Source organism: Marmota monax, unplaced genomic scaffold, assembly GCF_021218885.2.
Source record: "Marmota monax isolate L192 unplaced genomic scaffold, Marmota_monax_Labrador192_F-V1.1 WCK01_AAM20220418_F8-fsc00009, whole genome shotgun sequence".
Classification (NCBI taxonomy): Eukaryota; Metazoa; Chordata; class Mammalia; order Rodentia; family Sciuridae; genus Marmota; species Marmota monax.
This window is the reverse complement of record NW_026694710.1, coordinates 4,834,862-5,123,219: the sequence shown is the minus strand read 5'-3', so window position 1 is coordinate 5,123,219 and position 288,358 is coordinate 4,834,862. Positions and strand designations below refer to the sequence as shown.

Below are 288,358 nucleotides of genomic sequence, written 5' to 3'. Positions count from 1 at the left end.
TTTTGATTAACTTTGGCTTGAAATCTATTTTATTTGATATGAGTATGGACACGCCTGCTTGTTTCCGAAGTCCATATGAGTGATATGATTTTTCCCAACCTTTCACCTTCAGCCTATGTATGTCTTTTCCTATCAAATGCGTCTCCTGTAGGCAGCATATTGTTGGGTCTTGTTTTGTGATCCATTCTACTAGCCTGTGTCTCTTAATTGGTGAGTTTAAGCCATTAACATTTAGGGTTATTATTGAGATATGGGTTGTTCTTCCAGCCATATTTGTTTATTTCTGTTACTAAACATGGTTTGTTTTCCTCTTTGATTATTATTTCCCCCCCCCTTTACTGTCCTACCTCCCACTGTTGGTTTTCATTGTTATTTTCCATTTCCTCTTCCTGTAATGCTTTGGCGAGGATGTTTTGAAGAGATGGTTTTCTAGCTGCGAATTCTTTAAACTTTTGTTTATCGTGGAAGGTTTTAATTTCATCCTCCATCCTGAAGCTTAATTTCGCTGGATACACAATTCTTGGTTGGAACCCATTTTCTTTCAGTGTTTGAAATATGTTATTCCAGGATCTTCTAGCTTTCAGAGTCTGTGTTGAAAGATCAGCTGTTATCCTGATTGGCTTACCCCTAAATGTAATCTGCTTCCTTTCTCTTGTAGCTTTTAAAATTCTCTCCTTATTCTGTATGTTGGGCATCTTCATTATAATGTGTCTAGGTGTGGATCTCTTATGATTTTGCACATTCGGCGTCCCGTAGGCTTCTAGGATTTGGGATTCTGTCTCATTCTTCAAGTCTGGGAAGTTTTCTTGTATTATTTCATTGAATAGACTGCTCATTCCTTTGGTTTGGAGCTCTGTACCTTCCTGTATCCCAATGACTCTTAAGTTTGGTCTCTTAATGTTATCCCATATTTCTTGGATGTTCTGCTCATGGTTTCTTAACAGTCTTGCTGAGCTGTCTATGTTCTTTTCCAGTTGAAATACTTTGTCTTCATTGTCTGATGTTCTATCTTCTAAGTGTTCTACTCTGCTGGTAGTATTCTCCATTGAGTTTTTAAGTTGGTTTATTGTTTCCTGCATTTCTAGGATTTCTGAATGCTTGTTTTTTATAACCTCTATCTCCCTGTATAGTTGATCCTTTGCTTCCTGGATTTGTTTGCGTAATTCGTTGTCGAAGTGATCTTTCATTGTCTGATTTTGCTGTTTAATGTCTTCCTTGATACTCCAGATCATCTGAAGCATGTATATCCTGAATTCTTTATCTGACATTCCATCTGCTGCAGCTGTTACCTCTTCTAAAGTTGCGTTGACCAGCATTGCTTGTGGTCCTTTCTTTCCTTGTCTTTTCATACTGCTTGCGTATCTTTCCTGCAGGTGCGGGCGGCGGCTCTGCTCTCTCCTTATTCCAATTGGGGTGTCGTGGCTACCACGCCAGCAGGTCACTGGGCCTGTTCTGGGAGCTGGTGGCGGCTCTGTTCTGCCCCTACTCCAATTGGGGTGACGAGTGTACCACGCCGGCAGGCCACCGGGCCTGATCCGCCGATCGGTTGCAGGTTTGCCTACCCTGCAGGCGCGGGCGACAGCTCTACTCTGCCCCTACTCCAAATGGGGTGTCGTGACTACCCCGCCTGCAGGACGCTGGGCCTGTTCCTGGCAAGGGAGGCGACTCTGCTCTGTCACTACTCCAATTAGGGTGGTGTTTGTACCACGCCGGCAGGCTCCTGGGCCTGATCCGCCGGTCTGTTGTAGGTCTGCCTACCTTGAAGGCGCGGGCGATCTGCCCTGCCCCTCCTACCACGCCTGCGGACCCCTGGGCCTGATCTGCAGGTTGATCACTGGTCTGCTCACCCTGCGGGCATGGGTGGCGGTTCCGCTCCGCCCCTACTCCAATTGGGGTCACGTGACCACCACACCGGCAGGGCCTGATCCGGGCGTGGGAGAAAGATCTGCTCTGCCCCTACTCCAGTTGGGGTGACGTGTGTACCACACTGGCAGGCCACTGGGCCTGACCCGCCAGGCTGTCACAGGTCTGTTTACCTTGAAAGCGTGAAGGGCGGCTCTGCCCTGCCCCTCCTACCACGCCCATGTACTACTGGGTCGTGGGTCTGCCCACCTGGCGGGTGTGGGTGGCGGCTCCACTCCGCCCTCTCTCCAATTGGGGTCACGCGGTCACCACTCTGGCGAGCCGCTGGGCCTGCTCCGGGGGCTGGCGGCGGCCCGGCTCCTCCCCTCTGGCTCGAGGACAAATTGAGGAGACTCGGGTGACTGAGCCTCACCCCCCTTACCAGGAGACCAACTGCTTATGTCACCGCTGGTATTGATGAAGATCTCTCCTCCACCGCTTTCTGCTGACATCAGATCTCTGCCATGTTGGTATCCTATGCGAATGGCAGCATTTCGTTCCCCTTGCCGGGCAACCCAAGCAACGGGTGAGTCCTGACCGGCCCTCAGCAGGACCAGGACCGAGACGCAGTTTCCGCGGGCTCCTAGCCCCGGTCCAGGGAAGTTCCGGGAGCCGGCACTCGGCCACTCCGTGCTCGGTGTAAGCTCCTATAAGTGTAAGCTCCAAGAAGCAGCCCCCGCAGGCTCAGTTCCGGGAGCCGGAATTCGGCTGCTTAGTGCTTGGTGTTTGCTCTGATAGTAGCAGGGTCCAAGAAGCAGCCTCTGCAGGCTCCGCAGCCCTGAGCCAGGGCAGTTCCAGGATGGTTCCGGGAGCCGGAACTTGGCCGCCCCGCGCTCGGTGTTCGCTCCGATAAGATCAGATTCTAAGAAGCACCCAGGCGCTGAACCCTAGCAATCTGTCTGCAAGCCGCAGGCGAATTGCAGCCTGAAATTACCTGTTCTATGGCTGAATGAGCTGCGGTCAGTCGAAAACAGGGATGGTGACGTCAGTTTACCAACATGGTGGCTGCTGGCCTCCTCTGTGGTCTGACCGGTGTGGAGAACCGAGATGGACCGCTTCCTTCCCCCGTCTCGAACCCAGAATTCAGCCCTGAGTGCGGTGCTTGCGCGGCTGGCAGAAACTGCAGCACTGTAACCCTGCGTCTCTATCCCAGCGCGCGCTGCAGACTCTAGCCGCGGGGCGATTTGCTGAATAAGCAGTGTTACCCTCCGTGCGACAAACCTCTCACGTTTGAGTCCCCGTAGCCGATCCTCGTGCGATGGAAATCCTTCCTCCAGGTTCCGGAGCACCCCACTATTGCTGGAAATTCCTAACAAGATATCCTTTAGCCGTCCTGACTTGTCATACTCCCACACAGTGAAGCAGCACACGGGGGCAATGCACTCCCCTCGCCGCCATCTTCCTTCCTGACCTTGCTTTATTTCTTGATAGTACTTTTTCAGATTTTTCTTTCCATCCAGCTGATACCTCCAAGGGTTACTTATTCCCTCCCCACTCAGGCCATGGCTGAGAATACCTGTGCTGGTGGTATATGTGACAACAGATGCTGTATTACAGAGAGTGAAGTTTATATATATATCACTGATGGTCAACAAGATGGGACCCAAAGACCTTCATATTTTCTGCTCACTCCCTTAAGTCTACCCACTTTTCCCTACAATAGATCTTCTAATAGGTCGTGATCTTTCCTATTTTGGTCATTTAATACCTTGAATGGTATGTTTAACCTTTTGTCACTTACCTCAACTTTGTATATTTTCTCAACTCGTCTTGTCTAGTCACATAACATAGATGGCCAGGTGCAATCCCCAAAGCTCTGCACCATTGTCAAAATTTCACCAACTCTTGTGAAGGTCATGCATGAATGACAAAGCAGCTGCTTTCTTTTTTCAGCTTATACCCTCACTATAAATTGACACATTTGTGAACAATGCTCAAGCTTTCCTTTCTTCTCAGCTGATCTCTCCCTCGAGATCCTATGTGAATATAGGAATAGACTAAAGGAGAGGCAAAATCCTGACTAGTGCTGGTTTAGGATTTTTTTTTCTCATTTTCAGCAGCTCTTTTTCTTTCTTACAATGGACTGTATCACCCGCTTACACAGACGTCTATTACATGAAGACTTCTGCGTTGAACATTCCAAGGAGCTGAACTGATTGCGTCACATTCTGGGTCTTTTTACTGGTCACAATTCCAAGCTAGCATCCAATATGGGACAGAGCAGTATTATATGGATTCCAAGGAATGCCCTACATGCAGACCCTGTAGTAGTCCACCGGGTATCATTGTGCTTCTTTCCTAGTGGAGTTGTCTTCATCACATGGAGAGGCAACATGAAATGCTATAAACTGGGAAGTGTCCTCAAATAGTAAAACTCTTTTCTAGTGTTTTTTTTTTTCTTTTCTGGATCTAACTTCTCAGATCCAGTCTTATATGTGCTACCCTGGCTCCTGCTGACATGATGGCTGAAGACTACAGTTGTTTGGATCTTCCATTATCAGGTACAACATGGTTTTGGACAAATTACATTGAAATATCACCCTAGTTATTGGCTCTATAGCCAAGAAGCCATTTGGGTCAGAACTTTAGAGGAGGTAATATGGTTTTGAGTAAGGAGGGGCACACTTTATCTTCAAAGAAAGGAGAGTACTATCCCAAATAGAAAGGCATGGGCCATTTTTGCAGATTCAGTATGTTTAAACTATCTGGGAATTTATGATTTTATTTTCTTTGGTGAGGGTGAAATTAGTTAATATATTTCTACCCTGTATAATCTACATTTTCCCATTTCAGATTCAGACCTGCCTAATTAAGTTCTGGGATTGACCCTTGGCTTCATTTTCTAATTAAGTTCTGGGATTGACCCTTGGCTTTATTTTGCATGTCGTCAAGGATGATTTCAGGATTTAACTCCTAGCATTTATTCATAGAACTTTCAGCTTGTCCTCACCTTTTCTTCAAAGCATCAAACCAGTAAAACCATAGTGATCTAGTACTTTATGACAGCGTTACTCCTTCTCCAATTTTACTCAAATACTGGATACCTGGCCCCACAAGGCACTCCCTTACCACAATATACTGTCTCAGTTCATCACTGATAAAAGCTTTAATAATTGAAACATCAACTTGTATCAGGGGCTCTGTGTGCTCCCTTTCCAACAATTAGGAGGCCATTATTAACAGCTGGGTAGCATGTTTATCTAGCTTTTAAATCCTGTTTTAGCATCTGATTTCTTGAACAAATTTCAGTACCAATTATGGTTGCTGTGTTCCTGAGAAATCAGACATTCAGATATTGTTAGCATGAAGGAAGAATACTAGCTAGAGTTTTTGATAAAGACAAAACAAAACAAAAATACATGTTGAGAGAAGGAAAATTAGCTGAATTAGACAGTAGGGAGAAAACACGTTTTCATGGAATCTTAAGAAAAGTTTTAAATGACTATAGGGAGCTCTAAAAATTGAATGACACATCAGAGGAATCCCAGGTTACAAAAAATGATCCAGGTCTTCAAATCTCCATATTCATCAATCTTATGATGGTGCTCAATATGCCCAATAGCAGGCCTAATAATTTTGTTATTCCTAAATAGGAGTCTCTGTATTAAATATCACATTATAGACCATAGTCATTTCTTTTTAGCTATTATTAATTAAGGCCTGTTTATATCCATAATAAAGAATGCACAGTCTCACTGAATTAAAATAAAAACATTTTATTTCTTGATCCTGACATAGTTCAAAGTCAATAAAGAGTGAGGATATGGTTTTTCTATTTGTAGACATCAAGGGACATATGTTCCTTCATTACAATGGCTCTGGCTTCCTTTAGTTTAGTACTATTCAACTGAACTTTATACAATGATGCAATTTTTCTATAAGTACAATGACTGATATGGTGACCAATAATCACAGATGGCTATTAAGCCCTTCAAATATGACTAGCTTCATGGAGAAACTGAACTCAATTTTGAAACTTTAATTTTAATTATTTCAATTAAATTGCTTAACTTGATTAATTTAATGTGTACATTACTATTTATATTTCACTGTTTATCTAAATGTTACCTATATTCATACTATATATGTATGTTTGTCTATATGTGTGTCTATGTGCATGTAAATATGTGTATGTTTGTGTATATAATAATTTTAATGCATCACTGAAAGAAGAGGACGACCATGTATGAGATTAGTTTGTTGGTGAGGAAAGTGAGGGACATTGATTCTACTCACATCCCATTGACAAAGGGTTATATGGCTACATATAAGTGCAATGAAAATGTAGCTAGCTATATGCTCAGGAATAATACAAATCAGATGTTAGAGAGCAATGGGAGCCTCAGCTACACTAAATCATTTCTTTTAAAAAAACACATTTTTATGAAAGTATAATTCCTAAGTAAAGAACTATATAAAAATACTATGTGCAATTTGAAGAATCTGAACCTATGCAGACACTTGTGATACCATCACCACAGTCAAGGTGATAGAGAAGTCTAGCACCTCCAAAAGTTTCTTATGACTTCCTATGCCTTATTTATGTTTTTGTTTTGGGCATAAATACTTAATATGAAATATACCTTCTTAGCAAATTTTGAAGGGTGTAATAATATAGTTCATTTCAGGGACTATGTTTTACAATAGATCTTTAGAATTTATACAATTAGAATAATAAAAATTATAACCCTTGAGTGACAACTACCTGTTTCCCCATCCTTGTGTTTCTATGTATTTGACTGTTATAGATACCTCAGATAAGTGTGATATGCAACATTTGTCTTTCTGCCAGTGGCTTATTCTTATACTCTGTCTTCAGAATCATTGAGACCTAAAATCCAATCCTCCTATCCTCTTCTCAATTATCCTTCTTTCATCACCATGATAATTGTGTTCTCCTTTCTGTAATGTGTATATGTGCTATCTTATGTGGCAAAGGGAAATTTGCAGATGTGACTAAACACCTTGAGATGGAGAGATTGCTCTGGATCATCTAGGTTTTAAAGTAGAAGTTTGAGGCAGAAGATAATGTCAGAATGATGGTTAGACCGTACCTTTACTGCAGATTTTCAAAAGAGAGAAATGTAAACAAGGACTAAAAAATGTGGGCAGCCCCTAGAAACTGAAAATTGTAAGAAAATGATTTCTTCCCTGAAGCTTCTCAGAAGGGAACGCAGTTCTTCTGATATTTTGAGTTTAGCCCAATGAAGTCCAAATTAAGCTTCTGACATCTAGAATTTGAATATAATGTATTTGTGCTGTTTTAATCTATTGCATTTGAAAAAAAAATCTATTGCATTTGTAGTACATTGCTATAGCAAGAATAGAAAACAAACAAAATCATTTGCTTCTCTTAACTTGAATTCCATGGGACATCGTTATAAGTAGTCATATTTCCTCTAACTTCATCATACTCATTTGGAATCCATATACCTGCTCCTTTGATTTGATGTGAGGTATCCCCCCAAAGCTCCTGTTAATTAAGAGGTGATCAGATTGTGAGTGCTGTAACCTAATCAGTCATTCTGTGTTTGAATGGACTGGGAGCTACCTCTAGGCAGGTGGGGCATGACTGGACGAGGTAGGTCACAGAAGCTTGTTCTGGAAGGTTGCATCTTCCCTATGGTTCCTTCCCCCTGATCTCTGTTTCTGCTTGTGACCCTGCAACAAGCTAAGCAGCTTTCCTCCATTGATTGGACTCTGACTCTTTGCCCATAATTTTTTTTTGTTGTTGTTGTTGTTTTGTTTTTCTGAGACAAAGTCTCCCTAAGTTGCTGAGGCTTGCTTTGCACTTCCAATCCTCCTTTCTTAACCTCCCAAGCTGCTTGGAATACAGACATGTGCCAGTGGGCCCTGAACAATGGAGTTGGGCGTCTGTGGACTGAGACCTCAGGCATGGTGAACCCGAAATAAATTTTCCTTTTTCTAAATTGTTCTTGTTGGCTATTTTGGTCATAGAGACAAAACTAAAATACCAGCTTATTCTAACTCTCCATTTATCTGGCCTTTGCTATGCTGAATAACATGGTCACCAATGTATTCTACTTAATAGGCTTGTCTCACTTTGTTCTTTAATTATTATTTTCTTTTTTTTTTGTCTAGCTATTTTGTTGTATTTGCTTGGACTCTACAGATTGCACCATGCTAAATGACCACATAGCACCTCTATTTTCTCTTCCAACATCTAGGAACTTCTTCTTCTCCCCAGATTCAATGCATTCCTCTGCTCTGTACATTCTTGAGAAAGAGGGAAAAAAGATCTTACCTATATGCTTTAACAATCACATTTATACTCCTATCACTTATAGATCTTTTCATCTCTCACTATGGGTAAACTCTCTGTTCTCCTATTAAAAAACAAATTCTGCAACAGAGCACCAAACCCAGCCACTCCTGCTAATCAAAGACAATGACCCAACTTTCTTATCATTTTTTCTCTGTATTTGATTATTTTCATCAGGCAAAAATATTGCTGAATTGTTTCAACTTTAAATAATGTCTTGACCTCATATAGTTCCTACTCACTTTCTAAAATAAATTCATCTCTATATATCCATATGTATATTTATATTTCCAACCTTCCAATATTTTCCCTCCTATTTAGTCTTTACCTACATTAATCAGACTTTTGTCCACATAATGGTAGCAAACAAAAAAAGAAAAGCTAAGCTTTTTTCGATACACAACCTGCGTGTTGACAAATATTTTGGTTGATTTTCAGTTCTCCTATTAAGTAATTGGCACTATTTGTATAGTTGATCATTGTCCTAAAACACCATTTTTTTGTTTGTTTTGTATTTTGTTATTTTTCTTTTCTATTTTACCTCCAAGGGATCACTATATCATTATTCTTTTTCTACCTCAATGTCAGTTTGGCAATTTTTCTCAGTCCATATTTTCAATTTACTTTCATCTCTTTTAACCGAATTTTTGTATACCTAAGAGATTAGTTTTGATAAATTTTCTTCCCAATACAATCTAAATTTTAAAAATTTTCAGAGGTTTCAGAGGTTGCAGTGGTTTTAGTCCATGGACAGCTGGCTCTATTCCATAATAATGTTAAAGTGAACCAAACAAGGGAAAGACTTTTATACAAAAAAAAATTACAAAATGTTGCTGAAAGAAATCAAAATTCCACCAATAAATAGAAAGGCACATCATGTTCAATGATTGGGTGGCTAAATATGTGAAGATTTTGTCTGAATAGTATATAGATAGGTTAATAGAAATATAGAGAAATAAACTTATTATAAAAAACTGACCAACCTAGATGGCCTTCAATAGATGAATGGATAAAAAAAAATGTGGCATATATACACAATGGAATATTACTCAGAAATAAAGAAAATAGAATCATGGCATTTGCAGGTAAATGGATGGAGTTAGAGAAGAGAAGTTAGCCAATCCCAAATAACCAAATGACGAATGTTTTCTTTGATATAAAGAGGATGATTCATAGTGGGATAGGGAGAGGAAGCATGGGAGGAATAAACGAATTCTAGATAGAGAATAGAGGGGTTGGAGGGGAAAGGAGGGAGTATGGGGGTAGAAATGATGGTGGAACATGATGATCTTGTGCTCTACCTGTGTAATAAGAATTGTAATGCATTCCACTGTCATATATAAATAAATAAATAACGGATTCACGTGATTCTGAAGGTGGATGGGTACATCCATTTCATTTCAGCATTATTGACAATTTTCAAGAGGTAAAGACAAATGTATATTGATGCATGAATGGATTAACATAATATGGTATATGCACATAATGAATTATTCAGCTTCAAAAATGAAAGAAATTCTGACACATGCTGTAACATAAATGAACTTGGAAGACATTATGCCAAGTGAAAAAAGGTAGCTCACAAATGATAACTACTACATGATACTGTGATTTGAGTTCTTTAGAATAGTCCAATTGTTTAGAAAGTAGAATAGTGGTTATCCAGGTATGGGGAGAATAGAGAAATAAGAAGTTATTCAATGGGCACAATGTTTCAGTTCAGAATGATGAAAAATTATAGAGCTGGACAGTGCCCATGATTGCACATAACTATGAAAATATTTAATGCTACTGAACTCTACACTTAAGATACTTTAAATGGTTAATGTTAGAGTTTGTAAACAATTCAAGATGGCGCCTGGCATTTTGCGAGAGGCAGTGGTTTGTGAAGTAACGCCAGGGAGCCATTCAGTGTGGAGATTCCTTATTGGTTGACTGCTGTATCTAGTTTATGTTAATTAAGATAAGCTGTGTGGAATGTATATATACCCCTCCTGTCCTACAATAAACGGCTCCCAGTCCTGCTGTATCAATGTACACAAGTTGCTCATCACCCCCCAGGTTAGTTTGCTGCAGCCGGACTGCGGCAGGTTAATTGTATCCTATATATATTTCCTCACAACAAATCTTGAGCAATATGTAACTCTCTGATTTTATCCATTATAGTCCATGCTTTTTCTCCTACATCACAGATATCTTTCCATATCAAAACATTTGTACTTTCTGTTCCCTCTGCCTAGAACATCTCTCTGATAGTTCATTATTTAGCTACTTTTTTTTGTTTAGTATCACCTGACAAAAAAATACATTAGTTTGTTAATTTGTCTACCTCTTTGTCCACTAGGATGTAAACTTATCAAAAGCAGTAATTCATCTGTTTTATTCACTAATTATTTTTTAGTTCTTAGAAGAGAACCTGACACAAAGTAGGTATTCAATAATATGAGTACATGGATAACTGAAAAATTAAGGTATGAAAATTTTTACCAAATGCAATTTTAAAGTCTGAGTACATATGCCATTGTGAACATTTCTGTGGTTTTCTCCCTGAAAATTGACTAGACCTCTTCTTCTTTTTTATATTTTTTCATAAAATTAGTAATGGTAAGATATTTTCCCCCTCTCAATCATCCATGTTTCCTTATTTTTCGGCACTGTTGTATTAAATACTTTTTACCACTTAAATAGACATGTCTGATGCAGACATGTTAATATAATTAAGCAGGCTTGTGCTATTGTTTCTCCAGGAAAAAAATAGTTATTGATAATTTGGATGACCACAAATATAGCACAGATAGAACACAGATAATGCATAATGGCTTTTACACATTTTTTTTCTGGGGCAGAAGGAGAATCTTTGCCAAGAAATAAATATTTGGAATTTGTTTAGATCATTATATTTGAGTGACTACTACCTACAAATGCATAGAATAATATGCCTGCCAAATACAATCAGGAATTGAAAGGAGTTTTTTACTGGCATTAATCCACAATAAAATTTAGTAGCATGACAGATCAGTGGATAAGTGCTCCATCAAGCCTTAATACAGTGTCCAAGCAACATACAAACACGTCTGTCCCAGGTAAAGCAATTGAAGCTGTAGGAATATTTCTAAAATGTGTTGGCTTTGCTTTCTACCTTGTCTATCAATCAGAAACCACTGTACTTGGATATATGTGATATAGGCAGCACCATTTCGTGTCTTAACAATTTTTATTACTGAAAATAAAATGATTGCTTTGTGAATGTCTTAGTTTAAATACATATGTTGTGGGAGTTGGATAAAATCAAATAAATGCTGAAATAGAAGGTGAAAGTCCCAGAAAGTTGCCAACAGAATCGGCCCCTAGTAAGTATTGAGAAAAATACAGGGACAATTAATTAACTTGGATAGTTATACTGTCTCATCAGTATATATATATATATATATATATATATATATATATATATATATATATATATATATTATAGTCAGACACAATACCTTTATTTTATTTATTTGTGTGGCGCTGAGTATAGAACCTAGCACCTGGTATGTGTTAGCAAGCCCTCTACTGCTGAGCCACAACCCCAGCCCCTCATCAGTTTTTAATGTGATCTTTAATGACTATTTTTTGTAAAGAAGAAATGGTGGTGGGAGCAAACTGTGAGATCAAAAATAGAGCATTGTACCATGAAAGGGTTAGACAATTTGATTTGACACACTGCGTAATCAAATCGGCAAAAGAAAAGTTCAAGATGTGGTATCAGATTGAGATTCTTATTTATATCTATTTCTCTTTCCTACTTATGTCTGATTCAGATCTAATAAGTCAACCTCATTTTTTAAAATGGTTATATACCCAGAACCATTCATTCACACAAAGCATTTACTGAAAACCTCATACAGACTAGACTCTGTTCTGGGAACTATATATCCACAGACAAATAAAATATGATTCCTGTCTTTGATCCCTCTGACATAATGTAGAAGAAACTGACATAAAAACAAGACTATCACCAGAGCCTCAAGTACCAGTGGATTCATGATGTAGTGTATTATATTCTTCGCATCATGAATGATTCCACTAGTATGAACCATCAGAAGAACCTGATTTTTGTATTGCAGAACACTGCATTTATTTCAAATGCATTTTAAAAGTTAAACTTTGTGAAATAGCAATCCTCATTTTTATATTATTTTATGTCAAATTATTGAGTAGCTGTTGTTTGCAAAGGAACTGCAATTGAATCTTTCCTTTCTTTTTTTATTAATTTTTATTTATATATGATAGCAGAAGGCATTACAATTCTTATTACACATATAGAGCACAATTTTTCATATCTCTGGTTGTATACAAAGTATATTCACACCAATTTGTGTCTTTATACATGTACTTTGTCTAATAATGTCCATCACATTCCACCAACATTTCTAACCCCCTGTCGCCTCCCTTTCCCTCCCACCACTCTGCCCTATCTCGAGTTCATCTATTCCTCCCATGCTCCCCCCATGATGAATCAGACTCCTTATATCAGAGAAAACATTCGGCATTTTGTTTTTTGGGATTATCTAACTTCACTTAGCATTCTCTTCTCTAACTCCATTTACCTGCAAATGCCATGATTTTATTCTCTTTTATTGCCAAGTGATATTTCATTGTGTGTATATGACACATTTTTTTTATCCATTCATCTACTGAAGGGCATCTAGGTTTGTTCCACAGTTTAGCTGTTGTGAATTGTGCTGCTATAATCATTGATGTGGCTGTGTCCCTGTAGTATGCTGTTTTTAAGTCTCCTTTGAGTTTAGACCAAGGAGAGGGATAGCTGGGGTCAAATGGTGGTTTCATTCCCACTTTTCCAAGAAATCTCCATACTGCTTCCCATATTGGCTACACAAATTTGCAGCCCCACCAGCAGTGTATGAGTATACTTTTTCCCTACATCCTCACCTTAATTGTTGTTTGTACTCATAATAGCTGCCATTCTGACTGGAGTGGAATGAAATCTTAGAGTAGTTTTTATTTGCATTTCTCTAATTGCTAGAGATAATGAACATTTTTTCATATATTTGTTGATTGATTGTACATCATCTTCTGAGAAGAGTCTCTTCAGGTCCTTGGCCTATTTATTGATTGGTTTATTTGTTTGTTTGTTTGTTTGGTGTTTAGCTTTTTGAGTTCTTTATATACCCTAGAGATTAGTGCTCTATCTGATGTGTGAGGGGTAAAGATTTGTTCCCAAGATGTAGGCTCTCTATTCACCTCACAGATGGTTTATTTTGCTGAGAAGAAACTTTTTGGTTTAAGTCCATCCCATTTATTGATTCTTGGTTTTAACTCTTGCGCCAAAGGAGTCTTATTAAGGGAGTTGGGGTCTAATCCCACATGATGGAGATTAGGGCCTAGTTTTTCTTCTATTAGACAGAGGGTCTCTCCAGACCTTAAACTATACTACAGAGCAATAGTAATAAAACAGCATGTTATTGGCACCAAAACAGACTGGTAGACCAATGGTACAGAATAGAGGACACAGAGACTAACCCACAAAATTACAATTATCTTATATTAGACAAAGGTGCCGAAAACATGCATTGGAGAAAAGATAGCCTCTTCAACAAATGGTGCTGGAAAAAGTGGAAATCTATGTGCAACAAGATCAAATTATACCCCTATCTCTCACCATGCACAAAACTCAATTCAAAATGGATCAAGGACCTAGGATTCTTCCCCTTCTTTAAACATAAAAGTAACTATGGGTATTCAGACCTTGGAAATAGGCAGGGAAGTTTTCCACTGGTGAGCAAACTCCCTGGGTACAACTGATGCCCTGATTCCTAAGACTGGAATGCCCAGCAATTCCCCACTGAGGCTATTAAGATAACTATGTGGATGCACTTACCTGGTTTACATAGTGACATCCTTTGAAGGAGAGAGGTTCTGTGTTTTCATTAACTTGGACCTCATCTCAGTTAGCTAGCACTCAGGATTAAAAGGAATACTGGCTAAAGTGTAGTCATTTGTGATAGGTATGTAACTTTTTTGGTTACTAAAGTTGATGGCAGTGAGGGGTAGGCACCCTTTTGTCTGCCATCCTTCTGTTTGTCTGCACCTTCCCTGTGTGTCTGTGTCTGTTCTTTGTGTGCCTCCTCCACAAGTCTCCCGCACAGGTCTTCCTTTACAAGTAACTACTGTAAATGGAGTAAAAAGAATTTCCCTTCACACAATTTGACAAACATAAAGTAGAAAAACATTTGAAAGTATATTATTTTTTCTTTTTAAATTTTTTTAATATTTATTTTTCTGTTGTATTTGGACACAATACCTTTATTTTATATATGTATATATGTATGTATGTATGTATGTATGTATGTATTTATTTTTATGTGTTGCTGAGGGTCAAACTCAGGGCCTTGCATGTGCTCAGTGAGTGTTATACCACTAGGCCATGACCCCAACATTATTTGTTCTTTTTAAAGTAAATATTTATTGTATGCAGTGATATATTCTATCATGGATTTAAAATTTTGTAATCCTGCTAAATATATGTTGTAAAACTTGATTAAATTGATTAGTCTTCCATTTCTTCATTTGAAACCAATAATTTTATAATTCCATAGTTTCTTCAAACTTCTCAGATGAGATAATGTATTTGAAACTCTTTGGTAAAAGTCAAATATTACCTTTGAATTTGGGAGCATTCTATTTGTGCCTCTGCTGGTTTACCTTTAGTACAATGCTTATTCCCTAAGGATTTATAAAATAAAGAAGTTGATTCATGATTACTAAGGTAATTTTTAAAAATGGTCACTCTATAAGTTTAAGGTAAAATCACTACAAAATACAAATTACTATAATAACAAAGGACTGTCTTATCTGTAATGTAACTATTTTAAAAGTAAGCATTTTGCAGTGTGCTATTCTCTTGCTAATTTTAATGAATGGTTCTGTTGGTGGTTGTTAAGGGACTGTTTTTGAAACTTTCTTTGTGTAGTGACTCAGAAACTCCAGTCTTTATTAATTCTAATCACCGCTTCTCCAGTTTCAAGAAATTTATTAGTGAGTTCTTCAAGCAACCACTGTCAGCTTTTCTTTCCTACATAATGTTAATTTGTGAGTTTCAAAAATATATAAAATATGTGAAGAAGAGAACAGAATGAATTTCAGTTTTTTTTTTTCCTTGAAAGTCTCATCTCCAGAAGGCTGTGCTTCCAGGAATGGTCCCACACTGTCAGCTCATTTGTGTTGCCAGTGCCGCCACCTCGTTCCCAGAAGAGCATCTGTGGATTTAGGGAGAGGAGGCAGCACTTCTGGGAATGGTGCCCAGAATACGCAAGCTTCCGTGTCATTGGAGAAAGTCAGAAAGGGTACAATAAAATCTTCATTTGTTGAGTCTTTTATGTGCAGTCATCACTTCTGGGACTGACAACTGAGATGTCCGTATATTCTAATTTGTAGATTGTTTTAAAAAGAGCCTTTTTGAAATACTAGTGTGGACTTTTCTGTACTTCCTTCTCCAATTACATACCTGACTCCTACTCTCTTCTCACTTTCAAAGCATTCTCCAGAGGATGACACAGGCATTAATGATAACCAAAAGCAATGCCATAATAAATAATATGTAAAATCAGGTGAAAGTATTATATTCCTTTACCTCAAAAAACAGCACCTAAAATTGTTAGAAGAATTTTACATGTAATGTATACATTTTGTAAAATATTAAGCCTTGCAGATATGTCACGATTATTTAAATATTTTGGGTGTTTATTTTAATGCATTTTGGAATAATACAACAAACATGACTAGCATAAGATCCAGTGTTTTGTTGCTTTAGGAAGCGGCTCAAGTAAATAATAAATAGTTCACGGTAATTTCCTTAACAGAATCAGATGAATTATAGATGTGGTGCTCAGAAAACCCAGGGAGGGCGGGGGAGGGGGTGTAGAACCTTCAAAACAAAGTTACATTATTATAATTTTTAAGTACGGATAGCAAGATGATATAAAGTCAAGGCATTGTTTTCCATATTCTGAACTGACATGTATGGTATCTCATTTCAGGAAGCTAACCTTAAACTTGCCAAATATGTATGAATAAACTAAGAATGTACTCTGGCTTTTCATACATACACCCATAGAGAGCTTATTTGTTCAGGTTTCCATAAGACAAGAACATGTGTTACATTATGTACAACTGCAAGAATGGGATCTTAATTAGAATAAGTCATACTCTATGTATGTATAATATTTCAAAAGGCATTCACTGTCTTGTATATCTAAAAAAGAACAAATAAAAATAAAAGAATGAATTCCAAAGCAAAAAAAAGGTGCATGTGTTAGCTTTTCTGTCACTGTGACCATAAGATCTGAGAAGAATAACTTACAAGAGAAAGCAGACATTTTATGCTTATAGTTTCAGAAGTTCAGTGCATGGTCTACCTGACTCTGTTGCTCTGGGCCCTAGATGAGGCTAAGCATCATGGCAGAAGGCATGGTGAAGAAAGGCTGCTCAACTCAAAAAAATTGGGAAGGTGGAGGGCAGAGAGAGACAGAGACAGTGAAACAGAGAGAGAGGGATTGTGGGGGGGGGAGAAAGCGGGAGGAGCACAAACAGAAGAACACACACATGCTAGGGACAAGAATGTAATCCTATGGGGAAAACCACCTATGACCTACTTCCTCTAGCCATGCCCTACCTAGTAGTCCATCTGTGTATAATGTGTCAAAATGAATTTTATTGTCATATGTAATTAATTAGAACAAATAAAAAACAATAAAAAAGAAATATGTGCAAGCATTTAAGCAAATTGTTAGTAATCTAACTGAATAGAAACATTAAAGTTTTAGGATACTCATTTATTATATTTTACTTATTTGCAAAGTTAATACTTCTGTAGTAATTGTAAATAAATACACCAAATCTGCTGCTAAAAGTTTTAAATAATAAGCTAGGAAAATATTAGCCAAGGAATGGGCAAGAGGCTTCTTTCAGATAAAATAGTGCATTGTACAATCATAGATAGACAAAAACTAAAGCATTAAATATTATCAAGACTATAATAAAATTTACTCTGTTCATGGAAAATTAGTCAATATTCTGATGTTGTGATCTTAGTATTTGATGTGTGCTCTATGTGCACTAAAAATTGGGGACTGTGTAAGCCTTTTCTTCTGCCTATCTTTGCCACCTAGTATAACAAGAGATATAAAATATTATTAATAAGTTCATGACATAGTCTGCAAGTGATTTATTGGTGTAAGCACAAAGGGTAATGAAGTCACAGTTGATGCACTATAAGGACTTGTTCCACATAGTCAAACTGTACCACAGGAAGCAATGTCCCATATCCTACACCCACTATCCTCCACCCACAACCCAGAAATGCAGGAAGACTTAAGAGTTACACGTATAACTATAAAAGCATATCAATCATAGTAAAGAGAGGCCACTGAATTCTTGAAATGTTTTCTAATATTGATCTATCAATGGGAAATTGTAACAAATATCGTTTCATACTGAGATCTGTTTTCTTAAATGTTGAAAGCTTTCCATTTCCTTTTTACAATAAAAGCTTTAGTTCCATGGTTCAAACATTTAAGACATGAAGCTTTATGCATCATTAGGGTCTAACTTTGCATGTTATAATATTTCGCAGAGCTGTTGGAATAATTAAACAGCCTTAATTTATCCATACCAAGGTCACTTGTATCAGTTTTCCAGAGGCACACACTCAACTCATTAATGGCAACATCGGAGCATCATCCATCAAGCCTTGACCATGGTATTTTAGATTATTTTATGCCTTAGAATGACTTAGTTTGTAGCTCATTTGAAGAATTTACTGAAAAGTATTTTGAACATTGTTAAAGAGGAACAAAGTGAATGGTCTTCAAGCTTGACTTCCCGAAGTAGACATCACATTTATATTTCTGAGAAGCACTTTTGTCCCCAGTTACTGCAAACATTATCAGATTGATTGTCACATTCAGAATTACAGAATGAATCACATTCAGACAACAACTCAGGTGAGTTCTTAAAACAAAATTATTATTGAAAGTCATCTGTCTTATTTTAATAATGATTATTAACAGTAAATCTTATCACAAAAAGCAACTAAATATTTTTCCCAATTTTAATATACAGTCATCGTCTCATATCTGCAGAAGATTGCTTCCAGGACCTCTGAGGATACCTTTTAGTTTGCAGATGCACAAGCTCTTTAATAAAATGTGTACTAACTGCATATTTCCTATTAGTTACAATACTAACTCAATGTAAATGCTATGCAAATAGTCATTATACTATATTGCTTTAGGAATGAATAATATATTGTTTAGTAAATAAATATCTGTTTCTGTTCAGTCCAGACATAATTTGGTTTTCTGCTTGTTGTTGTTCTCAAGTAATTCATTGATTAAAACAAATCCTGAGAGGGTAGAATTCATAGATACAGAGGGTCAATTACATGTGTATGCTTTAGTTGATGTTCACATAATTGGCTGATAAAAAAGTGTGAGATTATACTATCAAATGAATCCTCATACTAATGATTAATTAAATTTTGAGGATGTGAAACTTAATAATTTATAATAATAATAAATATTTTTATTCTTTATGCCTTTTTTAATGAAATACCAGGAATTAAAACCAGTGACTTGTACATGTGACGCAAGCATTTTAGCCCTCAGCTGCCTTCATGACCCTCATTATTTTTGAAGAATTAATTCTTAACCCTGCCATTGATACTTTGGTTAAATTAATGGCAATCATTTTGCACGTCACTCTCACATCATTATAGAATTGAAAAATCTTAAGTTGAATTATGGTATGTTGGTGACCATTTTGTAGGAAATATTAAGTATATAAAGCAACCGAAAAACTCAATTTACATATGTTTACTTGAATGTTTGTCACTGACTTTTAATTTTTTTTTTTAACATTTAGTACTGTTTTGGTATAATGGTATCAATTATTACAATGGTGATAAAAGCATATTTATTAATGAGATTAGGAAAAGGAAGAGAAGCCATAAAAATTGTGAGTATTTAACAGTATAGCTAATAAACAAATATGGTGAAAAATATAGAGGAGTTATGCAAATGATTTAGAGACCTACTACTGTTTTAGTCAGCTTTTTGTAGTTGTGACCAAAAATACCTGAAAGGAACAATGTAGAAAGGCTTACAGTCTCAGAAGTTTCAGTCCATAGACAGTCAATTCCAGGCAGAACATCATGGCAGAGGGTATGATGGAGGAAAGTAGCTCAGGACAAGGTTACAAGGAAGAAGAAAGAGAACTTTGCTCATGAGAGACAAAATATAAACCCCAAAGGCAGACCTGCACTGTCCTACTTTGTGCAATCACACCCTACCTACCTACATTCACCATCCAGTGAATCCATATCAGTTGCTAAATCTACTGATTAGGTTATACTTCTCATCAACTAGTCATTTCACTTCTGAAAATTCTTGCATTTTGTGTAATACATGAGCTTTAGGGGGATATCTCATATCTAAACCGTAACAACTACCTTAAAATAGAAAATCTTAATGATTTGAGGGAGATAGTTTAGTATCTGGAAAGAAAAGAACATACAACAACAACAAAAAAAACTTGAGATTTAAAAAATGACAAAATTTCTTTAGAAATTTAGAGATATTCAGAGACAGAAGATTTATTCTTGATTTCTACTCCAACTAAAATTATGACTTATGTCTCCAGGATGAAAATTCACTGTACAGAGACCCTTTAGATTACAATGGGGTTATGTGCTGATTAACCCAAGATGAGTTAAAAATATCCTAAGTGTAAAATACATTTAATATGGGGCTGGGGTTGTGACTCAGTGGTAGAGCTCTTGCCTGGTACGTGTAAGGCACTGGGTTCCATTCTCAGCACAACATAATAAATAAATAAATAAATAAAACAAAAGTATTGTGTCCATCTACAACTAAAAATATTTTTAAAAATGCATTTAATACATTTAACCTACTGAATATCTTGGATTAGCAGCACCACACACTGTGGAGTGTTGGTTGGTTACCCTCTTGACTGTGTGGCTGACTGAGAGCTGTGGTTCAGCTCATGACTGCTGTCCAGCATTGCAAGTGTCATTACTGTGTATCACTTGACCAGGAAGACATCAAAATTCCAAATTCAAAGTATGGTTTCTACTAAATGCATAACACTTTCATATCATTATAAAGTTGAAAAATCTTGTTGACCCAGGCTAAGTCATGGATAGTTTGTAGTACCTTTCAAGTAGGAAAAGCATCTGGTACTCAGTTTATAGAGGTTCACTCAAGTGTTTTGCCCTGGACAGACAGAATGTTTGTAGGAACTATCAAGTAGATAAAGCATCTGGGTAACTCAATTTATATAGGTTTACTTGAATGTTTGTCACTGGACTTTAATTTTTTTTAACATTTAATACTATTTTGGTTTAATGGTATCAATTATTACAATGCTGATAAAAGCATATTTATTAATGGAAAAAGATTCCTTTTTAAAATCATGTGAATCATTGCTCATATCTGTTAATTAGAAATTTTTATATTAAATATTGACATTTCTGTTAGTGCTATGTATGTGTTGCTATTGATCAAAATAATGTAATATTTTATTTCAAAATAAATCTTATTTATTGTCCTTGTGCCATTTGAAGGAGATAGTTGTCCATTCTCCAAAAAGAAAAAAAAAACCCTTATATTAAAAAAGCCTGACAAAATTTCTTCAGAAATTTAGAAATATTTCCAGTTCTCAGAAACAATTATTCAGAAGATTTGAGAGGAAGACAAGTGATTGTTGTCACATTTGGTTTCTGGACAGATTCCATTAGTCAGCCTACACAACCCCACCTACACATTACACTTGGCTTCAAATGTCAGGACAGGCTGTGACAATAAAACTGACACTTGGGAGCATAGCCACTTCCTGGCACTGCAAGCCACGGTTTGAGACTTTTAACAAAAATACAATGGTTGAATAAATCAGCCACTTTTCCTGGGAAGAGAGTCTTATCCAGAGAAGCACTTTGATGTGAGAGATGCATAGGAAGGAAAGCATAATCAATGTCTGAGTAAAAACATATCTGTAGAATCAGCTGTCCAGTCTCTAATTGTGATGGTGTCTAGAATTTTCAGGTAATCCATTATGTGAAGATAGAAATCTTGATCATTCAAGATTATTTCACCTCTCTTCCCCCAAACAAACTCTTAGGTAAGTGGTTGTTTGGAGAAGAGATGATTGGTTCTACAAACTAGAGTGCACTGATATGTAAGAAGATAACCTTATAAGTGCAAAATCTGATGGATGTTCTGGGTTTCTAGTTTATGACATGAAGAGAACCAAGCAACATGTGCCCCAAGGTCTGATCACATATTTGTTTCTTTTTCTTGATACTATGATTCCCAAATAATTGTTTCTCTGTTAAGAGCCACAGCCAAGTAATATGATGCATGGCATTTTTGGTTGAAAGGTGTTGCCAGCAAGCCATTGAGATGATATGATTATGTTAAGATCTGCATTCATATGGATATTGGACTCCTGCTGTCCACCTCTGCCTGCTATGGGACTCCTGGAGAGTTCCCATTGGTTGGGGAAGTGCGGTAGGAGGGAATTCCGGAGGAGGGACTTCCTGTTGGGGTCCGGGAGAATGCTGCATGGGTCAGTTGGCAATCTTGCCAGGAGCATACGGGGCATTGGCAGCAGTTTCAAAAATAAAGTTTGTTCCTGCTTGAGTGGCTCGTGATTTTGTGCCCAGCCAGACTGCGGCATTTCTCCACATTCTTTTCTTAACTACTAGTGATTTAATGGTATAGTCCATATTTTTTTGATGTTGTTGAGTTTTGCTTGTACTATTTATAACTCACAGTGTATAAATGGTCACAATTTTGAAAAATTCAAGCCAAAAAGGGCCTCATGAATCATTTTGTTCATATTTAATTGATGGAATTACAACTCAAAAAGTTTAGGTGATTTAAAAAAAAAACACAATCATTAATATTATTGATAGATTTAAAATGCAAGTTTTTCAATTTCCAAACTAGTCTTTATTCCTGTCCAAGTGCTTTGAATACTCCTGATTTTTTTTATTTATATCATAAAATGGTCATATATTTTGTTATGTAATTGGTAACTGTGAGTGGCGGTATGTTAAAGTCGTTTTATTGAGAACATTGAATATTAACAAAAGAAGCACTTAGGATGCTTAGTGCTTGATTGAAAAGGTACAGATTTGAATATGAGTTTTAAAAGCTAATTATCAATCTTCAGGCTTTTATAATATACCAGACACAGTGATAAGTACTTGACATATAAAAACCTAAACAGTGTTTGATGGAAATGACACAAAGGTTCAAGGAATGGGGCAATTTACTAATTGTCATTATGTGCGAAATATTATATATCCGCCAGACCACACTTTATAAGGGCCATGCTATCACTAATAAAAGCTACTACAGATTGAATCAAATAGTTTGTTTAGTCACTTTATAGAAAAGATTATTTAATTTCCATAAAACATCCTTGTTTTTTCCCCAGAAAAAAATCGCATATAAGAAAAAATAAGGCTCAAAAATTTTAATCGCAGTTTGCTGTCCAACCTCAGTCTCTCAGTAGTCTTCCACATATAATGTCTATTCTATTTTTTTTTTTGTGTGTGTGTGTGTGTGTGCTGGGGATTGAACCCAGGGTCTTGTGCACCTGAGGCAAGCACTCTACCAACTGAGCTATATCCCCAGCCCCCTATAATGTCTATTCTAAATATGCATATATTTCCATTCTATCAGGTTCATTTTCTCATTATTTTCAAATTGTCTCAGCACATTATCCACTTTGCTTGGAATATTATTGCAGATAAGCTTCCTGCGTTTCCCTCATCTTTTTCTTCCTATAAATGAAAACTACCATGGATTTGGGATTATCTTTCACATCTGTATCCTCTGAAATTGTGTGAAGTACTCTGAACAGAAATGGGCTCATTCAGAATTCTGATTCTGAATAACTGACGTCAGTTACAGAGGCAGAATTCCAGTTGGGAACAGCTCTCTTTTTTCAGGTTTATCCAGAAAAACAAATCCAATACTATTTATGTTATCAAAGTTATGAAGGAGTTCAACTACATGGTTGAATTGAGTGATGAGCAGGCTAGAAACCCAGGCAAGAGATGGAGCGTCTTCAGGCTGAAATCTTTGGGTTGATCTAGCAGGCAGGAACTCAAAACTGGATTTTTATGTTACAGTTTTTAGTCAGAATTTATTCTTCTCTAGGAAACCTAAGTTTTTGCTCTTAAGACCTTTGACTGATTGAATGAGGATCTATCCACATTATCAAAGGTATTTTCTTTCATTTGAATTCCACTGATTATAGATGTTCATCACACTTACAAAGCACCTTCTCATTAACATCTGGACTAGTGTTTAATTAACACTGAACCCTGTAGTCCAGCCAAGTGGACATTAAATTTATCACAAAACTCCAGAGATTTCATCCAAAATTAATATTTTGCTGAAAGACAGAATAAAAAGGAAGCTTTGATAATACATTTCAGTACATTTTGTAAATTCTTATTAAGTCTTGATAGAGATAGTTGAAGATAGATGTGTCATAAAAATTCGTACCCATATTAATTTACTCATAGCATGTTGTGTGTGAAATGGAAGAAACATGGTAAACCCTGGCCACTGCTCTCTGTCAATAATCAGGTTCAAATTGTAATAAAAAGCCAACAAAAATATTACTCTCTGAGCTTAAGTATTTGCTTAAGGTTTGTGAATTTTAGTGTTGAGATACTGGATACTTTTCTATTTCAAGAATAACTGGAAAAGACACATAATGACTAGAATTGATGTTTGATATTAGAAAGAGGGAAATGCTTCATAATCTTTTGATAAATCTAACCATTTGCAGTTTTTATCTGGAATTTTCCTGTGAAATATTTATGCTTTCAAAATATTCTTGATCTTTGGAAATGTAGTTGCTATTTTTAAATTATTTCTAAGAGCTTAAAGTCTGGTATACTCCCTAATCTGTTTTCAATCTCAAATACAATGTTTATGGCATGAAGCATAGCACTTAAGGAATAATTTCTTATGAACAAATCCTGGATTTGTCACATAGAAGACATTCATGATGATGCATTATCTGTTTTCACCAAATAGAATGAGATTTAGCAAAAATTAATTCAGTTTTTTTTTTATGGGAGGAGAACTGAGGTCAAAATATGCCCTCCTACTGACCTCCTTCCTCTGCATATGTACTTTAAAAGCATGCCAGAGTGATATCCCACAAACCAATTACTCAAGTCCATGAGCCTGTTGCAGACAACACTTCTGTTATCAAAACACACAGTAGATATGCTAATAGTTAAAATCAGCGCTAGCTTAAATTGCAGACATTTATGAATATCTATGAAATGAACATTTCTAGAAAAGTACTGTATTTTATTAATATGGACTAGAGTTAAGGATTAACATTGGAATACAAAAGAAGTTTATAAAATAAACGGCACAAGGTCAAAATACAGTTTTAAAAGTGAGTGTAAAAAAAAAAACTGAGTGTAGAAATACATACTTAGTTCTTAGCTCAGTTACTCTGACCAGAAAATAATTTTATTTAGAGAACAACTAATATCTCAATGCAAATCAATATCTCTCTCTAGGATAACTAATACCGTAAAGCAACTGTAATAGTAGTGGGCAACAACAATATCTCTTCATTGTCATGCATAAATGATGACGCAAAAGTCAATAGCTATTTGACATTCTCTGTAGCATCTTCATACTGGCAGAGTTGAACTTACAGTACGTCTGGTTTTAGTAAGATTGTAGGAGCAAAGCTCTTTTTTTTTAATGTAATGCTTTATTTTGCTTGTTTTCTATAGAATGAAAATAACATGGATTCCAGCAAGACAGTTGATGAACACATTTAAAAAAATATATCAAGTGACTCTTATAGGGGTTAGATCAATTTCTACAACAGAGATTATTATCAGATTTTAGCCATTTTAGCCATCGGCATAGACTTCAGCCTCATTTCACATCAATGTCACTGCTCCAATGGTTAGAAAGAAGACAAATAAGTTTTACAGAAGATCCAACCTGAAGAATTCTCTACTTCTTCCTTTCTGCAGTGATTTTTGAATTTTGCATAACTTAAAAAAAGAGAAACCTCATTGGCGGGTTAGTTATTCCTTAGACTTTCATTTTCTTACTACCATTGAAAGCTTTCTGTGATGTTAAAAAAATGTAAAGAATGGATTAGCAAGGAGAATGGTTCTTTCTTCCAGTTTATAATAAATTCCTTTGCCTGAAAGGCAGGATAATACAGACTTAATACAGATGTTCCCTTGAATATACCTTATGTACATTTTAAAACTTGCAGTTGAAATGAATCACTCACACACCACTAACCCATTTTTTGTTGCAATTTTAAATTACCAATTTGAATTACACATGTTGAACTTGCTAGTATTGGCCAGTTACCTCAGGGAATTATTGTTGAAACACAATTTAAAACATTGACTTTGAACAGTCATAGTCTCTTAGGATAGCAAATTTTGTGTACATCAAAATCTTACTGCTTTGTATTTCAGGGTAAAATACTCAAAATTCTAAGATCAAGCTTTCTTATAACCATGCTGATATTTGACTCAAGAAATGCTATTTATGGTTTATGATCAATATGGAGAAAACAGATTGTTTCTCTTTTCATTTTTATTGTGTACTTGTTAATCTATTTCTAAAGGTATTATGCTAATTATAACACTACTCTTCACATTCAGAATCCAAATTGCACATTTTCAAGTTTTTCTTTTTTTTTTTTTTCAAATTGTAATCTGTTAATTACTTGTTTAATGGAGTGTGTAATTACCTACTTTAAGTTAGGAAACTGTTTCCATTTCAAAGAGAGAAACCTATTTTAGAAATGAAAGAATATAAATGTAATCCTTTCTGATACAGAATATAACTCTTTAGTTCCCTTAATGGTTCTAAGTGAGAAAATGAGATTGAAAAACAACTCATTATATTTGTCTTTATGTCTTTGAGCATACAACATCAAACTTGGGTAAAATTTATGACAAAGATAGCAAGTTGCCATTTAACTACACATTTTCGGGGTAATTTTACTCTCTATTCATGCCATTTAAACAACTAATCTCCAGAGCAAGAAGAAAAACAGGATATTAATAAGATACATTTTTAAAGTGTTTTCTTTTTCAAATACCTGGCTAGAGCAAAAAACAAAATCATAAAAGATATTAGATGAGGAAACAAGATGTAAGAAAAGTGGAATAGTTTAGGAAATCCAATAAATAGTAAATAAGATTAATCAAGTTGTAGGTTCATACATATTATTTATGGCTTATAAGGATGATTTAATTTTATCTAGGCAACAAAAAATATGAGGTATAACCAGGATGCATTTTGTTTTATCACATATGGGGAAACTTGGACATCCAAATATGAAATGAAATGGGTCATTGCCACTCAAACAGGGGTGGTACTCACTCCAGACTATTATATCCACCATAAGTGCTAAGTATTTTAATGAAATAATGAGACATATAATTTTAGAACATGAAGGAAAGTATACTCAGAAGATATTTTGATGATGACTACTCATTCCTTGTGTGATCTACAGTGATAGAAGTTGAAAATCAATCAGAAGCGTTCTTAATACCAAAATCTCCGTATTAGACAGGAAGAGAAGCATCACAGCAGGGCTTTTCTGTTTGTTGAAAACTTTTATAATCTGGGCATGATTCCCTGGGAACCAATGTCAATGTCTTCAAAAACTAATGGCTAGGTGGAGTGGTGGTAGCAAAAATAAATAAATGGCAAATTTTTGAATACTGACGTTTCTGAGACCATAAAAAAGGGAGAAAGACAAAAAATAAATAAAAATAAAAGATCAGAATCAACCAAGTGAGATCTCTAGATTAAAAAATTAGCAGTTTAAAAGAATTTAAGGGAATATTCCAGAAAAATGCTTGAATCTTAGTAGGATTTTTTCTTTCTTTCTCTCTTTTTTTTTTCCTGTCTCAAAATAATTTTTTTTAAATTTTTTTATTGTTGGTTGTTCAAAACATTACATAGTTCTTTTTTTTAATTTATTTATTTATTTTTATTGGTTGTTCAAAACATTACAAAGCTCTTGATATATCATATTTCATACATTAGATTCAAGTTGGTTATGAACTCCCAATTTTACCCCAAATACAGATTGCAGAATCACATCGGTTACACATCCACATTTTTACATAATGCCCTATTAGTAACTGTTGTATTCTGCTACCTTTCCTATCCTCTACTATCCCCCTTCCCCTCCCCTCCCATCTTCTCTCTCTACCCCATCTACTGTAATTCATTTCTCTCCTTGTTTATTTTCCCATTCCCCTCACAACCTCTTATATGTAATTTTGTATAACAATGAGGGTCTCCCTCCATTACCATGCAATTTCCCTTTTCTCTCCCTTTCCCTCCCACCTCATGTCTCTGTTTAATGTTAATCTTTTCTTCCTGCTCTTCCTCCCTGCTCTGTTCTTAGTTGCTCTCATTATATCAAAGAAGACATTTGGTATTTGTTTTTTAGGGATTGGCTAGCTTCACTAAGCATAATCTGCTCTAGTAGCATCCATTTCCCTGCAAATTCCATGATTTTGTCATTTTTTAGTGCTGCGTAATGCTCCATGGTGTATAAATGCCACATTTTTTTTTATCCATTCATCTATTGAAGGGCATCTGGGTTGGTTCCACAGTCTAGCAATTATGAATTGTGCTGCTATGAACATCGATGTGGCAGTATCCCTGTAGTATGCTCTTTTAAGGTCTTCAGGGAATAGTCCGAGAAGGGCAGTAGCTGGGTCAAATGGTGGTTCCATTCCCAGCTTTCCCAGAAATCTCCATACTGCTTTCAAAATTGGCCGCACCAGTTTGCAGTCCCACCAGCAATGTACAAGAGTACCCTTTTCCCCACATCCTCGCCAGCACTTGTGGTTGTTAGAAAATCTATTCTTGGAAAACAATTTGAACTCAGAGATGGAGTTAATCACATGTACATGCAAAACTGCCATATTAGAGATGATGTATGTAAAATATGTAGAACTCAATGGGTACTCATCAAACAATTACTGAGAATAATTTTTGTTAAATTATATTCTTCAGAACTCTGAAATTTTATCTTATTGATTTATAAGATAAAATAAATAGGGTTAAAAAATAGGAAAAGTAACTTCTTATAGTAAGCATATGTGGAATAAAATTACTGTTTTTCTTTGAAAACAACTGAGAAACCATATTTTCTCTGAAACATCACCTAGATCAATCAAGATAGGAAAATATATTTAAAAACACAAATTAGTGAAATATTCATCTGTAAGCTTCAGTTTTTCACTGTTTTATTGGTCCCTTTTGTAAAGAGAAGATAAATTGGCTTTTTAGAAAGGCAGAATCCGGTTGTGGCTTAGTGGTAGAACACTTGCCTAGTACATGTGAGGCACTGGATTTGATCCTCAGCACCACATAAAAATAAATAAATAAAAATAAAGGTATTATATCTATCTACAACTAAAACAACAAAAAAGAATCCAAGTAAGAGTAGTTGTTGTTGTTACAATTATTCTGTCTATAAATTCTTAATTTGCACTAAAATGTTCTCAGCATACAAGAAAAGCTGGCTGTGGTGCTTTGAAAAACTTTTTATTGAAAAGAGAGTGTTTCTTCTTTATGGAAAAAAACAGAATGTTTTATAGTTCTCTTTTGTCCTTGCTAGCTTTGGCACTGTGTTGGGTTGTATCATATATCCATTAAAATGGTGTGTTTTGGAACAGTCTCTTGAGAAGTGAATTCTGCTGCAAAGTAGTTGGAATCTTTTTATTTTGAACACTTACTTCAAAGGAGTTGTCAATTATGTTTCTCTCTAGTATTGCAGTTACCATTCCACAGAAGAGAAGGGCATTAATATCCTAATGGAGGCAGTTGATTGATTAATATATTGATTTGATCTAGAAGATTATGTTCTGTGAAATCCAAAGCTGATTGCATCCAGACAAATTTTTTTCAAATGTCATTACATAGTTCTTGATATATCATATTTCACACTTTGATTCAAGTGGGTTATGAACTCCCATTTTTACCCCATATACAGATTGCAGAATCACATCAGTTACACATCCATTGATTTACATATTGCCATACTAGTGTCTGTTCTTTCTTCTTCTTCTTCTTCTTTTTAATCAACTTCCTTTTCCCTTCTTTCTAACCTTGTGGTAGCCTTGAGAGTTAACAGACTTCACACATAGTGAAATCCAGCATTCTGGCAGCCACCAGATGGGGGCAGAAGAAAAAGCTCCTTCAAATCTTCATTCCCAGAGGATCAACATTAATTAACTGGTCTGGTAGTTCCCTAGGAGTCTATCAGGAAAGGATGTCTTTGTTTGAACTGAGCTGAAGCTCACCTAAAACAAAAGGCTTTTTTCTAGGAGTTATGTGTGAAACATCATAATTGTTTATCTTCAAATCTGCCCAAGGAATTGGAGCTATCAAGGACTTAAATCAAAAAGTTTAAAAGTAAAATCTTGGGAATCATATGTGTTATAAGATGACCATACAGATTCTGACAATCTCTCATTTATTACTTTGAATCTAGCAGGATGTGGGCATGTATAAGGCTTTGCAACTTCTCAGAAAAACAGAAGAAAAATAAAATACACACATTAAAAAAAAACCCTTGAGAAGTCCCTCTACTGTTGTCTCTGTCCAATCTTGAGCCTCTAGGCATGCTAAAAGTGAAAGCTAACACTGACAGAATTATTAAGGAAATATCTGTCCAATAATTCATCAAAAAATGTGCCAACTAAGTGATGACTATATTAATTTAAACTACAAGGAATTTAAAGAATGAATTCAGAAGAGTCAAGAAAAGAAAGAATAAGAACAAAATGATCATATTCAAAATGCAACAAGACAAATCCCTGAGAAAACAGAGAAATTGATTTCCAGATCTGTCAAGATATATTCTTCAACACATTCAGCTGTCAACAAAAAAAGTAACAATAAGATATTTGACTCATACATAAGAGAAAAGCTATAAATACAAATGATCATTGAAGAACACATACATTTGAATTACTAGATTACAAATATTGTAAATAGGTTATTTTTGTTTGAAGAGGGGAGGGATTGGGGATTAAATGCTAGACTTTGTATATGCCAGGCAAGAACTCTATTACGGAGCTACATCCCCAGCTGTAAATATGCTTTTAAAGATATGTTCTGTTTGATCCTAAATACCAAATAAATAAATAAATAAATAAAAATATATTCTAAGTACCAAAGATAATCCTATACAAAAAAGTAATATATGAAAATATGATCCTGTTGTATAGAGAGCTATAGTAATGAGATGGACATTATAAAAAGGAATAAAATATAAATTCTGGAATTATAAAATATAATAACTACATCTAAACATTCAATATGGAGATAGCAACACTTTTGAGTAGATAGAAGATTCTACAAATTTGAAAGTAAATTCAATTGAGATGATCCACTCTAAGAAAAAGAGAAGAAAGGGGAGTAAAAAGAAATTATAAAATCCTAAGAGACATATGAGAAATCATCAAATATACCAATATCTTCATAATGTGACACCAGGAGGGGAGAAAAAAGAGGAATGGAAAGAAAGAATATTCCAAAAATAATGGTTGTAAACTTTCAAAATTTGATTTTAAAAAATTGACAGATCTTAAATAATTTATTGAATATTGAGAATTTATATTCATTGAGACCTGCAACTAAACACTTGATAATCCAGCTGTTGAAAGATAGAGACTGTGGCAGATAAAAACCACAAGTGACTCGTCACATGTTGGGATCCACAATATGATTAACAGCTGATGTTTCCTCAGAAACCACGAAGTTCAGGAAACTGTCAGAAACCAGATTTAAGATGAAAGAAAAATCTGCCAACCAAGAATTCTATATTGAGGAAAAAAAGGAGAAACTAAGGCCTTGTTGTTGTTGTTGTGTATTTGGTTTTTGGTACCAGGGATTGAACCCAGGGGCCCTAACCACTGAACCACATCCCCAGCTCTTTCTATTTATTTATTTATTTATTTATTTTTAAAATTTGAGACAGGGTGTCACTAAGTTGCTGAGGCTGACTTTGAACTTAAAATTCTCCTGCCTAAGCCTCAGGAGCCACTGGGATTTCAGGCATGTGCCACCACACCTGGGAAAACTAAAGCATTATAAGATAGACAAACACTGAATAGTCACTTAGTTAAACTGCCATACTAGAAATACTAAAGGAAATACTTCAGGCTAAGAGGAAAGGACAGTAGACAGTAACTTGAAACTATATATAGAAAAAAAATACATTAATGATAACTGCACAGGTGATTATTAAAGATAGTATTAATATATTTTTCTTTGTAATATATCCCTTCCTGAATAAAGCACTAATTATAAAATTGTTTTTATAGCATGCAATGCATAAAGCTATAATTTGTAAGCAAATAACAAAGCCTTGATACATTCAAAAGGATTGAAGTTATACAAAGTATTTTCTCAAACTTCATTATAAATAAATTAGAAGTCAATAAAAAGAAATATTTGGATAAATAAAAGATATGTAGATTGAACAATATACTCTTAGTAATGGGTCAAAGAATAAATTATAAGGGATATTTTGAAATATTTTCAGATTTATGAAAATGAAGACATAATATATTAAAACTTATGGGATACAGTAATACAGTTCTCAGAGGGAAATTAATAGCTGCTTTTTTTTTTTTTTTACATTTTAAAAAGAAAACCTCAAGAGACTGGAGTCGTGGCTCAGTGGTAGAGTACTTGCCTGGCATGTGTGAGGCCCTGGGTTCCATCCTCGGCATCACGTATAAATAAATAAATAATCCATTAACAACTAAAAAGTATTAAAAAAAAAAAGTAAAAAGAAGGCCTAAAAAAAACCCAAAAAACAAAAAACAAAAAACAAAACTCAATGTTCCACCTTGAGAAACCAGAAGATTAAATAGCCATAAAGTACCCAATAAGAAGGATTAATATTGGAATACCATAGTTAAAAGACTAGAGTGGAAGTGAATGAAATAGTGAATAGAAAACCAAACAATAATCCCCTCTTATCTACAGGAGAGATGTTCCAAGATTCTCAATGGTTGTCTGGAAGGACATTAGTCCTGAACCTTATATATACCTTATATATATTAGGCACAAGAAGATATTAACAGTAACTAATAAGAAAAATAGAACAATTATGGGAATATTTTCTAATAAAGGTTGTGTGGATGTGCCCCCCCATCTTAAAATATCTTATTATACTAAATTTAGATTTCTGCTTGTGGTGATCCGAGATGGTAAAATACCTATCAGATAAGTTGAAGTAAGATGCATGAAAGGCATTTTGAAAGCATTAGTTTACTACTGGCTTTCTGTTGACCCCTAGCTAAAGTCTTCATATAGACTCAATAATTTTTGGTGCAACAGATTACTATCAATAAGAACCATTTTATGTTCATGTCTTCCACCCACAAACTTCTTGTCTTTTCCATCTCATGTAAGCCTTTACCACACACTGTGACAGTACATTTTACAGTTAGAGGTTTGACAGCAAAAGTAACACAATTTTTCCCTGCATAATTTTAGTAATAGAAGATACAATCTTAGATCTTAGCAACATCACTATATAATTTTGTTTCTTTCCTTATTCAATGGAGAACTTTCACCTTTTTGTTCAGAGGAAGGATTTTCTTGCTCTTTTTTGTATATCCACAGTTCCAGTATCACTATTTTTGTATTTGGGGGGCATGTGATAACTGTCAATTTTGGTTGTCAACATGTCTGGGTTGAAGGATGCCTGCTTAGGGTGTTTCCAGAGCAGATTCGTATGTGGCTGAGAAAGCTGAGTGTTGTACATTTGGCATCCAGTGGGTTGAGGACTCACATACAATGAAAAACAGAAAGAAGGAAAAGCTACTTAGACTTCTTCTACCCTTATTGAGCAGGAGTGTTTTTCGCTACTGTCACAGAAGGACATCAGATGCTGATCCTTTGACTGCTGACCTGCACTGGTGGCAATCTAGGTGTTCTTCCACCTTTTGTTCATGGATTGGGAATGTGTCATTGGGAGCCAATTGTGTTTATTTCTCCCAAATGGAGAAAGAGAAATGATAGTTCTTCAACAAATGGTACTGGGAAAATTGTATGTTGATTTGCAACAAAGCAAATTTAGGGCCCTACCTCATATAAAAATCAACTCAAAGTAGATTCAAACTTAAATATAAGAGCCTACATACATAACTTTTTACTAAAAAAGAAGAGTAAAGCTTCATGACTCTGGATGTGACATGAGTTCTTAGTTATGACACTAAAAGCATGAGCAAAAAAATGAAAATAAGTTAAAATTCATAAAAACTTTACAGGCCATAGATGCAGCTCAGTGGCAGAATGTGAGCTTAACCTACATGAGGCCTTGGATTCTATCACCAGCACCACATAAACAAATGAAGGAACACATTTGTTATTCAAAGAACTCTAGCCAGAAAGTAAAAATACAGTTTCTATAAAGGGAGAAAATATTTGGAAATTCTATACTCATGGAAGATCTAGAATATAGAGTATACAAGTAGTTGCTAAAACTCAGCAACAACAACAAAAAAACAATTTTAAAAATAATTGGCAAAAGATCTGAATAGATGTTTTTTCCAAGAAATATACACAAATGACCAACAAATGTATGAAAAGATGCTTCACATCCTCAATGCTTAGTAAATGCAAATCCAAACCACACTGAGATATCGCTTCAAACCAGCTGGAATGGCTATAATCAGGATGGATAGTAACAAGTGTTGATGAGGACAAATGGGAACACACAGAGAAAAGAAATGGTGTATCCATTTAAAAAAAAAACACTTTGGTAGTTCCTCAAAATGTTCTTTTTAAAAAAATGTTTTAAACATAGAATTACCATATTACCCAGCAATTTTACTTTTTGATGTATACCCAAGAAAATTGAAATCACATGTTCATGCAAAAAGTAGTACCCAAATGCCCACAACAGCACTATTTATAATAACAAAAAAGAGAATGGAAACCCAAACATCCATCAACTGAAGATCTGATAAATAATTGAATATTATTTAGCTATAAAAAATGAAGAATTCTGAGATTCTATAACGTGGATGAATCTTGAAAACACTATTTTAGTGAAAGAAGTCTAAACCAAAAGCCACACATATTTTTATTTCAAATATGTGAAATGTCCAGAATAGAAAAATTAATAGAAATAAATGTAATTTAGTATTTTTCAGGGGTTTCAGGATTTAGGAAATGCAAAGTGACTGATAAGGGGTGTGGGGTTTCCCTTGTAGTGATCAAAGTACCATTAACAGGAGAGCATTATGGTTTTAAAACTTATGAATAAAATAAAAACACTATACTTTGCACTCTAAATGTGTCATTTTTGTGGTATTTGAATTATATATCAATTAAGAAATAAAATAAAACAACAAAAAATATTATTGGCTATCTGTCTATTAGGAAGGAGTGTCTTACTTTCTACCTCACTTCAGTGAAATTAGACAATAAGCACATTCAAATGTATGCTGATTATCAAAGTGAATTTGTGAAAAATATTTCTTTTTTAAAATTTGATCTCAGATGCATATATTTGTATAACACATGTACATATATACACGTATATATAATGTGTATATGTATTTCCTTTCACTATACTGATTTGCTTTGCTGATTTTTTTGGTCAGAATTTATTATTGGAGTATTTCTTTTACTTGTTGAAGGTATAAGTTTGAAAAATAAAATATAAAGATTTTGACATGCAAAGTTTATATTACAGGTCAGCTTATTTTATTTTAGTACTAAATTAAAGCATATAAAATTATAATTATTTTGATTAATAATTAATAGTCACAAAATCTGTTATAGAAAGTAAAACCTTTTTTGTTTTAATGAATTTCTTTTATTGCAACTAATCATCTCTCTGGTTTAAACCTTCCAGTTTGGATAAATATACTTATAATGAATGTTGTATTCATTGAGAATCTCAATAACTTTCCACATTGTGGTTGATGTATGACAGATTATGAAGCAAAGACACATGGAGTATTAAATAAATTGTGTTTTACTCTGATAATTTGTTTCAATATAATTCTATTATCTACTCAATTTATATATCCATGTATTATGTACTTTCATAATTTGATCTCATCTTTTCAATTTCCTTTCTTTTTCAGCTATATTTATTTTTTTCACCCACGTTTCTGTATTGCACAATGAAAACGGTGATAAAAAGTGCCCTTATTTCCTGAAACTTCTTCATAAATGTACATATTTTAAAAACTGTCATTTTTAAATATCAATAATTATATTATTCTAAAGTAATGTTTAAATGTGTTATGGAAAGAATATTAATGTCTTTAATCATTCAAATTTACATCTGACAAATAATGTCAACATCAAAGTATCATTTAATGTTGCTCAATATTCTACCTGCTAGTTAATGAAGATGTTTTTATGTCACAGTGATAAACAAAAATATGTCATTATATTTCAACTTTTAAAGTGAGTTTATTGTATTTTACATATTTATAATTGAGCCTTTAAAGATGTATTTAACTTTATTAAGATGTGCCTTGTTAGATCACATGGGTCATTTACATATTAATAGCTAGACAACTGATAGGACTTCCTGTTGGCAAATCCAATTTAATCATTACAGTAAATGAAAAGACTGAAAGGACTATTTGTGAGTTAGATACTTTAATTATATTTATGAATGACCAAACATCAATGCATTTCTCAGAGTCCTGCCATCTTAATTGTTAAAATGAATAATTTTATTTTTGGAGGGTGTAACCAGGTATTGAACTCCAGCGGACTCAACCACAGAGCTACAGCCCTAGCCCTATTTTGTATTTTATTTAGAGACAGGTCTCACTGAGCCTCACTTTTGCTGAGGCTGGCTTTGAACTCGAGATCCTCCTGCCTCAGCCTCTGGAGTCACTGGGATCACAGGTATGAGCCATCACTTCCAGCAAAATGAACAAATATTTATATGTAAATTATTTTTTTAAGCACATCATGTGTTGTATAAAAATGATTTTCACATGATTCTGAATAATTAAGAGGAAGTATGGTTTTATTTCAAGTTTGTGAATTAGTCTTGGAATAAAAGTGCAAGTGGTAGTCAGACAGCTTATTCTTTACCTTTCAGCATCTTCTTTATGGTTTTTTTGGAAAGATGATCAATTTCCTTTTTTCTTCAGTTATTTAAATATGAAGGTTGAGAATGGAATAGAGATATTTTATTTCTAACATCTGTAATAAAATTCTTTCTAAAAAAATTCTTTCATCTATAAAAATATAAAAGTCTTGGACCAAAGTCCATAATTCAGCCACCAATCAATTGAAAGCACACTTTAAGAGTTAAAAAATACCAAATATTAAATTATAACAAAGTTTTTTAAATCTTAAACTTTTAATTTGCCCTCTCAGAAGGCCTCACTATATCTTGTACTAAGATATCTTGAGAAAAAAAATGTAAACTAATGAATGAAACTAAAGTAATATTTAGATTCACTCATAAAACAAATTACTCATAATTTTCTTTTCCAGTATGCTAGTGTGGACAATCCCATAGTCCCTGCACAGTATTAAATATGTTTTAAAAAACAAAAGAAACTTTAATAAACATTATTCAGTCTATAGCAAGGATTTCTAGGTTTCTGTAGAATGTGTATATTTTGGTGCTCTACACCCTTCATTTTTTACTACTTTTAGAAAATTGTCCATCAAATTCTTAATATCCTGAAATTTTAAGCTCAATGCTGTTCTTCACTTTTTATTAGTTCTTATATTATAGTGAATTAGAGACTTGTTATACTATTTCAATTTTGGATGCACTTTCCCTGTTTTGTAATATCATAAATAAGAACATCCACCTTATAGGTTATTTTTTTAATAAGTTGAGCTATGATATTATGAGGAAAACATTTGTCTGTTATGTAATATGCTTTGCCTTTTCCAGTGTTTTTGTTTCTTATTTATTTATTTTTTGGTGCTGGGGATTGAACCCAGGGCCTTGTGCAGGAGAGGTAAGCACTCTACCAACTGAGCTATATTCATAGCCCTTTCTTTCTTATTTTAAAATTCATATTCGTTATGGTTTGGTTGTGAGGTGTCCCCAAAAACTCATGGGTGAGAAATTGCAAAAAAGTTCAGAGAAGAAATATTTGGGTTAGGACACTCTAAACCTTATCAGTAAATTAATCACCTGATGGTATTAACTGAATGGTAACTGAAGGCATGTGGGGTGTGGCTGAAGTTGGGCCTTTGAGGTTCTGGTTTGGGGGTTATATATTCTGTATCTGGCAAGTGGAAACCTCCATTTCTGCTTTCCGATCATCATAGGAGCTCCTTCCCTTTGCCATACTCTTCTGCCATGATGTTCTGCATCACCTTGAGCGCTGAGGAATGGAGCTGTCCTTCTATGGACTAAGACTTCTGAAACCATGATCTCACAAATAAACTTTTCTTCCCTAAAATTGTTCTGGTCAAATCTTTTAGTCACAGACACAAAAAAGCTGACTAAAACAATATTACTATACTAGTAGATATCAGATGCTCTTAATTATAAAAAAAATTGTTTGAAAATAGAATAAAATCTATATTATACAAAAAGGCAGATTAAATTTATTACTGCATTACTCAATAGGTTTTTTGTTTCCAAAAAGTTATTTTTTATTTTTCAGAAGATTTTTTATGCATGGAATTGATTTTATAATTTGCTGTAATATTTTTCAAAATTAAGCAGTGAAATTATTTCCAATTTGTACCTGGATTTGTTTTCTAGTAAAAGTTTTGTTGGGGATGAGGATGTGGCTCTGTGGTAGAGCACTTGCCTAGCACATGTGAGGCACTGGGTTTGATCCTAAGGATCACATATAAATAAACAAATAAATAAATAGTATAAAAAAGTTTGTTGCTATTACTATAGTTTAATTACTTTAATAAGTATAGTGGTACTCAGGGAATCTGGTTTTTAAAATTTCGTTTGTTCTTTTTAGATATACATATCAGTAGAGTCTATTTTGACATATTTATACAAACATATACTAAAAGCTACTGAACACCAAATGAAGGAACAGCACTGGTCTTGTCAAATAATAAAGAAATCTGTACAAGTACAGAGAGACTTTACTGAGGACTGTTGAAATAAGGGGACACAAGATGATGGAATAGGAGCAGGTATACTTTTGCAATAAGGGGAATTCTACTGAAATAATAATAATTTTGTAAATATCAGATGTACTAGTGTCTCAAATATTAGGCAAAAAGAGTTTGTCTTTTACAGGGAAGAATAAACAAGTCCTGAAAGAACTGGCTGTGGAAAGCAGCATGAACCAGTGGGGTGATCAAAGAGTAGATCAGAGAAGTTTTACCCTGAGGACAGCCTGCCATCAGGAGAGCTGTCAAAGAGGTGGTTTGCTGGCTGAGCTTGAGGGTCCATCAAAGTCCAGGGGCCTAGAAGAAGATCAAATTAACCAAAATTTGGTTTGAAAGCATTTTGTTCCAAATAATCAGTGGGGACAAACAGTGAAGTTAACTATGAGGCAAGAGAGAGAGAGAGAGAGAGAGAGAGAGAGAGAGAGAGAGAGAGAGAGAATATGAATTTGGAAAATTTCTGTCTGGCCTTGTAATAAATAAACAAGGAATGCATCTGTAAGTCTTACCTAAATGATATGAGGAAGGTTGTTGGTTGGCAGTAAAAATGTGGCAGTAACCAGGCCTGGTGGCACATGTCATTAATTCCAGGGACTCCTGAGGTTGAGGCAGGAGGATCCCAAGTTCAAAGCCAGCCTAAGCAACTGAAAGAGACTCTGTCTCTAAATGAACTATTAAAAAGGGCTGCGGATATGGCTCAGTGGTTAAGCACCCCTGGGTTCAATTCCTTGCCTCTCAAAAAAAAAAAACAAGTGATGATATTTCTAAAACAATACTGTTCCTGGGGACAACTGGCTTGGGTAAAATTCAACTTTATCAGTTGTCCTCTATGTACTATGACATTAGCATAAACCAGAGACATTGTGTCTTTACATTATGACAGAATTTATTGAATAATAATGTTGGCAAGCTACATCAATCCCGACAGATTTGGTTTGCTGAATACTCATGATTCACTTGGTATCACTACTATTACCGTCATATTCTCTTTTGTTCCATTCCAATATCTATAGTACTCAACAGAAACGTCCCACTTTTTAAAGTGATATATAGGTTATTAAACAGCTAAGAAAGGGCTAATAGTGGCCACAGATTTTAAAAGTCAGAACTGAAAGCAACAGACTACAGAACAACAATTTATATTATGTTGAAACACCAATAACTCTCCCCACAGACCCCAACTAGTTGTAAGTTTGTTTTAGATACCCAAGACTTCCTCGGAGACTTAAAGACAAAAATTGCAATCCTGTGCAATTTTCCAGTTTTAATGACCACGGAAAAACTAATATCTTGGACTGAACTTTCTCAGGTCTTGCCTTAGTCTCACATGTCCTAAATGTATTCAGGTCTTATATTGTTTTCTACCAGCAAAATATTTTACTGAGGTCTTTTAAATTATATTTTTTTTCTTTTATGTGAACTTGCTTGTTCAGTATCTATAAATCAAGTTTATCTTATTCCCTAAGCAAAAGCCATATAGTGAAAGCCATAACAAAGATATGGTTGAACATTTATATCCCTAGGAAATCTTATAGAAATACGTTTATGTGTATGTGTTTAGCTTTTGTAGAAAAGACTTCAAAGCTTTCAAAGATAAGAGTAACATTTGATGAATGTCAAGAATATCAAGAATATATGTTTTTCCTTAGTAAGTATGTTAACTGACTCTTTGTTACTGTAACAAATACCAGAGATAATCAACTTTTAAAGAGAGATAGTTTGTTTTGGCTTCTAGTTTCAGAGTTTCAACTCTACGACCAATTGGTGCTGTTGCTCTTGGGCTTATGTGGAGTACGTAGCCATGAAAAGCTGCTCACCTCATGTCCAGGAAGCACAAGAAAGAGGGAGAGATGGAGATTCTAAAATACCTTCAAGGGCACACCTTCCATGACCTGATGACTTTCCTTTTGGCCCCATCTCTTAAAGATTTCACCACCTCCTAATAGTGCCAACCTGGGACCAAGCCTATAACACAAGCACCTTTGAGGCACTTTCCAGATCCAAACTATGGCATGTACTTTTTTTCTCATAGCACTGTTTATTTACTCTCGATGCAATACATTGTAATAAACGTTGATCGGTTGAAATTGCTTTCAAATTTTTAATGCTTATATTTTAGCATGAGTAGACATAACTTTCCAAGTGTCATAACATTAAGACATGTTTTGAAGAAAGAGGTGGAGAGCTCAGGTGGTTTTTAACTCTAGATGTTACATCAAATCAGTATAGTAGTTTTTTTCTGGTCATAGATCAAATTTCCAATTCCCAGCTTATTATTTTTTAAGGGAATTAGGCAAAATAACCTATTAAAGCCTTTATCTGAGAAACAGGGTAAATAAAAGATGTACTTAGGCTCAATAAATGAGTACTATTTCATTTCATATTACCATAACATTTTTTCTCCACATTTTTATTGGTGCATTACAGTTGTACATATTGATGGGATTTGTTGTTATGTATTTGTACATGCACACAATATAACAATATAATTTGCCCAATATCAGTCCCTGGGATTTTTGGCTGGGGAATCCTCCTCCCTCCAAACCTCCCAACACTTTGTCCCTTTCCTCTACTGATCTCCCTTTGATTTCTAGGACACTCCTGCCCCCACCATCGTTTTCCTTTTTCTCTAGCTTCCACACATGAGAGAAAACATATGACCCTTACCTTCTGAATTTGACTTATATCATTTAACATGATGGTTTCTATTTCCATCCATTTTCCTGCAAATGCCATAATTTCCTTACGGCTGAATAAAACTCCATTATGCATATATACCACATTTTCTTTATCCATTCGTGCATTGAAGGACACCTAGGCTGGTTCCATGGTCTGGGTATTGTGAAATGTGCTGCTATTAACATGGGTATGCATGTATCACTGTAGTAAGATGACTTTAATTCTTCAGGGTAAATACTGAGAAGTGGTATAAGTAGGTCATATGGTGGTTCACCCAGTGAAATGTCTTAGCTTATGGGAAGATCACTTTATTAACTGAAATTAAGTAATTAACCAGAAATAATCAATCCTGATATTGTACATCAGTCAAAAATTTGAAAGTGCTACACTTTGACTTTGTCTACAAAAGTCATATGGATAAGCTTGAAGGACTCTGTGCCAAGTTCCTTTGGAACTTAAACTATTGGCCATATCTTATCAGTAGAAAAGTATTATTATCACCCTTCTTTGATTAATACAAACATTTTGCCATTGATGTTATTTGGACTTCTATATTCTGAGTCATTAAAAAGATGAGCCAGGTCATTCATTGTACTCTATGGCATAAACACAAACAAGATCAGTACTTATGAATGGAGTGAATTGTGTCATTCCAAAATTCATATGTTTAATCACAACCCCAATTGTGACTGTATTTGAAGACAGGACTGTATAAAAGGTATTTAGTGTTAAATTAGTTTATAAAGGTGGATTCTTGATCTGATATCTACTATTTGAAGATAGACTCCAGGAGAAACAATCCTGACAAAACCTTTTGAGTATAGAAAAATAAATTGTGTTGTTTAAAGTTCCCAGATAATAATTTTTTTTTATTTTGGCCTGAGCACACTAACATAGCAGCTAAGAAAAAAAAGATTGCAGTTGCATATCATAGATTGAAATTATTAATACAAAAGTTATTAACAATTAAATGCTTACGAAAGTTACCTTTCACAATTAATTATAATTAGATGGTTAGAAATAAACCAATATTTACATGTATCATAAGTATAGCATTTGCAATGGTTTTAATATATGGACCATTTACATAATTTTTTAAAGAAGTAAATATTGTGGATTTAAGATGTTTATAAGGATAAATGATTTTTTTTTTTATAAACTGAAACATCTGTGCCTGAGACATCACCAGTCTACAATCAGAGAGTAATCAAAACTAGTTTCAGTGCTTTGAAGAAAGGGTATTTCAATTCATGGAAATTAAGAATGTCTGCTGTGGTAAGGGAACTGCTGTTTGGGTTCAATATTTTGCATTTCTGTAGATCAAGAACCAGTCTCTTGAGTATAAAACTGCACCAATTTATAGCTTGAATTTTAATTAGTAAGTAAAATGTAGATTAGACAACATTCTTACATGATATATACGCTGGCTTACATAGTTAATATAGGAAGGTTTTTTTTTTGTAGTCCATGTATACATGGACAGTAATGGGTATATTAGTATTTGGGTCACAAAGATATTAAGATAATAATTTGTACTAGAACTTCAGAAGCCCCAAATATGCTAATACATTATTTAAAAATTAAATGAAGAAATAGCAAAAACTGAGTTTTTTAAAGCTTAAATGTTTATTATGTACCCAAGTGTGTGTGTGTGTGTGTTTGTGTATATATATATATATATATATATATATATATATATATATATATATATATTTAGAAAAAGCCATATGTATGTTACTATTAATAAAAGTGTTGATAAAAATTGGAGCATTTGTAGAAACATGAAGTAAGTTTATTAAAATAAGAAAGAAGTGAAATTACCCCTATTCCTTAGGAAAAGAAAGGTTCTTACAAAGTACACCAAAATATGGGTTTCGAAGATGGCGGCGAGGGGAGTGCAATGCCCCCGTGTGCTGCTTCACTGTGCGGGAGTATGACAAGTCAGGACGGCTAAAGGATATCTTGTTAGGAATTTCCAGCAATAGTGGGGTGCTCCGGAACCTGGAGGAAGGATTTCCATCGCACGAGGATCGGCTACGGGGACTCAAACACGAGAGGTTTGTCGCACGGAGGGTAACACTGCTTATTCAGCAATCCGCCCCGCGGCTAGAGTCTGCAGCGCGCGCTGGGATAGAGACGCAGGGTTACAGCGCTGCAGTTTCTGCCAGCCGCGCAAGCACCGTACTCAGGGCTGAATTCTGGGTTCGAGACGGGGGAAGGAAGCGGTCCATCTCGGTTCTCCACACCGGTCAGACCACAGAGGAGGCCAGCAGCCACCATGTTGGTAAACTGACGTCACCTTCCCTGTTTTCGACTGACCGCAGCTCATTCAGCCATAGAACAGGTAATTTCAGGCTGCAATTTGCCTGCGGCTTGCAGACAGATTGCTAGGGTTCAGTGCCTGGGTGCTTCTTAGAATTTGATCTTATCGGAGCGAACACTGAGCGCGGGGCGGCCGAGTTCCGGCTCCCGGAACCGTCCCGGAACTGCCCTGGCCCAGGGCTGCGGAGCCTGCGGAGGCTGCTTCTTGGACCCTGCTACTATCAGAGCATACACCAAGCACTAAGCGGCCGAATTCTGGCTCCCGGAACTGAGCCCGCGGGGACTGCTTCTTGGAGCTTACACTTATAGGAGCTTACACCGAGCATGGAGCGGCCGAGTTCCAGCTCCCGGAACTTCCCTGGCCCGGGGCTAGGAGCCCGCGGAAACTGCGTCTCGGTCCGGGTCCTGCTGAGGGCCGGTCAGGACTCACCCGTTGCTTTGGTTGCCCGGCAAGGGGAACGAAATGCTGCCATTCGCATAGGATACCAACATGGCAGAGATCTGATGTCAGCAGAAAGCGGCGGAGGAGAGAACTTCATCAATACCAGTGGTGACATAAGCAGTTGGTCTCCTGGTAGGGGGGGAGAGGCACAGTCACCCAAGTCTCCTCAATTTGTCCTCGAGACAGAGGGGAGGAGCCGGGCCGCCGCCAGCGCCCGGAGCAGGCCCAGCGACTCGCCAGCGTGGTGACCGCCGTGACCCCAATTGGAGAGGGGGCGGAGCAGAGCCGCCACCCACACCCGCAAGGTGGGCAGCCCCGCGACCCAGTGGTACATGGGCGTGGTAGGAGAGGCAGGGCAGAGCCGCCCTTCGCGCTTGCAAGGTAAACAGACCTGTGACAGTCTGGCGGGTCAGGCCCAGTGGCCTCCCAGTGTGGTACACACGTCACCCCAACTGGAGTAGGGGCAGAGCAGATCCTTCTCCCACGCCCGGATCAGGCCCTGCCGGTGTGGTGGTCACGTGACCCCAATTGGAGTGGGGGCTGAGCGGAACCGCCACCCGTGCCCGCAGGGTGAGCAGACCAGTGATCAACCTGCAGATCAGGCCCAGGGGTCCGCAGGCGAGGTAGGAGGGGCAGGGCAGATCCGCCGCCCGCGCCTCCAAGGTAGGCAGACCTACAACAGACCTGCGGATCAGGCCCAGGAGCCTGCTGGCGTGGTACAAACACCACCCTAATTGGAGTAGTGACAGAGCAGAGTCGCCTCCCCTGCCAGGAACAGGCCCAGCGTCCTGCAGGCGGGGTAGTCACGACACCCCAATTGGAGTAGGGGCAGAGCAGAGCCTCCACCCGTGCCCAAAAGGTGGGCAGATCTGCGACCGACCAGCGGGACAGACCCAGTGGCCTGCCGGTACTACAGACACGTCACCCCATTTGGAGTAGGGGCAGAGTAGAGCCGCCGCCCGCGACTGCAGGGTAGGCAAACCTGCAACCGACCGGCGGATCAGGCCCGGTGGTCTGCTGGCGTGGTACACTCGTCACCCCAATTGGAGTAGGGGCAGAACAGAGCCGCCACCAGCTCCCAGAACAGGCCCAGTGACCTGCCGGTGTGGTAGCCACGACACCCCAATTGGAATAAGGAGAGAGCAGAGCCACCGCCCGCACCTGCAGGAAAGATACGCAAGCAGTATGAAAAGACAAGGAAAGAAAGGACCACAAGCAATGCAGGTCAACACAACTTTAGAAGAGGTAACAGCTGCAGCAGATGGAATGTCAGATAAAGAATTCAGGATATACATGCTTCAGATGATCTGGAGTATCAAGGAAGACATTAAACAGAAAAATCAGACAATGAAAGATCACTTCGACAATGAATTACGCAAACAAATCCAGGAAGCAAAGGATCAACTATACAGGGAGATAGAGGTTATAAAAAACAAGCAATCAGAAATCCTAGAAATGCAGGAAGCAATAAACCAACTTAAAAACTCAATGGAGAATACTACCAGCAGAGTAGAACACTTAGAATATAGAACATCAGACAATGAAGACAAAGTATTTCAACTGGAAAAGAACATAGACAGCTCAGCAAGACTGTTAAGAAACCATGAGCAGAACATCCAAGAAATATGGGATAACATTAAGAGACCAAACTTAAGAGTCATTGGGATACAGGAAGGGACAGAGCTCCAAACCAAAGGAATGAGCAGTCTATTCAATGAAATAATACAAGAAAACTTCCCAGACTTGAAGAATGAGACAGAATCCCAAATCCTAGAAGCCTACAGGACGGAGAATGTGCAAAATCATAAGAGATCCACACCTAGACACATTATAATGAAGATGCCCAACATACAGAATAAGGAGAGAATTTTAAAAGCTACAAGAGAAAGGAAGCAGATTACATTTAGGGGTAAGCCAATCAGGATAACAGCTGATCTTTCAACACAGACTCTGAAAGCTAGAAGATCCTGGAATAACATATTTCAAACACTGAAAGAAAATGGGTTCCAACCAAGAATTGTGTATCCAGCGAAATTAAGCTTCAGGATGGAGGATGAAATTAAAACCTTCCACGATAAACAAAAGTTAAAAGAATTCGCAGCTAGAAAACCATCTCTTCAAAACATCCTCGCCAAAGCATTACAGGAAGAGGAAATGGAAAATAACAATGAAAACCAACAGTGGGAGGTAGGACAGTAAAGGCGGGGGGAAATAATCAAAGAGGAAAACTAACCATGTTTAGTAACAGAAATAAACAAATATGGCTGGAAGAACAACCCATATCTCAATAATAACCCTAAATGTTAATGGCTTAAACTCACCAATTAAGAGACACAGGCTAGTAGAATGGATCACAAAACAAGACCCAACAATATGCTGCCTACAGGAGACGCATTTGATAGGAAAAGACATACATAGGCTGAAGGTGAAAGGTTGGGAAAAATGATATCACTCATATGGACTTCGGAAACAAGCAGGCGTGTCCATACTCATATCAAATAAAATAGATTTCAAGCCAAAGTTAATCAAAAGGGATAAAGAGGGACACTACATACTGCTTAAGGGAACCATACACCAACAAGACATAACAATCGTAAATATTTATGCCCCAAACAATGGTACAGCTATGTTCGTCAAACAAACTCTTCTCAAGTTCAAGAGTCTAATAGACCACCACACCATAATCATGGGAGACTTCAACACACCTCTCTCGCCACTGGACAGATCTTCCAAACAAAAGTTGAATAAGGAAACTATAGAACTCAATAACACTATTAATAACCTAGACCTAATTGACATATATAGAGTATACCACCCAACATCAAGCAGTTACACTTTTTTCTCAGCAGCACATGGATCCTTCTCAAAAATAGATCATATATTATGTCACAGGGCAACTCTTAGACAATATAAAGGAGTAGAGATAATACCATGCATCTTATCTGATCATAATGGAATGAAACTGAAAATCAACGATAAAAGAAGGAAGGAAAAAGCATACATCAATTGGAGAATGAACAATAGGTTACTGAATGATCAATGGGTTATAGAAGACATCAAGGAAGAAATTAAAAAATTCTTAGAGATAAATGAAAACACAGACACAACATATCGGAATCTATGGGACACGTTGAAAGCAGTTCTAAGAGGAAAATTCATTGCTTGGAGTTCATTCCTTAAAAAAAGAAAAAACCAACAAATAAATGATCTCATACTTCATCTCAAAATCCTTGAAAAAGAAGAGCAAAACAACAGCAAAAGAAGTAGAAGGCAGGAAATAATTAAAATCAGAGCTGAAATTAATATAATCGAAACAAAAGAAACAATTGAAAAAATTGACAAAACTAAAAGTTGGTTCTTTGAAAAAATAAACAAAATCGACAGACCCTTAGCGATGCTAGCGAAGAGAAGAAGAGAGAGAACTCAAATTACTAGCATACGGGATGAAAAAGGCAATATCACAAGAGACACTTCAGAAATACAGAAGATAATCAAAAACTATTTTGAATCCTTATACTCCAATAAATTAGAAGATAGTGAAGGCATAGATAAATTTCTTAAGTCATATGATCTGCCCAGATTGAGTCAGGAGGATATAGAAAACCTAAACAGACCAATATCAATTGAGGAAATAGAAGAAACCATCAAAAGACTACCAACTAAGAAAAGCCCAGGTCCGGATGGGTATACAGCAGAATTTTACAAAACCTTTAAAGAAGAACTAATACCAATACTTTTCAAGCTACTTCAGGAAATAGAAAAGGAGGGAGAACTTCCAAATTCATTCTATGAGGCCAACATCACCTTGATACCTAAACCAGACAAAGACACTTCAAAGAAAGAAAACTACAGACCAATATCTCTAATGAACCTAGATGCAAAAATCCTCAATAAAATTCTGGCGAATCAGATACAAAAACATATCAAAAAAATTGTGCACCATGATCAAGTAGGATTCATCCCTGGGATGCAAGGCTGGTTCAATATACGGAAATCAATAAATGTTATTCACCACATCAATAGACTTAAAAATAAGAACCATATGATCATCTCGATAGATGTGGAAAAAGCATTCGACAAAGTACAGCATCCCTTTATGTTCAAAACTCTAGAAAAACTAGGGATAACAGGAACATACCTCAATATTGTAAAAGCAATCTATGCTAAGCCTCAGGCTAGCATCATTCTGAATGGAGAAAAACTGAAGGCATTCCCTCTAAAATCTGGAACAAGACAGGGATGCCCTCTCTCTCCACTTCTCTTCAACATAGTTCTCGAAACACTGGCCAGAGCAATTAGACAGACGAAAGAAATTAAAGGCATAAAAATAGGAAAAGAAAAACTTAAATTATCACTATTTTCAGATGATATGATTCTATACCTAGCAGACCCAAAAGGCTCTACAAAGAAACTATTAGAGCTAATAAATGAATTCAGCAAAGTGGCAGGATTTAAAATCAACACGCATAAATCAAAGGCATTCCTGTATATCAGCGACAAATCCTCTGAAATGGAAATGAGGACAACCACTCCATTCACAATATCTTCAAAAAAAATAAAATACTTGGGAATCAACCTAACAAAAATGGTGAAAGACTTATACAATGAAAACTACAGAACCCTAAAGAGAGAAATAGAAGAAGATCTTAGAAGATGGAAAAATATACCCTGTTCATGGATAGGCAGAACTAACATCATCAAAATGGCGATATTACCAAAAGTTCTCTATAGGTTTCATGCAATGCCAATCAAAATCCCAACGGCATTTCTTGTAGAAATAGAGAAAGCAATCATGAAATTCATATGGAAAAATAAAAGACCCAGAATAGCAAAAACAATGCTAAGCAAGAAGTGTGAATCAGGCGGTATAGCGATACCAGACTTCAAACTATACTACAGAGCAATAGTAACAAAAACAGCATGGTACTGGTACCAAAACAGGCGGGTGGACCAATGGTACAGAATAGAGGACACAGAAACCAATCCACAAAACTACAACTATCTTATATTTGATAAAGGGGCTAAAAGCATGCAATGGAGGAAGGATAGCATCTTCATCAAATGGTGCTGGGAAAACTGGAAATCTATATGCAACAAAATGAAACTGAATCCCTTTCTCTCGCCATGCACAAAAGTGAATTCAAAATGGATCAAGGAGCTTGATATCAAATCAGAGACGCGCCATCTGATAGAAGAAAAAGTTGGCTACGATCTACATACTGTGGGGTCGGGCTCCAAATTCCTCAATAGGACACCCATAGCACAAAAGTTAATAACTAGAATCAACAAATGGGACTTACTCAAACTAAAAAGTTTTTTCTCAGCAAAAGAAACAATAAGAGAGGTAAATAGGGAGCCTACACCCTGGGAACAAATCTTTACTCCTCACACTTCAGATAAAGCCCTAATATCCAGAGTATACAAAGAACTCAAAAAATTAGACAATAAAAGAACAAACAACCCAATCAACAAATGGGCCAAGGACCTGAACAGACACTTCTCAGAGGAGGACATACAGTCAATCAACAACTACATGAAAAAATGCTCACCATCTCTAGCTGTCAGAGAAATGCAAATCAAAACCACCCTAAGATACCATCTCACTCCAGTAAGATTGGCAGCCATTATGAAGTCAAACAACAACAAGTGCTGGCGAGGATGTGGGGAAAACGGTACACTTGTACATTGCTGGTGGGACTGCAGATTGGTGCAGCCAATTTGGAAAGCAGTATGGAGATTTCTTGGAAAGCTGGGAATGGAGCCACCATTTGACCCAGCTATTCCCCTTCTTGGTCTATTCCCTAAAGACCTAAAAAGAGCATGCTACAGGGACACTGCTACATCGATGTTCATAGCAGCACAGTTCACAATAGCAAGACTGTGGAACCAACCTAGATGCCCTTCAATAGACGAATGGATAAAAAAAATGTGGCATTTATACACAATGGAGTATTACTCTGCATTAAAAAATGACAAAATCATAGAATTTACAGGGAAATGGATGGCATTAGAGCAGATTATGCTAAGTGAAGCTAGCCAATCCCTAAAAAACAAATGCCAAATGTCTTCTTTGATATAAGGAGAGTAACTAAGAACAGAGTAGGGACGAAGAGCAGGAGAAGAAGATTAACATTTAACAGGGATGAGAGGTGGGAGGGAAAGGGAGAGAGAAGGGAAATTGCATGGTAATGGAAGGAGACCCTCAGGGTTATACAGTGGAGGAGGTAGAGAGAGAGGAGGGGAGGGGAGCGGAGAGGTGGGGAGGGGAGGGTGGAGGATGGGAAAGGCAGCGGAGCACAACAGACACTAGTATGGCAATTTGTAAATCAATGGATGTGTAACTGATGTGATTCTGCAATCTGTGTATGGGGTGAAGGTGGGAGTTCATAACCCACTTGAATCAAAGTGTGGAATATGATATGTCAAGAAATTTGTAATGTTTTGAACAACCCACAATAAAAAAATAAAAAAAAAAACAAAAAAAAAAAAACAAAGTACACCAAAATATATGCAACTGGATTAGAAAATTGCTGATTAATTTGGTGGCCATGCCTTTGAGCATTGGGACACTTAAAGAAATATTCTAAAAACTAAGATAGAAAAAAGAATAAGTCTTTATTTTAACTATATTTTAGCCTTGAAATTGTACAATAAATGAGAATTATTTTTGCATTAGGAAAAATAGCAATATGGATCATTAAGTATATCTAGTTCAGTCCATGCAAAAACAAGGAGCAAAACTGATTTTTCTTACCTGGTGAATTTTTCTTTATAGTCTCTAATTTGGGGGCAGTTTTATTGAAATCTGATATGAATATTACTATATATGTGTATATATATACATATATATAGCTCATGCATTTATTTATATTTTGCAGATTATCTGATTGAAATGTTCTGTATCTTTCAAAAATCTTTCTCTATGTAAATTAAAATGAGTTAATAGTGACCTAAAAATTATGTTCTTCAAGTATCATCCAAAAATGTGCAAAAAAGATGTGGCTGTATCATAGGATGATCAGAAGATAAAATTTTAGAAGTAGTTGACACAGAAACTGATTTTAAAGAGGTACTTAAAATGAATATATCAGGTAAGTTTGATTTTTTAATGGTTCCACACATATAAAGTTGGTGTTAATTAACATGGATAAATATAAAATTCTTGCAAATAGCATGAGAATCATCATCTGAATGCTTTTGACCTGACAAACTAGATTCAGATGAAAAGGTCATCTCCATATATGAATAAAGCAGACTTCAACTGTTTTTCAACTTTCAACTTTCCCCTTTTCTCCTTCTCTCCAGGCATGCACATAATTTTTGAATGCAGACTTCAGAGAACCCCAAATGGCCATTGACCTTATTGGCTCTGGGTTGGGGAATGACAGTGAAAAAGGATTCAAAATTTCAAAAAATATCCATAAAATATTCTATAAAGAATCTCAGAGCACTGATAGCATTTGTTAAATACATAAATTAACTGAAAGGGTGCCTTCATGATTTAGCAAGTTTAGGGTGGGCAGCAATTATAAGACAATGACATCCAGAACTTTCACTTACTTTAAAATTAGGTATCTATAAGTTATCCATTAAGTCTTTATAGAATTGTTTTATAAAGAGAAATAAATATATGTGAATATATTATATAGAGATAGAGATTATCAATAAAACTATTCCAGAACATTAGCAGCTCTGGAATATTTTAAATCAGGGTTAGGAGAATTTTATTAGAGTCTAACTTTTGTCCCCCAAATTTATATATTGAAGTTCTAAATTCTAGTACCTCAAAATGCTAGCATATTTGGAGATAGGGACTTTAGATAGTTAAGTAAGATTAAATGAGGTCATGAGTGGGCATGGTATGATACACATGACTATTTTATGAGATGAACCTGTAACAAGGTAATTTTTTTAAAATGAGACCATTATAATGTGACCTAATCCAGTTTGAATGGTGTAATTTTACAAAAAAAAGTTCATACAAAAGGTGATATCAGAGATGCATACACAGAGAGGAAATACCATGTAATGACACAGTGAGAAAGCAGCCACCTGGAAGCCAAATAGAGACCTTTCACCAGAAGTCAAATCTGCTAGCTTAGTATTCTTAATCATTTTATTTGTCAAATTTGTTTCATAAAGTAAAGTCTTTGGGACAGAAAATAATGGACTGGGAACTCATGTCTTCTCCCCATCACTTCCTAAGAGAAATTCTCTACTAAAGGATTTTCATATCTAGCAGCCCTATCCCCCCACAACCTTTCCTTTGCAAGTATGTTTACCAGGTACCTTATATTGCCACCATCCCCCTGAGGGCATGTCTTGAAGGATTATGGGCATCAGGTACCAACACCACAGGGTATCTCTGGCAAGGACTGAGTTAGACCACCCTATTTCATTTAATGTTGAATTAAATTTAATGGAACTGATCTTCTCACCCATCCACATCTGCACACCAAGTGCATTTTGGTGAAGAGGATGCAATCTGTAGGCATTTAATCAGCACTGAATTGAAACAATATGCTCTAGTAAAGGAATATTCTTGCCTTAATTTTCCCTCCTGATAGTCATTGCCATTTCTCAACACTTAACATTAAAATAGAGTCTTGAGTCCAAAACATTTGCAGAAGGTAATGTTTCCATGGGGACACTTTGAAAAAAACCTTAATAACCATTCATTGTTAAATATCCCAATACTTTTACTAGAACAAAGTCTGTTTCCATTGAGATTTTATTCAAGTTGCAACCAGTTGTATTCTCTAATGACTTCCTCATTCAGTTACCAAATACAGCCACTGTTCAGGAATATAGCAGAGAAAACAAATAACTACCTGAGCCTGTAGGATAGAACTAAGTATATAGTAGGTTAGAACTAAGTATATAAAAATAAGCAAATAGATGAAAAATTATACCAACATATCATAGATGTGCTCCCAACTAGGTCATAAAGACCTTGAGCTTAAAAGTAATTATATCCCACACCACATAATTTTTAAGCCACAAAGTACATAAGTAGATTTCATCAACTCTATGTGATTTGTTGATTTCTATTTTGACTCAGTCATCTTGGTCCAACTTTATGCAACGTTCATTGGCCACAATGTTACTAAAGTTGTCATTTAATCTGTGAAATCTATTCCATATGACCCATTTGGCTATTGAGCTGAAAGATTCTGGACTTGGCCATTTTATCACAGTCCCATTCCTTGAAGGTTACGTTTTTGCACAATATGGGAAACTTCAATCACAATCTATCTAAATCATAACCAAGCTTATCTTTCAAGCTGAAAGATGTGCTAAATAGGGTAAGTTTTTTTCTGTGTTATCTTATGTTTTGTGCTTTTCCCACTTATTTCCGTTGCTGAAATTTTATGATATTTGGGGCAACACTACTTGTTTACTTCTAATCTTCACTTCAGATATTTAAATATTATATCACTCCCTTCAGAATTTGTCAATTTGGGAATATTTTTATAACCTCTCAAAACTGACAAACATAAGAATGTCACAATGTACAATTATCAAATCACTTATTCTTATAAGTTTAGCACCAAAATCTGGGAAATGAGATTTATCAAATTTTGTGATGTGCATGCACGAATATGGCATAATGAATCTCATTATAATGTATAATAATAATGCACTGGTTAAAAATTTAAAAATCCATTTATGGAGGATCAATTTCATTAATTAACATTCGATTTGGACAGAAAAACAAAAGTATTCTCTAGTATTTTTAATATCTTGAAAATAGAAAACATTTGTCAGAAGAATTAGGAGCATTAAAATGTGCATACGCACATAGTGAACAGATTCAGGAGCTATGGGAAAACCTGTGTCCACTATTTGCTAAAGACCATGGGATGCTTATTGCTGCTCTAGTAAATGAACTAGCTTTACCATTCTTTTTCCTTGCAAATTTTATGTAAATCCTTCTCATTAGTGGGATTTAATTCCTATCCTACATGCTGATAATTTTGAAAAATGTAGTACTCATGTTTTCATACTCTGGAGTAAAAAGCAGAATTTAGGACTGAGGTTGGTTATTTAAAAATAAAAACAATATCCAGCATATCAAGGTAGTTATATGTTAAGATAAATTCTTTACAATTTCTGTCTTAGATAGAAAAAATTCTCTTTCTTATGTGATAATTTGTAATAAAAGTGGCTAGATATATTACAAAAATCTTTGGTGACTTAATAAGTCAAATTTTATCTTAGAGAAAATATGAGCTTAGTAAAGGAGATCATATTAATTGATGAAAGGACAATGTTAAATTTAAGTTACTAGAAAGGATAAAAACAGATTAATTAGTTCAAGAAATAGTGCTGATACTGTGGTTGAGACATGGGAGGTTAACATTCGAAATCACAACAATCTCCCTGCTTGCAAAGACCTTCCTTCCTCTTCAGAGGTGACAAGAAGCAAGTCAACAAATAAGTAAGATAATCTTACTTATGAGTAAATATTCAGAGTTAGATAGGATTCTGTGTGGAAAGAGATGTGATTAAGATAAAGTGGTTAAAAAAAAGGCTCACTGGGCAGTTTGATATTTGAGCAAGACACTGGTCATACAATGAGAAAAGGGAAAGATGGTTTCAGGCAGAGAGAATAATAAGCCACAGGCTCTGAGAAGTGAGGAAATGTTCATGTATTCAAGATACAGAATGAAAGTAACTGAATGTAATTGTGATTGGAAAATGCTAAGGTAGAGAACAAAATGATATCATAATGGAGAGGAACCCAAGAATCACATCACGTAAGGTCTTGGCATTTGCAGTGAGTTAGGAGAAAGATCCCTGTGATTAGTGAGGTTGGTGTGTGAAGAGATGTGACAGAAAGTAAAGAAAAAGGCAGGTAAGAGTAACCTCACATAAGCACTTACAGTTGCCTTTTGAATTGTTATTTTTACTTTTAATGTCTATTTTTATTGATGGCTGTTACTTATGCAGAATAGTGAGTGTAATTGTGGCATATTCATATATGCATCAAGATGTAAGTGGATCAGTTTCATTTCCCCATAGCTCCCTCACACTTCCCTCTTCCCTCCACCTGATGACTTTCTTCTGCCCTTATGATCTCCCTTCTATTTCCATGACATCCATTTTCCATGGTATTTTTCCCCACCTCTGGCTTCTACATATGAGAGAAAACATATGATACTTTTCTAAGTCTGAGTTTGCTCAAAATTATGATCTTGAGTTCCACCCATTTTTTTCTGCAGATGTCATAATTTTATTATTTATGACCAAATAAAACACCATTGTGTCCATATACCACGTTTATATACCTAGAACATTTCCATATCTTGGCTATGATTAATAGTGTAATGATAAACATGGATATTCATGTATATCTAGATTATGCTGACTTTAACTATTTTAGATAAATGCCAAGGAGTGGTATGGCTGTGTTACTGGCAAGAGTTGGGATCGGGTTCCTGTTCCACAGAGTGGAACAATGATCACCAGGTTTCAAGTGAACAGAAAGGTAAACGAGTGAACAGAAATTTTATTTAAAAAAAATAGTGAGAGAAAAAGTTTCAGAACTCCCAGTGCAGTGCCTGGGAGAGATAAGAGTGCTGTTTTAAGTCTGAACAGCATTCTTACTTTTAAAGAGAAGTTGTAAAGCTCCTCTTGATTGGTTCTTGATATTTCAATTGGCCTGCAGGGGTGCAGGCTGGATTACTCAGTCACTCTGGGAGATGAAAAGTCTCCTACTAGAATCACCCATTAAGCTCCACTTATAACATATTAAAAGCTTTTGCAGCTTGCATTTCTCAACTTCTCAAACTTCTGCCTGCAAAACACTTCCAAAGGTTTCTGAACTACTTGGTTAAGTTAGTCACAGTAACATCCCCACATCCTAGTACCAACTTCAAATGTAATCAGGTTTTGTGTCACTATGACCAAAGTACCTACAAGAACAACTGAGTGTGTGTGGGGGGGATTCATTTTGGTGCTCATGTTTTCCAAGTTCTCAGTCCATAAGTGGCTGACTACATTACTCTGGGCCCACCCCATAGCAGCACATTATAGGGGAAGAGCCCAGCAGAGGAAAGCTGTTCAGCTATTGGCAGGGTCAGGAAGCAGAGAGGGGGGAAGGAGTCACAAAAAAAAATATATACCCTTTCAGATCATGACCTTAGTGAGCCAACTCCACCATCCATGCCCTACTTGCCTACATTTACCATACAATCAGTCCAGTCAGATTAGGATGGACTGATCAGATTATAGCTCTCATCACCTAACCATTTTACCTCTTGCATAAATTGAAGCTTTGGAGGGACAACTTGCATATAGACATTTAAAATATGGTAGTTCTATTTTTAGATTTTGGAGAAATTCCTGTGTTGATTTCCACAGCAGCTGTACCAATTTACATTTAAACCACCAGTGTATAAGAGTTCCTTTCCCCCCATGTACTCACCAGCATTTATTTTTTGTTTTGCATTTTTGATGATCACCATTCTAATTGCAGTGAGATGGAATCTCAGGGTACTTTTGATTTGAATTTCCCTGATGGCAAAAAATGTTGAGTAGTTTTTCATATAATTGTTGGCCATTGGTACTTTAATAAAATAACAGTAGAACAGTTTCAAAATTCAGGAAAGATACAGACATTCAGATAATGGAGATATTTAAAACCTCAAATAGAAGTGACCTGAAATGACCCTCTCCATGACACATTATAGCTAATTGGATACTTTTCAAATAAATATGAGATACCATTGAGTAATTTAAATATGGGTACAGAGACAGGTATTACCTACTTGGAGATCATAGTAAGAGTTGGAAAAGATAATTTCTGAAATGAAAGGAAAATAAAAATTTGGTATATTTCATGGATTGAAAAGTTAGGGAAAAATATAAAATCATTACTAGATGATGATAATGAAAAAGAAAAGTGGGATCACTATAATTTCTCTGTCTTGACTCTGCCATATCCATAATAAAAAAAAATATAGCGCCTTCCCCAAGTCAAAATTTCATAAAGGTGTATCTGATTCATTACATCCAGGTCACATGACAAAGTCTCTTAATTCTATCACATAAGTAAGTTGGAAGGAAGTTGGGAACCTAAGCTTTGATGTCTCTTTTTTTTTTTTTAGGTGAAAGCAGTATTTACAAGGAGGCAAATTCCCTAACTAAAGGATTGCTAACTAATTCCTTCATGCCAAAAACATGGCACATGACAAATATTTATACTATACCATTGTGGTAGATTTAAAAAATGGTCTTGATTTTTTTTCTTTTTTTTAAACATATGCTCAGTCTTCTTCAACATAAACATTGCAGCTCTTCCGATAAGAAGCTGGAGTTTCTTTCTCCTGACCTTGAATCTGGACAGGCCTCTGACCTGCTGGAAAAATGCAAGGAAGAAGTGGCATGTGTTAGTTCCTTGACTGGGCATCAAGAGGCTTTTTCTACTTCTTATACCTTTCTGAGAACCCTGATGTCCCAATGGGAACATACATGTTTTGAATTTTGAAAGAATAATGAAGTCCATTTGAACTAGTGTTGTCACAGCCAAGGTCCAGACACCAAAGAGCCAAGCAGGAGCCTTCAGGCAGCCTGCAATTGATGGTGGATGTACGTATAAGGTTCTTGGAACTTCCAAATTGTCTATACCAGAACAATAGGCAATTGTCTATTATCTATATAGACATCCAAATTGTCTATGAAAGCGAACATGTAAACCATGAAGTCACATATGCTTGCTATTGTAAGCTGTTCAAATTTAAGTTGGTTTGTATACAGCAGAAACTATCTGATCGATTTTCAAAACAAGTCATTTTCACAAGATGTTCCTGTGTATAACAGATTTTGCAACTTGAAACTCTTTGGTAGGTAGATGTGAATAGGTGAATTTTTTGACTGCACTGCAGGTAATTTGTTTGGATCTTCAAATGCACCTGTGGCACCCTGCACAGAGGTGCTTATGGCTCCTTGTGCACTTGATTGTCTTAAGAGATAGTACAAAAGGGAGTTCCTGCCTATGACCTCAAATTACTCTAATGCCAATATTGCTTTTATCGTGGCCTGCAAATGTAAGTTGATGTATTTATTTCCTCATTCTCATTTAACTATGCATACTGTGTATTGCAGAGACCTGTTCTTATCTGAATAGCCCCTCAATGGTTGTTTATTATAATATTTGCCACATAGTAACCTCCCTCTGACAGCAGGGTAACACAGCTTAATGAAATACTTGTAAAAAGCAATGAACTGCACAGAAGAAGTATGCATTTGAATTCTAAATTATGCTTCTTACTAACAACATTGAAACTTGTTTTTCTCACATGTAGTTGGACTTCAGTGAGCCTTCAACATCATTTGGTCACAAATGATTCTCACACACAATATCTTGGTATGATACTTTGTTGAAGCTGGCCTTACCAGTTTGGGAATTAAAAGATAAAATAATGGTAATTACTAAAATCTTTTTCAATATTTTCTCCTGAGTTTATAATGATCATTATATTTTAGAACCTTTTTTCCCTGGCATTATTTAGACATTATTATTTAATTGCATTACATTATTAATGGCATATGTTGCACTCAATGTACCTAAGTTCTCTTCACTTAATTCTTATATCTGAGATCATGCTGAGCTGATGAATCACACATTGTTAAAGCTAAAAGGGAATTTCAAATTAATATATATATATATATATATTAATATTATATATATATATATATTATATATATATAATTCTTAATATAATGTTCTGAAAGCTGTAACTAGTCAAAAAACACTAATGAATTAATCATTAGCCAATAGACATTAGTTGTTATTTTTATTACTAGTATTAAATCTCTCACTTTAAAGATGAGAAAACTGTAGGTTCTACATAAATATTGTCAGTGACATATGACTTCATAAAATGCAGTCTTTTGTAATCTGGAAATATTGTGAAGAAACTCCTTTATTCACATAGAAAGGATACTCTACACGATCAGAGAAACTTCTATACATACTATACATACTATAGAAATGATCCCTGAAAGTATAGTCTTTCACATAGAAAGGATAAGGATGAGAAATAAGGTTGTGTCCCTTCTACTGATAGTTTATTGAGATGGACACCTATAAAAATAAAAAAAGAAAATATGCCTCTTTCCTTTTCAGGTGGGTCAGCCCTTAGTGACTCTTTGCTAATCAGATCAGTGTTCTGATTAGGAGGAATGTGTGCGTACTAGTATATACACTAGAAAGAGCAGGAAGGTACAGAATTTGACTATCCTGTACAATTAAGGAATGATGATTTTGAAGAGCTCAGTGGAAAATCAGCCCAAAATAAAGGAGGCAAAAGAATAGGAAGAAAAGCATAGATAAAAAGAAAGATGAAAAAGAGAAGAGGAAGGGAGGAATACAGACAGAAAGGGAAATGCAAATTAGAATGTGTATTCTGGAGGTGAGACTGGCACCTCTCCTCTGTCTCCTCTAAACAGGCTGTGCAGAGCTCCTCTTCTGACTGTCTCCTGTTTCCTTTACTAAGCTCCTTCTCATCTCCATTTGGACACTTTAAAGACACCTTAAGCAGAACACATCTGAGACCTAATTCTTGACCCTACCATTCTGGTCTCTGCTAAAAAGTTGTTCTCAAGAAATTATCTGTGGATCAGGTTGTTAATAGCTTCTTGGCCTCCATAGTTCTTTTTAAACATCACCATGGTGTTTGATTTCCTCTAAAAATGGTATAAATCTAACTACCATATTTATTTACTTGCAGACTTATTCTGGTTTTAGTCCTCTCACTAAAATGTAAGCTATATATAAATGGGGACTTGTAGATTTGGTTTATACTAGTATTGTATGATCTACAAGCATAGTGCTTCAAAAATCAATATTTGGTAAATGTTGAGTAAGTTTTTTAATAAATAATCTACTCCCCAAATTTAGTTCTCCTGCATCATTTTTTGTCTCATAGAATGACATCACCAAGTATCTAATTTTGCAGGTGCTGTGCATATAATAATCCTTAAAGAAATCTCTCAGTCCTCAATTTGCATAATAAAATATTCACACTTAGTATTAAATTTTGCCTATTACTTTTTATGTATTCTTAAAATCAGTTTAATTCTCCTCATTTCCACAAGCATTACATTAGCATAGATACTGTCAACTCTACCTTGACTCTGTCTTCTACAATGTCTTTAATGGTGAGAACATATCCTCTCTTGACTGGTTCTGACAAAATTTCCATACTTCAGAGTTGTTTTATGGAAATGCAAACATGATAATATAATTTCTATTCTACCTCATTACCACCCCTCAATAAGGAAAATGAGAAGTGAAACTTAATTTTTAAATAAATAAACACTTTTATTATCCATTATTGATCTGCTCTGTAAGAAATCTTCTACTTCAAATAGCAACAACTTTTTGCCATTTTTCCATGTATTTCTCTTCTCTCTCTCTGATTCTTGAATATTAGATCTCAGATGCACAAAATTGAATTATTTATGAGCTCTGCTTTTTAATATGTCATCAGTTTGGGTTCATGAATGACTCTTTGTTTTATATTTTAAATCTTTTATATAATAAAGTCTTTCTAATGCATTACCCAATTCAAGAACTAGAACACAAACACATTTTATATGTATGTGCTCTTTTTTAATCTTGTTGTTCATTTGCCTCCTTCAAACTAAGGTGACTACTACCAGAAAACTCAACATGTGTGCTCAAGTGTATGTTTGCCATGCTAACCAATTCTGGCCAGAGACCTGGCTTTTTACAGTGAATTAATTTAATCATGACCAAAAGGTCATTTTTAAGGTACTGTAAAAAGATAACATAATTTTCTGGTTTCATGGAAATCATTTTTCCACCAAGTAGTACATTGGTAAGGTACATTTATATTTTTACATATATCCTAGATTATTCATTTTGACTGACCTTCATTCTACATTTTATCGATATATCATTGAATGCTATACTACACCTTATTATTTCTTTTCACTCTGAGTCAACTTCAGTTCTTCCACCACACTCTCCTTTATCCCATCATACACCTCGTTAAGTCTTAACATGGCCTCTTCTCTTGGATATCAGCCAAATCTTCATTTATCAGGGAAGCATGCTTTGCTTTACCTCACCATCTTAAAAATGTTGCACTTTCCAATTTAAGGACTTGTGGATGGGTTTAATTTCTTGATTTTTCCATTAGTTTTTTTCCTTCATCATATAATCTCCATGGGGGAAAGACCACAGCTTTATTTTTCTTTTTCTCCTGAAAATTTATTCACAGCATCTAACACAATGATTGGAACTTAATGGATGCCAAGTCATATTTGTTAACTGAATGGATGCACTGAATATTTCTTACTCATGTTACCATAAGTTCAGGTACATTCTCCTAAAATAACACAAAATATTATTTTACACTTTATTTGGGTACAAAATCAAATGAGCCAAATTAAAGAGTGTGACAATATGAAAACAACTGACATCTGGGCTATGGCCAATGCTAATTATAATAACATGAATAAGGATCACATAGAGCCCAATAGGGACAGATGAAAAGCAATCTTACTTGTTAGGTTTGCAAATGTTTACACAACTGATCGGGATTAAATGTTGAGAACTGTAAAAGTCTAGTAGAAATTAGCTACCCAATATTTTTATTTCTGAAAAATTCAAAGACTGAACTAAATTATTTCTAAAAAGTATTTTGAAGATTACATTTTGTTTTATAAACACTAATAAATCCATTTATAATAATATTAATTTTTCATCTTTATCAGTAGTTTCTTATGGGTAACACAGTTTTATCAATGAACTGTAAATTATTACTGAGTTGAATAAACACATATGACCTGTTGTCCTGACTCTGTTATACCAGACAGGACATACTAACTTAAGATAATCTTGTTCTAGCATTTCCTAAAGTTTATTATTATTATTATTATTTTTATTATTATTATTATTATCATCATTGCAATGTCAGACGAACATTAAATATTTGTCTAAAGAATATAACAGGGCTGGGGGTTGGGGATGACTTCAGAGGTAGAGCATAAGGGCCTGGGTTAGATTCCCAGGAAGATATAGATAATAGAACTATCTATCTATTTATCTATCTATATATCTATATCTATATATAGACAGAATGAGTGAGAGATACAGTATGTGTTTGTGTGTGTATATATATAATTTTATTATTGATTTTTTTATCATTATAGTATCTATGCCATTGAAGTATGGATCAGCCTATGATATCTTGCCTATTTTTATTGGTATGTTAGCTAAAAATTCATTTTTTTTGTATTAGGGATTGAACCCAGGAGCATTTAATCACTAAGCCATATTCCCATCCTTTTTATTATTTATTTTTTTTAAATTTAGAGACAAGATCTTGCTAAGCTTGCTAAGTTGCTAAGTGCTTCACTAATTTGCTGAGGCTGGCTTTGAACTTGTGATCTTCCTGCCTCAGCCTCCTGAGTCAGTGGGATTATAGGCATGTATCACAGCTCCTGGTTTAACTATTTGGCTTGAAATCCACAGAATAATGTGGTACCAGTTGCTTTTAGCAAAGTAATTGATTTTGATCAACTGTTTTGCAAGCCAGTTCTGAAATGCAGTCTTACTATTGTTTTTTTCTGATTATTTACCACACACCTATGATATTTACCCTCACAAATTTGGGCACAGATGAGATTCTGTCTTTGTCTCCTTTAAGAAAAAAAGAATTTCTAATAAAAATCAAGAAAACACAAAATTTTTTAAAAGAGTCTGAAAATATATGATTAATATTAAACTAAATTACATAATTTCTAAAATATTTGCTTAAGTCTGAAAACATATGATTAATATTAAACTAAATTACATTATAATTTTTGTGACTTTGTCTGCTTTTATAATGTCCTAAGTTCTTGAAAGCATCATCAGGTGTATTGTCATAAAGTTGAAGGCATATGCCTCCCTGTACCTCTGTTCAATTCTGTTGAGTTTACTTGCAGTCACCTACTCTTACCACTAGATGGTGGTAAACACAGAAAGGCAGTCAATGCACCCTTGGGTAGGAAACCACAGGATGAGCAGGCCCAGAAGTGAAGTTTAGGGGCTTATTGGACACAACATAATAAATAAATTATTAAAATACAAAGAATAACTTCTTGAACTCAAAATGATGAAATATTTTCTCATTCTCCTTCAAGTATCTCAATAGAACTGTATACTTTATATTCTTTCAAACTTAACTGTGAATTAAACTTTCAAAAAATTAAAATGTTACCTAATTTTCTCTTTGCTTTCTACAATTGCATCATGGCATTTGGGGAAAAAAATCTTTTTTTAAATAAAATATGCTGTTTTAATTGCTAATAAATTTCAGAAATCAAATCATTATTTTTTCTTGTATCCCTCACAGTAATTATTACCAACGGATAAACACACCCAATTCTTCACAATGCTTGTTGAAAAATATGATGCTTACTTCTGTTCAAAACAGATTGGGTCATCTCACTGTAGAGTCCTTTGAGTATTATTTCCAGGAAATTAATAGATAAGTGTCTCTAAGAAAATTACAGAGGCCAAATCTTGGAAGAGGTGACCTCATTATGTCCCCAGTTTATTCTTCTGAGGCATGTGTGCTATCATTTGTTGGGATCTTTTCTTAGAACCTATCAAGTGCTTTTCTGTCGTGCTGCTGTTCAACCTCAAAGCTTCAGTGTTGGCTGTCCTCTTTCTCAGCTTTGTCACTTTGCAATAGTGGGTTTTGTCTTTCTTTGATGGGTGTCCTTAGCTAAGTATAATAAGAATGAAGTCTCCCACACAGCTCTTCTTCATGTCTACTGCATAGCTCTGCCATAAGTTCTTAAAGGAAGTAGGAGGTGAGTGGGTGAGTTTTAATGAATGTCATCTGTAGCCCCATACGTTCCAGAATAATATGCAGAAAAAGGAACACTCTTTTGAGTTTTGCAACAGTCAAGGAAGCAGCAACTTGCACAATGACACATCCACTTTAAACCCAGAAAGCATGAGAAAAGGTGTTTTGCTTATCCAGTTTCTTTCTTTGGTCAATCTTTCTTCTCATTCCATAAAACAGAGTTAAAAGAATGGCATATACATTTCCTTCACGAGGCTTGAAATTCATCATGTTAGGAGTTTTAAAATTTGCAACCTTTTCACGCAGAGTAGGAGTTAGTAAATTTAAGACCCACAGGTCTAATTTGTTCTGCTGTCTGTTTGTAAAGAAAGCTTTTAAGGAAAAGAACTATACCCATTTATTTATGTATTGTGTATCACTACTTTCTGTACTGTAATAGCAGAAATGAAAAACAGTGACTGAGATCATATGGCTGCAAAACTTAAAATATTTGTTCTATAGCCCTGTAGGGAAAAAGTTTGTCTATGCAGATTTCATGTTTGAAAAACACTCAATAAGTAAATTAATGAATAATATCACCTCTACTAATGCCTGACCTTAAAATGAAATGCTGCTCATTAAAACTGCATCAAGGCTTAAAGTGAGACTAAATGTGAATTGCTTTACTTGATTTAATTAGCTAACTAAAATAACCAGAGTTCCTTTTTTAGTAGATTGTTTTGAAAACACAAACTTTTGAGTTTTTTAATTACCTTATCAAATTTATGATTCATTTTTGTATCATATGGACTAAATGTTCTATCATATGGCAATGTGTTACTTAGGTTACAAATTCCATGAACAAATACTAGCAATTTCTTGACAAAAATTGTCCCATAATCAAGACAGATAAACAATTTTTTGAATATACTTTATTTTAGAGCAGTTTGTTTATATTCACAGAAAAACTGAGCAAAAGTTTTCAGTAAATTCACTGTCTCCCTTCTTATGCAGGCACCTCATTATCAATATCCCTAATAACAGTAATACATTCATTATAATTGATGAACCTGCACTAATGTATTATTTTCACCCAAAATCTATGGCTTACTTTGGCTTATCTTTTTGATTTATGGTTTACTCTTGGTGTTTTACTTTCTGTGAATTTCAACAAATGTGTAAATACATACTCAAAATTAAAATACCAAAGAAAAGTTTCACTGCCCTAAAAATCCTCTGTGCTTCATGTATTTATTTCTTCCTCCTCCCAGCCATTGATAACCACTGATATTTTTTACTGTCTTCACAGTTTTGTCTTTTCCAGAATGTCAACAAATTAGAATCATACAGACTGTAGGCTTTTCAGAATGGCTTCTTATATTAGTCGGTTTGTATTGCTATAACAAAATACCTGAGGATGGATACATTATAAAGGTTTTTTGTTTTGTTTTGTTTTTGTTTGTTTGTTTGTTTTAGCTCACAGTTTTAGAGACTCAAGAGCAAGGCACCAGTGCACTGGTGAGGTCTTTCCAACTCTCTTCAAATCATGGTAGAGCAGTGAAAAGGTGATCAGCTGTGTGCAGAAGGGGCAAAGCATGTGGATGATTTTGCTTTATAACAAGATACTCTCATTAAAACTAATGCAATCTGGAGCCAGCATTAACACCTTCTGAGTCAGTGCACCCGTGGCCTAAATACCTCCCACTGTTTACAATGTTACATCACCTCAACACTGCCACAGTGGCACATGAGTTTTTGGGATACACACTCAGACCATATCCAAATCATGTGACTCTTTACATTTTCTGGATGTTTCACAATTTATCTCTTCATTCACCTGATGAAGGACATTGCCATTGCTTCCAAGTTTTGGCAATTACAGATAAACTGATTTAAATGTCCTCTTGCAAGGTTGTTGTGTAAATGTAAGTGTTCAGTTCATTTGTATGGATACCTAGAATGGTGATTGCTAGATTATATGGTCCCATGATTTGAATGCATTTCTCCAAAATCATGTTTTGGACACTTAATCACTAAAGCACCATGTTGGAAGGTGGGCTCAAATGCCATGTGGTTAAGTCTGAGGCCCTCAGCCTCATGAGCCAATCAGTGCTAATTATTAAAGTAATTGAGGCTTGTGTGCTCAGTCTTCACTCCCTCACACATTCTCTCTTGCCCTTCTGCTTCCCATCATGGGGTGACCCAGCAAGAATGCCTTTACCAGATGCTCCACTTGGATCTTGCCATTTCCATCTTTTTGAATTCTGAGAAATGCATTTCTTTTCTTTACTCACTACCCAGTTTCAGGTACTGTGTTATAGCTGCACAAAATGGACTAAGACATATGGGGGGGTGGGTTTATTTTCTAAGAAATTGCCAAACATCCTTCCAATATGTCCATACTTCTTTGCATTTCCACTAGTGATGAATGGGAGTTACTGTTGTTTCACATTTTCTCCAGCCCTTGGTGTTGTTCATGTTTTAGATTCTCACTATTTTACTAGGTTTGGTTATGTTTTTAAATATATGATTTTGTAATTCTTTTCAATTAAAAAATAGGCTCTGAATATTTGGTAACATGATAATTCAATTAAAAAATAGGCTCTGAATATTTGGTAACATGATAATATGTATAATATTTCTCAAAATAAATTGATTATTGAACCATTTTTCCATATGATAGCTTATGAAATGAATGTTCCTGGGAAACCAATGATAGCTATGTTTTGTCTCTAGTGCTGAGCCTAGCCTAATTCTTGATACCTAGGATCTATGTGTGGATATTTGCTGAATAATTGAATACTTGAGGTTGGAGCTCATGAAGCTTGAATGAATTCAGATATAATGGGATAATATATGATACTTAGTGGAAAAGAAGGTACCAGTTGCATGCAAGGAAGAACTGAGGTTTAAAGTGAAGCTATTATGTGAATATTCTGTTTTAGCACAGTAGGTTAATTAAATAGTTAATTCTGCTACTAAAATAGAAACAGACATATGAGACCAATTAATTGCTTTTTTATGAGGTCATATATTTGGCCAATATCTCACTGTAATTCAGTATTTTTTGGCAGCCAATAGTTGCTGATAGTAGTTTGCTTTGTCAGAACTGTTAGCAAACTGTGGTATTAAAAGAGATTTATTTGGTGAGAGCTGGGTGAATCTGTAAGAAATAAGCAGACCATCCAAACTGTTGTCTAACACAGGAATTTGGAGAGACTTTTCTTTATCCTCTTGGCTCAAAGTACAATTTGTCATATTTTGAGTATGGTCATAGCAAACTTTTCCAAATGTATCTCATATAATTATCCATTTTAGCCAACATTTTATTTAGAAAAGAATGTTTATATAACTTTGTATTTGGCTTCCTATATTCATTTAATATAAGAATGTTGTGGAAGCAAGCACTTTCTCAGTTCCTATTTTAAATGGCAAATTCATGCTATTACATTTTACAAATGAAGAAGCTAAATTCTGAAACAGGTTTCAATGAAATTTTAACTCTAACAATACGAGGGAGAATGTTGCTTAAGATCTCAAATACTAACTTGCCTTTTAATCCAAATTTGTGTGATGGTTCAATTTTATTTTTAAAATTTTTGTGGTTATTTCCATGTTCAATGTTGAAAGACTCCTAAGTGATTTAACCTTTGTTTCTTGCTTAACTTATTAAAAGAATTATGGGAGTACATCTTTCTACTGGGAAAATTTTACAAATATACCAAATGTGATAAAGATATTTGTAATTTTACATTTGCTGCTAGAATGAAAATTTACATAGGTGTAATTTTGATTTTCATAATTATATTAATACTGATGTTAGGTTATTAAAATATATTTCATGGTCAGGAAAAATTTCTGATCTTATCTTAGAATTTTAAAGCATACAACATGTGTGAAATAAAAACCTTAAATTAAATTTCAGTAAAAGTGACCTGTTAATCATTTTAGAAAACTTGAATTCTTTCTTAAGGGAAAATTATATAAATGACTATTAACCAGTAAGAACTTGCCTGGAAATAATGCCAGAGAGGAAGAGATAAGGCTTTGTGTTTTTGTTTTCTGTGCCATGATGGAACTTGGGAAAAATTATATATATAAAATCACTAAAGGTTGCCAGGAGAATTAAATTGGTTTGAGTTGGGATTTCAAAATTTGTCTATATGGAGAATGTCTTGTGTAGGTACAACTAAATTTAAAGATGACAAATTAGGAACTTGTTACAAACTTCCATGGGGCTTATAGAACTAGATCATAATACATGTACACGTGGAAAAATAAGAATTCATACCCCATTTGAATCAAATGTATAATATGTCAAGATCATTGTATTGTCTTGAGCAACTAATAAAAAAAGATAGCCATTAAGAGATAGAATGTTGAAACTGTGCTCTGTTTGCTTAATAAAAGCATTAAGATATCTCTGCCAAAAAAATAATATATATTGTGTACAGTGGTGGGGGAGTCTCCAGATGGTTAGAAAGAGTAGTCTTGTTCTTTCTCAGAAAGTAAGGAGTATGAGAGCAAAGTGCATAATCAAAGGTGTGGCCTGTAAGTTACCAATACTGGAAATGGAAATGGGAAGGAAATCTGAGGTAGTAGCTGCCTTTGAGGAAGAATAAAGAAGATTGTAAAGGAGAGAAACAATTAGAGATATTTCTCATTAAGTGGCATCCAGGGACAGCACACGACAGTCATGTACAAATGGAAGTTAAGAACATATTGTGGTGCAGGGTTGCTACCTCTATGACTGTGAGACAGATATTTGGTTCAAAGGAGTACCTATATACTGCTGTATCATTAGGATAATTTAAAGGGACTCAGATGCATATGTATCTGAATATAATTCAGATATATAGTTATGTAAAAATTTTATTTCTATGTGTAGAAGTTCTTCTAGGTCATGTGATATGAACTTGTTTAATTATTTAATCATATTATTCTCAGATTCCATTCTATGAGGTTAGTGACTATAGCAAGATGTGTTCTAGAAAAATAAAAAATATGGTTCAATGCCTAACTTAAGACCTATTACTGAACTGTGGCACTATTAGTATGATGCCACATGGTAGGTTTTAGATTGTCTCACATTTAGTGAACTGATCAATATTTATTTTTGATGATAATCACTTATGTTCTCATTTTATTTTCTTATTAAAAAGAATGGAACAAGGGCAAATATAAGTTACTTTTTTATTCATAATATCAATTTGCTATCTTTTTTAGGTTAATTTTTATTTATCTGGATTCACATTGAAGCAATTGGGAGAAATAATAAAATATGACATATATGATAACATGGTGTCTTTTTCAGATCTAGCCACAAATCCATCTAAAATTATGTATTCATGTACTTCCTGCAACATGAACTTAAGTCAACAGTAGAAGGGACACAGTTCTTGATAACACACTCAGAAATTAATTGATTTACATTTACAGCAACCACACATACTGGTTTAACTAAATTTAGTTTATATTCCCAAATGCCAGGCTAAATGGGACATTGAGTCTCCTGGACTTAGGACAGATCTAGGTACAGTTCTATCACCCAGTCACTATAAAACCAAACAGTAATAACTACAATAACAACTTGGATAATGTATCTCCTGGGGAGGCCCAGATAAATCTATTTTGCACTATTTCAAATTTGTCTTTTGTGTTTTCCTAAATTTCCCCCTTCATTTTGTTTAGCAATCATTTTAAAAATCCTTACAGTACCATTTTATTAACATTTATCCAGAAAGCAATTCATTTACGATTATGTAAGAAAATTCAAAATATATTTTAGGGGTCCCTAACAAAATTTATGTTTTACATAAGTAAAATATGTCTTAGAATTAAAATAATAAAATATAGCACAGCAAAGAGGTTATCTTGATTTTGTTATATGAGTATGTGTGTGTGTATGAAATGTTATTTATTATATTCATTACCACCGTTTATGTGATGGTTATGAAATATATAAAATTAAAGAGAAACTTTTAAGAGACGATACTTCTGGCAAATGGGAGGAAACAAATATGGATAGAGATAGCAGAGTACTATAATTAACAGAAATTTGCGTGTGTGTGTGTGTGTGTACATGTCTACTTGTGGTGAGTTTGGTGGGTATGTGTGTGTGTTGTCCAGGACCCTCCCTTTTCTGGGTAAGTTCTCTATTTGTCTCCAAACTTCCTTAGAAGAAATCCACAAGCTCTGAGACCAAAAAGGTCTCTGGGATTCTGTGTGCTAGGTAAAAGCAGCCACCATCACCTTTGGTTCCCTTTGTAGAAGGCAGGAGGCAGGGAGGGAAAAGTCCTGTGCGCTGTGAGATAGAAGTATGGTGGTGAATAACAGGAAAGCAGGAGCTCACGGGCTTGTGAGGTTGATGCTGAGATTTAGAAATTTACCTCATGCCACAGTGTCTCACAGTAATCTGCCTTGAAATTCACCAAAACTAATCCAATTATACCATTTATCTCTTTGTATCTTGCAAACTCTAGGAGACCAATGCTCCAAAGTCATCCCTCCCAAATTGCACACTCATCTCTCAGTAATTCATTTAATCTGACCTCATTTTACAGCATTCCCTGATTCAGTAAACCTTCCAAGGTGTCCCCTGTGTCTTCTGTTGCCTCACCTGCACAATTCCCTCTAGCTTACACTTTCCTCCGAATATTTCTTTTGTAATTGGCTGTAACCCTAGCTGTGCAATCTCTTCTGCACACTGTGGTTTCATTTCAGTCCTCCCAAGTAACATGCTCACATCCTAACACTGGCTGTTTCCCTTTCCACATCCCTAATATCAGAGTCTTTTTCGTTATTCTTGTCAATTCAGACCAGTTTTTCTCCCTCTGTTCTAATCTCTCTAACTTGGAATAAGAAGTCCTCTGACCTTGGCACTCACTAGTGTCCTTTTTGCACGTATCTAGAGATGATCAGACTCCTCTAGCTCATTTCTTGAAGAGTTTAGCTCTGGGCTCAGTGTTATTCTCTACAGTACTACTCCTGTCATAAGCATTAAGAATCAACTGTCCATAGACAGACTGTCCAAATCATAGTTTCTTAGTAGCTTGACCTCGTCTCCTTCAAAGTCCTTACCCTTCATGCTTTCACAGACAATAGTCCCACATCATACTGTGATGTTGTTGTTTCAAATAACTGAAAACTTTCTGCAATCTGACTATGACATTTTGAGTTTAATATTTGATTCTAAACTGTTTATTCTTTGATCTAAATTAACACAATTTATTGCTGAATTTTCACTTACATTCATCAATCTCAATTTCTATTCAATGCTAATAGAATATTTTTGCTTACATATTACCAGTAATACCTCTGTGTTATCCTCCAACTATTAATTCTCAGTATTAATCTTATTTGAAATTTCATACTATTTGTGCTAATTTATTATTTCCTCATTCTTATTATTTACTATTTACTTTTCTTCTAGGAAGCCAACTTCTCCTGATTTTTTCTGTTCCCTTTATGACTGTTCCTTCTTGTCTTCTTTGCAAGCACCTCCTCATCTCCTAAACCTCTAAGTTTGAAGTACATCAGGCTCCATCCTCACCCCTCACAGTTATCTCATCTTGTTCCAAAGCTTTAACATTGTGTTCACTCTCACTTGTGTCTCTTCCCTAAGGCTCTGCTCTGAATTTTGGACTCTCATGCTTAGCTAACATTTTCACTGGGAAATTTAATTGACATTTTAACCATTATCATGTATTCCACACTCAATTCCTCATACCTTTTTTTTTTCACTTCCGATGTCTTTGTCTTAGACCTTCACAGATGTGGGAAATGATCCTTTCAAGTCACAAGAGCAGAAAGCACAAAGGCTATGATCCTGGAATTTTCCATAGCATATCTGGGATGATAAAGAAGACTCTATGTCTGGAGCTGAGTTAGCAAATTGGAGCATGAAAGATGAGAGACAGATTGTCCTGCATCTGGGATGTTATTACTTGAACTGTGGCTTTTGATCTAGGTTGAGATGTATAGTCAGTCATTGGAGAGCTTTAAGCAGAAGAGTGACAAATCCAACTTATTATTAGATGTTCTATTAAGTATGGACTTGAAAGGACAGTTACAGAACCTAAACAACCAATTAATTGTTTTTTTACAATGAGCCCAGAGACAGATGATAATGTTTTTGCAGAGTGTCATAATGGAAGGAGAAGAAGTAGCCTACATCTGGATGTCTGAAGTCATTGATGACAGGATTTTGTTGTTTTTCAAACAACTTTTTCATATTTTTTTTTCACTGAAATCTTCTCTATGTATATTGTTATTAAACTGAGTAAATGGGCATAATTTAAAAGAAATGACTGTCCATTTATAATATTTCTAAAATGTAAGAAGTGGACTGAATTGATTACATGCATAATCCTTAATCCAGAGGCTGAATATAAATCATTAAAAGACCTGGTCTGAGTGGGAACACAATGCAAGGCCTAGAGGAAACACACTTCCTATATTTTAAATATATAAATAAACTCAGAAGCAAAGTTGAACCGGAGTGCAAACATTAAAACAAAGGAGATAGAAGAAAAAAAAATATTTAAAGAAGAAGTCAGTTCATAAAAGGAATTATACACACATTTAAAAGCATGAAATGTATTAAACTGTATTAACTAGGCAATTGGGGGTCAGTGAAACATCTTAATCAACTTCTTCATTAGAAATTTATTGTATAAAATTGCTCAGGCTCAAAGACCAAAATATTGCAATAGAGAAGGGCCTTAGAGCACAGAAATATATCATCAAGCTTAAATTCTGGTCAAAATAACATAGATAATCTATTGAACATTTTGACTACATTTAACATATTTGTAAACCAATAGCTTAAACAAATTGGACTTAGAAAGCTTGAAGAAGTTTATTGCTTATAATTTTTAGTCTCTAGCAAAAGACTTTGTAAGGATGTAGAACTCTTGATATATATTTTTTTGAGATTATCAGATTGTGTTTCCTTGTCTTTACCAGAGGAATGACAAAGGGGAGAATACTTAAATAACAGGAGAGTAAAGTTAGATCCATTATTAGAAAATTAAAAAAAATATATAGATAGAAAAATGTACCCTGCTAAATCTTACAAATATAACTATATATTTCATGATAAAACAACAAAAGTCAAAACAAAAACATTCTATATGCTTAACAAAAATCAGGTTGTTAAATCCTATCATTGGAACCCAGAGTAGAATATTTAGAACATTGGTTTTAAGCATGTGAAGAAAATGGTAAAATTTTTATTTTCCAAGGTGGTGGGGGTAAGGGCTGGGAAAAACCTATTGAAAGATTCACCAAGGAAGGAATGATTTAGAAATCCTTAATAAAATCTACCTGAGAGCACAAAGTCAAGATGCATAATTGGGACATCCAATGAAATCAAGAGAATTGTCAGCAAAACATTCCCTGGAGCAATGAAGATTCTAAGCTCACAATATGATGGACAGAACACAGCAAGAGTCCGCTTTTGTTCCGCAAAACAGGCTGCCAAGGTGCTGAACATAAGCAAGAAGGTTATTTTATCAGTGACATTATCTTACAAAAATCATCAGTGTGCTGTTACATGAGCTGAAAGCCCTGGTAAGCCTTCTTGCTGAATGCAAAGTTTAGCCAATTGAGAGGTTGACATTCATTCAGCAGCATGGAGTAGTTGGTGGACAGATGAGTCAGACCAGTGCCTTCAGCAAATTCCAGCTAACTTCTCAGTTATAATTAGCATTTTGGATCCACCGTCCATGTTTGACTCTGACAGGGGAAAAAAAAGTCTTTTGTCAGTAGTAAAATGTGTGTGCAAAAATCCTGTCACTCACAAACTGTCTGTATCTGACTGTCAGAGGAACTTCAGGTATTTTCAGGATGTTAATGAATAGGCATCCATATCTGCATCTTGCACCTGAAGTCAGATGTCACAGTCAATGTGCACTGAGTATCACACTATGCTTCCACAGAGTATACAAGACACCTCAATGGCAGCACCCCTGGTCCCTTCAGAAACAATGAGTATCAAAAACCTGTGTTTCTCTAGATGATTCCAAGTCCACTGACTGAGAATTGAATAATTCAGTCAGCTCAGTTTTGTATGATGTGTATTTTAACACTATATAGACATTAACTTAAAATAAAACTTGGGTTATATTGCTAAGCAGTGTTCATTGATTATTTTAATTTCATAATTTCCTATAATTTACGCTTCTATGAGATATACACACATAATTTTCTGATGGTTAATTTTATTATTCTAATGCAAAAATCCAAAATAAGTTAAAAAATAATTTTCCTTTTTTTTTTTTTTTTCATGAAGCCAAGAATCTGTTACACACAAAAGTACTTTGGGGGAAGAGTCTGGGAAGATAGTGGAATAGTAAGCATTTGAAATCTGTCTCCCCACTGAGATAACAGTTGCAGAATACAATTGGCCTGATGTAACTATTTAAGAACTCTGGGGACTACTGAAGGATTGTATATTAATTGGGGAGAATTTTACTCTTAGCACAATAACACGCCATATCCCCAATCTTTCATCCACATGACAGTGCCAGTATTCTCAGAGCACTTTGCACACAGCCTGCACAAGCCATGATTGACACAAAGGGCCTTATCCTCCGAATACTAGCAACCAAATATGAAAGTTAATTGCTGCTTCTGATCACAGAAGAGCTGCAAAACAATGGGAGACCATTGTTGTTTCACATCTCCCATCTTTTGTAAGTCTTGCTAGTGTCCAACCAAAAAATACATAAACACACATGGTATATACACATACAATGGGATATTATTCAGCCTTAAAGAGGAAAGGAATTCTGACATACAATACAACATCAATGAACCTTGAGTACATTGAGTGAAATAAAACATTAAAATCAAGACACATTATATGATTCCTCTTCTATGAGGCACTTAGAGTAGTTGAAATTTAGAGTGAATGTCAGAATGTAGAATATTGTATTGGTTGCTTGGGACTGTGGAAAGGAAGAATGTGGAGTTATTTTTTAATAAGCACACAGTGTTGGTTTTATGAAATTAAAAGTCAGGAAGAAGATGGTGGTAAAATTTGAAGAGCGCTAGGCATAATTTAATACTGTACACTTAAAATTATGGAAGATGGTAGATTTTACTTATGTGTACTTTGCCACAGTAAAATAAATTAGAAGAAAAGTAATCTGACAGGTTTACTTTCATAACAAGCAACAACTTTTATAGAATGGGGAAATAAACTCTTACATATCACACTGATTTGCCTATAGATGGGATATGGCTGTGATGATTAATTTTATGTGTCAACTTGGCAGGAACAATAGCTTCCTGATGTATAGTCAGTATTATTCTGGATGTATCTGAGAGAGTGTTTTGTGGAAGAACTCAAAATTTAAATAAGTGGATTTTGAGTAAGTCGATTTACACTTCACAGTGTGGGTGGCCCTTTTCAATTATACCAAGGCCTTAATAGAACAAAGAAGGGCCTCTCCCATGGAAGAAGAGATTCTGCCAGGAACTGTGATTGGCATCAAGTGCAAGACTTCCCTGGTTATCCAGCTTGTTGGACTACCCTACAGATTTCTGGGGTGTCTCTCTCTGTCTACACACACACACACACACACACACACACATTTGGTTCTGTTTCTCTGGAGAAACTATCAGTGAAAACCTACAGTTTCTGTTTTTTATATATGGCTGAATTTGTGAACATTTTTTTATACAATGCAACCTGGGTTCTACATCACTGTGGATTTAAACTAACAATAAAATTGAATTTTTTGTTGAAGACTTTGGAATTTGAATTGAATTGAGAAGAAACAGAAATTGAAATAATTATAACATAGACAACTATCAGGAAAATGGATAAACTTCAAGTATTCTAAATCTTCAATAAAAGTGGGGGGAAGGACAAGAAGAACGAGGAAATGATGATTTACTTTAGAAGTTGGTGAAAATTTTAGAATTGTCTCAAATTATGCAAATATTTATCCAGAACACAGTTCCATTGGAATCCATAAAAGTATCTTGGGACTTAAAAATGGGACATGTTGTTTCCTGTACCTTGTATTGAATGTGGAAGCTATTTTTAATAAGATAGAATAATATTGATTCTCACAAAGCTGAACAGGGAATCCTCTTATCTAGAAAAAGAGAATATTAGAAATATGCAATAATTACATTTTCATAATGTGAAAGTTTTATGAACTTCTCCTGTTGAGAGATGATTCTTTGTGTATGGATGGTATTTTGAATAAATGACTAGGTAGTATAAACTATTTTCTGTATATATTGATAAGGGTCAGTATACCAGGGTAAAGAAATAAATTCTCCTTGAATGAAAACTGAAAAAAGAAGCCCTAGAAGCTGTAGAATTCAGCAAGGCCTAGAAGATCAACTTGCGCATGGTGCTAACTTAAAAAACTGTGATTCTCAGGTTACACACATCATGTGTTGAAGGTTCTTTGTAAGTACCATTTGCATATGAAAAGAAAGATACAAACAGAGAGAAACAAATGAGACATTCACTGGTTATTGTGTTTTCATTAAATAAATCCATTTTAAATTTGCTATGTGGTTAAGTTATTTAACACGCTCCTATTTCAATTGACAACACAAAGTGTATTTATAACTTCAGTAATTTCATTTTTTATTATTATAGACAGTAGACAGTATATATCTATACTTTTCTTAAAATTGTGAAAACGTTCTATATTTTTGCTCTGATATTTTTTAAGAAATGTAAGACAAAAAAATATCCCATACAATTAATGAAATGGGATGCTTACAATATGAGAAGAATTTTGTTTTGCTTCATGTTTTTCAAATATGTAATTCATACATAAATCAAAAAAAAAAAAAGAATACAAATGCCTGGTTCAAAAGCTAATGAGAGATGAAATATTTCATGGTTATTTGTGTAATTGCCAAATAAGTCCCTTCAATTTTGATTGCTTTGTTCCTTGCCAAGTTGTTTCTTCTAAATATACATAATCTCTTAGTAAATCATTAAAAGTAAGAAAGAAAAATCTGCCTTAGTTTGTAAAATAAAATTAGAACATTGGTTGAAAGAAAAATTGGGTAAGGCATCTAAAATAAAAGTGTTATAAATCTCAATTTTTTTCCATTATTTTTTTCCATTACTTTCCTTAGAAAAATATGACCGATAAGGGGGCCTTATACATAGACTAAAAAAATGTCTGTTCAATTGAATTAAATTGGATTGAATTGAAGAAAACCACTTCTATTTTGTTCCCTTTCAGTTAGGTTTCTATTGAGAGAAAGAACTCCTGCTGGGAGTAACAAACCTTTTTTTTTTTTTCTATTTACCATTTCTTTTGCTGTTTTATGTTTTAATATTTTAAAAAATCGTAGATGAAAAAGACTCTGGGTTAAATTTTATGCACCCATTCATTTACTCACTCTTTCATTACTATATTTTCAATAAAATAAAATCATTTCTCAAAATCTTCTGCCTTTGAAACTCTCTCAGGTGTTAGTATCATGTATTTTTTCTTTTATGTTAAGCAATTATTTCTGTTTTGTTGATGTAATAATTGTGTGGGCCGAGTCAACCACTGTTGAGGCTGAAAGGTCAGGTTTAAAACCCTAAATCCCTAAATGCTGAATGCTTTCTTTGATATAAGGAGGCTGATTCATAGTGGGATAGAGAGAGGGAGCATGGGAGGAATAGACAAACTCTCCATAGAGCAGAGGGGTTGGAGGGGACTGGAGAGGGCATGGGGTCAGAAATGATGGTGGAATCTGATGATCATTATTATCCAAAGTACATGTATGAAGACACAAATTGGTCTAATAGACTTTGTATACAAGCAGAGATATGAAAAATTGTTCTTTATATGTGCAATAAGAGTTGTAATGCATTCTGCTGTCATTTATAAATAAAAAAAATAAACAAAATAAAACTAAATCCCGACAGCCCAGACATGGGTCACCCACAAAAACATAAGCAACAAATGAACTACTTGCGGTAATTTTTGAAATAAATATTATGGTTTCAGAGTCTTTTAAAAATTGGTTCTTTTTAATTATACATGATAGCAGAATCCACTTGACATAATTACAGTCCCCAGTACCTTTTCTTCCCCTTTCTTCTCATCAACAGCTCCCTTTCCTCTACTGTACTTTCTGCCATTTACCCAGTTTTTTTGTTTTGGTTTGTTTTGTTTTTTAATTAATTTCTTGTGGATGTACACGATGGTGAGGTTCACTGTGGTGTATTCATATACACACATAGCAAAATTATGTCAGATTCATTCCACTGTCTTTACTTTTCCCATTGCCCTTCTTTTTCTTTATTTCCCCTTGTCTATTTCACTGAACTTCCCCACCTCCACCATCCTCATTGAAGGTTAGCTTGTACAGATCAGAGAAAACATTCAACCTCTGGTTTGGGGAGACAGGCTGATCCAGATCCATCCATTTACCAGAAAATGTCATGAAGTTATTCTTTATACTATGGAAATAGTTATTTCACGATATTGCTTAAAGAATAATGACCAGAAAATTGTCTTGCTTGTGCTCAGGGCAGACACAATTATTTTTAATCTGGCTGCTGGTTGAATCTATAGATGCAGAACCTAATTGGTACTATTTATTTAATATTTCTATCATTCTCAACTTAGAAACATACACTCTTCAAACATTGCCCTAGGCTTCCTCTTTTCTCATTCTAGAGGAATTGCAATTCAACTGTAGTATGCTAGAACTTCTCCCCTTATTCTTTTCTCATTTTTTTTTACTATATATATATTTTTTTCTGTTCACACAATATTGTAGATATTTTCTTCTCATCTGTATTCCAGTTCAGGAATTTTCTCTTCAGAGTATATAATCCATTTTGAATCTAACCATTAAATTCTACAATCTCTACTTTTTTTTTCCTGTTGAAAACCTTAGGCATGTGTTTTATCTCCCTGAGGATGTTAAGCATGTTAACTCAAACATGTATATGACTTGGTTCCAATTGTCATTTTTGCCTTAGGGTTTTCAAAGACTCATGACTCATTACATGTCTGGTCTTGTCAATACTGAAAGCTGGAAATTACTTTTGAAAAAAAATGAAAGGATGATGTTATGCCTTGGATAATTTTATACTTATCATCAGTGATAACAGTCTGATCTTCTAGGTGGACTAGAGTTTCCTAGAAAATTCGATTCAATTTTAACCGCTGAGATTGTTTCACTCTTCTACTATGTTAATACATTTAGTACCCTGTTTTAAATCATGGGGATTTATCAGTTCCCGCCCCACCTCAGTTGATGGTAGACTTAAAGGTTTATTTGCACACCCTAAAGAATGCCAACATTTCTGCTCACTTTTAGTTAGTAAGAGGTCCCTCATGAGAAAAACTGAATTGCTGCAAACGTAAGGCTCACTTTGTAAGTCATTCTCAGTGCTTCATCCCACAATTCTTCAGTGCTTATTTAGTTTTTATATTAATTTTTTATTTATATATGACAGCAGAATGCATTACAATTCTTATTACATATATATAGCACAATTTTTTCATATCTCTAGCTGTATACAAAGTATATTCACACCAATCCGTGTCTTTATACATGCACTTTGGATAACAATGATCATCACATTCCACCATCATTTCTAACCCCATGCCCCCTCCCTTCGCCTCCCACACATCTGCCCTATCTAGAGTTTGTCTATTCCTCCCACGATCCCCCTTCCTACCCCACTATGAATCAGATTCCTTATATCAGAGAAAATATTCGGCATTTGGTTTTTGGGATTGGCTAACTTCACTTAGCATTATCTTCTCTAACTCCATCCATTTACCTGCAAATGACATGATTTTATTATCTTTTATTGTGGAGTAAAATTTCATTGTGTATATATGCCACATTTTAAAAAATTCATTCATCTACTGAAGGGCATCTAGGTTGGTTCCACAGTTTAGCTATTGTTAATTTTTCGGCTATAAACATTGATGTGGCTGTGTCCCTGTAGTATGCTGTTTTTAAGTTCTTTGGGTATAGAATGATGAATGGTATTGCTGGGTCAAATGGTGGTTCCATTCCCAATTTTCCAAGAAATCTCCATACTGCTTGTTTAGTTTTTTGATATGCCTTAAGGTGTGTTCACCTTTAATTATAACACACATTTTCCATATATTATAGTTGTTGTCAATTACAGGATTGGTTTTATTTCTTTTCCAGGAATTACTAATACTGACACTTCCATGTTTACTTAAACAATATTAAATGTTCATATTTATGGCACATATTTATATAACATCTTGGTATTTTCAGAATTTAAATTAATAAAACATCCATAAACCTACCAAGTAACAAACTACATAACTGAATAGATTTGCAGGTAAAAATAATACTGAAAACAAAAGCTAATATATTTTGTATATTTGCTTCTCTTGAACACGAAATTATTCACAATGAATCCTTAGTTATTCTTATATAACTCATTAGCCATACTTTTAATCTTCTTATCATATAGACAACAACTTTACCTGAAGATATGAAACCATCATTTGAGTACAATATTTTTCCCCCCTACGGTGTCAAATTAAACTCACAGTTTCTGAAAGCTATGCCATAATCAGATCACAGACACACGTACACACATGTGCACACACAGCACTTGTACTAAATAGTGAAACAGTGATACAGAGACAGACTAGCTAGCAATTGCACAAGTCTACCTTGATAAGACCAAAACCTGTTTCTCTAAATGATTTACTGTTGGGAAGGGTAAACTCAAGTAATAGTCACCAATTCTTAATTCTCTCTTTTAAAAGTGATACCTTCCTGAGATTTATATACATGAAATATTCCTTCTACCTTCCTCTCTTGACCCTTGGGCTGTACTAATCTCCCTTATAAAAATCAGAATATTAGTCTGGTTGGGAAAAATATATTATTTTTCTTTGCTCCTTGTAGCATGCCAGAGGCAAGCTTGCATTTTCAAAAGTAAGTGTACTAACTATATAGGGAGAACAAAGTCAAATAATGTACAAGAGGTATTAAAGACTACACAGGCTTAGGAAAAAAACAGGTTTGTGTTTCTGGAACATTTAAGTAGCTTACCAGGCCAAAAGATTTTTTCTATTCCCTAGGAATGTTACACTCCCGCCTCAGATGGCTGAAGCCACTTTGCAGGCAATTTACCTGACTTCAGGCTCCTCTGCCTCCCAGGTTTTCTCCGTAGGAGGAAAGCCTTCTTTTCTGCAGGGAGCTGGTCAGTTGCCCAACTTGTTCTTTCCATAATAACTGCAAAAAAAGAAAATATCCCAAACTTGCTGCTGACCTAGGATGCTCCTACTCAGTTCCAGCTTTATTGTGATTGGCAGGCCTGTAGCCTTCATAAAGGGAGCCACATGCATACAGTAATAAGAAGATTATTCTCCACCAATTTACAAATGGCAGGTGTGGGGTGGGCTATAACTAGGCAGTTGACTCTGAATCTATATCTCAGCTTCCCAGCTACAGGAGAGTGACATTTTTCCAATTCACTAGCAATAACTAGTGGAGAACTGATATCACCATATTAATTTCAAGAGAGGCTTATTTATAAGCTTTAATGGCAATTGTAAATTTTAGCTGAGAAAAATAGCCATGTGATCAAAATGACCATGCTGCCACAATTCTCATGAGAAAAATATTCAAAAATCTTCACAAAAGTGACAAGTTTTTCACTATATCTTTGTATTTTCACAATACACACAGTTTGAAGATTGTGATTTTTCATTCTCAGACCTAATGGCTGTTCTTTTAATATTCTGAGACATTCTTTATATAAAACCAGCAATTATGATGCATGGTCAAATGTATACTATTTCTATCTCTTCTCTAGATAATTAAAAACATTATGAGGTATCTAATTGTTTTTTTAGGAAAAAAATATATATATATGGTTCTATTTTGTTTTATTTCGATTAGGCATATCATACAAAGGAAGTCTAGTGATTCCACTATAATGAACCTATTCCAAGCTGCTGGCTAGTATGAAAGGAGAAGGAAATTTGTCAATTATCCAACTAATTATCTTAGTGCATGGCAGCCAAACCAAATAATCCCGGTCCCCAGTGAACATTCTCAACTGAATTTTCGAGATAACTGCCATGCAGATTCAATAAAATTTTCGAGGATATAAACATCCCTGTATCTGTTTCATTAATTCATTAATGAATATACCTCCAAATTGTTCATACCAGGCTTCTAGAATAATGATGACAATAAAAAAATCATAAGAGCTAGCATTTATTGACTGCTTAATATGAGTCAGGCAATGTGATAAGTGATTTCTATGCATTCTCATTTAATTTTACAACCAGCCCATGAAGGCAACAGTGTACCTGGCACAAAATGGAGCCTGCAGTTCCCAAATATCTCTTTAGTTTTATCTGTGTAAACAGCTTAGCACATATATTACTCAAATAAAATTTCCTCTGTGTAATATATGAGTTCTTTTTGATTCAGTGTTTTCTTTTCTCTCCAAAGCAAATGAATTTCCTTTTAGTCATCTTTCTGGCATTTTTGTGGTTCTCATATCCTTTCCTTTTCTCTGATTGCTATCTTGAGTACAATGCTTGTCCCTCTGTTGAATTATGCTAAGAATTCATGAATTTATATGTGGTACTTAAAATGTTGCATAAAATTTTATTCCTTTATATTTCACGAAAATTGCAATTTCTGTTAACATTTAAGAAATGAAACAACAAGTTATGTGTAATAATGTCTAGTTGGAAGAGACAGTATACCTGATTAGATAAGAGCACGGGGTACAGGGTGGATGGCATGCAAATGGTTACATGTTAGAATAGTATGAAATGTCAGCTAGGAATAGATCACTCAAGAGTACAGATTCCCTACAAATTAAGAACAGCTAGGCACAGAGATTCCAGATTTATTCAAATTAATAAATTGCAGATGGATCTTAAATGCCCAAACAAGTCATTAATAGATCACTTAAAAAAAAAAAAAAACTGAATACAGCTTAAGTTACATGCCCACTTCAGCCTCTTGGAAAGTGGTTATTTTCAATATTTTTTTTAGTTTAACAGAAAGTTATGAAATACTGGAAAATAAACAGAATTTAAAGTAAGGAAACCTATGATTCAAGTTCTGACTTCAATGAACATTGGCTTTGTAACTTTGGAAAACATATTTGGCCTCTTGAGTTAAAATTAAAATAATAATACATATGTCCTGTGCTTAAAAGCCTTATTTTTTTTCTTTTTTCAGGGAAACAGATTTTCTGCTGATATCTTTATGGAAAATATGTTTTCTTCTTCCTTAGGTACTATATTACTGGAAATTACATAGAGCTAGATTCTATGCCTTCAGCAGTCACTTGAATATAGGGATTATTATTGTTACTTCACTATATCTCAATATTTATATCATACTCTGATGTTAAACCATGACTAGACAGTCTATTTGAGGTTGTTAGTTTGAGTTGAAAAGAGATAGAGGGGATTAAGGCATTTTTCATTCTCGAAATACATTCCAGGAGTATTGAGGAGATTAATTTCTTGTGAAAAGAGAGTAGAACTTTTGAAGATAAGAAAAGATATGCAGAAGTTATGGGAGAAAATCTGATTCAAACATAGGGCTAAGAATAATATTGAAGTAACAATAATATTAATATTATAATTAGTGTGTTCTAAAACATAGCACTCATAAGATTGTGTTTATTAAAAAAGTAAAATTTAAAAAGTAAAATTATCACTTTTGGAGAGAGATTAAAACCTTTGCTTCTTATATACCTTTTCATTTAAAAAATCTTTAAGGATGTACTTTAAAGAAACTAGATATAAAGCAAAGTGAAAGAAGCCAGGTAATCCAATGAGCAGCAGACACCAGCATTCTCAAGGAAGGTTCAAATTAACAGATGTTTTATAATCCACTAACAAACAATCAGCCTACATTAAACAGGAGGCCAGTGGTAGCAAGTCCTAAAAAACAGAATGTTTTGGATATAGTATTATTAGAATAAGTCATAAAATTAAAGTATTAAGGAACTGAGGGAGAAAATTTGCACAATTTCTCCCAGCAATAAACAAAGTAAAAGACAACCAAAATTTCAGGCAAAACAGCAATAGCAACAGTAGTATAAGATTGATGCAAACTTTTGAATCAAGTTTTACATGGAAGATAAATTCAGTTATTGAAAAGAATATGTGATTTTTTTTTGAAACATTTACACTTTTTAGGAAAAGACTCAATTTCCTTTTCAGCTACTATGTAACTAGAAAGTATATATATATATGTAAGTTCATATGTGACTGATGTTTAGAAGTGGAAGAATGGAGTCTGAACGGGCCATAGGAAATGAACAGGTGTGGGAATACTTAGTTTACAAAGTTTTTACTGATTACTGCTCAATATTCATAGATATAAGAAATAAAACAAAAACTAAAGATTTTTTAAAAATAATTAATAAAGAACATAAATATCAAGATTGAAAGAAATCGAGTCTCATTTGGTACTTCCAAATACATTTGACATATTAAATTTAAAATATATGACTACTAAATATAATAAAATAAAGTTAAATTTAAGAAATTTCAGATATGTAGAATATGCAGGAAGATAGAAACAAAATAACTTGGTTAATGATTACTCTTCTAACTTTTGGGTGTGTTTTCTAATAGTTAAAAATATGCATATATTTAGGTCATACAAATTTGTGTTATATAGTGTTTTTTCCTACATTGAATGTGTATCAGCTTATTTTCCTCCTTTTCTGTTCTGGATTTTCATGTAAATTTACTAACATAGTACTGTCCATGATTGTTTACCCCATCTAAAATTAAACAAAGATGTCTCTTACATATACTATAGTTTATGCCAGGGCAATCCTACCAATGTAACTGGAATAGAATGGCATGAATTCTTGCCAACATTTAGTGTTTTTTTTTTCTATCATCTGAAAGACCCCCTTTTCTATAAAAAGAAAAAAAAAATCACACATGCACATTTTGAAATACTATCTAGCCATGAAGACTTCCAGCTGACTTCAGCTGAACTAAATTAATTTAGATCATTACTAAATACTAATTATAGCATGGTAAATGATTATGTGTATAAAAGCTAAATATTGTGGGGACACAGGAAAGTTATTTATTACATTGACAGGCAATAAACTTCCCAAGAGGAGGATCATCAATGTCCTTTTTGAACTCCATGAAATTTGATAAATTTCACTCTTGTTAGATAATATTATTACCATTTATTTTCAGAGATTGTTTCCTGTTTATGGTGCATAAATCTCAGTACTTATAGTATGGGTTATGTAACTTGCACTTCTCTTGTAAAGCCCTGTGATGTCAATCTTAGTTGGGGATACAAAAGAACTAATTAAAAAAACACAAGTGGCTTCAACATGAGAGTTTGAACAAGAAGCTAGAGTTTACAGCTGAGCCATCAAATGCCTAGGTTTTTTTTACCCATTCCATTATTTTCGAAAGTGTTTAAGTGGTTTAAGTGTTTGGCTTAAAAAAACTGTAAAAATGGAGTAAAACTCTGTAGATATCGGTAGATAGTTTTACAATCAATAAAAAGGTCAGAGGGCCTTTTGTGCTAAACAAGTCTCATCAGGGTAGTTCATTAACACAATTAGATCAAATGCATTCTCCAGTTTCAGCTACCTATTCATTTTAAGGCACTTTCTGCCTTGCTTAATCAAATTTAACTTGAGAGACTTTTCCTGGCTACATAATCAACATGTAAATTAAAATGCATGGGGATAGCTAAAGAAAAAAAAAAGTTAATTATTTAATCGTTTTTTTCCCCCTCTTTGTATTGGGTTGAGAATTTTTAATTAAAAAGAGAAAAGAGAGAAAGTAAACATATCTTTAATATATGTGTATTTCTCTTGTATAAAGATGTGAGTATAATTAATATTAAAATGACTGACAATGTGTAATATTGAATTTATTGCCCAGTTTTGGTAATAGAGATTTAGACTAATCAAAGGTTGTCATTTTAATTGAAAAACTTAATTGACAGTGATAAACAGAATTTGAAATAGTATTTCACATCCTCAGTAGTACATACTAAAGTCACTTATTTTTAAGACTATGTCAATATGTTCTCATAAAATCTGATAGCTTTAAGTGATATTTTCTTTTATTTCAAAGAGACCATGTATTTTCCAAGCAATTTACATTTGTGAAAACTAGAAATATTGCTGAGGATTAGAGATGAACCAAGAATCTGTTTGATATTTTATTAATAAATTTCAAGAACAGTTTATTTGGAGTTTAATATGCTATCCTTTGAAGTTTTAATGGAGTAAGCAAATGGTGTGACTGTTGATTCGATTTCTATATACTTTTTATCCATACAACATTATTGTGAATAAATTTATTTCCACCCTGACTTTTCTGACTTCTCAATATATTTTGTACTTTTTCAAAATCTCAAAATGTTGAGATCCAATAAATTTGTGTCGTCTTTGTTTTCCATTTGTCATTGGCATAATTCTGCAACATATGAATTTCATTTTAATCTGAGAAATTCTCAGGCCAACTTACTTTCCTCTTGAATAGGACTACTACAATTTAAGTCAATGAAAATTCACTTAATTTTGCTTTCAGTTATTCACTTAGTGATGCATTCAGTTATCTCTCAACCTTAGACATAATGTTGTTAACTTCAAAGATGACAACCATTAAGATATTTTACCAAGCTTTTTAAAAAACAAGACCCATGGCAGTCATTCTGAAAGGCTTTCAGAATTCCCTAGGGATTTGTGCCATACCGGTACTCTTACAAATCAGTTCTCAGAAAACTAGTATCTGTGTAATATATTTATCTACAAAAAGTTTGCTTTTTTATATGCTATATGTATTTTGGCAGTGGGAACATTGCAAGTGCTCTTCAATAGTAGCAAATTAGGGCTCCAAGTAACATTAATTCAATGAACATTTTTAAAGCTTCTGTGATTTGCTGTTCTGGGCAAAGAGTACATAAAGATAAATAAAACCCGATTTTGCTTTTAAATAATCTGCAACTAAGAAAGAAACAAAATCAGAATACTATATGGGGGTGCCTTCTGGGATAGTGGAGTCTCAAAAAGCCTCAGAATTTATTTAGAAATCTAATAACATTGGTTACTCAAGGAACATATTAACATAATGACATGCAAATTTTAGGCTATGTTGTTCCTAAAAGATAAAAAAATCCAATTGCATAGTTAAAATGCATGCATATTATTATATTTATATATATATTTATGTATGTTTGTATGTATTTTATATGTTTGCTTATATTTAATATAATGAGAACAAGTCTCAGTTTTGATATTTTTAAAAGATCATGCTGCACAACCATGTAATTAGATACATATGAAATTCTACAAAAAATTACATGGGATTTATTATGTGATATAGTAAACCATTTATTCTCAATATCAGTCATATAACATATGATGTTTATTTTCATTATACAGCTAAAAATACAAAAGTACAAATTAAATTATTTAAATTACTTGTGTATGGTTACAAAGCTAATAAATAGGAGAGCCAAATTTGAAACATGACAGTTTCAACACCCTAGAATAGACTCTGTTATCCCTAATATCTCATCACCCAAATTAGGATAAATTTTGGAGAATTTTTGAAGAAGTACAAAGAACACAGCTGGAGATAAACTTTAGTAGGGGAGAGAGCAATGATCATGCCTTCAGAGGAAATAACATATTCAGCAGTTACTCTGCATCAGCACTTTATCAGGCAGTTAATATATGTCTATTTATCTGATTTATAATTATAGTGTGTGTATATATGGTGGTGTGTGTATGTATATAATTTTTATTCTATTTGGCATTTGTCTATTTTTTTATTTTTCTTTTTTCATTAAAAGAGCTAATGAGATCTAGTTTCATTTTCAAGCAAGTACAAGTATGCATTTAAGTTCTTGCTTGGGACAATCAGTGTCACTGTTTAAGCCACTTCCTACACACTTATTCAAGAAAACTAGAATTGCAAGGGCTTATAACATTGCAACTTTAACCAGCCCGGGTCACATCTAAAAGTGTTAAAGTGCAGTTAACTGGCAAAATAATAGACTCTGAACACAGGTAGCATAGTTGAGCCCTAATTCTGCTTGCCTAGCATCCATGTATAGAGTATTAACATCTCTGTACCTCAGTTTGCTAATCTAAAAAAAAAATAGGGGTAATGATAATGTCTATTACCTTAGAACAGTGGTTCTCGCCTAGTTATGTTTTTTTTTTTTCTCCAAGAGAAACCTAGCAAAGCCTGGAGATATTTTCAGTCATCATAAATAGGCGGAGGATGCTGCTGGTATTTAGCAGGTAGATGTAACTAAATACCTACAATCATAAGACAGGTCACCGCAACAAAAATTCAACTTACCCAGAAGATCAATAGCATGAAGGTTGAGGTACCCTGCTTAGTGTATTGTGAGAACAAATGTACTAATACATAAAACTCCTAGAAAGTATCTGGCACATTAAATTCTCAATAATCTTTACTCTTTTTTGTAGAGGGGAATATTAAGAAACAAGATAGAGATGCAGAGTGGGGACAAATGGAAGAAAGTCTTATATGACAAACTAGTAACATGAAACTACATATTGCAGGAGAGGGGAATAATTACTGCTTCCAAAAAGGAGGTGGTATTTTGGGATATTTTAGAAATTAAGGGTTAGATTATACTAAGGTGAGTTTCTTCAGTGCCTTATATATATATTATCACATTGGACTTATTTGTATATTGCTTGATTATATTTACTTGGGAAATTAAGAGTAGGAAATATATTTTTATCATAGGACAACAAAAATACAGACTAAACAGTAAACAGACTCCAATGATAGACTGTTTGAGCAGACTAATGAGCAGTTAGGAAATTGTTCCTGATGGAAGCAAGATACACAGAGAAGTAATGCCATAGGAAGTATTGTGAAATTTCAGATTAACATTGAAGCACTGTGGCTTTTTGGTTGTTATTTGTCATTGTATTTATAAATATTCATGAAATTCTCCAATTATCCATGGAACTAGCAGGAACCATAAAAAATACTTTGTTTTTGTGGTGATTGACCACATGAGCACAAGTAGAGCCAGCAGGCATTTCTCTATGGGATGCTTGTAGAGCCCATGAGAATAAGCATATGTAGATAACATATAGACTGAAAGAAACTTTCCTTTAGTTCATTTTATTTTTAACAATTATTTTTGGTAAAAGAAAGGTGTTGTTAAGTGGTAAACTGGACCTCAACCTTCAAGATCTACTGGTGAAGAGTTAATTGTTGAACTTTTCCAGTCATTCAGGAATTGTATAAAAGCCATGGTGTTGTATTATTTACCCAAATAAACAGCATTCTTTAGAAGAAAACAGGCAGTTTTGCTAATGAAAAATGTAAATTCTAGCTTCATGTGTTATTCATGAATGCTCTGATACCACAATTGTTATTTTCAAGTGTTTAGCTACTGTGAAAAGCATCTTCAGCAATGAAGTTGGATGTTGACTGTGAATGTCAGAAATAATGATCTCGCTGCACTGTAATCTTTGTTGAATGAGATCTATTATGTATCATATTAAGAAGGATATTTGCATTGTTGAATGATTTTAAACTAATTATCTAGTACTGCTTTTGTTTTATAAAATATGGTAATAAGGATACAGAAAAGTTTACTATTAATGCTGCTAACTCCAATTTTATACATCATATTTGAGAAATAAACTAAAATTGACACATTCATTAGAATCCATATAAATTGTGATTGGAATGTGGGCACAATATATAAATGTTTTCCTCGTTTTACAAAGAGCTCAATTTAGATTCAAAAGTAACAGCATTTTCTCTTACACTCCTTATTATGATTGTGCTATTTTCATATGAAAACTTAGGTGTACATAATATGAAATAGCAGGATACCCTTAGAACAACTTAGCTACACCCTTTCTCTCTCTGCTAGGAAAATTAATTTATTTTGATAGTGGTCCATTGAAAATAAGTTCATCAGCTTGATTTAAGCCTTTATAACTGTGTTTACTAAACACTTTTTAGCATGAATTTCAAAAATTATTTTCTCCCACCTTTTGTTAATGATAAGCCAATAATATGTCCCCAAATTTTGGGGGGAGCATCAAAAATCATTACATATTTGTATTTCTTGGTTATAGATAAATAATGAAGAAAAAAGTTAAATTTTGAGATATACTTATTTTGAAAAAGGAAACCAATTTGGGAATGAGGGTTTTTCTTTTTCTTTTCTTTTACTTTTTTTTTTCATTTCCATGAAGATAATGAGCAGTTATCAGCTGAAAAAAAAACTATTGGTATTTAATGGAGGAAAGATATGTTATAGTGGTTACTGTGAAATTGGAGATGGAGAAAATTGGAAAATGTGAATGTTTTTATTTATCCAATACAGAATTGTATATTTGTGATTATAATAAAAAGAAGGCTCAATACAATGAACGTTTTCTTCATTCTAGGAAATACTCTTTGAGGTCATGAAAGCATCACCCATTAGTCTTCTCACACTGGAAGTTTATGTCTTTCAATTCCTTCTGAGCATTCAAGAGTTTCATTCTGTAAGAACTCAAAGATAAATATATTGCAATCTCACCTCATTCATTTATTCCAATGGGGCACTCCACTGCCAAAGTCTCGGTGCCATGAGGACACTCAAAGTAACCTCAGTGTTGGTACAATCTAGAGAAAGGTAGTGCCATGAGTAGGATTCTACCTTGAAACACATGCAGACCCTGCCAGTAGCACCAGAGTGAGGTGGTATGCAGTGGGAGATGTGTGACATGTATTTAGAATATGGAAAAGGATAGGTAGTCTGCATTTTCACTGAGCTTCTGTTGCAGCTTATTTGTGTTAAGAGATTCATAAGAGATTCACAAATTCTTTTTTACATGATACCATCAGAGGGAGTGTATTTATGTATGTTGTGGGTGATGAGAAGGAAGGTAGAGTTCAGAGAAAAGAAGGAGATGTGCTGTTCACCTCAGTAATTCTGATACAATGGCTGGATTCACCAAAATTTCCATTTTCCAACATATTGTTTTGATATCTGGGAGCATCACAAGAAGTCCAGTAGTGTACAAATAAATAGATATAAAAAGAAAAACTATATCTAAGATTTAGGCAATACTAAAATTAGATCTTTATATTCCTTTGCCAGATGTGTGCACACTATGAAAACTAATGTAACATTGTAGTTCTGGATCCAAGTTATCCACTTTGCATTATTCTGAGGATGATTATTATATGCATTGTAATTTTTGACATTTGGATAAAGCATGAGTATCATTACACAAATAAAATACAGACTGCTCTATCCTCCTCCACACTGAATTTTCTTGATTACCTGATATATCTAATACTACTCAATAATCCCTAATTTTTCTCTGATGACCAGTTTAGGTTTTAATTTGCATTCAATGTGAAAAAATTAATCTACTTAAAATTAAAGCTATGTCTAACTACATATTACATAAGGACAATATATTTTTTGGACCACTCATAAACTCTAAACACAGGTGTCATAAATAGAACCAAGTTACTCACAATTAGTTACAATTTCACTCAATATTAGAAAACAGGTACACTTTTAGGAAACTTCTCCTAACATAGGATCAACATGAGGCTTATGAAAACACATCACTTATTAGCATACAGTAACAAACCCATTTCTCCCAAAAGGGAAATCCTGTACTTTATTGGTAGGACCCTGGAGCACTAGTCACTTGATCAATTGCTAATTTTATTTCATTTTTTAATTAGTTGTTTGGTATCCAAGAAATATAAGAAACCCTGAAATTACTGTTTAGTTTGTGCAATAATTGTAAACCAAAAGAGTTTTTAGATATTTATCAGGGATATAAATGATTCCTTTGAGGCTGGTAATTACAAAAATATTTCCATTAAGCTTTTATTTCTGAGTGAAATATAATTCATGAAATAACAGAAAAAAATTTTCAAATATTTTCTAGCTTTGTATACTTTGGAAATAACAGAGCTCATTTGGTTAAGGCCGAAATGTGGAGAATTCAAATTTTATACATTTTGTCCTTCTATTTTACTCTCAGAATATTTCCTTCGATGTAATAGGTGGTAATTTATATATTTAAAGTACAACTTGCCACATTAAGTTTCTCATGTGATGATTAAATTGTGATAAATAATAGCTCATACTGAAAATATTTTAGAGTACTATTGATAATGGGATATGTTACAACCAAGGGATAAGGCATATTTTTGTCTCACTGAATGCTTGAGAACTAAGAAGAATGAGTCATTATTTTTTTCTTAGTGGAAAAGCTCAAGGGCTCAGAGGATGAAATGTAAAACTTGACAATTAGAATAAAATCTCCAATCTAGAAAATACAAGATAATAATAAAAAGTTGGAAGTTTTAATATAATGATTATCCAAGCTTATGTAGAGAACACACATAAGTTTGTCAGAAATTTCCATTCAAAATCTCATGGTTTAGAGTGCTTTTCATCTGGCTCTAGATGACTATCTCAAAGGGTAAATAATCTGAACTAAAATACACAAAATAATTTCAGCTACATTAAATAGCACATTATAAAACCTGCATGGTACACACACATACACACATACACATCTATAGTGTTAAACTTAACAGGTGGTAGTTCACAAATTCAATTCAAGCAATTTCAGCATGTATTGAGCATTCACTATATATCAGAAATTATTTCATGTTACAGAAATAGATAAGATTGTCATTTTCCTTATTCTGCAGTGACTTCCATTGACATCAGAAAGAAAGGCACATGAAACCAACTACTTATATGAAGTAACAAGCACTATAGTAGAATTAAGGACTATGAGAACATAGGAGGGTGAGCAGTTGGCACCACTGGTCCTTAATCGCCCACCAGTGTATCTTAGTTTTACATTTGTAGACCACAATCTGACCACAATCTCAAATGAGTTTCTTACTTATGTATTCTCAAAATACTTGTGTTTTAAAATCATTGACATCTCTAGTCCTTAGTTTCTTTACTTCTCTCCTTTAAAAAAATAGTGTATTATAGTTACACATAATATTGGGGCTGATTCTGACATATTTTACAAGCATGGAGTGTAATTTGCTGAAATGAAGTCTCTAGTATTTCCTCTTTCTCTCCCTCCCTTCTTATCCTGTTCCCTTTCCTCTTCTGGTTTTACACACACACACACACACACACATACATACATATATTTTAAAATTAGCATACATACGTATTTTAATTAATGCTTTATGTTGATAAACGTTTTCCTTAGTCATACAGAAGAAAGGAAATGATGGCATCTGCTGGTAAATTGAATTGGAGAACATCGTGGTAGGTAGAATAAGCTAGACTCAGAAAATCAAGGTCAAGTGTTTTCTCTTATATGTGAAAGCTAGACCAAAATAAGGTTCAAAAAAAGCTGGGGGGAGTTCCATTAAAATAGAAGAGAGAAAACTGGAAGAGACAAGAGGATTGAGGGGGAGGGAAGAGGGATGGGAAAAGAGGGGCACAGTGGATTGAAATAGACCAAACTATCCTATGTACATATACGAATATACCACAGTGAATTTTACTTTCCTTCTTTTTGAACATGTCAAACCTATTTCACATTGTTTTCTCAAAATGCATTTCCTTCATATTCCTTTCTCATTATTGACCTTTCTTATCGTTTTCACAGGATCTGGATGGGCAGAATCTACTTCAGCTTCATCTATTTTGTTGGTTGACTATAAACCACGAAGTAGTAACAGATAAACAGACTAGTGAATCATGGATCCTGGCTTCAAACCTCAACTTAAAACTCAATGCAACCCTGGACATTTTACCTAATCTAATAATTTCAATTGTCATGTATATGTGTATGAGTTGCATGGCTGTATTTCCAAACTCTTTTGCTTGCTTACATTGCTCACTAGATATTGTCAGTTAGATATTTCATGGCCACCTCACAGGATTTTACTCAATCAAAACAGAGATCTTCCTTTGTTTTAATGATGGATCAATTGCCAGAAGTCAACTCAAAATAATGGTGTCAGTATGTTCATTGAATATTTATATTTTTCTTTAATAAGGGTAGAGTGTCTACAAGAGAGCACGTGTATATTAGCAACAATTTCCCTTTTTGTTGGGGGAAAATCCCATAGAAAATGAGTGCAGCATTATTTTATAACTTACAGAATATGTACCTTACCAAGTAAAGTCTCTTTAGTTTACTAAGCACTGGAAACTCTATAGAGGTAACAAAGTAAAAGAACCCTTATTAAAAAAAAATTCTAAAAATTACATTGGCATCTTCACAAGGATAAATTTCTTGGGTTTTAAGTCAGCATTTATTTCTAACGGAGCTGTCTATTCTTAACAGTAATGGGTATAGAGGAAAGGAGATCAAATCCATTCTCCTAACTTTGACTTTGGAAGAGAAGAATATTTTCTGTTAGTATTAATGGAAAGGTCTTGTTGGTTAATGTTAAGCCTATAATGCAGTTGTGCCTTGGCATGGCCAAATTAAGTAGCAACTTTGGTCCTGGCAGTAGAGTCTATGTCTAGTTTATTGTGTGTATTGACACTTGAGAAAATATGTGCTTTAGGAAATACTAATTACATGCTGTTTAAGCTAAGTGTTCTTTAAGGCAAAGGCACAATTCTTCAACATTTAATGTGTGGTCAGGAGAAATGTAGTTCAGCCATGGCAGGATGAGTGGTAAATGCACACCCATTAGGGTAATGAGTCCTTGGTGGGGTAGCAAGTGCTTTCTATAAACTATGGAAAAAACTTAAAATTCAGCCCAACCCAAGCCACAAGTTATTAAGTCATAAAGGACTGACTGTGTGTTAAGTGAAATCAATTGCAACATAGCTAGAAATGTTTCCTATGTAATTGTATTTTTTGCCCCAAAGGGAAGGCAAAAAGGTTTTATTTTCTTTCATGATGGCCAGGGTAAATAGTTTACTTGTTCTGGGTTCATTCTATATCAGCTATTATGTAATCTTTCAACTAATCTGAAAATTGCTATGAAAAGCTCTCTCTACACAGTTTATCTTTTGAGTAAACATTAAATTTGAAAACAGCATAAAATCTTGTATATTGCTATTTTTTCCAGCCTTGGTTTACTTATGGGTTTAAGGGTCCCAAGGTTCAATGTTTTTAGAAAGTCAGGGAAGTATTCCAATTCTCTTTTCAGCAAACAATACACATATTTCCTGTGATGCTCAATTCAGAATGTGAATGCAAGAAACAAAACAAAGAACACCATAAAAGAACCTCTAAAAAATAATGGTCAGAAATAATGTATTTACTTATTTTAAAGACTCTAGAATTTCATGGCGGCAACCAATATTTAAATTCCTTAAGGACAGAGAGTTTTGTATGTTTTGTTCACTAATGTATTCTGGGGTCTAGAATACTGTCAGGTACACCTTAAATAATTTTTAAGAAGTAACAAACAAAATTGATTGATTGATGAAATTATATTCTGAAATCAAATGGTACTGGGGAATACTTCTATTTTCTATATCCTGAAAGTGCATTTTGATATTAAAAATAAGCAGTCTGATACACCTCCTGGAAAGAACAAAATCTGGGCAGAAAAAAACTTCTGTACTAGGTACAGTTATTTGAAATTCTCTTGGTTAATGGAATAGGAAGAAAATCAGAATTAATATGTTCTCCAGAGGATTACACAGTCTTCAAGGACTCCCCAGAGTTAAAGAAAATCCTTCAGACTTACTATCATATGAATAAAAATATTAGAATCATCTTTCAAGTTCTTGATTAACCCAGGTGTTTAATACAGAAGAGGAAATGCAAGTTTTTGTGTGACTATAGGAAAGCAATCATTGAAATGAGGTGAAAAACTCTGAACTGTATTTGTGTGGCTCATAGAACTCTTAGAAGTGGAATTAGAGAGGAAGTTAGAGGTCATTTACTCTAATCTTATATCTGAGGGAATGATTCTTTCTTCAATTACAACACACACAATTACAATACATTTTCATTTATCTGGAGTCTGAGTTACTAGAAAGCTCAACTCACTAATTTATTTTCCCACTTGACTTTTATGAGAAAGAAAGAAATTACAAATAATAGGAAAGATAGTTAATACATTTGAAGATGACTCTCGGGTACTTCAGGACCCTGAAGTAGCTTTTCAGTCATCAGAAAAAAAATACAATTATCTTCAGTATCATTTTATTGCTAACTCTTTAGCTTTATACCCTGGCAGGCAAACTGCATTAGACAGGTACTTTGTGCTATGAGATTTGCCATAGAACATGTGAGTGTTAGATAAATCCGGAAAGACATGAAGGTAAAATAATGGTGAAGGCAGAGATGTGATACCTCAGAGAAGATAGCCAGCAAAAGTGGAGGGGGTTGGGGGATGCAGCAGAAAGCTGTGAGGAACAGGAGACAGCAGCAGAGTTTGCTCCACAGTGGATGGAATTTAACAAACTTGAAGAAGATTATATAGCAGGAGACTAAGAAGGAGCTGAGAATTCCAGTTTCCTGGGGCACAGTGGAACACACTCCTCTTTTCACTGATTTTTTCCCCATTATCTGAGAAGTTGAAGTACACAACTACTGCTTGGTATTTCCTTCCCATGTACACCCCATCACCAAGGTGACCTGCCATAAAAAGATTGTGGTTACTCAAAATCTTACTTACCTAATCAGAAGTATGCAGAGTTAACAGCAGACAGCCAGGGCAAAAATTATTAGGTCACATTTCTCAGTCTGATAACCACAGCTTTCATACTAAGAGAAACTATAACTTCTGCTTCAATTTTTTTCCAACCATGTGGGGGCGGAGTGGTGGGGGGCATGACCACAGGTTCTTTAAGGAGTACATGTTGGAGGCTAAGAGGTTTGGGCCTTCCTGTCTCTGTCTCTCTCTTTCTTTCCTACTCTTTCTCTTTCTTTTTTACCAATGCTTGCCTCATAAACCCCTGACCCCTTCTGGCTTGTTCTGTTCTTCTGGCAGTCTTTATCTCTTTGGTCTTTCTTGCCCAACCTCTGCTTTCTTTCCCCTGCCTCCTCAATTTATAAATTGTTTAAATAAAGTGCTAAAGTATATGCTAGAATAAACTGTGGCAATGTGTTAAATGTTAGCTGTAGAGGCTCCCTGTGTGTCATGATAATTATTCAGCACATGTAGCTAATGTATTCTTAAACAGTAATCATTACTACTTGCTAAGAACAGGTAAAGCTATTAAGAGGGTCTCAAAACAGAATAACCTTTCACACATCCGAGCAATAAAAGAGTTTGTAGCAGAAATTATGAGGTTTCAAATCCCAAATTCTCATTTTGAGAAAAGAGTCATTTGGGTGGTATTTTCTACCCTCAAAGGACCGACTATTGCTACTGCCATATTTCACTACTGCTTGAATCACTGCTATAAAATGTTTAGTTCAAATGAATTGGAGTAGCATAGACAATATGTTCTCTAAATTTTCTTGACTTAAATCATGCTTGTGTGCCAAAGCACTTTCTGTAAGTCAATTCTAAATGTGACATACTAGAAAATTGTGTAGACTTTGATTGTAGCCCAGACACTAATTTCATACCTTATGTTGTCCCTATGTTGAACTTGACTTCGTCTTTTTCATCCTGACTATAATTTTCTCATCCATAAAATAGGAACAAGACCATCTTGTCAGGATTATCAGTACAATAAAGAAATAATATTTAAAATGTTGCATATAGGTTAAATTATATGAAAGGCAATTTAAAAATACTTCATTTTATCATCCTCTTAACCATGTGTCAACCTTAACCTCTTACTAACCTATAATTTTTCTCCCATCTTGCTTTCTGGAAGTTTGTTTATTTTTATACAATTTCATTATTAAAGTTTCTTGTTTGAAAATATTAACAGCCCTCAAGAAATATTGAAATTAATTTTCTAGAATAATCTAAACCATATGAAAAAAAATTGTTAGTTAATAATTTGTCCATGATGCATTTCTACAAGCTTTGTTCAGATCCCACCAATTCCATGGATTCAATAGGAGGAATTTTCTTGTTATTACAGATGCTCCTTATTAACCCCTTCAAATTCTCATCTGTCCTGACATTAAATGCCATTATAATTGCAATTGTTTCTTTCACTATTGCAAGACAGATATTCTAGGTCTAAGAATAAGTATAAATAAACACATAAAATATCATGTGACAAAATTTCTTTATTATATAAGGTTTTTGTCATTCACTTAAACACGACTTACTGACTATGGTAAAAATATATTGGGAAATACAGAAAGCAAAATACATTTTTAATCCTTTTTTTTAACCTTTAAAGAGTTCAAGATAAAAGTATCTAGGCCTATGTCACAATGAAATGAATTTAACAACTGTTTTGAAAGGGTCAGTGTGTACAAGAAAGCATTTTGAATGTTGTTAGAAGATAGAAAAATTAAGACAATAAAATGCTTTCTTAAGGCCTTGAATAATTATCAAATACCTCATATGTAAATAATCAGCACATCTAGGATTGTAAGTCCCAATAACAATAATAGTGATTTCTAATATTACAAGCTCTTAGATTGTGCCAAATATGCTTCCAGATACTCTACATCTTATCTAGACTTAATCATCTTAAAAATCTTGTTAGTACTGTTACTATCCTGATTTTATACATGAGGAAACTGAATGCAGATGTGAGCTAACCTATTCAAGATCATACAGATACTAAATTTAGCAGCCCAGATTTGAAGGTATATAATTGGACTCCAACGTAACTAAAGTGATGTATTATTGCCTGTTAAATGACATGGAAAAAATAATTAATATTATAGGATGTCTAAGTAGTATTAGTTGTGGGCTCCTAATAGGCTGTTTTTTTTTTTTTAGGGTGGCATGAGAGTTAAACTTTCACTAACAAGCAAGATTTGGGTGGGTTGAAATAATTAAGGATGGAATTTATATAGGGCTGGAATGTTTAAATCTGAGAAGACAGCAGGAACAAGGGTACAGCCAAGAGAGTCTGAAGGGAGTGGTGTGCAAACAGTAAAAATTCTTTTTGGGAAAAAACTATAAGATGGGAGGAGTAGAAATTAAAGCTGGAAGATAAGAAGAAATTCTATAGCAATGAGAACACTTTACATCTTTTAAAGACATCATCCACCTGACAAGGTATGACAGTCTAATCTTTGTGAGGTGTTTGAAGAGGTCACCAAAGCTGTCTAACCCAAAGAACCGTGACTCCTCAGTCCCTGAAAAAAATTCCTATTGTGTTGGAGGCTACCAGAGGAGGTTCTGCTTAAATGACTGCATAAAATCATTCTTAACATATGGAGTTTTAAAGGGATGCTGTCTGTTGTCAGAAACACGGGTTACAACTGTCTCACCAAGCAAAGGTAAGGGCACTAGGTATACCACACATCACAGCTTCTTTCCAGTCCTGTCATTGTCAAAAGCCATGTCCAAGCTCCTGGACAAAATAGTTGACTCGAATACCTTCATCCTTGAGAAGGTGAAGCAGAAGACGAAAATCAATTCTTAACGCCAGGCAGAGAAAAAAGGGAGGCAAGTTCTGAGTTTTCATTAAATAGGACAGTCTCTTGCCCTGCGAGTGCAGCAATCAAATGGTTATATTAAAACTGACACATCTTTACTAGTCAAAAAGTAAAAGTGATAGTTTTTGAGAAGAAAAACCATCTCAAAAGTTAGACAGAATTATGTCCTTGGCCTTCAAAAAATACTGAAGTCAGGCAGTGGTGCTTCCTGTACCTTTGCTCTTTTCTTCCCTGTGTTCTGCATTATTACTTGCTAAATCAATTGCAGCTGCTTACTTCGGTCCAGCGCATTTTAGCCCTTTCTTGGGACGTCTATAGCTCCCTCTGAGAATTTCACCCATAACTCCTTACCAATTCCCTAAGCTGTCTTGACTTCTCTACCAGAAAATTATTATTATATTTATAACAGCATTCTGAGAATATTTCACCAAACTGCTAACAGACCACATTATATACAACCTATGAATTATGCCTTCAATGTCTTTTTCTCTCTGCATGATGTCCTAGATTAATGCACTATATAATCCTTGTGAATGCAACCATGTTTCTTCTTTAAAAGTCATTAAGAGGCTTTTAATAAACATTGAAATGATTAATGTGTTAATTGGTTCTAGATAATGTTTATCAAATATTTAGGAACAGAAAATAAAGTACTGTATGGCAAATAATCCAATTCAAGGAGGTAGTTTTATTGCCAGATATTTGCTTAATAGGGATAGAATTTCAACACTAAGAGCTTTTTTAAATACAAATGGGAAAAGAGGTAAGAATTAGCTTAAGTAAAAGTTAATGCAACATTAGGTTTGCAAATTTAATTGAACAAAGTTAAAAAATGTGTAGTTTACATTACAAAGACAAACCCAAATTAGGCAGTTTGGTTACCTGTGAAGGTTCACGTGAATTTTACATTTACTAGGATTATTTGTTAATAATAATGTTCAGCATTGCAAAACCTATGATCTACAAAAATCTTTTCTACTATCTATATATCTGAGGGCCTATTTGGACAAAGAGGGAAAAAAGCAATGAAATACAGGTATAACTCTAAATAATTATTGTGATACACTTTGGATTTCATTTCTGAATTTTACTTAATTTTGCTCCTGGGAATTGAAGCCAAGACCTGGTACATAGTAAGCACACAGTGTACCAGTAAGGTAATCCCCCAGCCCCTGCTTTTACATCTCTTAAAGAGGGAATATAAACATAGAGAGATTTCTCTCACTTCCTATATCTTTAAGTGAGGGTTTTGCTGCTATATGTATGAGGGTTTGCTGTTGTTCTTGTTCTTTTACACAAGCTAGCAAAAGTATTTTGAATTATTACAAATTTAATTTTCAAGCAATAGTAAAAATTAATGGGAAAAATAAGTTTACATTTAATCTTTCCCTTGAAGTTTGCCCTGCAAATGGAACAAAGTACACATTCTGTGGTAAAACCTATTTTAGTGCTGTTGACAGTGCTAAAACTCTCAGAGACGAGAAAAGAAAAAGCACAAGGAACAGGGAATAAGAAGAGTTTACCTACCTAAATGTGTCCTAGCATTTCTAATGTAAAGAAAATTCTATGTTCCTAAGAGAATGACAAATTATCTACCTCTACTTGCTTTTGGCTAGCAAATTGCACTTCTAGATTAATAGGAAAACTTGACTTACTCTCTACTGAAGATTCATTTCTAACTGTGTTTCAGTTTTTCCTCTTATACTTTAATAGAGACAAAGAATCCTAGTATTTTCAGACCTGAGACTTAAAGTTTTTCCATTTGCCGAATATTTTTTCACATATTTCAGAAAGTATTTTGCATCCCAACACTGATTTTACAAGTGGCTTCAAATGGGAGATTGTTATGGCCTGCTATTTTTACTGAAGAATTTGGAATTAGAAAGGTCAAAGACATCAGGATACACAAAGAAAAATATGTTTTATGAGGAAAATTATGAAAAAAAATTAAAAAGTTGAAATTAGCAGAAAAATAACATAAAGGGTATTTTATGTTTTAAGACTTGAAGATTTATAGGATTGTATTAGTTCATTTCCCATTGCTACAACAAAAGACCTGATACTGGGTACTTAATAAAGAAAACAAGTTTAACAACTCACAGTTCTGGAAGTTTAAGAGTATGGTTTTCACTTCTGTTCAGCCCTGGTGAGAGCCTCCAGGTGTTCTGCATCACCTTAGGAGGAGTACAGGTGATCATAAGGAAGTCAGAACATAAAGGGGCCAATCTTGCTATTTTTATAACAACCCTCTCTCACAAGTAGTGGTCTGTGAGACAAGCATGTACAACTTCAGAGGACAATGCCCCCAATAACTTCATTATCTCTGAGACCCACCTCTAGAAGACTCTATCACCTCCCCAAAATGCCACATGAAAACTCCCAACATATGAAACTTTGAGGGACATGCTCAAAGTGTTTCTAAATCATAGCAGAAATTTTAAGGAAATACATATCCTGAGTGATGAAAGGGGAGAAAGTAGAGAAGATAATTTTTTTTTAATTAAACTTCTACTGAATTTTCTTTACCATTTCCTACACTGCAAGAAGCAGTTTGTCAGATAAATATATTACAGGATAAGGTTCAATATCCTTGGCAAAATGCATATTGCTTAGGTCACATAAATTGTGATTATTCTTTTAATTAAAAAGTCATTATTCATGGTTATGCTTATCTTGATCATTATTAAATATTTTAAAAATCATTTGGCTTTATGGTACAAATTAAAGCTGTTGTGTCATGGGCAGTGTAAAGACTACAAATATTTATTCAGGCTATTATTTGGACTCATAGTTCATGCCCAAAAGACTACCAGGCAATATCCTGATTCTCTAGCCTATTATAAAAATTTGTGCAACATGGTGTTGAACAGCTTCTACCACGTGAATAAAGAACTAAGAAAATTTTGCCTTTGTTTGAAAACTGTATACTTGCACAATTATCTTGATGCTAAAAACAATGCATTTACATAGTTTTCATATTTTAAGATGCAGCACATTTTATTATTTATCCTTCAGTGATGGAATTAAATAGGGCTTCTGTGTCTGGCACTTCTCAGTCAGTAGGGTGCAGGAAGTGAACTGTCAAATGTTCTCTGAACCACATCACCATCTTGGTCTCATAAATGCAGAGACCATAATAAATAAGCAATGAGGCAACAAACAAAATATTTAGAACGAAAGAGAAGGTGAAAGTAGTGTGTAGTTTTTAAGAACTCAAAAGAGTAACCTTAGTTGAAGAAAGATTGTGAAAATTAGTCAAACATTCTGATTCTCAATTCCATCACTTTAAAATTTGGAATAATAATATTTATTTGTGAGTATTACAATGGTGACACATGGTAAATACTACTATGTTTCAATTAGTGCTATGTTAGAATATTTCATTTAAAAGAAAATATTGTAAACATACACACACACATATATAATACACACACACATACATATGTATATATCTGACTTCATGATACAAATAAAAATTGTTGGCACTAATATATATACATACATATATATGTGTGTGTGTTTATACACACACATATATATATACATATATGTATACGTATATACATATATAGGCTTATTTAAGAGACTTATTTTTAGTATATTGTTGTAATAATTATTGATTTTTATGTAGACAAATAGGAGACAACTTGCCAATAAGAGCCTGGATATAAAAAATGTTTGTTAACATTTAACTCTAATGTAGCCAAATGGATTCATTTTTGTTTTCTTTTTTTGCTAGTTACTTACCCTTAGTGATATGATGATATTTGCAGGCTTGCTTGAAAAGCACACAAAGAGATGATCTTATAGAAATTATTATTATTATTATTATTATTATTATTATTATTTATTTATTTATTGGTGCCAGAGATTAATCCCAGGGGTGCTTAACCGTGAAGTCACATATCCAGCCCTCTTTATTTTATTTTTTATTTTTTTAATTTTGAGAAAGGGTCTCATTAAGTTGCTTAGGGCCTTGCTAAGTTGCAGAAGTTGGCTTTGAAATTGTGATCATCCTGCCTCAGCCTACTAAGTTGATGGGAGAAGTTAATATTTTTAAAATTGCTATTTGCATAGTAATCCACACTTCTAGCTTCTGCTTCGTTCCAAGTGACTCCTTACTTGTACACATTGTGTGGTCTCTGTCTTCCCTATGAATGGGTGTCTTTGGCAAAGGCATCAAAAGCAATGTTGTATCTTATGAAATATATTTTTATTGTAGACAAGAGACTCACCTGTTATATGAGCAAATAATACTGATAACACTCGGTCTTAAAGGTAAGAGTGGCCAACTCAGATAAGAACACAAAGTGGATTGATGTTTCAATGCACCATTTAAGACTGCTGCAAGAAGAGCAGTAAAATTGGAATCTACAGATGCAACTTTGACTTTGTGTCCTATAGATTTACATTGATTTGGGATTTTCTTTGATACTCTTAGTACCACAAAGCCTGATTTCCAGGCATACTGTGAGGATTAAATGTTATTTGATAGTTTCCATTCTGAAAGTGAAGGTGAAACTCTATTGGTCAAATATACATAAGACATTCTCTCCCCAGAAGCTAAAAGAGAAAATATTAATATTATGTATTATTATTTAAAGTTTGAACATTAGCTGTTAATTTTTTTAAAAAAAGATTTTTTAAAAGCTTGCTATATTTCACAAATATAAGAGCACTCAAATTTATAAGGCTTTGAAATATCTTTAATAGTTCTTTTTTCATAATGTAAATGCTCATCAATTTTATATGACCATGTTAGTGGATTAATATATATCTATATCAATATAGATATATAGTTATATAGATGTATAGATATAATTTCTACTAGGCTTTTTACAGAAATCAGTAGTGGGCCTGCTTCTGAATTTTAAAAAGTTCTCTATTTAATTTTATTTAAATCGGAATGAAAACACAAACAAAAACAAAAATTCTACCTCCTATTATACACTGAAATAATGCCTATATTTGACAAATGTGTGTGTATGAGAGTGTATATATATATATTTTTTGTGTGTATATATACATGTATATTTAATGAAAAATATATATTCATAAAATATTAAAGTAAGTATTCACACATTTTGCTCCTTTTAAATCACATGAAAAGATTTTTAATAGTGAAGCGTAGTAAGTTATTACTTTTGAATAGTGAAAAGAATTTGTTTTTGCTTACAATACCTGTTGCTATTATAGATCTTATTATTTCTAATATCACTTTACCCAACACACAGATAGTATTGTATTTTACTCTGTAAAGGCAAATTGCAAGTGCCATCAATTAGAAAATTTACAACATACAATGTTCTAGTTTTCATTTTTCTTTTCTATTATAGTAGTTTTGGTACAAGTTACAGTCTTTCCTGTATCAGAAATATGCTTTTGATTTAAATCTCAAAGTGTGTTCATGACATATTAATCTTAAATGGTATTTAATTATACTTAAAATGATAAATATTTCAAAGTATTGATTATAAGTTATATAGTTATAACTATAATTCATGATGCCTTCATAAAAAATTTTAAAAATTACATCACATACACACATAAAAATATGAACTCAGTTAATTGTTAATACCATTAAATAGATAATTTCTTTATGTATAATAGTAGATAAGATTGCTTGTGCTCAACATGGTCACTTCAATACAACAGTGCTCTCTTGTAGGATACTGTGATTAAAGTGATAGTAATCCTTTCACAAAACAGTAAAGTTGTACTCAGTACAATGTAGAATACAATATTACAGTTTTAAGTATAAATAAAATGAAAATTATTTACACTAAAATTTCAGTCCCTTTCTTGCACTTAAATGTTGCACAATTAAGGTTTTCAATAGCCACATGTGGCTAGTGGTTCTCTTACTGGTCAACTTACATCTAGATGATCATGTTATATCCTTTTAAGATTGGTGCTTTATGTACAATCTCAAAAATATACTCACTTATTTTTTGAAAATTCCGTTTATTTTTTGTTGGTACTTCCAAGTCCAAAAAACTACAACATAAATCTTTTAAAGTCTTCACCCAATTAGAAAATTTAATATTTTTCCATTCCTTGTTTCTTTTTTTAAAATAACTTTATTTTATTTATTTATGTATGTGGTGCTGAGGATTGAACCCAGTGCTAGTAAGAGTTCTGCCAGTGAGCTACTATCCCAGTCCTCATTCCTTGTTTCTTGTTTGTGATTTTATATCAATTGTAGCCAATTTTTAATGTTGATTTTTGTGCATTCTGAAATCCATCTCATCCTTCACTTATTTCTAGTTTGCTCTTTTCCTTTGAAAGTTTTAATTTAATTATTTTCCCCCTCATATATCATCTCTCCCTCCTTTGCTTCTTATTTTCTTAGTTTATTTGGAAATTGGCATCATTTGAGTATTAGAATCACATCTATTTAAGTGGAGCATCTTGCATAAAATCTCTCACTCAGCAATCAAAAAGTATCAGATGCATACACAGCAAGCTCTTAACATCCATCAACAGACTTTTCTTTTGGTCGCCTTTGTCATTGAAATGTGAATTCTGCATAAGGCCATCACAGAAGGCTATAAGGTCAAAAGTGAAATATATTAATCTCCAGATGAAACACTGTGTGTGCTGATTGTAATTAGCATTCCAAATATGGATGTTTCAGGATGCCACAAAAAATACGTTCTTTATTTCATTTAAAAATCTTTCATCTGATTTGTGGAGTGGAGATACCAAAAACAATTAAAACCTTTGCCTTCTTTTCAGTGGATGTGATGTAGATGAGATTGTTTGTTAATATATCTCAAAGTAAGGCAGTATTTTAATTGCAAGTTGGCATAGACAGTTTTGCTGTATTCTCTTTAACTCATGCCAAATAATTCTGTATGGAAAATGACAAATAAGTATCACATTTTGACTACCAATTCTTTCCCTTGATCTGTTATGTTAAAATAGGATAGAGGAAAGACATTTATGTCTTTAAAAAATTATAAACTATTTTTTATGTATAGAAGAGAAATGGGCAACAAGGCAGAAGAAAGAACAAAAGCCTAAAATCAAATGTGTCGGCTCAAATGTGGAAATGAATGTACAGTATTGATTGCATTTCCATATGATAGTCCAATCAGGTAAGTTTCTCATTTGCAGGTATTTCACTCCTCTTTAAAAGATGTGGGATCCTAGATTCTGGTGATTGGGTTTTCTGTTCTTTTGGACTCATTATATTATCAGAAGACTTCATTTATCCCATCTCATCTGCTGCATCCCCCTGTGTAGGGTGCAGAAATCTTCATTTCAAGAATATTAAACAGGATTAGTAAACTATAGGTCTTTGGCCAAATCTATTCTTTTTTTGTAGGCTCTACCACCAGCTGGAAAAATTTAAGTTTTAAAGTTGCTCAAAAAATATATGGGGCAAAGATTTTAAAGTGGCCTAAAGTTAACTTAAATTATTTGTTTTCTGGGGGAAAGTTTGTTAATCTTTGTTCATGGGTGGGGGACTTGCAGATGTCAACATTTTTCTTAAATACACATACATCCCTTTAACAAATAGTGCATTTGTTAAATGCACTATTTGATTTTGACTTTCTAAAAGTTTTTTAATAAAAAGGCTATTTGATTTTTCGTGTATCATTTTTTCCTGTTTATTCTCTTAAAATAACCAATGTCTTATGCATGCACATAGAGCATGATTGTATTGTTAGCAGTCCATTTTTTAGAAAACCCATGCTTCTTTTTCCATTAGAACTAATTTCTGTCAATATCCCATAGAATTTCTTTTTTTTAATTAAATCTATCAAAATAGCATGCTTGTTCATGGAGCATCAGTGCTTGCATACCACTCTTCACAATATAATTGCGCATATAACTGTTAAAAATTTTCTGCTTGTCTGCTCTCCTTTTGGTATATAAAATGTGGCTACCGTTTGTGAACTATCCTCTGGCACCAATAATCTAGGACATAAAATCTTTGTTTGAACTGTTAATCAAAGTGTGGATAAACAATGATACTTTGAGAGAGAAGGCACATTTGTTCTTGAAACATTAACTGACTGTCTAAAGATGCATGGTCCACTATTTTCCTATTGCTGACCTGCATTAGCATCTGGTCTTTAAGAAAGTCACATTATATGAAATGACAGCCTGTACCTCATAACCTCTCTTCTGTCATGCATGTCAAGGCATTCTTATACTAAAAGATGTTTCTTTGCATCAAATATTAATGCTGTATATGTCTTTGGTTCTGCTTTAAAATAAAACTAAATGCAACCTTATTATTCCTTTCACGTAGCAGAATGTTGCAGATCAGGATTTTATCTCACAGACCTACAGTCTCCTTCAACTGTTTCCACTCTCCTTGAGTGTTGTAAAGATTCTGACTCACTATATGCTTACCCTCATTGCTATATTTGGGTTAAGAATTAAACAGTCATCTAAGCCCACAGCACTAATTTTCTTAAATGACAGTGCCTAAGAGAAGGAAGACTTAGAAATAAGGAGATCAGACATGCATGGTGGTGCATGCCTATAATTCCAGCTACTTGAGCATCCATGGTAGAAGGGTGCAAGTTTGGGACCAGACTGGGCAACTTAGAGAGACTCTGTCTTAAACTAAAATAAAAACGGACAAAGCATGAAGCTTAAAGTTAGAGTACTCCTGGATTCAATTCCTAGTAGTAGGGGCAAAAATCATTTCTATACGTAGAAACAAAAAATAGTTAGCTTAAATCCCTAATTTTCAGATTCTAAAGATATGTAGAAGTTCCTAATGCTAATGTTTTTTTTTTTTCAGAAAATGAGATCTACTGAAATTCCTGAGAACATGTCAAGACTTCAGCCACCCAAAGTTTTCTAGAAGGTGTGGGCTAGCTTCACAGTGGTAATTTCAGGAGATCCTGTCAGTCATGTCAATCTTTCTTCTTGTCTATTCACCCTGACATTTCACTAGTCCCAGAGAGAAACATAAAAAAATCCATTTCTATGCTCATTTTTTTTTAAGTATTCAAAATGAATTCCCTGAAGTTCTATAACTCTTTCATGACTTTTTGAATTTCCACTTAATGGATGTTTGCTATGTGTTAGAATCTTCTCCCACACAATAACTCAATATGAGATTATTATTATTACTATTATTATTATTATATTTTTACAAAATAGAAAACTGAGGCTTAAAAAGATAGTCTAAAATCATACAGTTAGTCCTAAACAGAAGTGGCATTTTATTCTAAATTTTTTCAACATCAGTAACCATGAAATTATTTACTATTCTATACTAAAACTCATTAGTGGGCATGATATTTAGAAAAAAAAAGACCATTCAGAGATATATTCTTGTGTCAGTTTGTATCTTTTAAGGAGCAACACTAAACTAGATTAGATATGGACAAGACTGATTGTGTGAATGAAACTGAATCTCTTTCTCTCACCATGCACAAAAGTTAACTCAAAATGGATCAAGGAGCTTGATATCAAATCAGAGACTCTGCGTCTGATAGAAGAAAAAGTTGGCTCCGATCTACATATTATAGGGTCGGGCACCAAATTCCTTAATAGGACACCCATAGCACAAGAGTTAAAAACAAGAATCAACAAATGGGACTTACTCAAACTAAAAAGTTTTTTCTCAGCAAGAGAAACAATAAGAGAGGTAAATAGGGAGCCTACATCCTGGGAACAAATCTTTACTCCTCACACCTCAGATAGAGCCCTAATATCCAGAGTATACAAAGAACTCAAAAAATTAAGCAATAAGAAAACAAATAACCCAATCAACAAATGGGCCAAGGACCTGAACATACACTTCTCAGAGGAGGATATACAATCAATCAACAAGTACATGAAAAAATGCTCACCATCTCTAGCAGTCTGAGAAATGCAAATCAAAACCACCCTAAGATACCATCTCACTCCAGTAAGATTGGCAGCCATTATGAAGTCAAACAACAACAAGTGCTGGCGAGGATGTGGGGAAAACGGTACACTTGTACATTGCTGGTGGGACTGCAAATTGGTGCGGCCAATTTGGAAAGCAGTATGGAGATTCCTGGGAAAGCTGGGAATGGAACCACCATTTGACCCAGCTATTGCCCTTCTCGGACTATTCCCTGAAGACCTTAAAAGAGCGTACTACAGGGATACTGCCACATCGATGTTCATAGCAGCACAATTCACAATAGCTAGACTGTGGAACCAACTCAGAAGCCCTTCAATAGATGAATGGATTAAAAAATGTGGCATTTATACACAATGGAGTATTACTCAGCACTACAAAAGACAAAATCATGGAATTTGCAAGGAAATGGATGGCACTAGAGCAGATTATGCTAAGTGAAGCTAGCCAATCCCTAAAAAACAAATGCCCAATGTATTCTTTGATATAAGGAGAGCAACTAAAAACAGAGCAGGGAGGAAGAGCATGAGAAAAAGATTAACATTAAACAGGGACTAGAGGTGGGAGGGAAAGGGAGAGAGAAGGGAAATTGCATGGAAATGGAAGGAGACCCTCATTGTTATACAAAATTACATATAAGAGGAAGTGAGGGGAAAGGGAAAAAATCAAGGGAGAGAAATGAATTACAGTAGATGGGGTAGAGAGAGAAGATGGGAGGGGAGGGGAGCGGGTATAGTAAAGGATAGGAAAGATAGCAGAATACAACAGTCACTAGTATGGCAATATGTAAAAATGTGGATGTGTAACCTATGTGATTCTGCAATCTGTATACGGGGTAAAAATGGGAGTTCATAAGCCACTTGAATCAAATGTATGAAATATGATATGTCAAGAGCTTTGTAATGTTTTGAACAACCAATAAAAAAAAGAATAAGGGGAAGGAATTGAGTAAGATTTTGAATCTGATGCAGGTTTGACACCTCAGACAAAAACAAAGAGAAAGAAAGAAGACAGTCTATTCAGACTGTCAGACTACAGAATAATTGTGAGAAAGGTTTATTGAGGTAGATAAGTTAGTGAGGACTTAAGTTGCTTCATTTTGCAAGAATGGGCCCTGTATGTACAATCTTGAGGGAGTGCAGCTTGCAACAAAAGGACCCTCGCTTGAAAATGGTAGGAATGTTAATTGTGGTCCTAAAAGATCTTTGTGGTTCATAGAATAAACTCCAAAGTCCTCAAATTATGAAAGCTCATGTTTTTCAAGTGAAGGTTTAATATTTGATACCTATGGACACACATGCAAATTAGATACCATTTAGGAACCTTATTGGTACATTCACACATTTATTTTTGAATGACAGGGAAGGAGGCTAAGGATGGAGTGTGAGACATTGATGTAGATGATGGTCTTTCAGAACAAAGGGTAAAAGAGCAAATGTCTCTTCATCTGCTCTATAAGTGGTAGCTCTGGTCAAAAGAGAGAAATATATAGAAATCAAAGGAGGTCTTAGTTTAGAAAGTCACAGTAGAATGCAAAATATTTTCTTACATCATAAAAGATTCTAGGAAGAAACAGTCTGTACAATGAAGAGATTGAAAGAAGATGATTATCAGACCCAGGAACAATGAGTCCCCTGGACAAGTGGAACAATATTGGGGAACTTGGGCTGGTTGGGCACACAGAGCATCAGGTCTTGCAGGCTAACTGTGTTTGAAAGGGCAAGGACATGATGAAAATAGAAAATGGAAAAGGCTATTTAAAATTAAAGTGACTCTAGAGAAATCTGGGATGAATGGTGTGTATACCATCTTCAGGGTAACTCTGAATGTTGGAAATTTGAGGTTCCATCTACCATATTTAATAGTACATGAGAATGAATTCCTGAAGTATGTATATATATGTATATATATATATATATATATATATATATATATATTTTTTTTTTTTTTTTTTCTAGCTATTTATGTCATGGAAGAAGAGAAGTCTAGAGAAGAATGAGGATTTCCCCCAAACAAGAGGAATCTCAACTCAGGACCTGTTCGGTTCTTGGCATAGATGAAGAAAAAGAATTTCAAGCCAATCAGAAGCATAAATAGAGGTTTACTTAGGAAAAATGATACCACATTTAAGGAGAATGGGAACAATCTCAAAAGGAAGGCACCTTTGGGAGTAAACAAGCAATAGTCATACATGGGAAATATAGACCATCTGGCACATGACAGATGCTGTTTAGGGGTTCCCTGCTCTTCTTTTAAAGAAAACCTTATGAGGAGGGGGTGTAGGAGCATATGGAGGAATGATATCAGTCTAGTGATCTCCAGACAATTTAGGTGGTCAATCTCCAGCTTTAGACTGATAGGAGCTTCAATATTTGCTGAAGAGTACACTGAAAAGTCTCTTACCTTACAGGTTCCTCGATATATTACATCTCTTTGCTTAATAGGCTCATAAGGGGATTAAATCACAGTGCTCAGTAGATTCACAAATTTTTCAGGAATTTAGGAGTAATAGGCCTGGGGAAGAGAGTGGCATAGAGTGACAGGCCTGGAAAAATATGCATAACTTTAAATTTAAAATTTATTCCCTCATCTTTCCTTTATGTCTCCTTTCTACCTAATTCTTTTTTTCCTTCTATCCTACCTTACTAACTCCTCACATGAGTTTTTCTCTCTTCCTACCTCCTCTGTGTCTTCCCGAAATCACTAATCCTGGCAAGATTCCTTGAGCCTCCAATAAAACCCTCTATTAAGTGTTTTTCCACAATGATTTACTACATACTAAGGTTAGAGACAAACAATGATTTTATTGAGATTCCTCCCAGGGAATTGCATCTTATTAGATAATATTAAAGTCTCCCCAAAACTATTTTATTTTCTAAAGAAAAAAATTCTCAAATTATCCACTGAGCTATGTTTATTATCCAGTGTGAATAATTTTTAGATTAATTTGAGACTAAAAACTAACTGCTTTTTTTATGATACTAACTTGCTTTAAGTACTGTAGAGGGAAAAAAAGTTTATCTAAATGAAAATTTGAACCACATATCTGTACACAAAATGCAATATTAGAACTTGAACAATTCAGATAAAAAAAATGCTGCTGTTACAGATACATCCTTGATCTAATTTTCGACCTAGTTTCTTAGTTTGAAAGTCACCCAGTCTTGTTATTTGTCTCCTCAGTGGTTTTGATGTGCACTGTTTCACAATTGCACATTCTCATTTGCATTCCTCCACATCCAGGGTACAATTCAGCTCATCTTTTTACCACCAGCTATTTTCTTTTTCTAAACTATTGTCTAAATGTCAATTGTGATTAAAAAATAAGTAACAAGTTGATAAATCCTAGGATAAAAACATTAAAGTGCTTCAGAATATTATTTTAATTGTCTTCTAATGTCCTTTTTATTTTTAACTGCTGGCCACAGTTTTAAGAAATAAGGGGGGTGGGGCTTTTAAGTCTCCCTAGGGCCCAATCCATTCTCTGAGTTTGCAGGCCAGAACTTTCCCAAAAGGTTCCTCTTTCTGAATTTTAATTTGCAAACCAAGTAAAAAAAACAGTCTTAAAAATACTTCTTTCTTACTTGTGACCTTCAGAAAGTAACAAAGATATATGCCATTTCTTTCACATTGTAAATCACAATGGTGAGCAAGAAGATCAAATGACATTAAAAATTAGAGATTTTAAAGCATTTGAAGAATTTATGAAAATTTCCTGCCACTGAATATAAAGTCAGATATGTTTTACTGACTGATTGTGTCAGTCTACTTTCAGTCAGATTCCGTGTATAAAACATTCAACTCTCTAAGGAAAATTTTGATGGTATACACACAATAATAACATTATAAATTTTAGTCTTAAATTTGCATTATTGTAGATACTTCATTTAAGTGACCCTTACGTCCTACTTCATATCTCTTTTCTATATTAACTGTTCAATTATCATCAATTATACAATATTTAAAATACGTGCAACTTTAGACTTAGCCCATAATACATTCTATCTTGCCTTTTTCCATTTTAAAATAAGAATAAACTAATCTTTATTATACCAGTATAATATCAAGTCATATTATTCCAAAAGATGTTTTGTATTGTTTTAAAGGGGTGTCCCCTTGAAAATTCTAATATAGACTTCTAGGACAGACAGGACACAGTTGCATTAACTGGACTGTTGAGAATAAATACATGCCTTGTATTCCACATAGTGTGCATTTTTCATTCACATGCTCATCTGCCAAAACTTACGACTCTAAATTATGTTAACAATTTTGGTTTAGGTCAGTGCACACAATTTAAACACCAACACAATAGCCTGTATTTTCATTCTCTTATTAAAAGTCTCTTTTCAGCAGAGTGGATACATTCAGAAAGCCAAAGAAGAGGAGGGAGTCTGTGAGTAGTCTTCCTTAGTTATTTTCATGTGAGCTCACATACTGTCTGACCTATTTTACTGATGTTGGAGAAATGTTATGAGCAATCCTTCAATATCTTGAAAGATCAGCTGTAAAATAAAGTCTATATTATACACACACACACAAAGAACAAATGGTTGAACTGCCAAGTAATGTACATTAAAAAATTGTTTGGGCTAATTTATGAATTGGAGAGAGAGAGAGAGAGAGAGAGAGAGAGAGAGAGAGAGAGAGAGAGAGAGAGAGAGAGACTATTGTCATATTTGGTTTCCTAAAAATACAAAGGACTTTTTAGCTATAAAATATATATGATGTGTGGAATGCAATGAATTGATTCACTGCTTTTCAGGGGAACATTTACATTTTGACCCCATGAATAAATCAGCTAACGTCCTACAAGCTAAAACTGAAATGTCCTATCTTTAGTCTAAGTACAAATTTTGTTAGTGTAGAAATGATCACACTCAATATTCCTTATGTGTGAGAAATTCTGTAGGTTGATGTTGTATGCATAAATACATATTTGCATGCTTTTGAAATAAATTAATTAATTATAAGTAAAGTGTTCTCTTTTTTAAAAGCAAGTACTCAAATGTTTGCTGTCTTTCTAGAGAAATATCTTCCTTACCTTTTCATCTTCTTCAGAGATATTTTCTTAAATTTATAGTCCTATGTGTTATATTTTCACTTACTCAGGAAATAACCTCTTCTTTTATTTTTGTTCTCATAAATAAATGTGGAGTGTGTACATTAAAGTAAATTTAGTAAGATGTTATGTGTAAAATGTAATTGTCATGCCACTTTAAGACCTAATTGTAAAAGAGTTTGGGGGTCCTTCATTCCTTGCAATAAATAACAACAACAACAAAAGGGAGACAAACCGATAAGCAGTGTTTTTATTGGTAGTGGTGTTGGTCCATTAGAGAATTCAGGCTGCAGGGTAAACTGCCACATCAAAATTTGGATATAGACACATCCATAAAGAGAGAGAGCCAAAATCTGCTCAACTGGGGCAGGTGTTCCTGGATAATAAACTGATAGAAACACTTCCATGGTAATTTTGGCTAATTGCTACAGGTTCAGTGTGGAATGGTCAAAGGGTAAGAAGCCATAGGGAGTACCAGTCTTGTATGTTTGGGTTTTAGTTCCAGGAATAACATCAGGGTATCATGGTAAATTCAAGAAAGTTTCTTTCTAGGATCTAGTAAAGGAAAAGAGGCTTTTGTGTGGTTCCTTTTGAAAAGTGACCATTGTGAGTTATAGTCGACCCTTTAACAACAGTGGCATTAGGGGATTCAACCACCTGCCAAGTAGAAAATCCAGGTATAGCTATGGATCCCCTGCCATAGTAATGGGGGGGGCTGCACAAGTATTATAGTAGTACAATGTACACTACTGTCACTTTTATGCAGTTACAGTTTAATGCTGCATATTTACATTTATTTAGATTTCTTTGGCCCATAAATGGCACCATGTATGATCCACTAGCATTTTGTGTGTACATCGTGATAAATTTTAACTTTAAAAAATATATTTGTGTATGTCTTATGGTGATGATTTAAGAGACTATTATCTACATACATTATGCAATCATAATATAACATTTTCTTATTTTTTTAAAAAAATTCAAGGCTACTTAGTACATCTGTGAGTTTTTCAAATTGTCACAAATCTCCAAAAAAAAAATCTATTCATAAGTAGACCTTCCCAGTCCAAATCTGTGCCATTCAAGGTACATCGTATGCTCAAAGTATTCTCAATAACACGTGTATGCTCTCTAAAAGAAAGATCTTTGCCTCCGTTTTATTTCATATGGGGAAGGGAATTCTTCCATTTCATTTATGTACGTGAATGAGAAAAAACATACAGTCAATCAAAATTTTTACAACCTAGTAGTAGAAACAGAGTTGAAGACTACAGTTGTGTGAGATAGAATGCTAATCTGGAACACTCTGCTGTGTGAAAGGAATAATAAGGTTACATTTCATTTTATTATTAAAGCAGAACCAAAGAAATATAGAGCATTAATATTTGATGCCAGGAAACATCCATTTAGTACAAGAATGCCTTGACATGCATGACAGAAGAGAGGTTATGAGGTGCAGGCTGTCATTTTATATAATGTGACTTTCTTAAAGATGAGATGCTAATGCATGTGAGTGATAAGAAAATAGTGGACCATGCATCTTCAGACAGTAAGTTAAAGCTTGAAGAACAGCAAACATTAACCACCACCCAACACCTAGTCCTATTAACATGAAATTTCACAATGAAGTCTTAGTTGCCCAGTTTATAGGACTTGACAGAGCATTTCGTCTCTTTAACAAAATAATTACAATGCCTATCAAAACACAACGAAAAATAAAGTCTGAATAGACGAAAGGATCATCATCATCAAACCCAGACCTAATCTAGATTTTTGTACTTATCACACATAATGATTACTATGTTAAAGGCTCTACTAGAGAAAGTAGGCATCACATAAGAAAAAATGGGTAATGAAAGCAGAATATGATGATGTTAATAAAGAATCAAAATAAAATGCTGGAAATAAAAACCACTACCAGAAATGAATAATGTCTATTGTAGGCCCAACAGTAGACATGACAGAGATGTGGAAATAATCAGTAAGTTTGAAGATAGGTCATCCAAAATGGAATGAAAACAAAAGTTTAAAAAAAAACTTGAAATCACATAAAAGAGCAGTTTTCAAGTTTAAAAAAAACATATAACAAACGCATAATTGTAATACACAAATCAGAGAAAGAACAAAGCAGAAAGAATATTTGAAATAAATATGAGAAAAAAAATTCAAAATTAGCTACAAACCTCCACATTACAGATTGGAGCACCTAAATGAGCAACTAAAAGGCTAACATTAAAATATATAACAATAAAAACCCATCTGTGCCTATCATATTCAAAATGGGGGGGACAAAACAAAATATAGAAAAAAGTCAGAGGAAAAATATGCTTTACCAATAGAGTTATGTAGGTAAGAATTATAGTTAATTTCTTGTCACATGCCATAATGCAAGGAAAGAATATAGTAAAATATATAAAACTTTAGGGGAAAAAAAAACATCAACCAAGAATTCCATGGCTGGGGAAATTACCCTTCAAATGTGAAGAAATAAAATTTTTTCAGAAAAACAGAAACAAAGAGAATTATTTGTCACTATGCTGGCATCTGACTGCATGAAAATGTTGTCAAGCAGAAGGACTGATCAAAAATGACCATCCTCAGAGCTACATGAAGAAAGGAAGAGCAACAAAGGAATAAATGAAAAAAAAATAAGAATGTGTTATTTTTCTCATTTTACTTGATACAAAAGATAAACATACAATAATCACAGTAACAATGTATTATTGGAACTCTCAACAATGTTTTTGATTTGACTTATTGATTTCTAAGATTTTTGTTTGGTACTTTTTCAAAATTCAGATCTGTTGAATTTCTTAATTTTGTCAAATCATTGTTCTATATTCTTTTGTATCTCATGGGGTTTCCTTGAAATAATTATTTTAAATTATTTATCAGGCATTTCATCAAAATGTTTTCATTGAGATCCATGTTTCTGGAGAATTACTATGTTACTTTGGAGTTATCATGCTACTTTTTTTAAATACTTCTTATGTCTCTAAACTGATATTTATATATTTGTTTACTAATTTTATAATGTGGTTGTCATAGCAAAAGCCTTCCCTTTGAAGATGGTATCAGTTTGGTAGGCACTATTGGCTTTGATTCCAGGTGGATAATGTAGTGTAGTCTCCATATAGCTTCTCAGCAATAACGAAGGCCTTAGGTATGGTATATGCGTAGTGGGATTGGAGAACATTAATCTCCAAGGGTCATGCAGGGGTGGTGGCACCTTAATGGCCTATGGTGGCTATGATCTATATAGCACTTGGGTGGGTATTCACTCTGTGGTCACTTTGGCATTTGGAGTGATGGCATTGGTGACATAGAACAAGGTGTAAGTTTTCTCAGGCACCTCTAATCAAGTTCTGTTGTGGTTGGCGGCCTCTGCCAATATCAATATATATTATGAGGGTTGTGGAACATCTAGGTCATTCTGCAGAATTCAGAGAGGCAAGTACTACTTGGTGGCAGAGGCTTTCACTTCCAGAAATGGCTGTGTTAGCTCTGAATTATGGGGGACAGACCCTCCGGACCCCTGTGGGGGAATGCCAATAATAGTATGGGTCTCTGGTCAATATAAGGAAGGACATGGGGCAAAGAACACAGTGGATGTGTCCTAAGACCATGTAGGATAAAATACCACTGGTATTGGGGGGGATAGTGGGAGGAATATCTACAGATCTTCCAGTTTTTCATGCCAATTGTGGCTGGCAGCAGCAGACATGGATCATGGGCAGTGAGCCCTGATACTCTGTGATGTCATGTGCCAATGGTGTCCAAGAAGAGTATTAGCAGTGGTGGGGGATATGGAGCATGTAACATTCACTCTCAGGCCAGCACCAATGGAGCTGACAGCAGCTAGTGTCAAGCAGTATAAAGAATGGGCTCTATTTCTTAAGGAGTAAGCACCTTGTTTCTTCATGTTAGACTTTTTATGCTGGATCTGATTGGGTTTGTGATGTTGTAGGCTGTTGTGTTAATGTAGAGGGATGTATGAAAAGCTCCTGGGAGGAAGTTACAGAGGGACTTCTATCCCCTAAGACAACCATGTGTCTGTTCTCAAAATGGCACTTTGGTGCAACACTCTGGGCTCAAAAGTTTTGGGGAAGTTAATGTGAATTTATTCTATGAAGCAATCATTATGAAGATTTCAGCCAAGTCTTTTAACTGGGCTCCAAGTCTGTGAAGATTGTGGAACTTTCTTATAGCTAGTGTCTACGGCACTGTGATCTTCTGGGTTCTCTCACTTACTTTTTCCCCTGTAGTAGGGAGTGCCCCCAACCCAACTTGAGAGGTGGTATTATGATTGCCATACACTTAGTTCCACTTTCTGTATGTGCCCAAGTCTGTGTCTCACCAAGTTTCTGTACACCCCTTGCTGAATTCCGTTTCTCATCCTCAGATACTCAACTTGAATTGTAGCTATTTAGTTACAATTTTGATTCTTCTTTGTGGAGGAGGCAAGCACTGAGCACCTCTATTTGGCAGCAGGATTGGCATCCTGGAATCCAGAATCATTTATACGGATTTCAAAGTACAGGATCTAAATATATTAAATGTATTCAAATACATTAAATGATAGATTTTATCTGATGAGTAAAAAATAAAAAGCTATGTATATATTGTTTACAAACTTACTTAAATATAAGGTTGACTGTAAAATGTCAATAATTATGCCAAAATGAGCCCCAATATTATTTGTACCTGTAATGTTATAATGCATTGATAAAATTAATAAACAAATAAACAAGTAAAGGCTTAGCCTACAAGTTTAGTCATAATGTATCATACTTGAGCAGCATACTATACTACCTACATTTGCTTTTTGTGAGCATACATATTTACAGTGTTGAAATTCATATACTTATATAATGGATTTTTAAGATAGGTAAATAGATGTCAGAGGCTGGAAGCCAGAATGAGAAGTACAAAGGACTTACAAATAAGCCAGTAGAAAACACGAAAATGATTCCTGTGGTTATTCACAGAGTTGAAGACATCAGTATAACTCATGTTTTTAGCTAAATATAGATGCAGATGTCACATATTATTTGCATATATAATGTGTTTAGCATAAAATCATATTCCCTTGTTATGTTAGCTAAGAGGTCCTTTAATCAACAAAATCTAAGTAGCAAAAAAGTAAAGCTAGCATCCATTTCTGATTTTCTAATAGCATTCTCCAATTATAGGACCAGAGTTCCTTGAAGAAAAGAGTAGTTTGAGGAACAGAGAATGAAATATGTAAGTTGATCCTGATACATTCTATAATACCAGAAAGCAAAGAAGTATTCAAATATACACAGAGATATACACAAAAGGCCCTCACACAGTTGTGAGGGATAAAGGAATTATAAAGGAGCTTCAGAATATCCAATAGAAAAATAAGAAATTAAATAAAGTACATCACAAAATCAAGAAATATTGGATCATAACCCAAAGAATAAAAAAATCATAAGTTTACACTAATATAAAATGAGTGAATAAAGAAGTTCTAGAGAATAAACAAATATTCCTTGCAGCAGAATTCCAAGTAACTTATATAAATACTCCACCCTTGCCAAGGTGATACCTAATTCCCCATGTCATAAGTATGGACTGCTCATTGTAATTCTTTTCCATGGGACATTAAGTAAAAAGGGAAAACTAGCACCTAGTGAACACTACTTTATCCTAGTGATCAATGGATTTATAAAGTGTGATGTTAGGTTGATAGCATGTACCTTGGATAATATGTCATGGAAATATCACTTCACCTCTGTGATTTTCCACACCAATAACCACAGTTGCAGTCTGTCTAATCTTGAGAAAATTTCCAGAGAAATCCCAAATGAGAAACATCCTACAAAGTCTTTAAAATATTTAACCAGCACTCCTCAAAACCATCCCATGTTATCAAAACCAAGGAAAGTATGAGAAACTGACACAACGAAGAGAAGTCTAAAGCAGGCCTAAGGATTGAGAGCACCAGTGTGTCACATATAGAATCCTGGGACAGAAAAAGGGCATTAGGTAGAAACTAAGAAAATGTGAATAAATAGGATCTTAATTAATAATAATGCATCAATATTTTTCATTTATGCATCAATATTTTTCATCATCACAAATGTGCAACAATAGTATAAGAGGTTACTAATAGGGGAAACTGGTTGTAAGGCTTCCAGCAACCTACCAATGTTCTTTACTTTTCTGTAAACCCAAATTTATTCTAAAAATTTAATTAAAAATTACATCATGGGCAAAGTATCTGGCATTTAACATATGATGAAAAGGTATTATTAGTTTCCCAACATATAACATTCAACAAATGATTTACTAAAAAAACTTATTTCATTATAAAGAAAAGCAAATAAAACAGCTTACTGTGTATGATTAATAAGTTAATCTTAAAAATAAAAAGAGCATGTCTGAGAAGAAATATCATCTTATTATTAGACTGATGGTGTGATCTGAAAAGTCTCAGTCTCTTTGGAATGCCAAAAACGTATGTCTTAGTGTGTTTGTGCTGCTACAGCAACATATCTCAGGTTGAGTAATTTATAATGAACAAAAAATTTATTCCTCATATTTCTGAAGGCTGCAGAATCTAAGAGTAAGTGCCAGCACCTGGTGAGGGCCTCTTGCTCTGTCTTCCTTGGCAGAAGACAGAAGGGCAATTCCACCCCATAAGAAGGCTCTAAAAGGAACTGATTCCCCTGAGGAAGGTGCCCTCCAGGTCCAGTCACCTCCCAAGGCATGCCTAGTGTATCCTATGACCCTGAAAACACTTGAATTTTGGAGGGGAAAAATTTTTAAATCATAGCAGTATCTTCATTAAGTCACTGCTTTCAATGTAAAGTTAAAATACAATTAAAAGCGTATTGCATTGATAGTCAAAAGTAGAGCTGATATACAGTAAACAAAATAAATGTTTTAAATAAGCATTATGAAATATTTTCCATCTTAAAATACTGGAGACACTCCTTAAAGTGCTTGAAACACAGTAACTGTTAGTTAGCTTACTCATCTTTTTGGTTTTTAGGTCTGATGTATCGTGAGTACTGCTTAGAATAACATATATTTTAAGCAATAAGATACAGTTAACAAGCAAAGAAAAAAAACACAAAAATATATTTACAATAAAGATGTTCTATTACATTTGTTGAACTCCAAACAGGTCCAAGGGGAAACAGGAAGACATTAATTTTAAGTCCTTCACACACTTAATATCTCTCCTAACTTATATGCAGCCAACTTGGTCAAATGGATATGATTCAAGTAAAGCCTGTGCAAAATTTTCTCATTTGAATTGATTTAAAATATATATTTAAATGAGCCATTTTTCCCTTCAGATAAATTTCAGTGTTATTGCATTGCCAATAGTTTTGAAAAATGTCCACCAAGAAGGTGAGATTGAGCTTTATGCCTAATAAAAATAATAATAATTTTAGAGGCATCATAGCTCTGATGTATCCTTAAATTTAATAGTTTCAAAAATGCCCAAATGACAGGTCATTGCAGACGCCTCTTTCCTAGATAAGTATAAGCAGTCCTATAAAATCTCTCAGAAAAGCAGTCATCACCTATAAATATTTTGGAGAACAGATTTCTAAAAAAAACAAATTATTTAAGGTTTACAAATTTGATCTTAGTTGAAAGGCTGAGAAGCAGTGTGTTTAAGGTTTCTAGTTGGTCATTTTACCATGCTCTAGTCTTAAGTAACTTCTTTGCAAATTTTCTTTAACCTGATTGAACAAAGCAGAATTTAAAGAAAGTCAGAAACTTATGGCCCTCATAATCCATTGACTAATAGATGTGCTTTGTTTGTTGTGTATTTATTGCCAAAATATATGTTTGCATGTTTTGTATGCCAACATTTAAATCTTTCACATGAAATATGGGTTTCCAGCTTCTTTGAAGAAGGAACACACTGGTCAGTAGCACTGTTTCTAAAATAGAATCTTGGAGCTTCCTGATCTAGTTCCTTGTGCAAGACCATTCAGGTCATTTGTAAACCAGCTCCTAGTGAGGAAGGGATCCTTTGAAATTTATGAGCAATATTGATTTTCTGAACATGCTAAGGGAAAAGACTCCATACCTTTCATGCTTGGAACTAATGCTTTAGAGAAAAACGGCACCAGTCTAAATCTATTGTTCATGTTAAAAATCAAGTATATTTACATTGACAGACTCATTTTATCTTTTCCTTCCATTCTTTCATCCCCATAGCTCCTACCTCCAGCAACCAAAAAAAAAAAAAAAAAGCTTTTTCAGCCAGTCAATAAGTATTATAAGGCTCAACTCACAGAATTGTTAAACTGCCCTTATTTTTTCTCTTGCCACATAGAAACATTAATTTAGCTTAATATTTAATGTTTTCTTATATTGACTCTGTCTTCTATTTGAACTATAACGATAGCATGGCTTTAATATGCACCATAAACATTACATAATTATACATCTTATTCTGGAATCAGAGCTTTCCTATTCTTTGTTGTATGTGATTATTTAAAAAGTCACTAGGAATTATTGAAGCACCAAAACCAGATACAGATATAAAATATTTTTTATTCACAGCACTAAAGCAGTCTTAAATATTTAGTCAAAAGCAAAACTACAATTATTATATAAGACAACATCTCTTATCCATATGTAAATTTTATACCACTCTTAATTGCATTTACATAAACTGAAATTTGAGTATCAGTTTCTATTTTCTATTTTCTATATCAGTTTCTATTTTCCATATCAAAAGAAATTAATATGTCCCTATGTTGATACCCTTGTTTTAATTTAACCAACTCTCAGTGAAATGTCAGAAAAGTTAAAGTTCTTCACAAAAATTATGTATTTATATTAAATAAATTCATTGATTCATGTTGCAACTGGCATTGAAATGGCCATTTGTAATTTGATTATAAATATAGTAGAGACATGTCTGTGGTAGATGGACCCAAAGTTAGTATAAGATTACCTCACATCAACTCAGAGTATTTCTATTTGGTTGTAGTAGTTTTACATTGATTAAATATTTAAATCATGTGTTAACACTCCTGTGTCTCAATCATCTCAAATTTTTAAACCTTTAATTTGCTATGGAATAAAAATTCGGAGAAAATCATATTTAACTATTAATTTTAAAAAACAGATAAGACTGTTCATACAGAAAGACTAAGTTTAGAAATCCAGTGTTAATAGGATATTATGCCTTTTCCCAGCAGATGTCCCCACTCAGGATCCAGAGTGGGTCCACAAAACCAATGGAACTGGAGAAGTTAGTTAGAAAAAAAATGATTAAGCTAAACAATGTTTCTTTGATCAATAAAAAGAAAAGAAAAAGAAAAAGAAGGGAAAGAAAGGGAGGAAATAAGAAAGATAAAGGAAAAGGAATATTATTTTGCTAAGGAATACATAGTAAATATGTGACTAACTACATAATTGTTTACTAAAGTATGTTTAGAGGATTTTTATGCTATGGGAATAAAGAAATCACATGATAAAATGCCTCAATTGTAACAAGAATAACAATAGCTTCTATACTATTTTAAGGATTTCCATTATTTACAAATAATTTTTCTGACCATGATCTAATCTAATTTAGTTCTCATAATAACCAGGTAACATACATTTCTCTATCCATTGCATATATGTTAGCATATTAAAAGTGGTTATACTTTGTGTCTAATTTCTCACTATGAATTAGAATAGCAACATTTTAATGTTTTTTAAAATTTATTTATTTTAATATAAGGAGTTGTTTATTGGCCACCTGCTAAATATCAAAGTCTTTCTAAGTTCTGGAGGTAGAAAAATGAATGTATACATTATCCTGCACTCAGTGAGATCATGACTACATAAGAGAGATTGCCTTTTTAACTGTAACATAAACAAGTATACTACACATGCTATACTAATTTGCAAAGCAATAATGTCCGTATAAACTTCCTATCTGGGAACATGAGGTAGATGATCCTATTATGTCAACTTCTTTGGTGTAAATATTTTCACCATGGCTGATTTTAAAATCCTGGCAGCTTAAAAATTGGCTTTGGCCTGGTGTGGTGGTGCACAACTGTAATCCTGCAGCTTTGGAAGCTGAGGGCAGGAGGCTCGAAGTTCAAAGCCATCCTCAGGAACTTAGTGAGGCCCTAAGCAACTTAGTCAGACCCTGTCTCTAAATAAAATATATAAAAAGTACGGGAGATGTGGATTAGTGGATATGCCCCTCAGAGTTTAATCTCTAGTATAATAATAATAATAATAATAACAACAACAACTACAACAACAACAACAACAACTAGCTTGGGATTTCTCAGTATTTTACAATTGGCTTATTTAGTAATGCAAGCACCATTTGTTGAAATTATTATTTTTCCCTCTATATAAGGTAAGGACTTTTGGATTTTTTGAGTCTCAATTTTAACATATTGTATGCCTATTATTATGTAAGTTCCACAATGTGTTAGTTATCATTACTTTATATTAAGGTTAAGATAGAGAAGTATGAGTGATTATACAAATCATATATGTATATATTATGACAGACAATATAATCTAATAAATATTGCTTTATTCAGTGGTATTTTAAATAGGAAAAGTATAAAAAACCAAAAATATATTTATTCCATCTTTCAAAGTTTCTTATGGGGTTACCTTTAGTGGTGTTTCTTATCTTTTTATATGGACATTAGCTAACATGTAGTGTTTCTTTTTCTTCAGTCTATGGGCTCTTATTAGTATTTCTTAGAGGTCATGCTTTTACAGATGAATGCACTCAGATTGTGTTTCTCTGAGAATATTTTAATTTATCCTTCTTTCTGAAGAAAAGTTTTGAGGGATATGGAATTTTTAGTTGAAAACTTTTTTCTTTCATCATTTTGAATATGACATTCTACTGTCTTTTGTCCATCTCAGGAATGTAATGGACTTTTTATTCTCCATAATGGACATACATACCAATTATCTGGTTTTCCTGTGTTTTTGGTCAGCCTCCTGCTGATCTCAATGGTGTTGTTGCCTTAAAAGAAGTTGTGATGTTAAAAAGTTGTCATTAATATTTTTGGACAAATACTTCCAAAGATATAACTATTTGCTCAGACTCAGGTCTAAGATGAAATAAAGACATTCTTGGAATGAAATTTTGTAGGGATCTCCATACTGCTTTCCAAATTGGCCGCACCAATTTGCAGTATGGAGATTCCTGGGAAAGCTGGGAATGGAACCACCATTTGACCCAGCTATTGCCCTTCTCCGACTATTCCCTGAAGACCTTAAAAGAGCGTACTATAGGGATACTGCTACATCGATGTTCACAGCAGCACAATTCACAATAGCTAGACTGTGGAACCAACCTAGATGCTCTTCAATAGATAAATGGATAAAAAAATGTGGCATTTATACACAATGGAGTATTACTCTGCACTAAAAAATGACAAAATCATGGAATTTGCAGGGAAATGGATGGCACTAGAGCAGATTATGCTAAGTGAAGCTAGCCAATCCCTAAAAAACAAATGCCAAATGTCATCTTTGGTATAAGATGAGCAACTAAGAACAGAATAGGGAGGAAGAGCATGAGAAGATCATCATTAAACAGGGTCGAGAGGGGGCAGGGAAAGAGAGAGAGAAGGGAAATTGCATGGTAAAGGACGGAGACCCTCATTGTTATACAAAATTACATATAAGAGGAAGTGAGGGGAAAGGGGAAAAAACAAGAGAGAGAAATGAATTACAGTAGATGGGGTAGAGAGAGAAGATGGGAGGAGAGGGGAGGGGAGAGGGGATAGTAGAGGATAGGAAAGGCAGCAGAATACAACAGACACTAGTATGGCAGTATGTAAAAAAGTGGATGTGGAACTGATGTGAATCTGCAATATGTATACGGGGTAAAAATGGGAGTTCATAATCTGCTTGAATCAAATGTATGAAATATGATATGTCAAGAGCTTTGTAATGTTTTGAACAACTAATAATAAAAAAATTAAAAAAAAAGAAATTTTGTAGGGCATTATCAGACATGTGTAATGCTGACAAATTTGTGACTATGAAGCTCTTTGGGAACTCCAAACTCATTGCACCTGCTTCAGTGGCTGCTGGGCTGTTTGCTTTAACAATTACCATCATCACAGGGCTAAGGAGCCCATCTCAGCCCAAAGTTGGACACAACAAATAAAACTGCTATTACTGTTTAAATAAGGAATGTATCAATGGTTGATGTTTAACATGACAGAGCTTGTTAGTATTATAAAAAATAAGAAATGATGTTAATTTTCATGGCTATTAAGGGAAATGCTGACATATTTCTACTGGAATGCAACAAATAATATAGTATGTCACAATATTGTCATTTTTAAATTTTTTTATTTTTTCCTTGAGGAACAGACTTTGAAGAGTGTCAAAAGAATTATTAATAGCATTCATAAATGCAATGGTAAAATGAACGAGAGGAGAGAGAGAGAGAGAGAGAGAGAGAGAGAGAGAGAGAGAGAGAAAGAGAGAGAGAATGAATGGATATCAGTATCCTAAGCCTAGATGTATATTGTTGAGATTGAATTAAAAACAAAACATAAACTACTAAAAAACCTCCATAGTAAGAATTTTTTTACACTAGCTCCTTTATTCTTACCCTCCTTAATTAGTTGACATTTTCATAATTTGAGCCTTGACAATACCTGTATCACTGGCCTTGAATTTCTTATGATGCAGTTAAGACAAAAATCCTTTCAAACATAGACTGCAAGGTAGTGTGGTGTTGTTAAAAGTCTTTACCTATGCATCCGGTCACATGGACTCTGGCCCTGCTTCCTATTGTGCCAGGTCTGTCTGTCGTGTGTACATCATTCAATGTCTCTTGACCTCCCTTTCCTTAGCTATTGTGGTGAAGATAACAGAGTAGATAAAAAGGTGGTTTGAGTTTCTTTTGAGTTCTAAGTTTCTATAATTAATTATATATGTATATATATATTTTTTTCTGGATATTATCACTTTAACCTTTTAGAAGAAAAGACTTTTTTTCTTTAATTCTCAGAATTACCCTCTTTTATGTGTAAATGTAATGTTGCCTAAATCTCCTGTTTTTATCCTATTTTATCTTGCAGCATCTCATATTCCTTCTATTAATATCTATGAGGTGGCGTTCCCTGTGACTAACGGGTATGCAAACCTCATGTAGAGTGTGGTAGATTTTTTTTAACCAAAGAATTTGGATGTGTCTCCAGTAAATTGTAAATATTCTCAGCATGTTTTATTTTAATTATAATCAACCGAGAATCAATTGCTGACCTTTTCTTCTCTCAAAAGAAGCTTTGCCACATGCTGGATGGAGGAGACATTTTCCTAAGTTCCTCATTCATATCAAGTGAATATATTATTTAGACTTCTGCAAACTCCAGAATTTTTTACATACTTTGCCTTTTGTTTCTTTTGATGATATTGAGGTTGAAAGTTTAACTGTGAAATATGATATTATTTCTAGAAAGATTACCTTTAAATGAGAGTATTGTGTTCATATGCTTTTCAGGTGATGAGCATTTGCTAGCTTCTTTTTTACATAATCTGTTTATTTTACTAAAAGCTTTATTTTAGGAAAATGATAAACTTCTTTCTTTATTCTCCTTAGCCTCAATCAAGTTGGTGACTCCTCCCACTCCTCCCCCTTCCTCCTCGTCCTCCTCCTTTTTCTTCTCTCTTCAAAGGTTGGAGATCAAGAGATTGAGCAATTTTAATAAAATACTCAGAAACTGATGGTTGCATTTACTATATTTTAATATATATGCAATCAGGAGAAGTGAGGAGAGAGTAGGACCAGACCCTGTAAAATAATATGCATCTTTAATGCGCTTTCCTAAGACCATAAATGTTGAGACTAACAATGGTAATAGCTAACTATTCTATAAGCATTAAATGTTGTCATATACCATTTTAAGCACTTTAAATATATTAATAAAAAAACCCTATTTTTTAAAAAAACTTCACAGTGATGCAATGATGTAAATACTGCTATTAAACTAATTCTACAAATAGAGGCACACCAGGGTTAAGTGATTTTCCTCAAGCCACAGAGGAGACTCCAGAGTTGGTGCTTTTACACATAGTAAAGTCCATAAATTATAACACTGGAAGAAATTAGGCAAAGAGACCAAAAGCAACTGTCGCCTTTCTCTGGCTTGTATTGTTATGTGTCATCCTTGCTGTGCTGGGTTTTCAGGAAAATTAATTCTCCATCTCAGGTTAGAGTATAAAATCAGGCTGATGTGTGTGCTCTGGCAGCAGTACCAGGTTCTTCTTGCTTTCTGACTTTGTTTGTGTTTTGAAACAAATACATTAAGTGAAAGAATTGGCTGACTGCACATTTCCATCAATTTTAAACCTTTTCTGTTTGTCAATTCTACATTCATTTGTATATAATTTGAGGTCCTATAACCTTACAGTGTTTAAGTATAGTCCACGAATTTTGATACCACTAGAAATTCAATTGAAAATAATAATAGAAAAGCTCTTACCTGTTTTCCTTGTACCAGTTCCATAATGTCCCATTTTTTTCTCTAGATGTAGCCCTGACTGACTATTTTAGCTAAACATCTATATATACTTTCTAATGGCTGAGAAAATAAAAATATAAAAATGCCTCAGGAAAACACTAGAATTTATTTGATCATACAGGGAAGGACAATTGCCGGGGCATGATGATATTTTCCCCCCAATGGGGAAAATCAAGGTATCAAGGTGCAGATGACTGATCCTCAGGAAGCCATTGCCTGTCAAAGTAAATGATGGAAGACAGAACCATTCAATCTCTTTATTGTTTAGTTCTACCATAGGATTAAATTTGTAGACTGCTATGTTAACAATTTTGTTATTTATTATATGTACCATATGAAATAGAATATTTTGCAACTACATTTAAATATAATAAATCAGACAGAACTGAACCATAATAATCTCTTTTTCTTAGAAATAGTACATATATCGATACATACCTACATCCATATCAATACCCATACCCACACCCAAATATGTGTGCATGTATTTAATTTTAATTTAACTTATTTTTCTAGTTAGAACCTTGATTCTTTACAAAACCTTTTATTCTTCCTCATCTTGCATCCCCAAAGATAGAGATTTGGATACTATACTGTAACTTTCCAATATAGCGTGGAACATGTTTAATCACTAATTAGACCCACATGTTGTGTGTATTTTTGATGTCAGGTGTGTACCGGGACTTTATGATTAAAAAATAACAGTTAAGTTCATATTCTCGTGGATCTTGCATGTAACAAAACAAAACTTAATCACATAAGATTACAAATTAATGTAAAAATTCACCTGTGATTAAATGTGCTAAGGAAGACAAAAAGTATGCTACTACTAGAATCTATAACATGAGATTTAATCCAGCAAGAAGGCATCCGTGCAATCCATGGGACAGTGACATGTAGGAGGTGAGAGAGGGAGAGGAACGTGAGCAGATCTCATTAGTGGAAGATCAGTGTCTTGAATATGAATTAAGGTGCAGGTGAAGGATAAAAGTTCAGCATGTTACCAAAGATATCAGCAAAGCCATGGCCTTGTCACAGTTAAGTCTCCTACTTCAGAAGATGAAACAGGAGCAGAGATTTGAATGAAAGTAGAGAAAAGACTTGTCCAGAGAATTCCATTTGGAAGAGAAAACAGATGGCCTCTTAAAGATCACAGAGCAAAGTGTACTTGGTGAGACTGAGGAAGGGCCAGGTGAGTAGAAGAGGACAATAAGAATTGTGACAAAGACTATTTCCTTAGCCAAAATCTAATGTGACTCTTCTGAACCCTCTTTCTGAAGAGGTATCAACATTGTCCTATAAAGGCTTGGAAAGACACATAATTTAATACAGCTGCGTTGCAAGACGCTCTTAAACCTTGGGCCCCCTTAAAGTGCCTACCTGAGAAAACTCAAGCCAGAAGAAATACTTGAATACTTCAATAAGCACCAGTTCAGCAAACTCCAATGGGTGCATATGGACCAACTCTTCTCCCTGATTTTTGTAATGTTTTACCTAACTAAGTATGCTTAAGTCCCACCATTTCCCCTCTGTGTTTCCTGATTCTCTATTTAAAGACACAGTCACCTCCTCAAATGTCAGAATGAAATTCACCTCTTTTCTATACTGTCAGTAGCTAACAGATAAAATCTGTTTCCACTGCTTTACTAATCTCTGCCTATGTTTATCTTTGCAAGCAGTTAAACATAAAGTCAGAGATATTAGATAGAATCCTGGACACATTGAATCTTGTGTTCTGTGGTATTTTGGATTTTGCTTAGAGTTAAACCAAGTCCTTCAGTAGCTTCCAACTGATCAGGGGAATAAGATTCATATTCGCAAAGAAAATATCTTACTTTATGTGATGGTCAATCTGGATTGTTGACATGATTGGATTAATATATTCCTAGAATTAAGATTAAGAGACTTCTCAGTCCATGAAGGTAATTCCAGAAATGACTAGCATATAGCATAGCAATCTGAGTAGGGGAGACCCACACTGAATGTGGGCAGCACAGTCCAAAAGCAGAAGAAGGAGGAAGCGACAGCATGTAAGCTTGATTGTTCTTGAGCAGCTGTGTCTATTGATGCCACAGTTTGTCTGAGAACAGAGACTCCCGTTCTTTTGCTCTTCCTATGTGAACTCTGCCAGCAATTCTCCAGAGTCTTGCAGGTCTTTAGTCTCAGAATGTAGCTGCATCATCTTTCCCTCTTGTTCTGAGGCTCCAGCCTCTTGGACCAAGTACTGATGTTCTTCCTGCTCTCTAGCCTGCAGATGGCCAATGTGGATTATACAGCTTCTAATCATGTAAATCATCCTAATAAATCCCCTTTTATAATCACACATATACATATACTGTTAATTCTGTTTCTTTAGAGAACCCTGACTGATACATTGTGTGTGGAAGAATACCTGCCAATCATCTGGGGGAGAAGAAATTAGATCAGTGTGTGTGTGGGGCGGGGGGGTAAGGGGGGTAAATTAGTCTCAACAAGAGATGACAGTGAAGATACAAGCTAATAGTGGTGGAGAACATGGGAATAATACATTTTAGGTATATTTGATGATGATGCTACCTGGATTTGCTTGTGTATTGTAGGGGGTGGGTTTAATCCCTATGAATTGTTTACTTACATATGCACAAACATAACATTTTATACTTTGCTCACATATTTATCTCAAATTTATAAATGATGATGTCTCCCCAGAACAATTATTTTATGATAGAAAAGATATTGTTACCTAATTAGAAAATATATGGTAGGAGTTTTCCACTTTATTTTTTTCCAGATAATTTCAAAATGGAAACTATAATAAAGATAGAGAGTAACAGTGAGTTAATTAGAAGATGGAAATAAAAAGATATTATTGTTGATGGTGTTCTCTACAAAAGATGTCATATTAAGTTCCACCAGAATATTTTGCCTTTCATAATCATTTAAAAATATTAAAATGTTAAAGAAATAATTTGTATTTTTAGAAACTATATATTAAAAAACAGATGTAACAATTGGAAATTAACTTCCTAGTATGGTACTAACATATGTTGAAAGTAGGACAAATAACTAGAATCTATAACTTTTTAAAGGTAGACAGTTCATATAAAAGAACTATGCACTCTTTATTGGTAGTGTCATCCTGAATTTATTAAGTTGCACATACTTAACGACCTCTTTCCAAGCATTATGAATAATTATGCACTTCTATCCATTCACGATCCACTCTTCCATCATCATCTAATGGCCACAGAGAATTGCTTAATGTGTTTCTCATCTTTGCCATGGTGTAGACATGTAGCTGAAACTAACGTTGCTAATGGTTTGAAATAGCATGTTTGCTTATATTTGAGTAATTGGAAACTATTATTTTATATTGCAAAATACAGGTAAAACATAAAAAATGTGCTTCATATGCTTAATGGAAAAATCTGTGAATTTGTACTAACCATGAAATTTCTTTGGGAAAGTTTGTGACTTTTTTGTTTTGTGAAAATGTTGTAATGTTTCAGGATTTCTTATACGTTACCATATATGACCCTGAATATGATTCTATCATTCATATATTTTCTAATTTAGTATGATGTGTAACTTCCTGTAGCCTTGTTTTCTTAATTGTGGAATGGGATAAATAATATTAATCACATAAAATTCTTACAAAAAAATAATGAAATAATGTAATTGAGTGCTTTCCAAATTTTACTAAAAGGCTGCAACTCAGTATGGAAATATGTAAATATTCTTTCCTTTCATTGATTTATTTGCCTCAAGGAAGTTATAGCTTAGCACTTTTCACAAGAAAATAAATAGCAAATATAATGACCTAACAGTTGCATTACTGCAGTTATATACATTTCCATATGTGTTCACTTTGAATGATCCAAGTTTGGTTTACATTAAAACAGTACTACAGTCAAATTTTTTGCATGGACATGCATACTTGATTAGAAAGCTCTGGCTGCAGTCAGCAAGGAAGTGGACAGGTGGTAGGTGGCCCATTGGTTAGTACCTGAGAACACAGAAGTTCATATACTAGAGATTAACTTGTGTTGGATCACTATGAGGTTCCTCCGGCACCATGCTGGTCCTTTTCCTGAAATAGTACCCACAGTACCCATTGCTTGCCATATTCTTTTGCATCAGTCTGAAAGATATTTTCTTTTCATCTATGATCTCAATGACAATTAAAATGTTATTTTTGTTAACCATAACTTGAAACATGCATGCAGTAGGAAAACACAATAATAGAAATAAAGTTAAAAAAAAAAAACAAGAGCCCTCCATGTACATTTCAGGAGAGGTACAAAGCTCAGTGAAATGGTATCATGCAAAGGATAAAAAATTAAAAATTAGTTTATAAATTTATTCTTCTATTGAGTTTTAGGCATTTACATATTCCTAGTTATACGATGATGTACGAACATAAAATGTAATTTTCCCACCAATGTTAAGAAAAGTTTTGGAAGCACATTTTGGGCAGCACATTGTTATTTCTCTTTATAACTTTATTCTTCTACATATTTTGTCAAAGTGCAATCCAGAAAAAAAATTAACAGCATCTGCAGGGCTTTCTAGTGCCCTAAGCCACATTTAATGATATTTGTAAGATGGATTTTCCTCATCTTAAAACTTCTTGTATTTATAGAATTATAGAAACAGATAAATTTTGCTTTCCTCAAATTTATGGGCAGGTTTTCACCTGTCTCTAAATCTGACTTGGAGTGAGGCATTATGTGTGTATGAACAATCTCAAGTGGAGGGAGGTTCATACAAGAAAAGATTTTATTTTCCTTCACTGCTCTGTGATGTTCTGAGTTAAATCTCCCTTCCCTAAAGGTTGTTTTTTTTTTTTATTTTAATTTCCTGATTACTTCCTATCACAAAATACTCATGAGATTAAAATGTTCATATTTTGTCTTGTTTAATTCCCTTTCTTTTCACTAGGCTCCAGTCTCAGCAACTTAGGACTTCCTTGGTCCTCACTTCATAGTTTGTCTGCTTCCTTTAATTTCCTCACCTGGGATTTGGTTGCTTCAGAATTGATGTGACAGGGGCATCAGATGAGGGAACGTGAGGAAACTCTCCAGCATAATAAGTTACTGTTGAAATCTATTCTGTTAATTGTTTCTGCTTCTCTCAGCTTGCACTGAATTGATTCCTCTGCTTTTTGTACAATAGCTGGACACACTCTAACACTTTCATTAGGCACATGTGAATTCCTTAGAAGGTTCTATAAAGAACTTCTCTATAGCCAATTCTCTAGATTTTTCTTGCTTCTTTACTTTATTTAACCCCCAACAATATACTGTCTGTCTTTTCCTGGAGGAGCCTTACTTGCTTTTACTGATAGAGTAAGAGTGTGCACGATATGTGTCACTTAATCCAGAGCCACCACCTAGATGGTTGGTTTGTTCATTTGCAGCCATTAATTGGGTTAGCATTAACTGTTTACAGCTCTCCCCTCTTGTGATGAATAGTTTTTGGCCAAATGGGAGCTGCTTCATCCTGGAGGCTATGAGCTGTTTTTTCTTATGCCACCCTGTGTCCAGAAGGGGAAGACTCCCGCCATGACTAAAACTTACTAGGTACAAAGTCAGTGCTTGTGGTGAACTTGATCTCATACTATCATTTGTGTATCACAGTTTTGCCTCCATCATACTGAAGTGAGGTGTCCTTTTCTTTTTGTTGATGATACTTTTTCTTTCTTTTTTCTTTTCTTTTCTTTCTTTTCTTTTTCTTTCTTTCTTTCTTTTCTTTTTCTTTTTTTTTTTTTTGCATTACACTGTACATGTTAGGCAAGGGCATCAATACTGAGCCACACCTTTGAAGGCAGTTTTTTATTCAGACCCTTTTCTTGCTTAGTTTAAATCCAGTAAATTATCCTGTTTATTTTACTCTTCCTGAAAATATACCCATAATATATTCACTTAATGATATACTTTATTTCAGGTTCTGCTCTGGGGAACTTAACCTGAGATATATTGTTTTAACCTGAGATAATATTATTTTTCATAGCCTGTTTTTTGATGGGTATTTGAACTCTGGGAAGTTCCTGCATCTGAACTATTCCTCACAGTTTTCCAGAGTCCTACTGCTCTCTGACATTGTAAATCTAGCCCAGGCTATATACACACATGCTGCCTAACTAGTTCCAGTAGGAATTTATATTCTTAACTCACAACATACCAACTCATTCCATTCTGGCATGGCTTTTTTTAACCATATTAGAAATTTATGACAGTGGGAAATATCTAAGATTGAACATGAGAATAAACTAATATTTTTGAATGTTTTTATCTGTCAAGCAATGTGCTAAGCAATTTACACGTAATAATTAATTCTCTTAATTGTCCTTTGACATTAGTATTATTATTTGTCATCTAAAGATTAAAGTAATAACTAAACCACAAAATGAGGATTCAGGATTCAAAAACAAGGCTCATAAGAGATAAGTTGAGAATAGATTTATATAACTTTGAGGTATATAGTTATGGAAACTCTGTATGAACTAAAAAGACAATTCAAACTTGGGACATTGCTAGAGAAGGAAAGTGTACACTTGGGAGATTTTGTGGTCTAGGTTTCACTACTTAGTGAAATCCATAAGACAAACTTTAAAGGTGACTTACCAGAATATGACCTAATGTTATACAATAAGTTAAGCTAATAGCTTCACTGAAGGTGTTCCTCATAAAGAATGGAAGTATGGGAGCCAGGTACAGTGGTGTGCGTCTGTAATCCCAGTGGCTCTGGAGGCTGGGGAGGGAAGATTGTGAGTTCAAAGCTAGCCTCAGTAAAGATAAAGTGCTAAGCAGCTCAGTGAGACCCTGTCTCTAAATAAAATACAAAATAGGGCTGGATATGTGGTTCAGTGGTTGACTGCCCCTGAGTTCAATCCCCAGTAGAAAAAAATGGGAGGAAAATACTCATCTAAATTTGAAAACTATCACCTTGATTATAAGTTTTGTTATACTGGTCAGAAGTCATTAACCTAAAATAGATTACAATTTGTAATGAAGAATTTTCCAAGAGGGGATTCTCATCAGTCTGTTTCAACTGTACAATGATGTAGTAGACAGAATAACGACCTCTGGAAAATTTCCACATCCTAAATTCTGAACCTATAAATATAATACTTTATATGAAAAAAATCTTTGCAAATATAACATCTTTAGGTTCTTGAGATGAGATGATTTTTCTAGATTCTATATATGAGCCAATATTACAAAAGTCCTTGAAAACAGAAGAAGCTGAGACTACAAAATCAGAGGTCATAGTTTTACAGAACCATGTGACATGGAGTGCAAGAACATCAAGAAAGTGGAAAAGGTAAGAAAACAGATTGTCCCGTGGATCTCAAGGAAGGGATGAAGCAACCTGACAGCTTGATGTCAGGAACTCTGACCTCTAGAACTGGACTATAATACATTGATATTGTGTTATGCCACAAATTTTGTTGTAATTTGTTAAAGCAAGAGTGGAAAATAGTTCCGTATGCTTACTAACTAAAGAAAGGTTCCACTATCAGAGTATATACACTATGTCCTTAGAAATGCCTTATAGTCCTGAGATTTTATTATTTAAAAATGAAAATCTAAAAAGATTTAGGCTAAGATTCAAATTGAAAAATCAAAATCATAAGACAACATGGCACAATGTAGTACTTTCCAAACTATGTTTTGATTTTTCCAATTCTATGTACTACATGAAATGATAATAAGGAAATTTAACAAATGTTCCCTAAGACAACCCATTTATGTTTTCTGGGAGAGAAAACTCTAGAATAGCTCTTTTAAATGAAAAATTACTATCACTTTTTAATCAGTTGAATATATTTAAGAGACAAAACAGATATAACAAATATAAAATAGAAAATATACTACAAGTGTTCTTGAATTCTTCCTGGCTTTTATTTGCTTATTGAAGGATCTGAATCTGAAGCCTGTTCTTTCAAAAGAAGACAGAGACTAGAAAGTCATAAAAAAATGCCAAAGACATTCTTGCACCACTGTATATTTCCCTTTGATTGAGGATTGAAAGAAAATTGAAAGGACAAGAGACTTTTTAATAAAATTCTAGATGTTGGGTGACTTCTTTGATCTTCCTTTTAAGTGTCCCCAGTGATTCATGAGCCATAATTTAGTAAATACTGGCACAGTGTCAAAACATGGAACCTTGGCTTAAGTTACAGATTCATTGCTCTTATCTCTGAGTTCTTCTGCAAGTGAATTCATTTCTCTGCACCCTAATGTTTTTCCACAATGGTAAATTAATATGACCACTTCAGATGGTGTATCTAAAACTAGAATAATATAGACACTCAAAAAAATAACTACTATAACTACTAAATTATTATTTAAATTTGTACCAAATGAATACCTTTTATATGGTGTTTTTAAGCTTTCTTTTATGTGTTATCTACAGAAGGATGGAGAGGAAGGGGATGAAAGGATTATCCAAATCTGTCAATAGGCTACTAAGACCGTATATTGAGTAAACTGTAAGCAGTTTGAAGGCAAGGACTATACTCAATCTATCCTCATGTATGTAATATCCAGGACACTGTCTAAATATGGAATGTGCTCAAAATATTTGTTAAATCAAATGACAATGAGCTTGTTTCAGTTTTGTTAAGTTGGCCCATCTTTGTCATGTCAGGCTGCTTTAACAGAATACCATACTTGAGGTTCTTTTTTTTTTTTTTTGGTTGTTAAAAACATTATAAAGCTCTTGACATATCATATTTCATACATTAGATTCAAGTTGGTTATGAACTCCCAATTTTACCCCAAATACAGATTGCAGAATCACATCGGTTACACATCCACATTTTTACATAATGCCCTATTAGTAACTGTTGTATAGGAAAGGTAGCAGAATACTTGAGGTTCTTAAACAACAGAAAATCATACCTTGTGATTTGGAGGCTGTGAATGCTAAGACAGAGTACAGATCTGGTATCTTTAGAGAACCCACCTTCTGGTTCATAGAGAGCTTTCTCCTTATGTCCTTGTATGTCTGAAAGCAAAGAAAAAGAAAACAGCTCTCCTTCCTTGTAAAGGCACTAATCACACTCAAAATGGTGCCACCCTCATGACCTAATTACCATGTAAGGACCACTCCTTCTAAGGCTATCATAAAATAAATATGCATAGTAATTATTTGTGGGTTAGAATTTCAAGGTGTGAGGTTTTAGTGAGATACAAGCATCCAATCCATAACATGGTCCAGAACTAATTTCAAAGCTTTTTTTCCCCCAAGATCTGTGATTTTCAATCCTTTACTTTTTTGCATTAAGATGAAAATAAACCTGAGGAAATAAGTATAAATCCAATCATTCCCCACATTTCATACATTTCAGTGGCTCCTTCCAACAGTATCTCATGTAACTTATGGAAAAAATTCTTTTTGAGGGCTTTCACAGTTCTGCCTCAGAAGCCAGCAATGATTTTCTCTAAATAGCCATATGCTAATATTTTAGGCTTTGTGGGCCATACAGTTTTTACTTTAACTATGCAAGTCTGGTGTAGCATGAAAGCAGCCATAGACACTGCCTAAATAAATGAGTATGTCTATGTTCCAATAAAGTCTTATTTTTAAAAACAGAAATGTAAGTTTCTTTTATTTCTATTATGTCACAAAATATTATTTCATTGCTTTTCCCAAATATTTCAGATAGTAAAAATCATTCTTATATCATTGGCCTTATAGAAAACTCTTTTCTAGCCTTCTAATTAAAAGTAGATACTCCTTTCAAATTCTTATAAGGCATCATGTTATTTTTTTCTTCATAGCATATGTGTGTGTGTGTGTGTGTGTAAGATTGTATATGTGTTTGTGTAATTATTTAAAAAGAATTTCTCATACTATGGATGCTCTGTGGGTACTATGTTCAACACAACAATGTGTCTACAGCCTCTTGTCCATTGCTCAAAGCCTAGTAGGGAGTTAATACAAATTTATTGAGGGATTTTATGAATCCTTGTCTGTGAAACTATTACAAAATTAATTTAATGGCACATTCCTTAGCTGGGAATACATATCAATTGAAAGAATTTACACTTCTGGATAAAAAATGTCAAAAGAGCACCATCTTATATACTGAAATTAAGTGCCTTCATATTTACTGACCCATCAGGCTAAATCATTCACATTCTTGTCTCTTTTGGCACTGTGCCATAGGTTATCATAGGGGTTACATTTGGTTACTATGCTAAATTTCTTCTGTGTTGCTTACAGAAATTCCCTAAGCACCACCATTGTAAGGTACATCCTATTTATAAAAAATTAAGGATCAAAGAGGTTCATAACTTGCCCAATATCACATTTACTTAGTGGTAGAATTATGGTTAGTCACTGCCTTGACCATGGCTATAATTTTAGGAAACAAAACCACTCAGTATCTTTCTTTCTTTCTCCCTCTCCATTAGCTGATGCTCTTCCTTTGAGAAAAGCTAATCAACCCTTTCCAAAGTTTTCCTATGGTAAGCCATGGGAAAAACACATACACATTCTAAGCCATTCCATTTAGAGACTTTCTAGTTACAATAATTTCCCCTTCCCACAAAGATATACATACACTTTTATTACATAAGAATAAAGGGAGGTCCTAAGCCCCTTAGAAAGATCTTGTTTCAAAATAAAAAAGAACTTGTGATGGGACTCAGTGGTTAGTACCCCTGGGTTCAATCCCAAGTACCCCCCTCCCTCTGCCCAAAAAAAAGAAAGAAGAGAGAGAGAGAGAGAGAGAGAGAGAGAGAGAGAGAGAGAGAGAGAGATCATAAATAGAAAGTGTAAAAAAAACCAATCATCTTTGCCAGGCAAAGGCGGTAGTTAATGTTTTAGTCAAGAGGTTTCAATTTACTTATCTGTGGAACTTTTAGATGCATTTCACTTGTAATCTGCAGCCAGATTAAAAAAATATATATACCAAGATAGAAAGTTATTGGAGACAAAAAATAATTTGGAGATTTTAAGAGTGTGAATTTGATTGTTAAGATGTTCCGAGGGGATATCAAGTTGAATGCTATTAGCACTTCTGAAACTACTTAATTGCATTTCCTGATACTCAAAAATCGCTCCTAAACTTGAGATGATGAGATATTGCCTTTCTTTGTCATATAAGATATTTTTGTTTGTTTGTTTTATGGTAACAGATGAGGCAATTCAGGATTTTAGCATATAATTTGCATGTGCATAATTGCATGTGTGCTGGTATGTATTTGTCCCAGCTTGAACTGAAACTGATGTGATAGTTTCTTATAGATTTAAATGTCTCAGGGGAACATCTGGTAGACTGTTTCTTAGGACGCAGATGTCAGATGTATGTGTGAATGGGGAGGTGGGTAAGGTGGCCTTGTGGTGATGATAAGTGTTTAGTTAGGCAAAATAGTATTCATGAGATATTTGCTGGAAAGACAAAGAATCAATCTAGAAAAGAACTAGCCCTAATGGGAGAAACACATTGTCCAGATATAATGGTTATGTAATCAGAGAGAAAATCATTTCTGAATAAAACATGGTATCTATCTCTCTCTTGTATTCTGTTTCCATGGATGCTGCACCTGTATCTGTTTCAATAAATACATGTTAAATAAATGAATGAGAGTAAGTTAAAATGGAAAAATGGCTTCACAAAATACAAATTGTGAAACACTAGACAATGAATTATAATATTTTCACTTCTGTGTGGAATGCAGAATGGTTCTTTTCCACATAGTACATCACCTGTTCTAATAGAAACAACAACTCAATAGCAACATGATATTTAATCTCCGCTTTGTTTATGAAACACCTGTAGAATACATAGGGTGTTTGAGTTGCTGAAAGTCAAGCAGCTAGTTAGGGATAGAAGTAGGTTTTCTCAGATTAAGTGTAACTTCAAATTTAGGAGACTACCACTCAATGTACTGGGTGAGAATCTATTTTATCAGTATTGTGCATATGCCTAGTTTCAATTAGATATGGCAATGGACTAGGTAACAACTGACCTAAGGTAAGAAGAAGGTGTTTCAGATTGCATTAACACTTCTTAATAAGGTACCCCATATTAAGAATCTGTTTTTGTTTTGTTTTTGGCTGCTTTTAGTGATAGTCTTGAGATATTTTTTTTTTCTTCATATGCAGAGAAATGCTTTGAAGCTGGTGCATCCTAATACCATGTTTTCAGGATTACATGTAAGACAATGCTGATGACACCTAGAAACAATGAATAAAACTCAAGCAGGTCCAGAACTGGTATTATTCTATGTCAATTATGCTATAATTCTTGAAGAATCTTGAATGTTCTTCAAATATCTATGTGTTGAAGGCCTAGTCCCCAGGGCAGTACTATTGGGAAGTAGTGGAACTTTTAGGATGGGGGCCTACTGAGAGGAACTTGCTTTTTAATATATTTGTGGGTTTTGGGCCCCATTCATGAATTTTTTTCCTCCCTGGGTCATGAGTAAAACGGTTTTGCTCTGCTATGTTTTCCTGCCATGATGTGCTGCCTCATCACAAGCCCAAAAGCAAATAGAGGCAATCTATCATGAACTGAAAGCTCCAAAAATGTGAGCCAAAATAAAGTTAATTCTATCAGGTATTTTTTTTTTTTAATAATGATGGAGTGCTCAGTAACATGAATCTCTAGGAGAAAAAAGCCTTTATTTCCAAAGCATGCATTATTTGAACTGGATATTTGTTTGAGAATATTCTAGGTGAATTGAAACCTGGCTGCATTATACAGTTCAAAAGGATTTGAGTCATTCCTTGTTAGATAACTTTTTTGGATCCCCTAAGTAATGGTTATTGATGCACATCAGGCCATTGGCTTGTATACACCTGCCAAGCAGACGTGGCTTTTCCCTATTATTTTGTATTCCATCCAACTAATCATGACCAAAATATCTTTCTCATTGCCTCCTTTCTCTCATCCAGCCTCTCAGATTAGACATAGGAAAGTTCATAGATGAACAGGAAATGAGAATGATAAAGGAAAGAATGATTTTAAGTATCTTTAGACATAGTCTCATACTTTGGCAAAAAGAGAAACTTCTTTTTTTTTTTCACCTTTGCTGATTTCCCTATGGAAAGATAAATTGGGAGATAACTTTTGTCCTGTTATTTTTTGTTGACAGCCACAGCCAAAGGGGCCCCAGCAAACTTCCAGCTGCCAGCTGATGATTGGCTCACAGCGGCCCCAGCAACTTCTAGCTGCCAACTGATTGTCTCCTCTGCGGTGATGCTCATTGGGCTGTTTCCCCGCCCTTTCAGACCATGGAGCTGCTCATTGGGGGACTTTTTTTGGCACCGCCCACACGACCCAGCCAATTGGCCTCAAGAGCAGGAGGAGTGGGGGAGGTTGAGAGGCTTGGGGGAAGCCAGTGGTGGCAGTTGGGCTCTGAAGGTTTTTCCTGAGGAGCTGTTTTGTTTGGCGTGTGGTTCTAAAAATAAAGTTCGTTTCTTTTGACAAGTGGCTCCTGAATTGTACCCAGCCAGTCTGCGGCAATTTTTGAGTTAGGAAACACCATCTCCACCTCTACTTTGTTTTGCATACTGCCACTTAGAGATGACCTATCCATGAGCTGGGAAAATTTAGGTTTGACTTTACAAATGTGCCAGTGGAAATAATCCAAGGATAGAAGAGCTTTTTGAGAGTGAAACTAGAGCATTTCTAAAAAAAAATCCAAAGAAAGGTTTAACAGCTAAACTTCTAGAAGTCAGGGATGGAACCTAGAATGCAAATCTTTCCCTGTTTCTATCTTTATTCTCTAAGGAGGTTGGTTTATGATTTTTCTCCATGTCATGAAATATAGTTGCTGACAGCTCCTGAGTATTACATCTTACAATTTCAGTGGCAATAAAGAGAAGTTGTGACTCTTTTTGGAATCCAAAACTCCCTAGGAAAAATTTTATTGGACTGGTTGGCCCAGGTGCTTACCCCAAGACAAATCAACTTTGATAAATTGGCAGTATAATTTTGTGCCAAGAGGAAGCACGAATGAAAGCTTTTTGAACTTAGTAGGGCAGACTGGGCACTACCAAAGAAAGGTGAAATCAATTTCAAAAAGTCACCTGTCGGTGCCAGTGTGTACTCTCTGCTAGTGCTTGGTGATGGGGCACAGTATTTGGTATAATTAATCTGAACAAAAACTTAAGGTCACTTGTTCTATTGCCTGAGAGGGTTCGAAGATGAAGAAATCTGAAGGAGATAGCTCTCAAATTGTCAAGCCAACACTCCAAGGTATGCTTTTAGATTGTTTTTAATTTTTCTTTTGCCTGACTATGTCTGAGTTCTTAATGTTTATTGACACATGGTAGTAGTTCTTAAGGGAGACACTGCATTCACTAGATACATTTTCTTAGGGAACACCAACCCCCAAAGTCTAGAAATTTGATGAAATTTTCTATTTTTACAAATTTCATTTACCCTAGCACGAAAATGATAAGAAAAGCCTGTTCTAAAGACTTTTCTGTTCTGATTAGGCATTATTCATAACAAGTGTTTATAATACCAAAAGCCTACTCCTGAGAAGATTTTAAAAAGTAGATTTTCATATAACATTTCACTAAAAATACAACTCTTTATTGGATTATACAATTAGGCTTTATGGAGAGCTTATAATTCATCGAAATATTATAATAAGTTATAAGAACAGGGATTGAATTTGATAATTATGAGAAAGGTGGTAATGTCAAGTTCTTTGTTCTAGATATCTTTCCAAATTAGTAATTCAGTTTATGGTTTTATCGAAGAAGATTACATTAAAAGTACAAATAGATTTTTTTGTCCCCAACTTTTTCCTTCATGCTAATAAATTTACATTCAGTTCATTTTTTTTCCTATTTTATCTGCTAAACATTCAGTATTAAAATTGTCACTTGGAATCAAGCACATGGTTATACTTGGGACTTCAATTGCATGTTGCCTTCAAACTTTGAATACTAGTTTGAATATTTTTCCTTAAAATATATAGTTGTATCAAAATGTTTTTAACATTTTCTATTCCATCAGCATAACTCGTTCATTTAAGAGATACTCTGACATTTTTTTTAATGAGCAATAGGTTTTTTGTTTGCTTTTGGAGTGAAAGAAGCAAATGGAAGCATATAATTCTGTCCTACTGTGTTACTGATGTACAAAGTATCTGTCAAGCAATTTTTTTTGGCCTGACAAATAATTGATCATTGCAGAAAGTGTCTTTTTCTTGAATTATATGCTTATCTCTATATGTATCTATGCAAACTTCTTTTGCATAAAACTTAACAAAATGTGACCTTTGCAAATGTTATATTGTACACAAATTGTGTCATTTGATACATAAGAATGAGTCCATGTAAAAATATTTTTGAAAGCTATTGGAAAAATTAAATGTTAAAAGGATTTAGAACAAGGTCTAGATAACAGATCTCAGTCAAAAGCGAGTTCAGAACGTGATTCCTAGTACAGGTTAAACATTCCTAATTTTAAAATTCAAAATCTGAAATGCTAAACATCCTAAAGGTTTTGAGTATCAACAAGAAGCCACAACTTGAAAATGCTACACCTCACTTCTTGTGATGGGTTGTAGTTAAAATGCAGGTGCACTAAAAATGTATTGTATAAAATTATCTTGCCTTTGTGTATATGGTATACAGGAGACAAAATGAATTTTAAATTTTGATTCAATACTCATTCACAAAATTTTTCACTGTGTATGTACAAATATTCTAAAATCTAAAAAAGAAAAAAAAAATCTAAATCCAAAACACGTCTGGTCTCAAGCGTTTTGGATAAAGGATACACAATATATACGAGAGTATTTAATAAGAATTCAGTTTCTTGCATGTTTTGGAAGTTCTGGTATTAAATATATTGGAAAAGATAAATTGTAAATCTGGTATACTGGCGGAAATAATTGAACAGATATTTCTCCTTTCGTTTTTGTGAGATAAAAGCGAAAGAGCTATATAAAATTACCCAAACAATTTATCAACAGAAACATTGCGTGAGTCTAAATTCTACAAGTGAGATCCCATCATTAACTCCAAGTACGAGCTTAAAAAATGAATCCATAAATAGGAAAAACTGTATGTGTGTTTAAAATAATCACCATTTAACAAGTTTTACACTTTAAATCAAGAATATAATGTCAGTAATTTCTCATTACTGATAGCTTTGTTAAAACAGCTTCTAACAAAATACCTAATGATGGAGAGAATATAAAAAACCGAAACTTTTTACACAATCCCAAATCAAGGCACTGGAAGAGGCCTTGGTGAAAATTTGCTTCTTCACGAATACCAAATTTTCATTATGCCCTCACATGGGAAAGTTGTGAGGAGTGTCTTTGTGGGCCTCTTCTATGAGGACACTAATCACATTTAGGAGGGCTCTACCTTAAGGACCCAATTACAAGTTAAAGGACCTACTTCATAATAGCATCACCTTGGGGTTGGGATTTCCATATAGAAATTTTGTAGAGGCACAAACATTCAGAATGCAGCAGTTGGGAAAAGGAAATATAAATTTCACTACAGATGAGATATGCATATTATAAAGAGATATATCCATTAATATACATTTATATAATGTAAAGTCATTCAGAGAAAGCCTTCAGATACATTATGTCTGGGTATGACTTCAGACATTTCACACTCACTGTCCACATTTAACAAGGATGGTAATAAATGTAATACCTACCTTATTGGTTGTAGAGAACATTATAAGTTGTTGAAAGTCTAATACATAGTAAACGCTACATATATATTTTAAAATATTATACACATGTACTTTTTAATCTTCTTTTTAATTTCTGAAGAAGATTCCCAGTAGAAATTAAAACATCTTTATGATCAAAGACTTGTGTTTCCTATTCTTCCATCTCTTTCCAATTATTGTAGTAGAGCTACAGGAAGAGAAGATGACACATCAAAGTTCATGATGTTTCAAGTTCACTGACATTTAAGAAGTATCTGCTGGTATAGCAGAAGCTCCTGGCTTTATATTTCAACCATAAGCATTTCAAACTCTTTGGCAAGGGGGAGGACATTCCTTAATTAACACATGCCTTAATCTAGCTGTAAATGAATCACTGAGGAGTTTTAACTTAGAAGCATGAAGCCTGAGCCTACTACAACCCTGAACAAAAAGGATTCTGTATCTCCATATCTGCTTAGCAATATCCTCCAGCAGGTACATAATATCATAGAAGAAATTAGAAGTCTTTTAACCTTTTAAAGTCTTTTAACCTTTGCCTCCTCTGGCACATGCCTTTTCTCCTGTCACTAACTCTGAATTATTCTACTTTACCCAATCCACTTATGTCTACATATCCTACTAGTTATCACATAATTTTGAAATAACATATACATGCCACATAAAATTAAACTTTTGCTTTGTTGTGTCATTAATTATATTAGCTTTATATAATCATGATTTTCTGTTCGCCCATTTTGGCACATATCTGTGTGTATCTAATTGTTCTACAATAGTGTGCATCTTGGTTTGGAGGCCACTGCATCTTTGGATTATGAAAATATGCTCTCTACCATTCAGAGCATATTAGTTGTTTGCATATCAACTAACACAAATAAATGTTGCAAACCTATGAAAGAAAGTAATGATACAAAACTTTAATGAAGATGTGTATTATTTATTTGCAGGAAAATTAATGGAACTGAAGCAAAATAAGTCAAATTCAGAAAGACAAGTATGATGTTTTTTCTTTCATATGTGGAATCTAGAAAAAAAACAACAACACAGAAATAGAATGTGGACTATTTCAAAAGGGACCATTCAAAATACTATGTATATTATCTAGGCGATCAAAGTATCGGTGGGAAGAGACAAGAGGCTAATATGAAGAATGAGAATGATCAAAGTACATTATGTGCACAGAGGAAAATGTCACAAAGAAGCCCACTGTTTTGAGAAATTAATGGATGTTAAGAATAAAAACAACAAAAAATACATAAATTGATCATATTTGAAAAGGTTTATTTCTGAACTTTCAAGTCTATTCCATAAATCTGTGTAATTTTTGCGACTACCTTCCATGTACCTATAGCATATTGTTTTTAAAACTGTAGTTTCACAATATGTTTTTAAAATGTGTGTGTAGTCTTTAAACTTTACTTTTATTTTTTCAAAATTGATTTTTCTATTTTGGCTAGTTTGATTTTCATATGTTTTAAGATTCACTTGTCAATTTTTTAAAATAGTATAATAGAGTTTTTACAGAAATATCATTGTGGAGAATTGTTATACTGAGACTTCTTAACCATAAATGTTGGATATTTACATATTTTGTAATTTTTCTCAGTAATGTTTTACAAATTTGCACTATTCCTAAGTATTTTTTTCTCATATAATTGTTAATGAAAGTGGATGCTTAGTTGTATTTTTGGTTTACTCATTTCATTTCCATATTAGAGAAACTATTGATTTCATATGAAGATTTTGAGATTTTGAGAGATATTGAGATATGTAGATTTTATTTGTATATTTGGTACATAGATTTTGTATGTAGATATTTATATGTATGTATTAATTTACTGAGACTGCAGAAGCTAATAACTACAAACTTTGTGACTCATAACAACAGAAATCAAGGGCTGGGTGTTTAGCTCACTGATAGAGCATGTGTTTAGCATGTGCTCAGCTCCAAGTTTGATCATGAGAACCAAAAGAGAGAGAGAGAAATAGTGCAACTAATTAATTCTCTGACAGTTGTGAATGCCAGTCATTGTGTTGCAGGACAGAACTTTACTCCTTGTACAGGTTTATGGGGGTATGTTATTATTATTTTTTTTTTTACTTCTGGTGGAAGCAAAAATTCCTTGGTATGCCTTGGTTTCCTACAGTTATCACTGCAATGGCTGAGTCCATATTCATATATTTCTCTTCTCTATTATCTCCACTTTTGTCTGACTTTGCTCAGCCTCTTTATCTAACATAGTTTCATGCTATTGCATTCAGTACTTATCCAGACACACAAGGGTAAATATCCCCTCTTGAAGTGCTTAACTTAATCAAATCACTTCTCTTATAAGATCATCTTCATTCTGTTGTCATTTAGGTTAATATTTATAGGCTCCCAGGATGAGGATGTGTATTTATTTTGAGGGCCACAATTTAGCCCACTAAAATATTATAGCTCCAATCTATCTAAACTTTTTTGTTAGTTCTTCTGGCTTTCTTTCCCTTTTTGTAGATTCCATGCAATTTTTACATTCTAGATTTTATAATTATAAATGAAGACTATTTCACTTCTTCCATTCAAATCTGATAATTTTATGTGTATATACATTATATGCTTATACACAACCATAAACACACAGAGACACACACACACACTATATATATATATATATATAAAATACATTATATTTTTAAATACATAATTTTCATTTTTTTTCATTGACTACGACCTCTAGACAAACATGAACAGATATGGTAACAGATGATCTTTAAGTCCCACAATTTCAGACTAGAAGAGGCACTATGCTACCACTTTCTCAGGTCACAAACATTTCTACTCTTGCCACTTCATGATGACATTTTTGCTTTTCTCTTTGAGTCAAGTAAGTTGCCTTTAGCAGGAAAATGTCTGGTTTAATCCATCCTGTTCCTCTATAGCTGTGTTAAAGCACAGACCAAGCCGAGTGGGAGACAAGGAATCTCTGTGTGAGAATACTATACATGCTTGCTGCTATTGTTTGAGGTTAAAAATATTTTCATGGATAAACACTTACCCATTTATTATATGTCTTTTGTCCATCTTTAAGAGCTTCAAAATTGTTGTCTTTGATAAATGTATTCAGTTTTCTAGGGACAGGATTTCCCAAATTTTCTAGTTCATAGTGAAAGTACTCAAGTTTCAATATTTTATAGTTGAGTCTCACTTTTGAGCAGGTAAAAAAGAGGATATGAGTGTGATTTAAAAATCTATACCTACAAAACAAATATCTCCTTACTTTTTTATATGGTACTTTTTATCAGAGGTGGCATCTTATAGTGGAAAATGCACGAACCAACAGTTAAATGTGGTAACTCAGAAGTTGCATAATATGATAGTTTACTTAAGTGCTCTGATCTCAGTTTTCTTAACCACAATGCAGCTGAAGAATAAAGATATTTATGTAACTTTTTAAAAAACATACAAAAGTGCACAGTGGCAAACAAAACACACATAGACAAATATACAATATTTTATATATTGCACATAAAGTAAAAACATTATCTCTACATTGACCTTTTTTTCTTATCATCCCAGATGTGAAACACCTGTAAAAACTTAAATACAGAATATAATATATGATTATGTAACAAATAATACAATTATATAACAATGTAATTATAACATGTAATGATAATATACCAACATAAATTAATGTTAATTAATATAATATATATAAGCTCTATATTATGCAACTATTTTAATGCATCTGTGTCAATTTTGCTGAAATATTCAGAGAATACAATAATTGGGACTTAATGGGTTAAAAAGGCTCTCTACTCCTAATTTTCTTTTCTTTTTTTATTTTTTATTTTTGGCAAAGAAAAGATAAACATATATATGTACCTCAATATTTCGATTTTTTTTAACATTATAGCTCCAGCATCTTTTATCCAAAACACTAAGAACCAGAACCTTGAATTTTAGAGCTTCTCAGGTTTTGGAGCATTTTTATAGATTTTACTGTTTGAGCACCCCTCATCCAAAAATCGGAAATCAGAAATGCTCTCAAATACAAAATTGTTTGAGTCTCTGCATTGAAAAAATGCTTTGGATTTAGGACCATTTTGGATTTTGGATTAAGGATTCACAATGCATATTAAATTGCTCTTCCTTCTTTTAAAGAGAGGCTGTGCTAAGTTGAATACAGTAGTGATTAGGGATGGGTAGAAATATCCTGTCCTTCCTTTCTGGTACCTAGTGTAAATATACTTCCCCAACTACATTGTGGTTATTATTTGCTGTGTGACTTGGTTTGCAAAGGAAATGAGAAGGGTAGAAAATGTGGTAATTGAGAACCACAGTTTTAAAAGCCAGGCATGATTTGCTACTTACCATTTCCTTTCCATGGGATCTGGAAGTCGAATTCAATCTGGAATAGATTCTTCTGCCAACATACATTGGAACTGAGTATCAAGCAAGAAATAAATGCTTATTTTTCTAAACCCTGTGATTTTTGTCTTAGCTATTTAATGCAGCATGATTTGGCATGGCTTGACTAATATGGTCTTCAAAAGATATTGTTTTGCACCTTTATACAAATTTAGTGCCCTAGAATATGTTTTAAGGATTCATGCACCTTGAGTAAAAATTTAACTGAAATCTTAAAGTATGCAAAAGTATTATAAAAACTTCTGGAGCCTCAGTAAAAGAGCTTACATTATTTACAGATGAGTTCTACAGTTACAAAATAATGGTAAACATAAATTGGTAGCTTAAAATATCCAAGCTAAAAGTCATTAAAGTAGAATAAGCACTTGAAAATGAATATATACTCAGATAAATGCATATATTAAGTTGAACATTTCTGAAGGTACTTTCTGTAACTTGGAAATTCAGAAGCACAGAAGTAAATGGAAGTAATTTGAGTGCTCTGCACTGGCATTTAAATACAAGAGAAAAAATGTTAATAGGATAAGTACCAGAAAGGATTAAGTGACGCTAAACACCAAAGAGGATTAGTTATTATCCTGCCTTTACAGGCACCCAAGTTTCATGTGGCCAAGTAGATAGGAAACAGAAAGCCAATGCTATAAAATGGGATTTTTTTTTTCTTTTTGGAATAAGCTTATATTAAAATCAGTTTTATTATGGCACATAACTAAATAAGTAACATAATACTTAAACTTTCCTCTGGATAATCTAAAATGTAGTTTACTTTTAAATATATTTCAGAAATATTTTTTTAAATGTTTTTTACCTTCTACATATTGCCTTTTAGATAATGCCTGAATTTGCAATTAATCAATATCCTATTTTTTATATCTTTACACAGAGAACTTTCCCTAGTATTCAAATCAAGGATACCTGTAGAGATTTAAGTATTCTATTTCACTTACTATATATATTCTATTTCATTTATGACATGTATTTCGTTGCATTAATGTGTAATAAAAAGTATGCACTTGTATATATATGTATACACATACATTCAAACATAAATAATTGGTATTTAATATATGAAAATGAAATGAGTTCAATGTTGATGAAACTCACTGCTTAGTTGTTTAGAGTTTTGTCATTTCCTGCATATGTAATAACTGAATTTTTATTCTTGGTAGCACAGCTGGAATATTGCAGTCTCATTATTTCAACCAACAAATCATTCAAAGTTTATATGAGAAATGAATGGGAACCATGGTTGTTTGAGAACCATCAACTGGCATCTTACGTATATCAAAAAGTCCCAGCATTAAACATGTACAGAATAGTTATCTGTGACTTGGAAGAAAATATTGGAGACAACGTAGGAGCCCTGTTAAGAAGTATTGTATCACTGACACTACTGATAGCACAGTGAACAATGTTGCCTGTTTTGATTTAGTGACAATTTTGAATGAAAAATAGATTTTAAAAAATCACCTTAGCAAACAAAGAAGACTTTAGAAAAAAATAGCTAGGTTACTTTGCTCATATTTCTTTTTCGTATACAAATAAAAATGATATAGGATTTAAAAAAAAAAAACTAAGTACTTCAAAAAACCTCTTTCAGTTCAGATAAAATTTAAAAAATCATAAATAAATGATTGTATGTTTGTTGTCATTTTCTTTGCTACTTTTACATAAAATAGGGTGCAACTTAGAGTCAATGACATCTGTATTCCATAAAATACGTTAGTTTACTTATTGGGTTTCCTAAATTGTAACATGGAAAGGAGATTCTATTACAGGTTCTGCTGGGAATGCTTTCCTAGCTTTTAAATTATTCAGACCATTTTCCATGTAATTTTTTTTAATTTATTTTTTTATTGGTTGTTCAAAACATTATAAAGCTATTGACATATCATATTTCATACAATAGATTCAAGTTGGTTATGAACTCCCAATTTTACCCCAAATACAGATTGCAGAATCACATCGGTTACACATCCACATTTTTACATAATGCCCTATTAGTAACTGTTGTATTCTGCTACCTTTCCTATCCTCTACTATCCCCCCTCCCTCCCCTCCCATCTTCCATGTAATTTTAAACTTCATTTTTATCCACATTAGTTTGTTTACAAAAGGGGAAAAAGATTTAAGACATGAAATGATTTGAAAATCAAGACTAGCTCTTAAGTATGGTGAGGTGGTTAAAACAATTTACCTAGTTTAGGTATTTAGAGTAGCAATATATTTCATTTATCAGCATCTAACCCTTGTGTATAAATAACCAGAGTTAGAAATTTTATTCATTCTTCCATTCATTAAATAATTATTAATTTGGTTCCTATTATGTTCCAGAAGCTGTTTTAAGTAAAAGGTGGCTATATTGCTATGAATAATGAATACATGAATATGTATACATATATATAAAATTTATACATAAAAATCTCCTGTTTACTCTGCTTCTCTGGAGAATTTGACTAATACAATGATAATGTATCTCTAGAGTTAAGAAAGGAAAGACGATGTTACTATATGTGGAATGTAAACAGTTCTTCATTTATTTAGGACATTCTAAGATTATGTGTTGTACCAGTATAATTATTGAAACCATCTTTTTTCAATATCCACAGTTTCCAAGTTGGTTCAAAAATTATGATGATATTAAAATATTTTCAGAATTGTTTTTCAATTAAGTGTTACTCATAACAATATCTTGATGATGACAGATGTTTCATTGTACTTTAAATCAGTAGAGGTCTATTTGTTTAGAAGGATTTGTTGTCAGAGTTGTCAGAGTGTATATATACACTTTTGACATGAAACATATACATATACATATACATATACATATACATATACATATACATAAAGGGAGACATATACATATACATAAAGGGAGATATTGTGGATGAGGGAATGTGTAAGAATGAACATTATAATTCCAATTTATCTATTCACTTATTGATCTTGGACATCTTGTTTGCCTTGGTTTTAGGTGATCATGAACAACAATGCTTTTAAAATGCAGGCACAGAAGTTTGCATGGGCACTTATTTTTCAAATCATATGGGCGAGATCTAGGAACAAATCTCCAAGTCCAAAGTCTCCTCTCAGAGTCAAGAGAAACTCTTCTTTAAGTATGAATCCCTATAAAAATCAAAAAGCAAGTAACACACATCCAAAATATACTGAAAAAGTAAACATTCTCATTCCAAAAAGGAGAATAGGGAAATCGAAGAAATGGTACCAAAGCAAGACAGAAACCCAGCAGGGCAAACCTTAAGTTCTGTAGCTACACAGCTAGCATCCAGGGCGTGTGGTGGTAAAGTATGAACTCCAAAGGGCTGGTGAAGCCCTCCTATATGGAACTGTTTGTTTCATCCTATGTGGCATTTCTTCTGGGTGACCTCTGCTTGCTGCATGTACCTTTCTTCAGCAGACTTTCCATGTTGCTGCCATCTCTTACTTTCTGCGATGTTGGTTATAGCTTTGGATTCACTCTCATAGCTTCATATGTCACTCCTCAGGGGCTACCTATAGAGATTCTAATTGTAGGGCATACTACCTATTCTTACTGTCCTTCCTTTGAAGTCTTGGTGGAAGCATTCATAACCCTATAACTCTTGCATTCTTCATGCTTGCAAAACCAGCACCATTTGGAGGATGCCAAGGTCTGCAGTCAGTTCAATCAGGATCCCTTTGGACTCTCACCGCAGCTGCTTATCAGTGCCTTGGTGATTGAACACTCTAAAAAATAAATCATAGGGAAACAACTTTCTCAGTAGTCCTGTGTGAGTACTGTGCCTGAAGCTCGTTGCAAAGCAAAGTCTTTAAAATGTGCTATCACTTTTACATACTTGAGTCTGTGATGAGCAGGGTGTTGTTGATTCCTGAGACGACCTCAAGGCATCTGTCATATGGTCTTCCTGCTGCCTAATCTCTTTAGCAATCACACCTTCCTGTTAACCTCTATTTTACTACACTTTTCAGGCCAAACTGCAGGTTTTAAAATCTTTCTGTGCTATTTTTTTTGTTCATTATTATCATAGGAAAATTGGTTAAAGCAGTCAGTAATTCCCACACCACTGCTTGAATGCTTGATTGCTATGAAATTTTCCTCTTCTGTATTACTTAGTCTATCATATTTATATTTAACTTCACATAAAGTTTTAAGACAAGGACAAAGTTCTTTGCCAGAATGTAACATGAATGACTTTCTCCAATTCCAAATAATGTCCTTGTCTTCTTCTGAAACCTCGTGAGCAAGGTCTACACTGACCACATTCCTATTTCATTCTAGTCTTCCAAGCTCACACTAGCACCAACCATCAAGCTCTGCTTAAAAAATTCTAAGGCTTCTATAGTCTACAAATACAAACCTTTCTAAACTCCTTCCACATATCTATTTCAAAAGCTTATGAACCATCTGGTCAGGTAGTCACAGCATCGAATCCATGTCTTAGGACCAATTTTCTCTGCTAATCTCCTTTTGATCACTGCTACATAATCTGAGAAACATAACTTAGAAGATGAAAGATTTGTTTTGGCTCACAGTTTCAAAGGTTTAAGTCCATAGTGTGGGCTACACTGGACCTGAGATAAGGCAGAACATCTTAGAAGAAGGGTATATCAGATGAACTTTGAGAGACATAAAAATAAACATGAGAGGACAAAATCCCCCAAAGCATGCCCCCAGTGAATATTTCCTAGAACCACAACCTACCTGCCTTAAGTGTTCACCACCTCCCAGGTGTCAATTCAGCTCTCAGTGGATTAATCCATTGATGAGGTCAGAGTCACCATGATTCAATTACTTCCTAAAAGCTCCAGCTATGAACATTACTTCATTGCAGACCAAGTCTTCAATACATGAGACTCTTAGTGCGATTCCAGATCCAAACCATAACAATTTCTGATACTATTACTCACACATATGTATTGGACTATATAGAGGAATTGAATAACTACGTAAATAAAAGGTGGCTGATGGGAATACAATTTTTAACTCTTTTAACAGAAAGTTATAGATAAGTAGGAAGAGAAAAGTAGAATATATGTGTGGTAACAAATTATAGTTAGAGACATCAGTATAAAGTTATGTTTACCTTAAAGTACACATGATTTCAATGCATAGGTATTTACTGATATGTATATGCCAGTTACAATCTGTGATATCCCAGTAGCAATGAGTGCACCTAGAACTCAATGCTTCATTCCTCGACAAAATAAGCCAGGGGTGCTTAAAGAATTAGGTCATTTTAGTAATTGGATAAGAACTACACAAGGTGAAACTGGACTGTATTTGTAGAGACAGAAAATAAGGACATACGTATCCAAACCCTTCTATCTCCTCAAGGATGCAGCATGTCAAAGCAATACAGAAGTCACATGAAAGCATCCCCAATTGCTGAAAAGTGGAACAACTTAAACAGAAAAATAAATCATATGGGATTTAAACCAACATAAAAATTATATATATATATATATATATATATATATATATATGAATAAATTAAAATAGATAATCAATAGGTGAAATACAAAAAACTGATACAGAGAAATTAAAAATAAATTATGTACAATCCTCACCCTTAAGAAGAAAATATGAGAAAAATTATCAGAAAAAATATTTCAATTTCAAATACTTCTTTTTACAAATACCCGAGTAGTTTCTCTTCAGGGTAAGAAATAATGTTATTTCTGAACCATACTGAGCTTCTCTTCTATCTCTTGCTTTCTTCCTGCCCCCCAAAATTTGGGGGATATATTTTGAATGATCAGTTATTTTTGAGTGCCTTCCTAGGAGGTTTGTCTTCAGTATGAAATGCTCTTTTAATTGGATTGATAAGATATGGAGTTCACATCTCTTCTGGAATGAATTCGGCTGCCTGCTTCCTTATGAACACACCCACATTTGGGTTTATCCATTTTCTCTTTCTTCAATTACTTCGAGGAATTGACAGCATGTATCTTGTCCACTCCCTTTTTGCTTCCCCAGTTTTACTCTTCATTAAACCAAATTTAAGAAAAAAATAGAAGTCTGATGTTATATTTCTTTTTTCCAGTCCTGGAATTTTTTTTTTTTGAAAAGAGAGCCAGAATTGGTTTCAGAGAGATCTACCATTTCAGATTTGAAGGCTGAACCATGCCATGACTCCACAATGTCCTTTGGGAATTACTTATTCTATCATTTTGTTATTGACTTTCTCAAGGAACAATCTATTAACTCAACTAACATGGAATTAAAGGAAACAAATGAAAAGATAATGTAATAAATCTCTAATCTGAAACCATTTCTTTCTCACACAGTTCAAATAAAAATAGTTTCATCACTTCAAGAGTTATATTTTACAAAATCTCAAATTCTGAGGAAAAGAATGTGTGCTAAGTATAAATATCTTGTAGTTTGCTTCACCTAAGCTAAATCTCACTTCTGTGTTTGTTACTTGACTGACGAGAATCACTACCTATTCTCTGTGGATTAAAATTCTTGCTTTTGTGTATTCAGCTGATATTCTCAATCTCCACTCATGCTTATTTATTATTCCCAACAACTGGACGATTCATATTTCTATGGCCTTATATTTCCAATACCTACAGACTAGCTATCCCATGAATGTATAAACAATACCAGATCTTCCTTTGTATGAAAAATAGCATTTTCTGATGTGTGATAGCTAAGTATCTTTGTGTCCTAATCAATCATTACGATTTCCCTGGACCTCAAATTTCCTTACCCATAAATTAAGCAAATAAGATTCTGTGACAATTAAAATTCTTTCTGGCTCTACATTTCTATAAATCAATACCAAATATCACTTCAAAGTAAATTTTATTAATTAAAATCATTGCCTTTGCTTGCTTCTTTCTAAATAAGAACATCACACCCACACACACACAAAAGAGATTTGATTTTAAACAAAGATTTCTTGAAAAAATTTTGTAAGGCCTTATCCTTTCTAAAGCAAACTTACTTTGACATCTCTAGACTTATTTCCTGAGGGGGAAAGCATACAATTTGTTGAAAGTTATCTTAGAATTTTAATCTCCCTCAGGGTATATGTCTTCCCCTTTCATCCTTTTTTCTCAACAAAATTGATTCTTTGATTTATAAGCCTGATTCAGTCTCTCTCTCTCTCTCTCTCTCTCTCTCTCTCTCTCTTTCTTTTATTGATGTTTCTGAATCAGAAATTGTGACTATTCTTATCAGTGATTTTGAGCATGATGTTTGATATTTATATATTTGTGCACAGTTTTTTTAAAAAATATTTTTAAATCTTATTATGAACAATATAGAAAATTCTGCAGATATCCTTCTGGTTATGTGACATCAGAAAGCCATATGTATTGAATACTGAATAAAAAAAATGGAAATACTCCTTCCCAGTAATCTCTTTTGCTAATTGCTGAATGTACTAGATATATATTGCTATAGTTATGAGAAAAGTTTATGGTGCATTTTGAAAACCAAATGAAAACAAACAAACAAATGAAAAAAAAAAAGTCAAAAGTGTTCCTGGTCCTGGGTTCCCACAGGAGTAACTAAATTTTCACTGACCAAGATATTTGGCTTCTATGGAAGAGTAAATATGAATCACAGATAGTCATAAGGAAGCAAAGTTTGAAAATTTACAGAGGGAACTATTTGTGACTTTTGAATTAATGCTTTTGTCTGGATTCATTACAAAGTAGTGCATTAACTTTCTTTTTAAATATATACACAGATGACATTTGTGAAGATTATATATTGATGATAATTAGTGTTGCTACTGCATATTTAAAACAGAGTTTGGAGACTTCATGACCATGAAGTCATTAGAGTGCAAAGTTCCTGAATTTCAATGTCCTTATTCTAAATGTTTCTAAAATAAATAACAATCACTTGGACTTAAATTTAGGCAAACCATTGTCAAAGCCTGTTTCTACCAGTGCCTAAATAAATTATGTTGGACTAGTTACTTAATCCTCTTGAGTTTTAATTTAGCCGGATAAAAATGGGGTCTATAATATTTACTTGAATATGTTATTATGGTAATTAAGTAAACAAACTGATGTTCTTAGCACACTGACAAGCCTACTCTAAGTACTTGATAAAATATAGCTCTTTATTTTTATAAATTAGGAAAACAATGTATGTTTGAGGAAATAGATGCTTAACCTTACTTATTTGAACACTCATTTTTTAATTTACCACTTTTCTTCTTTTTTGATTCTATTCAACTCACAATATTAAGCCAAATAGTAAAAGCATAGTCAGGTGAATATAATTTAGGTACTTATTCCATAAAATTCTATTTTTTTCACATGTTCGTGGACCCCAAGATCATTTCCCTCAGAGCTATGCCTCTCCCTTGCCCCTTCCCAATTCCAGCTTACCCGGATCTTGACAATGTTGCTAAATGCAGGTCGAGTCTCTGTCTAGTTTTCTCTGATGGTTGAACTTATTTTTCCCTACTTTCAAGCATTTTTTTATCAGTCTTAAAAAAAAGGTTAACATTCAGTTTTTCTTTTATTATAGCAAAAAAATGGACTTAATCTATAGTAGGACTGTATGGACTAAATCTTATCACTTACACACATCAGGATTAGGATCATTTTCTGGAAATTGATGATGTTATTATCTCTCCAAATTGCCTTTCCAAAACTTGTTAATTGGAAAGTACTAGTAGGAACACGAGCAGTATCATTGCTGTTGTCTCAGAGCATTTCCCCTCTCATAACTTTTTCTCATATTTCTAAGTCTTTGTTGTATTTATAGCAAATTTAATACATAAATAAATCTTTTAACTTATATGAATTACATGATGAAATAATAAATAATTATCTAATTTTCTTATGAAAAGTATTATTGATATTTTGAGGAAAATAATTTTTGCAAATACAGGTACATTTTTAAAAATAAATGATAATACTCTGATTATAGTACATGCTGAATAGTTAATGCTCAATACAAGAGAAGTCATGTTGAAGATAAGAATGAGTTAATAGTTATCCAGTAAAAATGAGGGATTGGGAAGGAATATTCTTGCAAGTAATGGGAAGTGTTATAGGATCCTCTGTATCTTCTTCATATACTAATGAGAACACATTATTAGTCCTGAATAATACCACTAAAAAATAAAGTTTCAGAAAGATTTATTGAAACTAGTGTATATGTATGATAACACATTTCACAGATTAATTGTATTTTTCAAATGTAGTGTATATATTCTATGGAGTATTATTTAGCCATAAAGAAGAAAGAAATCTTATCATTTTCAGGAAAATGGGTGGAGCTGTATATAATTACGTTATGTAAAATAAGCCAACTCAGAAAGACAAGTATTGCATGTTTTCCTCATATGTGGAATCTAGACGAAAAAAAAATTAAAAAAAGAACTGAAAGTAACAAGGAGAATCTTATAGAAGAAGAAAGGGTTCATACAAAAGGTGGAAGGAAAGGTAAAGGAGAGTCCTGAGAAACAGGATGTGATCACAGGATGTTATTTTCATGTATGAGGAGGCCACAATGAAATCCATTATTCTAGATAATTAAAATGCACTAATGAAAATAAGTAAATAACTAACATTCCTATAATTGATGGCATAAATTTCTGTAGCTGTCACAAAATGTCAAATATAGGATTAGAATTGAACCCATTGGCTCAAAATTTCAAAGGTATTCTTTATTTATTTATCTCTAAAATAAGTAGAACTGAAATAATGTGTACCTTTCTTCAGAGAGGAAAGACTGTGACTAATTGACAGTGAACCAATGCAGAAATGCATAGAGGATCAACTTTTAAAAATATGAAGGGTTCATCTTTAGCAACACATGCCTATAGCCTAGTAGGTACTCAAATGAATGCTGCTCATGATAATAGATTGTTAAATTGCTGTCATTGCACTCCATCAGTATATCTTTGGAATTCATGATATTGTCATAGGTAATTGTATTCTGGTACAGAAATTCACATCAATATTTCAATCTCATTTTTGAAAGCTGGGTATCAAAGTGTAAATTCAGGTTACTGCTATAAAGAAAGCAAGAGAAGGTAAAATCAGGGGAAACTATCTCTAGGAGACTCGCCTATAGACTTGTTACAGGACTAAAGGGAAGAGGCCATGATACCAAGAGATAGTCTTGGTGATATTTCAATTAGGTGAGAAAATTAATTAATGTAAGGATTTGTACTCCTTTACAAGGATAAGAAACAAAATATGTTTAACAAAGTTTTACATGTATTTCAAATTTGAGTAACATTTAGGTGCATCTTTGAAATCAATCTCTCTTATCCTAGCACTCAATCCGGTTCCGAAAATAAATAAATAAATACTTAAATATTTCTAAGCAAATGAGTACATTAGTTGTTAGACAATTATTTCAACAATGAATTCTTAAATCTTAGCATTACTACCAATGTATCTCTGTGATTTCTAGATATTATTTAAAATATGTGAAATTCAAAAGAGACAGGGAAAAAAACGATATTTTCAAGACACATAAAATTACTGTAAAATTGTAGAATAAGCACAACAATACCATTCTTCAGATTGCTAATTTCTTCTATGGAAAAAAAAAAATTCTGAGTGATTATAGTTCTCATCAAGTTTCTTGAATTTTTTTCTTAAGTAAAGCAATTATACTTTGAAATGAATTATCAAATATGAGAACCTATCTTATGTTGTTGGGCTCTGAAGTTAGGAGTAGATTTTTTTTGTTATTTTTGTTTTTTGTAAATTTCTACCACCTGATAGTTGAGATCTTTTTTTTTTATTTTTTTTATTTTTTTTTTGTTTTGTTTTGTTTTTTTTTAATTTTTTATTGTTGGCTGTTCAAAACATTACATAGTTCTTGATATATCATATTTCACAATTTGATTCAAGTGGGTTATGAGCTCCCATTTTTACCCCATATACAGATTGCAGAATCACATCAGTTACACATCCATTGATTTACATATTGCCATACTAGTGTCTGTTGTATTCTGCTGCCTTTCCTATCCTCTACTATCCCCCCTCCCCTCCCCTCCCCTCCCCTCCCCTCCCCTCCCCTCTTCTCTCTCTGCTCCCTCTACTGACATTCGTTTGTCCCCCTTATATTATTTTTCCCCTTCCCCTCACTTCCTCTTGTATGTACTTTTGTATAACTCTGAGGGTCTCCTTCCATTTCCATGCATTTTCCCTTCTCTCTCCCTTTCCCTCCCACCTCTCATCCCTGTTTAATGTTAATCTTCTTCTCATGCTCTTCGACCCTACTCTGTTCTTAGTTACTCTCCTTATATCAAAGAAGACATTTGGCATTTGTTTTTTAGGGATTGGCTAGCTTCACTTAGCATAATCTGCTCTAATGCCATCCATTTCCCTGTAAATTCTATGATTTTGTCATTTTTTAATGAAGAGTAATACTCCATTGTGTATAAATGCCACATTTTTTTTATCCATTCATCCATTGAAGGGCATCTAGGTTGGCTCCACAGTCTAGCTATTGTGAATTGTGCTGCTATGAACATCGATGTAGCAGTGTCCCTGTAGCATGCTCTTTTTAGGTCTTTAGGGAATAGACGGAGAAGGGGAATAGCTGGGTCAAATGGTGGCTCCATTCCCAGCTTTCCAAGAAATCTCCATACTGCTTTCCAGATTGGCTGCACCAATTTGCAGTCCCACCAGCAATGTACAAGTGTACCCTTTTCCCCACATCCTCGCCAGCACTTGTTGTTGTTTGACTTCATAATGGCTGCCAATCTAACTGGAGTGAGATGGTATCTTAGGGTGGTTTTGATTTGCATTTCTCTGACTGCTAGAGATGGTGAGCATTTTTTCATGTACTTGTTGATTGATTGTATGTCCTCCTCTGAGAAGTGTCTGTTCAGGTCCTTGGCCCATTTGTTGATTGGGTTGTTTGTTCTCTTATTGTCTAATTTTTTGAGTTCTTTGTATACTCTGGATATTAGGGCTCTATCTGAAGTGTGAGGAGTAAAGATTTGTTCCCAGGATGTAGGCTCTCTATTTACCTCTCTTATTGTATCTTTTGCTGAGAAAAAACTTTTTAGTTTGAGTAAGTCCCATTTGTTGATTCTAGTTATTAACTTTTGTGCTATGGGTGTCCTATTGAGGAATTTGGAGCCCGACCCCACAGTATGTAGATCGTAGCCAACTTTTTCTTCTATCAGACGGCGTGTCTCTGATTTGATATCAAGCTCCTTGATCCATTTTGAATTCACTTTTGTGCATGGCGAGAGAAAGGGATTCAGTTTCATTTTGTTGCATATGGATTTCCAGTTTTCCCAGCACCATTTGTTGAAGATGCTATCCTTCCTCCATTGCATGCTTTTAGCCCCTTTATCAAACATAAGGTAGTTGTAGTTTTGTGGATTGGTTTCTGTGTCCTCTATTCTGTACCATTGGTCCACCCGCCTGTTTTGGTACCAGTACCATGCTGTTTTTGTTACTATTGCTCTTCTGCCAGTGGGTCGCAGGCCCGCCTACCTTGCAGGAGTGATTGGAAGCTCTGTCCCGCCGCGGGCCACTGGGCCTTTTTTGTCCATGGTCACAGTTCCACCTACCTGGCAGGCGCGGGGGGTGGGGGGCGGCTCTGCCCCTCAGCAGGCCGCTGGGCCTGCTCTGTGCGTGGTCACAGTTCCCTCTACCTTGCCGGTGCAGGGGGAGGGGGCGGCTCTGCCTCTCAGCAGGTCGATGCTCCTCTTCTGCAGTTGGGTCGCAGGCCCGCCTACCTTGCAGGAGTGATTGGAAGCTCTGTCCCACCGCGGGCCACTGGGCCTTTTCTGTGGGTGGTCACCTGGCAGGCGCGTGGGGTGGGGGGTGGCTCTGCCCCTCAGCAGGCCACTGGGCCTGCTCTGTGCATGGTCACAGTTCCCTCTACCTTGCCGGTGCAGGGGGAGGGGGCAGCTCTGCCTCTCAGCAGGTCGCTGCTCCTCTTCTGCCCGATAGTTGAGATCTTAAAAAAAATAATTCACTGTCCAATATTATAAGAGAGGGAGGGCTTTGGAAAATTAAATATTTTCTTCTTTATTACAGCCATGTTAGTAAGTACTATGACAGCCGTATGGTGCAAGATTCTTTTCTTCTTTTGTTTGTTATCACTGAGTATTGAACCCAGGGCCTTACAAATGTGAGATAAGTGCTCTAGCCTTAGCCTTTTATAAAATTTTAATTTTGAGACAGAATTGTCTGCTTTGCCTCAAACTTATGATCCTTCTGCCTCAAGCTCCCCAGTATTTGGGATTACAGATGTGTACCACTATGCTTGGATGGTGCATTGTTACTCATACAGGCTTTGATATGAGATAACTTAATACTACCAGTAAATGCCAATCAGTGAGTCAAGAAGAATCAAAACTGTGTGGCTAAAGAGCTCTTTCTATCCCATTCTAAATTCTGTGACTTTTTAAGGATGCCAGTGAGAAATCATCAAATAGCATTGGATAAAGGAGGAATGATGTCCATCCTTTAAAACTCCTGATATTTCCAGTTTCAACAATTCTAATATTGTAAAATGTTGTTTTCATCTAAAATTATTTTGTATAGAATTTAGGATTTTCACCTCATATTTGTTTGGTGCATGATACTGGAATGTTCTCTATAAATAATTAATAATTTCAGTGACATTTATATTTTTATCATGTCTATAAGGTCTGGATGGATGTCCATCTTAAGTAACAGCTGCCATTTTAAGGAAAAAGTTTTACTCTCCTGCCTAAGGGCATTTCTGAGAAAGGATCATCACTCCTTCATACCAACCCAATCCCTAACCTCCCATCTTAGGACCTGGCTGGCTCTGATTCCTGAGCCTGCCCTATAAAAGTCCCAGAATCCTAGCCTGTTTTGCCTCTCTCTCCTATGGAGTGATGGCCTTTATCTGTCAGCTCTGACATGTGTGTCTCTGCCTGGTCTCCATCTTTCATTTCTCAATGACCTGTCTCTCTTGTTCCTCACTTTCCCTTCAATGTCAATTCCATTCACCCTTATCAGAATAAATCATATCAAATGTACTGGTCAATAATAAGAAATATGTACCATAGAGTTACACAAATACAAGTAACTTCTGGATGATTCACAGATGTAGAGAAATCAATGATTAACAACAGATATGGCAATATCAAAATAAGACAAATATGCCGCGTCCTGAAGAAATAAATTGAAGTTATTTTGAAAGGATATCTTCCAGATATAAAAACAAAGAAAGAAAAAAAGTGAATATAGGGGATTAATAATTGTTCTCTGCACATTTACCACTTTGGAGTATATCTTTCTAAGTGGAAAAAAAAAGTTAATGAAAGATTCACCATCTACTTTTCTAGCAAACTTCTTGTGTAAGTGAAAAGATCTATTTCTTCAACAAATAGAAAGCATTATTTGCCATCAAATTACACTAAATGTTCTGACTGTGTTGTCAACAAATAAAATTCCTATAACAATTTTGACTTCAGCTGATTCCTGCATGCCTCTTACCTCTGTCAACTGACTACCTCAAGAGGCTAACTCAGTTTATTATATTTTCTTTGAAATAATATCCAATATTCCTTTAACCCATTCAATTATTTCTGTCTTCTTGCCAAATCTGTACTCTTTGAACTTTTAATTTATTTAAGCTATTACATATTCTTGAAGATTTGGGAATAAATTTATCATTAATTTGATAATACTCAATGTAAATTAGGTACAATGAATACACTTTCTGTCCATTCTTTCTTTTTCTTAAACAACCGAGTGTCCAGAGAATCCATAGCCTCCCCTGTGCACCTTCACTTCATGTTAATGACTTTCTCGCCATCACATATTGATTCGAGAATAGGACTATTAATATTTTTTCCTTGTTACCTCTGCCTTTAGAAACAATTAATCCCTCATTTTTACATAAAAGAAGTGCTGAATTCAGACCATTTGGCCATAATACCTTCTTTTCTTTCTTATAAATACTCTTAATTATTCACTGACCATTTAGTCACTGGCTTATGGCTGTCCTTGGTCTCACCAATATCCTGAGGGACAAGAGCATATCTGAGAGTCAATAATTTAATTCATATTATATATTTGTTTCCCCTCCTTAATTCTAATAGCTTTAAGCTTCATACCACATACATACAATGGGTGGTCAGTACCTAGAACTTTATCATAATCCAAAATTTCATCATCTGATCTTATTTTTCTAGCTTTTAGTCTCTTTCTTTAAACACATTTACACTTATAGCCTTATAGATACTTTTTTTTCTAAACCAATGTATTTTCTATCAATCCATAAGCTATAATATATCATCTCTTGCTTCCTTATGAAAGACTCCAGGGAATTCCAATTCTTGTTGTTTTTATTACTATTTTATTTTCTTACCTGTGAGGGATCTCTCAAATTTAGTCATTTAATTACTAAGGATCAAAATGATACAAAACAAATTATGTCTCACTAATTATTCCCATTTAAAAACTTGTTTAATCTGTTTGTTCCCAAGTATGAAGTTCTCAGAAGTGTCATTTAAAAAATTGTTTAAATTTGATTTAATCTAAGCTCCAAACATCAAATATTTCATAAAAATTCTTGGAATTAAAAGATTGGTAAAAAGTATATGTATCTATGCCCAATACATATTAGGGGGTACAGGGGCCCAATTATAAGTTAAGCTATTACATGTTCTTGAATATTTGGGAATAAATTTATCATTAATTTGCACTGCAATATCTAAATTCACAGTGTTCCTTTAAAGGGTAGTAAAACATGTTTTCTCACCAGGAATATTTGAACATAACTTTAGGCTGCACAGAACTTAAAAAAAAGAAATTCTATGCATAAAATAAAGGAGGCACACAGGAAGTTTAAGGAGCTGGAATCCATGGAAATGTCGTGCTTTCTCTAATATGTGGATGCTAGAGAGGAACAAAGAAAAGAAAGTTGGGGAGAATCTCATGAAAATTAAAGCAAGATCACTAGAGAAAAGGGAACCGTGGGAAGGGGGAGGGGAAGAGGATGTACTGGGGGATGATATTGGTCAAATTATATTGTTATGTTGTGTGCACGTACAAATATATATATATATAACAACAAAACCCACCATTATGTACAGCTATAATGCACCAAAATATGGAAAAAAATAAAAAGGGAGATTTGAGAAGATAGTAACAATAGAGAAATTATGAAGTAATTTCTCATTGAAGACCTCTATTTAACTTGGTGTGGTGGCTCATACCTGCTGTAGTCCTAGCAACTCAGGAGAATGAGTTGTGGATCAATTGAGCTCAGGAATTGGAATCTTGCTTGGGCAATATAGGAATATCCTGTTAAAGAAAATATAAAAATAATAGATTTTATTTTTAAACGGACTCTATTTTCTGTGTCCAGTGAGAAGCTGATTAATCTCATGTATCAGAAAGGCATGTAAGTTGGGAATAAAAGAGATGGATTATTTCCATCAATTTTCCAAAAGTTCTTTGAGTCTAACCCAACAAAAAGAAAAGGCAGAATATAACATATTTAGTAGGCATTTGTGTGTTTCTTCATATTTTTCTCTTTTTAGTAGCTGTCAATTTCCTTTCCCTTTAAAATTATTTGTCCATTTTTCCACCTTTTCTCAATGATAGGATTCAGATGTTATTAAGTATTAATATTTCTTAGTCAGTGAGGCCTGATAGAAAGGGTAATTTTTCTCATTTGTTTTTGGCATTAGAAAAAGCATATCTATTTCTAACTTTGGATTTTCATCTGAGAATATATTTATTTTACATCTGCATGTACAGAAACTTACCTGAGCCCTATATTTTAGTATATGATTGTCTATATAAATTATTTATTATTCCACATGACAATATCTGTTCAATGAAAATAGCTTTTCTGGAAAATAAGTAAACTTATGCCTTTAAATATGTATCATTTCCCCCAGAATCAAGTATTGCTTTCAATTGCATTGAGTTGGATAAATGGAAGAAAATCAACTTCCTATAGCCATAGTACGTTTTCAAAGACCTCTTCTATTTTTAAGTGTTTATATATTTTCTGCTTCCTGTATAGTAGTGCCAGATTTATTTCCCTAAGCAGCTGTGAGTATGGCTTTCAGAATAAGTGTATGTAAAATTGTATTAGTACTGCAGCCTGTTTCTTGATGAGAGTAGGCATTTGTATACACGTTAAGCTTTCAGATTGTCAAACCAATACATAAGTATGTAAAGTGATTTTGTATTTAGAATTTCAATTATATATAAAGTGAGTAGGCTGATGTCAATTCTGACACATTATACATGATATAGGGATGACTGTGAATATGTATTGAGATACTTGATTGGAAAACTCTCAGTTCAATCACTAGTCATTTTTTTCTTTTGCCTTGAATAATCATTCAGAACCATCATTTTCTCCAGGATACAGAAATACAGGCTCTGCTTTACCTAATTCAAAGGGAGATAATTAGGATCAAGTAGAAAAACCAAATTTTCTGACACCAATGTGCACACTCCATATCACTTTATAGATGTAAAATTTATAATTTTATTGCACTTCTAAAATTTTATTTCCTTTGCAAATATGATTGCTATGTCATCATTCTGTACTAATGTTTTCCTTTAATATTTACCATATATTAAACTAAAACTTAGTAATTGTAACTACTGCTTATGGATTATTTACTAAGCACCTAACCTCATGCTAAATGTTTTAACATATATGTCTCTCAGTAAAACCTCAAAGAATCCTGTAAGTTGAAAGTATTATTATTCGATTTAAGAAAAGAAACTTGGTCTTGGGGATGTTAAATGACAACTGCTTTATTTCAGAGCCATTCAAAGTTAGTTATATTTGGCACCAAGGCCAATTTGGTATTAAAAAAATGAACAATGAAAGGAATTATGAAGAATTAATAGCTGGGTTTAGAGAGTAGAAAATAACTGGGCTTGAGTCTTGACCCTAATCCTAGGTTATAAGGACTTGGGCAAACACAATTATATGTGAGTGTGTGTGTGTGTGTGTATGTGAGTGTGTGTGTGTGTGTGTGTGTTCATGGACAAATGTGGCTTAAAGGAGAAGCTACTAACTATCACACAACACATACACACAAAATGTTTTTAATGTTTTAATCAAACATTTAAGATCAATTAAACAGTACAGCTGAAAATAGCACCTAGTGTGAGAATAAAATGAGACCATGATTTCAAAAATGTACTGGGAATAAAGTAATTAATAAATGGTGGCTATTTCCATAATTATCTTCATCAATCCAAGGATTAGTTAATTTATTTATTCATAGAACTGTTTGCTAAATTTTGTAGATCAATTTAAGCAAGAAGAAATCTTGACACTTAAGCTTAATTCTTTTACAATCTATCTTTTTGTCAGTGGAATACAGAGACACCCACTCTTCTAGAATCTGTTCTGTCCAGTTTAGTTTTAATGAGAATTTACTAAATGCAAATGCACATATTTACTTAAAGCCCTCTTATTTATAGATACTGTCATCTTTTCACTTCTTAAAGCCCACCAAGAAAGGCCCCACAGTTCTGAAAAATTGCCTCAGCATTCTGTTATGGCTCATTTAGATCATAATAGTATATGAGGAGAATACAATTTATTTCTTGACTGAACCCAAAAAGACCAAAAAAAAAAATCAATATTTGAAAGCAGGGACCTTTCATTCTATTTATTTATAAAATACTCAAGAGGTAATAAGCATCCATAAAACAATCATTTAGAACAACGCTTAGTCTACTACAATGGAAAAATAATATTTGGAAAGGAAAACAGTGTGACATAAAAGGGCAGAGATCCAACATGTGCAAGATTCATTTGTCATCCAGAACAATATATAGTCTATTTGTAGAATAGAATTTTCCTTTATATAAATATTTGACATATTTTAATATAAAATTGAAATTAGGAAAGTTTGAAATGCTGCGGCAAGTTTAAATTTTATTAATCAGCAGCTGAATTAAATGGAATACAATCTTGTGGTTGCAAATTTGTGATGGTATGCTATGATGTACACGAGGAAAATTAGGACAAGGTAGGGGGTCCAGGTAGACAAAGAGAGCTAGAAAAGTAATCTTATTAAAATCAAGCATGAATTCCAAAGACATAATGTTAACATCTATTATTAAGTAATATAACGTAAGAATAAAAGTAAAACTGTTTTTTAGTCTCTGTATACCATCAATAAACTTTTATTTTTATGACTTATATTTGAAGAAATGAAAGTCAACTGTATTCTCCCCTATTTCCTTGGCTAGGAATGGGTGTGAGTGTGTGTGCATATGTGTGAATCAATACGTCTGTTTTCCTCTTTATTAATTCTTTATTCTCCCCAAGTTGATGGATCAATATATTAAACAGTAAATACTTATTCAGTGCTTCCCATGTTTCAAGTATTGTTTTAGGTATTTGGTAGACATCAGTAAGCAAAACCAAAAAGGTGCCTTCTTTGCTACACTTTAGTAGGGGAAGGCAAAAGTAATTGACACATAAAACTAACAATCATAATGTAAATGATATTGTGAGAGGGTGACTAATAATATGCAAATATCTAGACTACACATAACTTCAATACTATGCAGAAGCTCTGCCTCTCGATATATTTTATTTCTTACTTTTTAAAAAATGTATACATGGCAATTGTTAAATTTCAGGAAATGGCAACTTCACATTGATTCTCTTTGATAGCTTCAAGATCCAGATTGTTACTATTTCAATCCTCCTTTTGATTTCTGATTTCTATGCATGAAAATGTAGAAAACTGTGGTCATAAATTTGTATGCAGCAAGCATTGGTAGTATGTTTCCGGCAAATGGAAATGTAAAAAGACATAAGAAAACATACTGCTCATGCCATTGGAGGCCTATGTCTTGGAAGATGTAGGTCCATATAAGCTATGCAGATGCCTCCTGTGATCATGGCCCACATTTTCATTTCATTTTAGCATATCTTCTTTATTTAGACTTCTCAGTCATGCCCAAGCTCGTAAGTTCCTATAGAACAGAAATGCTAGATTCATCATGTAATAGGGTAACTGCCAGCACATATAAGTGGCCAGATTAACCCCTGGTGAGAGCAAACCCATAACTATTGTTTAGTCTCATTTCTGACTTTCCTGTATCACTCTCTCCCACTCATTAACTATTTAACACTGGGCTGTATTTTATTCTGCCTAGTGTTGTTCTGTTCTGTTCCTTCTCTTTCTTTTTGGGACCTCTCTTTCATTCATTCTGAATGACAGGCTTCATTTTCCCTAAGGAACCTGCTCACAGAAAGCCCCTCAGTTCCTCCCTTTTTATTTTGTAGTATGGAGCTTGCCTCAAATAAAAAGCCAATGATTTCCTTATTGCACTAGGATGACGTGAAGTCTTAGGAAGTGAAGACATTTGTAATAAAGGACATCTTTGAAGGCTTGGCCTTATGAATTGTCCTAGAAATGCTATCATTGAAGACACCTGGCTGATTCCTACCCATAAGCCCCCTTCTGGTTGCTAATTGGTGATAGTCCATGGGGTGTGAGGATTAGTGCCAATCTGTGTCTGTATTTTATGGAGGCTTTATTCTGTTTAGGATAATAAAATTATCACTTATATTTTAGAACAATATTTTCATCTTTCAACATCAAATATTTATGGGAAGCCCTGGCTGCCATTTTTCTTTTCTTTCTCAAAAATGAAACATACATACTCCATTATGTTGGCTTTTTATGATAATTGTCCTAATCATTCAGTAAAGCAGGATTACTTTTGCCAGTTTCACAAGCTATCCAATCACATACTTTGAAATTGTCTAGGTGTGGGAGAATACTCTTTGAAAAATCTCTGGGCAGATGGTCAAGCCTCACTGGTAGGTTTTTTGACATCAATTGAAACAACTCTTAAAAGCCCAGACATTAGATCAATAAGCTCAGACTCTAGACAGATTTGAAAGGTGGAGAGGAGAGCCAGTCTTGGCTTCTGGTGCAAAGCTCAAGCTGATACCAGAAGCTAGTCTGCACAGTGTATGCTGTGATAGCTTTCACAGGGTATAGTTAGCCATTAAACAGGTGTCACAGTGAGCTGGCAGAATATCCAGAAGAAGTTAACCCAGTTAAGATAATTAATTACAAAGCATGGAAGACTTGTATTTGACACAGGATTCTACCACATAATAGTGGGATCCTCAGATTCTCATAGCTATTCAATGAGAATGTAAAATGCTCAAGTAATTTTATATGAATCTGTTATGAAAGGAAGATTCATAAACATTTGAAGACAGAAGAAACCCTGCCTAGGATCTAAAAATCCAATTATGAGGAGGAAACAAATAATACGAAGAGTAAACAGTTATTATGCAGTAACAAAAAGTACTGTCTTATTTCTTCAGTATTTCACAGATTGCAAAAGAAATTTACAAACATTATATCAAAGCTTTATCTCCCATAAATCAGGCAGGGTTTATTAACTCATTTTAAGGTTGAAAATAAAAATATGAAAACTTAAATGTATTAGCTATGTTTAAATTGTAAGAGAAATGAATTACATCCTAAAATGCCTTGAAGTTAAAAGAGATTTTACTAGCTTATGTAATAACAAAGTGTGAGATTAGGGAGGGTTTCAGGCATAATTAAAAGTAAGGCTAATTAGAAAGTCATCTCACTTTATTTTAAAAAATAGCATTGCTTATATTTTGCTTCATTCTCAGGTACTGAGTGGTCTTCTCAAATAACTGAGCATATTTCACGTGGTAGGAGTAAAACGGCTGTTGCACCTTCAAAGGAAAAGCTGCCCTCAAGGTGGGTTCAATTATTTTAAGAACATTTGAAAAATATCTGAGAATAATTCTGACCTCAGAGGCTTCTATAACACATCATTCAACCAGCATCTGGATGTATAGAAATATGATATGCTATCAGACAAATGCTCAATACACACAGAGTAGTGTAAGGTGAAACCTGTAACTTGACCCACATGAACAAAGAATCCTGAACAAATGGATAACCACATGAAAACTGGGGTTGATGCTCAAGAAGGAGGAAAGAATGCTGAGATGCCAGCAAAAATATATAAAGCTGTAGATGGACAGTTAAAGGAACATGGTGCAGGTCCCAACAGAATGCAGATATTCTGAGCACATGCATACAAAGGAAGAAGCAAACACAAACTTTATTTTTCAAATCTAATGAGATTGTAAAGAGATAGGAAAAAAAGGTATGCACAAATGTAATGTGATTCAAAAGATTAACACAAAAAAATGTTGTTATAATTATTAGAGTAACTAAAGTAGTATGCTTTATGTTAGATGAGCCCTGAAAAGTTTCATGGAAAGAAGTCCACTAGGAGAACTATACAAGCTTCCTTCCTATTGCGCATTTGGTGTATACAATTCTAACTGAAGTTATAACCAGAAGAATTTCCTAGGCAATATATCTGTAGAGGTACATGCAGGGAAACTATTTTTCTATGCAATGCATTTTGGGCTGCTTCATTTTATCATGGTATATTCTTTAACAGGTTTAAGCACTATCAAGCAGTGACAGATATGTACTCATTTCTGAAACACAAGTGTAGCTGGTGATATTTCCTGCTGAGAAGCAGAGTTCTATACTCTGTTGAAGTTACAGACCATAAATACAGGACTGAGTCCTCAGTAATTACTTCTTCATTTTAAGTCATGAGGCAAATAACCTCATGTATTTATAGCCAACTCTATTAAGTATTCAATGATTATTTGTTGACTCATGCATTGATTTTAATGCAGGGTGGTGTTATTTGAAAGTATGTGTTGGTAGAAAAAGATCTAATTGGTCTGATTAGATAGGCTGCTTGGCCTTCACAAACAGCTTGGGTATACTATTTGTGGATTTTTGCAAATATAGATTAGAAAGGAGAAATGGAGGAGGGAAAGAGAGGGAGAGACAGAGAAGGCAGAAGGACTGATGATAACACATTTCAGCTTAGTTCACTGAAAATCTATAGTCTTTCCCAGAGTTTGCTTTCATGTTTTCTTTCCTTTTCACAGTGTGTTGATGTAAAAGACTTTTTTTTTTTTTTTTTAAGACTGGGCTAATTTGGTAACTTATAAAAGCTGTATCATTTTGATAACACCCATCAAGCAATTATCTGAAAATTGGATCATCATAGAGTGCTTAATACTGGGGTCACTATTTGGTGGCCAACCTGGTGCCATATAACTCTGGAAAAGTATTGTGAAACAACACAAATGTATTTATATTGGAAATAAATAACAATGACTACTGACTTAGTATGGTAGTGATATAATTTAGTAAAACACTAGGCAGAGAGATTTTTATTAATATTGGCTTAAAGAAATTTATGGGGTTATTTTTCAAACATGACCACAAGTCATAGTGGTCTTATTAACTTTATTTGGCATTAAGTCTTTTTTTCTTTGTGTGTGTGTGTGTATGTGTGGTACTGGGGATTGAACCCAAGGTCTTATGTATGCAAAGCAAGCACTCTACAACTGAGCTATATCCCCAGCCCACGGCTTTTTTTTTTTTTTTAATTTTTGAATTATGAGAGTTTTTAAAAATAAAGGCCAAATCATTCTAATGCATATTCCTTCATCACTCTTTTTAATCTTTGAATAAGTTAGATTTTTTTCCATGTTTCCACATACCCATTTTTATAGAAAGAGACTATTTTTATTTTGACAGGATGAAATGCCTGAATGTTGTAATCAATTAAGACTGTCAGCAGTGTGAATATACCGGACATATGGAATCTACAAACATAGACGCACTTGAGAATACAGAAGTGTGAGATGGGTTAAAAGTAAAAATTCAAAAGCATTTATTTTTCTACTTAAATCTAGGTGAGTCTTTGTATGTTTTATAGTATTCTATGTGCTGGACATATAAATCCTATTATTTTGCTATTACTATTGGTGACATAGTTCATTATTGTTAAACATTTCTTTTTAAATACATTTTATTTTAGAAGAGTTTAGATTCATAGAAAATTGAAAAGAGTGCAGAGAATTCTCACTCAATTTTTCTTAGATTTTATCTAATGTGTTTATTCTGTTTCAGGATTCTATCCCTGATACCACATGGCATAGAGTTTTTATGAAAATTCCTCTTTGATAAGACATTTACTCTGAACTTTCCTTGTTTTAATAACTTGCACAGTTTGAAGAATACTGGTCATATATATTCCTCAACTGAAATTTGCCTGATACCTTTTCTCATTATTAGACTGAATTTATGGATTTGAGAGGAAGACTACAGAAGTTAAGGGTCATCTTCATCACATCAAACTAAGATGCATATTATCAGCCTAACATCACTCTTACTCATTTTGAATACTTCGTGGGAAATTATGTTTCACTCCTGTAAAGGTATTGAATGTCTGCAAAAATTACTTGGAACTATGTATGGGAGATTGTTATCTCAATCATTTATTCCATCATTCTTTATTTATTTGTATCAATGTGGAATCTTGAATATTAGTTATACATTTTTGGTTCTTTACAATTGGTTTTGATATCTCTTTGATGAAACTCTGTATTTATGTGCACATGTATACATGTGTGTGTTTATCACATAACCATATTTGGGCACTATGAAGGGTTCCCAAGCATTTATATTGTGACCTTGTCTTAGAATTAGCCATTTCTCTAAGGAGTACTGGGTTCCTTCGTGTTATGATTTAGATATAAGGTGTCCCTCAAAAACTCATGTATGAGACAATACAAGAATGTTTAGAGGTGTGAAATGATTGGATTATGAGAGTCTTAACTGAAACAGTGTATTAATCCTTCAATAGAAATTAACTGGGTGGAAACTATAGGCAGGTACAGTGTTACTTGAGGAGGTAGTACCAGAGGTTGTGCCTTTGAGGTATATATTTGGTCCTTGTTAAATGGAGTTTCCCTCCACTTCTTGGTGTAATGTCCTGAGCCACTTTCTTCTGCCACATGTGCTATGATGTCCTGCCTTAACTTGAGCCCTGAGAAATAGAGTCAGCCATTTATGGACTGAGACCTTTGAAATTATGAGTGTCAAATAAATTATTTCTTCTCTAAAATAGTTCTTGTTGGGTGTTTTGGTAGCAGCAGCAAAAAAAAAAAAAAAAAAAAAAGCAAAAAAAAAAAAAAAAAAAACTGACTAAAACACTGTGATTATTGGATGGTGTTAGGAACCATGATCTGAGTGTCCTGTGTATTTACAGATACTGGGATATCGTTATTTTTAGGTTTTCTTGCCTGAAAGAACATGAGAAAGTATGTGTAGGTATTTTGCAAGTATAAGCAACTATAATTATTTCTATATGTAACTACTTGAACCTATATTAATCTACAGATGAGTTCATACTAATATCACCTCCACAAATCCATTAGCATAAAAATCAATCTAACTTCCAGTACTTGTATATTCCAAGTCTCCCAAGATCATAAGAAATGCTCCAACCATCCAATATCAATTTAATTAATTTTTAAATTTCTGTGTCCATATATAGTAGTATCAAGAGTGTTACTGAATATCATAACAAGAAACAATTTTATTAACTAACATACTGAGTTTAGTTTCCAATATTTTTTCCTAAATTTTATAGATTCCACTCATTACTCAAATTATTAAATATGCACACTCCCATTGTTGAGGTCATTTTGTGCTTTGCCTTTTTGACAGAGGTCACTTACCTATAATTTTGTGGGTCATCTGTGCCATTTATGTTCTATTCTATTCATCCATGTGTTTATTCTTTTGACAATATAAAATAGTCTTCATTATTATAGTTTTATAATAAATCTTTAATGTAAAATGGTCTTCATTAGTATAGTTTTATAATAAATCTTTAATGCTAATGTATCTTCTTTGATATTTTTTACTCTTTTTTAATAGTTTCTGGAAACATCTTGGTATTTTTTCATTATATGTAGGCTTTAAAATAGTTTTATTAATATCTAAAAAATAGCTTGATGGAATTTTGATTGGGATTGATATCAATCTTCAGATAAAGTGGGGAAGAAATGATATTTCAATTCATAACATGAAGTATTTCTCCATTTATTTAGAATTTTAGTGTTTTCTTTGGAATTCTGTACTTTTTGACATATAGTTTTTGAATGTATCATGTTAAAGTTGTAGCTAAGAATTTTCTTTATTGGTGCTATCATAGATTTTTTTTTTTAATTTCACAATTTACTTTTTAATTGTGGTCTATAAGTAAATGGCTTTGTATATTGTCCATTTATCCTCCAATAATGTTATACTTACTTATTAATTCCAGGAGGTTGTTAGAGTAGTTTTGAAACCGCCAGTTGATGGTGACAGTTCTGCTCCCTCACATGTTGAAGTATAACATTAGAGAAACATGTGGAGGCAAGCATATAAATCAGGGTTTATTTAAAAAGGGGTAGCATAGACTTCTCCCGGGAGGGAGAAGGAGGCCATAGCTGATATCCTGGTATCCCAAGAAGTGAGATGTTCTGCCCTTTTTATATATCCAATGCTTCCTTTGTTCTTCTGTCCTCTTCCCCTTATTTTTCTCCTTCTTGTGTAGGTGACTAGGCCCAGGAAATGCTCAATGGGATGCCAAAAGGTGGGAAAAAGTTGGACTGAACCGGGAAGGGCTGGATAGGGCAGCCCAGAACATATTAACATCTCATTGTAGGGAAGGGACAATTCCTGGGATTGGTTACCTTAGGAATAAGTTGCAGCAGGGGCAGGTTATCTTGGTAGGGTAGACGAAGGGCTTTGAAGGCATTTCAATCATCAGGGGGCAATCTCCAACTTCCCTGACTCACTCAAAGTGGCTTCTTATATCTGACCTGACTTGATTTACCTATCAGTACCTACTGCCTGTCTAATTCTGGCTTGGTTTCTTAGGGGTTTTCTTTTTCTTTTCTTTCTTTCTTTTGTTGGGGGTGGGGGTTAGCAGGCATTAAACCCAGGGGTGCTTCACCACTGAGTGACATCCTCAGACTTTTTTTTTTTTCTCGTTGGAGGCAGGGTCTCACTAGGTTGTTTATAGTCTCACTAAATTGCTGAGGCTGGCTTCAAACCTGCAGTCTTCCTGCCTCAGCCTTCCACACCACTGGATTACAGGAGTGTGCCACCACATTTGGCTAATGTTTCCATTTACATGATCATGCCATGTGCTAAAAAGACTATTATTTTCTTCTCATTTCAAAACTTTTCATATATTTTTCATGTACATTTGTACTTGCTAGTCTTTCTAGTATCATATTTGAAGAGGAGTAGTGAGAGAGAATATCCTTACTTGTTTCCAAACTTAGGTGACAAGTATCTGATTTCCATATGATATTAATTGTAGTTATTTTTTATCAAGTTGAAAAAATCACATATCGTGCTAATTTTCTGAGTTTTTATCATGAATGGGAGATGGACTTTACAGAAATTCCTTGTCCTTCAAAAGATGTGACCAATTTATTTTTCTTCATTAACTTGTTTAAATGCCAGACAATGTCATTTGATTTTCAAATGGTAAACCATTCTTGTATGTGTAATTTTTTGTGTGCATTGTTGTTATCAACTTGTGACTATTCTTTGAGGTCTTTTATGTTTAAATGAACACCAAGTATTACTATGCATTTTCCTCCCTTATAATGAATTTATCTGAATTGATATCACCTAATGCTTGCCCCATTTTAGGAAGTTAGAAAATGTTCACTCTGTGTACAGTATTTGGAAGACATTGTGAAAAATTGATACTTTTTTCTTAAATAATAGGAAGAATTAATTAGTGAAAAAGTATGTACCTTTTTCAATTTTTTTACTGAATTATTCATTTCTAATTTGATTCATTTAGATTTATTTCATAGATGTAAAAAGCCATTCATGTTAACTGTTTCCATAGGAATTTCATTAACTTATATCCTTCAAGATATTGATAAATATCATTTAGCATATCAAGTTTTGTAAGAACAGAGTTGTTCATAAGGCTCCAGGAACACTGACTTCTCTCTCATTCTGATAGTGGTAATTCGTGATCTCTCTCTCTCTCTCTCTCTCTTTCTCTCTCTCTCTTTCCACTAACTCACCCAATGGTTTATTAATCTAAATGATCTTTCCAAGTTTCCCATTTTTTATTTTATTGGTGTTCTCTATTGTTTTCCTGTTCAATTATATAGATTTTGTCTTTAATTTATTATTTGATTTATTATTTAATCTTCTGTTAGAATTAAAGTCTTCTTATCCCTTAAGTTTCCTAAGTCCCAAACTGAGGTCATTGATATTAAATTTTTCTTTTTTCTAATAGGTTGTTAATACTATAAATTCTCTTGAAGTATTCCTTTGGGTGTAACCCAAAGTTTTCATGAGTAAATTTTTCTCTTGTGACTTCTTTGACACATGTGTTCTTAGAAATGTGTTGTTCCATCTCCAAATGTTAGGGAATTTTTTTTTTTTTGGTTATCTTTCAGTTACTAATTTGGACTTTAATTTCAATCTAGTGGAATTATATTTTCCAAATTTTTTTAATAGCTCTGGTTTGTTTGTTTTTGCTAGAGTGTGGACTATTTTTGTAATTGTTCCATAGAAGTTTGCGAAGATTGATTGGAAAGCTGTGTTTGGATGGAGTATTCTACAAATGTCAATTAAATCTGGTTGATTGATTTCACTCAATGTCAAATATATTTTTTATTGATTTTATGCTGGTTTGATCTATCAATTAATTTAAAAAATATATTTAAGCTGTCTTAACCTATTGATATTGATGTAGCAAAATACCATTACCAATAAAGAAAACAAAATAAGAGGAAATTATTTCTTGCAGTTTTAGAAACTGCAATATCAAGGCCCCAGCAGATTTGGTATCTGTCAATAGCCTTTCTTCTAGTTCATGTACTTTACCTTTTCACAGTGTCCTCATGTGGTTGAAGTAACACGGGTCTCTCTCACACCTCATTTATAAGGACATTTATCTCATGCATGAGAGTTCCTCCCTCATGTCCTGATCATCTCCTAAATGCCTTTTTTTCTAATACTGACATATTTGTGGTTAAAATTTCAACACTTGAGTATTGGGGGACACAAACACTTTTACTCACACAAACTCTTTTACCTTACATATTTTGATAATTTATCATTAGCTTTATATAGATTTAGCATAATTATATATTCTTAGAGAACTGGCTTTTTTATCATTATGTAATACTACCTTCTGTTCCTTATAGCATTCCTTTCTCTGATTTTTTTAAATACCTACTCTAGCTTTATTTTAGTAGTATAAACGAGGTATAACATCCCCCACCCATTTAGTTTAATCTATCTAAATCTTTATATCAAAGCAGACTTCTTTAAACTTCAAATAGATATTTTTTAATCTACTCTTGTAAATTTCTTTTACTTGGTGTTTTTAGACCATGCAAATTTAAATTGATTATTAAGATAGTGGAATTGCTGTACACAATTAATAACTGTTTTTTATTTTACATATTATTTTTCCTTCATCCTTTATCTATCCTTTCTGATTTTGATTTAGCATTAAATATGATCACATCTTGTCTCATGTTTTAGCATATCAATTGTACTTATTTAAAAATAAACAATGGTTATGTTAGAGTCAGTATATTGAATTTAAAATAATCTAAATATACTATAAAATAAAACTATGCTATTGCATGAACATTATTTCTATCCTATAAGCATTTTTAATTTCTTTATCTTTTTTTATGTTTCACATTGATTTAAATCATCTATATGCTATATATATATATATATATATATATATATATATATATATTTTTTTTTTTTTTTTTGTTTGTTTGTTTTTGGTTCTGGGGATTGAACCCAGGTCCTTGTGCGTGGGAAGCAAGCACTCTACCAACTGAGTTATATCCCCAGCCCTACCTACTACCTTTAATATTATTATCTTTAAAATATTTCTTAATAATTTAAAAGATAAAATTTCAAAAAATATGTTACCTCTCTATATTCCATATATGATACTCTTAATTTTTATGTAAATTTAAGGTTTGGAGCTGTACAATTTTCCCAGTAGATTTTTGAACATATTAAACATAGTTATTTTAAAATCCCTATTTGACAATTTCAACATTTATCTCATATTTGAGTTTCTTAAAGACAATGCTTTGTCTTTTCCAAATGTGTATTTTCTTGCCTTTTGGCATGCCTTGTAATTTTTTGTTGAAACCATATATGAAGTATCAGGTAACAGGTGTTGGATGATATACTCCTTTAATGTGAGGATTTATGTTAGTCTGGCTGGATGCAGGGCTGTGTTTAATGTTTTCTGCAATTGTATGTGCCAGAGGATTAAAATTCTTCTCTTATCTTTGTTTTGTTTCCATCTATGTCTAGAGGAGAGTCTAAATCTACCAGCATCTCCTACTGTTATTCACGGCTGTACTCTGGAATCCTGTTGGTGTGGCAATAAATTATAAAGAAGGAAAGTTTTATATAACCTTATGGTGAAGTCTCAGTCTTTTAGTGGACCTGTGTGCCTGTTTTCACACATTTCTTACCATTTTTATCCCTACTTAGGTGGGAAAGAAAGATTGAAGTTCTGAGGTCTGAAAACAATATTTAAATGGGATAACACTGTATTAGTCTCACCACCTGCAGATTATGGGCAAATCTCTGGGTATTTCACAGTGGTTACTCTTTCCTTCCCTCTGTTAATCAGGGGTGTGCCTTTCTTGGCTCCTTACAGTGAAAACCTTGTATGATTTTTGAAGTAGTGCTCAGTGGCCTTCAAGAATTTCTCATTCATTTAGTTCAAGTTCAGTGTATGTTATTTATACAGATTTTCTGTTCTTGTTAATCATATTAGCTTTTACTCTAGGTAAGAAGATCTTGACACTGAATTTTGGGTTTATCTGCTTCTCTGTATTTCAGAGTGTCAGTTTGTCTTTAAACCTCAGTGTTCTTATGATTCCAAGAAAAGTCATTTATTTTAATTTAATATTTTTAATTGATAAGAACAAGAATGACAGTTTAGAAATTCATTGCATATTAGAGGTGGAACTAGAAATCAGACATGTTTCAAATTACAAAGAAACCAGCTAAAAATAGAAATAGATACTATTTCATGAAGGTAAGAAATATTTTATGTGTATGCAAATATGAGTGTGAATTTGTACACATGTAACTGGATAAGTTAAAAAAAAACTGGTCAAATTGCAAAATGGCTTAAAATATGCTGATGTCAAGAATTGATTTATTTTTTATTTTTCCATCACAATGAACATCCATACATTTGATGCACATTTTATGTCAATCAGATTAATGTAAAACTTAGAATACAATATATTTGGGAATCCATATTTTCATTGAAGGGAAATCGAGGAATGAGAGATGGGTAAGAAAGAAATGGAAGATACACATGAAAGTTTATTTGTCAGAGCTGACTAATAAAGGCTCTCTCTCTCTCTCTCTTTCTCTCTCTCTCTCTCTCGACCTAAGAGAGGCAAATCAAGCTTGGATTCCAGGACTTTTACATGGCAGGCTCAGAAATCAGAGTCCACTGGGTCTTAATTTGTGGGAGCAGTTAAGGGTTGGGCTGGTATGAGGGAGTGGTAAGCCTTTCTCAGAAACGCCCTTGGTTGGGAAGCAAAATTTTGCCCATTTTAAATGGTAGGTATCACTTAAGATGGACATCCGGATGCTAAGCAAGGACCTTATAGTTAGGGTTTACATATGAGTTTTCCCCTAAAAGCTCCTGTAGAGACAATGAAAGAAAGTTCAGAGTGAAATGATAGAGCTAACCTAATGAGAGCATTAATCCCATGGTAGAGATTAACTAGGTGGTTATGTAGGCAAGTAGGTTGTAGATGGAGGAGGTGAAACACTAGGAACATGACTTTGGGGTAAAAAAAAATTTGTCCTTGGAGACTGGAAGTCTCTCTCTCTCTCTGCTTCCTGATGCAATGTTCCCAGCTTTTTTCCTCTGGCACACACTTCTGCCCTGATGGTCTGCCTCACCTCAGAAAGAGTGGAGCCCTCTGTCTATGGACTAAGATCTCTGAAATCTTGAGTCCCAAAATAAACTTCTTTTACTTTAAAATGGTTCTTGTATGGATTTTGGTCGCTGCAGTGAAAAAGCTGACTGAAACACATAACTCTCAGTGTCATGAACCAACTACTTTCTCTTAGAACCAGGATTTTTGCAGTCATCCCTAAAGTAATTCTCTTATAGAATGACAATGTTCAAAACTCAATCAATTAATTTTGAAAGCCTGGGGAAAATAAACTGTTTTTTTGAAGTAAAAATATCAACACAGTGGGAAAAATCACTTTACTTGAGCCATTTATCAATAGTGATCAGTACTATTTTGAATATAAGTCATTTCCAAAGTCCTTATTTCAAAAAGTTGTTCCCTGAATATGTTCTTCTCAATTCTAAAAACAAGAGTCCTATCTTCATAATCAAATAAAAAGCCACCATGTGGCTGCCAGATTGCAAATATTACAAATCTAGAGAGAATGAATCCTGAGTCCCATCTTTACATTTTCCCTACTATAGCTGTAGATGCTATTGTTCTTCTCTTCTTCTTAATACCATTAAAATATCAGTGAATGACACTTATGTCTCACCTGTCTATGTATATTATCACCATGATTTCAATAAGTCCCCCAAAGTTCATATGGTAGAAACCTAATCTCTAATCCAAGAGCTGGGACCTTTAAGAGGCGATAAAGTCATGAGAGCTCTGCTATTTCAAACAGATAATTCTGTTATCACCAGGTGGGTTAGTTATTTCAGAAGTAGGTTCCTATGAAAAGATAAGTTCAGACCTTTTTTTGTTCTCTTTCTTTCCCTAATGTGATGCCTTCCAAACTTTTTATAACAAATTAACATGTTTCACCAGTTGCTAACACCTTGATCTAGGACTTCCCATACCGCATATTTGGAAGAAAATAAATTGCTCTTCATAAATTATCCAGTCTCAGGTATTCTGTTATAGCAGCACAGTTTGACTAAGACAATCATATTAACTTCCCATCTAATTTAATTTGATTCATTTCAATGATGAGGTGATTGGATCTCGAAGAAGGAAAGTACCTTAAATATAGATAAAATAATGGTCCCATTAACTCAAGTCATAAGAATTAAAGGTAAAATTTAAATCAGAACTATTTTATACCAAAGTATATCATATTAAATCCTGTCTTTATGTGTGTAATTAACACTGGATAAAAATAGTTTTTCCTTCTAAATGAACTACCCTAATATTTAAATAAAGAAATAAAATGACAAAAATTCCTAATATGTAAGCTGACCCCCTTAGATATGTGTATTCAAAACTATATATGAAAAAGTATATTGAAAGCCTTATTTATTTCAAAATTTGTAAGTTGAAGAACATTATGATATTAAGGGATAATTTAAAGGATATTAAAGTTTCTGATGCTTTTTCTTAAGTAAGCTCATTCTAAATTTTCTTAAATTACTTAAGATTATTAAATGCTTGTTATTTTATCACTAAGGGAAATTGAATTCCAATTTTTATGACAAAATATAAAATTAATCATTAAAAATATCTATAAGAATAATTGTTAAACTGGAAATCTGAGAACTTAAATTCTGGGCCAATATGCAATACTTGCTTTTATCACAAAGAAAATAACTTACTCACCATGAATGTTTATTTCCTCTTTTTAAACCAGAGAAGATTATGGTATGTGACTGCTTCATTCCTTTCAGTTCTGCAGTTGTACATCTGGTTTCACTCACAAACTCATTCTTCAAAGACATCTAATCTTCAATTTTATTTTCATCCAGTATATATTTCTTACATTTTTATGAATGCTGGCTGAAATTGCCATTGGATTTCAAATAGATCATTATTAAAAATGTAGATACTACTGTTTTTATTTTTCAATTTCATATCTTGAAAAAATGAGGGCTATTTTTAAAGGAGAATTAAAAAAAAACTAATATAATTTCTTATGCAATTGAAACATTTGTACTTCTATCTTTCTCTTATAACTGTCTTGCTTCTCTCAAAAAATGAATTTACCATTTCCAATAAGCTTCTCGAATACACAGTTGGTTTCACAGATGATCACAAGTTCAGAAGAAAGGGAAATAATGGATAAAGTGCCTGTGTGACAGAATACTTTGGTTGCTTGTGTGACACATATCAGAATCACAATGGAGTCACTTATATGTCAAATCCTACAACATGGGGTTGCAAAGCCATGAAGGTGGGGGAGGGAGCCTGCTTGGATATTTGTCTGATAACAGCAATCATCATGAAAACTTCTGCCAAAATTACAACATTGCCTAAGAACTACAACATTGTGCAAAACTCACAGGTAAAGATGCCTGCTCAGCCACTGGCTATTCAGTCTTGGTTGGACTCCTCTGACTCTTGTAGCCACAGATAATCATTTCAAAATAACTTATATGACCTTCCTCATTTTACCTTTGTCTTCTTTTTCACCTCTGGGTATTCCCATCATGGCACACATATCCCAGATTACAATTCTCTATCATTCACAAATACAATTTTTGTTTTTGAGAGCTGGTCTTGTCTGCTACTCATTTTAGTTGATATAGGTGTTTATATATGCCAATTCTTCTTGAAATATGATGAAAGAAATAAATACCATTAGATTAAACATGTAGAGATAATACAGCTAAGATCTGAAGATTTCTCAGTTACATTTCTGTGTTTTTTTTCCTGAACTTTTTAAACTGTATGATATTATTAATATGACATTCTTATCATTACTGCAATAATGTTAACTATATAACAGGTCAATTAAAAACTTGTGACTTAAAACAGTTATGTATTTAGATCAATTTTCTGTGATTCTGTAGTTCAGGCTGTGTTTATATGTGCAAGATTTCTACTTGTTTTGGCAAATCTCACACAAAATCTGTGGTCAGATACCAGGTTGTCTGGTGATTGGTTGGTCTAGAGGTGTCTCACATGGATGGTGTGATGATGTCTCACATGGAGGCTTCAAGTCACAAGCCTGAAGGTATTGGCTTATTTTAATATCTTTTTTTCTAACCCCTCAAAACAAAATTTTTATTAATTTTGCTTTGAAAATATTTGAATCAACATTATTAATGTGTGATTTTTGTTCCATGAAATGCACAGATTTTAAAGTACAGTTTATCTAGTATTGACAAGTGCATAAACTTGTGAAAATATTACCTTATTCAAGGTATAGAATATTTCCAAATTCTTCAAAACTTGCCTCATGACCCTTTATAGTAAGATGTTAACCCTCCCACAACAACCATTGATCTGAGATCTTGTACCACAATTTATATTTATCTGTTCATAAATTTAATATAAAAAGAAACATAGAGTTTATATATGTTGTATATTCTCAGTCCACTTTTGAATTCAGTTTGATCTTATGAGCTCAAATTCCCCAAATTCTCCTAGAGAAATACCTTAATTGCAAGCTATATAATTTGCATTTTTTATAAGCATAGTTCAGAAGTCTTGGGGTAGGATATAGTATAGAACAGGGGTATTTTAAGGTTCACATAAATATTGATTATTTATAAACGTTTCCCCATCTTTACTGTGGACAGTCCTTTATGTTTCTCAAGGTGACAGTAGAGCCCAACCTCTTTCCCACACCAGCAACACATTCCCTTATACTGTTTTTGATCATTTCCCAAGTAGATTGTCAGTTACCTATTTCATTGTCTCAGATTTTGCATTTGGGAGAATTTTAAACAAGACAAAGAGCAAGTTTTCATGTTTACAGGGAGATCATTGTAATGTTTAATTTATGAGGCAATGAAAGTCTCAAGGGATGAAAGAAAGAAGATAGTTTAAGACAGGTAACTGATAGTATTTCAAAACTTATTGTGGAGGAGTAGAGGAGAAAGAACAATTGAGAAGATTAACTTGCAAAGAAGGAAACTGAAGAGATGTGCAGTCATATCATATCAATTCTCAGTGTGGACCTTAAGCTAATCTGAAGTAATGACACCCATGGACATGGTAAGTTTAATCTATTTGAGCATAAAACATGCAATAAATACTTAGTTGTTTCAAAGTACTTTATTAGTATATTGCTAAATATAAATTTAGATATAGAAATTTTATTTTGTTAATTTGGTGCTTACAAGGAGCCAGTTCTATTCTATTTTTATAATAATAAATTAGATCCTTTTAATGGTCTTATTGGTGGTTACTATGAATAACATACCCATTTTAGAGATAAGAAAATTGAAGAGCAGAACAATTTAGTAATTTTTCAAAGTTTACACAGGAATTGCTAACGCTGGGGTTTGAAAGTACAGCCTTTTTACTCCAGAGTTGGAGACACACTAAATTACATTTCTTAATCCTACTGATACTAGTACTGTTTCTAGTGATAATAAAATAAAAATGACTGTGGTGGGTTAAAAATCATGTAGTTTGCAATCTGTCAATCAAAAGGTGGAGACTCCCCAGATGTAGAACCCATGTGTACTCTGTTACTTGTCTAACCAATAGAATTGGGCAAACCAACTTTGTGTGAGTTCTTCAGTAAAGCTATAGGAGCTCATTTTCATGCGTTTGCTCTTTTGGAGAGAACTTAAGTTATGCTACTGACTGCTGATATTCAACTTGAAAGAGAGAGGATAAGCTAATACACAACCAAAGAGTTCCAGGTATATGCAAGACCATAAACCATCTATTTGCAGCCAACTTAGAAAATATCATAACTACATGAGTTACCCAGAGAATTATCAGTTAAAAATACTGCCTTATGTAACCACAGGATATTAAGAAATAATAAATCATTTAAGGCAATATGTTTTGAGTTGATTTTTTTAAAAAATAGTTGTAGATGGACACAATAACTTTATTTTATTTATTTATTTTTATGTGATACTGAGGATAGAATCCAGTGCCTGATACATGATAAGCAAACACTCTATCATTGATCAACAACTTCAGCCATTGAGTTGATTTCTTATACAATGTTAGATAAATGACTCATTGTTACCAGAGAGGCCCCTCCAAATAAGAAGTAATCTAGCTGCTGCAGACAGTAACCAGGCAGCAAAAATGTTATTGTTAAAATTAACAGGTAGAGGGCTGGGGTTATGGCTCAGCAGTAAAGCTCTCGCCTAGCAAGTGTGAGGCCCTGGGTTCCATCCTCAGCACCACATATAAGTAAATAAATAAAGGTCAATCAACAATTATAAAAAAATACTGAGATCTGTTTTTTTAAAAAATTAACAGGTAGAAATTTTACTTTACTTGTAGGGAGGCAATAAGAGGATTCACACAGAACTACAAAACAAAAGCAAAACAAAACAAAAAATAAACCTAGAATCTTTTAAAATCTTTCTGCAGATAATGTCTTACAATAGTGAAATAGTAACTGATAAGGAAATGTGTACCAATATACCATGTGTTTAATACTTTTCACTAAACGATTGCAAGCTAATATTATAAATGGTATATTTTTATGCACATATTAATCATTTTAAAGAAATAAAACTAGCAGAAACAAGAGTAAGATTTGAAGTCACATAAACCAATATTGTAATGCCTACATTGTAATTTGCTGGTTTTAGCCAAGCTGTTTAAATTACCTCTGCCCAAGTTTGCTCACATGTAAAGTGTGAGAAGTTGTTAATTCAGAAAGTTGTCAGTTAACTAAAGTAACATAATTAGGCAACTATTTCAATGTTGGGCTTAATAATAGGATACAAAGAATCGTAGAGTACTTCTCCCTCAACTTATTGAATGAAAACCCATAGTTAATTCTATCACAAGGAATACAATTCCATTTCTCAATTACATTTCTAATGAGGCTCACCAAATATAGTGTGGCTTTCGTAATTAGTTAATCCAACTTTTAATAAATTGGAGGAATATTTCATACTTAAAAAAAATCCCTTATCTCTTTTAGGCTTTAGGGCAGAAACTAGAGTACACAGAATAATTGCTCAGTCAATTTTACACATTCCAAATTACATCTTGGGGAAAATAATAGTTATTTTTATATTTATTCTTCTGCTGTCTATCTCCATGACGATACTAAAACTGTGTTCACTTTGGACAAAAGAAAAAAAGTTATGCCTATCAATTGTGTAAATGATTGTATTCTTGCAAAGAGATTCCCCTTTAACTGAAAAGGCTAAAAATAAAATTATAGATGATTCTGTTAAATTCTGATTGCCCAATTCTTGTATAGAGATCAGCTAGAATGACTGGTAACTAACAAATAAGGAAATTGGGATGTCATTCATTTACTCCATGTGCTCCTCCTCTTGTAAATATAGGGATCCTTGAAGGTATGGAAATGGACATCAATAGCAGCACTTCTTCCCAAGACTCCTTCTGCCTCTCACATTCTCTTCAATTATCAATAAGGCTCTGCTTGTACTATAGAAGTATGCACAGATATGCTTATTAAATTCAAGAGTCATTTAAAGAATGACTGTACCACTGAAAGAAGGAAGGTTGAAATATTTATTGTGTGTATGATTTCATTCATATTCTAAAAAAAATCAAGTGAAAAAAAAGATAATCCCTAAATAACTAAAGTTGAAAATTCAGTATACAGACAAGGTAAATCATGTGAAATTGGTAAGCTTTCTGTTACTGGTAAATATTATTATATAACTCTGTACTTTAGCATTGGCTGCCATGCAACATACAAAAGCAAATAAAATTTTTTTAACTATTGTTATGGTCTTTGAATATTTATGTTCATGCTCCCCTAAAATTTTATAATTAAAATTTTATTATAGCCATATGCAAATATTTCATTAAATTCTTTACATATATTCAAATAAAATCACAGATAACCTGATAGCAATGCACAAAGAATTCACTTCATGCCGCTCTGTCTCCTTCTCTTCTAAAATCAAAGAAAAAGTGAAAATGAAAAAAAAATGTATGTCTTTTGCAACAATAAAAGGAATAAACCTGTAATCAGGGCTGTAACTCTCTTAAGTTGTCCTAATACAAATTAACTTTATTATATTGGGTAACATATCTCTAAGATAAGATAATTGAGAATAATATTTGCCAGATCCCTTATATAATTTTTGCTTTTTTAAAATAAAAATTTCCCTGATTAAAATATAAAAAATTCTTTTTTGTTCTCATTATTATCATTTGAAGTTATATTTTTGTGATGTACTTAACTTCACAACATATTTCATCTAGAAAGGAATAGAAAAAAATCTATTCAAAGGTCTTCTGGAATAAATACAGAGGTAGCTGTACTATAAAAATAACAGTAGTTATTTTTTGTTGTTGTTAGTCTAATTTTCCTTTAGAAATTTACATAGAAACACTCCATACATTATTTTGTCTCAGCAATATTTTAGGTATATTGAAGAAACTATGGGCATTTAGAGCTCAACTATAGTCACATGAAATTAGGGGCTAAAAAAGGTGTTCTGACCTCTGATTTTTGGTCTTGCTTGTATAAAACTTGAGAGTTGTCACAGCAGCAAAAACCTAACAGCACGTTTAAAGCTAAGCTGAAAAACCAACACCTCTTCTTAGATCTGTAAGAAAGGAGAAGCTAAGGGGCAAACAACCATGCTCAAAACTAGAGAAATAAACAGGTGGACACAGAGAATCACCACTTACCAGAGCAGAAAGCCATGAGTAGAAAGCAACTGGGGAGCCATGCTGTTGTAAGCACACTTGAACTTCAATTCACAAATTGCTGAAGGATCAATGTAGATGACTCTCACCTCCAAGAGGCCTACTCTTAGGCAGCCCCTATATGTATGTGAGCTTGATTCCTAGGTCTACCAGATCATATATATATATTAAGCAGAAAAAAAAATCTTCCCACTTCTTTCAGTGGGAAAGGGGAAAGGAAGCACTATGAAATATGTAAGAGAACTCTTTTTTTTTTTTCTTACAAGGTCTCCATCAGGAAAAACTGTTTTACCAGGTCCTAATCAGTTGGGGTTTTCTAGAACCTAACCCTGGGAGAAGGGTAACAAACTCCAGCTTGCTCTAGATTTACACATTGTACAAAGAAAATACTCAAATTCACCTCCTCTCTTTCTCAGTATAGGAGGACAGAAATTAAGAATTCCAATTTCTTCCAGGCATTTTGATCAACCTAAGCAGGGGTAAACTGTAGAGGCACCAGTGAATTTCACAGGCTAGGGACACAGGCTCAACCACAGACTGAAACCTAATCATAGAGTTGTGAAATACATCCTCTTCCACATACCTTACCTCCACTTTATGAAGAATTCATGTAATACATAGTCTACCTATCACTACATGTCTGCCTTTTTACAGAAAAATAAAATTACACAATAGGATAACAGACAGAATCACAGTGTTGAAGAGACTGAAAGGTCATCTAAACCAGAGTGTGATATGGGAGAAACATTGGAATTATCCAATAAAGAATTTTTAAAAAGTGAACCCTAAGATTAAAATGCTAAGGCTCTTATGGAAAAAGCAGGTGATATATAAAAATAGGTGAATAATGCAAGCAGATAGATGGATGTTCTAAGCATAGAGAACAATAAATATTAGGGATCAAAACACTGTTCCAGAAATAAAAATAAAATGCAGTAAAAACAACAAGAATTGGCATGATTTGAGTCTTGAATAAAGAAGAAAGAGATGCTGAGTTACTGATTACAGATATATTTGATCAACACACACAATGCATTATTTACCATCAAATAGCACCAAATGGTCTGTGTTGTCACAAGTGAATATTTGCACACTGTTCCTACAAGCATCTTCACATCAGTGGATTCCAAAACACCATTTACCTGTCAACTGACTACCTTGAGAAGCTAAACTTTGAATGATGATTTGTCTATCTAGTTCATGAGTCATAACAAATGTACCTCTCATTTGAAGTGTGGAAGTTTGTGGGCCTAGGAGGTATGTGGGGATTCTCTGTATTTTCCTCTCAATTTTGCTGTGAACCCAAAACTGCTCTAGCAAATGTAGTTTATTTTTTAAAGTCAATATTAAGTTACTGAAACATCAGCAACACAAAGTATGTCTGTGTTTAACAACAATTTTCATTAGTTCCAGAAATGGGCTTAAGCTTCACTAAGTTATAAATATTCTCATGAATGCTCTATATCTCCAGAAGGTTTGCATTATCAATGTATTCTAAAAACAAATAAAAAAATCTTAATAATAAAACTTTTATATCACAATGAATACAATTTTGTAAAGGCCTTTTCCAACAAAGTGACTCAGACTTTAAAAAAACATAACTATAAAATAAGTCAATGTCTGTGAATTCCTTATTTAGTCTTTTATCAAAAATGATTTTTAACAAATGTCCTTGGAGTGTTCTCTTTCCTCTATTGTATAATAAGGATAATAATAACTCCCACAGAAAGAATTTGCTGTGATGAGGAAATGAGCAAATGAATTAAAGTATTTAGAACAAATACCATTGGATTATTAAATGTTAGCTATTAATATTTACTATGCATCACAGGACTACAGAGATGAACTATCAATAGAGAGGTTGCATACTTTTAAGTAAATTATTTTACAAGCATTTGATCACTACTATTTTAATTTACCTCGCTTCACTTGTTGACATAAAAATTAGGTCTGCATTTTCTTCAGCATCATTCCTAATTTGGTCTCAGCTCTTTATTACAGCTTCATTTATAGCTTTGATTGCTCTTCATTCTCTGCTAGTACTTCATTTTCCCTTTGATATCAAACTACACTTTAACCATATTATTGCCTGTAGACAGTTGCTTTAGTGCACGCAATGTAGAAGATTATATACAATAAACATGGATTTATTTATGAACTTGATTTAGCTGAGTTACAATACAGTGTAATATGAAGTTCCTTGAAGACAAAGTTATTTCTTATTTGCTTATCCTCAGTTCCTAGAAGATCACATGCCTCAATAATACTTTAAAAAAAATAGCAAGAAAATGCATTTTTTTTTGCTAACAGCTTTTTATGCTGAAATGAATGAATGTTTTGATACAAGAACTTATTAGAATATAAATTTATGCTTATATAAGTATACCTTATATAAGTATAACTTTATAAGTATATAAAGAATAACATTTGGCCTTGGCTAACAAATATTGTTTTCCTAAAACTAATTGTGAGGAAGAGAAAATATAAATTTAGACAATGATTTTTGCTGACAATGGAAACTAATCTCACAGACAACTTTATACTTTCAGTGTTATTTACAAAAAGCGGTTAGTTTTTGCAGAATGGATATTGTTAATTTTAATCTGTAGTGACTGAGAATTCTCATATGCAAGGTATATAGATTAGGTCACAGAGTTATTACTTGTTGTAGACAACAGAAATAAAGGCTCTTCTACTCATGTCATCCGGTCTTAGAATAAGTACAGTATCATCCTCTCATTTCTTCTTCCTCATATTAGAATTTGAATTAAAATTAAAGCAGAAGAAGTTGAAACTTATTTGATACTGTCATCTGTGAACACATACTATTACAAAGTCCTATATAAGTGAAAAGATTGAGTAGAAATTTATCAGACCTCCCATATTTAAATTTTCTTATTTCTTTCTTAGAATACACTACGCTTAAATATTATTGCTATACATATGATTCTATATCTAATATATACATATATAATTTAAAATATGTAAGATATAGTGATATATGTGAATGTGCATGCACATATTTCACATACATTTTACATAATATGCTTATAATACATATTAAATATAGATGACAGATTTTTGACAACCCCTATTTACCTTAAACTCAATCAATTTTCTTCCATATTTAATATAACAATTATGAAGCTTGGCCTTGCTTTTTCCTAATGTATAGGTGAACCAACATTGCAAAAGTCAGAAAGATAATTTCTTTGTATTGTGTCTTTTCTTTAGGCTTAAAAGTGTGCATAATGATTACTTTCCTAGAATCAAAAAGGAAAGAAAGCCAATTAAGGTAGAGTTTACATATCAAGTGAAGAGAAAAATTAAAATTAGATAGAGGCTAACATACATTATTCATCGTAGGTCATAGATGAATGGGGGAAAATGACAAGAATGTGTCAAAGAGTTATCTACAGAAAAACATGGTTGAAGGCAAGAGTAAATGGTGGAGATATAAAAGTCCTGATGCTTTACTTTTTTACCCTTTACTTTTTTTGACTGTATTTTTATTTCATTTTTTATCTCCTATTAACAAAACATTTTTGAACATGTCCCACAAAGTAAAATATTTAAAACAATGTTTAATACATGTAATGGTCATAATATCTAAACCTGATTTCAAGAACTAAAATGCTTTTATTGAAATATTAATACCACTACAGTATTATTTGAGTTGGGCATTTTCCCCTATTACTCTCTGGCAAGCAAGAGTCAACTTTTCCTATAAAGGAGCAGATAGTATATATTTTAGATTTTGCTGACCATATGATCTCATTTACAACTTGCCAGCTCTTAGGTTGTAGCACAAAAACAACTATAGGCAATTGGTAAACAAGTAGACGTGGTTCTATTCCAATACAACTTTAATTTCAAAGCAATCAGGTGGCCACATTTCAAGAGCTTTCTAACACCTGTTCTATGCCATTTTAAGCATATTTCAGAGTTATTTCTTCAAAAGTGGCTACCTAGGTTCTGCCACTCTCTGAATAGTTTCTTTAAATGTGTAACACTATGAGTATTCCAGCAAAAAATAAAATTTTATTGACTATCGATCTGAAATAAAAATCCTTGGACTGACAAATATTTTTATGCCTTATCTTTTATATTTCTAACATCTGTGTAAAAGACTCCTTTTTTAAATAAAGCATAAGGTAATTGAGAACATGCCAGTAAAGCTGAGCTGCTAAGTCACTGAAATATATGGGAATAGATACTGGAAAAAATGCCAATATGTATTCCTTTACACTTGGCATGAAATCTTGATTATCCTATTTATCTCCCTATAATTAAATTGAAGTAAAGTTAAAATCTTCCAAATATTAGATCTTTAAACTGGGGCTAAGTCATCTGTTATGTGACATGACGAATGAAGCATTCCCAACCTGCAATGTAAATTAGTTAAGATTCAGTTTGGTTTAGCTAAGAATTAAACATAAGTGTGGCTCTTACAATTCTTTGGTTACTCCTTCCCACCAATTCTATACACTTATTTGAGACAATAAGAACTGACTGTTCTCATCCACAGAATCCTCTCATGGAAATAGATGTATTTTCAATACAAACATCTTGTAATCATTAAACATACCTTATTACTAAAATTTATTGTTTTAAACAAGCCAAAACAGAAAAAAAAAAAAAAAAAGGTCAGCATGTAGCCTTGCATCTTAGTTGATTTGCATTTTGACATCACATCCATATGTAAATATTTTCAAGTCTTAAAGTTTCTCGTATTTCTGATTTACTGGTTGATGGCTAATAGCTGCTGGGATGAAGATTTTTTAAGCTACAGTGTCATGTGTCAAAAGACATATGAAAGACATTGTTAACTTAATCTATGCCATCTTATTTTCACCTCACATGGATGAAATTTCAAAATATTTGCTTATAACCATTTCAAAAAACAGATGGTAAAGTTACCTCTAAGTATCACTTGAAAAGGAATGGGAATTCTTTCTAGGACAAATAAAATGATTTACACAGCACAGTATATTGGTCTATTTTTAAGTGGTGCTAGATTTCCATTATAGCCTTATGTTTTTGTCAGAAGAGACAATTCAGTTAATACAATTCTCCCAACTATAGGATCCTAACTCTCCTTTTAATTTTAATAAATCCAGAAATTAATGAATTGTAGCTCCTAGGAGGACCACATTTTTGGAGAAAATGGCTTTTAGTTAGATATTTAGACTCAGTAAACTTGTAAATTTATCTGGAAATCAGAAGATCCCTAATATGATTGAAGAAAAAAATATATAAACAGAAAAAATCTCAACATGGTGCTAATAAAATAAGCTGAAAATATTTATTCCTTTCTATATAACTAGAAATTACTATGCTCTCAGAATTAAAAATAGTCATATTGTAAGAAACTGAAAAAAATGATAGATGGCTTTTGGCTAAAGAAAATAGAAGACTGTTCTTCAACAAATTTATACCTACTGTGTCACAGATAGGACTTTCAAAAATAATTTGGAAAACTAGTAAGCCAAAGCAGTCTTTAAAAAAAATTAACTTTGGGCTAGGGATGTGGCTCAAGCAGTAACGCGCTTGCTTGGCATGCGTGGGAAGCTGGGTTCAATCCTCAGTATCACATAAAAAAAAAAAAACTAAAGATATTGTGTCTACCGAAAACTGAAAAATAAATATTAAAAACTTCTCTCTCTCTTTAAAAAATCAACTTTATAAATACCTGGCACAATTTTTATTTGAAAATAAAACTTTATATTAATCCTAAAATTTAAGCAAAAACTAAGGGAACAGAGACACTAAATACAAATGATGCACTGAACTGACACCTAACATTTCAAATATTGGATAAGCATAATACTTAATTGTCCTGATATGCATGAGCTTTACTCTATAAAATGATTTTTTATGGGTCACTTGAAACCCAAAAGATTATTTTTTCTCAAGAAAATATAATGAAAATTGCCGCAGTCTGGCTGGGCACAAATCACTAGCCACTGAAGCAAGAACAAACTTTATTTCTGATCTCCACCAGCACACTTCACACATGCTCCTGGGAAATCTGTTGACCGCCACGCGGCTCATCCAGGAACCACTAGCTGGAAATATCTCCTCCAGAAATCCCTCCTCCTGCACTTCCCCAACCAATGGGAGCTCTCCGGGAATCCCCACAAGAACTCCAAAGTAGCAGCCGAGACAGATAGTAATGCCTTGCCTGTCAACCAATACTATTGGCAAAATGCCAGGGGCCATTCCAACTCGGTGTGCCTCTCAGCAGAAAATAGCTAATGTCTGCTTTTACTTTTGGTAAAGTTTTGGTTTTGACTATAGGAGTCCATTGCACTTGCTATTGTGAGCCTTAACAATCCAAAAATCACAGAATTCCCACATGACTAAAGAAAGAGTGAAATCTTAATAATTTATTGATAAATTAAAAACATAAAGTTGAATGTATTGACAAGGAAAATACATTATGTCAATCCACTGAGAAGTCAAAGTGGTAATGATTATAATAGTTATTCTTTAGGGATTTCTTCTTCTTTATTAGGCTCTATGCTATGTGCTGTGTTTCAAAACAGCCAACATGCATTGAGTAAATACTGGTCAAATTCTTTCCTAAGCAATTTTCTTTATCCAAACTGTAGGCAAAAACTTAAGATGACCTCAAATATGTCAGTCACTGTTACTCATACCATATAATTCCCTTCATAAAGGTGTAGGTAACTGAATGTGATGTGTTATTGTCGTGATAATTAGACTACATTATAGGATAAGGGTAAAGAATTTTATTATACAATCAAGAATAAATAGTTGATGTTTTCTAGTTGATTTAAAGGGAGATTTTTCCAGGTTGGCTTAGGTAAAAGATCTTAAAAGGACCAGATCATTTCTAAAGAGAGAAATCCTTTTAAAGAAATAATCTGCTATACTGGCTGACAGAGAATCTGCCATGATGTTCAAAAGCTTTTGGATTTTGGAGATGAAAATCTTCTGATTTGGGAGTTATAGAAAAGAGATGCTCACCTGGTAAAGTTTAGGAAATTTTCCCAAATCACATAAACTCCAAAATCTGAAACAGTTGTGGCCCCATGCATTTTGGGCAAGAAATACACAACTTGTACTGTGATAGAACTTGTAAGAGATAGTCTTTTCTGAAGCTTGTCTCCAAAAACAAAACAAATAGCCATGTCAGTCCTACACACCAGAAGGAAATGGATTTTGCCCACAGTGCCAGAGCTCCAGAAACAATTAGCCTGGGAACACCTACCCTGAAGTTATAAGATCCTAATAGAGGACACATGTAGCCATGCTTAGACCCCTGAACCACACACCTGTGAGATAATGAATAGGTGTTGTTTTAAGCCAGTAAGTATGTGGTGATATAATAAGAAATAATAAGAAACTAGAACAATCTTCTTGGTTAATTCTTATGAAAGTGTATAAAAGTCAGATGTGGGATGAATTATATCTATTACATACATGGGCTCAAAAACAAGTTCAATAGCTTTCCCTAAGAACCTAGTTCATTACTGATATATCCAGTATCAACAGAGTTCACAGACCCTCTGACTGCAGCATGACCTGTGTTCTTATGAGTTACACTGTAAGTCCTGCTTTTTTCAACCTCTCAATAATTTTATGACAATGCTATTAATATTCATATTTTACAAAGAAGGATATTGCTTTCAGAAACTTAAAAAACTTGTATAAAGCCACATCAATACATCATAAAGAAGAAATTTAAACAGTACTAATTGGCTTCAAAGTGTATCTTGGTAAAGAATATGTCAGATATGATCTGGAGTTATTGACCTGGTTAAAGTTTGGGGGGAAGACAATCTTACAACCATGTTTTTATCCTGTTTAAGATTTTTATTCTGGGATGAGTCACAAACTGCCCTTTCAACACTTTTCTGTGTGTAAAAATAATATTGCTATAAAATATACTCTCCTTTTCATTATTAAACACTCAGATCTCTTCAACAAAGCATGGATGTCACCCAGTAATATGATAAAGTCACCTATCAAGGTTAAGTATCAGAAAAATAATCTTATAAGAAAGCTCTTGCTCTTGGAGCAATATGATAAGGAATAGATAAAGCATCATCATAATAATGTAACTTACTGAATGACCTGAGGTCCTTCTTTCATTTTATTTCACAACTTTGGATACACATTTCAAAAATGGCAAGCTACAGTGATACATCAAGAAGATACTTACTTTGTTTTAACCTCCAATACAAATACAAATCCCTGAAAGAAGAAAATCAAATGCTAAAGCTTTGTATTTAGGTTTACATAAGTCTGTCCTGTTTGCATATGCGTGTTTTTTTAGTTAATGATAAAATTAACTGTTGCATATTGCCACTGTTAAGAGAGCCATATGATGGCACTGAAAACAGAGAGAAGGTAGCAGAGGTTGAGGAGAGCAAAAAGGAAGGAAAGGTACTGGGGACCTAATTAGAACAAGAAACATTCATGCTTTTATAATTAGAAGGAAACTTGAGTTCACAAGGCCATTGATAGCCATATACCACATCTTACTTTTTTTTTCTAAATAATTTCTTTGCTGTCATCATTAGTATTAACACTTACTAAAAAATAACAGAGGCACAGGGATTAGTTGCTATTAAATCTAACCAAGAGACATATGAGCAAAAAAAAATTCAAGGAAGAAATTTTAAAAAAATGAATAAAATAGGAAAAACAAAGTTTGCCACATTTAGTATTACATTCATTAATATTAGTTTTAAAGTATAAACACTATTTTTCTTTTCTGAACTTTCTCAAATTCAGGCTAATTTTGGTTTAAGAACCAAAAAAGTGATTAACTCTAATGTTAGAAATAAATGATCAGTTTAGACTTTTTAGAATGAATGTGTCCAACACTTGGTGCTTATAACAATATGTAAATAGAACAGTAAAGTAAGGGGTAGAAGTGTTTTAAAATATACTGTGAAGGAAATTATTATTTTAAAACAGGCTATGAGCCCTTTTAAGTTAGGCAGTGCATTTGCCAAAAGTATAGCTTAAAATTCTTCCTACCTTGCATTTCTGCTGTCCACATTTTATTAAAATATCTATTTTACTTTATGATTCTCATTGACAATGTCTGAAAAAATTAACTTTCCTCTGTTATAAAGTAAAGGTTTGATACTGCATTTCTAGAGTATATATGATACTATCACCCTTCCCAATTTTGCTTCCAATACAGAAAAATACCTTTTGGAGAAAATCACTTCATTCAATTTCCATTTTTGTAACTAAATAAAAATGTTTTCCCAAATAATGTTATCTTATGCTTAAGAGAGATAGAAAAATGACATACTTCCCAACACAAACCACTTGTAAGAAGCACCATTATATGATATAAATGATATCTACAGGTTTTCAATTACCTAAGTTTATGAAATCATTTTTTTAGGTATGATTGAGTCATTGAGAGTGGCAATAATATGACTCTGAAGCCAGCAATTCAGATTTCTTTGTAGAGTTAAAAATTGCTGATAAATATATACATTTCAATACACTGGCCTTAACTTCCCAACATCTCAGGACTTTTTGGTTCTATATCTATCCTTTAACTTTTAAAATTTAAGTGTTCTACCAAAAAAGAAAAAAAGAGTAATAAAAAAACCCTAACTTTTATTTTTGCTTTTCAAGTTGCAAAAATTAAGTCAATATAAGAATCTCAAAGAAGAAGTGGAATTGTGGCTCAGTGGTAGAGCACTTGCCTAGCATGTGTGAAGCCTGGGGTAATTCCTCAGCACCACATAAAAATAAATAAATAAAATAAAGGTATTGTGACCAACTACAATATCTTTATATGTATATATATGGATATGTGTACATATATACACAGATATGAATATATGTGTGTGTGTGTGTGTGTGTATATATATATATATATATATATATATAAGAATCTCAAAGAAAATCAAAAAGTTTTGTTCAGTGCATTGAAAAAGATTAAATATTGACATTTAAATAAATTTATACCCACTTTCACAAACAGGTGCAGACCTTCTTCCCATGACAATGAAATTTTAAAATAATCACAGTGCCTGCATGATGTTAAAATTGTTTCACAAAATCGCATTGTTCTAAATATTTTGTTTTAATAGCTTAGAAATCCGTATTTAGCATTGCCATTGCTAGTTTTTAAAGACAAAAGTTGAGATGAGAGTATCAGAGAAGAAAATATCTGGTTATACTTTCTAGCAAATGGTAATAGTAATAGATGAAATGTAATCTGACAGTTTAAATTTAATCAGTATGTCACTGTTTTGTCTTAATAGAGCAAAATCATCCTGGGTTGAGTACTTAATTTACTCTCAGCAGCAAGAGGTGGGTAATGAAATCAGGAGTCACTCACTAGTGGGGTATAGAAGGTAGCACAATTAGGGCTGCTCATAACAATTCAAATTAGATCTGAATCGTGGAAAGGATTGCTAATTTAGACAAGTATAAGTTTGGAAGGCTCCATGGCCTCTGCATGTCAAGCAGGCACGGCAGGCGATTCTTGACGATTCTCTGACATTTCTAGGCAATAGTTTTAAAGTGATGGCAGTGTTCCCTTACAAAACATCAAGGCTTCTAATAGAAACACTCATTGAATGTGTGTACAAATAAGGTTTGCTTTCTTTCCCCCTGAAGACTAAATTTTTAAGCACTGAAAAGGGCAAAGGGGAGGTAACCAATTAGGAAAGAGAAATTCAGAAGTAAAATTTTCCATTTTTTTTGGATACCAAGGGACTAGAATTAGACTAAAGGATTAGGCAAACAACCTGAGATCATTTAGATTCTATTATGGGATTTACTGCAAAATGAAATGTTTGTTCATAAAGAAGTCGCTTGGTTTTGTGACTCATTTGCCTTTTGTAGAATCATTACAAAATTTACCACATAACATATGATGAAATTTGTTCATGCCAGTACTTATTTGTGAAGAAGATAAAATGTTAACAAAATCAAGGCATTGCATTTCACTTGGCTTTTTCAGGAATGTTCTACAACTTTGAAGTGTAAGTAAGTTATATTAAAATCATTATTGCATTGATGTTATTGAAATTCTTTATTTCTTCTTTTTTTTGCGGGGGGGATGGTAACTGGGGATTATGTTCTTTATAGGGGATTGAACCCAGGGATGCTTTACAACCGAGTCACATCCCCAGTTCTTTTATTTGTATTTTAAGACAGGGTTTCACTGAATTTCTGAGAGTCCCATGAAGTTAATGAGGTTGGCCTCCAATTTACAATCCTCCTGTCTCAGCCTACAAAGACATGAGAATTATGGGCATGCACCACCAAGACTGACTGGTGCTGTCAAATTTACTAAAGAAAACTATAATTTCCAGAGGTTCTTAATTATTGGGAGCCAGTTAGAAGCTTACTTTTTGTATAAAGTTGATAAACTGCTGCAGTCTGGCTGCAGCAAAATAACCCGGGGGTGACGAGCAACTTGTGTAGATTGATACAGCAGGAGTAGGAGCCCTTTATTGTAGGGCAACAGAGGTATTTATACATTCCACATAGCTTATCTAATTAACATAAACTCGATACAGCAGTCAACCAATAAGGAATCTCCACACTTAATGGCTCGCTGGCATTACTTCACAAACCACTCCCTCTGGCAAAATGCCAGGCGCCATCCAGACTTGTTTACAGACTCTTACAATAAACATTTCTTAAAATAAACTATGAAAGGTCAATTCCCCGAACTCTCAATTGGTATGAATATACTTTATATACAACCAGAGATGTGAAAAAAATTGTGCTCTATATGTGGAATAAGGACTGTAATGCATTCCGCTATCATATATAAAGTTTAAAAATTAATATTAAAAAAATAAACAAAAAATTAAAATATATAAAATAGGAAGCATGTCATATTGTATGTCAAATCAGACTTACTAACATGTGGAATCATGGTATTTTCATAACAAAGTACAGACATTTTTTTCTACTCCTATGTTTTTGTTACCTAGAAAAAATGAATAAATATTGGTTCCCAAGAGGAATGGCATAATAATCAGGTAAATTCTCAGAATGTCAGTTTGCAAAAACAAGACTGAATATGAGATGCTATTAGAATACAGCATGTTATATTGAGGGGAGATTAAGGAGAAAGAGAAAAACAAATGTCAATCCTGAAGGTGTTTCTAAAGTAAAGATAGAGATGCCTTACTTTATCTGAGAGGCCCAAGAATATACTGAATGATTTTTCAAGTTTATCTCTATCTATGTTCATATAAAGAGCACAGCATATAATCTTTGAATTGTTCTCTATGGTGTCTGGAGGTTTCTGTCCTTTTGTATTTACACTATTTTAGACAGTGAAATGTTGACTTCTATTTGGCCTAATAATAACATAAGTAATCATAATATATCCTTTTCTACTTACTTAAAATCTTTTCTATTTACTGAATGATAGGATTATTCAGAGCACTCAAAATTAAAATCATTTAGTACATACTTATTAAATATCTTTGTGTTTAATAAATTCACAAAATATTTATTAAGAACTAACTGTATATCCCATGCTCTGGGGATACATCAACCAAAAAAGTAAAAGAAGACAAATTTCTGCTTTTTAAATCTTACATATTATTAAGGGGAAAACTATAACCAATGAAATAAATGTAAATATACAGAAAGCTAAAAGGAATTAAGTGCTGTGGAAACATTTTTAAAAGATCATAGAGAAGAATATGTAGATATGTGTGTTAGAGTTATATACTGTACATATAAGAAAGGATGATGACTGGGTAAGTCCATTGTAAATTGAAAATCAGTTAAGTAAAAAAATGTAATGAATACACCTAAACTATCATTCATTCCTGCTTAGCAGCAAGGTACACTGGAGCACATTGGTCCTTGGTGATTCTGTGGCTAACTGGGATTTGTGGCTCAATGCTGATGCCTGGTGTTACAAAAGAACATGGTGCTGCATGGTACTAGCTGAAAAAATATCAAACTTCAGAATCCAAAGTATGACTTCTACTGAATGTGTATTATTTTTTCACAGTCTCAAAGTTGAAAAATTGTAAACCATTGTAAATAAGGGACCATCTGCACAGTTTGTGCCTGTGGTAATGAACAGGTGCAATTTTAAGTGGGGTCATTCAGGGTGAGCTACATGCAGAAAGTCATATTTGAAAATTGACTTGAAGTTAGAACAAGGGTGAATAGGGCAGATGCTGGGCCAGGGCAATATTGCTTGTTAGGAAAGTAGGAGATAAGTAAACATCCTAAGGCAAAAGGAGACCTGTCATCCCAGACCTAAGTCAATAGACCTACCTGAGTGAGGAAGAGCAGAATGAGATTCCTGGAGAGAGATTGTGAGTGCAGAGGGTCAAAGCTGGAAGAATGCATAACTCCTTGTAGTTAGGAGCCAAGACTTAACTTTAACTTTATAAAGTCTATTCCCAAGAGGAATTCCTATGAAGTTTATCATATAATTTAGGGTTTTTCAACCTTGGCCGTGTTGAAATTTTAGAAACTCTATTTTCTACAGGGTAGTCCTATTTGCTGTAGGATGTTTAGGAAGCATACCTGAATTGTATCTGCCCAGATATCGGTAGTATCCACGAATAAAAGTGTCATTTCCCCAGTTGGGCATCACTGACATAAAGAAAAGTGCTGAGCCATGAGAATATAAAATAACTCATCCAGATGGTAAATAAACCCGAGTCCAGATGTCAGATGTTACATGGTAAGATATGTTTACTCTATTGCTTGGCTGTACCATTGATCTTTTTTTTTTCCCCCAGTTTATTTGAATCAGATAGTTAACTAAAGTCAGCATATTGCGAACCCTTAAGCAATTCTTAATCAGCATCACATAAACTGAAAACTAGCTTTAAGTTGTAAGACAGGTTTACTTGTAATGAGGTCCTGAAATTTAACTGGGACTTCAACTCTGGAGCAGTGCTCAGGGCTTTGAGAGGAACATGTATCAGGAAGGAATATGTCTATGGCGGTTACCTGGTAAACTGGAGTGGGCAAGGGAGAGGAAAGATCTGATCTATAACAACATGGTTTCAGTGAAGCAGCAGAGCTGTGGTCAAATGATGTTCTACAACATTGAGTAACAAAGCTGGTACCCTGAATAGTAAAGGTATTTGCATTTGGTCTAAACAAAAATATAAGAAAAAACAATTAGGTGCCAATAAATAGTCCTCAGATAAATAAATGTTCAATAATTTTGTTCATGAACTATGAAAATTTTTGCTAGTTATAAAATATCCAGAGAAAATATATATAATAACAATATAAGGTATGTTAATATCTAATATACTTGCATGTGTGATAATGGTAGGTATGTGTATATAAAGAGAGATGACTTTGCTGATATTTCTTCATTTTTTTCCATTCAGCACATTAAGTTAATTACCTAAACTTATTTTTGCTTCCTCTTGCTCACTGATTCATTCTGTACAACACAATCATAATTTTTCATATGTCCTCTTTTAATTTATCTTTTTAAAGAAAGGCAGAGCATTGCTTGGCATAACACTTTATATATTAAATTATTTGAGTAAACTTTGGAACATTGGTTGAATAATGACCAAAGGTGTCTTTTCTTTTTCTTCTTTCTACCTTCCTTCCTTCATTTCTTTCTTTTTTTTTTTCTTTTTCTTTTCTTTTGTAGTACAAGAGATTGAAACTAGGGATGCTTTACCACTGATCTACATTCCCAGATCTTTTTATTTTATTTTGGGACAAGTCTTGCTTAATTGCTAAGGCTGGCCTCAAATGTGTGATCATCCTGCCTCAGCATCCCTACTTGCTGAGATTACAGGCTTGAGCCATCATTCTCCAAATGTGTTTTGTATTTAATTTGAAGTAACAGGATCCTTTCAAAGCAAAACATATGTTGATTACCTCTTGAAGATTATTAAGAATAAAGTAAATATTAAGTTTGATGACTTAGTAATCTTTCAAAAGAAAACATTGAAATAATTAAATGTCAAACATACACAGAAACACACACACATGAACCCACACACAGGTGTGCGCGTGCACACACACACACACACAAACATATACAGCTTTGAGAAGTTTGAGTCTTGACCAAAGAACAAAAGAAATAGTTCAATATAGTTTTCTTTTGAAGGCTTTCTTGTTTACTAAAACTCAACTTACATAAGAAATTACACTTTTTGAGTGATTCTAAATAAGTTTCTCCCTTTTCAGCATGGCCTATCTTGACATTTGAATGTAGAATGAGCTATCTACAGAGAGAAATAGCATTTTTTTCCAATAAGGTTGGGATATATGAAGTAATTAATATGTTTTATTTTTAGCAATGGGATTATTTATAATTTATAACTCAAGAGCACTTTTTATATTAATGTTTTATTGTTCTCATTTACAACCTGAAATTTGCTAAATTATCTATTAGATACCACAAAAAAGAAAGTGTGATTCCTGGTAAAATACATTCTAGGTCTATTTTCATATTCTAAAAGAGTACTTCAATTAATTTGAGATCTTTTTTTTTTTCAAAATCTAAAACCTAACTAATTGTTTTTAGAGATCTTTGAGGTGTATTAAAATATTCACACCATAGTTCATCCTGCCTCACCAGTGGATTTTAAGTTCGTATTCTTAAAGTGTGTATTTAGGGTAATTTCATTGTTCATAACTTCAGAAAAATTTAGTTCATTTTATATGTGTTATTTGGCCTTTTGGAATGATTATTTTTTATTTGAAAGAAAATTCAATGAAATACTCTTAAATTTTTTGTTGTTTAACCTGGATTATTACTATGAATAAAAATTTATTTTAACTTCCCATCCTTTAAAAATGCATAACTCCTACATTTGGTGCCATATACCTCATGTAGACATGCATATTTAAGATACTATTAAAATATCATTAGATATTTAATAAACACACAAAATGACACCTTTAAAAGATAGTCATATTCATTCATGTACGTTTTGGGCACTAGAATTATGTCTGGACTCCCAAACGTAATTTAAGTATGTATTACCTCCAAAAGAAACTTAAAAAAACTATGTTCAAATTCCAGAGAGTAATGTGATTGAATACTAATTTTAATAAATAGTTCAGAAAATGTACTGTGTCTTGCTTGCATGCTACACAAATGGGCCTCACCATTTTCTACCTTACATTACAGCTGGCAGTAGCAGCCCATCCCGGCCACTAGTGTTTACTTGCATTTTTTTGCAAAAAAGAGGACTTATTACTGCAGCCATTATTAGTAATTCCTTATTCATTGAAATGTCAAAAATGTTTAATTCTAATTCTGGTGCACCTATCTGAGTGACAAGAGAAAATAAAAGTTCAGAAAAAAAGATTTTGAGGGAGAAAAGGGAATATACGGTATTTAGACAGAAAAATGGAAAAAGGAATATAGAGAGGAAAAAAATAACTTAATCCCCTGTGGACACTATATATCACCCTCGTTTTCGTTTTGTGAAATTGGCAGGTACAATACATGCCTGCAGCATCTGTGCCTTTTTTTCTGACTCTCTGTGACAGCAGGAATAGCTCTACCCCTTGCTCAGAGTAAGTAGCTGATACGGCTGGGAAGTTCTGAAGCAAAGATTGGGAAAGACACCTGGCATTGAATCTGAGGGACTGTTTTGATCCCTGAAGATTGCTCTATTTATTGCAAACTTTGAAGATTCTTTTCAGTTCTTTCTGGCTAGAGTGTGAAAATATCCATTACTGACCTTCCCTGCCTATATAGAAATCCTCAATCAGACTGAGTTTTCAGAAGATCGAACACTATTCATGGTGACAAAAGAAAGAATTAGGGTGAGAACAGCAGCAAAAACCTCAAGAGGAACTAGTTCTTAAATGAGCTAAAAATGTTTATCAAGTGTGTTCTGAGTCCCTGCTAGAAACCAGATATTTAGGTGTCTCCTGGCTCCCACTACACATATCGAACCTCATCTCCAAATGATACCACTAAGAGGTGGAGCTTTTGGGGAGTGATTAGTAATGAAAACAGACCTGCCTGAGTGGGATTAATGCCCTTTTAAAACACTCCAGAGGGAATCCCTTGCCTCATTTTCCACATGAGGTTGAAGCAAGAAGACAGCTGTCTGTAGATTAGGTAGTGCAACTTCACAAACACAGTATCTGGCATTGATTGAATCTAGGACTTCTTGGACTCTAGAACTATGAGAAATAAATTTCTAATTTGTATGATGAACCCTGTTTATTGTAGCTTATTATAGTAATCTGAATAACTAAGATAATACCCTATTGCTTATTATTTTCTTTTTACATCTTCCATGGAGTTCCTATATACAGGTTTAGATACAAATTTAAAGAGAACAAAACATAGTATTTTGACAGGAAACTATAGTCACAATCACAAATTTTAAGACTCTGGCTTCACTTTTGATAGTTACCTTAAAGGTAATTCTGAGAGAGAGAGAGAGAGAGAGAGAGAGAGAGAGAGAGAGAGAGAGAGAGAGAGAGAGAGAGAGAGAGAATGAATAGAGGCTTCTTTGGGAGATGACTTGGATTACAAATCATGTCCAGGTTGTGACAAATGAGACAAAATTTATATCCAGCTAATTGCTTCAGTTCTCTCACTTTCAAAATTAAAGAGACATGATGACTAGCTCTTCCTTACATAAGAAAAATGTCTTATTTTGATTTCTGATGCTGTAACAGGATACCAGAGGCTGAGTAATTCATAAAGTAAAAGGGATTGTATGAGCTCTCAGTTCTAGAAATCCAAGAACATGATATTGGTAGCTGATTGGCTTCTGGTGAGAGCCACATGCTTCTCCATCCATGAAGGAGAATGCATGTGTTGAATTCTGACTCCGAATATATCTGTGGTTGGAGATGGGGGTCACTGTGGATAGAATTAAGGTTGAATGGGGGTCCTTATGGGAAGTTTCCATCCAAAACAACTGGTGGTTTTATAAAGTGAGGACAAAAGACCAGAGAACAAATTTTCTCTTAGCACAGGCACAAAGGTAATGTGAACACACAGTGAGAAAGACGCCATCTACAGGCCAGGAAGAGAGTTCAAGATTGGAAACAGATTTTTTTGATGCCTTTATTATGGACTCCCAACTTCAAGAGCCCTGAGAAAATAAATATCTGTTTTTAAGTCATTCAAGCTGTTATTTTGTTATACCAGCTCTAGACAACTAATACAAGAGGATAAAGAGCAGTTTGTTATATCACATGCAGATTAACCAGGGCATTTACTCACATTGCAAGTGTTTGTGGAAATGAAGGCTGCTGTTCAGCACAGATTTTGTGAGCTATAGTGAGTCATTGTGTTCTCTGGACTTGATTTCTTCTCCAGTGTAAAGATCGAGTTCTATTATAGTTAAAGTCTTTTTTTTATTTGCAAAAGCCTATGAAAATATGATCAAACATTTATTTTAACTTATTTCTTAGGTGCTCTGAACAAGACTTTGAACAAAATATAGGCTTGAAATGGAGTCAGTGAGAATTGCAGTGTTTTATTGTAACATAGTTCCCGTTCTGTTTTAGACTGGTAATATAAAGAAGCAAACGATGAAATTTGGGAATGAACCAAGTATATTCATTTCCTAGGGCAGCTGTAACAAATTGCCACAAACTTGGTGGCTCAAAATAACAGCAATTTATTTTCTCACAGCTCTGGAGGCCAGAAATTTGAGTTCAGGCATGATAGAGCTTCCGCTGGAGGATCTAAGGGAGAAACCTGTTCCTCTTCCAGCTTCAAGGGCCGTGAGCATTGTTTCTCGTGGCTGAATCACTCTGCTTTTGCCTGTATTTTTCATATGCCCTTCTCTTTGTGTTATATCTTCTAAGGACATTTTGCATTAGATTTCGGTCCACCTGTTTAACCCAGGGTGATATACCCTGAAGATACCTAACTTACTTATATCTGCAATGACTTCTTCACCAACTAAGGTCACATTCAAAAATTTTGGAATATGGATACATCTTTGGAGAGCCACAATTCAAAAATATTTTTACAAAATGCTTTCTATAAAAACAATTAGATTTTCAAAATAAACATTTCCTTTCAGTTCTCTATGTTAACATTCTGAACTACACTTATTATTGTTTAAACAAACAAACTGAAGAATCAAGGAAAAGATGTGATATTAAAATTTGAATTCCTTGGTTTGCATACAAATATTTACTTAGTTCTCAGTTTATTTCACTTGAAAAATATTATTTATCCTCTAAAATATATAATTATGCTTAATAAATATATTTTAGAGGTCACTTAGAAATGATGACATGAGATTGTACACTATCAGTTTTCTCCTGTGAAAAATAGTTAAGCCAAGGGTTTTGTATCTACAGCTAACTGGGATTAGATTGGATAGAAAAGCATTTCTTTACTCCACCCACTTCACTCTCTCATTATCCATTTGAGAAACTTGGAGTCCTTCTGCTCTATAGAAATTAATCTTTATGATCTATTTTCTTATGTACTAATTTCATTTTTCCAATATGTACAGCTAATGATATGCATCTATGGTTTTATTCTTTAATCATACAACAGCAGTTTATTACAAATACTAAAAAATGCTGTGGTAACAAATAGATTTATTTTGCAATACTTTTATAAGTACAAATTGTGTAATACCCTACATTTTCAATTAAAATTGCCAATATCCCATGTTTAATATGTATTTTGGTCTAGAATATTTTTACATTTATGATAAATGCTATTGATTCTATCGGTAAAATAAACATTTTTTTTGTAGATGTAACTTTAGAATAGCATTTGATTTGAGCTATCAATTGTACTCTGGTAAATACATAAAAAATAAGACAAGAATAATTTGCATTTCTTGCCTTTACAATCCTTTCTTTCTCGCTTACATTATAACAGTTTTTTCTCTAAATAATAACAAGAAGCAATTATCTGTCTCAAGTCTTCTCAAGCTGCCAGAACAAAATACTAGAGATGGTGTAGCTTAAACTACAGAAATTTATTTTCTCATAGTTCTGTATGCTGGAAGTCCAAGACCAAAGTGCTGGTAAATCTGGCAATTGTTGAGGGCTCTCTTCTTGGCTGATATACAGTGCCTTGCCTTCCATGTCCTAAAATGGCAGACAGAGTCAGAGCTGGTATATTTTCCTCTTAACCAAAGGTTACCACCCCTATCAGATTAGGACCTGCGCTTCTGTCTTCATTGAAATTTATCACCTCCTCTCAGCCTATATCTCTAAACATAATCAAATTAGGGTTTAATGTTTAATATATGAATTTGGGGGAAACAGAAAACATTCAGTGCATAATACTGAATTAAATGAAAAGATGGGTACAGATAAAATGAAGAGTCAGAATATTTTAAAAATCTTGTCCCTATCTTCAGGAATCTATGAATTTAAGGGGGGAAAAATAAAAATAAAGACAATTTCAGGCTATTAAACTTACTGTATTATGCTAAAAGAATTCAAAACTTTAAAAAATAACAACTATTAAATATGATACTTAGCAGTTCATGTTCACAACATTTTTTGTGAAAATGTTTCAAAACATTTTTTTCTTATCTCTCAGTATTTTAGTTTGCTACTTCAAATTTATAGCAATGTCAACATGATAAAAAATATCCAAAACTATAGTATGATTATTGGTTAATTGGAAGTTTATTTGAGACAAGGACAGGCAGGCTGAAATAGTGGGAAATTCATTTTACTGTGTCATGTAATTCAAAGATAGAAGTCTCCTAAAGATGTTCTTAGCTCTTCTTGTATGTAGTCAAAATGAAAATATTTGCACTACCTACTAATGTTGTGACAATAAACAAAACTGCATTCAATGAAAAAATTTAAAATCTGACTATGCAAATATAAAATTGTATGCTAAATGCTTAAATAGTGAGCCTTGGCTCAATTAATTATTATTATGGCAAACACTAAAGGGCACTTTTTTAGCAGAGGGCTACTGGGGATTGAACTCAGGGGCACTTGACCATTGAGCCACATCCCCAGCTCTATTTTGTATTTTATTTAGAGACAGGGTCTCACTGAATTGCTTAGCGCCTCGCTATTTCTGAGGCTAGATTTGAACTCCAGAGTCTTCTGCATCAGCCTCCAGAGCCGCTGGGTTTACAGGCGTGCATCACTATTCCCAGCACTAAAGAGTACTGTTACTGCTAAGTCTATAATTTTGTAATATATGTGAAAAGCAAAAGTTGAAAGAAGATTTGTGAATATTTAGTGGTTCTGTGCAGGGTCAGGAGATTGTAACTGTTGACATGACTTGAAGATTCTTATGCAGTCACTAGCATTCTGAAGGAAATAGAGGTTTCTTGGAAGATAGTCATGAGAAAGAGAAGTATGGAGATTCAAAATTCCTGATGGAAAATTGGTACTTGTGTACACTTGAAGGACATGAAAAAAGAACAAGTGGCAAAAGTCACTATTCTGGACAACATGAAACAAGTCATGGGAGAATGTAGACAGAAACTTCAAGGAGGATGGGTCAATTATTATCAAGTGCATAGACTGATACAAGTTTATATAAAACAGAGGAAAGGGTAAAAAAAAAAAAGAGAGAATACTTTCATCTGATTGCTCCAAACCAATTCAATTGATTTATACTAATATGAAAGAAAGCTAGTTAGATTTTAAACTCCTTTGCTATTTTAAACTATTGCTTCTAATGAGACTTTCAAACCTCAGATCATGTCATGTACACACACACACATACACACACATATATATCTTCATATTTATAAATGCATATAGTTGTTTCATTAATTAAGCCTCATCATGGGTTTAAAGAAACAGCTAATTAGGTCCTGGACCAAAATGGTAGGAGAGATGACATAATGGCAAAATAAGACATGCATCTGAAGGGAAAAAGTGATGATACTGATGACAGATTGAATATAACATATGAAGAAGCAGGAATACAAATGATTCATGATTTTTTTCACTTGACAAAAGTAACAACAAACATACTAAAAATACTGACACAGAGAGAAATGGAAAACTTTGGAAGGTCGGAAAAGATAGGTCACTTGATGAACTAATTTTGAACAAGCAAAACTTGAGAAGAAAAAGAGATAGCAATCTTTAGGTGGTTTCTCTGCAAGAAAAAATTGGAGAACAGAAAATAGGAAAGACGTTAGACACGACAGATTTACAGGTTAAAGTACCAAAGATTTTATTACATGTAAGTATGTTAGAATAGAATGTTCATTTAGCCAGTTTGAAAGCATAGCAATTGTTATTGCCTAATTTATTATGAGACAATTTACTTAGCATAATTTCAATCTAAGGAAATAAAATATTTGCAATTTATTGAGGATTTGCTTTATTATCCCTATTTCCTAAATGAGGAAAATGAGATTCTCAAGGTGGAAATTCTGTAATTGGCAAAGTTATAGTGAAGGCAAGAGCTGCTAGAATCTAAATTCTGTGGTCCCTCCATTGACAGCACAGAAAAGTAAAATGGTATTTAACATGAAGATGGAGAAGTTGAGATTCTGGCACTCTGGTTCATGGTGGGAAGAAGGCCAATATTAGAAAAAAAAGTTTCATGATATATAAAAATAAATGTTTTTCTTGTTGTACAGTGGCTATGAATTCAAATAATTCGCCTTCTAAGGATTTTATTCTGTGAGTAATCCATCATGAAAGATAACTTTCAGATACTACAAAAGGCATATATATGTGTATATATATATATATATATGTATATATATTATATATACATATATATATATATTTCAGTGTAAAACAATAATCTAAAAACTATATTTAGGCTAATACTCTTCAAATAGAAAGCATCATAAAGAATGATCACATTATCATTATAAAGAGTTGTTTGGTTTACAACATGATTTATCAATTTTTTTCTAAATTTTCTGCTGTTTTCATGTGACAATGAATTTTATAAGGCTCAGTACAATCTGTAATTTAAAACTAGTAGTAAAATGAGAAAAATATTAAAATCATCAAGCCACTTTTCATCATATATACAGATTGTTGTATTTCTACCAAAGCAATTGTGAGCATAAGCTCACCCATTTTCTAAGCAGTTTTGAAAAGTATGTGCACCAATTTCTATTTTTGGTATACATAAAAGCATCCCTTGAGATAGCTCTAACAGCATTATGTGAAAGTACTCATTATGGGTTAAAGATAGATAAAAATAACAGCCCATAGCTAGTTTCTCTTTTCCTTAGATATGAATTGTATTACATAGCAGTTTTGCTCTTGTACTACGTGCTTGGTTATCATATTTGCTAAATCTTTCTTTCCTAAAGGAGTGATTATTAATATTTTCACCCTCATTTCCAAATAAAAATAGTCCTCCCCTTACTATGAAAAATGGCATAAACTACCATTTCTCATTTTCCATGGGATGTTAACTGATGAAGTAGAGGAAAATGCATGGATGATAATTACCTCCGGTTATTCCTCACTCTAGTACACCTTATCCCAAATTATTTCTGAAGTTAACTTTATTACCTGATCATTTATGGTAGAGATAATATAAATATCACTCTTTTAAATATTTAAAAAAATAACTCATGTTTATATTAATTGGGACAGTTTTAATCACAAAAGTTTACTTCAACTAATAGTTAAGCAAAAAATAAATAAATTAATTAAAAAAAATAAAAAGAAGAAAAAGTTTGGTTTTACCTGTAACTGGCAAGTTCCTGAAGGTAGAAACTTTGTAGCTGGATCCAGGTGCTCACTAAGGCCAGAATCTCCCTTCTGTAACTCTACTCTTCTGTGTTTATTTTCATAACAGTTCTTCTCAGAAAAAAAATCAAACGTGGCTACCAGAATATTAAAAGCTACAGTTTAGTTGTTGAAGAACTTCAGAATCCTACTTCAGAAAAATGCCCCACTCAGCTAAAGACTTGAGGAAAATGCTTTGTCATTTGGATTGAATGAAAGTTGTACTAACAAACTGTCACTACAATCATCTGAGATAACAAAAACAATAGGCGCATAATACAATCAGTTTTTATGCATTTTGAAATTTATTTTTCAACTACTACATAAAAACATAAAACTAAACATATTAATGAGGGTTGGTAAAACATGTTGACTCATGGATTCAATGTGTAATGCTTAAATCACGTTAATCATATCTATCTTCTCAAACTTTGGTTGCTACTGTATGTTGAAAACTTTCAAAATACTGTCTTGTAAGTTTTTGAAACATCCAATACATTATTGTTGCTGGTTCACCCTACCACACCTGAACTCTATGCTTCAGTCCAACTGTAACTTATTCACCATCCCTTCCCACCGCCACTCCCAAGCACAGGTAAATAACACTGTATTCTCAATTTCTAGGAGATTCAATGTTTTAGATTCACATCTGAGGGAGAAAATGTGGTACTTTTGTTTCTGTGCCTGGCTTTTTTCTCTCAATGTAATTAATTTAAGTTCCATCCAAGTTGTAAATGACAGGATTTCATTCTTTATTTATAGCTAAGTAGTATTCCATTGTGTATATGTACCACAATCTCTTTAACCATTTATCAGTTGATGGTCACTCAGATTGTTTCTATTTCTTGTTTGTTTGTTTGTTTTGTGAATAGTGCTGCAATAAACATAGGCCTCACAGATGTCTTTTCAAAACCTGGATTTAATTTCTTTTGGATATATACTGTGGAGTAGGATGGCTGGATCATATGGCAGTTGTATTTTTAATTTTTTGAGGAAACACCATACTGTTTCTATAAAAGCTGTAATTTACATTCCCACCAACAATGTGCAGAACCTCAGACTTCTCTTTTTCAACATCCTGGTAAGTACTTGTTATCCTTCATTTTTCTGATAGTAAGAATTCTTCCTATGGTAAGGTGATAGCTAATTGTAGCTTTAATTTTCACTTCCTTGATGTTTAGTGGTGTTGAACATTTTTTTTTCATATATCAGTTTTCTATCTATATGTATTCTTTTGGAAATGCCTATTGTTCATTTTTAAACTGAGTTGTTCTTCTGCAATAGACTTTCTAGAGTCCCTTGTATAATATGGATATCACCCCATTGTTCGTCACATGTATAGTTTGCAAGTATTTTCAGTTTCCTGTACTTTTAAGGTCTTGTCCAAAGAAGTGCTTCCCATTGTAATATCATAATGTATTTTATGTACTTTTAGGAAAGCATTTGATAGGAAAACTCACTGTGAATAACAGTTTGCAAGCTCCTGTAGGTGATTCTAAAGCACAGACAAATTTGATAACACTCGTTAATATTCTGTAATGTTTTCTTTTTAATCTCAAATACTTTGTTTTTGTTTTTTTTTTTTTTAATTTTTTTTTATTGTTGGTTGTTCAAAACATTACATAGTTCTTGATATATCATCTTTCACACTTTGCTTCAAGTGGGTTATGAACTCCCATTTTTAGCCCATATACAGATTGCAGAATCACATCAATTACACTTCCATTGATTTACATATTGCCATACTAGTGACTGTCATGTTCTGCTACCTTTCCTATCCTCTACTATCCCCCCTCCCCTCCCCTCCCCACCCCTCTTCTCTATCTACCCCCTCTATTGACCTTCATTTCTCCCCCTTGTATTATTTTTCCCTTTCCCCTCATTTCCTCTTGTATGTTCTTTTGTATAACCCTGAGGGTCTCCTTCCATTTCCATGCAATTTCCCTTTTCTCTCCCTTTCCCTCCCACCTCTCATCTCTGTTTAATGTTAATCTTCTTCTCATGCTCTTCGTCCCTACTCTGTTCTTAGTTACTCTCCTTATATCAAAGGAGACATTTGGCATTTGCTTTTTAGGGATTGGCTAGCTTCACTTAGCATAATCTGCTCTAGTGCCATCCATTTCCCTGCAAATTCTATGATTTTGTCATTTTTTAATGCAGAGTAATACTCCATTGTGTATAAATGCCACATTTTTTTAATCCATTCGTCTATTGAAGGGCATCTGGGTTGGTTCCAAAGTCTTGCTATTGTGAATTGAGCTGCTATGAACATCGATGTAGCAGTGTCCCTGTAGCATGCTCTTTTTAGGTCTTTAGGGAATAGGCCAAGAAGGGGAATAGCTGGGTCAAATGGTGGTTCCATTCCCAGCTTTCCAAGAAATCTCCATACTGCTTTCCAAATTGGCTGCACCAATTTGCAGTCCCACCAGCAATGTACAAGTGTACCCTTTTCCCCACATCCTCGCCAGCACTTGTTGTTGTTTGACTTCCTAATGGCTGCCAATCTTACTGGAGTGAGATGGTATCTTAGGGTGGTTTTGATTTGCATTTCTCTGACTGCTAGAGATGGTGAGCATTTTTTCATGTACTTGTTGATTGATTGTATGTCCTCCTCTGAGAAGTGTCTGTTCAGGTCCTTGGCCCATTTGTTGATTGGGTTGTTAGTTATCTTATTGTCTAATTTTTGGAGTTCTTTGTATACTCTGGATATTAGGGCTCTGTCTGAAGTGTGAATCTCAAATACTTTGAAAAGTGTTACGAACTAATAAATCTCAACATATGTCATGTTTCAGAGAAGCAGTTTCTCTACATCCATTAGAATAGCATATATGAAATAAAATTATTTTCTGTGTTTTTACACCTTCTTTAGTTGAAAATATTAGAATTTATCAAACTGTATTGTAATTAGATGTTTAAATCTCTCTTCTTTACCCTAAACTGGTAACACTTGAAAGTGTGCCCTGTTTTCTGTGTCTGCCATTCTAGTATCTTCTGAAGTGTTTATTACTTAGTAGTTACTTTGTAAACATTTGACAACTTGTTACTACCAACAAAATTGTGTATTCTTGTAGTTGAGTATATATCAAGTATTAAATTGTCAACTTTTGTAGAATTATGTTAGAGACAGGCGCATACCCTTTCCCACCTTAACTAGAGAACTATTTAGATCCTTCAGACTATCCCCAATCATGTTTTGAAGAAACAAGTCACTTTAAAATGTGTGCTGCAATACAAAATAATGAGTGGGGGTTAGGGACATAGCTCAGTGGTAGAACATTTTTCTAGCATGTGCAAGGCCCAGAGTACAATCCCCAGGACTGTAAAAATGATGATGATAACAATAATAAGTGGGAAAATTGTTAGATGAATATTTTGGGTATTTGGGAGATGTTATATGCACAGATTTTAGAAGTCCTATGAAGTATTTAGAGGCAATTGAGCAAAACATACTGAATGTTTTCTTTTTATGCTTGCTTGTTGAAACTGGTTTAATATTGTGTACATTATCACAAACATAGGAGGATTTTCTTCTGAATGATATGTGAAGTATATGGTGTATAAAATGAAATGCTCGTTGCCCTGAAATACTGTTCCTATCAAGATCTTAAAATCAAGCAAAGAAACTGATGTTTGTTTTCTTTTATTTTCTATTTCTTTATCTATCTGTATTTATCTGTATTTATTTATCTATCTGTATCTTTATTCTATTTCTTTCTGAGTTATTGTTTATTTTTATTATCATTATAAGAGGTTGGGAAAGGTTGACACTTTATCAGTGTTTTAGATCTCTGAGAATCACTTATCTCTTGTCTTACTCAATCTTACAGCAGGTATTACATTCAACACATGCTAGAAAATTTGTTTTAAAATTTTAGTTGATGCAATAAGCCTACAAATACTATGCCTATTTTAATGCTGAAAGTAATAAAGGGGAGATATTAAAAAACAAATACGTAAACAAAACTTGCCTGATATTGCACTTATAAGTGTCTAGAAGATCTAACTCAAATACACCTGACTCTGAAACCTGTGTTCTTTGTGTTTCACTACAAATACAATCTTAGTGTATGTCTAGTAGCTGCTAAATATTAAGTCTTATCCCCCATACTTGCCATTCTTAATTTTGCACAATTCCTTTCATATGCTAAGTAAAATTTTGACCTGTCATTTGAAATGAGGGGTGTAGCCCAGTGGTGGAGTGCTGGGCTACATGCATGACTAGCATGCATGAGGCCCTGGGTTCAATCTCCAGTACTTTCTCCCTAGAAAAAAAAATAGCCAAAATATTTGGTAGGGTGCTAATGGGGATCCAAGAATATTTTTTCTTCAACAGAGATAGGATGAAGCATGGCCTTTTGTCATTCTTCATGAAAGTATCTGGAAGCTGACTCAATGAGGGAAGAATTTTAAAGTACACATTTATTCACTGACCAGTCAGGGGAAGCCAGACACTGATTTCAACTTGACAACATCAAACGTGACTGCTAAAGACACAGATTCCCACTGCCTCATAAAAACAACAACAACAACAACAACAAAAACAAAACAAAACAAAACAAAAAAACCAGCAATACTTAAACGTTTTGGACTTATAACTCTTGGAACCAGTATATCTAAGTACTTCAGGTGGCTCTTTTAATCGTCACCTCCCTGTGAAGTGACAGAGGCCTTAATGCTCCTTTTTAAGTCAAAAGAGATGTTTTCCTCAGCAGGTGCTTTCCATTTATGAGAACTTAACATGTTTCCTGTCCTGACAGTTAAAAAAAGGGAAAAGACAGGCTTCTAGAAAGAAGATCTATAACTGCTACTTACCACCAGGTGGGGGGATAAAAACACCCTGCTTTTTACATTATCTAAAGTAAAAATAACTTGCATAATTTAATATTTCACTTAGATCTTAAAACTTTGACCATCTAACATCCAAAAGTCTTTCTTAAGATTACACAGACAAAATTTCTTATATATAGGAAGATAAAGCTGAAAATAATTTTAAGTGTAGATATTAAGCTCATATCCATAAAATTCTCAGCTCAAATCTCTATTCCTATATTCAACCTCAAATCCTCTCCTTGGAAACATTTATCTGTAAACCAGTTTAGGCGGATATAGCAATGACCCATCATTTCTTTGTATTTTTTTTAAATTTTTATTTTTGATTGACACATCATCCTATCCATCTCCTTATCATTACTCTGAATCCTCTCATCTATTTTGAAATATACAATGCATCCTCTCTTTTTAATAATTTGTTCAGATAATACATTATCAAAATAGAAAAGCATCTAAAATGTCTAAAATCTAAAAAAGAAAGAAATTGAAATTACCTGCAAACTCAGATCACCAAAGATAATCATTTTGAACACTTCTGAGCATATTGTGCATATTCTTTTGCAGTGTGACACATAATAAAACATTTACAATTTTGTATCATCCAATTTTTCTTAAATGTAGTGTCAATAGGTAGATAACTCAATTTACATGTACTACATCATCTTAGTGTTATTTTTTATAATCATAAAATATTGTTCAGAACTAGTCATATTTTAATGTTTAAAATTTTTCAATACACTAAATAGTTTTAGTGAACATCTTATTTTATACATCTTTGCATAGATTTCCTGAAGACAACCTCCCCCCCAAAATGGTATTGTTGAATTAAAGTATACATTTTTAATTTATTTTTTATTTGTTCTAATTGGTTATACATGATAGCAGAATGCATTTTGATTCATTGTACAAAAATGGAACACAACTTTTCATTTCTCTCGTTGTACACAATGTAGAGTTGTACCACATGTGCAGTCATACATGCACTTAGGGTAATGATGAGCATTTACCACTTGCACATCAGATAGAGCACAATTTCTAGGGTATATATAGAACTCAAAAAGCTAAACACCAAGAAAACAAATAGTCCAATCAATAAAGGGTTCAAGGAACTGAATAGACACTCCTCAGAAAATGGTATACAATCAGTCAACAAATATATGAAAAAATTTTCAACATATCTATCAATTAGAAAAATGCAAATTTATGGCTCACTCCCACTATTGGGCATTTAAACCAAGAAGCCTCAAACTGTTGGGAACAAGGAAACCACACCTATGACACGTGGCCTAAGGCTACTCAAGAATTAGGATGGACCCTGAAGTTGCTATGCCAACAAATTATAATTTTACAAGCCAATGCTTGGTTTGGAACAGATTGGCTCTCTAGACCTAAAATTATTTGGCCAGAACCCAATGGGACTCAATGGATATGTGGAACTACTTATGGCCCTGGCTTCCCCCAGGCTGAATAGGGAGATGTACTATTGGGTACCCTTGGATGCAGGGGAGATGGACCCCAAATATAAAGCAGCCAGCAAACCTCCCCAATCTCAAACATAGATGGGGACAATCTGTGTTTCGTTAGTATGATCATCTAGTTTCACTGTTTATCCCACAAATTGGTTTAGAAGATGTAATGTGGCATGTAGAGACTTTAAACAATTATACTCAAACTGTTGAGGAAAGTATCTCTTTCCTTAACACTGAAATAACACTTACGAGGAAGGCCATCTTACAAAACCGGATGGCTTTAGATGTCCTCACTGCAGCTCAAGGCGGTACTTGTGCCATTATTAAAACTGAATGCTGTGTTTACATCCCTGACAATTCTGGCATTGTGACTAATATCCTTAAAGATTTACATTCTCAGATAGAAGCCATGTCCTTGCCAACCTTGTCATGGGAACAATATCTTAGCTCCTGGTTCTCTCCTACTTCCTGGTGGAAAACATTGTTAGTCTCTGTCATTGTCATCATACTTGTTGGCATATTCCTATGCTGTGGCATTTATTGTTGCATTAATCTGGTTCCAGTATTAATAACTTCTTGTTCCTCTTATAGACCACCCATCACTCAGATGGCCCTACAGCCTGTTACTTCTCAATCGGACTTCTATCATGGGCCACTCGATAGACTGATTTTTAAAAAGGGGAACTCCTAAACTGCTTTCTCAACACCAACCACTTTCAGCTCAAAGAAGCCAGAATGGTCATTGCTCCCTTTCCTTACAGCAGTAAGGAGTTCCCAAAATTAGAGGGGGGAATGAAGCCAGATTTAAAGATAGGTAGTTAGTGTAGTTAGGTAAATCAGGTCTAATATGGAGTAAGATGAAGATGGAGCCCATCCCAAAGAATTGTTAATGAAGCAGCTCCCAGCAAACATGGAGATGCTAATCCAAAAGTCCTTCTTGCTCAGATTACTCCTTCAGCCTACCTGTCCCCCACCCTTTGGGCCTTCCCACCTACATTCCATCATTGCAAGATAACAGAATAAAGGACAGGAATGCAACAGGAATGTGGGAAATCTGAAAGTAAACCTTAGCTATAAAAAGGGGAAGACCTCTCCCTTCCATGGATTCCACCTCTTGGGTCCCCTTCTTCCTCCAGGGAGAAGTCTTTTCTACTGTTCTTTAATAAAGCTTCAACTTTCCACTCTATAAATAAATAAATAAATAAATAAATAAATAAATAAAAATAGACACACACACACACACACACACACACACACACACACACACACATATATATATATATATATAAAGGAAAAATTTTAAAAATGTTAAAATAATAGAAATTGGAGAAAAAAAAGGAAAAACAAAATTAGGAAAAAAGAATATACAACACAACTGTAATATACTATTCAGTCGTCTCAGTCCTCAATATCCTAATTCATGCAAAGTACTTGGTTTCATATATGTTGGGGTTGTGACAGTGGGAGAATAGAGAGAGAGAAGAAAGGAAAAAAGAAAAAAAACCTTGAAGGAAGAAACATGGATTGTTTTGGTTGGAGATCAGTATTTTTCCTGCTTCCCTTCTCATCCAATAGGTGGATTTGTCTGTTGTTAGCTGGTATCTCCGCTCTCAGGATGCTGAAGGTAACCAGGGAGGGAGAGTTGCTCTTGGGTGGAGGGCACCTGGAAGTGGGGTGTAGCACCTGCCAATCCCCAAAGGGAGACAGCACCTCAGGGATCTCTTTTAGGGTCTGCTCCTATGATTTGAGCACTTGCTCTTATCTCCCTATCTCTCCTGAAGACCTCCCAGTTCCTGGTCTCTGTTAGCCTCTAAACTGTATCTTGCTCACCCTCTCCCTTACTACTTCCTAATAAGGGACCTTTCTCTCTGGGGCTCTTGAGGTGGTGCTTTGTGTGTGCAGCATACCTGCCCAGCTGAGAACTGTTTTGTGTTGGGGAGCCACTGTGCCAGGTTAGCAGCTGCTCAGGAGAGGGGGGAGTTAGAAACTGGGTGCCTGGCCAGCCAAATTTCCAAACTGGGAGTTGAAACCACTAATGATGGTGATGAAGGTGACCCAAGATGGAGGCATTTGCTTTCAGTGATGAGGTGTCAGGTGTGTGGGGGATAGGTGGCCAATGGCTTTGGGTGATAAGTTCAGAGATTGGGTCTGTGGCATGCAGCATGTGGCTGTGGCTGCCTTTAGAGCCTGTGTGAAGTTCCCCATGATTAAGGCAGCACTTTCCCCGTAAGTTTCTAAGACAAACTCAACATGCTCTTAAGCCACCCAGTGAAGGTTGTTTCAAAGCAGGTAACAGAGCACAATATCATCTAGGATGCAGACTCTAGCAAGGGCTTTCACATTGTATCCACTGACAAACTGCTGTAAAGCTAATAACGGATTCCAACTTGTAGGCCAATTTGGTACAAATCTGTCAACTGGATTTTTTCTTTTAAAACTCTTGCTGATGACATTAAGATCATTGATATGGTTGGAAGCACAGGATTTCAGCACAATGGGCAACAAACCATGGGTTAACCTTTCAGAATGTTGTACTTCACCATCTGTATGATTAGCTCCACACGCTTATATCAATGTATCTGTGTTTCAGAATGCTTTCTTAACAGTGTAAACAGAGACTCATTAAGTAAAGGTATGTTCAACTGCAAGAAGGTATTATATTTGCCTGAGTTTGCAATAGATTAATATATTGGGACATGATCATGTTATTGTTTATTCACCTAAGTGTTATATTGTTTTTATAATTTCACAGTCTAAATTAACCAATAAAAATGATCAAAGTTCTCAATTTTCTTTATAACTGAAGTTCAGCTCTTAAAAATAATTTTTGCAGGGTTGGAAATTAATTCTTCTTAATTCAATATAGCATCAGATAATTCTAATCTTTTTTTTCCAAGATGATTTGACTACTTAGTAGGCTCACATATCATCAGTGCTATGATTATAAATGTTTAAAAATCAGTTCCCCAGAGTGAAAAATACAAAAGGCCTCAGTTTTTATGGTTTCAAAATTCAAGGTATGAATATTTCCATGGTGGCCAATTTTAAGCTTCCAACTGTACATCACTGAGTGCAGGGTTGGAAAATGATATCACAGTTAGCTCTAGTGAGCTGATTTTAGTCAATTCCAGTAGAGCATTCTCTGAGGTTCTGGAATTGGGCCCTGACAGTTGTTGCAGTACTGTCTTCTGTCCACATTGCCTTCTGTGCAGGTCTTTTACTGTTTGATATTGAGAATTGGCATCTATCTTCATCATCAGCCTCACTGGCTGCTGAATTTTCTCTGACCCTATGAAACACACAAAGCATGGTGACTATTCTGGAGAAGATGGCATGGTCATTCCTCCCCATGGCTCTGCCCCAAACGTGGTTCGATTGTGACTTTGAGGCTCCTGCCGTGGAATGAATAATTCCTTCAACAATTTCACAGCAGCTGGGTTAGTGTTTATTTCTCTCTGAGACTTCAAATCTGAACATTTTTGGAAAGTATACACTTTCTATTCAATCTGAGGGAAATTTAGAATGCAGGATGTCTCAGACCTTCATCAACCAAACAGTCCACATCACACATTTCTACTCTACTGCTGTGATGTTGGTCTGGGGACACTCGTGTATTCTATGGAGAGCCCCAGTTAGTCAGTAGCTTAGGAGACCCCTCTTCTTTCAGATCCTAAATATAACAGTTGACTGTAATAGATGTCAGTCCCTTCTCTACCACACCTCAGGTTTTGCCCTAGTGATGGCAGCAGTGTGTAAGAGCACAGCCCACACTGGCACCTTCCCTCATGTGATGTTTTAGTAATCTTCCCCAAGCTCCCAATTCCAGTAGTTTCGTGTCTTTCTTGCTTTCAGGAAAAGAGCTCTCATTTAGTTATTGTATTATTCCTGATTTTGGTGCTCATGGATAGAATCTAGCCTTGAGTTTTCAAGGTTTAGCTTAGGAAAAAAAATCCTGATATTTAGAATTGCATTTAAAACCAATAAATATTTTATTTATTTATTTATTTTTCATAATTGCTTGGCTCTTGATAATCAGAAGCATATTGGATTTTACATGACTTTTTGACAGTTTAAAAGTATACGTTTTTAAATCAGAGCTGAATGATGTTTCTTTTGTTTGTTTTTTAAGTACTGGGGATATAATGATGGGCAAGACTAATACACCCTTCACCTTGAGAGAAGTTGTAGTCAGATTGTTTTGCATACCAGTTTCTGAAACAAACAAAAACACAGAATACTACAATAAGAGGTAAGCCATGTTAAGAATACATCTCAACCACTGTGAAAGAAAGGTAAGTAAGAGAAGAAGGAAAAAAAAGAAGAAGAAGCAGCTTTATTTATTCGGGAAGAAAGTTATACTATAACTATTGCTGAACATGTTGCAAGTTTGCTTCTCATTGTATTGACCATCCTGAACAAAACCATGTTAAGGATTTCTTAGGCAAGATGAAACATCTTTCTTGCTAGTGATGAGAAAGATGCTCAAGTTTGCAGTGCTAGCAGTGGATACAAGCTTCCATCTTATTAGTAATTAACTTAAGGATTTCAAATACAGACCTTAGGATGGTTTTGAGGAAATTTCCTCCATGGTGGTATTTTTGTTGATGTTGGGTTTATTGGTCTTTTTTCATCTAGACAAAAGGTGACATTAACCATTGAAGTAGTATTGTCAATTTTTGAGTTGGCCAGTGGGAAAGAAATTCCTCTCTATAAAGTGATTATTCTTCGCACCAAGTGGGCAGATCTTGCTGACTCCTCTTCAATGGAAGAATAAAAAAGAGAAAAATATCAATATCTTAGAGGTTACAAAATAATAAAGAAAAATATTTCACCTCTGAAAATTCTTATTAACAATTTTTGATGTAACCAAAATGTTTTTGTATATTGGAGTTATGTCTCTTAATGTCACTATATTATATAAAAACTGATAAATTTAAAAAATAGCTATTTATTTATTCATTTAACATAGCAATAATGAGCTTCTTAACTGTGGCATAAATAACATATTATGATAAATAGTTACTTCTCACAACAACAACAACAAAAAAATGGTGGCATCTAATATTTTTGGAAACTTTTCCATGACCAGAATTTCATATCCATTTCTGTTTTTTATTTTGTTGTGTCATTTTGTTTGTTTTGAACATATGGAGAAATTCTGACTTCACATATATGTTTCTCTGAGAGAGAGACTTTAATATCTGATAATTATGAGTGTTCTTCTTTGGTACTTCACCAGAACTTGTCAAGTAATAATTACTTAAAAATGAGTTATCATGTGAGACCTGAAACCAGCTCAATGAAAATTTATGTTCTGTTACTCTAAAATAAATTGATCTTTGTTTCATTTTTAATGCAAGATTTTTTAACATTAAACTATATCCAACATTGGTTCCCTTATCTCTGTGCATGTTTCAGGATGCATTGCATTATATAGCATCCAGATATCATATCAAGTAATATGACCATTTCTATCATCAAAGCACTTTAAGTATTAGAAAGAAGATACAGCTGATAGAAGTTTGTCATAATTCAGTTTTTTATGTGAAAGTATGAAATTTTATTGTACATAATAAATATATTATTGTAAATAACAAAAAGTTGTATTTCATGGATATTATAGGTTTATTTTTGACAATTTATGTTACCAAATCTGGATAATGCATTGATTGTCCTTCATACTTTCACATCATATGGTGCTTAATGATAAAAGAAAAATAGTTAAAGTAAGAAATCAAAAAATAAATAAATAAAAGCTTGCAAATGCATTCCTTTCTATACTTTCATATGTAGCAGAATTGGTTTTGTATATATTAACTTTGTTTCATTTACAATATGAAGGCGACTTCTTGGAAAATATAAATGAAAAGGTTTAAGTTTTAATCAAATGAAGGGTATTTACTGCTTCATCAAGAATAGTTTTAAGGGGCTGGAGTCTGACTCAGTGGTAGAGCTCTTGCCTTGCACATGTGAGACACTGGGTTCAATCCTCAGCATTACATATAAATAAATAAAAATATTGTGTTCATCTACAACTAAAAAATAAAAATAATAAAAATAAAGAAGAGTTTTAAGTAAACTCATTTTTCCTAAAGTGGTTGTATGGTGAGAACAAATATAATAATTGCTAATAGAGTATTGCACACTAAATGTCTTTGTCCTAAAACATTAGCAGTGTTATCCACTATTTGTTTACACATTAACTGAAAATGTCAAAACTAAAATTGAGGTTTAGGTTTGTAGCTCAGTGGTAGGGGGCTGTAGTTCAGTGGTAGGGGCCTTGCTTCATATGCATGAGGACCTGGAATCTCAAAAAAAACTCTAAATAATAATTAAAATTGGCTATATATGTGTGTGTGTGTGTGTGTACATATATATATATATACATTATATATACATATATGTATATATTCTGTGAGAATATTTTTGACCTCACAGACTCTGGACTGGGATATATTTAAATGTCTGTATATGGCAATGTTTGAATTGCCAATCTGAAATCATTTTGCCTGTTGATTCCTCTAGGTTCCCATCTCCTTCTTTGTGGCCTCTCCTCTTCACTCCACTCCAGCCATGTTGACCTGATTGTTCTTCCTCAAATATTCTAGACAAATGCTTACTGTAGGAAGTTTATGCTGGTGCTTCTTCTGTCAGTCTTCTAAGTCATCCATAAATGTAACTCGCCAAAGGCTGACAGCTAGTTGAGCAACTGCTCAAGCATTGCCTTATTTATGAGTACTAAGTTGGCTGCTCTTTTTAAGATTTTGGCTATGGGAAATTTCAATTTAACTTACATTTTCTTATATTTTCTTTATAGCATATAGTACATTCTGTTTTCATAACTATTATTTTTATTGCTTATTTTCTCTTTGCCCTTATTAAAACAGAATTTCCATGCAGACAAGAGATTCTTATTCCAATTGCCTAAACTAATTCTTGCAGATGGTAAAATCAATACATTTTCATTGAATGAAAGAATAGATAATTTTAGTTGTATAGCATTTTCTTATTTCATGAATGCAACTGTTTATTTCTATTTCAGAGGTAACTAAAATGTAAATATTAATAATATCTGAAGATAATGTATTCAAATATTTTGACTAACTTTATTACATTTCATTCTGCAAATTTCTTCTTCTTCTTCTTTTTTTTTTTTAGGGGGTAATGAGGTACCAGGAATTGAACTCAGGAGCTCTCTAACACTGAGCTACATCCCCAGCCCTATTTTGTGTTTTATTTAGAGACAGAGTCTCACTGAATTGCTTAGCACCTCATTTTTTGCTAAGGCTGGTTTTGAACTCACCATCCTCCTATCTCAGACTTCCAAGCCACTGGGGTAAAGGCATCTGCCTTAGCGCATTCTTCTGACTTGTCTTTCATGTGAGAATCTTCAAATATATGATGGGCTTTCTATCCTCATTCATATGTAAATTAGAGTGGCAAAAAAGCTTATTACATGCCCTGTGTGTTTGGTAGGACCTTATTTCAGACTGAGTTGGCATGCTTTGTCTGGACACTCCCAGTCAGAGATATAAGTTGGTCTTTTCCCTTGGAAAGTTACCTCCAGAGAGTAATAATTTGATCTTATCCTGGCTAATGTAGACTGATCTAAACCTGGTTATTATATATTTACTTGGCTATCAAGTAAATACTCTTAAAATGTATATTTTAATCCATGAGTATGTATTAAAATATATATAAAATGAGTCAGAAAGCTACTTCCTGTGGGCCAAATATAGTGTGCTTTTATAAATTAAAGTTTTATTAAAGCCCAACAATGCACATTCATTCACATATTGCCTAATACTACTTTCAGCTACAATGTCAGAATTAAATAATTACAACATAAAATATATCAACTGAAAAGTTTCAAATATCAATTAACTGTTCCTTTACAGAAAATATTTGCCAATCTTTTGTCCCTGTTTCTAATATGTTTCTTTTCTATTCTTTTTCCCCCTGAGCTATTATCACTGCTGCCTATCTATCTACTATCTTGGTGTACAGTAAATCCTAGTTTACTTTCCCATAGGTGATGTTCATTCTCTGGCTTAGAGTAGACTAGGCAGATCTTGTCTTGGTGGATAAGGGGAGGACTTCACAATTGACCTGGCCATCAACTGATTCCTTTCCAGTCTTGCTCTACACTTTTTCTTCTTTGATTAGTTAATTATAGTTATATATAATAGTTGGATTCATTTTTTGCAAGATTACAGATGCATGGAAATTGATTTACTTCATTTCAGTGAATGATCCCACCCTTTCCTTCTTCTCTTCTCTTCCCATATTCTCCTTCCTCTACTCTACCTGTCTTGCTTTTTACCCATTTATTCATTTTTTATTGGTGCTTTATAGATATATATAAAATTAAAATTCACTGAACACATTTATATATGTTTTTACACATGGAGAAATTTTGTTAAGCTCCTTATACATTTCTTCCCTTTGTTGATCTCGTACACTGCTATTTTGCTGAATGCATTTATGGTCTCAAGAAGGCTTCTAGTGCATTTTCTACAGCATTGCGAAACTCCATGTATTCAATCAAACCAAAAGTTAGTGCCTTGAATCAGAAGGGAAATACCTAGATGGAAATTAAGAAAGGTAAAGCCATGATTTCCCTGCTTTTCTCCAAGATTCCCCACTGGATAAGCTGTGAGTTGCAGAGAGGACAATGCCCTCCTTCATCAAGTGCCAATCACTGCAGTACATCCTGGCCTGAGCCTTCTATTACTCTCCTCCCATGAAGAAGCCGAGACAGCAATCTTAAAACTAAGGGCTGGAGAGTACAGCAGGTGCTAAAAGGGAGATGACAAAGGACTCCTCTAGATTTATTGACCATCACCCTCAAAACTTTAGTTACAGCTAACAGAGAGCTGAGGCTGCTGCATCCCACCAGGATTTTAAAGGATTTGTGTTACCAAACAGATGCTGAGCCTAGACTAAATCAGTGGTTCTCAATTATGGTTCAGAGACATGATCTGGAGAAATCTCTACTCATTTGCAGTGAAATGAGAGAAATAAAGACAATGTCATCATTCTAATGAAGTCAAACATACTCATCTTAGAGGACTGTTATGTGTTTGAACATTATGTTCCCTAATTCTGTGATATTAAAATGTCCGTACATTTATCAAATGGTGGCAAAAGAAAAATGATAGGTTTGTGTTGTTAGCATTAATGTTTTCACTTGATAAAATTAAGTGTGGCAATCTTAAAAAAAAAAAAAAAAAGAAGAAGGCTTCTAGTGGAGATTTGGGGGTCATCTAGATATAAGATGAGGTCAACAGAGATAATTTGATTTCTTCCTTTCTTATTTATATTCCTGTAATTTCTTTCTTGCCTGATTGCTTTGGCTAGAGTTTCAAGAACCATAATGAACAGAGGTAGAGAGAATGGACATCCTTATCTTATTTCTGATCATAGAGGAAATGTTTTCACTTTTCTATTCAAAATGATGTTAGCTTTGGTTTTGTCATGCAAGCCTTTATGATGTTTAGGTAAGTGAATTCTATTTTTAGTTTCTCTAGCATTTTAAAAATAATTTGGTGATCAATTTTATAAAAGCCTTTACCACATTTATAGACATGATCATATGATTCTTATCCTTATTTCTTTTTAGTTGGTGATATATATGTATGTGTGTGTGTGTGTGTGTGTGTGTGTGTGTGTGTATTTGTGATGTTGAACCAACCAACCTTGTATCCGTGGAATAAAAACCATTTGATCATGGTGTATTATCTTCTTGATGTGTTTTTGAATGAGGTTTGCTAATGTTTATTAAGGATTTTTGCATCTGTGTTCATCAGGTATAGTGGTCTATAGTTTTCTTTCTTTTATGTGTCCTTGTCTTCTTTGGGTATCAGAGTCATGCTGACTTCAGAGAATACATTTGAGAATGTTCTTTCACTTTCAATTTTATAAAATAATTTGAGAAAGTTTTGTTTTAGTTCTTCCTTTGAAGGTCTGGAGAACTCCATTGAGGCTCCATCTGATCCTGGGCTCTTCTTCATCAAAAGGCTTTTAATTATATTTTCAATTTCATCATTTGATAATGGTCTGTTTAGGTTTTCTATATCTTCCTGGTTTATTTTGTATAGCTCATTTGTGTTTATAAATTTGACAATATCTCCTAGATTTTCCAGTGTATTAGAGTCCAAAATTTCAAAATGATTTCTAATGATCCTCTGGATTTCAGAAGTATCTGTGGTGAGCTAGGAGTGGTGGTGCAAACCTGTGACTGAGTCACAAGGATCTGGAGTTCTCAGCAAAAGTGAGGCACTAAACAACTCAGTGAGTCTCTGTCTCTAAATAAAATACAAAATAGGGCTGGGGATGTGGCTCAGTGGCTGATTGCTCCTGAGTTCAATCCCTAGTACCAAAAACAAACAAACAAAAAGCAAAGCAAAGAAAAAGAAGTGTCTGTGGTGATATCCTCTTTTTTATCTTTAATTTTATTTGGATCTTTGTTTTTATAAGTTTCTTGCTATATGGTTTTGATTTCTTAGGCAAATGATGTGTTTATCCCTATCTCATTTCAGAATAAAGTGATAAAATTTCTCTTGCTTATATATGTCACTTTTCTCACTGTGCACTTTTTTATTTCTTTTCTTTTTGTGATAAAATAACCTCCTTTATTTAAATTTTGCCAAGGATATGCTAACATATCTGATGGCTTGATTAATCTTTTCCACATTCTGTTGTCTCTATAAATCAAAATATTTGTGGAGTTCTTCTATTATCTTTTAGAGTTCTGGGGGAAATATAGATAAATGTTCAATACATCCCATTAAATTTGAATCTATCCACATTTAAATTTTTTTGGTATATTTTACATAAAATTGAGTTTTTATATGTAGCCTAATTAATAAATATTTTAAACAATGTTATAGGAGATCTAAGCATTTCACAATTTAACAAAATTCTGAGCTTTGATCTAAAAGTATGTTGTGTTTGTGTGTGTGTTTGTACACTCCCTTAATTAAAGACTAAGAAACTCATGTAAATGTGCCTTACAGTTTTGTGAAGTTTAATTTTACTTCTCAGTGGTATGCAATTTGGTGAATAAAAATTCATGACATTTTTAACTGGACTGTTCAGCTCAACAATAAAAACTGGTACCTGGGACCTATTGAATGCTTAAAATTTTTATTGTACATAAAAGGAAAACAGTTCCACAGAGCTTTTGTTGGAAAAATCTCAGGATCATAGCTTTTTTCCCTCCCTGTTCTCTAGGAGAACCTCTTTTAACTCAGTAAATCTTTATGATGTTTGGATGTTTATATTGTTACACATTGACATGTATTATTGGTATTATTTATTTTGAGATTTATCAGCTGTACTTACATACATGTAAAATCATCCATTGTGGTATATTTATTTACTACATTTAAATAGACCTGTGTCCTAATCCCTAGTGTCCATTCATATCCTACATACATGTCAAAGGAGTAATTGATGATATAATAAAGATAAAGGACCTTGATATAGAGATAGTATCCTGAGAGTTTAAAGCAACATGTTTTAAAAAAAATTATTCTTAAGTTTTAGGTGGACACAGTATCTTTATTTTAAACTTATGTGGTGCTGAGGATGGAACCCAGTGCCTCATGCATACTAGGCAAGCACTCTACCACTGAGCCACAACCCCAGCCCTGAAGCAGTATTTAAAAAAAACAAAAACAAAAACAAAAACAAAAAAATCCCAGAAGAATGTAGTTATAACTTTGATACAGAAATTCTCTGCTTAAAATGAATTTCAAAATTTCATTAATTGAATGAATAAAAGGTAAACCAAACTATATTAATATTAGGAATGTGTGCTTATCAAAAAACATTCTTAATAGAGTCAAAAGTCACTATTGGACATGAATATTTACAATACACACACACACATATATATTCAGTAAATACAAAAAGGATTCTTATGAAGCAAACATAAAAATAATTACTACACATATACAAAATCTTGAAAAATATTGAATGTGCTTCATTATCCAAATAAATAAGTTCTATAATGTAATACCACTGCATACTTACCAGAATGACTATAAGGACACTTAAAGATGCTATCTATCCAATATGGGGAGCAACTGGAAATCTGATTTTTCCTGGAGATTGTGGAAATTCATAACACTAGTTTGGAAAATTGTGTAGTGGTACTAAAAGCTCACGGAATGCAACCCACATGAACTCACCATTCCAATACCAGGAATGTACTGAAGAAAAAATGAGTGCAGATATTCACTAAACATTTTGTTTTTACATATTTGTAATAATACAAAGTAACTGAAAACTGAAGTCTACTCAAATATTAATTAACAGAAGAATAAATTAATGGATTCTGGTATATAGTGGGAATTTTATACAGACATGCAAAAAAACAGTGAAGTACAAATATTAGCAACATTTTGGATAAATATCACAAAAACTATATTAAGCAAAATAAGCCAGGAAAATATAATTTTTAGTAGGTTTTCATTACTCTAAATTCAGAAACAGGAAACATCAATCAGAATTTGAGTTTGAAATCAGAAAATTGATTACATTTGATTAGGGATAACAACCAGGAAGGAACAAGCTGACAAGTAGTCCTGCAGACTTACTGAGGCTTTGTATCTCAATCATTGTGCTGGTGGGATAGGTGTTTCCAGTCTCTGACAATGTATCAAGCTTTGGGGCGAGAGGTTTCACTTATGAGTTATATTAAACATTTAATGGTGAAAATTTTTTTTTAAAATAATGGAATCCTACCATATTTATTCTCAAGACAACTTAAGAAGGATTCAAGTTATCTAATTAATTGTACTAATCAGTCCTTTTGTGATTTATAAAATTATGTCCTGTGACACTGAATGCCACATGGAACTCTATGTAACGTAGCCCAACTCCTTTTTTTCATGTTTCTCTTCATTGGAAGCTAGGCAAGAAAAATATACCTGGAAGCCAGAAGAAAAACCTAGAAAAATGTTTCTTATAACATCCACAAGAGAAAATGTAAATTTGTAAGTATTTTATTGTTAGCTTAAAGAGGTGAAGAAATAAAAATGGCCATGAAAAATGGTTCACTTGGTGATCTATTTTAAAGAAACATATTTGTCATGTACTTTCACTGTTAAATGATTTTGTATTGTAAAATAATTACTAATACATCATTATATTCCCAATAGAGCTCTGGGTCATGAAACTTCTCAGAGGTTAAAATTTTAATGCCACTCTGTGTTATCACTTAAGGTCTGATTGCACATTCTTCATGGCAATATACATGGTGGAAACTCCCACACTTATATGCAGCTTTTGAGACACCACTTCTTTTTCTTACAAACAAATTACACCATAGCATGATACCTGTTTTATTCATTTTCAATTGTTGCTGTAGCAAATTACTATAATTTGGTGAAAAAAATGACACAAATTTGCATCATGGGATACAAATCTGGAGGTCAGATGTCCAAAATGAAGATCACTAAGTTAAAAATCCAAGTATTGTCAGTACATTGTGGGTTTTATAGTGGAAACAAAATCAGTGTTCTTGTTTCCTTTGAATCTAGATTTTGCCCTGTTTGGCCTTTGCTAATTTGATTTTTTTTAATTTTAATTGGCATAAAATTAGAGAAAAAGATATTTTTGAAAAGAGCTGAATGTGTAATACATAATAATTATAATATAATTCTTATACATGAAATGTATAGTATATGTTATCTATGTGGTCTAATATATATTGGCATAGTCCTTATACATATGTGTATGTATAAGTGTGTGTGTATAGGCACACATATATACAACTATGCAACATACATATATAATGTAATGTATATGAAATATTAATTTTTTTCTTATTTATGTGTTCTGCTTGTATGTGTTCAACTATATAATATACATATTATATAAAATATGCATATCTTTTAATATTCTACATATTATAGCTTTATTTTTGTCTAAAATATCTTTTTCTTTTTGTCTATAATAATATTGGCAAATATTTCAAATACATGAAATGAAGTAGAAAACAAACTATTACTTTTAATTATTAAAACCCCAAACAAATATGCAAAAATCTACTACAGCATTCATGGAATACTTTAAAACCCAGAGAAAATGGAATAGGGTTTAAACTTGAGCTATTCTGCAGAGGATAAGGATTTACTATATGAATGGTTAGGAGTGCTTCAATTCAAGGAAAACATTAAATGATAGTGTCAAATTCTTAGCCTAGAGCATATTTATCATCAAATGTCTTTCCTTGGTAGTGAGATACATTAAAGATGTATTAAGAAAAGGATAAAGTTCGTTTAATACTATGGGAAGAAAAAGTTAATGATCCCAAAAGACAATCATGGCCGCTTGTCCTTGAGTATTTAATATAATTTTTCTCACCTGAAAAGTTACAAAAATGCTTCTAAAATATTATTGAATTTCATATGAGATGTAAATCCTTTAATTTCCCTAGAGCATTAGTTGGGCAAATTCACAAGCCAGATTTGACTTTCATTGTCCTGTCTGGATGAGTGATATCAATTACTTTCTTCAGAGTTTGTAAGATCAATGCTGAAGGAAGCATTTGTTTCTTCTGAAGACTTTTGCCTACATTGGAAGGAACCTATAGTAGAAATTCTGTAGTGGGCTTGTGGTCTGAAAAATGCTCCTTTATCTTTGAATCAAGCCAAATTAAGAAATAGAAATCACATGCCTTCTCATTTTGTGACTTTTTAAAAACAAAGTCAAATTATTTTATTGAAACAATAAATCATTTAAAAAATATTACTTTGTACTTACTAATTGATAATGATCTAACTGAACTATGATAAAATATAATTAATATAAACACAAAGATATCTTTTGTGTTTTTTACTATTTTCAATCACTATGAATATGAATTTTATTTCTAATACTCTCTTCCTGATTTTAAAGAAAGATGCACTTAATTTTCACTGCTTACCCTGACACTTCATGCCTTGAGCTTACATACATCTCTCTTTTGTTAATACAATTAAGTTTGAAGTTTAAACTGAAAAAAAAAAACTTTTTAAAAAATTTTTTCCTTGATTTAATACCTGCCCTATTGAACATAAGATATAACCAGTACATTTGGGAAATAGATTCCCAAAGGCCTACATTTCTAAAAAGCATTACATTCCAAAGGTCAAATGAAAGTATTTCTGAACAACTTAAATTCTGTTATTAACTATTTCCCTGTTTTTTTGCTTCTTTACTTGTATGTTGTTCCTTACTTTATTTTTCCCTTTTCTTTGCCCTCCCTCCCTTCCTTGCTTCTTTTATTCCTTTTTTTTTCCTTATTGAAGTTCATGAATCTTGTTTTTCACAACTTATATTAAGTTATCTAATCAGAATTTTTGCTATTACATAATCACTAATTTTCACACATTTTCTATTTGGAGAGTTCACTTTTATATAAAGAAGGATTTCTTTGAGTTGTTTTATAAATGCAAATAAAATATCTTTCAGTCATCAAAGTTTTCTATGAATGTTTCCTTTAAAGATTTCTGAAGATTTTATCAAAAAATTTTACATGAAAGGACCAAGGGGCTGGGGTTGTGGCTTACTGGTGGAGCACTTGCCTAGCACATATGAGGCACTGGGTTCAATTCCCTAGCACCACATAAAAATAATAAATAAAATAAAAATATTGTGTCCATCTATAATTTAAAAATCTATTTAAAAAAAGAAAGTACCAAACTGTGTTGATCCATGAGCACACTTCATGGGTATCAAATCTATAATGGGCAAAAATACCAGGTAAGACTCATATTGAACTTAAAACTCCTTTTATTTTTTTTAAAGTTTAGTTATGGATGGACACAATATTTTTGTTTTGTTTACTTATTTTCATGTGGTACTGAGGATCCAACCCAGTTTCTCACATGTGTGAAACAAGTGCTCTGCCACTGAGCCACAACCCCAGCCTGTAAAATTCCCCTCATAGGAGACCTATCTTCTTTATTCTATAAATTTCTTTTCTAATTTTGGGGTCATGTAAGTTCTCACTATAACCAGAAACCCAAGTTTATTAAAGAATAAATACTTGTCCATTCAAGTTAAATTAATACAATCTGTATCTTTAGATGATTGATTCTTTTTAAATGAATAAAATCATTGTAAAATTATGTTTAAATGATTGAATAATTTTCACAATGATTGATTTTCATTTCAGAGTGAGCTGAAAGTCATTTGGATATAATTATAAAGGTAACACTCTATCAATTTCTCTCTTAAAGTCATATAATGTCTTTCTCTAAGGGATTCTATTGTCTGAAAGCTGCACTCTCTTGTATTATGTTTTATAATTTCAAATAAAATTCAATCAAATAAATACTTCTTTACAAAATTTACTTTTTAAAAGTAGTTTCATAGGAAAAGTATAATTAATTTATTTTTAACCTCCAGAACCTCAAATGATAAAGAATTAAGAAACTGCGATGTCTCACACTAGCAATATAGCTCATTGGTGGAGTGCTTGCCTACCAAGTGTGGGGCCCTAGGAATCTGATCCCAGAATGCACACACACACATAAAAGGAATTGTGATTTCCCAATGTCTCTTTCAAATATTTGATCTAATGTTATAGTGTCATATTCTCTGAGGTTTATTCTAACTTATACCTTACTCCATAGGATTTTGGCTTTGGTGTCTATGTTCTTACCTGAGCTATTTCCTGCCACTATAGATAGAGGATAGTCTCATTGAGTCTGCTTTCCTGTGAATTGCTATATAGAATTTAATAGGTCATTAAAAATACTTCTGAAAGATACATGAATTAACCATGTGGATTGGTCCTTTTTAAGACTCAAACAATATACTTTTCACACACTAAGCTCTTTCCCCTGTAGATCAGCAAAGCCAGCTGGGCAGGAATTTTCTACAATAACCTTATTTTGTTATTCATGTAATGTGATGATGTAATTATCTGACAGGTTCTTTATGTTTCCACCCTTTTGAATCAGCTTCAATTTAGATATCTCTGTCCTGAACATTTGGACTCATGCCTGTATTCATGCACACCTGAGCATAAAATAAACTGCCTACCTGGTATATGTGGGAGAGAAGCATCATGCTGCCTTCATGAGGAAGTAACAATCACTGCCTCATCTGATCCCCTTTTTGGAGGTTAACCTTTCAACTAATCCTGCATTTTAGCTGATTTGAGTCACCATTCTCATTTTTATTATTTACAAGCAGTTTGAATAAATGAAAGAAAACTCATGGGGCAAAGCAATTAATGTTGAATTGCATGGTAGTACTAAACAGAACTAATTACAGTTCAATTAAGTTTAATGCTCAAATAGAATTATTATTTAATTATTTCAGTAATAACAAATACCAATTGAAGCGTGTGATTATTCCATGTTGAAGAAAATAGATTAGGCATTACTTTCCAATAATAAAATATGACTAAAAGATGTGAAGATTCCAGTATGACTCAGCCTTCTGAAAGATAGTAATTAGAATATTTGGATTTCAAAAAAACAAAAATTGATGAGTCTGTAATTGATGATGGTGAAAGGGGCAGTCTTGAATTGTGCTAAATTTATCCATCCATGTTTAGACTAAACTGTGTTGCACCCATTTTGACTCCCAAAGTTCACTCAGCCCACAAAGACAGTCCTAAAAGAAGAGCATTAAAAAGTTAACCTGCAGTGAAGTGTGGACCAGTTCTCTAATAGTTTCGCCAATATTAAAAGCTTTTAAACTGATCAAAATATGTGAGGCAACTGTATTTGGGCATCGAGAAAAAGGAAACCCATACTGTGAGCCCTGTCTATGCCCCAGTCTCTACCTGTGAACAATTTCCTGGCGGCAGCATACAGAACAATCCCACCACAGTCCTGCTGAATAGAAGAGGCAGAGCTCAGAGACTGGGGCTGCTCACTGTCCTAATAGACATGTTAGGGAACTAGGTTCCATCTCTCTCTCTCTCTCTCTCTCTCTCTCTCTCTCTCTCTCACACACACACACACATACACACACACAAATATATGCCACAATGGAACACATCATATGAGTAAACAATATGCACCAATAAAAATTTCAAAAGAGATTGGGGCTGCTGATGAGATCTCTAGAGCATGACATTGAAAGGAATGGAGGAAACAGGTACATGTTGAATTCTGATTGGTTGTTTTCTGTAAGAACATGGAAAAGGACTGAGCCGCACCGATTCAATATGGGGCTATAAGGAAATAGTTACAGGTTAAGAGTGGAATAGACATGCCAATGGTCAAGCAGATCCTGGAGACAAATGGAGTTCTGTTAAATAGAAAAAAATGGAAGGACATAATTAGTATTAAAGAATCTAGCTGACTCAGAAAGAGCATACCTTTAGAGAACTGACCATGCTCTAGAATAAGGCCTAATAAGTCTAGAAGCAAGTTCTAACAGATTCATTTAAAAATTAGAGTTTGGATTCTGAGTTCTATTTGCTATAAACACCTTGGACTTTCCACAGATCTTCCTTAACAAAATATTAAAATAACCATGCAATTTCAAATGACTAGCCAGGTATTAACTGCCTTCTGAAGTAAATAGTGTATTTCAGAGGGGAAATAATTATGGTCTCTGTAAAGCATTAGCCACATCAAAAATGTCAACACTTTTAAAAATGCATTTAATACTAGTTTGAATGGAAAACAAACAAAAACCTCAAACCTTTCAAAACATGTTTCTATTCCAATGATACTCAACTTTATCTAGCCACAGATTGATGTTGGGATTTAGTTGACATACTAACAAAATTGAGTGAGCTTTGACCTCATTGTTACAGTGGTAAGGACACTTTACCTAGTGAAGTGACTTCACTGAACTTTAATATTTTAGTAGATAATTGTTTTTTCTGTGTTCCTCGAGTCTATATGTTCTTAGATAGCTACATTTGTGGCAAGGCTTCAAGTAACAGGCCAATCACTGAAAACTCCACATAGAGCCATATGTAGAATGATCAAATTTCATGTTTAAAAACAATAATCATACTCACTAAAAATGAAAAAAAATCCTACAATCAAAATTTTAATAAAAAGAGCACTTGTAATTAATAACTAATTAAATTAATAATGAGATTTCTTGATTTCCTTTCCTTGGATGGCATACCATTAAAGTATGGATTAAAATCTCTGCATTTAGTATTTCTGAATCTTCTGTTGGTTCTACTGTCTTCAATTAATGAGAATAAATACTCAGAGAAAGATGTCGAGATTCCTTTCATTACTCAACTGTATATTTGAAGGTGCAAAAGTGAAAAGAAGGCTTGATTAAAGAAGTTCTATACTAAAAGAAGTCTGATGCTTGAATCCTCCCCAAATGCATTTTTGTCAAATACATGCATGCCCAACTGTGTTCACCTACAGTGAAAGAAGACTCATTTCCTACTAAGAAAACTAATTTTGTTTGGGGTGATTCTGATTGTTACAGGGAAATGGAATCTTTCTTTGTTGCCACAGCCGCCACTGTTCATTGTGCCAACTCCTGCCAATTGTCTCATTGTCATGGTGATTGGTTCCAATGCCCCTCTTGACATTGACTTTCCTCATAATTAGTCTATCATCCATCTGCTTCTATTACCTCTAATTCCACACTCTGTAAAAACAGCTTTTGGAATGACTTGGTGGTTCCTTAGTTTTTTCTTCTCTTTACTTATCCTTTATCCAAAATTTAAAGATAATTTCCTTCCTAGAGAGGTTTTGATTTTCCCCATCTACTAGTAAATCTTTTCGGCCTGACTATAAAGTATAAGAAAAATGTTTCATTTAATAGTGAGAAATGTTGTAACAAATGGTTCTGAAAGGATTTGTGACACATTTTTTTCTTTCTTTTTGGAATAAGGGATTGAACCCCGGGGTGCTTAACCATTGAATCATATTATTGAACCTTTTTATATTTTATTTTGACACAGGGTCTCACTAAGTTGCTTAGGGTCTTTCTAAATTCCCCATCTGGCTTTGAATATACAATCCCCCTGCCTCAGCCTCCTGAGCCTCTGGGATTATAGGTATGCACCACAGAAACATTAATAAATAAGATAGTTATGGTCCCTGACATCAGAAAATTTAAAGTTTGTGGGGAATAGACCTTGGACAGATAATCACAAAGTTAATTACAATCATGATAGTCAAAGAAAATGTGCAGAGTAGAGAAAGACCTCGTCTAGACTGAGAGGTCACACTGGAGAATAACAGTCACATATACATTTATAAAATACTTGGAAGTCTTCACGCCTGCAAATTAACACGCATATTTGCAAAAGTTATCATCAAAAGAAATTTTTATATTCAGTTGCACTAATGAAATATTCAGTTGCTATTAATGAAAAGTAAATTTTATTTTTATCTTTTGACCTTTTAAAAGTCCACAATAATGTAAATATAAGTAAATCTGAGAGAATTAACTGAGAGCCACATGAACACATCCATTAAATTTTCTGCTGTTCATGAAAGGAATAGTGCATAGTAAACGAATAATAAGCCACAAAAGCTGTTTTAGCCAGTTTTTTCACCACTCTGTCCAAAGACCTAACAAGAACAATTTTAGAGGAGGAAAAGTTTATTTGGGACTCCTGATTTCATAGGTACAGTTAACAGATGGCTAACTCCATTCCTGAGGGCTCCAGGTAAGGCAGAACATCAAAGCAGAAGGGTATGGAGGAGGAAAGCAGCTCCAGACATGGAAAATGGGAATCAGAGAGAGAGAGAGAGAGAGCTCCACTCAAAAAGGACAAAAGATAAAACCCAAAGGCACACCACCTGTGACCCACTTCCTCTAGCTGTACCATATCTGCTTACAGTTACCAACAATTAATCCCTATCAGTGGATTGATGCACGGATAAAGTTAATTCTCTTATAACCCAATCACTTCACCTCTGAAAATTTTTACATGGTCTCATATGTGAACTTTGGGGGGACAGATCATAACTAAATGATAGCAATATGTTTTTGGAAGAAATTGAATCAGTATATGTGAAAGTATTATGCTTAGATTGTTTTATTTTTATCCTTTATCTCTTTCTTCCTCCCACCTTGTCTTTTTCTCACCTTATCTCTCTGTAATCTTACTTAATTCAAGCAATAACACCATGTGTAAGTGGTATAGTTTCCCTACTGCTCTAAGAGGCAAACTAATATTTTAACACCAAGTAATCTGCTCAATACAACCAAATGTGTGAATAGCTTGGGCTGAAATGCAAATGCAATTCTCTAAAATAGATTGCTTATACTCTTATTTATTGGGTTGTATTTTCATAAATATTTATTAAGAGTGTACCTTTGACCTTGGATTATTTTAGGCAAGAGTTAAATAAAGATGACTTTTATATGAGCCTCCACTGCTAGATGGTTTAGTACATAGATACAGAATAACAGAGAACAATGATTTTCTATGAATAAAAGAATGACACTGTCTAAAGGGCTGTAAAGTCCTTGGAAGGCCTCACACTGATTAATCTTCAGGTTTGTAAAAGTTTTCATCGAAACATTTTATTTTTATCAATGAAAGAAATTTTATTTTCATCTTTTGAGGATGTTAAACGTAAAGTCTACAATAATATAAATATAAGCAAATACGAAGAGTCCTATGTCAAGCTTAATCTTAGAGAAATGTCAGACTTTTCCCTTAAGAAATGAATTTCATGTGAAAGGTTGTTGTGGGCAGGAGAAAAAAATATTATAAATTATAATTGTGGAATCATCAGGAGTGCTATGTGACTCCACTCTGGATGCATACTTAGAATATTTTCTGGAAAAAAAATATATAATATAATATAATGTGTATATATTTATATATATATATATATATATATAATGTAATTTATATATACATAAATTACAAGATGGATTTACAAATAATGTATATATTTTAAATTTAATTTAAATGCTGATTGCCAATATGGAGAACAATCCATTTTTATTTTCATTTTAAATAGTAAAAAACTCTGCTCTTTTGTTTTTTTCTTTGTATACAATTTCTTTAAACCTCAATTTGAGAAATTTCTTCAGGTACAAATGTACATCTGTTTCAAGAGAAGAGAAATAGATGGCTCATAATAATCGATTACGCAAATTGAGGTTTCAGGTTTGCTTTCTCTGTCTATTTGTTTATTAAATGACTTTGAGAGAATTTGTTTGACATGAAATCAAAAGAGTTTTGTGGGAATTGTATTATCTATTGCATGACAATGCATAATGAGCTGCAGAGTGAAGGATTAGTTACCTCTGCTGTTGAATAGTCAAAGGAAATTTGGGTTTATTTCATTGTCAGCTGAATACATCAACTTAGATGGTTCTCTGCATATTTTGACATTTCAAAAGTTGTGTTGTCTTTTTTATACATAACCTCTAAATATTGTATCATAAGCCAATATAACTCCTCTACTTCTAGTTTGACATGTGGTCTATTATTTTTTTTCTTGTATATCAAAGCCTGAGTGAGCAGTTAGAATAATTATTTGCTCCTACTTGTACCCACATCCATATTTAAACCCTCCTCCTTTGTTAATGAGCCAGTTATTCTCAATGAGAACATTATCTACAGTATGTACAGTGTGAAACAACTGGAATGAATAAATGCTATCTGGCAAAGGAGAATTTAAAATGAAATTACACCACGGACTGAATTGGCTCCTCCAAAACTGGTACATCAATGCCCTAATCACCATTGTGACTTCATTTTGAGGGAATTAATTTTAATTGAAGTTGTAAGGGTGAAGACCTAATCTAATGGCCCTGGTGTATGATTTCCATATAAAATAGAGAAAAGACACCAGAGTTTTCTCTCTTTCCTTGTGTACACAGAGGAAAGGCTCTCAAGGATACAGTGGAAAAATGATTGTCTACAAACCAGAAAAATAGTCATGTATATGCCACTGCCTAGCACATTGATGTTGGATTTCCAGGCTCCAGAACTATGAGATAAGAAATTTCTGTTCTTTTTAAAGTCAGAGATATAGTCTATTATGCTAGTCATAACAACAACAAAAAACAAAAACAAATGGTAATTAGGCATTTTTGAGACTACATGAGTGAGAATAAAGTAGTCCCATGCATATGAAAAACTTTGATACAGAGATCTCTGGCTTACAATACATAGACTATATGAAGTGGTTCAACTACTCAGAACTAGTCTTTTTATAGTTGCAACAAAACCTACACTTAAATCTATCTTACATCTATGCTCTTGCATAAGAAACACCAGTAAACAGGTTCCAGTTGCAACATATAAAACTGTGGCTGTGTTTATGTTGCCAAGGACTTGGAATAATTATTTTTATAATGTTAAAAAAAGAGTTACAGATCTATCTATCCTTATTGGCCAGCAGATTATTTAGAATAATTGATTTGGAAAAAGTCAAATCCTTAAATTGCCATTTCCTGTTTTTAGTCTTTGAATAAGTAATATTCCAAAACACTGTTTATTTATCAATAAATTAAGGATTACTAGCAATTACTAATTAGATTTTTGTGGCAATCATATTAGAAAATACATAAATCAACTTGCATGGCATTTGATGCATAACAAATACTCCATTAATACATGGTACGAAACAAGAGAAGTAAATATAGAGCAATATGCTTTTTTTTTTTTTGGTACTAGGGATTAAACTCGGGAGGGGGGGGCTTTACATCCGATCTACACCTACATCCCCAGCCCTTTTAATTTTTTATTTTGAGACGGGGTCTTGCTAAATTGCTGAGTCCCTTGCTAAACTGCCAAGATTTTGTTTTGAACTTATGATCCTCCTGCCTCAACCTCCTGAGTTGCTGGGATTACAGGAGTGAAACATGGCAACGGGCGAGCAATATGCATTTTTATTTGTGCAAGGAAATATTGTTTTCTTTCTTTATATTTATGCTTCTTCCTGTTCTACATCTTTGTTTTTCTTTTATGAGAAGATCGTTAGTTAATTCAAATATTCTAATGATACTTAATTCTAATATTCACTTAAGCACTACTCTGCAGAACGGATAATAGGTATTTTAGGAAAAAAATGCAAACATTGAAACATTTAGGAGTATTGTGTTATTCAAAACAACCATTCCTAAAACCAATAATAACCAACTCATGAATTAATATTAAATATTATTATCTTCATTTTGTATTAAAATTTTAGACTCAAAGATTATATAAAATTAAAATTTTGACAAATAATTCTATTGTGATGGCATTGATTAATTTTCCCCATAGCCATTGTAAGTAATTAGACTTATGAGAATCTTATAATATTTAATATTTTGTCGCTTTTTGTCTTTAGATCAGATATTGTAGAAATTATTACTCCATTTTCTTTTAAAACAAATTTAAGCCTTTTGGCAAAATTTGGTGTTATGTGTAAAGTTTGTGAAGAAAATCCAGGACTATCTAGCTACAAAGCTCATATTGTTTTTACTGCTGCTAAAATTTAGATTTCTTGAAGTCTATATCTTATGTAATCCTTTTTACAATGTGTATTTTTTAATGTTTAGCTTCCAGATATTATAACCTACATTGGATTATCTATAAATACTTTCAATTGATAATTTATCCAGAATGGGGGCCAAGTATAGTGACACTAGTTCTTAGGTTAATAACTTGTAAAATTCAAGTGCAGTAAATGTCTACATTATTTATAATATTTACTTTTTCATTTAAAAATGTCACTGATAAATAGTTTTTAAAAGAAAAAAATGTCTGGTTAAACATAGGGATAGTTTCTGCACATCAGATAAAGCTAATCTTTCTAACATCTGGAGTCACATATTATGCCCAATATGTATAATATATGAACTTTTAATATACCAGAGCATTGTAGAGAAAACCCAGAGCCATTAACTTACCAAAGAAAGAAAGTGCATTTTTACTACAAAGTTTCTTTTGTTCAGATGATTATTTAAATATAATGTCAAAGATTCCAGATTTTACACACACATATAATTAAAGTAGGTGATGTGGACATTATTAAACTTAGTTCCTTGGTGATTAGTTATTAGAAGTATTCCAAGAGATTTCCTTGTTGTAATAAATGGAAGAACATGCAAAAGGTGAAATAAGTGTGGTTTTATTTCACTAGTTTACATGTAATTAACCTTTGGAAAAGATACTGGCTCAAGCACCTGCTTTCAAATTAACAGATATTAATTTTTAAATAAAGGAATATCTTTGTTAGCATTATGAATAAAATATATATTTTAAATTATTTTTCTATGACATTTAAATCTAATAACTTCAAAAAGATTCAGTCTAAAGATACATTTTTAAACAATGAATCCACCGATTTAATTACCAATTTCAAGATATTCATGGTTTTGCTATATAAAATATAGGATATGGTCAGAGGAGTGGACCAGATCTAACCTTGGCCTAGGCTTCCCGGCAGGTGGGGGCGAAGATCCTGGGCCAGGGCTTGAGCTCCAGCATGGTTCTGCTGGTCAGGCAGGCTTTGAAGGTCTGAGTTGAAAAATCCAGCTCAGAAGCAATGCCAATTAATTGATATTTATCTACTTTTCTTTTCTTTTCTTTCTTTCTTTTTTTTTTGTACTGGGGATTGAACCCAGGGATGCTTAACCACTGAGCCACATTTTTTTTTTTTAATTTTTATGTTGAGACACGGTCTTACTAAATTGCTGAGGCTGACTTTCAATTTGAGATCCTTCTGCCTCAGCCTCCCTAGTCACTGGGTTTACAGAAGTGCACCAGAGTGTGTCAACATGCCCTGTTGACATTTGTCTACTGAATAAAGTAATGTAAGTTATATTTACTAAAAATATTTTTATAGGATATAATGCAATGATTTTCTCTTTAAATATAAAAATACATTCTATAAACCATTTTACGTTGTTTAAAATTGCACTTTGTCAAAACAGTTTATTTTCTCTTTTATATAACCTATTTTATTATGTTATGCATATCACACATTTCTGTGCTCAAACATTCATTAAAAACAACTGTAAAGACTGAGCAGTACTCAATTGCATAGATGTGTTATAACGTGCATAAATATTATCTTAATATTGGACATTTATAGTGCTTTTAATTTTTACTTTTGTTAATAGTGCTACAATTATATGATACACACAATTTTGTATGTGTCTGTATGCATCGAACCCCTTTGGAAGATTTAAAAGAATGTTATTAGTGTCAAAATATATGAATACTTATGGCTTTATCCATATTACCCAATTTTCAACAGAAAGTTTATTGGGTTTACATTCCTATCTCTAGTATATGAGGGGGTTCTTTCAATGCAAATTTACCGTGCCACTATTAACTGTTACCTTATATAAACATCAGCATTGTCTGAAATATTTCTTGTTTATAAAATGAAGTATGTTCAACTTACCTCTATTCAGTTTTGAGCATTATATAAAGCAATATAAAACACAAGTCTTCTACCCTTTTTGATAAATGTCCCTTTTCTTTAAAGACCTGATCTTTTCTAGTGGTTTCACTCATAATCCATTCCACTATGCTGATGATTCCCAGGTCTCATTGGCATTCTCTGATATCTTGAAATTACTTCCTGGATATGTTCTCTGGTGTGTTTTATGGTCACATATCACCTTACAATTAAACCAATTGCTCTGTTTTTCATCTCAATTTTGCTTTCTCTTTCCAAAGAACAGTTAAGTTCCTGGTAGGTATTGCAAACCCATAAAGCGCTCTTTAACTTATCCTCTGATGACACCTAATGTATTTCTTTCACTCACTACATATTTCTGATTTATCACTTAAAATATTTTTTATATATGATTTCTTGTAATGTCTCTGTAACAAGTGTTGCCTGGGGTTTCATGGGCTCATGTTTGGGTCTGGCAGTATCTCCGTAGCTATCAGAATTCAATCTCTTCCCTCTTATTTATAGCTTACATTTATTTCCATATTGTTAATTCAGAAAAGTGATATGTATTATTTTATTACACAGATAAAATAAAAACTGAAATATAAAAGTAAGGAAACTTGAAATATTCAACAGTTTGAACTGTTATATATACATTTTTAATTTTTTTTTCTTAGAAAGTCTAGGATAAGCAAACTTTAAAATCTGAGATCAACACTTAGTTTTCAGCCGTCTGCCATACTCAAAAATCTTCCAATTCATCTTGCACGTAGCTTCAGGACAAAAAACTACCAGAAATGTTGTAAGAAATATTTCTTTAAACTACCACTTTCACTGTGCTGCTCCTCAGGGGAAAAAAAAAGAGTCAATGGCTTTCCCTTCCTTATTCTATCACAGAAGTCTAAATTACTTTACTGGATTTTAAGACCTGCTTTCATTTGATCTCATATAATATATCTCGCATGATTTTCCACACACAACCAGTTAGTTTTGCCAATTTTTCCTTTATCCCATGAGATTGCCATACAAGTATTTTGTTTGGTTTTTAGTTTATCACTCACTTTGCAAATCTTTTCATTTCCAATTTCTTCCCTAATTCTTTAAATCTCAGCATTGTCTCAGGTTCCCAGATTCCCTACTCTTGCAAAAAGCATATTTTGACTATTTAAACCCTATTAGTTTCTTCCTTTCTCCACTCATTGATACATCCCCCCCCTCTCTTGATGAAGTCTTCCTATGTTGTCCAGGCTTTTCTCAAACTCCATACTCAAGCGATCCTCCTTCCCTGCCTCCCAAATAGCTGGTACTATAAGAACATATGAGCTTCACATATTTCATATATTTTTAGGACTTATGATGTCATCATGATCTCAACCTTGGGTATACAATATCAGCAAGACAAAAATAGTCCATGCTTTCTTAGATCAGGTCATTAATATTTAAATTTTGTATGTAATACATACATTCAATAAATAATAAAAAGCATAATAAGCCATCTTTAAGAAACGTAATTTTAAAAGACAGAATGGTATGATGTCTTAGAAAATGAATACCTAAATTAGCCATAGGGATCAGATAAAGTTTTTTTTTTAAATCTATGTTTTTGTATTGTTTTATTTTAGATAGCCATGGCTTTTGAGCTGAGTTCTAATAAAATTTTTGTGTCTTTTATGGCATTTAGGCAAAGTCCTGAACACAAGATGAATGAATGGTTAATACTTATTTTTTATATTATGAAAATAAAATGGATGTTTCTAATTTGATATACTTATATACTAAAAGTAAATCCTTAAAAGCTTCATTTCAGACAAAAGTGCTATTGGCCCTTCTAAAAGTTAACTTTTATGGAGTTAAACTTGCAAAATCTGAACGCTTAAAGTGATGGATCCCAGAGGAATCCATTGTAAGGAGGCAAAATTACATGTTAAAAGGTAATGCACGTCATAATTCTCTGGAAAGTTTTGGGTTCTGTCATTGGAAATGCAGAGGGCATATCTCAGTTTAATTTGGATTAATTAAGATTAATGAAAAGGTGATATTTGTGAAGGCAGAGGCTTGAGCAGGTTAACAAATGACTAGAATTCTTAACAAGTTGAAAAGAAGCTTTCTCTTAGTTGAAAATAACCATGTTCGAAATTACAATATCAACAGAAAAAGATGAGAGGTAAACTAATAGAATTGGGCAAGTAGACAAGAAGTGTAGAGATTGTCAGGAATGAAAATATCAATAACATGGTGAGATAATCAAAATGATTAAAGAACACTACTCTTAATAAAGAAGATATATGTGTCTACATATATTATGGTATGCAATTTGGTGAGTATATCCTGTTAAGACACAGCTTTAATTACTTTAAGATGTAGAAGTATTGTTAAGATTTAATTTACTAAATAATTATAGGTTTGAAGATTTTGAAGAAGTAACCACATTTCATAAATTCATTGTGAAATATTGACACTATTGAAAAATCTGGCTAAAAAAAATCCATATCTTATCTCAGTGATAGAGCGCTTGCCTCACATGCGTGAGGCACTGGGTTCAATATGGATTTTTTCGATCCTCAACACTACATAAAAATAAATAAAATAAAAATAAAGATAAAAAATTCATATCAATACTGAGACAGCCAGATACGAGTAATAGAATAATAATTAAACAAATAATAAAAGCAACTGAATCGATTTCAACTAAATATTTTAAGAAAGATTAACCAGTCTAATTATTGACTGAAATCTAAATAATGATTTGTGCATAATAATGTGCATAATAATAATGTGCATAATAATGTGGATAAGAGAAGTTTATGCCATATCAATAAGAAAGTAAAGATCTTATTTATACAATGTCCTATTTTAAATGAATTCTTAATATTTGAGAATTTTATGTTAGAAAAAATGCATGCATTACATCTAGAATATCTAAATGCATAATAAAACTGAGTCATTGAAGGAACAAATAATTTAAAATGGACCAAAAATCTACAAACATTATTTCAAAGATATCCAAATGACTAAAATATACATGAGGATATGTTACATGTAATTAGTCATTAGGGAAATTTGAATCAAAACCACAATGGTATTATAGTAATTCACATCTACTAAGATGACTATTAAAAAAAGGTCATTAAATCACATGTGTTGACAAGGATATGAAGAAATTGGAACCTTCATACACTATTTATTGGAATGTAAAATGGGCCTGCCATATTGAAAGATATTCTGGCAGTTCTATGTGACCCAGCAATTGCACTCACTCCCAGGTATAAACTCAAAAAAAAAAAAAAAAAAAAAAAAAAAAAAAACTCACATTCAAGCAAAAACTTGTACTTTCCTGGATATTTATAACATCTTTATTCATAAAATTAAAAAAAGTGGAAAGAAATCAAATGTCTATCAATCAAGAAAAGAATAAATAGCAGTGGTATATCCATACAATGGAATATCCTTTGGCAATGTAAAGAATGAAATAATGGTACATGCTTTAACATAGATGAACCTTGAAAACATTAATTATTCTTATTGAAAAAAGTTAGCCACAATGGACTGCATATTGTATTATTCCACTTACATGAAATGACTAGAATAGAAAAATATGTAGATGCAGAGAGTCAATTAGTGTTTGCTTAAAGCGGGGGATCTAAGATTTGAAAAATGATAGGTAAGTGAATTGGGGATTCTTTGGGGGGAATAAAAATGTTTCAAATTGACTTTGGAAATGGAAACATTTCCAAAGGAAATAACATACTGGTTTTGCCCTGTGAATGTCACCAAATCATATCCCATCAAATTTAATATGTGAAACTTTAAAATTTACATTTTTATATACCATATCAGAAAATAGTTATTATTAAATGACCAGTGTTCATATTTTTCTACATAGGAGCAAAAAGGTTAACCTAACAGTAATCCATTTAGTTCAATCTTAACCATAATAAGAAATGCCAAAATCAAAGCATTATTTTGAATTAAAAGAAATAGCTCATGTTTGAAAATGTATCATTTTACTCTTATGAAGTTCTCCATGTCCTGAAAAATATGGTTCAATTTGTTATGTTTGCCCAGATTGAGATGTTTCTTACTAAAAATCCACGTACTGTGAATTTTGGGTATACATAAATTATGGGCAATATTGTTGCAAAAAAAGTGCAATATTGTTGCAAAAATGCACTACTGTTCTGCATGTCCTTTTTTTAACATTTTATTTTTATTTTACAAATAAAAATCAATTTTAAATTTTCAAAGTTCCAGCTATTAATTTCTAATTACCTTATTTACATATATTCTACTTTATTTATTGTTTGTTTTTGGGTGCTAGCAATTGAACCTAGGGCTTTATACACAGAAACCTCTCACTTATGATCAGTACCTCTAGCCCAGTTATATCTTCAAAAATTATTGTGTATCTTCTGCGGAAATCAACGATCATTTTCAAGACTTCTTTTTTTTTTTTTTAGTTTTTTACTTAAAAACTAAACAAAGTTAGATCTTTCTAAGCATTTCACAGAGTGGAGAATATTCTTTCAATTGTGAATCAGTAAAATAATGCAAAGAAACAGGTTCTTCATAATTTTGCATTACTAACATTGTTAAAAAACAGAATATTCTCTGTGAATGATTATAACTGATATTAGATTCCAAAGGACAGTAGCCCTCACCATTTTATGATTGACAAATTTTGTTATTGACAGTTTTGCATGAAAACATGAATGTCCTATGTTTTCTTCTCTCTCTTTCCTTTTCTCTATTCTTTTTGGTTGATTTGAAAGTTCTGGATTCAATATATCTTCTTCAAAGGATTTTATCATATTTTTAGTATGAGCACTTATAGTTTTATTTCTTACAATATCCTAAAATTAATTAGATTTTCTATCCTTTCTCTTAACAGCTGAACACATTATGGAAAGTATTTAATCTCATTGTCATCAATCAATATCTATGAATATAAATCATAAATGTGTACATATGTAATTTTAGATACAACTTGTTATTAACATTTGGACTTATAAGCCTTTTAATACATTTTTTCATCATTATGCTTCAGTTTTCTTTTTGCTGTTAACAGTTATCCTCAAATGGATTTTTAAAAATATACTTTCATACATATTCTGATTATTTTATTAGTCTAAAAATATCTGTATTTCACTTTTGTGCTTGGGAGATAATTTACCTAGATATGGACCTTTTTTATAGCACTCCGAAGATATTTTCTCATTTCTTCTTATATCAAATTTTGCTGACAAAGACATGATAGAGTCTCATTTTCATTCCATTGCTGGTAATTTTTCTTTACCCTCTTGTGGGTTTATGAATCCAATTGAGAATCTTAGTGTTTTCTGATTCCCTACAGTCGTTCAATATATGTGCTTTATCTTTTTCTCTTCAATTTCTTGTTCAATATCTGCTGAGAGTTCTCATATGAGAAATGTGTTCTTTTTAGTTCTAAAAAAAACCTTATTAAGTAAGCCTTCCTCACATAATTTTTACTCTTTTGATCTACAATTCTTATTAGATTTATATAGCAACTTTGGCTCATGAGGCAACTCTTGGCTTTATTTGTACATATATTCATGCTGCATCCTGGGAGAATTCTTTAGCTTGAGTATTTATTCACTTTTTCTCATATTGTGATGTCCACTTAGCTCCTTTGTTTCAGATTTTTTATTTTTTTTAAAGTTTCACTTTACAAGAACTTTTTATGCTTTATCTTATTGCTCCTTTCAACTTTTTCATAATTTTCTTCTGCCAAATTCTGCCACTTTCTGAGGTTTTGTTTAAAAATTTTGTTCAGATTGTTGCAATTAAATATTTTCTTTGGCTTTAAGTCATTCTATTTGTTAAGAGTGTTTTCTTTCCTTTCACTCTTGAATTTTCTGCAGCTTTTGACATGTTGGGTCTGTTCTTCCCTTCTGAGAAATAATCCTTATATGTGCATTTAAGATTTTAGTTGTTTCCTGTCACATGGACTTCCTTAGTGCTGCAGAATTGGAGTAGATTCAGCTAAATGTTGAGTTCTCAGGCACTCATATCATGATGTAAAGAGAAATGTCTTGTTTAATTTTTTTGATGGGATCTATTTGACTGCAGCAACTTAATGGTTTTTATAACACCTTCAACAAGTGGATTTTAAGACTACTTAGACAAATCTAGTTATGAGGTACAGAGGGCTTCTGTAAGATAGAAAACAATGTGCATTACTTATTTGGAGATGTTACAAAATAGTCAGGACATGAAGAAGGACTCTGCCAACAAAACACTGTCATCCAGAGTGTACAGATTATATGCTTCATTTTTATTTAGTCTAAAGGCCAACAAAACAAAAGAATTTTTGGCTTTAAAAACATCTACATTCAGATATTAATCATCTTATACTTGCTCCACAGTTTATCCAAGGGTATAGTTTTGAATTTACTGCAGTTTCTTTTCAACGGTTTTACATGCCAAAATACAGATAGTACAAAACCTAAAGTTTTATTGAGAAACGCATATATCATTTTTTTTTGCCTGTTAGAAGAGAATAAAGAAAAAATATAAACAACTAAGCACTGGATAATGCAGTAAAATTCTATTTAAATTTTTTTAAAGTCAGTTGAAAGATCTAGGATGTATCACAGAATATATTTAGATTAAAAAAAAATCTATGCAGACAAAACTTTAAAGTTTATAGAACATATCAGAACTATGAAATCCTGTTTCTCTAACTCTCATTATTAATAGTGTGGGAAGAAAAATGTTCCTGCTTTTTTTTTAAAGAAAGATAGAAAAAGGAAAGAAAGAAAGAAAGGAAAGAAGGAAGGAAGGAAGGAAGGAAGGAAGAAGGAAGAAAGAAAAGGAAAGCTGATATCCAATGCTTGGGTTTTAATCTTATAACCATTACTGGATCAAAACTTCATGGAGGAAAACTATCTACACAATGGTCACAATCAATGTAATCAAACTATTTTTACAGTGTAGAAAGTGTGATGTGACTGTACATTTGGCATCACATGAAAAAAGAATCACTCTCTTGTTAAAATAGTTCAAAAAGTCAAATTTAATTTCACCACATGCCTTAGAGTTCTTAAAATGTCTGTCGCTGTCAATAAAGATGAAGTAGTTCAGAGGATAAAATATAATGACAAAGAGAGGAAGAAAAGAAAATTGAGAATAACTATAGGATGGGCATTGGATCAAAATTAAAATACTTACAAGAATTTGGGGGGGAGGCTGAATACACAGGGGACTGGATGCTATTGGTATAGACAATTCTCCCTGACACCTTAAGTCACCAACCACACCTTTCAACTCTACTTCATACATAACATTTTACATTTTCCTTGAATTTTAGAAAGAGAGAAAACAATATTTAAAATAGGAGAAATCTTCAAATACAAACAATAAACAGAATGCCCATGCACCCCTATCCAGTTTAAAAGAGAATAGTATCTTAAAATTTTCTTGTATATAATAGTTAACTCCAGACTTAACTATTAACTAAAATTTAGGTTTGTCAATTTTATTACGTTTTATAAGAGTTTTGTCACATAGGCTTGGATCACTAAAATGTATGAGATCTACTTTGGGTGCAGTGGCACATGACTGTCATTCCATTGGCTTGGGAGGCTGAGGCAGTAGGATGAAGAGTTCAAAGCCAGCCTCAGCAACTTAGGCAGGCCCTAGACAATTCACTAAGACCCTCTCTCTAAATAAAATACAAAAAGGGCTGAGGATATGGCTCAGTGTTTAACGTTTAACTGTCCCTGGGTTCAAATCCCTGATACTATATATATATATATATATATATATATATATATATATATATATATATATATATATATTTAAAATCTCATATGTACATTTATTTGAAAAAAAAATATATATATATATATATATACATACACATACATATATATGTGTGTATGTATTTAAAATTTCATATATATACATATATATTTTGAAATATATATATATATATATATATATATATACATGCATATATATGTATGTATATATATATATTTAAAAACTCTTGAGACTTCATAGAAATGGAATAAGACATTATGTATTTGGTAGCTTCTTTTTTTCCTTCAATGTTGTTTCTGATGCTCATCTAGGTGGCTGGATGCCATACTCATTATCCCATTTTTCAGATGTATACAGGTATATATGTATTTCATATGTATAGTTCTTTTGAGATGATATTATTTTTATATCCTTAAATGGATTGAAGTAAAGGGGAAAATAAAAGATAATAGCCAAAAAAAGATAATTTAATTAGGTATATGCACTATGGTATGCATATACACCCTAAAATGCATCTAACCAATAGCAGATTGTCCTCCCTACTTGCAACTCCACATATATGCACAGCCCATTTTGAATTTGTTTTTCATAAACTCTGTAATTCTTTTCCTTCAGTTTTCTGATTGATTTTGGACCCACACATCCAGTTGAATAAGTGTAAAATATTTTCCAAATCCTTTGTAATCTTCTTTGGCTGCAGGAAAACCGTGAAAAAAGCAAAAGCAAACTGGGAACAAAAAATGCCATTGTGAAATTCCTCTGAGTTCAAAGGACTTGAGTTCAATTTTCTGTGAAGAAGTTTCAATGTTAAAAGGTTTATCTTGATATGAAGATTTTCTTTTTACAATCACAACTGTTAACAGTAGAGCTTTTAGCTTTATGAAAACACTTGAGAAATTTTGGTCAGTTTATTTCTCATTTTCAAAGAGAAGTCAGTTAAATTATAATATTACAGAGATAACATTTTTGTCAGTCTGGCTCTGTAAAAAAAGAACAATGATGTCTCAGATCCATATTTTATTTTATTTTTTTTTAATTTTTTATTGTTGGCTGTTCAAAACATTACATAGTTCTTGATATATCATATTTCACAATTTGATTCAAGTGGGTTATGAGCTCCCATTTTTACCCCATATACAGATTGCAGAATCACATCAGTTACACATCCATTGATTTACATATTGCCATACTAGTGTCTGTTGTATTCTGCTGCCTTTCCTATCCTCTACTATCCCCCCTCCCCTCCCCTCCCCTCTTCTCTCTCTGCCCCCTCTACTGACATTCGTTTGTCCCCCTTATATTATTTTCCCCCTTCCCCTCACTTCCTCTTGTATGTACTTTTGTATAACTCTGAGGGTCTCCTTCCATTTCCATGCATTTTCCCTTCTCTCTCCCTTTCCCTCCCACCTCTCATCCCTGTTTAATGTTAATCTTCTTCTCATGCTCTTCGACCCTACTCTGTTCTTAGTTACTCGCCTTATATCAAAGAAGACATTTGGCATTTGTTTTTTAGGGATTGGCTAGCTTCACTTAGCATAATCTGCTCTAATGCCATCCATTTCCCTGTAAATTCTATGATTTTGTCATTTTTTAATGCAGAGTAATACTCCATTGTGTATAAATGCCACATTTTTTTTATCCATTCATCCATTGAAGGGCATCTAGGTTGGTTCCACAGTCTAGCTATTGTGAATTGTGCTGCTATGAACATCCATGTAGCAGTGTCCCTGTAGCATGCTCTTTTTAGGTCTTTAGGGAATAGACCTAGAAGGGGAATAGCTGGGTCAAATGGTGGCTCCATTCCCAGCTTTCCAAGAAATCTCCATACTGCTTTCCAAATTGGCTGCACCAATTTGCAGTCCCACCAGCAATGTACAAGTGTACCCTTTTCCCCACATCCTCGCCAGCACTTGTTGTTGTTTGACTTCATAATGGCTGCCAATCTAACTGGAGTGAGATGGTATCTTAGGGTGGTTTTTGCATTTCTCTGACTGCTAGAGATGGTGAGCATTTTTTCATGTACTTGTTGATTGATTGTATGTCCTCCTCTGAGAAGTGTCTGTTCAGGTCCTTGGCCCATTTGTTGATTGGGTTGTTTGTTCTCTTATTGTCTAATTTTTTGAGTTCTTTGTATACTCTGGATATTAGGGCTCTATCTGAAGTGTGAGGAGTAAAGATTTGTTCCCAGGGTGTAGGCTCTCTATTTACCTCTCTTATTGTATCTTTTGCTGAGAAAAAACTTTTTAGTTTGAGTAAGTCCCATTTGTTGATTCTAGTTATTAACTTTTGTGCTATGGGTGTCCTATTGAGGAATTTGGAGCCCATCCCCACAGTATGTAGATCGTAGCCAACTTTTTATTCTATTAGACGCAGAGTCTCTGATTTGATATCAAGCTCCTTGATCCATTTTGAATTCACTTTTGTGCACGGCGAGAGAAAGGGATTCAGTTTCATTTTGTTGCATATGGATTTCCAGTTTTCCCAGCACCATTTGTTGAAGATGCTATCCTTCCTCCATTGCATGCTTTTAGCCCCTTTATCAAATATAAGGTAGTTGTAGTTTTGTGGATTGGTTTCTGTGTCCTCTATTCTGTACCATTGGTCCACCCGCCTGTTTTGGTACCAGTACCATGCTGTTTTTGTTACTATTGCTCTGTAGTATAGTTTGAAGTCTGGTATTGCTATACCGCCTGATTCACACTTCCTGCTTAGCATTGTTTTTGCTATTCTGGGTCTTTTGTTTTTCCATATGAATTTCATGATTGCTTTCTCTATTTCTACAAGAAATGCCATTGGGATTTTGATTGGCATTGCATTAAACCTGTAGAGAACTTTTGGTAATATCGCCATTTTGATGATGTTAATTCTGCCTATCCATGAACAGGGTATATTTTTCCATCTTCTAAGATCTTCTTCTATTTCTCTCTTTAGGGTTCTGTAGTTTTCATTGTATAAGTCTTTCACCTCTTTTGTTAGGTTGATTCCCAAGTATTTTATTTTTTTTGAAGATATTTTGAATGGAGTGGTTGTCCTCATTTCCATTTCAGAGGATTTGTCGCTGATATACAGGAATGCCTTTGATTTATGCGTGTTGATTTTATATCCTGCCACTTTGCTGAATTCATTTATTAGCTCTAATAGTTTCTTTGTAGACCCTTTTGGGTCTGCTAGGTATAGTATCATGTCATCTGCAAATAGTGATAATTTAAGTTCTTCTTTTCCTATTTTGATGCCTTTAATTTCTTTCGTCTGTCTAATTGCTCTGGCCAGTGTTTCGAGAACTATGTTGAACAGAAGTCTGGCCACTCGGATACAAAAACATATCAAAAAAATTGTGCACCATGATCAAGTAGGATTCATCCCTGGGATGCAAGGCTGGTTCAATATACGGAAATCAATAAATGTTATTCACCACATCAATAGACTTAAAAATAAGAACCATATGATCATCTCGATAGATGCGGAAAAAGCATTCGACAAAGTACAGCATCCCTTTATGTTCAAAACTCTAGAAAAACTAGGGATAACAGGAACACACCTCAATATTGTAAAAGCAATCTATGCTAAGCCTCAGGCTAGCATCATTCTGAATGGAGAAAAATTGAAGGCATTCCCTCTAAAATCTGGAACAAGTCAGATCCATATTTTAATTTTTCAGAATTACTCAGGTTATTTCCAAAACTCGAAGCAGAGCAGAAATAATTAGTCTCATTTATATAGTGCACTAACTTCTTAAGTTAAATGTGAGAACTTTATTTTTTGAATGCCATTATTTATAGTATAAACTGACATAATGCTAGAATATAACGTACTGATAATAGATACACTGATATTTAAATTATATTCTAGTAGTATTGGAATTTTATATTGCAAAGTTTTTTGTGTTGTCATGATACAAGTATGTTTTCCTATTGTTTTTTTTTTGTTGTTGTTGTTTGTTTGTTTGTTTAGTACCAGTGTTGAACTCAGGAGCATTAAATGACTGAGCTACATCCCCAGCCTTATTTTGTATTTTTTATGTAGAGACAGGGTCTCACTGAATTGCCTAGCACCTCACCATTGCTGAGACTGGCTTTGAATTTGTGATTCCCAGCCCTCTCCTATTGTTAATGCCAGCTCCTTAAAATATTTTGTTGTTATGCATAGAATCTATTTTCAGTTAGTTATTTCTATAAAAATTTATTTATGAAGAAAAGAGTTAATATTAATTTCAAAAACATGTTTTATTGGCCAGAACAGGCCAAATTACTCTATTTAACAAATGTCCCCTACCTAAGATTTCAAAGACTTGAAAAGTAGAAAATTTCATTTGCTACTACTCATTGACGCTTGGGAAGCTACTCTGCTCTCCCTCATCATCTATGACTTAGTATTCATCAGATCAAGCTTTGCTGGACACAGAGGTTATTCATCAGTACTCAGAGCCATGTCCATTCACATGGTTACATCCACTTAGAAGTAGGTCAAAATATATCTTATTCAGTACCTGGAAAGGGAAAAGCCAGAAAAAGTTGCTGTACAACACTATAATGACCATAATTTACTCTTCTGTTCACTAAATATCTGTTCTATATAGTCTGAATGTTTATAGCCTCCCAAAACCCGTAAGTTGAAATTCTAAGACCCAAAGTGAGATTATTAGGAGGAGCATCTTTTGGAGATCTTGGAGGGCAAAACCCTCATGGAAGGGATCTGTGGTTTGCTAAAGGAAGCTGGAGAAAATTAGCCTACCCTTTTATCATGTAGGAATACACTAGTAGGCACCATCTATGAGACACAAGACTCTGATCACATGCTGAATCTGCCAGTGCTTTGATCTGAATCTGCCAGTGCTTTTACCCTTACCCTGGTGCCTATCAAATGTCTTTGAATATTCCCTGATTGTGTTCTGAGGTGAATCATTTAGTCTAGTGATCCTTGTGGCCCTTTGTATTTCTGTAAAGAGTTGTCACTTTTTAAAAACTCATTCTTATCTATATCAGAAGTATAAATTGGATGAATCTATTTGCCTTTAGTGTTCAGAAATATTCACCTGGTTACTTTCCAGAGACATTTATTTTAAGCCTTGAACTGGTGACAGTTTTGGTATACGTTACAGCTCTTTTGGCAGCACTGCTTTCTCAATGGCACAGCTTATGAGCAGTTCTGGTCCAGTCCATTCTATGTGCCAATGACTGCAGTCACAGCTCTGTTTCGGACAACCTTCTTTCTTCATCACAGGTAATGAGTTTCTCAGGCTATAGTGTGCACGTAACACCACAAGAAAATTTCTTTAACTAAGGAGATTTTCTGGGAGCCACATTCATTCTTTCAGAGGTTTTAGCAATCAGTGCAATGACCCTTCATTTGCTTTTGGTGTTTCAGCAAGATAGGCTTTAATTAATATTTTTGCTTACAATATTTCTCACTTTTATCTCCATCTTCATAAAATTGAGAAGAAGTAGGCTTTTTCAACTTAATAATATTCCTATTTCTAAACTATCTTCACATATCCCTTTATCTCTGCTTTTAAGTGACTTAATTCTATTCTGAGGCCATATCTTGATTATAATATTTTGTCAAATGCAGCTAAGAGAATCTAGCATTGGCTATTGAAGCTAACGCCCAACCTCTTTTCTGAGCAGTACAATTTGCTTAAGGATTCACCTTTGTTTCCAAATTATCTGAGATTATAATTTAACCCAAAATTTTTGGTACTGCATAACATGGGATTTCCATTCTTCAGTTTCTGCACCTTTATTTCTTTTACCATCCTTAGACACTACCATGTTTGGTTTGTTAATGTTATTGTTGTTACAGCAACATTCCTCTTATGGTTCTGTTCTCTGTGTCCTTTAGGATAGACCAATTGATGCTGTGGTAACAACTGATCTCAAATCCTGGTGATTCAAAAAAATAAATATTTATATTTTGCTCATCCTGCTTGTCCACTGTAAGTTCATAACTCTGGTTGCTTGGAGACATAGACTGCCAGAAAACAAACATTTTCAACATTGCTACTCACTGTGCCAGAGTGAAAATAGAGCTCTAGAAGATCTCAGTGGGCAAGTAAATGTTTTTCTGAGAAATGATGTGTTTCATTAATGCTCACAAATCTTTGGCTAGAACAGGTCACATGGATTCCTATACCACTTAAACAAGACAGAACTTGCATACTTGTTTTGAGCCAAGGAAGAAAATAAAAATCTGAAAACATTTGATGAGCAGTGCTAATATCTATTATATATGCTGTCTATGATGATCATGGAAGCAAAAATCAAATAAAGAATTTTTAAAATGCCAATGCAACATGGGCAGCATAGATAGCATATGCCAAACATTTGTTTGAAGCAGATAGTTCTCCAACCCAGAAAGCATAAACTGGGAAAAATAACATGGTGTCCAAATTTGTAAAACATTTGCAGTTGGACAGCAAGTTAAAATGTTCCAGTGGAGACAAAACTCAGTGCTTCAGTAGATTATGAGGTACTTCTACATGTGGTGGCTTAGATAGCACTATGAGGAGCTGAAGAGTGCTCTTTTCCAAAAATTAATGCTTCGTCATCGCTGCTGTAAAAAGTCAGCAAAAATGCATAAAGATGTTGGTCAAGACAGAGTATCAGCAGGAAGTTGGTCTAGGCTGACCACCTAATTTAAAGGTTAGGGTTATTAAGCTTTTGAAAGATCTGCATTTCAAAGATTTTTTCAATTGCTGAGCATAAGAGCTTACTCCTTTCCTTCAATTTATGCTGGAGATGTTTAATTCAGTTCAATTGAAGCACTACTATTGTCTATGATTGTTTTCACAACACAATGTCAAAGTTTATTGGTTGTGTCACAAACCATCTGTCCCCCAAAGCCTAATATAATTACCATATATATTTAATATTTTGTTATCTAGTTGAAAGAGATAGGATGAACTATTTAGTAACTGCTAGAACAACCAATGTTTGCCAAGACGACACTGTTTGAATTCTATACAATTGCTCTGACTTCAAAAATGAGATTTTTTATCTAGTCAACATTTTAACCCATCTACATGATATTCCTCTAAGGAAAGAAAATAAACTTAAAAGAAATATTGAACTGGCAGAATAGAAATCAAACCTTTTCTCTTGTTAACATAATTATTGTCTCTGGGTTAAACAATGCAACAATAAAAATAAATTGTTGGACTTTGAATTTCTAGTGCAAATGGTACATTAACATTGTCACAGATCCTCAGTGAGTTCTTACTCAGCACTTTGAAAAAGTTAGGACAAAGCAACATGAAGGTCAGTCCTAGAAACACTATAACAGTTATTGATAAGAGATGGCTTGGATAGGCTGTAACTGTTTGCATTTAAAGTTGGCTCCAAATGTCAGCAAAATGTATGGTAGGTTTTTTGAAAAATATTTAAGTTAAATAAAGAAATCTAATATTGACATTAAAATAATTGAGGAAACAACATGTTGATTTCTATCCATAGATAAGTATTACCAATACAATTTGAATTTTAAGACAGTAACCAAAGTTAGTGAATGGTTGAATGCATGAGCTCTTAATTCACATAAACCTGATATAAAATCCCGATTCCTTCTCTTTTTTACTTGGGCAAACAATCAATTTTCAAAATGGCTAAGTATCAGTTTCTTCATGCACAAAATGAATTCAATAATTAGACCTAGGTCATTGGTTTATAATTAGGTTTAAATAAAATAATGAGAACTTAAGAAAAATCACATCATCAAATAAATGTTTTATCATTGTTATTATTATTGCACTTTGTATCTTAACAATTTCTATGTACCTAATGGGGATCATCTTTCTTGCAAGCATTAATCCCACAAAGAAATAAAGTAGTTGGTCAAAAACAAAACAACAAAATGACAACTCACATTGTAATATTGCTTCTAGGTAGTAAGAGAAAATCCTTGTAAATAAGTAATCAGACTTCATATTTTTTGAATTCATGTTCTATTTTATGCTTATTTTTTATATTTGTAAAATGTACTATTTTAACACTGTTAGATTCTGTTCTTTAATATTCAGATATAAACATACAGTTGTGACCAAGGAAATCTGAAATTTGCTACAGCAGAAGAGCACAATAAAGCAAAAATTTACTCCTTTTAACTTGAAATGCATTTAATTTTTCCATAATGAATGCAAGAAAATATCATTTTTAATGATCATATATAATAAGAATAGTATATCTATTCTTTTCACTAAATAGTGAAATTTTCTGATATTACTTTCAAAATAAAAATAAAAATTTTAAAAAATTACTAAATAAAATGGATACATAGTGAAGTTGACTGACTTTAGGGTTTTTTAAATGCATGCTTTGAAAATTATAAAAAAGAATCATTTATATGTATTATTTGAAACTGAAAATCATGAAACAAAACTTCCTTGCATTGTAATACACCAGGTTTTGACCTTCAAATCTCTAATCAAAATGATAAGATTACAATGAAAATCTTCTGAATAATGGGGTAAATATGTCAATATAAATTAATTTATGGATAAAACTCACACATATCAAATTTATGAGGTGTTCTCTACCTAATTTTTTTTCAAACTCCAAAAAATTAATTGATTGGAAGAATTTAAAAGATTAATCAGTGAATGCTCATAGTTCATCATAAAGACACTTAAATATGGTGGCTATGGTACTTTTGAACTGGTGTCAATTCAATTTTTTAATAGGAGTTAGTAAATGAGGAATTACATTAAAAAAATCTCAAGTTCCAGACAAACATTATTAGTTGGCAGGCTTTGGAAAGCATTAATCACAAATCAACAAAACAGACAAGTTAGGAAACAAAAGAATTATTGTTATATTACACAGGGGCAAAATAAATATGTTCTAATTATTATGATAACTACTGTGTGTGAGAGAGCGTAGGAAATTTTGAATTAAATTTGCATTTTTGAATTAAGAAATTAACCAACACCCATTTTATTTTCCCTTTTGCCTTACAGTTTTTCTTAATCTATTTGTGCTACTATAGCAACATACCAAGTCTGGGTAACATAAATAACAGAAATTTATTCCGTATAGTTCTAGGGAGGCTGGGAAGTCCAAAACCAAGTGACTGGCATGTTTCATGCCTGGCAAGTACCCTTTTTCTGAATCCTCACATGGAAGAAAACAAAAGGGAAAAGGACCTAAGTTATTTACCACAATCTTTTTATAAGGCATTAATCCATTGGCAATAATGCTAAGGCACTAATTAGTACTAGTATTGTAAGGCACCAGTCTTCTAGGCACTGTCCACATGACTTCATGACTTTCTCAAAGGCCTTACCTCTTAACACCACCACAATGGGGAATTGTTTTCAACATGAATTTTGGACTTGTCTAAAACATACCACAGGTTTTCCAGAGAAAGAAAAAAGCCATATCTTCCCTCTAAAAACTATAAGTATATTCCCATTGAACCAGAAGTTTGGCAACTTTGGTTCCAAGACCTTGAAGTTGTAAAGAATGATAGTTATAGACATTATCACTGAGGAAGACATTATCAGGTAACCATCTATTCTGTGGCTACTGACATAGATAAATATCATGGTCTCAGTTCTTTCAGGCTTGTAGAAGGGACAGGAACAATGTAACTGGATTTCCTATAAAAGTCAATCAAGTGTTACAAAACAGAGTAGGCATGAGTCCATGATGGGTGTTTGGACTGCTATTGAGCAATGTCTAGAGTACAAATTATCTGCTAGTTATTTGAATCATGAGGTTTTCCCCAAAATATTTCTTTGAATTCTATCTTTGGTTCGATAAGTTAAGCCTGATAAGGAATTGATTTGACAGAAAGAAAAAAGAAAGTTGAGATATTTTGTAGGGTATATGATTACATAGAATATTTATGAACACTTTTATAAAATTAAAGAAAGAAAAATAAATATTAAGTGATAAAATATGTAGCAATGTCCCTTTATTTTTTATTATTCCAACATACATGTTTCAAGCTTATCATAAAAATAAGAAACAACAATTTATATGGTATTTATTTATTAAAATATATACCGTAAATTAGCTGGAAGTTTTCATAATAAACATTTCACTACTTATTGAATACTTGCTATGCACTGGGCAGTCTTACTTAATCCCATCCAGAATTTCAATAAATTTTAATAATAAAGCCATGAGTCTGTATCTCTGTTGTTATCATCATCAGCTCATCATATCATCATTTTAAAGATAAAGAATCTGGTATTTAGAGAAAGAATTTATGGACACACACTGAATATATGGAGCCTATTGAATTAAACATATTTGTACATATTGTAAAATCCTACGCCTTTAACAATATTGACACATTTGGACTCTAAAATGTAAACTCTTGAAACTGTGGACCAGTTTTCAATTTTGCTCAAGCTTTTCATTTTATTTCATATGGCACATGGTATCTTATTTTATAACACGCATTTGACGATGGCCTGGTTAGAAATTTAAAATTTTATAAACCAGATGGGAGTGATTGTATACTTTTTCCCTTTGTTGTATCAGAAGGAATGTTTTGAGATGTAGTTTTCTACTTAAAAAAATTAATAAAAGGGTGCCTCTTTTATGTGATGACTGGAGTAGTGGGTCGGCAACAGTTATTAAGGAGAAATGTTAGCTTGGTGTGGTGGTGCACGCCTGTAACCCCAGTTGGTTGGTAGGTTGAGACAGGAGGATCGAGAGTTTAAAGCCAGCCTCAGCAACCAGGAGGTGCTAAGCAACTCAGTGAGACCCTGCTTCTAAATAAAATACAAAATAGGCCTGGGGATGTAAAGAAAAGTAAAAAGAGAAATGTTGATCAATCTGCATCAAAATAAATTGATATTTCATCTCTTTTTATACATCCTATGGAACAGATAATTCACATGTCAGACTCTGACCCACACAACTGTATTCTGGAAGCTAGGAGTTATATCAGAATCACCTCATGCTGACAAGTTTTGAGAAGTAGTCATCTCTTTCTCTCTCTCTCTCTCTCTCTCTCTCATTTTGATATCAATATTCAGTAAAACTCTGTCACAAATTTGGACTCGAATAAGAAGGAAATACAGAAGGACAAAAGAACCAAAAAGCAAACATACTACTTTGTCAAAATATTCTAAAAAAAAATCACTAAAGCCCTATTAGTAACTGTTGTATTCTGCTACCTTTCCTATCCTCTACCATCCCCCCTCCCTCCCCTCCCATCTTCTCTCTCTACCCCATCCACTGTAATTCATATCTCTTCTTGTTTATTTTCCCATTCCCCTCACAACCTCTTATATGTAATTTTGTATAACAATGAGGGTCTCCCTCCATTACCATGCAATTTCCCTTTTCTCTCCCTTTCCATCCCACCTCATGTATCTGTTTAATGTTAATCTTTTCTTCCTGCTCTTCCTCCCTGCTCTGTTCTTAGTTGCTCTCATTATATCAAAGAAGACATTTGGTATTTGTTTTTTAGGGATTGGCTAGCTTCACTAAGCATAATCTGCTCTAGTGCCATCCATTTCCCTGCAAATTCCATGATTTTGTCATTTTTTAGTGCTGCGTAATACTCCATGGTGTATAAATGCCACATTTTTTTTATCCATTCATCTATTGAAGGGCATCTGGGTTGGTTCCACAGTCTAGCAATTGTGAATTGTGCTGCTATGAACATCGATGTAGCAGTATCCCTGTAGTACGCTCTTTTAAGGTCTTCAGGGAAAAGTCCAAGAAGGGCAATAGCTGGGTCAAATGGTGGTTCCATTCCCAGCTTTCCCAGGAATCTCCATACTGCTTTCCAGATTGGCCGCACCAGTTTGCAGTCCCACCAGCAATGTACAAGAGTACCCTTTTCCCCACATCCTCTCCAGCACTTGTTGTTGTTTGACTTCATAATGGCTGCCACTCTTACTGGAGTGAGATGGTATCTTAGGGTGTGTAACCGATGTGAGTCTGCAATCTGTATTTGGGGTAAAATTGGGAGTTCATAACCAACTTGAATCTAATGTATGAAATATGATATGTCAAGAGCTTTATAATGTTTTGAACAACCAATAAAAAAATTAAAAAAAAAATAAATAAAATATATTAAAAAAAAAGAGAGGGTCCTTGCTATTTTGAAGCTTAAATTGTTTTTCATGTGTCTGAGAGGAGGGTGTCTTTGCAATTGTGAGGCAAGATTTTTTTTTGTTATTCTGTGATTTGGGTTTGTTTTTACTATTTACCATCCTAATTTAGCAATACCTCAAGGACTCAGTTTGTTTCTGACTACTCATGAGGAAAATATAGCAAAATGTAAGCATAGTGATTAATTGAAACATACCAATAGAGCAAAGTGGCTATCTGACAATTATATGGATAATCCAATCAGTTGCTCAGAAATTAATTTCTGTTTCTGGGTACATTCTGAAAGTTCTGAGTTATATTATTTTAGTTATCCATATTGTCAATTATTGGCTTCTTTTGTTCAACCATACTCTTGAGCTTCATCTAGGCTGCCTCAAACTGTAATCTAGTTATACATCTTGGTAGATAAGTTAAAAAATGATGTCATTTCAGTGCAAAAGACAGTAAGAAGTGTATAAAGTATCTGAATATAACTAAAGCCTTGCAAACTCCCTATCATGGATGGGTTAATAAGAAGAGGCATTGCTGCAAAAGTTTGATGACCTCATCTGTGGTTACTCTATGGGACTGTAAGACATGCTTACACATACACTGCACAAATTCTCTCACAACATAACTCATAAAAGTATGCCTTGTTGGGGAGTATGCATATCCAAATTTATTTTATTCTGATAATCCACCTGAGATATATACTTACTCAAAAACAACTTCAGTTTTTTTGCCTTTACTTTTAGGACACAAAATACAGCTTTTGTAAATATTTCTGCTTGAAAAATTATTCTTCAGACATGCTGTAGTGGATTCATTTTATTAGAAAACGAAAGAGGTTAAGGAGCCCTAAGTTTGATGCCAAACCATTGCTAGCAGTGCAGTTAAGTTTTATCCTTCTTATAAATATGAAGCTGAAATATATATCTTTTAGCTGGGAGTTCAGCAATGTTGGGAAAACATTCTAAACACTTATCGGCTAAGGAAAAACATGATACCAATATATTTGATTTCCTAGTATATTGAAATAATGGTACAGTTGACAGATCTACCAACTCTGTAAATTTATACAACTAAAATTTGACATCTGAAATCACTAGTATATTCAGAATTACTTTTTAGCATTTCTCTTCTGTTTTTGCATGTTCATGACCATGATGCAACAGTCCTAGACATCCCACTAACAAACTCCATGTATATATCCATTGACACTGTCTCTATGGAATGCAATCCAATAAGATTAAATGGAGTTAAATAAAAGAGTCTTTTTGAACCTCAAAAAAAAAATCACTAAAGGAACAACACTACATTTAAAATAACTCTTTAATATAAATTGATTTCAGCAAACAATGTGTTTCATCACTTAAATATTGATCATCTATTCTGCCTACACTGTTTCTTTTTCCTTTCAACAGGACAATGAAAACAAAATGAATATTTTATATATTTTACTAATTATCACAATTAATTCTTTGTAATATAAATATTTTATTGTGAAAATCAATTGAGTTGCTGCTTAATAAATGGTATAATCACAGATATTCTTTGGCAACCTAAGTCATTTAATTCATACTTCAATGTAGTGGCTTTGAAAAATATATAAATATTGCATATATACACACACAACTTCATTATGTTTCAGTCAAAGTTTCTAGGAAGATTTTTTATAATGACTTTTAGCCAACACAGTATGCAATATTTGGGTTTAGTCTCTTCAAAATTATATGTTAAGCATAGGACATATTTGATATTATGTGCAGTTAGCCATACTTGGGACACTTGTCCACCCTCTAGTACAGTAAAGACCTCATCCCCTTTCCCTAAGCTAGATACCTTAGGGAAATAGTCATTGTGACCAATAATGACCAAAAAAAAAATATGCTGTGTCCATTATGCCTTTATTTAATTTTATCCCTGAGGTAAACCTGTGACAAGACTATTGTCTTCCCTTCCTCAAAGAAGAAAATTTGGACCTGAGGACACTAGAAAGCAGCAGACCCTGGATGGAATTCCCCTCTGACTTATTTTAAAACTTCTGTCAAAATCCTTTGTATCTCTGCATTGCAATAAAATTAAATTCAGCATACCCACTCATTTTTCCCACTCCATCCAAATAGAAGAGATGAAAAAATAATAATAATGATAGTGTAGAAACATACTTAAGAACATGATGGTCATAGTGCCTCATTTATATTTACTTACCTGGTATTTATACAGATATACATATGTTTGCATATGCATGTATTTCACATGCATAATATCAATTACAACTTTTCTTATTAACAATTTTTAGTGACTGGAAGTTGTATATATGCTTTTTGATTGTTCTTAAAATTTCTTAATAGTTATCAAGAAAGTCATAATAATAATACTGATTATAATATCTACATGTTAAAATATTTTCATCTACTATCTTAAATAAAAAGGTTGAATTCACCTGTGTCCTTGTCATCTTTCAAAACAAGTTCTCTGTGCCAGGATTTAGAATCAATCTAGAATTCACTCTCTAACTCTGAATTTTAAATCTCTCATCCTTATTGCTCTACAGAAAACTGTGTATGCTGTAAAGAAGTGGCAGTAAGGGACCTAATGACAGACTCAGATATTGATCCAATCCATTTAACAAAACTTAAATGTTTTGTTCTTTTTAAAAAAATTCTTTATGCTTTTAAAAAAGCATATTTATGTTACCTGACTAGTTTTTCCTACAGGAAGAACAACAATTTGTTGATTTTTGTACATTTTTAATGTTAAATTTTTTTCATCAAAAATCATGCAGTACTTAAATTTCATAGTTATATGATATTCATCCAGTTGTATGCTATTTAATTTAGTGACAAATCAATAAATAGAAGAGTGGACATTGTAAAGCAGGCTTTTTAGTGCATAGTTTCTTAGATGAAAGAGCATATTCATGACTCAGTGGATTAAGCTATGTGAGAACACTGAAAAGTGAACAAGTGAGGGGGTTTTCTGATGATAGGGGACAAGTCATTTGGTAATATTATTATAACTTATCATAGAGGTTTTTTGGTTGTTTTTTGTTTTAATTTTACATAGGATGTAAATAAAAGGAATAGTTTTTATAAAAAGACAGCCATGAACTCAATTGAATTATGGCTTCCTTTTGGTTATATGCTTCTCAAGGAACAATGGTAAGTAGATATTAAGGCAGATCTTAACCTGAAAGGAAAAGCTGATAAGAAGAACTTAAGGACCAAATACCAGGGATTCCCGAGGCACCAGGACACACAGCACATCTCCTTCTTTCTGGCTTGATGTTACCTTTTCATAAGTCATTATCAATATGATTTTATTTTCTAGTTTTTTTTTTTTTAATAAACACAATATCTCTATTTATTTATTTATTTTTATGTGGTGCTGAGAATTGAACCCAGTGCCTCATGCATGCTAGGCGAGCGTGCTACCACTTGAGCCACATCCCCAGCCCTATCAATATGATTTTAATTCATATATATGTTTTTATTCAGGCTTCAAATTACCACATGTAAAATTGGATAGGTTTGCTTTAATCTCGGAGTCTTGATAGTTCCCCATCTTTGTCAATAGTGGAAACACTATGAGTCAAACAAACATCTCAAATTGTAATGCACCAAATAATTGATAAATAAATACTTGGCCAGAACCATACGAACAGTATACAAGTTTTAACCAGAAGTGTAGTATATTAACAAGGACAATCAAGGAAGACTGTGGAGAGGACAGTCAGCTAGACAGTCATCCACTGGGTACTCCTACAAAAGTGATGAAACTCTCTCTCATTTTTCTGTATGGAAGTTGAAGATAAAAATAGAAACTTTTAGTTTTGCCACTCACTGGTGGTTGTGTGATTCAATGAAATGTCTGTAAAGGCCTGTCTGCTTACAGAAATAAATATGGCAAGCCAGCCGTGGGCTGTGTGTGTAAACTATGAGCACTGAGCAGATAAGTGGACTGGACTGACATTGTCTCTCTGTTTGGGTGGTAACATATGTGTCCTTTCCGCTGGCTCTGCCTATGATCCACACAGAGCACATGAGATGGGTGTGACCTTCCAAGATGTCAGTCTATCTGCTGAGAGCAAGACACCACAAAGCTAAACTCAACCCCCTGAAACCTGACCACTGCCTCATTTGAAGGGCTTCTCCTCAATAAAACCTTGGTTCGAGGTGTGCTCTTTCTCTTTCTTGACTGACTTGCCCCCTTGTGTGCACTGTGGCTGAGGAGCGGTCACTAAATCCAAAAAAGGTACTTTGTGTGTCTGTGTCTTTATTTAGTCAGCCAAAATTCACTTGGAGTGACCCTGACCAGTTTAGTTGTGTGTCGCGACAAATAGAGTTCTTCTTATTTATTTATTTATTTTTAAAAAATGCTGACTCTATTCTGAGGAAAAAAGAGTTCTGGATTAGAATTTGTACTAGATGCTTCATTTTTGAAATAAGGAAGCAATGCATTAAAATTAGGCAGAAGAAATGTCAGGAGACTTCAGGCAATTCCTTGAAATCATGATTCACATGAGTTGATGTTTCCTATTTCTGGATCTACCAAACTAAACGCAGGTAAGGTAGATTTCCCCTTGTATCTCCTTCACATATTTTAGTAAAGACAGTGATTACTTTGGATGCAGGAATACATTTACAGAAGTAGTAAGTTACATGAGAGTTCAGCAGCATTTAGGTCAATACTAAGTCTAACAAAATATAATTAGATTGTATAACAAAGGTACAGATGGCTTTTACATAATTCTGACCATGTATATTTGAGCCTTTGGAATTTGAATCTTGCAAATTATTTCCCAAAACAGTTTGTATGGACATGTACCAACATTTCTTATGCAGTAGCTTCCCTTAATTTGACACTTCGTCTCTTCCTTATCATATAACTAGGCTAAGAGAATGCATGAATCTTCCCTCAAGTAGTTACTCCAGAAAAAATCCAATCATGGACCCCTGAGAAGGTTTCAGAGATGTCTACTAATATAGGTCACTTTTGTTAATCAAACATGAACATTTCTTCAGGAAAAAACATCTAAACTCCTGAGTGTTACTAATTAATCATGTGAGCAAAACTATATTTTATGGCTTTCAATAATACTCTTCTCTCTGTGGCTCTGGCTTTAACTCTCATTATCTCTTCTGTCAAGGTCTGAGCAGTTGGCATTGTTCTGTGAAATGTTGTACTACAAACCAAAGAGCTGAAGCATAATTTGTTGAAGAGCAGAACTCAATTTACTTCATATTTTACAACCCAATAGCCAATATCTCTTTCCTAGTTTGTCCTACACAAACCTCTGTTGTTGGTTTTATATATAAATGTTGATTAGAGAATGTCTAGTTCAACATAGAGCCACAATGCACCAGTGAGACCTAGAACCCCAGGAAAAGAGAGATTCCTGCATCCAAGGTATTATGGAGGGTAAGATCTGTGTCATTCCCAAGGGACCCTCAGGGCACAAAACCATGATTGCAGAGGTAAGCAAGTTGAGTCAGTCACCTCTGTTAGCTAGGAGAATAGAGGGAAGAGAGTGGTTTAAATCATTGTCTCTTGCTGTCAGGTGCCCCCATTACAAGGTTCTAGGATACTAGAAGACACTATTTCTGGAACAGTCTCCTCTTTAATTCTGAGGTTTTTCTGATTTAAGATATAATTATCTCCCCTTTCTTCATAGGCATTGGCAATTGAAATTTTTAATATAAATTACTCTACAAATGTCACTAGGAAACCATATTCAGGTGTCTGAGTAAAAGCATGGAAGTGATATTCTTTCCCTCCCTCCACAACAAGATGGATTATGGCCTCCCTCCCTGTGGTGATTTAGATATAAGATGTCTCTCAAAAGCATATGCGTGAGACAGTGTAAGAATTTACAGAGAAGAATGATTAGATTATGAGAGATGTGGATCAGTGGATTAATCCACTTGGATGGATTTACCCAGTGGTAACTATATGCATTTGGGTGTAGGTTGGAGAAATGGGTCACTGGGAACATGACAGTGGGGTTTATATTCTGCCTCCAGTGAGTGAAAATCTCTCTCTGCTTCCTTTTTGTCATGTTCTGAGCTGCTGTCCTTCACCATGCCATTCTGCCATGAAATTATGCTTCACTCTGGGCCAATAGCAAAGGAGTATGACCTATTATGAATTGAAACTCTGAAACTATAAGTCCAAATATACTTTTACTTATTTACGTTTTTCTTGTCAGGTCTTTTGGTCATAATCACTAAAAAATAACTAAAATACCCATCCTTCCCAGCACCATTATGATTTTAATATTGCTTGAAAAGTATCCTTCAAAATTCAATTTCTTTTTTTTAAAATTTTAATTAGTTATATATGAAAACAAAATGCATTTTGATTCATTGTACACATTTGTAGCACAATGTTACATTTCTATGGTTGGACAGGATGTAGCATCACACCATATGTGCAGTCATACATTACCTAGGGTAATGATTTCCATCTCATTCCACCAACTTTCCTGCCCCCATGCACCCTTCCTAACCTCCTTCCCTTTGCCAAATCAAAGTTCCTCCATATTTCCCATGTCTCCCCCTTTTGGTTATGGATCAGCATCCTTTTATTAGAGAGAACATTCAGCCTTTGTTTTTTGGGGATTGGCTGACTTCCCTTAGCATGATATTCTCGAATTCCACCCATTTACCTGCAAAGGCCATTATTCTCTTTTAATGCTAAGTAATTTCCATTTTGTATATATACCACAGTTTCTTCATCCATTAATCTATTGATTAATGGATTGCTTCCACAGTTTAGAAATTGTGAATTGAGCTGCTATAAACATTGATGTGGCCGCATTACTGTAGTGTGCTGATTTTAAGTTCTTTGGGTGTACACCTAGGAGTGGGACAGCTGGGTCAAATGGTTGTTCCATTTCAAGTTTTCCAAAGAATTCCCATACTGCTTTCCATATTGGTTGCACCAACTTGCAGTTCCACCAGCAATGAATGAGCATGCCTTTTCCCCCACACCCTTGTCAACATTTTTTGTTGTCTGTAGTCTTGATGACTGCCATTCTGATTGGTGTGAGATAGAAAACTAGTTTTGATTTGCATTTCTCTAATTACTAGAGATGTTGAACATTTTTTTTCATATATTTGTTGATCAAATGTATATCTTCTTCTGAGAAGTGTCTGTTTGGCTCCTTAGCCCATTTATGAATTGGGCTGCTTTTTTTTTTTTGGTGTTAAGTTTTTTAAAAACTCAGTTTCTTCAGTCTGTTAAGATTCTCAGTAATTTTGCCATGTACAGATGCCTTTGTCCTTTTATAAAACACAAATAAGCATCTTACATGAAATTAAAAGATTAATTACACAAAGGCAGGGACCTTGTCTTGCACATCTTGGAACATAGAGAAGTAATTTTTTTTTCTTTTTGGTAAGGGATAGAAATTCTAAAGCCAGTTTCTATGTAAAAATTTTAAGACCAGTTCATTAATTTATTATTTATTTATTTATTTTCCTCAAGGACTACGTGAGATTTGGCTGGGCTGAAGAAATAGAAATTCATTCAGGGATGGAAAGGGAAAGGATTTAATTTTGAATAGGTCAGGCTGATGACAAGGTTCTTTGGTCACAAAACAAGAAGGGAAAAAATGAGGGAGTGGAAGTTATGTGCTAAATCTTTATAACAGGAAATCAGAAAAGCTGGAGAGTGAGTGGGGCACAGACAGGAAGATGGATATTTTTCTTTGTGATTTTATAAAACTACCACACCAGCTGTGCTTTTCTTTATGGTTCTATTGAGCTTTCAAACTGGGGCTATGAGGAGTTAGTTATTGTTGCTTATGTCACCTTATATCTGATACTCCTTAAAAACTGATCCCAAGGTTAAAGCATTCTGACTGAAATATTCCCAACAGTGCTTTTAATATAAATTCACAGTATGCACCTTAATCTCACCAAGGGGATGTAACACTCTAAACTGATCAGTTCTTATTAACCATGCTTCATGAGTATTGCTGTTTCATGGCAGAGGTTATTGTCATCTACCCTGCCTCTGGCCCTACTTTTCGTATAAACTGAAGACTTATTACATAAAATATTTGTTGACAGAGTATTCATTAGTTAACTAAAAGTGTATACTCAAAATTTGTCTTTCCCCTCTGAATGCCTAGGGCCCCTCTCCCATTCCATTCCACTCTACCACATATACTGCATTGAGCTGAGGGGCTCTGTAGCACCTCACGTATGTAGGATTTAATCTGCATTAGGTGAAGCTTGACCTGACAATATCATGATATTGTGCATATCGTTCAAGACAAATTCATGTTCCTGAATTTTGTAAGTTACTAAGGGAGCAGAATGGTAGCGGCTGTGACAATGTCATTGCATAGTTGAGCATAAGACAGAGTCAGATGGAAGAAACACATGTACAGATTCAGAAATAGAAAGATTCTAACTATGTCTCCTTGTTCTTTTGATCCCATATTCCTACTATAAAAGGAAAATCTTTACCTAAAATTAGCAAGAAATAGTTCGATGTTATTTTTCTTATTAAGAGTCTGCAAAAAAATAATTTAAAGATGCTTCTGAAACATAGGAGAAGTATTTTAAATATTGTAAATAATTTAAACAATCATTTTTAATTCTGCCTAATCTTTCAAGAGAAGAAAGGAAATAAAATTATAAATCAATATGCCTTCTTAATTCGAGGGACCTAACATTTCTGAGCTTAAAACCAAACAGAAGAGTACTTAATTTACACACAAAAATGTTCCATAAACTGACAAAGTAGAAGTATCAGGAAGCCAAACTCCACAAATTCAAATTGTTGTACCTGACAGGAAAGCAGAGTTGACTAAAGTCTCATCTCCTTTCATTGGACTGCATTGTTTTCCAGTTAGAAGGCATTGCAGTTTTCTGCTTGGCTCCTGGCCTTCCTGGACTGAGACTTCCTTTGCTAACCATGGTGTGTCAATGCTACTGAACTCTATTCTTTGCTTCCAGACTCGGGCACTTTTAGACACTAAGAGTGCACACCACATTACTCTATCAGCTTGGATGAAAAACAATTCACTGTCATTATTTTTAAAAAGACTGTTAACTCTCTGGTAAAGGATTTATGCATGGGGAGGTGGCCTTTTTAAAGGCCATGGCCAAAGCAGGGTTCACATGGAAATTTTCTGCTCAATGTCAGTTCATTGTAAGTAAATGTAATAGATGCAAGGGCCACATGCGCACAGAAATTTAGGCTGATTTTTCTTGTTCTCTGCTCAGTATCTAGAGCAGTGTCTGGCAAAAGTAGGTATTGAAATTGTTTGTTTAATGGATTGATGAAATATTAAAGGAATAAAGGAGTACAGATATGATCTTTTATAATTAATTCATTTAAAGTTGTAACCTTACCCTAAAACAAACAAACAAAAAACAACAACAACAAAAAACAACTCAGTTAATGACACTCACAATGATAAGATTGATCTCCTGACAAAAAGAGCCAATGTTCCCTCAGTGTACTTCACTGAGGATGGGGGAGATCAGAGGATGGCCACTGCTGTGGCTCCTGGTGGGAGGGCTTTCTGTGACTGTGTACAACAGTGGGGTGGCAGGAGGGAGTAGAGAACCATGCAGCAGACAGTGGGCAGTAGGCTCCTATCCTTCTGTCAAGCACAGAATTACCAGTCCTAAATATTTCCTCATGTTGGATTTTCACATGTAATTTTATTTTCAAAAATGTTTCTGCTGCTCGTGATGTTTGTGGGCATCTCTGGTGTGCTAACTATACTGATCTTGAAATGTAGCAAAAGGAAAGAAAATAATGAAGGGTACAATGTGGATTCAAAGGGAAAACACAGCTGTGAATATGGAGTGTAGGAGGAGCACAACAGCAGGGACATCCTCCGCACAGAGGGGTGCATCAGAGCTCCGCCAGCTGGTGGTAGTGCCTGAGAGTGCTGTGCTGCCCCTGCTACTGAAAGGTGTGGACATTGCTAGATTTGTTCCATGTAGCACTGTGTAAGCAGTGTAATTGTCACCGGATGGTATTCCAAGGAGGTTTCTTTGGAGGCGGAAGAGACCCCAACTGAAAACTTCCAGCTCCTTGACTCCATCACAGAAAAGAATTTAAGGACAAGCCAGATTGTAGAACAAGAAGGAGAGCTACATTAGAAAGCAAAAAGGGGCTGGACTAGAGGTGAGGTAGTGTGGAGTTATGCAATTTTGTACTAGTTTTCCCTGCACTTGTGTGTTGCCCTTGCATGTTTTAAATAACTCTACCTAGTTCCTTCAGATGTCTGATGGGGGTAATCTTGCAGTTTTGTTACTTTTTCTGCAGCTAATGGGGGAGGTGAAGGAAAAGATGCGGTGCATTGCTTGGAAGTTATTTGTTTCGTATTCCAAAGCTCATGGGTATTGTGGTTTGGATATGGGGTGTCCCCCAAAAGTTCCTGTGTTCATGCAGGAATGGTCAGAGTACAATGATTGGATTGGGAGAGCAGTAATCAAATCAGTCCATTCTGAGTATTTAAATGGTCTGGCTGGGTAGTCATCACAGGCAGGTGGAATAGGACTAGAGGAGGTGGACTGTGGGGGTGTGGCCTGGAAAGGTTCATCTTCCATGCAGCTCCTTCTCTTTCTGCTGCCTAACTGTCACAAATGGAGCAGCACTCCTCCACCACAGCCTTCTGTCACGATCTGCTGCCCCAGCCTGGGCCCATAGCTTTGGAGTTGGCTGACCATGGACTTAATAAACCTCTGAACCATGAGTGAAAATAAACCTCCCCTCTTCTAAATTGTTCTTGTTGTGTATATGCAAATCTGACTAACAATGGCCATTTCCCTTTGAGACTCAGTGCTCTCTGTGTCCCTAGATTCATATCTCAATCACGCAAATTAATCAGAACTTCTGCCATGGAGGTAAGCACTAGGAAATGAACACTGTGATCCAAAACATAAACATATATATATATATATATATATATATATATATATATATATATATATATATATATATATAATGTGCAAGTTCCAGCCAGTGAATAGAAAGAAGAAATGGAAACTTTGAAACTGATTGGACCTAAGGTGAGAAACAAGTTGGTTGCCATCTGTGGTTGTAGTCACAGATGCTGAATCCTTTGTGAATGACCTCCTGGACTAGTGAATCCTCTCTCTCTTGGCAGTTCTACCTTCTTTAAATGGAAATTAATTTAAGACGTGTAACTAGGAAATGTTGTCTATATCTTTACATAGAGTATAATCCCACAGTGTGTTCAATTGCAGAAGCACAACACAGTTCATTTCAGAAAAATATAAATATATGAGAAGGGAGAGGAACTTTGTGTATGAGACCTTGGGACTGAGATGAGAAAGAAAGGGAGTTAGGATTAGAATATACTAGCCTGGGCTTAGGGACTTGGGACATGCTTAATTGCACAAGTGAAAAAGGACTAAACTACCTGAAAATTGAAAAAGCATACTAAACTTCTGGTTATAACTTTAGCCTCTAGTATTGTAAGAATGGAATTTTTTACCCTCAAAGATGTGATTGCTTATTTTTTACTCTGCTGTTTCTATCATCCGTGGGCATGCTGGACACCTGTGACCTGTTTGTGCCTCTTGGAACCCAGCACCCATGGCCTCTTGATGGTCAGACAGGCAGCTGTGGATGAGTCAGTGCCTGTAAATTCAGGGGATCTAGGAGGGAGCTGTGTTTGAAAACCCAGCTGAGCCTAGGGTGGCGGACCCATTTATCACTCTGTCAACTGCCTCCGGCCTCCCTCTGTCCACTCCCTTCTTCCCAGCAGGCCTCCTCTGCTTGTCTCCTACAGACACTTCATGGCTTTTCTACTCCATTTATCTGAGCCCATCTGCTTCCTATCCTCTAGGAATTTTTCAAACAATGTTGGCCCACTGGTGGTAATAGTTCTTATTTTATGGCACAGTGTATGATATAATTCTTTAAAGAAAAATGTTCTCTGCGATTTCTAAAGAATGAAGATAGGAGGAGAGATGATATACATACTGTGTCTGCAATCTAGATCCAATTTCTCCGCTTTCTTTCTTTCATTCAAGAATAGACGACTGTCTTTACTAATACACCAAGGACAAAGGGAGGTAACTAAATTAAATAATCCCACCACATGGAACCCAAGGTGCACTTTCTATACTGAAATGGTACATACAAATGTAAATAGGTTAGTTTTGTCATTCCCAGGTTTTCTAGAAGAGACTATACATACCTGTTTTAGTAATATGTTAATATACTTTCCTCAATTCTCATGCTTTCTGTGAATGCACATTTGAAAACAAAAAAAGACAATTCCACCTATTTTACCTAGCACTTTCTGTGGACTGAGATATTGCTGAGACATACTTATCATTGATATTAATATTAGCATGAGCTATCTTAGAAGTTTTGGCCTAACCTTTCCGAAGAGATTGCCACATTGCTCAAATTATTCCATGCGCTAGAAAAGGAGGTGAAAAACAATAAAAATAGCACAAAATGGTTACAATTATGGGTGTGATTGTAACTAATCCATTCATTTCTGTTCATGTTCTTCCGTAAATAATTTCTCCAGTGTCTTAAATTTCTAAAGGTGCTGTTGTAGTCCATTTTTTCATCACCATGATCAAAAGACCTGAAAAGAACAACATAGAAGAAGAAGTGTTTATTTTGGCTTATAGCTTCAGAAATTCAGTTCACATTCCATTGATTCTATAGGTCATGGTCGAAGGGGAGGGAGACAGCACATTATGGTAAAAGGCAGAGGAAATCAGCTCAGGACATAATGATAAAGAATCTGCTTACCAAGGACAAAATATAAACCCCAAAGGTATACTTCAGAAGACTCTGCTTCTAGTCATACCCCACCTGTCTATAGTTACTGCCCAGTTAATTCATACCAGTGAATTAATCCATAGACTAAGTTCTACTTCTCATAATCTTATTGTTTTACTTCTGAAAATTATTGCATTGTCAAACATGAGCTTTTGTGGGATACCTCATATCTAAACCATAACTTGCGCTAATCCAATTCTGAGTGTAAGAAGAATGAACCCCATTCTCCCCTGAGCAGGCAGGAGACAATGATGTGGTCAAAGGAGAAATGAAATTTGTGTCCGTGGGACAACAGGATCAGAGCTCAAGAAGCATCTGGGGAATCTCCTTGTTACCTTTCAAATAAGTTGTTCCACTAGCAGATAAGAGAAAGCACTAGAAGAAGAAGCATGAAAGTCAGGAATGAGAGGTGATATGTGTTTTTTTTTTTATTTTTTTTTAGTCGTAGGTGAACATAGTGCCTTTATTTAAATTTATTTATTTTTAATGTGGTGCTGAGGATCGAACCCAGTGTTTCACATGTGATGGACAAACTCTCTACCCCTGAGCCACAACCTCAGCCCTGATATGATTTTAAGAGAGATGCTTTCACAACTCAGAAGTAGCTGTGGTCCAATGCAATGTTTAGATGATAGATTGAAAGACACTCTGACAATTTTGCATAAAATTATAAGCACAGACTCACCAGCCAGATTGCCTAAATTCAAATTGTGGCTCTGTAATGTACTAGGTGTGAGAAGAACCTTTTAAATCTCTTTGAGCTTTGGCTTTTTCAGTGAAAGGGGATAGTAACACTTTATGGAGTTATAGGAGAGAGTGAGTGTGTAATTATATAAACTACTTGCTGTGGTTTGAAATGTCTCCACACACTCTTTGGCATGGCATGCCATGTGAAAAGTGGACCAACCGTAAGTACCCATCCTTTAAGGGTTGTGAGTAGATTTGGTAGTTTACTCATAGTGAAAGGTAAGACAAAAGTGAAGAGAGTTACTTTGGAGATTAGTTTGATAAAAGCAGGTAGCTTCCTACGGTTCCTGTCTTTTGAAGTACTCACTCTGGAGGAAGCCAGGTGTCTTGCACAAAATGTTTTCAAAACCATCCTCATGGAGAAGCCCCAAGAACTGAGGCATCCTGACCATAATCCAGTGAGGAAGGATTCTTCACACTCAGTCAGGTCTCCATGGGACTGCATGTTTCTTCTTTATTTTGTCTGCCTCCTCAGGAGATTTCTCTAAGTCAAAATTCAGTAGCTAAGTGACCCACACAATTCAACAGAAAGCAAGTTCTTTAAGCCTCCAAGTTTTGGGGGTAATTTGTTATTCATCAATCAATAGCAAATACATGCTCAAAGCAATGCCTGGCTTATCAAAAGTGTTATGTAATTAATAATGATATGATTGTTATTATTATTTGTCAGTAAGTGAGAGATTGGAAACAGGGTAATACTTGAAGTTTCTTATTATTTTTCTTTTTTTGGTACTTGGGATTAAACCCAGGAGCACTTAACCACCAAGCCATATCCTGTCTTTTTTTATTTTGAGACAAGGTACACTAAACAGCTGAGGCTGGCTTTGAACTTGTGATTCTTCTACCTCAGCTTCCAGAGCCACTGGGATTACAGGCAAGTGCCACCATGCTTCCTTGTTATTTTTCTTGAATGTATTATAGCACCAAAGAGAACTCTTGTGGTTTTTTTTTTGTGTGTGTGTGGCATCATTTTTTTTTTTTTTTTTTTTTTTTTTAATGAAGCATGATATAGTAGGGGTTTCACTGACATGATGGTATCAGTATGGACTACTGAAAAATCCTTTGGAGAGGAAAATGAAAATGGCAATGAATAGAGAAAAACACAAGATGGAAAGTAAGAAGAGACAAAGTAAGTGAAGAGCTTGGAAGTAAGGAAATATTGATAGCAAGTAGAAGGGAGGGGAAAAGAGATGAGATGAGATGAGCAGTTTACTTGCATTTCTCCTATGCAGACAGAATACTAATAATGGAATGAAAGGGTGCTAATGTGAAGGTATTACATCAAACAGTGAATTTCTTGCCTTTCTGTGTCTATTCCCATTGAATTAGGCATTTTCCTTAATATCTTCAATATGGAAATAAATGAGGACCAACTAAATAAGAAAAGCAAAGGCTATTTACTCGGAGCTTGGTATAGCAAGGGAAATCAGTCACTTTCAGTTGAATTTTGGTAAAAATTCACAGGTGAACAGAGGAGTCGGAAAGCTCAGGCATTCTCCAGAGAAAGCTGTTGGTATGAGAAATCCATAGTTAGAATAACTAGAAGGAAGGCATGCTCTATGACTGGTCAAGAGTGCATATTTTGCTTTCTCTGGTTGTGTTTAAGTTGGAAGTATGGGTAAACAATAGGGAAAATGCCATTTATTCATCAACTCCTGGGTATTTTGTGCCAACTGTGACAAAAGATACTGTTTAACTTCTAGTATATTCACTAGAGTATCAGTCTGGCTACCTGCAAGTCTAACTTACGGTAGGTTGTTTTCCTGGGTAGTTCATCATGGATAAAATTTTGGTCTTTGGGCAGGTCAATGGAGGTGCTAGTCACAGCTCTTTGTTCATATATTAGATGAAAATTGTTTATTTGTGTGTTTGATCTTTCATCAGCAATATACTATTTGTTACATTGAGAGACCTATTGCAATTCCCTTTTCCATTCCCATATTCCATTCCCTTTACATATCAGAGTATTTCTGTAAACACTTGATGTCATGAAGGACTGAAATTAAGTTTTGTGGATGTGAATAATAAAAAAGTAGAGAATCATGTCCTGGCAGAAAGATTCTGTTGTATCAAGAGACCCAAGAAGAGGAAAACAAAACCAAGCAATGAACAAAAAAAAAAAAACAGTTTAAAAGTCAACATATTTACATTGGAAATAATAAGTGGAGGAAAGAGAAAATTGATCAAACTGATGCGTGAGGGGAGAGTCACATTTTTCTTGCTTCCACTGATTTGTTACAGGTGTGATAATTGATGTCGATTTTTCAGTATTATTTTTTACAAGTATATAAATGATCACATATGTATTTAATGTACCTTTTTCTTTTTAATATTGCAAATATTTTACAGTAAATGTTCTTATTTGACTGGCATCACTGAGTCCATAATCATTCTATTGGTGAAAATGCTTTTGAGCAGGTGAAAACAGAAAGAACCACTGGAGTTACTGATTGTGAAAGGTAGAAAATGGTTGTTGTAGTTTACGAATTTTTGAATTCCTTTGTTCTTGCAGTGACTCTCTGAGGTCATCAGGCTATTTCCTCCTGACAGGTGATAAATATAAACTTAGTTGCAATGAAATTACATAGTACATCCTTGAGAGTGATTCAAACACTCAGTGCCTGCTATTGCCCAGACAGGTAGTTAAAAGTGAATAGACAGTAGAAACTTATTCATTCAGTTATGCATACTTATTAAAAGAAATTTATTCATTCAATGGAAACATATTTATTAAAACTGAATGGCAAGGAACTATTCTAGGTACTAAAATCAATGTTGAATCATTTTTTTGAGGTAGATATTCCCCTTGGTCAATATTTACTGTTAATACATTTCATAGAGGTATAAATTCTGAGAAATATTTCCTTTGTATGAATATAACAATAGCACAACTGATGCCAAATGATAATTGATCCTGTACTGGTGTCAGGAACTCAATAGAGGGTGGTAAGAATTTTAGTGTACTATATTGTTTAGTGGCAACAGCTAGTTGTTGACATGCAGAAAGAGATAAGCCAAGTGCTGTCACATCATCTTGTAATATTTTCATGGATTTTGTGAAGACCCAACTATAGATTTCATTTTATGTGAAACCATCACATTTACTTTCTATTGTCTATTAAAAAAAATCAGTGCAGTTGGAAATGACACGTGCCAATTCATTTTGCTGCCCACCACTTAGAATGTTTGATCTCAATTGAATTAACTCAATTATATCTAGGAATTTAAAAACTAATAAAGATCACAAGCTGTTTAATTAGCCTAAGGCTATCTATAAGCATTGCCAGCAATGGTAATGATAATAGATGAGTCTCAGCATAACCTTGGATATATGGACATTGCCATAAGAGTTTGGGTCTGCTTATTTCCTAACTCAGTGATATTTGTTTCATTTGTGGGTTGTTGTCTCCTCTATTTTCTTCAATTAAATGCTTCACAAACATCTAATTGATGTTTGTGATCTTTTTGCACTTTGTAAACTTTTTCACTCTATTTTTCCACTTCTATAAGCTGTTTTATACATTGCCTCTTGAGATAGTTTAAAGAGGAAAATGCATTTCAATTATTTTATTAAAATTTTGGGGTGCTAGGGCTGTGGCTCAGTGGTAGCACACTTGCCTGACATATGTGAGGCACTGGGTTAAGTTCTCAGCATCACATATAAATAAATAAAATAATAAAAGTTCTATTAACAACTAAAAAAAAATTTTAAAGTGATCCCATTGATAGAGTGAACAAAATGCAAGTTACTCCAAGTGTTCCGTAGCCATGCCCAGCCAGATTTTCCCAACTACTCTTGTGTGAACAATCTTGCGCTTGAGCAGCTTCTTTAGTTACTCAGAAATGATCACTGAAGCATGCCCTGTGCTTTTGCATACTGTCTTTGCTTGTATTTCACCTAGAATGCACCCTCCTGAGTTGTTTCCCAAAGTTTCATCTGTCTGTACAGGTCATTTTCAGTTTCTACTATTGTACAACTTTCTACTTTCTTTCCAGTTCTTTGGCTTCAGGTAAACTTGTGCATTTCTGCTCTTTCTGAAAGCTGTTAGGAAAATCAGTTCCATATTTTAGTTCTTTAGGAACAATTTTTCTTTTGAGATATAGTTCAAACTGCTGATGGTTTCTCTGTTGAGATGGTTTGTATAAATAATAATTAGTCCTTCTTCAGAGTAGACCCTCAGTTTGTGTTTATCAAATGGTATTATAGTGAATATTGTCCCAGAAGTTGAAATAAATGTTCTCAAGGTGAATCATCTTGAGAAAAGGACTTACAATGTGAATATAAAGAGAAAAAGTAGTCTGTGAGAATAGAAGTGAAACTGGCTGCAATTTTCTCATGAAATAGCACACTTATTTGCTTCCCTCTATGTGCTTTCACTTTTATTTCCACAGAACACTTTTAAAACTTATCTTAATATAATTATGTGTTTACATGTTTACATAGCTGTATCATTCACGGGCCTATGAGCTATAAGATAATAAGCATTATGTTCTATTCAATTCTGTATTTTAAGCAACCTTACTTGACCCATGTGTATACTGAAATGCTTATTAGATGATGAATAAATATACAAACCAAAGAGTCAAATCTGGAAGTTGATATGCTTACATCTCTCAAAGGAAAGGTAAGATTATTGTGTTGTTGTTCAAATTTGTGACTTAAAATTATGTATTTTTTTTGCTTTCATTATTTTTGGAATAATAAAAAAAATGGAATATGTACCAAAATAATTCTCTACATCTTCCTGAATGTTGTCTTCACATATTTATAAGAAGCTTCCAAATCTTTGTACCACAAATTATTTCCCTCTCAATTATTTTAGAAGGCATCAGCTTTTTTTATTGGGGGGGAGGGGATGGTGGGGGCTAATGAGTTAATAAGGAACATGTCAGCTAACATGTGATTTTCTGATCACTATTTATGAACAAACATGTCCCAGTCAAGGTGCCTTATTCATTTCTCTGCCTAAGTTAAATCCATGGAATTAGTATCAGGGAGCCTAATTTTAAGGAAAAACACATTGATGAATTAAGAATTTTCTTAGCTCAAGTCAAGGAACTAGACTCATTTTTTTTGGAGGAATAAAACATCTTAGGAACAAATTAAACCCCATAGAGATAGACTTATAATGGACAAGTCTCTTAAATTCTCTGAACATGGGCAGTTAGTAGTGATAGAGACATTTAATGTTCAGTTTACAACACAGACACACATACACACACACATATACTCCACATACATTGAATCCCTGGCTTTTAACTATTTAGAGATTAGATTAGATAACCTTTAGTGTCCTCTCAACCCTGGAGACACTCATTCCATCAATCATTCATTCATTAAACCTATATTATAAACATGTCCTAAGTGACAAAGAATATGTTAGGTACATATAAGGTGAAGTTGAAAATAATACAAAAATGGAAAAAGGGTATCATTATTTTATATCTTCACCTTGCAACATCGAATTTAGCATTTTAACAACTGAGTTAATGTTGTTTGAGTCACATAATTCCTCTACAAGATGGTAATAGTACAAATAATCTCATAAGGAGAAAAGTTATTAATAAATAAAAGGGAAAAGGAAGTGGCTTAAGAGGTAGGATAAGAAACAAGTCATGGGTCACGGTAGCAAAGACAGAGGAGAATGGATGCTGCTTTTCAGATGTTACAGGATAAAACAAGCATGTCACCTAGAATAAAAGCCACACAGAGGATAAATTGACAGTCAAAAACACCAATCTGTTTCATTACTTATTTAATAAAGATTTATTGATTTACCTTTTTGTCCTGGGTACTGCAGTAGGTGTTAGCAATACAAAAACTAATATAAAACAGTTTCTACCTTAAAGAAACTACTTGAACTTTTGAAAACATTAGAATCAACAAGGCTGCTTCTGAAAATAGTCCATTTCCTATTTCACACAGTTGTAGATTTTGTACTGGGAATTATTAACCATCCCCTGAAAATATGCACACACACACAGACACACACATTTAATGCAAGCAACCAGTTAGATTATGAGAAGAGATTAGGGTACCATTCTTTGCAATAAACCAGCTTTACTAAGTATACATATAATTCCCTTCAAGCATAGCTACTGTCTTAGCTTTTTCACTTCTGTGAACAAAAGGCTAGACAAGAACAGTTGAAGGAGGAAAAGTTTATTTTGGGGCTCACAGTTTCAGAAGTCTTAGTCCATAGATGGCTGACTGCTCCCCAGGGCCCCAGTGAGGCAAAACATCAGGCAGAAGAGTGTGGTAGAAGAAAGTGGTTCAGGATATTGCACCAAGAAGCAGTGAGAGAGGTGGGGGGAGTATTTTGTTCAATAAGGACAAAATACATACTCTGATGGACCAACCTCTTCCTGCCACACCCTACCTGTCTGCAGTTACCATTCAGTTAATCCCCATCAGGGTACCAATTCACTAACTGTGTTAAGGCTCTCACACCCAACCATTTCACTCACAAACCTCCTTGCATTGTCTCATACATGAGCTTTTGGGGACACCTAATATTTAAACCATAAGAGCTACAAAACGCCAATCTCACAAAACCAAAGGCCAGATGTTTTCTCTAATATGCAGATGCTAATTCACAATGAGGAGGTGGGCACTAGGAAAGAATAGCCTTACCTTAGATTAGGTAGCGGGAAGTGATGAGAGGGGAGGGGAGGGGATGTGAGGATAGGAAGAATAGTAGAACAAAACAGACATCATTATTTTATGTACATATGTGACTGCATGACCAATACGATTCTACAACATGTACACTCAGTAAAATGAGAAATTATATCCCATCTATGTATGATATATCGAAGTGCATAAATGCATTCTACTGTTATATATAACTAATTAAAACAAATAAAAAATTAATTAAAAAGTTAAATAAATAACATAAATAAAATAAATGAATAAAATTTAAAAAGAGCTACAAAAGAGCTTTAAATGTGAAGCTATTTTTACTGACTTTTAAATTTTCTTTTAGATCTTTAATCATAAAGTTAAAAAAAAGAGATTTGAATTTATTTTATTGAAGAACTCATATTCCATTTCAGTATCCAAGAACCTGAATATAAAAATGTTACATGGTGTTTGAAAAAATATTTAAGTAAAGAGTTATGTTGTTAGCCTTAAAAATGAAAAATAAATTTGAATAACTACATTCTTTACATGTGAACTATATTTTATGATGATATAGACTGAATATATAGAGTATTGATATTCTTTGTGGAAAGGAGGGATTGGTTTAAGATGTAAAATCTTCATGGGTAATAAACTTAACTAAATATCAATGATAAGTTATGAACAGTGACTAAGTAAACCCCATATATATACAGTGTAGGTAAATGAAATCACTATCAGCTATTGTTAACTTAGGCATTGTTCATTTGAGTTTTAATGTAAATATGACACACACAATTTGAGAAGTTTTGATGTTTCTAACAAGAGGAAAAAATCACTAAGAAGTAGAGCTTCATGATTATGACCCATTACACATCTGCTTGTACTGACCAAGATTCTCAAGTGGAAAACATGCTTCAGATAAGTCTAAGTATGCCTTGTCTACTGGCTCAGCCCAGTGAAAATCTGCAGTATCATTGGCAAAACAGGTATGTTAATATGCTTGCACTTAAACAAAGAAAAAAAAAGATATAAAACGCTGTACAAAGAACAAAAGGTATAAAAATATGTGTTCTAGCATATTGGAGCCTTGCTTCAAATTTCTTGATTGCTGATGAATGCCAGCCAAATGACATGGGCAGCCTGAAAGAGCAATATTTCCTAGAAGTCCAGTGAGAAATTGGAAACTGAGCAATACTGCTCCTATAATTAGATAAGAAAGTGGATGTGAAGTGAGAAAGAGGTTCAGTCTCTTCAGCATGGTTTGGGATGTGTCCAGGCCTTCTGTGAGGAATTGTATCGCAGTGGTGGTATATAGAATGCCATACAGGGGCAGGCAGGAAACACCTTTCCTCTACATTATGATGTGCAGGGCATCAAACATTTAGCAATGAACATGACTAGGATAGAGGAAGGAATACTACTGACCATAAAGAGAAGTTTTTCATGGGCCTTATATGACATCACTGGAGAGCTTCCAGAAGGTATAGGGTAAAATATATGAGAGTGGTCATAGCCCCACATTGGTATTTAGGGTAAAGGTAAGTAGAAAAACCACAAGGTACAACTGGCATTTTGATGAAAAGTGTCTAACCTTAGAATACAATGGGTATCCATGTATATAAGACCTCAGTTTGAATGTGGAAAGTGTAATTATTTGCAAGGAAAGCACCTGTTCTTTGACTATATTGAATACTGTATTATTATTATAAAAGTATATTTTATGGTATAAAATCCAGGGTAGAATGTTTGTTTTTGTACAATTAGGTTTTCTTTCATTTATGGTATGATTATAGTAAAGGACAGATCAGAAATGAATTTCAGCATTCAGATATTCTAGATGTATCAGTTAGCATCCCCAGAGCAAACAGAATTAACCCCGAATGTTTCCAATAGAGACATGGACGAAAGGGTATGGAGAACCCCAGAGACTATCAAGACTGGGAAACTATTACTTGAACCAGGACTGAAATTGTGTCACAAAAGATGAGTGGTGTTGGGATCTGTTAAGAACAGGCCACCTTTTGGTGTTGAGAAGGAACTAACTATTGGCAAATACGCAAAGTTAAGGATGAAAGGGTGAAATAGGAACTTCTCTCTCCTACCCGCTGAGCTGCTGATGCCTTGTCAAAACAGAAACTGAGAGCAGGGAGCCTGGAAAGCACAGCCTAAAGGGGTCAGCCACTTTTCATTATCATCTCAAACATGGGACAGAAAGAGATGGGTAGAGGAGTGAGAATTGAGCCCAGGAGTGGAGACCAGGAAAACCCACAGAATGGGTTAATATTTGTTTAGAAATAATAATTCAGAACCTTTGTTTTCAACTGTTGAGCAGTTTCTAGACTAGGACTACAACAATTGTACAATTTTAAGACAGGCACCACAGATACATTCAAATAATGGTTTTCCCCCTGCAATTTCATAGAACTATATATTTAGCATTTTAAAACAGGGTACAAATACAATTTGCCTCAATCAAACCACCATTCTATACAATTGTTCATCCCTAATTAAAAAAAAAATAGAGGGAATAAAGGTAGCATGAATAGGGTAAATCTACACTAAAATATATTCTGTGGATGGTGTCAAAAGCTAATATTCTCTGCTTCACCTGTCACCAAGGAAGCCCTTACTAGCTGAAGAACATTTTTTTTTGTCTGCAGTTACTCACTAAGCATAATTGTAAAATTCATTCACATTGTGACATATTTCAGTGGTCGATTCCTTTTCATTACTGAGTAGTATTCCATTGTATGTCTTTACTGTAGTATGTATATCTCTTCATCTCTTAATTCCTAGTCTTGAGCTAATAAATAAAGCAACATATTATTTTTAAAATGAAAATAAAATAAGTGGAATTAGACTTGAATAAACTTAATGGACATTACATTTTCTTGGTAGAGTTGATTAAAGAAACAAGTATTTTTTAGTTAGAATATTATTTAATAGTTTAATATAATTTAAGTAACAGAAAGATAAAGGT

The 288,358-nt window shown here is 33.9% G+C and overlaps 1 pseudogene; it reads right to left on the bottom strand.

Annotated features, from left to right (window-relative positions):
- Nucleotides 1-58,799: 58,799 nt before the first annotated feature.
- Nucleotides 58,800-58,894, bottom strand: LOC124078850 (small nucleolar RNA U3; annotated as a pseudogene).
- Between the last annotated feature and the right edge of the window lie 229,464 nt (nt 58,895-288,358).